At 37.5% G+C, this 288,358-nt stretch overlaps 2 protein-coding genes, 1 long non-coding RNA gene and 3 pseudogenes across 19 annotated transcripts; 3 read left to right on the top strand and 3 right to left on the bottom strand.

The window, feature by feature from the left end:
• Positions 1–25,079: 25,079 nt before the first annotated feature.
• Positions 25,080–25,678, bottom strand: LOC116572417 (annotated as a pseudogene).
• A 12,333-nt stretch (positions 25,679–38,011) lies between these two features.
• LOC116572430 lies at positions 38,012–38,494 on the top strand (annotated as a pseudogene).
• A 19,702-nt stretch (positions 38,495–58,196) lies between these two features.
• Positions 58,197–161,235, bottom strand: PIGN (phosphatidylinositol glycan anchor biosynthesis class N). Of its 9 annotated transcripts, none has more exons than XM_032311611.1 (31): positions 161,162–161,235; positions 160,996–161,082; positions 158,703–158,852; positions 143,510–143,758; positions 140,864–140,985; positions 140,283–140,381; positions 138,045–138,151; positions 132,972–133,096; positions 131,169–131,299; positions 130,155–130,271; positions 129,361–129,401; positions 126,335–126,394; positions 124,312–124,404; positions 123,530–123,585; positions 115,217–115,295; positions 113,887–114,069; positions 108,215–108,354; positions 105,469–105,568; positions 105,272–105,364; positions 104,211–104,302; positions 101,011–101,119; positions 98,609–98,717; positions 91,467–91,569; positions 85,552–85,654; positions 83,633–83,719; positions 80,907–80,962; positions 80,539–80,614; positions 78,641–78,714; positions 69,507–69,549; positions 67,059–67,111; positions 60,109–60,232 (listed from the first exon to the last, which is right to left on the bottom strand). In XM_032311611.1, exons 4-31 carry the CDS (start codon positions 143,728–143,730, stop codon positions 60,109–60,111), a joined length of 2,796 nt encoding a protein of 931 aa, XP_032167502.1. In that variant the 5' UTR covers positions 143,731–143,758; positions 158,703–158,852; positions 160,996–161,082; positions 161,162–161,235. The 9 variants fall into 9 exon arrangements, 7 of the variants coding, with proteins under 7 accessions (XP_032167504.1, XP_032167506.1, XP_032167507.1 ...); XM_032311612.1 differs by lacking the exon at positions 161,162–161,235 and adding an exon at positions 144,740–144,868 and having other exon boundaries at positions 160,996–161,151; XR_004278361.1 differs by lacking the exons at positions 60,109–60,232; positions 161,162–161,235 and adding exons at positions 68,801–68,875; positions 69,101–69,138 and having other exon boundaries at positions 160,996–161,151.
• On the bottom strand, positions 65,307–67,061 carry LOC116572491. The gene is made up of 2 exons (XR_004278363.1): positions 66,986–67,061; positions 65,307–66,886 (listed from the first exon to the last, which is right to left on the bottom strand). It is a non-coding gene; the product is annotated as an uncharacterized LOC116572491 (long non-coding RNA).
• A 120-nt stretch (positions 161,236–161,355) lies between the features above and the next one.
• Positions 161,356–270,430, top strand: RELCH (RAB11 binding and LisH domain, coiled-coil and HEAT repeat containing). Of its 9 annotated transcripts, XR_004278360.1 has the most exons (30): positions 161,356–162,146; positions 183,461–183,550; positions 191,605–191,676; positions 191,788–191,843; positions 191,944–192,057; positions 194,076–194,279; positions 194,381–194,472; positions 195,080–195,364; positions 197,209–197,284; positions 198,544–198,639; positions 211,006–211,118; positions 215,748–215,838; positions 218,983–219,054; positions 223,918–224,058; positions 224,498–224,662; positions 226,468–226,615; positions 231,046–231,202; positions 231,936–232,059; positions 233,981–234,029; positions 236,012–236,091; positions 237,801–237,907; positions 238,837–238,936; positions 243,814–243,896; positions 244,673–244,736; positions 246,137–246,275; positions 250,008–250,124; positions 254,601–254,689; positions 257,829–257,899; positions 262,624–262,758; positions 263,094–263,168. XR_004278360.1 is itself a non-coding variant. In XM_032311606.1 (29 exons), exons 1-29 carry the CDS (start codon positions 161,618–161,620, stop codon positions 269,102–269,104), a joined length of 3,621 nt encoding a protein of 1,206 aa, XP_032167497.1. In that variant the 5' UTR covers positions 161,356–161,617; the 3' UTR covers positions 269,105–270,430. The 9 variants fall into 9 exon arrangements, 8 of the variants coding, with proteins under 8 accessions (XP_032167497.1, XP_032167496.1, XP_032167494.1 ...); XM_032311606.1 differs by lacking the exons at positions 262,624–262,758; positions 263,094–263,168 and adding an exon at positions 269,008–270,430; XM_032311605.1 differs by lacking the exon at positions 262,624–262,758 and having other exon boundaries at positions 236,024–236,091; positions 263,094–263,974.
• A 13,504-nt stretch (positions 270,431–283,934) lies between these two features.
• LOC116572263 lies at positions 283,935–285,862 on the top strand (annotated as a pseudogene).
• The last annotated feature ends 2,496 nt before the right edge of the window (positions 285,863–288,358 follow it).

Below are 288,358 nucleotides of genomic sequence, written 5' to 3'. Positions count from 1 at the left end.
AATTCTCCACTGCTGAAAGTTCACTTTTTAAATTAATTAATTAGAAATTTTATTTATTCATTCGAAAGTGAGACAGACAGTATGAGTGGGGAGGAGAGGGAGAAGCAGGCTCCCCATGAGCAGGGAGCCTGATATGGGGTTCGATCCCAGAACCCTGGGATCATGACCTGAGCCAAAGGCAGAGGCTTTAACCCACTGAGCCACCCAGGCGCCCCTGAAAAGTCCATTTTAAAGCAACTATTAGAAATGCAGACTGCATCCCCCTCCAAAACGTCCCCCTCCAAAACAGTAACAGCCCTGAGTACAGCAGACACTGTATGTGTTTAGAGGAATGAAAAGCAGGCCATTTGGGGCAGCTGATACATGGGGAGACATACTGGTTAGGAATAACCTGCCTACATGTTCAGTTGCTTGACCGCTCTAAATCATCCTCATTCATACGGTCTAGAAATAGCCTCTCTACTGTTGACATGTGGTAAGGAAACGGACACCTGGCCCATATCCACATGGGCCACGGAGGTGAGACTCCACCCGCAGCTCACCTGAGTCTTGGCCAAACGCCTGCAGTCCCCTGGGGAGGCGTGTGAGGGGTGCTCTGCGGCCCACTCCCTGCCTCCCTGGGATGTCGTCCTGAGGTAGTTTCTCACCGCCTTCTAGCTCCTGAAGAGGTGTGAGATTTCCTTCCTCAGCCCTCAGAAGCAAGCTGCAGACTGTAAACCTGCTCAGCTGCTCTCTCGGGCTGGCGTCTCAGCTACCAGGTGTCTCACGACGGACATTTTGTTGTGGTGCCATCTTTTTTTTTTTTTTAAGACTTTATTTATTTATTTGACAGAGAGAGATACATCGAGAGAGGGAACACAAGCAGGGGGAGTGGGAGAGGGAGAAGCAGGCTCCCCACTGAGCAGGGAGCCCGTGCAGGGCTTGATCCCAGGACCCTGGGATCACATTCTTCGTTTGCGTGTGGGATTGGATCCATGGGAAGGTGGCACTCTGCTTATTTTCCTTCCACTGTCTATGTGAGTAATAAGCTGTCTACGTCTAGGAGTATCTCATGGTGTCTATACCAATCCAGTCAGTCGGGCTCTGGCCTTGACCTTGCCTTGTCTTCTGTGTGCTTGTTACATATTAATTTTTTAAGATTCATTTGTGTAAGAAGGAATTCCTTTGAAAACAAAACAAAACAAAACCCCTGGGACCATTATTACTCTTGGGGGGTAGAAGGGGAGTAGGGCAAAGACCATCCTCTTGAGAATATGTTAAAAGGCAGGGACACTTCCCCTCAGAAAAAGAGACCCGCACAAACATCTCTATTTCTCTGGAAGTGGATATTCTGCATGGACCTCAGGCAAAAAGCATTATTCTAGGGAATTAAAGTCCTATCAATCACTCATGTTATAAAATGAACCAATATTGTCAGATTAGTTTCCTCATATTTATTAAAGTTCCCCCACATGCAGGCACAATGCTGAGCACTTGGGATGCAATCATGGGCAAAGGATGTTTTCATGGAGCATGTAACTAGTCCCTCTCATGTGGAAGACATGAACTTCAAATGCAATTGCAGAGGCACCTGGCTGGCTCAGTTGGAAGAGCATTCGACTCTTGATCTTGGATTCAAGCCCCATGTGGGTGTAGACATTTAGTAAAAAAATAAATAAATAGGGGTACCTGAGTGGCTCAGTTGGTTAAGTATCGGACTCTTAAATTTAGCTCAGGTCTTGGTCTCGGGGTCATGAATTCAGGCCCTGCACTGGGCTCTATTCAGGATACAGAGCCTACTGAAAAAAGAAAAGAAAGAAAAGAAAAGAGGAAAGGGGAAGGGAGGGGAAGGGGAGAGGAGAAGAGAGGAAAAAAGGAAAGGGAAGGAAAGGGAAGGAGGAAAGAGGGAGAGAAGGAAGGAGGGAAAGAAAAAGAAAGAAAGAAAGAAAGAGAGAGAGAAAGAAAGAAAGAAGATAAACTTTTTAAAAAATAAAAGATAAAATAAAAAATAAGTAAAATGTAACTGCTATAAGTAAAAAGTAAAGGCACTATGGTGCTCTGATAACTTGCTCTAGGAGGGTTTGACCCAGCCAAGGCGAAGCCAGTGTGTCTGGGACACAGAATAAGGACAGCATGGGTTAAGGCAGCAGAAATGAAGGAGGGACCGACCAATCAGGTCTTCACAACGTCAATGAAGAGAACTGGCCATGCCTTCAGGAAAAAGAGAAGACATTAAATTTGGGGCAGTGGAGTGGAGTTGTTGGGAAGAATGTGTGTGACATGATTAGGTTTGTGCTTCAAACTGACTGCGGTGGAGAAAGGACTAGAGTGGAGGAGACATAGGACGTCCACTGAGAGCAGTCGGATAGGAGGCAGGTGCAAGATTAAGGATTTGGAGGGCATGGACAGATTTGAGAGCTATTTAGGAGATAAAATTGGCAGGACTTAGCTGAGACATGCTGGGTCGGTCTGAGCACTTTGGGTGGAGAGGGAAAATTAGTAACTGGAGCATGGAACACTCCAAGCTCTGGTCCCAGGAGAGGCGCCAGAGTAGAATAAGAGTCCAGGAAGAAATGAATACCTTTCTTGTTTTTAGAGCAAGATCAGCCTTGAAAAGATTTCATAATGACTGCATTTTGTCTTTGCTTCTGTTCTGCACTGCCCAGCCGCTCTTCATTCAGACGGTACCCACTCTCATTTCTCATGGGCTCCAGATTCTAGAATTAGAGAGAAACAGATGGCCCAACCTCACACCTTTCTTTTCAGCTGAGGTTCAGAGGTGAAAATACTGCCCAAGATTTTTGGTGTTCTTGTGCATAATAAACAATAAATTTATTACCCAAAAATGTGTCCTGCTGAATACCACGAGGGGATCTCCACATTTGGTAAAATAAGCTTGCATACTGCCGTCCCCTTTTGGCTATTCACAATGCTTGTTAGCATACTGAACACCCAGAGAAGTCCTGTAGCCAAGAAACTTCTAACTCTATGTTACCTGATGTGAACTTTCTTACCTAACGTGTGCTAAGGAGCATACCTCAGGAAACCCTTCTTTAGATCTATACAATTATTTCTATATTCCAACTACGTTATGGCCTGAGAAACTTCTCCAGGCCTTTTTGGCATTCCCTCTTGATTCGTGGTCTCCAGGGTTCTCAAGCGTCCCTCTGGCTGTCACTTGAGTACCCTCCCCAGAGCTGTCTCCTCCCCTCAGCCTGCTCCATGCTGCCCAGCCCAGCCACCCAGCTGCTCTTCAGATGCTTTCACATCAGAAGTCCGTTTTCTCAGTACAACCAATACCAGCTATCACAGAAGGAAAGCAATTTGCATCAACTAATTCACACTAACATATGAATGACTAATAGTTTGCAACATCCTCCCCACAGAAGACACAGAGGGTCTTTATCCCAAAGGGTCTCTCATCATGGTGGTCATTAGTCAACCAACACATTCAGGGCACACCAGGGGAAGAGATTTTAGGGGAAACCATATAGACAGACCAGCCCTGGTACCTAATTTCTTCTAAATGATTTCTCTGCTCCAAAAATCTCTACTTCATTTGCTCTCGAAATCATACGGCCTATAAAATTCCAAGTTTTCCCATTATTTAGTCCCTCTCTACCCCAGGAATGCCAATCTGTGTGAGTAGCACAGAAAAAAATGTTCATATTCCTCAAGTGTCCTTGTCTTGTGATGAGGAAGGCCACAGGGAACAGGGCCCATGGTGCAAGATGGCTTAGGAAGCAGGTATTTTCTTTCGAAAGGTGTATCTTTTCGTGATGTGCGCATGTTTATGAAATCCTTAAAACACTATGCAAAAATAAAAATGATATTTATGAAGCAGCTACATTATAATACAAAGGGTAGTATCATCGGCGTTGAGGCGAGCTGTGCCAGCCTCTCCTTTCCCTTGTGTCCGGCTGTGTGTGTCAGCTTGCGTTGATCACCTCCCTCTCTCGGTTCCTTAACACATCCCTGCCTCTGTTCCCTTTGTTCAGCTTTTTTTTCATTCCTCAATCCTGTCATGGCCCCCCTCCAGCTTTGTCAGCTTATGCAGGTTTCCTCGGGCTTTCCTTCAGTCCATCGGGGTTAGAACAGCTACAGGGGGTTTGCGGAGCTCACACTCTAACCTCTGCTACAAAGGACTCTTTGGATATTCTCTTGAAATTGGCTGGGGTGGCAGTCGGGGACTTGAGGGTGTCAGGACACAGTCCCACAGCCTTCAGAAGCATCCTTAGGGCCTACCTACATTAATGTACATTAATGGCCTCTCTTCTGGGAACTGACTTGCTCCAATTTCTTTCTGTCAGGAACTCTTGACCACCAAGCGATTGTCTGGGCCCCCTGCTGCTTGTATTCAGAACATTGTATTGTTCTTGTCCCCATATTGCCCCTGGATCATTGGACAACTTTCCTCCATCTTTTACTTCACAGCTACTTTTGTTCCTACAAGCTTTTCTGACTTTTCAACCAATCCCCGCCTAATTCTTCCTCCAGTCTTTGAGGCTCTGGCCAGAGTGCTAGTTGCCTCCAAAATTTCCTTCAGGGGCAGCAACCAACCCCCCACCCTCATTCTGGCTCCTTGCTGTTTCTCTGTCTCTGTCTCTCTCTCACACACACACATAGACTCACACATGACCAAATCTCGGACCCCACTTCCGGAAACACTCCTAGAAATATTGCTTGTATCTGGTATATTTTAAGCAGAGCAACAAAATTTAAAGCCTGATAGTGTTCCTGGAAACAGAAGGTCCTATTATTGCCAACAGTTTGAAATCTTCAAGTGATCATATTTTTCAAGCTGCTTTGCCAAACAGCTAAAAATGATACAAGTCATTATTTCAAGTCAGATTTTTTGAAAATTCTTTATGAGAGGGGTTGCCTCTGGCCCATGTCCAAATGGATGGGAAAATGCCAGCAAAATGTAGTGGAAAATATCTGTATAGCTTTGATATTGAAGGGGAGACCAGGTTAATGAATTCCAGGTATAAATCATCCACACTAGCTATTTTATTGCTCTTCCTCTGAAAAACACAGCCGTAAGCTTCTCTGGCATTGGCCTACACAGAACACGCAGAACATCATTAGCAGGTTAGAGATGCAGTGAAAAGAGCTGGTGTTTTTCTATGAGGTGAGTGGTGCTGGCGTTTGGTGCAGTATTCATATGTAGGATTACAAAATGCAGCCTGGGTGGGGCGGGGAAGAACCCGTCCCCAAATAAGTACCATTCTCAAAACGAAAGCCTCAAAGGCCTGAGTTCGGATTCTTTGCTCTCATTCTCTCCTCTCCAGAAATACAATAGTGTATCTTTTCGTTCTCCACTCACGATTGGTTCAAGTCTGAAGTCATGACTTCTGTTTTCATTTGGTTGACCTTGTTGGAGATTAGGCATACAGGGACAGCCGTGGGAGTAAGGAACAGGGGATTCCATGGCCCTTTTGAGAAGGATAATTCAGAAGCATGGCAGGGAGGGCCTAAGGAAGGGTGGATTTGAGGAAGAGAGGACTGGCCCACTTACCCCTCCAATGCCGGGCTTGACCCCCATTCCTACCAGCTTAGAGGGGGAACATATACTAGGCAAGACTGAGAAATAAAGTACCCCAACTTCCTTCTAGGCCTTCGCCATCCTGCCTTCCTCGCATCAAAGGCCATAAGCAATTTTCCCATCCTTATTCAAAACTGTTTCTCTTGTTTATTCCTTCATACAACCACAGGCCTAGGCAAAGAGGGAATATTGTACAGAACAAAATCCTGAAATAAGAAGGGAAGCACTATTAAAGTAATTTTTTTTTTTTTGAAGATTTTTTTTATTTGAAAGAGAGAGAGCATGCAAGCAGGGGAGGGGCAGAGGGAGAAGCAGACTTTCCACTGAGCAGGAAGCCAGATGTGGGGCTGGACCCCAGGATACTGAGATCATGACCTGAGCTGTAGGCAGACACTTAACCAGCTGAGCCACCCAAGTGCCCTAAAGATAATTCTTAAACTCTTGACCTTCTGGATCTCAGTTACCCAAGTTACTTAAAGGAAATTTCCAGGGCCCTCCATTTGATGCATAGGTATGGGTTATCACAGGTAACTTGCCTAAGAATTATCTTAGATTGGTCTTGTGAACACTGATATTTCCTTATTATAAAGGTAGGGGACACCTGCATGGCTCAATTGGTTAAGTGTCCAACTCTTGAGTTCAGTTGAGGTTGTGATCTCAGGGTCATGAGATCCTGCCCCGCATCAGACTCTGCACTCAGCAGGAAGTCTGCTGGAGATTCTCTCTCTCCTTCTCCCTGTGCCCCTCCCCTTGCTCATGCTGTCTAAAATGAATAAATAAATCTTTAATAGAAGGTAGGAATTAGATCAGGTAATTGTTGATCTTCCCAAACTCTGCCATGTTCTGATTCTCAGGCGTTTCAAGATTCAAGTTCATAGAATTTTTCAAAGGCTTGGAAACAAAACAGGCAGGCAGCAAGAGATGACGAAGGACAAGTGCTGGTAGGCAGACAAGTCTAGAACCATAGAGAGGCCACTGGAAACAGAGGCCTTACCAGCTCCCCCATGACTTCACTTCAACCAAGGTAATGTAACCAGGTTTGCCCAGGTGTGGTAGCTAGTGCCCAGGATGGCCTCAATGATTCCTGCCTCATGGTATTCACACCTTGCAAACTCTTGACGTTGACTAGAGCTGGCCTGTGTAACCAAAAGGATGTTGCAGAACTGGTGATCTGTGACTTCTATGACACATCATGAAAGACATGTCTTCCGTCTCTCTGCTGAATCACTTGCCTTGAACCCAGCTGCCATGTCAACAGGACCCTCCAGGCTTCTTGTGGAGAAGTTCACATGGTGAGGAGCTGAAGCTTAATGCCACCAACCAGCATCAACTTGCCGACCCTGGAAGTGAACTATCTTGGGAGTGGATCCTCCAGGCTGAGTCAAGCCTTTGGATAACCATAGCTCTTGCCAACATCTTGATGGAAACTTCATGACAGACCCTGAGCCAGAACCACCCAGCGAAGCTACTTCTGATCCACAAAAACTGTGTAAGATAATGTTTGCTTCTGCATCAAGCTGCTAAAGTTGAGGACAACTTGTTATGCAGCAATAGATAACTAATATCCCAGGTATGTTACTAGATATAAAGTCACTGGTGACCATGGGTCAGGAACACGGGAGAAAACTTTATACAAGCAGACTTGCTCTGAAAACCTGGAAATAACCATATTCATTGTTGGATTGCTTTCCACTGGGTCTGGGGGCTAATTTTTCTTCTCAGGATTTAACTGTGCTAAAGACTTAGGGGATAAGGGCAGAGTAACAGTGCCCATTGACATTATAGGGTACAGACAAATACAAACAAATATGAAGTAAATAGAGGGTCTGGTTAAACAGTTGAGGAAGCGGTAGTGCATTCAACTTTTTTTCTTTTAAGATTTATTTGAGAGAGAGAGAGAGAGAGAGTGAGAGCGAGAGCACACGCACAAGTGGGAGGGACAGAGGGAGAGGGAAAGAGAATCTCAAGCAGACTCGTATTGAGCACGGAACCTGATGGGGGGCTCGATCCCAGGACCCTGAGCTGAAATCAGTAGTCGGATGCTTAACTGACTGAGCCCCCCAGGCCCCACACTGCATTCAACTTTTTATCCATGATTAATGTCATGGGTACATTTTCTCAACTAGTTCTTTAACTAACGCCCTAGGAACCTGCAAGAGGAGCTGAGCTCCCCCAGGTCATTCTCGAGCACCGTCCCCTGCCGTACTGCTTGGCTGTATCAGGTAATTAGCCTTCCAAAAAACTCTATAAACTTATCCACCCAAAACTGTTACTACTTAGTTTAACTTCTAAAGACTTCTGAAATGGTGTTAATAAAACATTTTAAAATAATGGTTTACTTCTCTTCTTAAGCCAATGCTATTTTGGAAAGTTTTAGAGAATATTTGCAAACATCCACCCAAGGCGCCTGGGTGGCTCAGTCAGTTGCGTCCGCCCCTTGATCTCAGCTCAGGTCTTGGTCTCAAGGTCAGGAATTCAAGCCCCATGTCGGGCTCCATGCCCAGCTTGGAGCCTACTTAAAAACAAAACAAAACAAAACAAATATCCATTCCAGTATAATCAAAAGCATGTTTATTTTATCTGTGCAGTATTGTTGAGTTAATTTACTCATTGGGATCAATCTAATTTCTACAGATTCCATGGCCTTCCCAGAGGCACTGAATGTAACTGACACTTGCACAAATAGCAGGAAAAATAAAAACCATGACCGTGTTTAGTTTGGTGTTGTATGGACTTCAAAGTCACCCAGAGTGTTGGCATCAGCCCCACAAGTAATTTTTCCAAACACAGACCAAGGAACATCCCCCAAAAGATTGAACTTCAAATGGAAAAATAAATATTGAAAATAACAAGGGGAAAAAATATAGTTCCCACCCCCAAGAGGATTAATGAAAATCAATGCCAAATATTCTGTGAACACCCAGCAAACCAAAAATGTTAGGAAAAGATACAGACAAGTGTATTCATCTCATTGAAAGATGAGGGATCCTGGTAAGACCTCTTTACACAACTACTTTGCCAATGTTTCTTGTGATTTTATTAGTCTGCATTTTAAAAGTGTGAAAATTGGGAGTGCAATGTAGGCATAAATATCTCTGCTCAGCCTTCTTGTTCTTTGGTGCATGGCTGTGACCTGACAGATCAGAATGGCAGTACCCGAAGCAAGCTGAATTCCCAGAGAGACACAGAACAGCTGATAAAGCCACCAGGTTATCTCCGTTGACCAGCAGCTCCCAACACTTGCTGATTGGATCACCTAACACTGATAACACCTTTTGTTCCTAGAAAGTAGGGGCTCCTATAGGGACCTAGTAACGACAAACAATCAGAAATGGGGTATACTGGGTGCCCTGCTGACTCAGTCAGTAGAGTATGCAACTCCTGGTTTAGGAGTTGTGAGTTTGAGCCCCATGTTGGGTACAGAGATTATTTAAAAATAAGATCTAAAAAAAAAGAAAGAAAGAAAGAAAGGAAATGGGGTGTGCACCCTTGAAACTAGACAGCGATGCTTTTGAAGTTACAAAAAGAGGTTGAAGTAACAAGGTGAGAGGCTCAAACCAGATTATTTGCAAGCACAGATGTGTTGTTCTTCTGATATTAAGTTGAGCTGACCATCACCCCGTGCCCCACCTTTGTGACTTGATTAAACAAGGACACTATGTTTGCATGTTATTATAAATGGATACCATGTGGTGTGGGGAAGAGAATACAGAAATGACTCACAAATTCCCTGAGGGTAAACTATTTTTTAGTCAAAATGGCTCTAGTCCAAATTGAATCATTGATCAACTCCTTGATTCTTCTAGGTGTAGAAACACAGCTATTTGCCTGTGGGCAAAACTAAAGTTAGAATCCTCATCACTTGTATGTATGTATAATATTCTACAATTCAATCTGTTGAAAGTCAATTTTTTGCTAGACTGCCCTGTACTGTGCCTTTTCTCCTCTGTGGTACCTAAACTTCAAACACACTTGACAATGATGCGTGACCGTGAGAGTCCCTGATGTGCCCCTTCCTAAAGCACAGCATGCAGGGGGACGGTGGGTCCTGTGAATACCCAGAAACCCTGCAAAAATGTCTGGTATCAAAGTGGAGAGACCTCCAATAATATAGGTCTGAGGTGTTAATGGAAAATTCACTCCCAGGAGAGTAATGATGTCAATCTCTTTCCTAAACACCAGTGTAGATGGAGGAATAGGGAAAGTGGGGACGAAGGCCTAGACGCTGTCCTTAGGAGCCTGAGACACAAAGGGGGAGGCCCAGGGAAGAATGTAGGATATTAAAAAAGAGTGAGTGAGAGGCGGCCCAGACAGATTTCATGTTGCATCACAATTTTGCCAAGGGCAAAATGGAATCTGAATGCGGCAGCCTCTAGAGGACATGGCAATCTGTAACCTATGTTCAAGGCTCTTCTGTGTTTTCTCCTGGTTGGACGGATGACATCATTGACAAGTCATCTTCAATTACGTCAGGAGTTTCAGGGACATGGAGAGATAATCAGCAGAATGTAGAAGAGACTAAGAGGTAATGCTCCTTGGGATCCATTCCCAGTTCTATCACTGACTCATAGGGAGACTTTCTTATTCCCATTGTTATTAGGGCTATTTTTATTGCATGTTGATACAATACTTAAGATTTGGAGGTCAATGCAAGACCTCTCCTGGCTTAATATCTAAATTAAATGTAAAAAACCTTCTTTGGGATACCATTAAAGTGAAAGGCAGATATGGTTACAAAATCTAAGAGAAATGGAGTTGGAAATGTTGATAGTTTTCCTCTTTTGAAAAAATTTCTTTAAATTTTGGAGATAAAATTTGTGTCACCTAAAATTAACCATTTAAAGTGAACAATTCACTGACATTTCATGCATTCACAATGCTGTCCAACCATTACCTGTGTCTTGTTAGAACACATTTCTAAGCCCGATAGTGAAACCTCTCACCCAGTTATTATTCTCATGCAGTCCCCAGTCTTTTTCTGTCTCCCTGGACTTCTCTACTGCAGACACTTTGCATAAATGGCATTATAAAATACTTGACCCTTTGTGTCTAGCTTCTTTCACCTAGCATGAGGTTCCTGAGGTTCCTCTGTGTTGTAGCAGACACAGTATTTCATTCCATTTTATGGCTGAGTAATATTCCATCGTGTATAGAGGCCATATTTTGTTCATCCATTCATCTGACGGTGGACATTTGGCCTGTTTCCACCTTTGGGCTACTGTGCTCCTCCCCTTTTTAAGTCCTAGCCCTCACTGCCAACCTTCCCCGCCCACTCCACGCTCCTTTCCTTTCCTGATTATGTACCCTTCCCTTTGAAAGACACACATTATTGTGAGCTTATCTCCAGGGGTTTTCCGAAGAGCTAAGAGCAGAAGAGAGGGTTGTGGGGCTGGAAAGAAGGAAGGAGAAGAGCTTGGGAAAGAAGAACAAAGACAAAAGGGACGGATAAAAGAACAATGAGCAGACAAACCAGGAGGAACAGGAAGGACAGGAAGCAGATTGGGAAAAGAGATTTTTTTGTAAGTGGTCTATCTTTGTCTATAGGGCTCAGTAGAAGTTTCCTCAAAGAGATTTAGAAGTCTGGTTGAAAGTTCACTTAAGCTTTTTCTCCTGCTGTCCTCAGGAGAATGTTATCCAAAAGTCTTGTGTTTTAAAACCAGGAGGGTTTTCCACCTCCCCACCCCCCACCCCTGCCAAGATTTCTCTAAAGTATTATTTAGTCTAGATGTGTTCATAAAAGAATATCAGTTTACAACCATTTAAATCCTAAGACAGTCTTTTGAAAAGAGAACAGACATCAGAAAAGGATTTCAGTAATAACTAATTGAAGGAAATACTGGTTTCTATTTTCTTTGAGGATCAATGGAACCATTCAGTTAGTGTTAGACTACTGACTATATATTCTTGCCACAGAGATAATGGTTTTAATTCATCTTTACAAAGCGGGAGGGGGGGGTACTCTTGGGTGGCTCAGTAGGTTAAGCCTCTGCCTTTGGCTCAAGTCATGATCTCAGGGTCCTGGGATGGAGTCCCACATCGAATCAGGCTGGGGAGCCTGCCCCCAATCCCCAGCCCCCCCACCTCCCGTCTGCATGCTGCTCTGCCTACTTGTGATCCCTCTCTCTGTCAAATGAATAAAAAAAATCTTTAAAAAGAGAGAGAGAAAGAAAGAAAAGAGAAAAGGTTAAAAAAAATGGGGGGAGGGGTGGATAACTTTAAAATAAGCCAAACCAAAGAATAAGCTCATAAAAAAATAATAATAATAAAAAAAGAGGTTCATCTATGAATGTGACCTGCAAGTTTTATTTTTAAATTGATATTGGAAGAGATGAGAAGTTAAAAAGTGGGGAAGAAGTACGCGTTTTTCTTCATTTTTACTAACATTACTGGATTCTTACTGAATCCCAGTCCTATTTCTCCAAGTTGTTTAAAATATTTGTAGAAATACTGTTTTGGTGGTATAATCATGCCCTACATGAGTAAGCAACTCAGTCTGTCAGCCTGTATGAAAAGGAAGATTTTAAGTATGACACTTTCTGAAGCCTTAATTCTTTCTTTTTGTCAAACTTCTCCTTCTTCTTCTTCTTCTTCTATTTTCTTTTTCCTTTAAGGTTATGAGTGCTTTGAAAGCAAACAGTGGGTGAAGATGGTCACCAAGCAGAGGAGGGCACCAGAAACAGCTGAGTTTAAATAAGAACATCCATTTGGTGGAGCCACATCCAAAACACAAGTCAGAAATAAAACCAGACAGAAGAATCAGGTGTTAATTACAATTTAATACCCTAGAACACTATTCCAGTTCTGGACAGTGTTTTCTTTTCTATCGTCAGCGTGTATATGTATACAACTTTCATATAATTTAAAAATTACCTCTAGCACATGTCCAAATGAGAATACCAAATTCTCTACTGCTTATCAGAAAACATATATAGCAGCAATCTCTGAGACTAAAAATGATACAATAGCAACCTTTGCTTTAAAAAGATATAGTAATAACCTTTGTTAAAAGACACAGTAGCAATTTTGGGTGCTAAAAGATACAGTGTTAGGGGTTTCAGGGTGGTAAAGTATTAGGGCTCAGCTGGTAAAGCATGGCACTCTTGATCTCAGGGTTGTAAATTGAAGCCCCACTTTGGTTTAGAGATTACTCAAAAATAAAATCTTAAAAAAAATTTAAAAAGAAAAGTAAAATAAAAGGATATAGTACCAATCTCTGATGTTTTCACTGGCAACTCTATAACTCAACAACCTGACATCAAAATCCTCTCAACTCTTCTTTCAACATCCAGTGGGAAGAAAAAAAGTGATAGAAGGACTCCATTTGGATGTTACTACATTTTTTCATGAGGCAGAACATGGGTCACAGACAGAAGATTCTATTGATTCTTAAGCCTAAAATTGCCATTGAAATTTTAACAAGATGAAATATAAAAAAGGTCATTTTAATAAGACATCTAAACCATAGCTAAAATGGCTGATGGCCAGCAAGACCTGAAATAGTTAACTTTCAAAGTGTGGTCCCCAGACCCACCACACACCAGCAGCAGAGAACTTGTTAAAAATGGAAATTTTGGGGGCACCTGGCTGGCTCAGTGGGTTAAAGCCTCTGCCTTTGGCTCAGATGGGGATCCCAGCCAGGGTGTTGGGATCCCCACATCGGACTCTCTGCTCAGCAGGGAGCCTGCTTCCTCCTCTCTCTGCCTGCCTCTCTGCCTACTTGTGATCTCTATCAAAAAAATAATTTTTTAAAAAATGCAAATTTTTATAAATAAGTCTTTGGAAATAGAGCATACAGTACGGGGACTATGGTTAATTATATCCTATTGCATATTTGAAAGTTTCTAAGATAGTAGATCTTAAAAGTTTTCAACATGAGACACCTGGGTGGCTCAGTTGGTTAAGGGTCTGCCTTCAGCTTAGGTCATGACCCCAGGGTCCTGGGATAGAGCCCCACATTGTGGGTTCCCTGCTCCTTGGGGAGCCTGCTTCTCTCTCTCTGCTGCTACCTGCCCCCGCCCAGCTTGTGTTCTCTTTCTTGCTCTGCTCTCTCTCTAATAAGTAAATTTAAAAAAAAAAAAAAGCTAAAAAAAAAGTTCTCATCACAAGAGAAAAAATTTATAGCTAGGTAAGCTGAGGGATGTTAACTAGAGTTAACTAGAGTTACTGTGGCAATCATGTCACCTTGTATACAAATACCAATTCATAACTATGTTGTGCTGCTGACACTAATACAATGTTATATGTCAATTATACCTCTACTTAAAACATTTAGAAGTTAGAAGTAAAAAAAAAAAAAAAAAAAAAAAAAGGAAAAATTCTCAGCCCTCACCCCAACTGACGAAGTCAGAAAGTCTAGAGGAGAGGCCCAGTGAGAACTGTGTTGTCGCAAGCCTTTCAGGTGATTCTGACCCATGCTAAATTAGTTTGAGAACTACTTGTGTAAAAATGAGTGGATTGCTCTTGATTTGATACCCAGGTCCTTAAAGCAATGATCTGTGTACTTACTCAGCTGAAGAATGCTCTTTTCATCGGGTGTATTTGAACATTTAAAGTGGGCCTTATAGAATCTACCAAAATAATCAGTTGTGTTGACTTTTTGTTATCCCAGACTAAGAGTGTTTTCATAAGGATTTTTGGAAGCACAGAAGTAATCTACACACTGTGAGAAGGAAAGAAGCCAAAGTATTTAATGAGGCTAGCAAGGGCTTTTCTGTTGGGATACCTGCCCCTGGAGGTGTGACCTGTGGCATTTGCATATTAATGATAACCATTTTGTCTCGGGCCAAATGTTGTGGGAAAAGAGAGCAGTTCAGAGGAGAATATGGTGGGCCAGAGACAGGGGCTTATTTTTCCTAGTAGAGAACTTTCTAAGGCAGTACTTCAGTATGGCTTTTGTTTGATGTACTGATTTTTTTTTTAAAGATTTTATTTATTTGTCAGAGAGAGAGGCAAGCAGGGGGAGCAAGCAGGCAAAGGGAGAAGCAGGCTCCCCGCTGTAAGAAGCCCGATGCGGGGCTCCATCCCAGAGCCCTGGGATCATGACGTGAGCCAAAGGCAGCCACTTAACCTACTGAGCCACCCAGACATCCCAGGAGTCAAACACTTAACTGACTAGGCCAACCAGAAGCCACAGCAAACAGTTTTAGTTTTAAAATTGTAAATCTCATTAATCTTTCAAGTTTGTGATTTCAGTGTCTTTACTAGGAAATTTTCTTCCATGTTGATAACATAAAGAGAGTCTCCTATATTTTCTTCTGAAAATTTTATATTCAAATGAATGGCATTCATCCTCCTAGAATTGATTTTTCTAAATGGTGTATAGAAGGGGCTCTGATTTTTATACACAAGAATGTTTATCACCTTTCCAGATATGCACGAGTCTGTTCCAGGGCTCATGTGCACTCGCTCGCTCTCTCCTGAAACTTTACCAGTTTAAAGAATTTTCCCTTTTTTTCTAATTTGCTACAACTTTTTACCATGAATGGATGTTTTGTCAAATGCTATTTCTGCATCCATAGATGATCATATGATTTTTCTCCTTTATTCTGTTAATGGGCAAATTATACTGTGATGCTATTTGTTTTTTAGATTTTTAAAATTATTTATTTGAGAGAGAGAGAGAGAACACACAAGAGGTGGGGGAAGGAGTATAAGGAGAGGGAGAAACAGGCTCCCGTTGAGCAAAGAGCCTGACTGCGGGGCTGGATCCCAGGACCCTGGGATCATGACCTGAGCTGAAGGCAGATGATGCTTAACCGACTGAGCCACCCACGTGCCCCTACACTGTTGGTTTTTGTTTGATAAACCAAACTGATGTAGTTTAAACCCTTGTAGAAGAAAATCTATTTGGTTATGGTGTGTTACTTTTACATTTTGCTAATTTGGTTTTTTAATAATTTATTTATGATGTTTGTATTTATGTTTATGAGTAAAATTGGTCTATAACTTTTCCTTCTCACTAGATCTTTATAAAATGTTGATATTAAGGTTACATTTGCCTCATAAAATGTGTTGGAGATTTTCCCCATTTTTTTTCTCTAAAAGAACTTAAGATCATTTATTTTTTCCTTAGTTGTTGGTAGAACTCTAAAGTAAGTCTAACGGAGACTGGTATTTTCTTTCTGGTAAGATTTATAATTACTGATTTAATTTCCTTAATATTCAGACATATTCAAGTTTTCTGTATCATCTTACCAGTTTGGGTAAGTTGTGTATTTTCAGGAATTTGTCTACTTCATCTAAATTTTGAAACTATGTGTGTGTGTGTGTGTGTGTGTGTGTGTATACATTAATATACACATATATAATTGTTCATAGAATATTTCGTCATTTAGATATTTATTATTTATTTATTAGATCTGTGCTGATGACCCTTTTTTTCATTCCTAAGATTGGTTATATGTGTCGTTTCTCTTTTTCTTTTAATGGGATCATATCAACAGAGGATTTTAATGGTAAGAGTCTTTTTAAAGAATCAACACTTGGCTTTACTGATCCCCCCCTTTTTTAAGATTTATTTTTTTGAGAGAATTGGGGGGGAGAGAGAGGGAGGGAAGAGTCTTTAGCAGACTTTTTACTGAGTGTGGAGCCCAATGTGGGGCTTGGTCTCACAACCCTGAGATTGTGACCTGAGCCAAGCCAACAGTCAGGATGCTTAACCGACTGCCCCACCCAGGCACCTCTTGATCTCCTTTATTACATATTTATTTTCTATTTCATTGATTTCTATTGTTATTATTTTTATTTTTTATTAATTTCTATTTTATACTTTCTTTGGGTTTATCATTCTTTCCCTAACTTCTGGAGGAAGAGTTAGTTTTTCAGTTTCAGCCTTCCTTTTTTTCTAACACATGATTTTAATGCTATAAGTTTAAGTATTTGGTATTTAGCTACATCCTGCAAATTTTGATGTGTTATACCTCATCATCATTCTGATTAAAATATTTCTTCTTCGACCTGTGGGTTATTTAGAAGCGTATTATTTAATTTCTAAACATATGTGGATTTATTAGTCATCTTCTGATTTCTAGCCTAATTCCACTCCGGTTAGAAAATACACTCTATGTTTCCGTCCTTTGACAGATCTTGAGCCCTGCTTTATGGTCAAATATACATTATTTTTTACAAACGTTTCTTCAGGTTTCTCTTTTCTCCTTGCTGAATTCTTATTTTATTTTATATATTTTTAAAAAGATTTTATTTGTTTATTTGACAGACAGAGATCACAAGTAGGCAGAGAGGCAGGCAGAGAGATAGGGAAGCCGGCTCTCCGCTGAGCAGAGAGCCCGATATGGGGCTCGATCCCAGAACCCTGGGATCATGACCTGAGCCAAAGGCAGAGGCTTTAACCCACTGAGCCACCCAGGCACCCCTGAATTCTTATTTTAATAGTTATTTCACTGAGTGATTATGAGAGGGAAATTATCATAAACTTCTTATGTTAGAAAATTTCTTTATATAACTCTTAATCTTCTTTATTAAAGTACAGTTAACATACAATATTATATTAGTTTCAGGTGTACAACACAGTGATCTAACATTTATATAAATTATGAAATGATCACAGTAAGTTTAGTTACCATCTGTTGCCATACAAAGTTATTACAACATTATTGACTCTCTTCCCTATCCTGACTTCACATCCCCAAACTTACACTTTATAACTGGAAGTTTGTACTTCTTAACCCTCTTCATCAATTTTGCCCATTCCCTTACTATCCCTTCCCTCTGGCAACTACCAGTTTGTTCTCTGTATTTAAGAGTCCATTCCTACCTTGTTTTGTTTGTTCATTTGTTTCATTTTTTTAGGTTCTACATTTAAGTGAAATTATATGGTATTTGTCTCTCTGACTTATTTCAGCATAATATCCTCTATGTTGTCACATGTGGCAAGAGCTCATTCTTCTTTATGGCTGAATTGTATTATACACACACACACACACACACACACACACACACACACACCCCACACACACATCTTCTTTATCCATTCATATACTGATGGACACAAGTTGCTTCCATATTTGGTCATTGTAAATAATACTGCAATGAACATAGAATTGCATATATCTTCTTGAACTAGTGTTTTTATTTTCTTTAGATAAATTCCCAGCAGTGGAATTGCTGGATCATATGTTAGCTCTGTTTTTAATTTTTTAATGCTGATTTCCCCAGTGGCTATCTCAGTTTGCATTCCCACCAACAGTGCACAAGAGTTCTCTTTACTCAACATCTTGCCAACACTTGTTATTTCTTGTCTTTTTAATAACAGCTATTCTATCTGGTATGAGGTGATATCTTGTTGTGGTTTTGATTTGCATTTCCCTGATGTTTAGTGTTGTTGAGCATCTTTTCATATGCCTGCTGGGCATCTGTATGTCTTCTTTAGAAAAATATCTGTCCAGGTCCTCTGCCCATTTTTTAATCAGAGTGTGTGTGTGTGTGTGTGTGTGTGTGTGTGTGTAGTTGTGTGAGTTGTTTATAAACTTTTGGATATTAACCCTTTATTGTATATATCGTTTGCAAGTATCTCTCCCATTCCGTAGGTTGTCCTTTCATTTTGTCAATAGTTTCCTTCACTGTGCAAAAGCTTTTTGATGTAGTCCCAGTAGTTTATTTTTGCTTTTACTCAAACACAGATCCAAAAAAAAAAAAAAAATTATATTGTTAAAACCAAAGATTTGGGGCACCTTTGTGGCTCAGTCATTAAGTGTCTGCCTTTGGCTCAGGTCATGATCCCAGGGTACTGGAATCGAGCCCTGCTTGGGCTCCCCTGTGCTTGTGTTCCCTCTCTCACTGTGTCTCTCTCTGTCATAAATAAATAAAATCTTAAAAAAAACCAACAACAATGATTTGACCCTCAATCTTGGAAGATGACTTATCTGGCATAAAATTCTAGGTTGAAGTATTTCTTCTAACACTTTGCTTCTCTTCTATCTTGGCTAATGAGAAGTCCGCTGTTAGCCTGACAGTAACTTCTTTCAGGAGCTCCATCTTCTCTCACTAAAAAAAATTTAAGATTTATCCTTACTCTTGATCCTTTGTAGTTACACTAGGTGATGATACCTCATTATCCTCTGCCTTGGTGCTTCTAGTGCACTTTGGGTTTTTCTTACTTTCATTCAGAGTCCTCTAACAATTACTTGCTCCTTGTTCCTCTAGAATAGTTCTGCAAACTTTTTCTGCGAAGGGCTAGATGGTTAATATTTCAGGCTTTGCTGGCCACATACGGTTTCTGTTACATTTTATTCTTCTTTCCTTAACAATTTTTTTAAAGTGTAAAAACCATATTTAGCTCACAAGTAGCACAAAAACTTGTCGAATCCCACCTAGGAATCCCAGTCATTACTTTCCCACTCCAGCAGTACTCATTACGCCCAGCCCTATCTCCTCCCCAGGTACCCCAGCTTTTCATTCAAGAGCCAAACACACACACACACACACACACACACACACACACACACGAAATCCAAACTATTTGCAGAAATGTAATCCTGATGCCCAGAGTCGTGACTCTGAACATGTCTTGCAGGAGACACACTTATTGCACGGCCTACACACATGGCTTATCGCAATGCGACCCGAATTTTCTTTGGACTTAGACCAAGGAAAACATACACCGGCATTGTTACCCAGTATACACACACATACCACACGTATCTGAAACAGGAGTTCCATGAAACAATACCTACCCTTATCTCATGCAACGTGCTCTGATATTTTTCTTTTCCATTCCATCCTATTCTTATCTGTTCACTGAGTTGCTTTTATGACCCACTAATTGGTTGAAGCTTTCAATTTGAAAAAATACTGGTCTATAATATTCTTTTTTTTTTTTTTTTTAGGAGATTTTATTTATTTAGTTGAGAGACAGAGAGAGAGAGCATGAGCAGGGGCAGGGGCAGAGGGAGAAGGAGAGAGACTCCCTGCTGTGCATGGAGCCTCACAGGCCTGATCTCAGGACCCCGAGAGCATGACCTGAGCTGAAGTCAGAAGCTTAACCAACTAAGCCACCCAGGTGCCCCTGTGATATTCCTTTTAGAACACTGGTAGTTAAACAGAGCTTTGTGGGCTGGCCTGGGACTCTAACCATCATGTATAACATAGTTTCATAGCAAAATTTATTCTTATTTCCTAACAACTGGGTTAGAATCCAATTTGGGGAACTCAAGCCATCTGTAAGCAGGGGACTGCCAAGGTCTAATTCAGGAACATTTTTATATTAGGAGTTCATTTAGACCCAAACAAGGAAAAGCTGACAACCTTCTTAAAGTAATTCCAATACACTTGTCTGCTTGGGAATAGAGCTTATCAGGAGGTAGTCAACCTTAGCATTTCTGCAACTTCTTTTCCCTTTGAAAAATGACTTAATTTGAATTTCTGAAGACAGTACAGAAGTGATTCATTTTCCCCATAATGCATGGATTGGAAGTTATTTTAATGTGTTTGCTACAAAATATAATTCTGTAGCTGCCCAGAGGGTTTTTGAAATCTGCCAGTTTCTGTTTCTACAGTTCCAGCTGTGTCTTCGGCAAGACCTTTCCCATCCTAACCTGTCCTAATACAAAGAAAGAGTCAGGTAGTCTGGCAGGATGGAGGCTTCTCAAAAGATTAAAAATAGGACTACCATATGATCCAATAGTTCCACTACTGGATACTTACCCAAAGAAAATGAAAACACTAATTCCAAAAGCTATCCGAACCCCTATGTTTATTGCAGCATTATTTACGATAATGAAGATATGGAAGATAGTCAAGTGTTCATCAGTAGATGGATAAAGAAGATATGATACATATATACAATAGAATATTACTCAACTATAAAATAAGAATGAGGTCTTGCCATTTACAACATCAAGGAATCCAGGAGGTATAATGCTAAGTGAAATAAGTTAGAATAAGACAAATACCATGAGTTCACTCACATGCGGCATTTAAGAAACTAAACAAATGAACAAAGGAAAAAAGAGATAAACAAAACCCAGACTTTTAAATGCAGAGAACAAACTGGTAGTTGCCAGAGGGGAGGTGTGCAGGGGGATGGGTGAACTAGATAAAGGGGATTCAGAGTACACATTTTGATAAGCACCAAAAAATGTATCGAAGTGTTGAATATTATGTTGTACAGCTGAAACTAATATAACACTGAATGTTAATTATACTTGAATATAAATACAAGTAAATAAAAACTGAAAAACGAAAAAAGTCAGGGGGTGCCTGGGTGGCTCAGTCAGTTAAGCGTCTGCCTTTGGCTCAGGGTCGTGATCCTAGAGTCCTGGGATTGAGCCCCAAGTCAGTCTCCCTGTTCAGTGGGGAGTCTCCTTCTCCCACTTCCTCTGCCTTTACCCCTCTCCTCCAACTTGTGTTCTCTCTTTCTCTCTAAAATAAATAAATAACATCTTAAGACAAACAGAAAAAAGTCAGGCAGTTTGGGAAATACTTCTTCCTGCACCCAAATTTCATCAAAGCTACCTTTAGGAATTTTCAGAATATTGTTAGGAATGACAGAGCCTGGCTTTCTTTTTAGGGTTTTGCAAGTCTTTTTATTCTATTTTATATTAATGTGAACAGTAGTCAAATCTAATGAACTCTAAACTGTGCTTGCATCATTAGCTTCTTTTAGAAGATATGCTTCTTTTAGAGATATATAAATTAATCATTTATTACTTCAAAAAATATTGGGAATTGGACATACATGGGTGTGACCCACCAAAATTCACCACTTTTCAAACGTACTTTACCATCATTTACTCTTTTCCACCCCTCAAAAATAAAAGCTAAATATCCCTTCATGATAGTAAACCCAAGGCCACACGGCTTCTGTCTGGGGTTATGACACTGACAGATGCAAAGTTGCTACCTGCCCATGGGCTGACAGACAATCCAGGAGGCTGTCCACAAAAGTCATGGCTGCTCCTTAAGGAGTCCATATGCCTCAGTGTCGCCACACTCCATTTATCTTAGGTCTTTTGATCTGAACCACCCCTGAGCAGTGGAGGGTCCCAAACATCACATGAGTGGTATGAAGAAAAGGTTTCAAGTGTCTGAAATCCTCCTCTCATTCCACCATCAGACCCCTTAGCCTTTCAGACGGTCATGAAGTTTCCAGCAGCTGCTATGGGAGAAGTACTTATTTCGGTGTCTGGCACATGGGAAACCATTCAATAAATGCTAGTTCTTCGTATCCCTGTTTTTGTTTCAGATTCTCTCTTTATTTTTCGAATTATTTTTTTTTTAAAGATTTTACTTTTACTTAATTGATAGAGAGAGCACAAACGGAGTGGCAGGCGGAGGGAGAGGGAGAGGCAGGCTCCCCGCTCGGCAAAGATCCCAATGCGGGGCTCGGTCCCAGGACCCTGGGATCATGACCTGAACAAAAGGCAGATGCTTAACCGACTGAGCCACTCAGTGCCCCTCCAGAGTATCATTTTAAAGTAAAATTTTAAAAACTCTATTTTTGGGGGGCTTCCAGTTTAAGATGAGTCACTGAACACTGGTATTTTCTTTTTATTTATTTATTTATTTATTTTAAAAAATATTTATTTATTTGATAGAGGGAGAGAGAGGGAGAGAGATCACAAGTAGGTCGAGAGACAGGCCGAGGGAGAGGGGGAAGCAGGCTCCCTGCTGAGCAGAGAGCGGATGTGGGACTCGATCCCAGGACCCTGAGATCATGACCTGAGCCGAAGGCAGAGGCTTAACCCACTGAGCCATCCAGGTGCCCTGAATACTGGTATTTTCTTTCCCTCCCTTGTTCTACTCCTTTCTGCCCACATCCCACTATACTTGAGATGCCAACCAAATGGCAGTAAAGGAATAAATCTGTAACAGCAAAGAGAATAGGAGAGGAACCACTATGGGTCATTTCAGTGAAGGCAGGGCCAGCTCTGACTGACTACAGTCTCACCAGCCTCTAGGATCAGAAAGGGAGGTAAACAAAGCTGGGCACAAAGGAAAGAAGCATCTGGGAACAGTGTCCTCTGATTGGCAAGAAATCACGAGCAGGGACCTGAAAAAAAGGACAATAATCCTAGTATAGAATATAAAAACAGATTATTCATTTTCAAACTTTAAGAATCCACTCAGGGAAGATTTTAATATAAGTATAGAACAAAATGCAGTATTATCAACTTTGACTTGAGCATGTGGGGGCTCTGGATCTGGTATCTGGATTTCAATCCCAGCTCTATCTTCTTGAAAGAACTCTGAAGTGAAGACTAGAGGGAGGAGGGTACGGGCATATCTGGAGGAAATGTATTCCAGGCAGTGGGAACAGCAAGCGCAAGGAAACTGAGGCAGAAATAAACCTGGTATGTCTGAGGAATAGGCATGTCTCTCAGCGGGGAGAGTAATAAGTTACAAGGTCAAAAACTTTGCAGTTGCAGCCATTCGAAAAAATGAAATAATATCAAAATTCAATAAGGATGAATGAATAAACCGTATTTCTGATAAGTCAAGGACGGCATATTATTTAAGGATATTCAGGAGGCCCCCAGAAGAACTTGAAATGAAAACTACTGAAAGTTGGTTGACTCTAGGAAATTGTACTAGGGATGGGAGAGGAGGTAATAGTATACCTTATTATTAAATTTTCTGCACAACAACAACAAAAAACCCACGTGCATATCATTTTACTCTTATAAAAGGGAAATGAAATTAAAAACTCTCCAAGTGGAAAAAAATGTATTTGTCTGCATTGAAAGTGATCATAATAGAATTTGCATGATTTATACGCCCCTGAAGTAACTTAACAGCAAATATATCCCAGGCGGACTCTTTACCTTTGAGATCTGGCATATTCCTGATAAACTTTTCCATGCTGCTGTGATTTTCTTGGAAAACAGATTATGCAAATTACATCACACACTTCTGCTGCTACAGCCCCATGGCTGTCACATTTTCAGGCCCAAAATGCTTTAGACTCCCCAGTCTTCTAGAATCTACAGATGCAAGCCGGAGTACAGCTGACCCAGACACCCAAGAAGAAGACAGAGATGCAATTTAACAATAGAATGAGAAGGAAAGTCTTTGAGTGTATCCTGGGCTCACAGTGCCTGTGTGAGACCAGATGAAGGAAGCTACTACATCTGGTTAACCGTGAGGCCTTATCACAAACCCAGCAGTCAGGAAATCACTGCCCTTCTAGAGGCTGCTTATCATGTAGGTGTCGATGCCACACTTTTATAGGATGTGCAAAGAGCGGATGAGTTAATATGCTAATAACCAGAAAACTGTTTTGGAGTTAACTAGTAGCCAAGCAACATTTCCCCCTTTTAATTCAAACCTGAAGATCTAGTTTCCCTAACAACCAAGGCAATGATAAAACAAAATTCAGACTTGTGGTTAAAGATCAGATAGAGATCTACTTTTTTTTTTTTAAGTTTCACTTATTTAAGTAACTTGTACAACCAATATGGGGCTCAGACACATGACCCCAAGATCAAGAGTCACAGCCTCCTCTGAGCTAGCCAGGTGTCCCTAGATAAAGATCTTCTAGATGGAGAAGGGGAAGAAGTTTGAGGCAATGGTATTGTCAATGTTCCACTTCTTATGTTAGGTTTAAAGATTTATTTATTTATTTTAAAGAGAGTGAGAGAAAGAGAGGGAGGGGCAGAGGGAGAGGGGGAGAGAATTCCAAGCAGACTCTGCACTGAGTGTGGAGCCCAATGCAAGCTCAGTCTCATGACCATGAGATCATAACCTGAGTCAAAACCAAGAGTCAGATGTTCAACTGACTGAGCCACACAAGTGCCCCTTTATTATTATTTACATATAGAATACATATCTTTTTTTGGATTGTCAGGTATCAATAATATATATAAATATATTTTAAACTTATTTATGGGGTGCCTGGGTGGTTCAGTGGATTAAAGCTTCTGCCTTCAGCTCAGGTCATGATCTCAGTGTCCTGGGATCAAGTCCCGCATCAGGCTCTCTGCTCAGCGGGGAGGCTGCTTCCTCCTCTCTCTCTCTCTGCCTGCCTCTCTGCCTACGTGTGATCTCTGCCTGTCAAATAAGTAAATAAAATCTCTAAAAAATATATTTTATTTATTTGACACAGAGAGATCACAAGTAGGCAGAAAGGCAGGCAGAGAAAGAAAGGAGGAAGCAGGCTCCCCGCCAAGCAGAGAGCCCGATGCGGGACTTGAACCCAGGACCCTAAGATCGTGACCTGAGCCGAAGGCAGAGGCTTAAACCTCCTGAGCCACCCAGGCACCCTCAATAATATATTTTTAAGAGAAAAAAATTATGCTGCCTGAGAAAGAGACATATTGCATTACCCTACAATGTCATTCCATTTCTTAATAGCATTAAGTTATAGCTTCCTTTTTTTAACCCATCTTTTAAGTTCTTCCACAGACATTTTAGTACTTCATAAAATACTGTGCAGTTTATAGTGGAAGTACAAGGATTTAGAATTCAAATGAACTCGAGTTCAATACCTGTGCCCTCTAAAACTCTCAAGTTTCAGCTGTTGATTTTTTTTTTTTTGACATGTTTATTCCATCAACTTCAGCAAATAAAGAATGATTGTGTACCTATTTATCTTGGTTCTCTAGTCCAGAATACACTTTCCATTTAAAATATTTGTGATCATGCTTCTATGTCATGGATAGCTTCTAGTGGGAATTAGTATATAGCCTGTTCTTGATAAAGAGGACAACAGACAGATGTTTCTTAATCCCTAGATAGTGCTGAATGTGACAAAACCAGCAAGACACATTAAGATGTTTCTCCTTTTCGGGAACTGTCAGGTCAACTCTAAAGCGATGGAGTCCATAGTACAGTAGGATATCTGCTAAGGTAGAGTTATATCCTGTAAGGTAGACTTTATCTTCCAGACCGGAATTAAGATCCTCCAACAGAGACGGATACTGCCTTTATTGTAGTGTCCATGTAACTTGAGTTACTCTGTTTTCCAACCACTGCTGAACAATTGTTTTTTCTTTTGCAGCGTTCCCAAGCAAGTCTCCTTTGTTCACCTGCTTGACAAGATAAGCTGGTAGTAGTCAGTCCTGTTGGACGTGGACCATTGTTTGTTTGAAGAACAGGAACCTGGCGCTAGCTTTGAGCACTGTCTTTGTTCCCTTTCCTCTGCCCCAGGGACTTCTCCAGAAGTCCCCAGAGCAGTGTCAGCGCTGCAGCTGCCATCATCCAGCAGGAGCTCATGGCAGGGGCCTCGGCTGTGGATTTTTATTCTTACAGCAACTTCTATTTCACCTGGTCATATGCATTGTCTCGTTTGTGTCAACATTACAGTCTTCCACTGAAAGGCACTGTCATCCTAAAGCTCTAGTTTGGAGAGTGGTATGGACTGTGGTCAGAACTGACCTCACGGAAACAATCATTTCTGACACAAGTAATGCCACAGTACCTCTCCCACGGGCAACTGCACCCCACTCCCATGCTGAAGTCCTAGATCCTAGAATCTCAGTGTGGGTGCCTGACCCCTGCACCTCTGCTTGCCCAGCTGGGAGGGGCTGATACAGAGGCGTAAGCTGGCTGACATTCAAAGACATGACTTGAACATTTAGAAGATCGTCAGTGTAAGAAGTCTTGTTAAGCCTGCATAATAGCTTGTGCTAAGAGGTGTATCATGGAATAAAACACTCATTCAAACTCAGGTAGCTACAGTCCTTGTAGACTGACTCCAAAGATGGACATCAACAATTCCTTCATCCCCGTGGATGTGGCGACTCTCCATTGACAAGTGGAGTCTGTTTCCTCCTCCTGAACCTGAGCGGCTCAGCAGTGTGCCTTAACCGACAGAACATGGCAGAAGGAAACTAGTGATAGCTCTGGGCCTAATCCAGAAAATGTCTGGTATGTTCCACTTTCACTCTTTTGCAACATGAAGCCTCCACATAAAGCAGCCCAGCGACTCTGGTGGAGAGACCGCATGGAGGGAGAGACCAGGAGACATGGCAGGGGGGTGGCAGTTTGGGGCACTGAGGTGGGGCTGGCCAGTCCCCAGGCATTTCAGCAATTCCAACTAAGATTTACCTGGATTTTAAGGCAGATTTACCTTCGTTTCCCAGGGCTGCTGTGACTGGGTGGCTTAAACCAATAGAAAATTTATTCACTTACACTTCTGGAGGCTCCAAGTGCAACATCAAACTGGTCAGCAGGGCTGGTTCCTTCTGGAGGATCTGAGGGAGAATGTGTTCTTCTTCCAGCTTCTGATGACTGCCAGCAATCTTCGGGGTTCCTTGACTTACAGTGACATGACTCTAATATGTGTCTCTTGTTACATGGCATTCCTCCTCTTCTCTTCTTAGAAGGACGGTGGTCACATTGAATAAGGGCCCATTCTACTCTAGCATGATCTTATTTTAACTAATTACATCTGCAAAGACCCTTTTCCAAATAACATCACATTCTGCGGTTCTGGGTAAACATGAAATTCTGGGAGGTACTTTTCAACTTAGTACAGAAGCTATTTTGAACATCCCTGCCCCATTCAAGCCTCCAGGCCACAACGGCTGCATGGGAAACTCTGAGGGAGATGACTAGAACCACTGCCCCAACGACTTCTTTTGCCTGCCTGAATTACAAAATCATAAGCAAATGAATGACTGTTGTTATAAGCCACTAAATTTGGGGATTGCTTGTAATGGAGATAACCAAACTGGTCCTTTTGAAACGTTAGGCAGGTGATTTGACCAATCATTGATACGATTGCCAATAAAATGCTGTTACTATCTGAATAGAATTAGAGTAAAAGGATGAGAACACAGGTTTTTGCAAAAAGCTACTGTAACTTTCATGAGATGTCTTAAGTAAGATTTCATACCATTGTTTTTCTTCACCCAAAGGTTTCTCAGAGGTGATTTCCTGTTTAAAATGAGAAGGGACAAAAATGGGGGGGTGGTGTTCTATGCCTCAAAGTGACTGTAAAATGCTGAGTAACATGGAAGGAAGGTGACACTCTCTGAACCAGAGAAGAGAGTTTTGTTTCTTGTGAAGGACAGCGAATTTTACTCTATTTGACAGTTTCCAGAGAATAAGGGGAAGGGAATCAATTGTGTTATAGCCAGTGTCCTAGTCAGTAAAGATCAGAAGGTGAACAGACATAAGGTGTGGGGAAAAAAAAAAGAGAGAGAGAAATCTAACTCTGACCAGGTGTTCAATAATTCAACCCTCCTCTCACTCTCACAGAGGAGAAGTTCAAGTCTCTAGTCTTCTGAAAGCCGAGGATCAAACCGGATGAAGAAGTAATATGCTGCCAATTTTCCATAACATCCTCCCAAAACTATGCAGGATGAAAAATAGCAAATGTTAGTCTCTTGTGACCCCAGAAGCAGCAAGGCCTGAAATAAAACTGTTGAATAAGAAAATATAATTAATATGAGAGGAAAAATCCTCCAAAAAGGGGATGGATCATGACTATTACTGTCTACTGAGAAAACAGAAATCTTCATATAAAAACAAAGATACAGTAGACTCAAATGTCAGTCAAAATGCAGGACTCTCTTCCACTTACTAACCGTGACCATTAATTAAGTAGACTCCCTGGGCCACTTGCCACTTTAGATTCCTCATATGGAAAAGGGGGATAATAATACCCTGCCTTCTTCAAAAGGTCATATGGAAAACATGAAACTGTAAAGATGAAAGCACATTAAACAGTCCAAAAACGCACAACAAAGATAAGGTATAATTTTTATTGTTCAGCATATATTTAAACACGTTCATGGAAAAAACTTTGGACAGTGCCAATTTCGGATATGGCAGATTAAAAGGAATTGCTAAAGAAACTTGTGGAGTAGAGGTAGTTGTAGCAGCCATGGTCTCATGAATAGGATATACTATCAACATTATTCTCACTTTTTATTTTCAGCCCTGTCCAGGAATTCCAGGACTTCCTTCTGCAAGACCCTCTACCGCCTACTCTCCGGTATTTACAACAGTTTATTTGCAATAGATGAGCTTCTAGTTAAAGTCCTCCTGGAGAACCACCTCCTGGAATCTCCACACCAGATTCAGCTGTCACCTCCTATTTACCGTCAAGTTAAACGCAGATCATTGCCAAGACAAAGCTGGTGTCTGGAGCATATGTTTTCTCCTTAGGGTTTTGATTACCAGCCAGTTTGGCATCTTAGGACATGATGAGAAGAGAGTAGACTGAATTTATTGTTCTACACCACCTTGCAGTCTTTTTGATGTAGGGAAGATGTTGGGGTTCAGAGCCAGTGGCCAAGAAAGAATTCTTGAGATGTCTCTGGTGCAAAAGGTGGTTTTATGACAGCACGGGGACAGGACCCATGGGCAGAAAGAGTTGCCCTGGGGCGTGAGGAGTGGCCCACTATGTACTTTCAAGTTAGGAGGGGGTTAGGGATAGTGGAAATCGCTAAGGAATTTTGGAAGCAAGGTTTCCATGACTTTGAGGTGTTAGTTATTGTTGATAAAAGGTCATTTGTTACTGTCTAACAAAAACTTAGTCATGAGACCTTTCAGATGTATATTGGGGGTCATATGCTTGGGGATGATTGCCAACATATATCTTGTGAGTAGAGATAAAAGAAGTTTCCAAAGGAATTTTTATGCTGAAGTAGACTTATAGGATCCTCGGGGTCAGGCTAAGATTGCCTTTTGCCCTTAGCAAAGTATTAACATTGAGGCAGCTGAGTTCTGAGAGGACTGTCACTCTGCCTGTCTCAAGGACTTGTCGGTGTGCTGTGGGAGGTAAGGAAATTTAATTTTTTTCATGCCTCTGCTTCACACATCCTTTTGGATTTCTAAGCAAGTTCTAAAAGAAACTAATTAAGTCCTGGTAACTGTGTACCAGACAACTTACAAAAATTACATCATTCTTATAAATATCAGCTGATGTTGATAATTCCATTTTCTCCATTTATGAAAAAGAAAACTGAAGGTCAAAGATCTTCAATAACTCACCTAAAGCCACAGAACTAAAATGCAGTAGAGTCAGAAGATGCACCTAGGTGGTCTAACTCCAGAATTTAAGCTCTGACTATTACATAATACTTTGCCTGGAATCCTCACAACAGAAAGATAGAATTGATGGTGCTGCTTATGCATTCCTCCTACACCTGTCTTATTGGCAGCTGGTGCACTATAGGTAAGCAAACAAGCTATGGCGTGTCTGTGTTATTCCGGTAGGAATTTAGTCATCCAGGTTTTACTTCTTATATTTGTCCTTTTATACTCAAGCTAACGATGTTTTCAGCGATAGTTATAATAAAAGTCTAAATTCCTAAGTATGACATTCAAGACTCTCTATGAGCTGGTCCTCTCATAATTCCTGTCTCATCTTCTCTAATCTTTCCTCTTTCACTCAAAGCACCAGGCAGACCATATTAAGGATCACAAAGCATGGGTCCCATGTTTATCTGTTTTCTTACGATGAATTTTTCTGTAAAGTGGTATTCCCATCTAGGATGAATTCTTGTCAATATTTCAAAAATCCTAGTACAGATTAAAGTTTCCTGGAACAATAACTTCAGAAACTAAAATGTTAAATTTCTTGGGTTCTGGCCAAAAATGCTAACTTAATCTGAGAATACTGATTATCTCCTCTGATTAGAAATTGTCATTAATAGGCTCCAGGGTGGCTCAGTCAGTTAAGTGTCCGACTCTTGATTTCAACTCAGGTCATGATCTCAGGGTCATGACATTGAGCCCCACAGCAGGCTACGTGCACAGTGGGGAGTCTGCTCCATATTCTCTCTCTCCCTCAACCCCCTCCCCCGCTGCACTCTCTTTCCCTCTCTTCTGTCTCTCTCTCTCTAAAAATAAATAAGTAAATCTTAAAAAAAAAAAAATTCTGATTACCAGTAATGTATGGCTTTTGCTATGAAATGGAGAAGTAAAGTATCTCTTGATAAATGCAAATTTATTTATCATGACAAAGGTATTTTGACGGCAACACTCAGGAGAAGAGATAAGCAATAAAAGTACTCCTTGGTGACAGAAAGTTTAGGGATCAATTGACCTATGTGGTCTTTATTCCCGTACTTTGTCTTACTGAAATCCATCTCACAGGCTTCTCCCCCATGAGGTCTCCCTCTGTGTTTTCTAGGAGAAGTAACGCCTCCTTGCTTTTTGATCGTATGACACAGTGCATACGCTGTTCTCAGAGCAACTTATTTCTGTATTTTCTTGGCTATAAGAGGATATCAAGTATAACCTGCATCATTATCCTACATAAACACACTGAAAAAAACACTATTAACTAAACTATGACAAACCATCGATTTCAACATATGAAAAAGTACCGAAAAAAAGTGTTACAGAATTAATGAGATATGGTATCATGAGTAATTTGCATGTCATTTCCTTTACTAGATCATTAAGAGGGAGCTACTATGTCTTGTTCGTTTCTGTTTCCCTAGGACCTTACATTTGCCTTACATGTGGTATATATTTAATGTGTATTATATTGAATTGTTAGCTTAGAATTATCCTAAAAGACTCCCAAAGCTGGGTGACACACTAAGGCTCCTGGTGAAGTATCATGGCCTGTTCCTGCCTTTTGCATATACTTGTAGATCAGTCTATTTATAAAAGAGACAATAAACAAGAAAGCATGTGATCCTAACAGAATTCCTCATCTACATCTCAGTGAGAAGTAAACATTTTCACTAAAACATTATTTGTTAGATTTCTACTGAGCCTTTTATTCAGATAATCTGAGGTGCCATATAGAGAATTTCGTATTTGCAACTCTTGAACAATTTCCTTTTGAAAATTGGGCCAAAAAAGGAAAAACATAGAAAAGCACAGGGACAGGAGGAAAAATCCATTCAAAACTGAAATCTCTGTCCTTTTCCCTAGAAGATAACTTAATCTTGGTGAACCAATAGATGTTTAATTGGCGATATATTAAAAACTACATCAAAACCTGAGTGCTACATAGTAACACACATTAACTTCATTCACATGGCTTGGCTGGGTGTTCTGCTGACGGGGATGGACTTAAACCACATATCTGCAGGTCAAATGGGAGCCAGCAGGTCTAGGCTTGACAGAGCTGGGGCAGCTGGACTGGACCGGCTCTGCTCCACATGCCCCTCATCTTCTTCGCGAGATCAGGGCCATACTCTTCTCATGGCAATTGGTAAAGCACACAAACAGGCAGAAACGTCTGAGGCTTCTTTAGATCTAGGCTCAGAACTGCACACTGTCCCTTTGACCATACTCTAAGGACCAAAGCAAGTAAGATATCCAAACTAAAGTCAAGAGGCAGGGAAAAATACCCCTCTCTTTAGTGAGGGGCTTGCAAAACCACATGTCCAAGGGCTTAGTTACAGGAAGCGGTGAAGAATTGGGGTCAATGATGCAAATAATGGCATCCTGCACATAAATACTGAATTTACAAAGAATAATCACAAAGATTTTCACATTTAATTTCACAACTAGGCCAAAAGGGCAAAATAGATATAATTATTCCTACTTTACTAAAGAAAAAAGGAAACCTGGAGAATTTAAGTAACTTATGCATGATAAATACTGTTAAATGACTGGTATGAAATTAAATCAGAATTATCAAGTATATTAAATAGATACATACTTTTTAAATGGTTCAGACAGAATTCAAACCATGCTACAGTAGTTCTTTGTCAATCAGCACATACAGTTCCACTGTAGGCACAGGGTTGGCCCTTTTAGTAAAGGGCTAGGTCAATTTAGAAGAATAACAATACTGGGCTTTATCTTCAGGAATAATCAACCACACCCGAAGTTTTTAGTAAGTATGCTCTGGCTGGTTTCCAGGCTACATTTATAAACAAGAATTGCTGCTTGTTTTCACATAAATACATGAATTTGTGCAGAGATTGGGCTAAGAGTACAAAGAATGATGAAAATCCAAATCGGGAGAAGCACAGAAATGCAAACAGCATCACACACTGATAAACTGCTTATGGATTTTCTGTCTTCAACTGACTGGAAAAAAAAAAAAAAACTAGTTTGAAGTGATGAACTGTAACATGTTGGAAGTAATTGGTTTACTAAGGAAAAGGGTGTTAATTTAGAAATATCAATACTACTACCCTCCTGGTGGATTATATATAGACAGAACAAAATCAGAGCTGCCCAATGATCTCATAGTTCATTGTTTCATTTACCACCAGGTATGTTCCAGACTTGGCAATCAGAATAAATGGGCTTTTGCATTTCTTCCAGAAACACAGGTGCCTTGCTACCTACTCACTGCCATTTATATACATAGAGAGAAAGCATGAAAGTCAAGGTCACCTAATGAAATAAGGGATTGGGAGTAGAAAATAAAAGGCGAATTGAAGTTTTCAGTAACTTTCCAATGATCCTACTGACAACAGTTAGTCAACCTAGCCTTCAAAAGAGAGCTTCCCTGAGTTCCTTAGTTAGTTCCATCCAAGGCAAGGACCCTGTCACTTGAGCTCAGAGCATCCTATGTTGTTCTTTTGGTGCATTATGTAAATTGCAATGATTTATTCATGGGACTACGTTTATCACACATGTTGCATCTTAGACGGTAAGCCTTATGAGGGGTGATCAGTAAGTTTCTGGTTCATCTTTTTTACCCTAGGACCTAGAACGGTATGTGCCCCAGAGTAATCACTTATAATATTTGTTAAATCAAAGATTGATTTAACATAACCATTTTTTACTACTCCTACCTTCCTACAGCACGTTCTCTACGACCTAAAGATGGAGGGATATAAGAGGGAGCTTGGGGGGGTGTGTGCTCTTACAGCTGCCCTGTCCCCCTTTGCAATGGCTTCTCCTTGAGAGATCAAAATCCTTAACATAGCCCACAAGGCACCGGGTAGTCATGCCCCTCTATTTTCTGCTTCTTGACCTCTCACGGTCAAGCTCCAGACGCATTTCCCTTCATTGTACTTCTTTCAGCTCCTTGAATAAAATTGCAACCCCGCCTGTTCCAGGATAATTGCACATATCACCTTTTTTGCCCTGAATTCTTCGCACACCCTTGTCCCGTCTTAAACCACCTCTCAGCTGCAAGTCCATCATCACCAGAGGGAAGCCTCTCCTGACTTCCCAGGCCAGCTGAGGGGTCCCATCAGTGTCTCACAGGATCCGTACTGTTGCCCTCCATGACAGCACAAATGACAATAAGCCACGGTTGTATTTTTCATTTGCTTCTGTGGCCATTTGATTACTAGCTATGTTCTCCCTGGACTGTAAACTTCATGAAGGTAGGGACTGTGATGATTTTTGTTTACCATATAACACCCAGGATTTTTGTTTCATATTGAATGTCCAGGGCTTGTACAGTGCCTGGCTTTTAGTCAGAACTCAGTTATTTACTGACTGAGACAATCAATAAAAGAAACACACACACACTCACACATTTACTGACTGAGACAATCAATAAAAGAAACACACACACACACTCACTTTTACATCTCTTTTCTCTCTTCCTTAGGGATGAGCACCTAAAGGCAATAGATCTGGTTCTAAAAATAACTTCTGTTGGTATACCAATAAATCTGAATTCAAGTGATCTTGGTTTTAGCCACGAAAGAAGTCCTAACCAGTTATTATTATTCATAGCCTCTCTGCTACTTCAGGGCAAGAATTTTAACTGACTACAGGCCACCTCTTTGCAATCTTTCGATTTATAAAACGGCACAGAAATATCTATTTCCTTAGAGAGAGACTTCTTTCAAGGTATTACTTCTTACTATCAAACCAATCATTAATGGGCTTTTTCTTTGTAAGTCAGACACTTCTCACAGTTTATCACTTGTCTTTTAAAACTCCTTCTACGCCCACCCTACTGCATATGGTCACAGCTTGTTTGCAAAGAGTGCTGATCATGCTTTCAAACAAAACTGTTCCCATATGCTGTGATTCATCCCCGCCTTCCTGCCTTTGCTTCGTTTGTTTTAGAATTGGAGTTTACTTTTGAAAGGGTTGCTGTGACAGGAAATGACGGGGGGAGGAAGAATTAGGAGAGGCGGAGGGATGAGAGAGGAATGGTGCTTATGAAACCCACAGCCAGGATCAAAGACTGTTGGATTGGGAAAACCCCTCAAAGGAATACCAAATTCCCACTCAAGCCTTCCCTTCCAGTTTAAAGTAGAGGGATGGGAAAAACACAGAAGTGGAGAGAATGCCTTCATTTCCGGAGTGCATGATAGTTCCATTATTTACATTACAACTGAATCCAACATATGGTTCAGTTCCTGACCAGAGTGACATTTGGGAAACTGGAAGCGTTTTCATCTCCAGAGAATATTAATGAAACCAAGGAATGAGTTGGGTGATTGCTGATTACAGCTCAGTGCAAGACCATTTAATAGGGTAAAATGTTTGTAATATAAAGCTAACTGGGTGGCTTAGTGGGTTAAGTAAGCATCTGCCTTTGGCTCCAGTCCTGATACTAGGGTCCTAGGATAGAGCCCTGGGTCGGGCTCTCAGCAGGGAGTCTGCTTCTCCCTCTCTCCTCTTCCTCATACTCTCTCTCAAATAAATTAGTTAATAAATTAAAAAAAAAAAAACCTAACTAAGCATTCTCGCATAATTTATTCCTTCAACAAATACTATTCAGCATCCATTAATGTGCTATAGACCTATCTAGGTATTGGGGATGCAACAGTGAAAAAAAATCCCTGGTAGATACCCCTGCCCTCACAGAGCTTAAATTCTAATGGCGGAGGGTGGAGAATTAAACAACTCCATAGGAATACATATGTCAGAATTTAATATGGCTGTGGAGGAAGTAAGGGAAGAGCATAAGGGTGTGTGAGTGAGTGAGGTTGGATGGCTGGTGTTTTTAGGAGTAGTCAGAAAAGGTTTCATCTATCAAGTGAAGACGTAAGCCCATGGGAGGTGGGGAGAGGGAAGAGCAAGTGCAAAAGTCCTGAGGCAGCAACACACCTGATATGCTCAAGGAACATCGAGGAAACTATATTACTACGGTGGAATGTAGGAGATAAAGTCAGACAGGTTATAAAGGGGTTGAGTTAGAGCTCTGTAAGCTGGTTATGAGAATTATGTATTGTACTCTGTACGAGAAGGGAAACAACTGGAGGGTTTTGAAAAATGAGTGACCTGATCTGAATTACATTTTTTAACATCTTTTTTAAAAAAGATTTTATTTTATTGATTTTACACAGAGAATGAGTGAGAGGGGGAGGGGAAGAAGGAAAGAAAGAATCTCAAACAGATTCTCTGCTGAGCACAGAGCCTGACGCAGGGCTCAATCCCAGGACACGGAGATCATGACCTGGGCTGAAACCAAGAGTCGGAAGTTCAACCAACTGAGCCTTCCAGGCATCTCCTGAATTACATTTTTAAAGGTATACTCTAGCAGCTGTGCTGAGACCAGACCATAGGGAGTGCGGCGGCGACAGAAGCAGAGAGGTCAGTTAGATAGGAGGCTGCTGGAATAATCCAGAGATGGTGGCGTTCTGCAATACGGTTGCCAGAGAGGAAATGGTAAAAAATAGTATTGGTTTTGGTGGCTTCTGTAACAAACAATCACAAACGTGGTGCTTAAGCCAATAGAAATTTATTTTCCCTGTTCTGGAGTTCAGAGGTCCCAAATCAGTATGACTGGAGCCCAATCTCTGTGTTAGCAAGGCTGTGCACTCTCTAAATTCCACCTCTTGCCTCTGGGAGTTTCCAGTAGCTACGGGCATTCCTTGACTTATGGCCACATCATTCCAATCTTCAAGGCTGACATCTTCCAATCTCTCTTTGCTCTATCTTCACCTCCCTTTCTCCTCTCGTGGGGGTGGGGTTTGCAAATCTCCCTCTGCTTCCTCCTTAAGGATACATGGGATTGCATTTAGGTCTCACTGGAATAATCCAGATAATCTCCCCACCTCAAGATCCTTAACTGATGCCCACCCTACCCACCGCACCCCTGCTCTTTTAAAGCCATTTCAGGTAATATCCATAGATTCTAGGGATTAGGGTATGAATCTCTCAGGGAGCGGTGACAATTTTCCAGCCCACAAGAGAAGTAGTAGGTCATGGATATTTCCTGAAGGAACAGCCAATGGGATTTTTTGATCAATTACTTATTGGGTGGGAGACAGAGAAGTAAAGGCAATCCTGAGATTTTTAGCCAGAACACCTGGACCTCAGAGGAAGATTTCAGAAAGAACAGGTTTAGGAAAGAAGATAAGGATCTCTCTCTCTCTCTCTCTCTCTCTCTTTTAATATCTTAAGTTTCAAAAGTCTACTAAATATCCAAGTGGTGATGTAAGGAGGGAATTAGACATAAATCTGTATTCCTATATTCTGGAGAAGGCCTATAATTCCAAGGATTAAAAAATCTGTAAATCATCAGAGTAGGGGTAGAATTAAAGCAATGAGACAAAGTGAGATTACCTAGTATGTGCTTCTGAACTGTGTTCACTTGGCTTAACTGAAGTATATCCCAAAATCTTTTTCCTTGTATGGTTTCAGATGAGCACTGACCAAAAAAGATATGTGCATGAAATTGCCAGGCAGAAATGAGGTGGCCATCACAACTCTCTGAAGGGTGTGTGGTTCGATGCTGACAGAGGTACTGCTGAGCCCTTCTCTCCCACTCCGCATCTTCCCTGTACTTTCCCTTCTCTCCCACTCTGCATCTTCTCTGCAACTCTGCTTCCCAACTGTTGGCCCTCTTGGCCAATAGCAGCCCCAGCCCTACCACCAGACTCAGAGATAATGGCCTTCTGTATAGACTTCTCCAACTCTCGGTCCCCCAGGAGCAGGTGGATGTGCCTTTGGAAGCCCCAACTCTGTCTCCCGCCCCAGTGGTTCCTAGTTAGGAAGTCTGCTCCCATTCCTTCCTGCCCACTTTCAGATCTTCCTTCCCAACTGTATAAGGTCTTATTCCAACAATAAATCCCAATTCTGTTGTGGCTGTGCTTCTCTGGTTAGACCCTGACTGCCTATATACTCAGGGAGTGAAGCCAGAGAGGAAGAGTTTAAGAACTGAGCCCTGGGGTTTTCCAGTGTTTGGAAATCAGAGAGAAAAGGAGGAATCAGTGAAGAAAACTAAGTAGGAGTGGACACTGTAGCACCTGAAGTTTATACAATTGGGGAGAGGGTGTCTTAATGAAAAAGATTCTAAATAAAAATTTTAATTATACATTAAAATATACATTTAGAATGGGGAAAAGAGATCACATCAAATGAAATTTTTAAAAACTGCCAAATACAATAAATCACAGTTTAAATTATTTCACTGTTGATACACCTCTATAATACTTTTATCCTTACATTTTCTGGCTGCACCATTTTCGGTCAGCTCTTCATATTACAATTATTTTCTACAATAATTTCCACAGAGAAAATAGAAAAACAGTCATTCTTCCTTCTAGCATGACTGATCTCCGTTTTCAATTTATTTTTAGTTTATATGCATAAAATACATAAAATTGGTGTATTCACACACAGGCTTCCTTGCTGTTTGTAACCCAGTTAGCAGTCTAAGCTCCACCAACACAAGAATTTTCCGAATTTGGGTGGCAGCCATGCTCTCCGAGTTGCTGTCTCCCTGCCCACGCTGCCTGGATGGCCTCCCAGAACCCTGACCTGCTGCTGCCAGTGTGGCCACCACCCGCAACCGCAGAGGAGCCAAGCCCAGCGGGGTCACTGTCCGGGGCCCCATGGGCAAGAGGCCACAGCAGGAGCTGATGACCCCCAGGATGCCTGGTGACAAAGCAATTTCTGCCTTCCCTGGACCAGAGAAACTTTCTGAACAGGTGGGGACGATCCGTGGAGCAGCTGGCACAGTGCATGGAGACCTGAGCTACAATGAGCTCCCCCTGGAGCTCCCCAACAGCTATGCTGACACCACGCCCACGGTGAAATTCCTCACGCCTGCTACCACACCTGCCTGGACATCTTGAAGGACCAAGCCGCTCTCCATCCAGGGAACCCAACACGGATAGCCTTTTGCACATACATGCTGCTGAGCTGGGGAAAAACCCCACGGCCTTTAAGAAGTGTCTACAAGAAACCTGCTTGAAACAGGTCTCCAGCCAAGAACCCTGACTGTCCGGCCTCTCTGCTTGTGTTGTCTTTTTATTTTCTCCTTAAATGGTCTGTCCTTTCCTTCATTTCTATCTAGGACTCTGTATCTTAAGCTGTGGTGTCATTTTTGTGTTGTTTTTTTTTTTAAATTAAATCTTTGTGATAAATATGTTAAATAAATACATTGGGGTTATTTTCACCAAAAAAATCTTCTAACTTTGATTTTGGACAATCCTTCTTTTTAAAAGGATTTAAATTATGCAGTACATATATAATTGCTTTCTCTTGTATTCCTGATTAGGAGAAAACTTCCAATTTTGATAAGGTATCAAAGAATTGAATTTCACAGGAAGAATGTATTATTTTACACATCTGGTGGTAAGGAGGATTTTTCCAGACTGCTTTTCAAACTTTCTCTTTTACTATCATGTACCTCTGGTGCTGTGTGCCATGAGACAGATACTTTAATATCATGATTTGATTTCTGAGTAACACTTTTGTGTCTTGATGCCAGTTAAGTCAGCACACTAGGCAGCAGGAGCATTTTTCAAAGCCACTCCTGCACCAGGGGGATAGAGATAACTCCGATTACACAAAAGAAACTACAAAAGAACACAATATATCCCACTAAACCCAAACTAAAGGTATCTCCAACTCAACTTCCTCTAAGCCCCATCACCAAAGGGCTTGTAGCCATTCCAACGTTCTAATACCACCAGACACAAAGGGAAAATTTGAACTTTCTAACCTGGAAACTTTCAAACATATACACGAGTAGACTGTATGGTGCAGTAAATTCCCTATAGTCTCAGTAGTTGGGCTGAAGCAGAGCTTCTAGCACATTCTATGAACAAGTTTGCTCAATCAGTTTAAATAGGCCACCATGGCAGGATGCCAAGGCCAGGTACCTGTCGATATTTGTTTGGTATATCACCCATTCTAGAAATGAAGGCCTGATTCTGAAAGGCCAGATTCCAAATCAAGCCGTATAAACCTTAGTTTTGTCATTTTTTCCCTAAAACATAGCCACCTGTAATGTTAAGAAATTTCACTGTGTGTATGTGTGTAAGAAATTCAACCATCTGTATGAAAAGTTGTGTAGAGAACTTCTCTCTACTAAAGGCCCAAACCCTTATCAACCACCAGCATTTGTGCCCACAGACCAGCCCCTGAGAGTACGGATGAACCCTGTAGGGGCTCCTAACTGAGGTGAGCACAGAAAGAAGCAAAGCCACTGATGAGAATATGCAGCTACCCAAGGCCCCCGCTACTCCTCTGGCTGAAAAACCTCCAGGTCATTTTCACTTCCATGTCTTGCCAAGTCCTGGCTCTGGCCAAATTTGGACCGTTCTCCTTCATGTTTCCCAATCTGCCCTCTGCTTCTCCTGGTCCTTTTTTCAGAGTAAGGTCTGTTCCGAGAAAATGCATAATATGTTTGAAAGAAATAATCAGACAGACTCAGAGAAGAAGCAAAGCCTCAGAACCATCAGAGCCTATAGAAGGAAGAAGGAGGAAGAAGAGGAAGACAGCGTGGATCTGTCTTGCATGGTGGCAGCAGCGGGTGCTAAGGATGGGTGAACGGCGCCGGTGGACGGACGGATTGTCTTGTTTGTTTGCTTGCACCAGCATCATCTCACTGCCAGCATCACGGTGGCAAGGAAAGGGAGCTTGTTAGAGACTCAGGATTCCCAGCTCTGTCCATACCCGCAGTTCACATCAGGACCTTATTGCAACTGTCTTCATTCTGGTTCGGTCCATTCCATGCTAGTTGCAGTGAATTTGTATGAGATGCTGCACTCAAAACAGTATCTTCACCTCTTCCCTGCCAGACTCTGCCTTAGGCTGGGTTTCCTAGAGGTAGGACCTGGAGCCTACTAAACACTTCCAGGTCCTTCCAGGGAGCTCCCTGGATAACCCTGCTATTCTGGAGACTACTCAGACCCCTTCCCCTCCCTCTCCCACATCAATCTCCCAGCTCAGGATGTTTCTCCAAAGCTTACCTTCTTGACTAGAACTGACTGCCCACCGCAGCTCCCCACCTGTCATAATCTCATCAGTCATAATCTCAAATTCATGCAGGAAGTCTTTTGCCCACAGATTGAACAATGACATTGATTTTCAATTGCCTGTCTCTTTGACATTCTCACTTGCTGCCCAAGGTGAGTGCCTCCCCTACCCTTGTATGACCCTTCCCACATGGGCCTTTTCTCAGTGGGGCAATAAAAAGAAGTGGCTTGGCTATTTTGCAACCCAGAAGATGGACGATCAGATCTATGAAGTCTGTCCCAATATGAGGTTAAATGTGGAAATAGCCTTGACATTTGGAAACAGAATTTTTGCCCCCAAATTTGGCTTTGAAAGACAGCTGAGCCACTAAGTGTGTCACAAAGACTTGGTAGGACTGAAGACAGCCCGCAGTTTTTAGTTTTCAGTCAGCATTTGGAAATTGTGGCAATATATGATTTTCTCTAATATTTTTTCTTACAACAGTAACACAGGCAGTACAATTATTGTAGAAAAATTGAAAAATACAAAATAGGCTACAAAAGAAAATAAAACGAACTCTAATCTCCAATGGAAATAACTGCTATTATTGCTTGCTTGTGTTTTTCTACTCATAGGTAATGCATCATTGCAGTTTACTTATACACGTATAATATGAATTGCTCATTAATGTCCATAGTTTCAATTACATTTTTGAGTATTCTCTGCATCCTTGAGAATGCTAAGGAACAATGTTATGCTTCATTATATAAATACTTCATTTTTTTTAAGGAGTTAAGTGCTATCTGACTACTCTTGTGGAAAGGTTTCAAGATCAACAGAGTTAAGTACTGATCTACCCTAAGCAGCTTTACAACCTTGGGCAAGTTTCTTAAACCTTATGTGCCTCAGTTTCCTCTCATTTAAAATGAGAATAAACATAGTACCTACGTTGGGGTGACCAACTGGCTTGACTGGGAGAGCACGCAACTCTTGATCTCAAGGTTGTGAGTTTGAGCCTGATCTTGGGTATGGAGATTACTTTAAAAAAATAAAATCAAATCTTAAAAAAAAAACAGTATCTACTTTGAAGTCCTTATGTGGTGAGTAAAGGGGAAATAATGTGTTAAGTGCTTAGACTAATGTCTGGCATGCAGTAAGTATTAAATAAAAGTTATAAAAGTTATTCTTACCCTCATTATCTTTGTATTACTCCAATACTTTTTAATGAGTGAGTACCTTTATAATAAAGTGTTGATCCAATAATATAACTACTGGACAGTGGATGAGGGTTATGGTTGAACAGCCATACTATTCAAGGTTTTAGTGATTTGGAAGTTAAACAGCAAACATTTTCTGAAGCCCATATAGTGTAATAAGCAAGAGATGAGTTTTGGTTGAAGACAAAGGTTAATCCCTGATAATTGTGATAAGCATTGCTGCAGTTAACAAAAAGGGCCTGTAACTGTTCTCAGACTTTTGCTTTTAATAGCCTCACAATAACCTGACAATATACATACTATTATTAGCAGGACACTGAGGCACAAGAAGCTATGACACAGCAAGGCAAAAGCCTAATAAAAGGCACAGCACCGGGGTGCCTGGGTGGCTCAGTGGGTTAAAACCTCTGCCTTCGGCTCAGGTCATGGTCCCGGGGCCTGGGATAGAGCCCCGCACTGGGCTGTCTGCAAAGCAGGGAGCCTGCTTCCCCCTCTCTCTCTGCCTGTCTCTCTGCCTACTTGTGGTCTCTGTCAAATAAATAAATAAAATCTTTAAAAATAAAATAAAATAAAGTAAAAAGCACACCGAGGATCTGAACTCAGAAGACCTTAGTGGAGAGCCTCTGCTGTTAAACACTGCTACCCTAGTTCCCCCTTATCCATAAGGGATGGTTCCCAAGACCCCCGGATACCTAAGACCACGGATAGTACTGAACCTTATATCTACCATATTTCTCCCCTATACATACATACCTAGGATAGAGCCCCATTTTTAAATTAGGCACAGAAAGGGATTAACAACAATAACTAATAATAAAATGAAACAATTGTAACAATATACCGTAATCACAGTTGTGTGAAGGTGGTCCATCTCTCAAACTCTTTCTATACAGTTGACCCTTGAAAAACGCAGCTTTGAACCTACCGCGCGTCCAACTGATCCATGGGTTTCATTTTGTACAAATACGGTACAGTACTGTATTGTACTGAACTGAACGTCTTCTCTTCTCCGGCTTACCTGACGACCCGAGCACCGTATACAGTGCTGTGTTAATCGTCCGCTCGTGCTCTCGGCCCGGCTCCCATCACCAGCAGGCGACGAGCAGTTCAATTCTGCGACGTCAAAGTGACACATGGATTTTGATTTGGGTTGAGCGGAGGGCTGTCCCGCGGGTCAGCTGTGTGTACTCACCTTGGTTCTTGTGATGACGTGAACTGATCACAGGACAGGGCGCCTGGGTGGCGAAGGCCGGCAGGCGCGCGGCTCCTAGTTCCGGCTCAGGTCCGGAGCTCAGGTGGACGGACGGGGCCCGCCTTCCGCCCCGCGGGGGCCTGGGCGTGGAGCCGGCTCGGGAATCTCTCCCTGTCCCTCTCCCCCTCCGGGCCCGGAGGGGGAGAAATAATAATAATAGTAAAAAGATGCGACGGAGACATGATGAGATGAAACGAGGATGACGTAGCGCGTGACGTAGGACGTCGCGTCAAACTCCCACCCACGCTCAGACGCTGCGTCAGAGGCGGACCCGCTGCTTCCGGCTGTGATTCTCCGGGTAACTGGGCTCACGGGCGGGCGGCGGGTCTGCGGTCGAAGGGCTCTGCTCTATGTTGTTACGTATCTGAAAAAATTATTTAGTATCGGTGAGTCTGTGAACTAGTTTGTGCCCTTTTCCTTGTGGCTTTGAGGAAACTCTGTGTTCTTGGTATGAGCCCTTTGCCAATCACATGTGTTAAAAAGATCATCTCACTTTAGGGGCGCCTGGGTGGCTCAGTGGGTTAAGGCCTCGGCCTTTGGCTCGGGTCATGACCCCAGGCTCCTGGGATCGAGCCCCGCATCGGGCTTTCTGCTGAGCAGAGAGCCTGCTTCCTCCTCTCTCTCTCTGCCTGCCTGTCTGTCTACTTGTGACCTCTGTCAAATAAATAAAACCTTAAAAAAAAAGATTATCTTGCTTTAGTTTCCATTTTGCCTAACATAATGGAATCTCTTTATGAATAGCTCTTAATTTTAATGTAAATCCAAAACATCAGCATTTCCCTGTATAACTGGTGAATTTTGTACCTATATTATCTTCTAGTAGCATTATGATTTTCCTTTCTCTACAATTTACTTGGAACTGACTTTTGAAATATGATGTGATGTAGAAGTCAGGACACATTTTATTCCCAAATGGGTATCCAATTGCCATGACACCATTTACAGTGAAAAACTGCCTTTCTCTCACTGCTCTTACAATGTCGCTTTTTCCCATAAATAAAGGGTCTTTATTTATGTGAGTTTACTCCTGAATATTCTATTCTTTCCTGTTGTTCTATTGGTTCATCTTGTACCAACATCATAGTAATTGTGGCTTTAGAATAAATTTGCCAGTTTCTTCACTATTGTTGGCGCTTTGCATTTCCATATAAAGTTTAGAATCAACTTGCCAATTTCCCTAAAATGACCTGCTGGGATTTTGATTGGAATTGCACTGAACCTATAAATTACTTCGGGAAGAATTACAATTTTAGAACATTGTCTCTTTATTGTCTTCTAATCCACAAACATGGTAAATCCTTCTATATATTTCAATTTTAATTTCTTCTGATGATATTATATAGCTTTTATAAAACAATAAAAAAAAAACTCTAACACATTTGTTCCTAGGCATCTGATGTTTTGAGTTAGTATTTTAAAATGTATTATTTAAGTTTCGCTGTTCCTCCAGTACAATGTTCAATAGAAGTAGAGAAGTCAGTATCAGGCATTCTTGTCTCCTTCCTAATCACAGGTAGGAAGCCTATAATATTTCACTATTAATTGTGTTACCTGTAGGGTGCAGGATTTTTTATGGTTTTTCTCCTCTGCTAATTTCCCTTCTCCATCTCACTTTGAGGTGCCAGAAGCCACCTTTACCTCAAATGATTTTCTTCCTCTTTTTAAAAAATTTTATTTATTTTCTTAAGTAATCTCTGTACCCAGTGTGGGGCTTGAACTCACAATCATCAGATCAAGAGTTGCATGCTCTGTTGACTAAGCCAGCCAGGTGCCCCTCGAATTATTTTCTTTATAAATTAGGTTCTACTTTTCTGCCAAATTCAACCCCACACTTCCTGGAGGACCCTGTAAGGCATACCTGAGTAATGACCACCAAGCATTTGCTTACATACTTCCTACGCCAAAGCCGTACAGAATCTCTTTGTTCTATGTCCCATGTATAGAACCAAATATTTATCTCAATTTAAGATTTTATTTATTATTTGACAGAGATCACAAGTAGGCGGAGAGGCAGGAAGAAGCAGGCTCCCTGCTGAGCAAAGAGCCCGATGCGGGGCTCGATCCCAGGACCCTAGGATCGTGACCTGAACCGAAGACCGAGGCTTTAACCCACTGAGCCACCCAGGTACCCCTATTTATCTCAGTTTATTTATTTTTTTAAAGATTTTTTTATTTGTTTATTTGACAGACAGAGATCACAAGTAGACAGAGAGGCAGGCAGAGAGAGAGAGAGAGAGAGGGAAGCAGGCTCCCTGTTGAGCAGAGAGCCCGATGCGGGACTCGATCCCAGGACCCTGAGATCATGACCTGAGCCAAAGGCAGCGGCTTAACCCACTGAGCCACCCAGGCGCCCTATTTATCTCAGTTTAAAGGAGAGTCACCTAGGCTTGCATACTGAAAGAAATGGAAAACCCAACTAAACAGTGCCTTAAGTAAAGCGGGGGGTTATTGTTTTCATATAAGAAGGAGTCCAGGGACGCCTGGGTGGCTCAGTTGGTTGAGCAGCTGCCTTCAGCTCGAGTCATGATGCCATTGTCCTGGGATCGAGTCCCACATCAGGCTCCTTGCTTGGCAGGGAGCCTGCTTCTCCCTCTTCCTCTGCCTGCCTCTCTGTCTGCCTGTGCTCACTCTCGCTCCTCTCTCTCTGACAATTAAATAAATAAAATCTTAAAAAAAAAAAAAAAAAAAAAAGAAGGAGTCCAGGGGATGTCATCCTGGGCTGGTCTGGTGTCTCCATTGTACTACCAGTAACTGCCCTATTTCTAGCTGTGAGAAGTGTCCTCACAAACATGTGTTTCCGCATTCCAGAAGAGGTGAAAGTAAAGTGCAAAAGGCATGGTCTATTGAGTCCGCCCCTTTATAAAGAGCATATTCCTAAAAGCCTCACCAGGCAATTTGCTCTTCCATCTCATTGGCCACAAAGACAAGTCAATGTTTCACTGGGCCACCCTGAACAAAACTGAGGTTCAGTTAATAATAAAAAAAGGGAAAGATACTTGATACTGGGTCAGCAAACAACAGAGTCTGTTACAAGAGTTCACCTGTTCTCCCCTATTGATTCCTTTCCCCCATGAGAGAAGAGCAGTAAGAGCCTTGGACAATAGCTAAAAGCTCAAGAGACCAACCCTCAACTGTCTGGGAAGGAGTGGGCATGAGAACATGAAGTCAAGAGCAGAGGAATCTCGGAGAACGTACAGAGAAAGCAGAGTGGACTCCTGCTTCCCCTGGGACGGGAAACTCAACAAGGGCCCCCAGGAAGATCTCCAATTTCTGGTGGAGCTAGGAGGCTGACAGAGGGACAGAGCAAGTTGAAGACCAGAATAGAAACAGCTGTTGGCAGCACTTGCCAGCCCTCAGGGAATCGCTTGTGCGCATGTTCGGTGGAACAGTTCCATTTGGTCTGTATACATGTACAAATCATTGCCTCCTTCACTGTCTAAGTGCTTGGGATTATTCCTTTCTTCTCTAAGCCTTACATTGACTAAGCTACACATGGCTGGGAGCCTGAACTTGCAGAACTACTAACTCGGTATACACAAGCCATATACTGCTTACTCATTACTCTAGAACTCTCATTTTTTCAGGTCTACTACAGACTTCTACCTTGCATCAGGCCCCAGGCCCCATTGCTTTTTCTCACTTGTCCTCAGAATAGCCATAACAGTATCGCAGTGGGTGGGGTTTTTTTTTTTTTTAAGATTTTATTTATTTATTTATTTGACAGACAGAGATCACAAGTAGGCAGAGAGGCAGGCAGAGAGAGAGGGGGAAGCAGTCTCCTTGCTGAGCAGAGAGCCCGATGTGGGGCTCCATCCCAGGACCTTTAGATCATGACCTGAGCCAAAGGCAGAGGCTTAACCCACTGAGCCACCCAGGCACCCCTTGTATTGCAGTTTTTAAGATGAGAAACTTGGGGCTCCAGAGGGAGCAGTAGCAAGGTTCAAATCCACATCTGCTGACTGATTGTGAAAGCAGGTACATATAACAAAAACCTTGTCCTCATCGCCTTGAAACCAGAAAAAAACCTAGTCTAACTCCCTAGTTTAAGGAGGAAAACACACACACACGTACAAACACACAGAGCCTGAGGTGTCAAGGACCTGGCCCAGAGTAGCAGTTATAGAAGGCATATTAAATATCTGAACCCAGTCATCTCATTTCTTTTTTTTTTTAATATATATTTTTTAAAGATTCATTTGTTTTGAGAGAGAGAGAACACAGAAGTGGGAGGGGCAGAAGGAGAAAGAGACTCTCAAGCAGACTCCCCGCTGAGTGCAGAGCCTGATGCAGGGCTTGATCCCACGACCCTAGGATCATGACTTGGGCTGAAACCAAGAGCTGAATGTTCAACCGACTGAGCCACCCAGACAACCCTGAGTCAACTCACTTCTTGACACAAAGTGAGAGTCTACGTAACTGATGCCTTTAGTGTTTGCAGGGTTAGTTCCACTTTTTTGCCAGAGATGGAGATCATTTTCAAACTTGAATGTGTCTTCATGACATTTCATTAACCACATTAAAATTTTTACTTTCCAGACCAACAAAACACATAGCTTAAAAAACAAAAATCATGTCCTGAATGTAAAGAGATAGGGGAACTTGCCAGGAACTAGTTCCAGACACATTTTAGCTTGATGATTTTGCTGAAAACCAAAAACAAGGCAAAATGTCTTTAAATTCATCCAAATAACCTTTTCCTACTTCATCTCAGAGGAACCAGTTAGGAGGCAAAGGAGGGCCCAATCAGGAGGCGCAGGTGACCCACTGCTCCACTGCTTGACCCCCAAGTTATCATCTGTTCCTTAGGGAGGCCTTCCCAGACCCACTTTTCTAAATGGACTTCCTCATTACAGCACATTTGGGATCTGCTTCTGGCCATGGCAGATTAACAGGTCCTGGACTAGCCCTCCTACAGCAAATAACTGTTAAGAGTGAACAAAATATATGGAATTACAGTTTCCAGAAGTCAGGCAAAAGGCAGCACAAGACCATGATTCCTGAGAGATAAGTCCCATGATACTCTTTCTACAGACACTTTCTAGACTGTGGCACGAGGAGGAAGCCAAACAGAGCACAGGGGTCTTGCAAAGCTAAGGAGACAGAAATTGGAAGTTTGGATTAGTAAGACAGTTGGAGAGTGCAGGGCAAGGTACATAGACAAGGGAGCTGCACAGGGGGAGTTCCAGATATCTGCAGGGGGGCTGGGGGAGTTCCCCTTGAGGCTTCAGCTAAATACCAGGCTATTCATCTTAGGACAAGACTCCATGAGGCTGATCAAAGAAACTGTAGAACTGGGGGTTTAACAAATACTGGAGCCTGCATAGGTCCATGACATGCTCAAGGACTGACCAATCAGAGTGGAGAAACGTCACTGGCCCCAGGCACTCAAGAGAGACCCCAGAGAGGCTGTTCTAGACCTACACTAACATGGCTCTAAACCAGCCCTTGAACATATTAAGGTGATCTACAAATTCACTACCAGCCAGAACAAAATTCAACACTATTAGAGAAGCAAGAGAATCTAAAAACTCAACTATGTAGCATCTGTGATTTGTAGCATACAACCAAGAATTTCTAGACATGTAGACATGTGAAGAAGCAGCAAGATATGATCCATAACCAAGAGAAAAATAGCTAGTAGAAAGACTGAGAATGACAGAGATGATAGAATTAGCAGATAAAGACTTTAAAACAGCTATATATATCTATATTTTTAAACAGCTGTATCTTTTAATAGGCAAAATGTTTGAAGAGATACTTCACCAAAGATGATGATATATGGACATCAGCATAGTGACACATGAGTCATTAGAGAAATTAAAACCACAATGAGATACCACTACACACCTATTAGAATGGTCAATATTTATTTGTTTTAAAGATTTATATGAGAGAAAGCCTGTGGGGGGGAGGAGGGGCAGAGTTAGAGAATCTTCAAGCATACTCCTCACTGAGTGTGGAGCCCAGTGTGAGACTTGATCTCATGAACTCATGAGATCATAACCTGAGCTGAAACCGAGAGATGGATGCTTAACTGATTGAGCTATCCAGGCGCCCCTAAAGTGGTTAAAATTTTAAAAATACTGACCATGTCAAATGTTGGCAAAGATACAGAAGAACTGGGACTCTCACACTCTTTTGGTGGGAATAAAAAAATGTTACAAACATTTTGGAATACAGTTTGAAAATGTATTAAAAAATAAACATATACCTACTATATGATCTAGCCATTCTACTCCTAGGTACTTACCCAAGAGAAAAGGAAGTATACGTTCACATGTTCAAAGACCTACGTGTCTATAGCAGATGTATTTATAAAAACTCCAAACAGGAAAAAACCCAAATGTCCATTAAAAGATGGGTAAATAAACAAATTGTGGCATATGTTATGTCAGGAACCATGAAAGCTTTTGAGATCTCATGCTGATTGCATGCTAACAAGGTATCTCACCACCACTTCATAGACACAGAGAGATGCAGGGCTTCTGAGCCAGACTAAAGACAGCTTATTACCATGGCAATAACGTAGCCAGAGTAACATAACTGTGTCCTTTTTCTGAGCTTCTGTCCCACTAGATGACATGGAGAGAGCCAAGTGTTGCTCGCACACTCAGTGGGGTACATTGTAGCAGAGAAAACATTGAAATTTGGAAGCCCTGATTTTATTTAGGAGATACTGGTAAACCAGCCCATTCTCAAAGAGGTCCTCCACCAGGACTGATCAGTGACAGACTTCAGAAGAAGTAACATGATTGATAACTGACCAGGATGTGTATCTGTTATTTACCTACTGACCTGGGAACTGAGGAGCTGGACCTGTAAAATTCACAATTTGTGTAATTACTGTCAATTTAATAAGTCTGGCTAAGATTTCAAATACACTTTCCACCACCGCCCCCTGTCTAAATTCAGTCTCAGTTAGTCTTTTACCTAACACTATTACAGTTCCGGTATCTTAAACTCCTCCAAGTTAATGATAATGGCCCCAACAAGGCCTACTTCAAATATTACATCTGTGAAATCTCCCCCAATTTTTCCACCTTGTCTGAAGTTATCAGTTTTCCTCTGGACTCCTATAGATCTTGGGACATATATTAGTTCTGTCACACAGATCACGACAGCTCAGCAATCAGTTTATATGTCTGTCATTCACTGGACTGTGAGTGGCACACCGTAAGAACTCAGTAAATCTTTGTTAAAGGAGCACACAAAAGAATTCCACAAAATACTTAGGTGACCAGAAATAGTATTCTATTTTCCAGAAAAGTGACTATTGAGATATAAATGGTTCATGCTATTTTATCCCTTTTCAATAGATCATTTAAAAGTAGGCAAAAATCAATTTTTGCCTACTCCTCAATTTTCACAGCTAATTTGAACAAGACCCAGGATCATAAACTCTAAGGAACGGTACATGCTTAAGCATTCTTAGCTCCCCCTGAATTTTAAAAACAAGTGGAAACTTTATGTGTCTGATTATTACAGACTCTACTGCCCCAAGAGTTAACAATGACAGATTATACCGATGCTGGCATAAAGCCAAGTTAAATAGCCTACAGGCCCTTCTTAAAGCCAAACTTTCCAAATTGGAGAGTAATTTACTTTTAAAAATTTCTTGGTAACTGTAACATAGCGTTTGATGTCTTATTACCTCTCAATGTATACAATATGTTCTCCTCACTCGGAGAGTCCCCTCAGCCTTCATAGCTTTGGACCCGCCACTGCCATTCCCGTCAAAAGATATCCCAGAATGACTTTGCTTTGGGACTGGACAGACCCATCAGAAGTTGTCAGAGAAATAAGGAGGTGACACTTTTGTCATCACAGACCAAATGTGAAACCAGAATGACTGCAAGTGTGCAAATCAGGGTTTTCCCCCGAGGCACAAGCTTTTTAAAAGACACGAAGATGATAAGTACTTATTTTTAATTAAAATACCCTTTTCCAACATCACATATTGAATTTCAATATCCTCATTTACACTGTGCTCTCCTGCCGCCAGGCTGTTGCTAGCACTGGATTCTATGATCTACAGAGAGGACCTGGCAAATTCACTTCCAACTCTTTCCTCTTGCCCCTACTAACAGTGATGCTGAGGATAAGAATGCCTGACAGGTGTTAAGGCTTTTTGGCCGTTATATACCTGCCCCCCAGGGGAGTCTCTATTTGCCAATTTTTTTTTTAAAGATTTTATGTATTTATTAGATAGAGAGAGATCACAAGTAGATGGAGAGGCAGGCAGAGAAAGAGAGGGAAGCAGGCTCCCTGCTGAGCAAAGAGCCCGATGCAGGACTCGATCCCAGGACCCTGAGATCATGACCTGAGCAGAAGGCAGTGGCTTAACCCACTGAGCCACACAGGCGCCCCTCTATTTGCCAATTGTTATAGCAGAAACCTACAAGGGCAGTGACACAGCAGAGAGAATCACTGACTTTACTCTCCGGAGCCCTTTATCCCCCTCCACATGTCAGCAGTTCTGAGACAATGAGACAAACCATCTTGACAGGCTTAGGCCATTTAGACCATCTACTCTAAAAAGAAACAGATTAAAAGGCTTTAACAATATTGCAGTTATTATTATAGAAGGAAATGCTATTAAGGAGCTGGCAGGAGCAGGCAAAAATAGTCTTCTTGACAAACTTGTGAATTTCTGGCTTCCATTTTTGGAAGCAAGTTTCTACTCCTTGTCCGTACTGTGATTTTAATTATTCAAACTGAAAAGCATTGTCCGATAAAGGATAACAATTCTGCACAAAGTGCCATTTTGCAAATGATTCACATTTTCATGTAGAATAAAGTTGCTGGAGTTTTCCAAGTAAGACATGTTACAGTTTCTTGTACAGCAACTGCCCAATTCTGTTTTCTTAGCTCCCTAGAATATGGATCTAACAAAGCTGAGGGTTTGGGTGTGCCTCCCAAGTAAGGAAGTTATAAAAGGAAAAAAGTCTTCATAGGTAGCAACGTCACCCTGATTCCCCAAAAGCAATTCCCCGTGTTTGTCCTCTGGATGCGTGATGAACATCATCATCTCCCCATGTGAAATGCAGCACCGACATTGTAAGGCTAGAACATGGTGGCCGCAAGCCAAGACCAGGGAAAATTCAAGCACAGCACAGACTCTGGCAAGCCAGCGATGGGGCGTTAAGGAGGCTGCTGGTCACTTCGGTAAGAGTCCCTAATATGCGCCTTCTGCACCTTTGTCTTTTACAAAGCCCAAATGGTAACACAATTTTGATTCGGACACAAGGCAGGCAGTAAAAAGTGTTGGAAGAAAAAGACCTGTTTTGTCTGATGGCTTGACATCATTTTTCATTTTTTCTGCCCTCTTGGGTAAACTGATCCAGAGAACGCCTTTGATCTTTCCCTTTTTTTTTTTTTTTTTGCCTCACTCCTGCCAGCTTTGCTACCCACCTATAAAGCCTGAGATTGGGATTGTAAAGTCAGCGCTGGGTTTTAACTGTTTCAGTTTCCTTCATTCAACCTTGCAAGCTCACACACAAGTGCTCAAGGAAAGCTTCTTGTAGGGAGACCCAGGGGCGGTGCCGGGCTGAATGAGGAATGGTTGGGCAGGACGAATGCACAAAAGGAGGGAAACTTTCCTTTTTGCAGGAGAGCACGTTTACTCTGTTGACAGCCAGCTGAACTCACTCCATCTCAAAAAGCAGAATTTGATTAATAGGGGGATAGGGTATTTGATATTGGTGACTGCTAACACCTCAGGATTTACTCAGGAGCAAAGCCAAAACCTCAAGCTGCCCCTCAGAAAAGCTGGGAGGTGGGTCACTAGGAAGGAGGAGAGAGAGCAGATGGTTCTCTGCCGGAGGCACCACATCTCTGGGATCCCAGGCATCTTCAGTTCACAGCAAAGCTTCACTGTGTTAGGCCAAGCTCCAGGCCTTACTAGCTCTGCCCTCGAGGTCAGCCACCTTTGGAGGAGCAGGTCTACCAGGTAAAATGTGGAAATCAGTAAGCTTCCAGCCACACAAGCTCTCCAATGCAGAGACCCAGGGGATGGCTAACAGGCCCTAACCTCATTAGTCTCCGGTCTTAGACCCCAGTGACTTTGGTCAGGCTCTGAGGCCCTTGGAAGCATTAAGAACAGCAGCTCCAACCATCAGACTGACAAGAGATAAGATCTTATAAACCAGAATGTCAGTTAACATTACACGAAATTCGTGCTTTAACAAAGGAAACATCATTTGAAGGCTTTCCTCAAAGGTTCAAGGAATGTTCTTGTGACGGTGCCAGGCCCTGTCACGGGGCCTGTGGTGGCATGTCTAATTCACGCCAAATCTGGATCAAGACTGAGAGGATTTGTGTCCAGGGCTCCTGTGGGAAAATTCCCTCCCGCATTCTGGATTAGGTCATGGATGCCACAGTGTGAAGGAGAGTAAGGCTCCTTCCTCTCTAGTAAGCCCGAGGGCAACGGTTTAAAAGACGACCAGATTTATGACAAGCTTTCAACTTTCTGGTTTCAACTGAATCCAGATGCGTAAATACCAAAGATACTGAAGGGAAAAGGAAAATCTAAGAATCTCTTTAGTACCTCCAGAAAAGCATGGCTGAAATGTTCCAGAAAAAATCATCAGCAATCTTGACATGAAAGAATAATTCCACCTCTACATTTATGTGCTGATATCTTTATATTCACATTTTAGGGTAAACTACGGTACTCCAACTCATGATCCAGTAAATCTTATGAGTTAGCCATGCAAGTGCTATGATTCAGTCTGATTCTGTAAAGCTAACCTCCCCAAATGTATTCGTTTCCTAGGGCTGCCATAACGAATTATCACCAACCGGGTGGCTTAAGACAATGAAAGTTTATTCTCTCATAGTTCTGGAGACCAGAAGTTATAATTCAAGGTGCTGGCAGGGCCACCCTCCCTCTGAAGGCCTGGAGCAAAGATCCTTCCTCACCTCTCCCGGCTTCTGGTGGCTTCCCTGGCTTGTGGCCACATCACTGCCTTCATGTGGCCTTTTCCTCTTGCCATCTCTCCTCTCACAAGGACACTTTGCTTTTGGATTTATGGTCTCCCCTGGATAATCTAGGATGATTTCATCTCAAAATCCTTAATTATATCTACAATGACCCTTTTTCTAAATAAGATCACATTCACGGGTCCCAGGGATTAGGATGTGGACCTCTCTTTCGGCGGGTGTGTGTGTATGTGTGTGTGTGTGTGTGTGTGTGTGTGTAACAATTTGACCCACTACACTAATCGTACTCTGGACTTCAAGGTCTCCACAAAACTTCAAGTGCTTGAAAATAGACGGCAAACAATTCCCCTTCTTCTTTTAATGCTAATTTTTAAAAAAGTGAGGAAACTTGCTCCTTTTGCTTTATATACCATTTGGAAGACAGCTGGCCTCTGCCTCAAATGTTAAGAATCTGGTGCGAGCGAGCCCCATGCCAACTGCACACGTGTAGGCAACTACCAAAGTATGTTTTCCTAATTACACTGTTTACGTTCTAGTATACACATACCACTGAGGAGTCACCTGTTTATTACAGGATGCTTTCAGAAGCGAAAATATACAAATACTTTTACGCAGATTCCAGGAAAAATGTTTTGGCAGAAACCGTCTGTTTAAAATGTAAAATAAAAGCAAAGCAAGCCAGCCAGCCAGCCTCTCTCACACTAGTTGTGGTATCTTAGGCAGATTATTTATAAATCACCCTGTGTTTAGGTTTTCCCATCTATAAAATAGTATATTATCTACTTCATAGAGTTGTTACGAGGATTAAATAGTTTAGTATTTGTAAAGCATTTAAATCGCGCCAGCACATTGTAAGGACTTTCTAAGTTTTATCACAAATTTTTAAAAAGTCGTAATTAGAAATTGCACTAAACAGAGGCGCCTGGGTTGCTCAATCAGTTAAGCCTTTGCCTTTGACTCAGGTCATGATCTCAGGGTCCTGGGATGGAGCCCCAAGGCAGGCTCCTTTCTCAGCAGGGAGCCTGCTTCTCCCTCTCCCTTTACCCCTCCCCCTTGCTCATGCTCACTCTCTCTCACAAATAAATAAAATCTTAAAAAAAAAAGAAAAAAAGAAAGAAAGAAATTGCACTGAACATTAAGAGATCATTTACAGGGGTGCCTGGGTGGCTCAGTGGGTTAAAGCCTCTGCCTTCGGCTCAGGTCATGATCCCAGGGTCCTGGGATCGAGCCCCTCATCGGGCTCTCTGCTCAGTGGGGAGCCTGCTTCCACCTCTCTCTCTCTCTGTCTGCCTCTCAGCCTACTTGTGATCTCTGTCTGTCAAATAAATAAATAAAATCTTTAAAAAAAAGAGAGAGAGATCATTTACAAACACATTCAAAGCATGCATATCCATTAAAGTTTGGCTGCAAGTAACAGAAATGCAGACAATTTTTTTTTTTTTTAAATGAATGGGAAGGTTTACAAGATGGCTGGAACCAAGAGAAGTCAGGCAGCAGAGGGCAGAGCCAAACAGACCTGCAAAGAACATCACTGAACCATTCTGTCCCACTGATTTCCAGCTTAGAAAGCAGAAGGAAAAAGAATATACAAAACTAAGCATTTTAAGTGAAGCTTTGGATTTGCCATTATCCACCATGTCTTTAGAAATGATAGTAAAAATAATCCCTCTTTTTATTGGATAAGTAAGCATATGATGGAAGGTTACCTATCAGGAGGTGTCTAGAGCGTCTCCATCCAACCTAGCTATCAATAACTCTTCAACTTTGAATCTTAGAAAGTTTCTCTCCTTTCTAGCTTGAGAATCTTGCAAAGAACTCAGAATGGCCCAGCTTGCGTCAGATGTGCGCCTCTAAACTAGTCAACTGTGGTGAGGGAAGAGTCATAAAAACCCCACTTGGCTCCTGCCAGACACAGTTAGCAATGGAGGCTCAGTGACCCCCCAGGAGAGAACGCCAAGCAGACACTGGCCCGGCTGAGCTCCATCCGCTCCCACCCTATCTACACTGAACGGGAGAGCTGCTGGGAACTATTCAATCCATGATGTGGACCCACACCGGCTTCTAACATGGCTAAGAGAGAGGAGTGATAAGAGTAGAGAAGGGCAGGAGAGAAGTAAAACAGAAGAACCAAGGAAGGCATAAAGACTAACTAGTAATGACCTCCTACAAGGACAGATCACAAGAAAACAAGCCAATATTTGCTGTGAGTGTATTTTTCTGGTCAAGACTGTAAAATATAAGGTATAAAGAAAGACCCGGTCCAAGTTCCGTCAGTGCTGTCTGATGATCGGGGATGAACTGGATGCCGCAGGGTAGTACGCGAGGGTCCCACATGGGAGACCACACGGTTAGAAGGCACAATTTATAAAAAGGCAGGTACAATTTTAAAGTTTTCCCACATTAAGGGTTAAGATTTTCTCTGGAAAACAGATTCAATTAAGCAGAGAACACCCTTTTCCAAAACTGTGACAAACTGAGGTTTTAAGTGTGAAAGTATACGGTGACATTTCTGAAGCGTGCTCACCAGCTAGAAGGGAGAATTGAAGGAGGGTCTGCAGCCAAGCAAGTGGAAATCGCTGGCATACCGCTCTTCTTCTCCCCTTACAATGCACAGACCAAGTTAAATTCCCTCAGTACTATCATAATATGCCTATTTAACTTCATTTGACTAAGTACTTCTCAACTGTATTTGATCAGAGAACCCTTTTTATGATGACATCTCTTTGTATCACAAGAAAGGATTCCTTGGATATCCTAAGGAACTGATGTTCTAAGAGACATGATTTGACAACAGCTATGTCCCAAATAAATACTGCTGTTCCAAGGGGGAGGAGTTGAAAAATGGCGGTTTGCATTAATAAGTTAGTAAGTGATACGTTACTTCTCAAATGCTCTTGTTACAGCATAAGTATTTTTTTTTAAAGATTTTATTTATTTGACAGACAGAGATCACAAAGAGGCAGAGAGGCAGGCAGAGAGAGAAGGAGAAGCAGGCCCACCGCTGAGCAGAGAGCCCGATGTGGGGCTCCATCCCAGGACCCTGAGATCATGACCCAAGCCAAAGGCGAAGGCTTAACCCACTGAGCCACCCAGGCGCCCCCCAGAATGAGTATTAAGTGCAGAAATCTCACCTACCTTTTTTATATCCCTTGATGCAAAAATGCTACAAGATATTACCATAGTACTGAAAACATACACTGTAACAATCCCACTTCAAAGCATTTTACAAGAGACGGAGAAAATGTAGATATATAAAGAATGACTCTGAAAAGGTGGAAATTACCAAGTTCTCTCTGGTCTCTTAAAGGGAGTCCTCCGGGGATGCCTGGGTGGCTCAGTTGGTTAGGTGGCTGCCTTCAGCTCAGGTCATAATCCCAACGTCCTGGGATAGAGTCTCACATTGGGCTCCTTGCTTGGCAGGAGGCCTGTTTCTCCCTCTGCCTGCCACTCTGTCTGCCTGTGCTTGCTCGCTGTCTCTCCCTCTCTCTCTGACAAATAAATAAATAAAATCTTAAAAAAAAAAAAAAAAGGAATCTTCGGAACTGCCAAAAGGGGGTCCGCTCCAAATGACTTGAGTCGATTTAGCTCACAGCCGTAAGTCCCTTGGATCACACGATGTTTAGGATGTCTAGGGTTTATCTAGGAGCACCTGAGGTTCTCCCCAGGAGAGCTGGAGCCCTTTAGAGATACTGCCTCTGGAGACAGTCTGCCCCATTTCACCTTAACTCTTCCTCCTCCCCCCACGCGAGCTCCATCAGAAATGACATTTTTGATGGCAGAGGTATGTATCAAAGGTGGGGGAGCAAAGAAGTCCTTAACCTACTGCAAGTGTATAAAAGTCGTGTGTGGAGATGGGAGACATATATACTCCTGATATGCGAATTGGCTGAAAACAGGAATGAGTTTTTCAGGAGAAACAATATGGTGAGTGGTGAACAGGTATCTGGGTCCGTAGTCCAGCTCCATCGTTGTTAGATCATTTTGCAGGCATTATTATGAAAACATATCACCATTTATAACATTTCCCTAAAAAAAATAAAAAAGCCTTTTATGTTCTAAATAGCACACACTAAATATAATAATACAGAGAACTAAAACGTTGATTAATTATGGATAGATGCACTTAGCTTCTGAAGTCCTTAGACTATGCTCCAAGATTTATTCACGGTCCATGGCTTTTTTGTTCAGTATTTTCTCAATCTGACATACACCCTTTAATTATTCTAGGAATTCCTAATTTAAGCAAATATGAACCAGCAGATGTTTTAAGTTTTGATTTGGAGATCTGGTATTAACAGAATGAAAAAGTAAATGCCTTAAACAGAAACATATTTAAATCATATTTATTTTTTGTTATTAATATAAAAATATGCATTTCAAAACACTTCAAGGTATTTGACAAGCTGCACAACAGAAAAGGCCTATCTGGCAAACTGTTCCCAAGTGAGTCTGAGGCTCCCAATAAACAGCACAGCAAGGCCAGCCTATGGCCACAAGGACATATTCCTGCTTTGCAAGCGCACACTGACTCCAAACGATATTAGGAAAAGATGTGCTCTGAAGAACAAAATAAAGGTAAAGCACTGAGCACCTTTTACAATGCCATATTCATTACAATGCCAAATATTCATTAATTCCTCCGTGTGAAAATCTGGGAAAAGATGGAACGTAGATGGATATAAAGGAGTTAAATTTAGCACTAGTGTTTATAAAGTCAGTTTTCTCTGACTTGTTTTAAAACAGAGTAAATATTCTAAGACATTTTAGAGTTCATGGGTTTCATATTTGCCAATGTCATCACCTGCTAACAGCAGCTTCTTAGTTGTTGATAGAAATTTGATATTACAGACTGATGTATGTTGTTGTATGTTGATATTACAGACCGATGACATCGGTCTCTTTCTTTTCTTAACTATGGTGCTGTCATTGGTGTACCACGAAGTCCTGTCACACACAGATCATAACCGCACTTCATCAGAAGCAGAAATTGAGGAAGCACATTTTGCCAAACTGACTTTTGAATCTTCCAAATTGTATTTGCTCACTTACTTGCCAATTTGAAAAATCTAGTAATTTTTAGAGGGCTTCTTCATCATTAATGTGAGTTAGCAATGCTATAATTTAATTCAAAAGCAATTATTTTTTTTAAATGGGACTTAGACCAGCAAAGTTTAGCATCAGCCAAAAATTGATGGGCACACCATGGGCAAAAGGCCAACTCTACAGTGCTATATAAAGGTCACTTCATGAAAAATCCAAATAAAAATTACTCTCAAAATATTTTGTCCATTAGAATTAGTTTACAGATGGAAATTTAAATTAAATGAGAGGACTCTAGGCCTTTGGGCTAGAATCTTACAATATGAAAGATAAGCAATGTCAACAATGATTTCTGTGATAGTGTCAGTTTAACCATTGATTTCAAGAATTCTGTTGAAACAATACATGATTAAAGGTATGGGGGGTAAAAGTTACCAAATCTACAATTAAATATTTTTCCTTTAAAAATTTTTCCCCTGAACTAGATACAAATACCAAGCATTTTCTACCTTTCCATCTCCTGAAATTCCAATGGGAATCCAGAAATGGGGGTGGGGGGGTAGAAAAAAAGGAGTGAAGGTCAAACCTGCAGCTGGCCGGTACACGAGGAACAGCACAGAGACCGTCCTGCTGCTCACTGCAGGACAATGACAAACACCTGGCAGCACCGTTTCCACTGAGGCTTCAGGAAGTAACAGATCCTGATTGTCTTTCTAGTGTTAGCACTTAGTAGATAGAACTACTTGCAAAACCAGTGCTGAGAGCTGATAAATATTTCAGGTATCACCTGGTGACTCCCGTCAAGTTTCTCTGTCATTGAATGTGATTGCAACCGTCCCCACAAGAGCACACCCTCCTTCGAGTGGGTGGGGAGTTGCACCGTTGGTGACCAGTCTGTTCCAGGTGCTCTGAAACAGAGAGAAGAGCTGCCAGCTAAAGGAAGAAAATGCAAACAGAGAAAGTCTACTATGCTTTGCCACAGATATGACCACTATTCCACGTGTACAAAACCTAAAGAAAATGGAAGCTCCTTTATTCCGGACAAGCTGTAGATTCAGAATTCTACATAACATTTTCTTTGTAGGAGCAGAACATGCTGTATATCAATATCCATTTTCTTACAGAATCCTTGATAAGAGTTTGGTTTAAAAGGGGAGTGAGAAACAGGATCCAGACGTTGAGTGATGGCGACAGTGGTATCATATGAGGTGGCTTTTGGGTTTGCCACAGAGTTCAAGTTTCTTTGTCGTGAGCAGGTGTGCCAGGCCATTGAGAAACACCAGAACGATGGTCATAGACATGACAATCACGTAGTGGCTGATGCTACAGGAGGAGAAAAAGAAACATGTTACAGGAAGAGAGAACCTGTATGGGAAAGAACACAAGATACCTCTAAATAATGATTCTAAATGTATACATAAAATACACAGAATTACAAAAGATACCAATGATCTTTTCAAGTTTATTTACTTATTTTAGTAAGCTCTACATTCAACCTGGGGCTCGAACTCACTACCCCAAGACCAAGAGTCCCATGCTCTTCCGACTGAGCCAGCCAGGCACCCCCCGACCAATGATTTTGAAATAAATGTCAAATGTTAAAAAAACAAATTGGTTATACAAGTAGTGATGAGCATAAAGAATATTTTGAGATTTCTCCAATAACTGTAATGTTATGAAATGTCTGCCTGATACTGGCAGCACCTGTGTCTTTGTCACCATTACAAGGTTACTGTCTGCAGGTTAAGTATTCTGACATTTTAAAGCAGGCCATTCTATGCTTTGACAGAAGTTAGAAGTACTTTAACAAAACTACCACACACACACACACACACACACACACACACGTTACCCAGATTCAAATTCAGGGAAGAAAAAGTTTTATAGTCAAAGCATCTGAACAAAGGAAAAAGGATACACTTCATCATTAATCTCCAGGCCAAAGCTACTGTCTCCCAGACTTCGCTCTTTTAGAACTTTTATCACTTTTAATACTTTAAATCACCTGAAACAGTCTTAACATTTTAAATTACTTTAATACAAATAATATTAAATATGACTTGATTTCTTAGTAAGTTTCATAAAGCCAGTAGGTAGGTGGCTATCCTCAAATTCAGTGGAAGTCTATCCATAAAAGGTATTTCACAGATCACTTATCTCTTTACAGTTGCCTGAAATCACAAACTCTGGGCTCATTTAAGCTAACATTATTGGTAGGAAATAGTTGTGAAGCTCATCATCTTCAAGCAATGGAGCCATAAGGCATTCATTCAGCTGGTGATATTTTCCATTAATCAAGTCTCGGTGTCATCTCAGCGGAGCAGAGTTAAAGGAGCACCCAATTTCAAGTTGAACAAGTTCAACTGTTCGCGTTCTCTCCCTGGGACCATCTGGACATCAGGTATTCTCAAGGTGCCCCTATGTGATGGTAGAGGGACAGGGTCTCTGCCCGGAGGGGCATACAGAGGCCCCGAGAAGGCCTGTTGAGCTTGTACCGGGTGCTAACAGGCTGACTGTACTTTTCAGTCAGGGTAAAGGGCAACAGAAGCAGGTCATCTCTGTCAGATGTAGGAGAAAAAGTCTGAGAATCACTGATTTTAATAAAGCTTAGTATTTATTATAAGAGCAAAGGTGTTTTATGGCACTTATTAATTACATTTAGGAGGGTATTAATATAGGATTGAACATAATGAGAAGTTATCATATCTATAGAGAAATGATACTTTAGCTGTCATTTGTATTTTAATAAAGTATAAATAGTGCACACAGGAAACAATGTCCAAATGAACACCACCATCAAATCAGTGACGCTGACTCTATCCACCTCATACCAAATACACTTAGAACATAAATTTAAATTTGTTTTTATAGTTATGAAGATTATCTCAAAGGAACTTTTGCTCTAGTTTATGAAATGCACTTCTTTTAGGATGCCATATAAAAGGCAGGACTCTGTGAAGTTTATGACTCACTATGAATGAAGACACAGTGTAAAAGATCAAAAGAAGAAAATATTAAATTGGAGCTCTGACAGCCCAACTCAGTTTTATGGCCTGGGCAGGATATTTTTCACATGGCTGTTCAAAGAACACCTGATGCCACAAGGTTCTCCAGAAAACCACCGAGCTCCCAGCCGCAGGCTCAGCCGACTCTACTCACTGCAGTATATTCCTTTAAGAGCCTCGGTTTAATTCTGGTAAAATCTGCTCCAAAGATGCATTTTTAAACATATTGGACTATACCCATAAACACAAATACTGTTTCATCCCCTAATAATACAATCTTCATTTTTAAAGTAGCTAGTACTTATTCGTTAACCTGAAACTAACAGCTGAGGAAATCTCAAACTGATTTTGAAAACCCACAGTGATCACCACGGTGACACTATGACCATTACAGACACGTGCAGACCACAGTCATGGGGTTGGTGAACTCCCGCTCCTCTCTAGAATCCTGGGACATGTTCTTACTGCTTCTGTCTTCATAAGGCAACCAAGGAATAAGGACAAAATGACAACATTCCATTCCTGTATATAATAGGCATGTTACGGCTAAAGTTATTAACTATATTACTAATAAAAAGGAGTTCCGAAATAGAATTTGCCACAAAAGGAAACCACCACAGGAGCACAATTCAAGTAACTCTAGATCCCATTAAACAAACTGCCAATTAATTCAGTAATACCTACAACACGACAAAAGCTTTTCATATACACATTCACGCAGGAATAGTTAGAAACCCACAGCTTAAAAGCAACATTCTCACAAACAGAATGCAGGATAAAGTACAAAAATAAAGTCTTGATAACGTAAACCCTATTATATGGTGCTTTTTGAAGCATGTTTTCCAGCCATTATCCAAGCCTTTTCCTGGCAATAAATTAGATGCTGATGAACATGCATGAACCACTTGTGCCCATCAGACCTGTCCCACATGGTTCCCCAAGGTGGTACATGCCATCACTGCTACACAGGATACACAGGGAAGATTCTAGAATTTTTTTTAAAAGATTTTATTTATTTATTTGACAGAAACCACAAGGTGTTAGAGAGGCAGGCAGAGAGAGAGAGGAGGAAGCAGGCTCCCCGCTGAGCAGAGAGCCCGATGCAGGGCTCGATCCCAGGACCCTGGGATCATGACCTGAGCCGAAGGCAGAGGCTTTAACCCACTGAGCCACCCAGGCGCCCCAGATTCTAGAATTCTAACTTATCAATAGGAGCAGCAGCAAATAAAAAACATCCCCCTGCAGACTCAATCCAGGCAATTCCATTTAGAAGCCCAATTTTTCTAACTTGGATTTCATTTTGGTTCCTTATCCCAATCCCTGCCATCCCCCACCTCCCCTCTACAATCATCCTTCTTTGTGAAGAGGGCATTTTTGGGGCCTTATGTTAAGAGACAAGACAAACAACAGAGCTAGGAGGTAATTCAGCAGGGATGACCAGAAGACTATGTGGGCAATTGACGGAGGACCATTCACTGCTCTCAGCCTGGTGAACAGAACCTGAGCTCTGAAGTCCCCCATTCCACCCACCTTCGAGAAGCCTCTCAGGACAAGCAACCCATTTCACCTATGGGAGTCAGATCTATGCGGATGGAGCACTGAGACTGAAATGAACTGTGGTTTAGCCTAACTTACTAACTGGCTATGCCTTTATCACCTTTCCAGCCCCTCTGGCTTTTGTGGGGGTGGGGGTAATAAGTGCACCATGACAACAGACATCAACAAGGACTGTTCCAGGTTAGCCTGGCACTTGTCACTGTGTGTGGAGGGCAGCTCCCATTATAAAAAGTCCTATTACCACAAAATATTCCTGAAGCATAGTTTTTACCCTGTATACCACGAATCAATTAAAGAATATTTTAATAAGTATCATCAATAAATTATAGTACTGAAACATGGAGTTAACATCCTTTTCTCATGATTAGTACCGCAGAGTGGGGGGTCATCAAAGCATTCTCAAACCGCAAGGGCTGAGGTACCATTGTGTTCCCCTTGGTTTGAATGATGCTCACTGTTTGTCTCATGCATCTCTAGTCTCTCTTTCTGTAATTATTTTGTGCTCTGATGAGCACTTTATTCCCATGATGGTTGTGTAAAGGAATGCAAGAAATAGGCCTGGAGGTAGCATGCAAGTGCCAGGGAGAACGTCATGCTAGATGTTAAATATAAGTTTTGCAACGGCTCAAAGCCTCTTTTTTAAAAAGGATCAAGCAGGCACAGGTAACAAAAATAAAAATAGATAAATTGGATTACACAAAAATTTAAAACTTCTGTGCATCAAAGGACACAATCAGCTACTTCTGGCTCATTCCCTCCTAATCAATATTTCTTTCTCCTTTAAATCCTAAACATATATTACCAAAACTCTGCAGTGAATGGTTCCTTTGCAACAATCACACACAGGATCAGACACAAAGCGACTTCTAACAATGAGTTTATGAGCATCACAAACCAAGACTTCGGGAAATTCCCTGTAAGTAGAGGCAGTGTGGGGCAATGGGGACTCTGCCACCTTGGCTACCGAAGTGCTGTCCTCCGTACCTGCTCCTCCATTTACCGGTTTGTGACAGAAGCAAGTCACAATCTCCTCATCTCTAAAAGGGGCCACAGTGTTCTCACCTCTACAAAGCAGACAGTAATATGTCCACTGTGAAGAGTAGCAACCTTACAGCGTGATGATAAAGATCGCATGAAATAATATGCTGGGAGATCCTTAAAACACTGCAGCACAACCCGAAGGTTGGTCATCTGTGGCAGAGGTGTGACTGGGGCAATCCTTTGATGGACATCCTGGACCTCCTATTCAAGTTCAAGCTTCTGTCTTACTTTGCCTTTATCTAATGTAAAGTGATTCCCCAGTCTCTGAATTGCGTTCATCGTGTCTTTCGGGCTCCCGTCTCAAACAACCAGCTGCTGGCCATGTGGACCCTGTGTTGCAAAGCACAGCCTGGCTCTGACCTTGTGGCTAAGTCTCTGCCGTGACTCGACTCTGTCAATGAGCTTACTCCATTTGGGCTCCCGTCCTGGCTCCAGAACCCCAGCTTTGACAGAGCGTGATCAGAATTGCTGTATTGAGGGACACTCACTCCTTCCAGCTGTGGTCTCACTCCTCACACTCCCGAGTGAAATGAAAGGACAATCAATTCTCGGGGAGAGGCGAGGGAGTTCCATGTATTACTGCCCGTATTTCTCCTTTCCTTTCTTCCTTTCCCTCTGATTTTTATCAGAGTCAAACATGCAGTACGAAAAACATACAGTACTGGAGGAAGATTTACGATGAAAACCGAGAATCCTTGTTTCTCCTTCCCCACTCCTCAAGACAACTGCTTTGGCCTCTTCTCTTTTTAGATCTTCTGGGGGTTACCTCCTTACCATGAATTAGTATCTTTATGTTGCTATTCATTGATATATCAATTTAAAACATTATCTATTAACAAATAAATAAACAATAAAACATTATCTATGAAGTCCCTGCTAGGAAAGAGGATAACTGATCCTACTTATACTCTATCCTTCTCACTTCACACTTAGTTATTTTTTCTTCTATTAGTTTTTATTCTGTTTTTCCTTATGAGTTATCTTTGAGGAATAATTTATATGTAAGAAAATGGAACGGCTTTAAGCTTCCAGTTCGATGAGTACTGACACATGGTACATCATGTAAATACCCTCACATCGCTGTTAAGATAGAGAGTATTTCCATCACCCCAAAACTTCCCACATTCCCTTTCACAGTCAAGCTCACCCTAGCTCCCAGTTCTGGGGATCGGTGATGGCGAGATCGCTCAACAGAGTGAATATACTTACTGTTGCCGAACTGTACACTTAAAAAAAGGTAAGATGTTAAGTTTTGTTTTCTCTATTTTACACATAAAAATAAAAAGTCTCAAAAGAATAAAAATTAAAAGTCTCACACACGAAAATACTATATTTTATGAGAATACATTCCAGACAAAATCCTGGCGTATGTCTAAAATGAAAGAAAATTAATCAAATGTCAGAGAGAGTAAGGAGAAACACAAGAAACACCCCGAAGGACAGACGACAGAACCATGGAATAACGTCAATACTAATAGCTGCCTTCACGGAAACTTCTTAGGTGCCGGCTGCTGTCCTCGGTGCTCCACGTGGAGTCACCCATTCAGACTGCACGAGACTGGGGGCGGGAGGCGGGGAGAGGGATTAAGTCCCTCGCTGACCGTGTCATGTGCCTGTGGTCTAGAGCTCTCCCCCACTATCTTGTCTGGACACTTTGGGATCAGAGGGCTGGAGAGAGAACGAGACATCAAAACTTTCCCTAAGCATTCAAGCTTCAGAGCAATGACAACAAAATGACGTATCGACACCTTTTACGTGCCTGGCACATATGGAATGAAGGAGATTCAAATCAGATGAGGCAGGGAGGCAAATGTATCTATAAATGAGAAAGCAGGACCATGTCTATAGATGAGAAAGAGGCAGGAGCAGAGGAGAGGATGTCTAACACAATCCCACCCAAACCCACGCACTTCCCAGCTACGCAAGTACTAAATAAACGTTGACTAAATGAAATAAAATCTGTCTATAAAAATGTGTGTATTGCCTCCGAATGCATTTGAAAGCAAAAAAAGGCAAAAAGATCGACTTTGCTTGCTTTCTCTCAGAGAGGAAATTTAACAGATTATGGCAATCATTCACACTCAAATCATAATAAAGAAAAAACTGACGTTTTGTTCAGATTATACTAGAACACTGTTGTAAGGTCTCACATGTTAAATGTTCTCATATTAAAGATTCTAAGAGGCAGATAACGATTGCACTCAATTTAAATTGCCACACAAAGTTCATACTGCCACTGAAAGACCGGGAGATTATGAGGACAGACTCTGAAAACCCAGATCAGATTCAAACAGTTTCTCTTACCCCTCCCCGCCGTCCTGTCATTCTCTCCGGAGCTAGCATCTATCCTCACATCATCCCAAGAAAACACGTGCTAATGTGTTAATGCTAAGAAATGGAGAGACATGTCTCACTTCCAGAGGCTTAAAATAATTGCTACTTGTTATGTTTACCTCAAAAATAAAATTGGTACCTTCTACTAAGATGTCAAGTTATTATTTTTTTCACTGTATTCTTAAGAATTTCAATGTGAATATATACAGCACCTTGTTCCAATATCAAGCCAGCTGCCATCATCCTTGACCAAGAAGAAAAAATGCTGCAAAATAAAACAAAATATAGCTCCATTAAAAACAAAGGGATTTTGATTCAGATGAAAAACAGTGTTATTTTAGGATTATGAGTTTCAGACTTTTGACCTCTCATAACTACTATATGATTAGAATTCGTAAGAATATGCTCTTTACAGAAATTTCTGCTTGGACTAAAAGGAGCAATGGCCTAAAAGCAAGACATAGCATTACCACTCAAATGAACACAAAAATGACATTTATGAATAGCTAGAAATAAAGATAATGAACTTAATTTTTATAAGTAAGCTCTAAGCCCAACGTGAGGCTTGAACTCAAGGCCCTGAAATCAGTTGCAGGCTCCACCTATTTTAATAAAAGACAATAACAATACCAAAGACCTCAGTGAAAAATAGCCTTATCGTCCATTTATTAACAAATACCTACTGACAGCCTACTATGTGCTAATCACTGTGTTAGGTCCTTGAGATAAACTCTCTTTTGGGAATTATATAATCTAGTGAATAATTCAATCAAATTATTGGTGTGTGTGTGTGAGGAGTGTTAACACCGGCAAAGACAGGCAATTATGGGAACGCAAAGGAAGGGGTACATCACCCAGACGCAGGGTAAGGGAAGGCTGTCCCAGTAAAAAGTCTACAGATCTAAGCAAAGAGTAGGAGTCAGATGAAAGAGGAGTCTGAGGAGATCAGAGGAGAGTACGTTCCCGACAGAGGGAGGAACATATATAAATGTCAGGAGTCCAGAGGGAGCGGCAGGGCGAGGTAAGGAGCCTGGTATGGAGTGAACAAGGTTTGAGACGATGTTGGTCAAGTAAGCAGAAGCGAGGACACGAATGGCTTTGTAAGCTAAAGACTGCAATCTGACTGTTTATAAAATTAATCAGAGAACTTAAATTCCTTTCTATTAACCTGTCTTACTCATTTGCCACTTTGTGAGGAAAACTGAGAGCTGATTTTTTCTAACATTATTATGTATTGTCCATTTCAGATACATACCGAATACCCAGTTCAACAGAACACAAAAATGCTCTCACCTAAACCAAGTGACTAAGAATCTGATTGGGAAGTTAGTCCATTGGTGTCTCTCATCTGTTCTGGCATGGGATATTATACAGTGAAGAACGAGCTTAACCCAAAGAGAAATATGGCCTTTGCCTTCAGCTGCCTGGAATGATTTCTAGGCCCATGGAATGTCATGCTTAATGGGAGTATTTTGCCTGGGGGCCTTAGCCATTAGACTGTCTAATAACATGATTTATATTGGGGGCTTTGGGCCATGTGGTATCAGTTCCACCCCTAGAAGGACTGAACGTTAAAGGTCAGTCATGGGAACAAAATGTGATTGATCTCCATTAAAAAGCGGACACCAAAGCTCTTGTGAGCCTCGTTGGCAACACACCCTGGGAGCATCACACACGAATGCTGGAAGAGTGATGCCGTCCTGACTCCACGGGGAGGGCAGGGCCAGAGTTCCACAGCCGGACCCTTCCTAGACTCTGCCTTCAGAATCTCTTCCCTTGGATAACTTTAATCTGTATCCTTTCCTATAATAAACCATAACTGTGAATATAATTGTTTTCCAGGAGTTGTGTCCTTCTAGTGAATTATCAAGCCTGAGGGCAGTTTTGAGAACCCCCAAACTTGTAGGTGTAAAATAGGTTCTTTTTCTTAATATACTACATACAAGAGGCCCACCTGTGTGCTCCTTACTCAGAACTCACTTAGGAGAGTCATTAACTTGGTAACATCTTCCCACTTGAAAAGCTCTATTTCAGGGGCGCCTGGGTGGCTCAGTGGGTTGAGCCTCTGCCTTCGGCTCAGGTCATGATCCCAGGGGCCTGGGATCGAGTCCCGCGTTGGGCTCTCTGCTCAGCAGGGAGCCTGCTTCTCCTCATCTCTCTCTCTGTCTGTCTCTCTGCCTATTTGGGATCTCTCTCTCTCTGTCAAATAAATAAATAAAATCTTAAAAAAAAAAAAAAGAAAGAAAAGCTCTATTTCTTCTTTCCTTCCTTCCTTTCCTCCGTTTTCTCAATCTTAGAGAAGGGTTAGAACAATCAACATTTCAAGTAGGAAAATGATGTATTACCTAAATCTAAAGTTAGCTTTTTCTGTGAACTTGCTATGGAAGGCTCATTTCAGACACAATGCACCATGGAAGACTAGGTATAAAATGACAGATGCAAATAAATCAAGTAAGACTTTTGACACCTTCAGAAGAACACTCTTTTCGCATAAGTCATATGAAAAGAAAGTAATTTATATGTGTAATTTATGCCAGCACTTAAAACTTAATATCTAAAGATTTCATGCACAGAAATGCATTCAGATTTCCCTTGATTAAATTAAATCAGCACTTAACTTTCTCAATCTTATTTATACTGAATATCTAATAATGCCTTACCAAAGCCATAATGTCTGATATGATGAGAACCATGAGAAAAAGCCTGGGGAAAAAAATAAAGAAAGTTTACATGTACTAGAACAGGCACATTTTTAAAGCACATTAAAATAAAAAAGAGAATAATCAGATAATCTTCTATTAGTATTTTTACTTCTGAAAATACTATTTTAGAGAAGGGCTCTTTTCACATTCTACTGGGCGACTGTCCCGCAGTGATGGTCTGGAATTCAAAGATGCTATTTAACATTTTGAATATGTATTTCAATGGTAGGAAAAGGATGTGAATTATGATTTTTATTAATTATTATTATTATTTTTAATAATTTATTTATTTGACAGAGATCACAAGTAGGCAGAGAAGCAGGTAGAGAGGGGAGGAAGCAGGCTCCCTGCTGAGCAGAGAGCCCAATGTGGGGCTCAATCCCAGGACCCTGGGATCAGGACCTGAGCCAAAGGCAGAGGCTTTAACCCACTGAGCCACCCAGGTGCCCCTTTTATTTATTATTATTTATTTATTTTGGAGAGAGAGGGGGAGAGGAGGAAAGGGTGGGTAAAAGAGCAAAAGGAAAGAGAGAATCCTAAGTACGTTTCATATTCAGTTCAGAGCCCAACGCAGGGCGTGATCTCACAAACCTGAGATCATGACCTGAGCTGAAATCAAGTGTCGGACCTTAACCCAACTAAGCCACCCAGGTGCCCAGAATTACGATTTTTAATGAAACTTTTAATTTTGAGATAATCACATCAATTAAAAGAAACAATAGAGAGGGATCTCATGTACACCTGGCCTAGTTTCCTCCAAGGTAATATCTTATAAAACTACAGTACAATATCACAACTAGGATATTGACACTGATACTGTCAAGACACAGAATGTTTCCACCGTTACAACATCCCTCATGATACTGTTCTATAGCAACATCTATCCTCCCTGCAACGACCTCCTGCCTAACCCCTAACCCCTGAAACCCACTAATCTGTTCTCCATTCCTATAATTCTGTCGTTTTGAGTGTTGTGTAAGTGGAATCATTTACGTAACACTTGTAACCTGTTGGGATTGTATTTTTCACTCAGCATAATTCCCTTGAGATTCATCTACAGAATTGCAATGTATCAGTAGTTTGATCCTTTTTATTGCTGAGTAGTCCTCCATTTATGGATGTACCACAGTCTGCTTAACCATTCAAACACTGAAAGACATTACAAATAAAGCTGCTATAAACACTTGAGTAGAGTTTTTTATGCAAACATAAGTTCTAACTTCTCTAGGAAAAATGCCACAGAGTGTAACTGTTGGATCTTATGGCAGTTGCAAGTTTGGCTTAGTAAGAAACTAAAACTCTATGGGATGCCTGGGTGGCTCAGTCCATGAAATGCCTGCCTTCCGCTCAGGTCATGATTCCAGGGTCCTGAGATGGTGTCTCACATCGGGCTCCTTGCTTAGCAGGGAGCCTGCTTCTCCTTCTGCCTGCTGCTTCCCCTGCTTGTGCTCTCTCTCTGACAAATAATAAAATCCTGAAAGAAAAAAAGAAAAGAAAAGAAAAGAAAACTCTTTTCAGAGCAGTTATGTAATATATGTTCTACAATATATGAGAGCAATTTCTTTGCATCTCTACCAGCATTTGATGTCACTACTTTTGATTTTTAGCTATTCTGATCACTGTGTAATGATATCTCACCATGGTTTTACTATGCATTTCCTTCACCATTAACAATGTTGAACAGCTTCAACTGCCATCTATATACGCCCTCAAGTCTTTTGCTCATTTTCTCTTTAAACTGTTTGGTGTTTACTGTTGAGTTTTGAGAGTTCTTTATATATTTTGGATAGTAGTCCTTGGTCAGATACATAGTTCGTAAGTAAATATTCTCTGCCGTTATGTAGCTTCTCTTTTCACTCTCTTAATAGAAACTTCTTTTCTGTAGAGCAAAAGCTTTTAATTTTGATTAAGTCCCACTTATCAATTTTTCCTTACACGGATCATGGTTTTGTGTCAAGTCTAACTCTTTCCTAGCCCAAACCTCAAAGATTTTTTCTTATGCTTTTCCTAAAAGTTTGAATCTGCAGTCTCTTTTAAGTTAATTTTTATGTAAGGTGTAAAATTTTGGTTGAGACTTAAAAAAAAAAGTCACAGCATGCCAACTCGATTTCCTTAAGGCAACGAAGAACTTAATGTTCATATGTAATACAGAAACTTAGCTTTTTTATTTGCAGAAGAAATGGACAAATTTCCCTCCCCCACTACAGTATCATAACAATTAGGTAATAAAAGGGAAAAATGCGATCATTTTTGTCATCTAGTGCTTTCCTCTTAAGCCCAAACAGAAAACAACAATGAAAAGTATTCTCAGATTTTTAAAGTTTCTATATACAATACAGAGCTGCAAGAAAGCTTAGATTTCTCTCATCTCATTTACAAGTTTAATGTTCTAACAAAGTCCTTCCTCCAGGGAAAACTCATGTGATCAATCATTGAACTGCATTACACAGTTCCATTTCAACTAGTCTAAAGTCAGTACGCTTGTTCTGGAATCATCCTTGGCTTCTTTTAGACATAATTGTTTTTCAAACTATAGGTCTAAAATATAGAAATGTCACTCAGTAGTTCACATACACAGACATATAGCACAAGTCAGACTTATCATATCTAATTGAAGTGTTATGTATCATTTAAAACAAGTCTAACATAACAGACACACAATAAGTGTGTTAAACTGAGAGTATGTGGAGAACACAATGGTCATTCGGTAAAGCCTTCTGAACAAAGCACCAATTCTCAAAGTAACAGTCCCAGTGAAAGCTCTGCCTAGCATGGGCTTTAATGGTTCCAGTTACTGAATCTACTCCAACTTACACAGCCCCAATTACAAAATATTTTACTTCTTTGAATCAAAATCAGTGAAATAAAAATTCCACCCTATGGCTCTGGTTCTTCTGAGACAAGAAGAAAAAAAGAAACACAAAGCAATCTACACATTTAATGCAATCCCTACCAAAATACCCCCAGCATTTTTCAGAGCGAGAACAAACAATTCTAAAATTTGTATGGAACCACAAGACCCCAAACAGCCAAAGCAGTCTTGAAAAAGAGAAGCAAAGCTGGAAGCATCACAATTCCAGACTCCAGCTCTATTACAAAGCTGCAGGGATTAAGACAGGATGGTACTGGCACCAAAACAGACACACAGATCAATGGAACAGAAGAGAAAAATCCAGAAATGGACCCACAACACTATGGTCAACTAATCTTCGACAAAGCAGGAAAGAATATCATCCAATGGAAAAAAGACAGTCTCCTCAACCAATGGTGTTGGGAAAACTAGACAGCAACAAGCAGAAGAATGAACCTGGACTACTTTCTTACACCATACACAAAAGTAAATTCAAAATGAATGGAAAGCCCTAAATGTGAGACAGGAATCCATCAAAATCCTAGAGGAAAACACAGGCTTTCACATTGGCCATAGCAATAGACACATGATGAAAGGCAAGGGAAACAAAAGCAAAAATGAACTACTGGGTCTTCAAGATAAAAAGCTTCTTGGGGTGCCTGAGTGGCTCAGTTGGTTGAGTGTCTGACTCTTGATTTTGGCTCAGGTCATGAGCTCAGGGTTGTGAAATCAAGCCCCTCATCAGGTTCTGCACAGGGTATGGAGCCTGCTGAAGATGTTCTCTTTCCCTCTTCTTTGCCCTTCACCCCCCCTCCTTCTCTCCCTTTTTCACTCTTCCTCTCTCACAAAAAAAAAAAAAGAAAGAAAGAAAGAAAAAAAAAAGAAAGATAAAAAGCTTTTGCACAGTGAAGGAAACAATCAACAAAACTAAAAGGCAATCTTAGGAATGGGAGCAGATATTTGCAAATGACATATCTGATAGAGTTAGTATCCAAAATCTACAAAGAACTTATCAAACTCAACACCCCCCAAAAAACAAATAATCTAGTTAAGAAATAGGCAGAAGACAAGATAGACAAGAAGACAAGAAGACAGATAGACGGTTAACAGACACATGAAAAGAGGCTCAACATCACTTATCATCAGGGAAATAAAAATCAAAACTACGGAGCGCCTGGGTGGCTCAGTGGGTTAAGCCTCTGCCTTCGGCTCAGGTCATGATCCCAGGGTCCTGGGATGGAGCCCCGCATCAGGCTCTCTGCTCAGCGGGGAGCCTGCTTCCTCCTCTCTCTCTGCCTGCCTCTCTGCCTACTTGTGATCTCTCTCTCTCTCTCTCTCTCTGTGTGTCAAATAAATAAATAAATAAAATCCTAAAAAAAAACAAATCAAAACTACAATGATATACCACCTCACACCTGTCAGAATGGCTAAAATTAACACAGGAAACAACAAATGTTGGCGAGGATGCAGAGAAAGGGGAAACCCTCTTACACTGTTAGTGGAAGGCAGACTGGTGCAGCTTCTCTGGAAAACAACATAGAGGTTCCTCGATAAGTGAAAAATAGAACTACCCTCAAAGGACACAAAATACTGTTTTGAAGAGACACATGCACCCCAATGTTTATAGCAGCATTATCAACGACAGCCAAATTATGGAAAAATCCCAGATGTCCACTGACTGATGAATGGCTAAAGAAGATGTGGTATATGTGCATACAATGGACTATTACTCAGTCATCAAAAAAAATGAAATCTTGCCATTTGCAATGATGTGGATGGACTTAGAGTGTATTACACTAAGCAAAACAAGTCAGAGAAAGACAAATAGCATATGATTTCACTTGTATGTGGAATTTAAGAAACAAAACAGATGAACATGGTTGGGGGAAGAAAGAGAGGAAGGCAACCATAAGAGACTCTTATGATAGAGAACAAATGGAGGGCCAATGGAGGGCACTTGTGATGACCAATGGATGTTATGTAAGAGATAAATCACTAAATTCTACTCCTGAAATCAGTATTATACTGTATGTTAACTAACTAGAATTTAAATAAAAACTTGAAACAAAAAAAATGCAATTTAAATGCAATAGACTTTTAAGTATCTTTTTTGAGGTTTGGTTTGACATTCTTAGATGTTTTTCTAAAACCACATTTTCTTGTAGCACACAGATGCTGTTCTGCAACCCTTTCAAAGTAAGACACACCTGATTAGGGTACTTACTATCTTCTTAACCTCAGTTTCCATATCTGTAGAATGGGCAAAGTAATACCTGCTTCATAGCGCTGTTAAGAAAATTAAGTAATCTACGTAAAGTATCTAAAACAGTGCCTGCATATGGTAGGTGCCTAATATATACTAGTTTCTTTTTCATTCCTTGTACCAAAAACTTTAGATAAAATTAAAGACACAGTGAAAGATAGAATCTCTGCCCTTTCAGAGTTCATAGGATGTGTATTAGTTTGCTTGGGCTGTCATAACAAAGTACCACAGACCGGGGAGTTCAAGAACAGCAACGTATTCTTTTGTAGTTTTGGAGGCTGAGTCTGAGGTCAAGGTGTTGGCAGGGTGCTCTCATTCTGAGGCTTCTTTCCTTGGCTTGGAGATGGCCATGTTCTTCCTTTGTGTTCACATGGACTCTCCTCTGTGTGTGTGGGGAGGTTCCAATCTCTTCCTATAAAGACACCATTTATATTGGGCAAGTCTGGCCTCAGAACCTGTTCTCCTAGCCATGATGCACATTATCTCCCCAAGGCACTATCTACTCTGGAAGCCTTGGGCATCCTCCTGAATGTGTCCTTCGTCTCCCTTGCTTACTCATATGTTGTTCAGCCGGGAAGGTATCAATGTGACAGTGTTTAACATTTATGGTGATCAAATCACTATGGACGGAGGATGGGGTTATTGCTCTCCTTGTTCTGGAAATAATATTTCTATTAAAAGCTGGTTAGTTCTGATATTTTATCTCTTGTTTTCATGCTACTGAGCAACTAGATCTTTTGAGACTGTCCCATGAGTACTCCTTGACTCAAGAAATAAATGCATGCTACTGGGTTTTTATACAAATGATAATGAGTGTTGCCTCTTATCACCTCCACCAACCCACTAAGGTCATTCACCTCCAATAGTCACCTCCAACCACTTCCCTACTTTTACTCTCGTCCTCCTAAGGGTATTAGCCATAGAACAGACAACGGAGTCTTTGGGACCTTCCAATTGCTTCTTGCCACAACTAGGAAAAATTCGGAAGTCCAAACTATGGCCAAAATGGCCTCCTATGATCTGGCCCCTGCCTATCTCTCCAACTGTCCTTCCTACAATTCTGCTAGCACACTCTGCTAATGGGCGGCCCTCCTGCTGCTCTGCAAACACTCTACACCCAGTCTCACCTCATGCCCTGTGTATGCTCCACACCCTCTACCTGAAAGTGCTTTCTCGTCTAGTTTCATGGTACACTCTGTGTTTATTTCAGTCTCTGCTTAAATGTCTCCCCTTCAATCTATTTTTCTTCCTGACATTTAACACAATCTGACATTTCATGGCAACTGTTTTATTTCTTATTCATCTCACTGAGTAGATGGTAAGCTCTATTCACCACTGTATTACCAGCAGCTAGAACAGTGGCCGTTTGTAATAGAAACTCAAAACATTATATGCTAAATGAATGGTAGACGTAATCAGCATAAAATAAAAATGAAACTGGCTACTACTACACATTGTGACATTTCTTATAGACATATGAGAACTTCTACCTTTGAGTTCCATAGAACACTACAAAATTGCTCCTAAACCACCAAATAACACCAGAGAAAGCTAAAACCACCAGGGTAAAATCTGTAAGTGACACATTAATGATGGAAGAAGCAAATCTTCTTGACAAAAACCCCTCTATACTCTGACCCAGGTAAATTAGTTAGACCTGCTGGAGATAATGACCATCAAAAGAAATCATACCAGCACAAACTAAAATTCATAGATTTTAAGATAGACAAAAATTAGATAAATGAACCCAAATTTCTTTGTTAAGAAAATTTTTTAAAGATTTTATTTATTTGACAGAGAGTGACAGAGAGAGGGGGGAACACAAGCAGGGGGAGTGGGAGGAGAAGCAGCCTTCCCGCTGATGCAGGGCTCGATCCCAGGACCCTGGCGATCATGACCTGAGCCAAAGGCAGACGCTTAATAACTGAGTACACAGGCACCCCTCTTTGTTAAAAAATTTTACAATATTCACTTCATATAAAATTAATTTAAAAATTAAGCTGGCTTAATATAGTTTACCCTAGAAAATGCTCTTGCAATAAAAGTAATTGAATATAGATAGAATTCTGATTCAAATTTGAATTCCTAAATATGGAAGCATACTATCCTGAAGATCAAAACATCTAGTAAAACAGAATAGTATATTTTAAATGACATTGTCAAAACATCTTATATTCGTTTCAGTTAGTACAGGTCATGAGAAGCTTTTTGGTTGCTAGATCACACTACTGACAATTTGACCTCCCCCAATTCTTTTTTTCAATCACTACTGTTTATCCATGGCTCTCTTGTATATTTGAGTATGTAATCAAATATAGAACAGAGAATTATCCCTTTTAGGTCTCCTTATATGGTTGATTGTCAAATACTTCTGTAGTCCTAAAACCTTCTCTTTCTCAGCTGTTCCTCAGCTCTCCTGTGCTTTATTGCTTTCTAAAGGTGAGGAAGTTCCAGGTCATCTCAAGCTGTGAAGTGGATTAGCCTCAAAATACCTTTCTCAACTCTTAACAGGCCCTTGAGGTTGTCTGTTTGCCACACCCATTCCAAACTACTACTTCTTGCTCTCTAATCACCTTCCAGGTTAGAATGAATGTGTGCTCGTCAGAGTTCATTCAGACATAATCTGAAATCTGTTGGATGAGGCATTTGGGAAAGAAACTCCCTGATAGGAGGGGATAGGTCAGATTTTCATTATTTATAACCAAAGGCATCATTTTTTTTCAAAAGTATTTTTTTAAAGATTTTATTTATTTGACAGAGAGAGAAAATAAGTGGCGGGGGGGGGTGGGCAGAAGGAGAGGGAAAAGCAGACTCCCCACTGAGCAGGGAGCCCGACCCCAGGACCCCAAGATCATGACCTGAGCAGAAGGCAGATCCTTAACACACCTCTACTTCTCATTCCACATGTTACCAGTTCCTCTGAGTTAAAATCCCTGCTAAAAAAAATCCCTTAAAATCCCTGCTAAAAAAAATGTACCCACTAACAGAGATGCAGGAAAGTACGTGTTTTACCAGTTTTTAATTGCATCTAAGTAACTATTTTTTATGTGATACTGACAAGGTATAAATGTTTTCACTGTAAAAATTTATGTAAATATCCTACAAAATACTAAATTAAACTAGAAAGAAATTTCTACAATTTTTAAACAGTGGAAGAAAACCTTTTAAAATTATACTTGTTATTATGGCATATGCATAATAATATGCTAAACCCAGTTCTAGCTTAAACTCCTCAAAAAGAACATGCAAATTTATGCTAATATTAGTTATTTCTTTCAGCACTGAATATGCCAGTTTGATTCAAGAATAACGGAACTGCTAAGAAGCTTCGTATTTATCTCAAGTGTCTTTCAGAGAGACTGATCAGTCCTGTGCTGATGAGACAATTTTATTAGTTAAAAAAAGCAAATAGTTTAGTTGATAGCTTCTCTTTGAGAGTCGTGATTGCTTAAGACTGACTGCTCCAGAAATTCCTCAAAACTTAGAAAGAATAATTCCCATTCCACTTGTCAAATATGTAAAAAATAAGACTAAGAAGCAATGTAAATTATTGACATGTAGAACAGCTGACTTAAAGTAAAATGAAATGATGCTAGTACATTTATTTCATACATACTTAAGAAATAACCCTAAAGAAAACAGAATGATATCCCTTGTGTTTTGTAACCACAGTTATATCTATAACCAACAAGTCATTAATTATAATTTAACATTTATGTTTTACTGTTTTCTAGGGAAGCTCTTCACTGGCTTGAATAATATTTTAATAACATTTTATTCTTGAGAAAGCACATTTGTCTGCTGGGGCTCTAATCAACTAATTTCCTCTAATGACAGTTGAACTCTGGCTATAAGGGTACAACATTTTTCTCTCATTTTTGTAATAAGCAACCTTTGTTACAGCACTGTAGCAATCACATACCTACTCTTACTGCCTGAACATGGGCAAGTCCAACACTTCATAAACATTCACTTTACCTTTTTGATGATAACTGGGTAGTTAGCTGAACTGCTTCAAAAGCACACATCACAAGAACAAAGGGGATTAAAATCTGTTTAAAAGGACAAAAAAACATGCCATGGATAGCTGAAACATTTGAAAAACTTAAAAATAAATGTTATTTCTGCAGTATTTCAACTTCTCAAATAAATTTTATCTCTATTAGTGAAGAGCAAACTCTGAAATAAAACCATGACATCGATGTCACATAGAATACTGATGAAACGGATTTAAAAATCTATATCAATACTGTATAGAGAATAAAAAGATAAATATCAACACTTATTCCAAATAAAACCTAATAAAAACTTTTGTTCTAACTCATTATAATAATTAAGGACCATGTTCAAATGTTTCTGAGAGAGTATGAGAGGCACAAAATGCCCAAATCAGATAAATTATAGAGCTTGATAATTTGATTCACAGATCCCTGAATCCATCTGGTCACTTGATACTATAACTCTATAAACATGATCTCCTGGTGCATTTATCTTAATGCAACTTTATTTCTGATTATATAATTCATATTCACTGTAAAGTATTTGTTAAAAAATTGAGAAAAGTATATCATAATTTATACTGGTTGAAAACCCATAATCCAGAGCTAATGCTGTTAATATTATGAGATACTGCTTTTAATAACCAATTAAAATATATATATATATATATATATACTTGATGTATAATAAAAAAGAAAAAATATGGAAAAGAAATGGTGTTCAGCACCCTGTAAGATTCCTTCAAGTGAAGGACATAGACTAAAATAGTTTGGGAGAACCTTCACTTCTGGCCACATTAGTCAAAAAGAGCCGTCCAGTGCATTTTTTCAGGAAAGCTCTGAATGAGGCTGGAGAATAAAGATCTAATATTCTACTTTAAACTTTTGTTTTTCTTTACTTTTTTCTTATTTTTAACGAAAGGCCGATGGCCTCCAGGAAAGTAAAAAAAAGAGCAACTATCATTTAAAAACATAAATGAAAGTTCAAGAAATAATGCATGTTTTAAAATAACTCAACAGGTAAATATAAAAAAATAAAATAACGCAATAGAAATTGGAACATGAGAAAAACATCTTTTTAACATTTCCTAAGGTTACATTTGGTAACCTTAATTTTACCTTAAGTATCTCTTTAAAGGTCCTATCTCAAATATAGTCCCATATTTATTAATTATTAATACAGTAATAAAAAAGGAGAGTAATCCAATTAAGAGAAACATACTTTTAACAATTAGTATTTATGTGATCTGACAGAAGGTAATTAGATTTTGGCCAGATGTATACCAACTCCATAAACTGTGCCAAGCACTGTGGCAGAGGGAATGAGACAGAAGAAAGGGGAGCATGTGAATTATGTTCCCTAGGAGTCTGACCCTCCAAAGCTGAGAAATTTGTCATTATCGCGGTGTGGTCAGCACCCAGCTGGTGCTGCTGCAGTGATGTAAGCACTCAGTGACGGATTTGTGGAATCTGTCAATTAATTCCAGGTACATGGATTTTGAGAAAAGATCACAACATGTGGGTAGTCTCGTGGGGAGCATACAGAATCTTTGGGAGCACTGCAGTTCTGATCTGCACTGCCCTTCCCCACGGGCTTTAATCGTCTGTGATAGGACTTCCCAGGAGTTACACAGAATCTGTACTCTGGAATTTAAATGGGCTTAAGGATAAAGCAAAAAGGTTAACTGTATTTTGGAGTAAAAGCTAAGGGGTCCCAACTCCGATTCAGCATCGTCTGTGAAGGTATCTTCTTTCTATGCTATTTCACTCTGTCACAATGACTTCATAGTCTTAAAGTCATATAATGTTACATAATCTTAATGTCACGATGAATTGATAATCAATATCTTAAGAAAACAGGAAAATAAGAAAACTAACCTTCCACATCATCAGGGCTCCCATCATAAAAGGACTAAACACGGTCAGAAAGCAATAGACAGAGGCAAGATCAAAGCTAAGGAACCAACATAAAGAAAAAAGATTTTAGAATTCACATTGTAACTTTAAAAGAATGTTCTACTAAAAAGGATGCTTAAACTAACTTTCTGAAACTACTCTTATTAAAACACAAGCATATATTGTATCAAGAATATCAGGAAACCACTAAAATGAATGAGGTAGATCTCTATGCACCAGTAACATACCAATCTCCAAAATACCCTTCAGTACAAAAAACCACGGTACGGAGCAAAATCCTAACTTGTATTATCTTTCATTATAAATATGCTCTTTTCATTTAAAATTACCTGTTAATAGAAGCTATGTTCCCAGTTCCAAAAAATGCTGTCACTAAGAAGAAAACCTAAATACAGTTAAGGAAATGCCAAAACAAGTCAGAATTCATACAAATTTCTCCTTCATTTAGATCTATTCTACCATGAGGGTAACTTGATTTTTACCCTGCACATGTGGGCATAAACTGTTGCAAGTGAATGTTCCATTATACCTCCTTGTGAATGCATTTTGAAAGAACCAGACTGAAGAGGGAATGTGCTAAGAACCGGAGGCATGAGAGGTTATCCTTGTCACAAGTGTCTTTGGGAGGCCATTTTCCTCTTCTCTAGCAAAAGCAAATCAGAGTATTGTATCTGGAGCTGGCCACTGATGATTTTCTCACAAGAACAGAGACCTAGTGCATGAGATAGATATTTTCAGGAGAAATACTGTTTCAGCTCATACATACTTGCTGTGTGCCCAACACATGTGAAATTGCTAGTTCTTTGGAAGGCTCAGAGAAAAATAAGAGACCATGTTCTCAAATAATTCAATGGAGAATGAGACACGAGCAAATGTCAGACATCTTTTGGACACTTTTTAATCTTATGTTTGTTTTAGTGCAGTAGTAAAAGGTAAATACTAATCCTGTTGGTGTCTTAAGAACTAACTGCTAGGAAAGCACTAGAAAATACTGGCTGGCCCGTTGACAGGACTCAATAAATGTCAGCTATTTTATTATTAGACACATACACACAAAAGTGGTAAAGAAACACTGATGAGGATGTATGAATTATGACAACTTTCAGTGAAAAGGTGGCATCTGAGTTGGTCACTTGAACCTCACATGTATTCAAGGATCTAGTCACTCAACCAATCAACTAACCAACCAACCAACATTTATTGTCTAGTATATGTCAGAGGCAAAATTAGACACTAAGAACATAAATATGAATAAAATAGTCTCAGTGCTCACACGGATTATGAGGATAGGATTATGCGGATACACAGAAGTATATGAGAGGCACTTTAAGGTAAATGGGGAAAATAAAAGACATAGTGAAGAAACACTGAGAGGTATGATAGAAGCTTAGGGTTTACTGGAAGATACAACGGAAGATAAAGCAGGAACACAGATTGGTAGCATATCAATAAAAAGCCTTGAATTTTACTGTGGAGACAACGAAAAGCCAGAAACACTTTAGATGACCGATACAAGAAACACAAGTGACAGTGAGATATTCAAATCAGGGAGGTAAGTAATTACAGGCAGGAAACACGATTGGAAAGCTATTTCAGTAGTTCATGGCAGGGCCAAGGAAGGTCTGAACTGATGCACACTGGGAGCAGAGACAGAGAAGGAGGGGAGACGGTGGGACCTCAGAACTGGATAAGAAGTAGTTAAATATGACAAGTTTGACGGCCTGGGTGACTGGGAATATGGTGAGGCCATTCAATAAGATGAGGCCTGTCAGAGAGACTTTGGAGAGGGGTGGGTGGCTGTTAGTCAGTTTGGGACATACATTTGGTGATGCTCAGCAGGATATTAGACATATGGCTCGTGAGGTCAAGAGAGGTCAAAGCTGGAGAAGTAAATCTCAGAGTTGTCTGCATGGAGGTGTCAGTCAAAGCTACAGGAGAGGGTGACAGCGTCTAGGCAGGGTAAGGGGAGAAGGTTAAGGGTAGAGCTTGGAGAAGAACATCTTTCAGGATCAGACAAAGAAAGAGTATGTTCTAATGAAGGAGAAGAGAGATGAGATAAAAGCTAAGAGGAGAACCTGGAACATGTCCTGGAGGGAAACGGAAAAGGAAGAGAAGTCAACAGAGTTGAATGTTGTAAGTGGTCAAGTGAAATCGATGCCCGGACTGTGCGGTCAGGGAGCCCCTGCAGACCACTGACGGCACAGCCTCGGCAGGGACAGGGGCACGTATTCACAGAGCTACCGTGTGCCAGGCACTGCTCAAGGCTTAGGGGTACAGTACGTAGTGGAGAGCAGCAACTACAGATTTTTCTTTTAAGGAGCTTGGTAGTAAACAAAGACAAAATGAAATTATACTTCAGGAGGAGGCAGGGTTCAAGGGAAGGTACAAGGGAAGAAGCGTGGATTGGTCGAGCGTGAGTACAAGGAGTCCGCAGAGAGAGAGCAAAACCGAGGCCAGAGGCAAGAGGAAGAAGGACAGCGCCACAGTAAGGTCAAAGGAAATAATACCTGCCCCCAAACTTCTTGAAGCCAGTCAGCCAGCCTTCCCAAATGTGACTTTATTCTGCCGTATTGTCTTTCAAACTTCTAACGCTAACAATTTCCATGCAATGTTGCCTCTGATGTGATTCAAAAACCTTGTGAGGTAGAGGCCATAGAGCATGAACACAGTATAAAACACACATAGAAAGCACAAACCAAAAAGTGGTTTCATCTGGATGAGGGGAAATTAGAATGGAGTCGGGAATTGAAAAAAAACAAAACAAAACTTTAGCTTTAGCGGTAATGTTCTAACTTTTTAAAAATGTGTGACACGTGTGACAAATTAGTAATTGTTGATCTCTTAGATGGCAGGAATATACACATGTACATTTGCTTGTTATATCATTCTGCATGCTTTTCTGCAGTTTCAACATTTTTTAAAGATGTGGATCGTATGAGAAAATTATGGCTGAGAGGGAGTTAAATGGCCCCCAAGTGGGCGTGAGCAGCGGAAGTACCGCCTTACTCCACTACACGGCAGGTTACAGCACCTTAGAAGTCCAAACAAAGGATACAAGGAAAAAGGCCCTGCGGACGTCATCCAGATAGAGCTGTCGAAACTGGGTAATATCAGGACTGCAGGTGAACTGGAGGCTGGTGACCTATGAGACAGTAAGAAATACATGAGCACATAGGACAGTTCGCTTACTCCTACCCTCAAAGGCAAACTTCCAGTCTGGTACAATAGCTGGAAAGTTATCCTGCACTGACAAAACTATAACAATAAAGCTGTTCCTATAGTTTAATTACATCTTAATTCAATCTGCTAAAAGTTAGAATACATTGCTAATAATGTGCTAAAACAGAGCTGTAGTATTGCTGAATGGGTAATAAAAGGAAGAATCGGGCTTTTCCTTATCCTGTATAAATGCTTCACTTTTAAATCCCTATAGAACTCTTTAAGTCCTGTTTTCTCAGTGTCCTGATATTCTAAAACCCAGCTACAGTATCATATTAAAAAAACATGATAAAATCAAATATTTGTTTCTTTCTTCTTCTGTTAGTTATTTTCTCTATATACAAATGCAAAATATTCCTTTTTTTGGTAAAATAGAAAGTCACTCAATTTTTAAAAAAATATTTTATTTATTATTTGACAGAGAGAGAAACAGTGACAGAGGGAACCCAAGGTGGTAGAGTGGGAGAGGGAGAAGCAGCTCCCCACTGAGCAGGGAGCCCGAAGCTGGGCTTGATCCCAGGACCCTGGGATTATGACCTGAGCCGAAGGCAGATGTCCAAAGACTGAGCCATTCAATTTCAGTCACTCAATTTCAACAAGAAGGATGCACTTTCACTTAATCCCCTTCTCCCCCAAACAGAAAAACTCATGGGGAACCTTTCCCCTCCCTCCACTAACCATGTAATTTTCCACTAAGTTCTTTGGATGCTTTAAAACTCCTTTCTATAAAAAGAAATACCTGCTTTCTGTTAAAAAACAGAATTTTAAAAATGACACTGACTCTCATTTTTAGATTTATTACTTATTTAATATTAAAATATTTAATATTTACTATTAAGGACAGTCTGACCATTTACTAGAATCTGAACAAAACTGTTTTCATGTACTGTTTTTAATATTCTGGGGCTTAATGTTAAAAACCAGTAATTATTTAATATACTTCAATACAGTTTCCTCATTATTGAAATTAATTATTTTGAATGACCAATTACTCTGTAAGCTCAACTGGAACCGGTTATGGACGGATCAATGGACCAACTATGAAGGTGTTTTTCTGCAATATTCATTTTATCTGACCTCAGTATAACTGTAAATATGCTACCACCAATGGTTTATAATTACCTTCAGTTCTAAAATAAAGGCAAGAGACATCAATTTAACTCCATAGCTCAGTATGATAAATGTGTCCTTAAAATTTAGCTGGCTTTTAGCCAATTCAAAGTGTACTCCGTTGAATAAACGGCCTAAGATTTGGACTGAGGCCACGATCACTAGGGTGGCAGAAAAAGCAATTTGGAGTAGGACCACTAGAAAGAGAAAAACAACACTGCAAATATAAATGTCGCCTTAGGATCAAATTCATGCACTGACTTGTGACAACATAAATATTCTTGTGACTACAATAAATTGAGGGAAAGAAAAATGAGATATGAAAACAGAGGAAAATATGATAAAGAGCATTCTTTCTCCTCCAATCCTTCATCTACATTGATGTTTTTGTACATCAGGGATTCTCAAATAATTTCTAAGAATAACCCAACCTATTTAATGCCTATAAAAGTATAAAATCATGCTTTTCTATTGTAAATGAACAATTTTCTTAAAAACTGCTTAACTTGATTATTAATCATTAACTTAATTACGACTGTTTTAAATGGTGCATAGTTTTTGATGAAATAACATGGCAACTTTTGTACAGAATAGAGAATATTTTAATATTCTCAAATAAACGCAACAATGATTTTGACAAGCTACCTTCTGTTTATAGGAAACACTGGGTTGCCGCAGGGTTTCTTGTTCCACCTGTATCCACACGAACATTAAGCATGACAATACTAATGGAAAGAGAGCTTCATACCTAAGGGACAAGGGGATTTCGGGTGGCAGTAGGAGGTGAAAAAAAAAAAAAAAGAAAAAAACATTAAACAAGTAAAAATGCAAATTTATGCAAAATTAAAACAACCTTGATAATACTTCAAAGTCACAATATCACAAAGTTTAAATTTTCTAGGCTCTCCAGAAGAAGAAAGTGGGAAAGGAAAGGAACATTTAAATATCAACTCCAACACCATCTTTTTTTGAAATTTATTAAATCCTGAGATCATTTAAATTTTTAAAATAGTTGAGATATTTAGAAATCACTCATAAGGTAAATACACAAAAAAGGAAAGAAAACATTAAGATGGAGGTAAAAAGACAATGCCTGAGTTAAAATCATTAATATACCCAGAAGAGCAAGACTAATGTTCCAAGTTAAAAAAAAAAAAAAAAAGGGTGTGATATGGAATCTCTAAGAAAGAAAAAAAAAAAGAACCAATAAACACATGAAAATATGTTTGCCCTTACTGATAACTGATATGGAAACTAAAACAATAGAAGATAAGACATTCACTTATCACATTTATCCAGTAAACAACAATAATGTCAACAAGAGTATAATGAAAACTAACTCTCATACTCTCTACATAGGAATAAACAATTTCTGGAAGGCAATCGGACCCTACATCAAGAATCTCAAAAATATTCATGTAACATAATCCAGTGATGTTACTCCTAGGAATTTACCCTGAGACGATAATCCACTATGGGCACTAGAATTCTCCTCATATGAAGATATTTGTTGTAATACTGTCTACAGAAGGGAAAAACAAAAACAAAGTCAGGAAACAAGCTAGGGAGTGATTAAATAACGTATGGTACATCTCTTGGCTAGTTTAATGGTGATTGTAATATGGACAAAGGAGAAATGTTCATGAGCTAAGACAGTGACAGAAGTCTTTTCTAATCCTCTTCCAGCCTACCTAGGGATAAATGTGTCACCTTTGTTATCCCTCAAATACCCTGTTACAGTTCTTCAACCACCATTTTAATCACATGTTCACGGGCATGCCTGTCTCGCCAATCTGGAAAGGCTTTGGCTGAGTCAGTCTTGTCACCACTGCAGGCCTAGCTAGTAAGGATTCGCTGAGTCAGTTACTTAAGCGGGAGTTACTAAACAAAATCAAACTAACCAAACCAAACCAAAACAACACTATTTCTCTCAACTTTTTCACCCTTTTTTTTTTTTTAAAGATTTTATTTATTTATTTGAGAGAGAGAGAAACAGAGACAGAGCACAAGCAGAGGGAGCTGTGGGCTCCCTGCCCAGCAAGGAGCCAGATGCAGGAGTTGATCCCAGGACTCTGGGATCATGACCAGAGCGAAGGCAGATGCTTAACCCACTGAGCCAGCCAGGTGTTCCTCAACTATTTCACCTATTGAACTCTGTTCCATTCGGTGCTACTTCCCAGACATGAGACGACAAAATAAGCAAAATGCTTTAAATTCTATCACTGATCATAAAAATAAAAACTGAAGACCAGGGAGAAGGAAGTATTTGGATTCAGAAAGCATACACAAATCACCTGGTATATAAAATGTAGAATACCCAAATATATGAACAGACAATATATACATGAAAAAGTATCATTAGTCAAACAGATGCAGAAAATGTATACAAAGCTGTACCATTTTTGACCTATTAAAACAGCCACTGATGTTCTTATTTAAAAATGAAAATACTAAATACTGTGAAGGATAGGACCCCTCAGCAGTTGCTGGTGATATTACAAACTGGCACTGTTCTGAAGACAGAAGTAAAAAAAATAAATAAAAAATAAACTCATACTCTATGACCACCTATACTAACATATGAGAAATGAACAAAGGAAGTAATAGAAACTATATAGAAAGCTTGGCACGAAAACGTAACTCAAAATATTATAAAAAAATGTAAATAAAGGGGCGCCTGGGTGGCTCAGTGGGTTAAGCCGCTGCCTTCGGCTCAGGTCATGATCTCAGGATCCTGGGATCGAGTCCCGCATCGGGCTCTCTGCTCAGCAGGGAGCCTGCTTCCTTCTCTCTCTCTCTCTGCCTGCCTCTCAGTGTACTTGTAATTTCTCTCTGTCAAATAAATAAATAAAATCTTTAAAAAAAAATGTAAATAAATAAAATGACCAAAAATAGAGGAATGGCTAAATAAATTAAGGTTCATCCACATCACAGAATATTAAATATCTATTAAAATGATGGTTAGGAAGCCTATGAACCACCTGGGAAAATGCTTCTAAAATGATGTTAGGTATGGGGCATCTGGGTAGCATAGTTGGTGAAACATCCGACTCCTGATTTGACTCAGGTCGTGATCTCAAGGTTGTGAAGTTGGGCTCTGTGCTCAGTGTGGAGTCTGCTTATGACTCTCTCCCTTTCCTGCTGTCCCTGCCCCCCTCACTCTCTCTCTCTCTCTCAAATAAAGAAATGAATAAATCTTAAAATAATATTATGTAGAAAAAAAAGATAAAATAGTAAGTATATGGTATGATTAATACTATGTTAAAAAAAGACAAACAGAGGTAAGAATAGAAGAAATACATCAGAATATCAGCAGGATGTGTAGGGTTAATAGGTGATTTTCCCCTTTATCCATACTTTCCAAAATGTGATCAATACTACATTTATAATGGTTTTTTAAAAAATAATTGAAAAACAAATGTTGACGTAGAATTCCTGTATCTTAGCCATTCTTTAAAATTTAGTTCAACTTCCACAGGAGTCCCTGATGGCACAAATTCAGCGGCCCTCCTCAAATTCTTTCCCTAGCCATTCTTTATATCTTACAATTCCCAGCCTAATTAAGTCACAATAACTTAACTGTTGCATTCTGTAAGTGCCTAACACTGTAAAATAAAGTCCTTACTTTATAGCAGCTTACAACTCTATTAGACACCTGGGGTATCAGTCTAGTGTTCAGGACACTGGAGATGGGAAAGAAAAAACAACTGTTGATTAATTGAATGAAGAAGGTGTGTACTCTAAGCAAAAGAGGACCAAGATTTTAAAAAATATTTGCAATTATATATGAAAGAATTCTTTCCTAATATATGAAAACACAAATTTCATAGTTCTACAAATGGTGCTACAGATTCATTTCCTTTCAGAAACTATAAACTATAATCATTTTCATTTGTTAAAATGTGGATGAATAAATGTGATAAAGACAATCTTCCTATGGGACTTTATTTCTTTAGACAATATCTTGTATAAAGTCTGCATATTTGAATTAATAAACTGAAATACCAATAAAATGTCATCACAGGTTCACAGTGTACATAGTAAAACCTTACAAAATTAGGATCTCCTAGTTTGGTCTCTGTGCAAATTCAGCAGGGCAGAAAAGGCATTTAGCTTTGTATTATAGTTTGTTAAGCAAACGGATAATATAAATACAATTTTGGCAAGAAATGTTTAACAAACTTAAGAGAACTACTTTCAAGCATTTCAATAGCCTCCATTTGCATAAAAATAATGAAATGCTGATTAAAATGAATCTTCTTTATTCATTAAATCAAGGATACATTGTTAGAATTTAGGATTATTACTGTATTTTCTGTAAAGTAATAAAACTGCATTTCTTCCAATATCTTATAATCTGACAATTCACTAATTTACATAGAGAATCCTCTGGATTGTCCAAAATAGTTATGTAGAACAATCAGGTGGGCTATAAGTTTTGCAAAACTGATTTTAAATTGAAAACTGTGCTAATTGAAAATGTTAGACTGTGCTGTTTCAAGCTATTTCTGTTGCATTTTTCTGCAAAGGTAAATACACTTTCTGATGTTGAATAATATATTTCTTAATACATTCACTAATAAGGTTATACTCATCATTATTGTTCTGTTTTTATACATGAATTTTTGCTTTTCAGATTTTCCTAAAATAAATTAAATGTGCTTCTGATAATATGTTTTGGTATCTTTATGACTATGAAACTGATGATTTAAAATACTATCATATTTATCCCCAATGTAAGTTACATGACTAACTCATTATACATTCCAAAATATTTTTTCACTCAAAATTCAACTTTAATCATCTGTTCTTCTTTCCTTCCTTCCTTTCTAATCCAGGAAACCAGATCCATTCCTAGATTTGTATTTCTTAAATCTTCTACACATTCCTTCAAATTTGTTTGCTGCTTTAGAATGTGAAGGCTCAAGAAAGAAAAGGGCTTACTGATTATTAAGTGACTGTAGAATTTGGCAGATATTTCTGGACCCTCTCAAATACATACTTTTTGGCAATCTCTAGGTAAGATATCTTAAAGAAACTCATGTCACCCCAAAATGGTAAGTTACAATAGAAATTATTTTGTCTTTTGCCTTCTCATCTAGACTAAAAACTAATTCATATATAGTTTGATGGATTCTGATTGTAAATTATCCTGAAATTTCACCAATAAAGGGGGAAAGAGTGAACAGTTTTGTTTTTGTTTTTAAGTAGGTTTCATGGAACCCAACACAGGGCTTGAACTCACAACACTGAGATTAAGACGGGGCCGAGGTCAAGAGTTGGACACGTAACCAACTGAGCCATGCAGGCACCCCAAGAGTGAACAGTTTAAAAGCCTCATTATGTTTATCACTCTTGAGTAAGAATATGCTGAGAGACTTCAGGTTTTATCTGAAAGTTCAAAATTCTAAGTCTCAAACCAAGCACCTCTTAAAATCTTATTAGGTAACTGGTGAAAATTTCCATGTTGCTTTTCATGTTTCCATGTTCTATTACGTCTTCACATCTGTGCGTCAGATCTGGTTATGCAGGGAGAAAACAAGGCAGAAGGTGTGGGGAGCTTTGGTAGGAGAAGGTTTTATACACTACTGGACCATCTCTTATCTAGGGACAAGAACTCCTGGGGCCTAGTTCACTTAGGATGTTAGGGCCTATTATGAAAAGATTTTTTTAGAACATCCCTCTAATTCTAAATTAGGCCAACTAAGTTTCTCAAAGAATGAACCTAAGTCTTGGACCCAAAATCATCTAAACTGGGAATAATCTATTGATAGCACAACGGTCAATCCCCAGGTTTAGTCTAGTTGGGATTAAGATCCTTTATTTGGGCCAAATTTTGAGCTATCTTTGAGTGGTGGTAATCGGATTTGTCTTTTCTATACAATGTTGTTAAAACATACACATTTCTCACCTCATAAGCATTTAAATAATGATGAAATAAAATTCAAAGTAAAGAATGCTTTTCTTCAAAGCAGGTAGGGAGATTGTATCACTGCTTCACTCACTAGATCCCTTCAGGATCTACCCCAAAGCAAGCTGCCAGTTTTTGTTTTGCAAGAAAATTTAAATCTTAAATAAAATGGGATTCTTTAACTTCAGAGAAAATATTCTGAAAGTTTCTGAATCTAAAGAATATTTGGACCAAATATATGTAAGAGTAAAAATAAAAGGTATATTCAAATAAGAATGAACAAATCAAGGTATAATTTGAAGTTCAGGAAAGGAATGTAACAATGCTACAGCTCTCCTAACTCATTGTTTGAGACTTCAAATTTCTCCATAATCAGTCAGAACTTTTAACATGGTAGTGAAATGACATTTCAGCATCTTCAGGAAATAAACAGAAAGACAAAGACAACAGGCAATACTATGAGCATATGAAAAAGAAAGCAGAGGATTTACGATCAACTTATATATAGTTCCTATGAAGCAGAAAATATGTATAATTTATTCCCCAAGATTTATACATTTTTCATCTCCAGAGGTAAAATATTCAAAGAGAAATGTCAAGATCATTTAAAGCTTGCTACTAAAAATTAAAATTTAAAAACAGTTCATACCCTGTGCTTAGCAGCAGGTAGGCTGACATGGAGGAAAGAAGGATGCTGAACAGTCGCTCAAAGAGACTTGTCGGACTCAGCAGTGGTAGGACAAAGGAAGAGGCTGCAGTGAAACAAAGCAGGGCTGTGTCAGTACAACAAACACAATGTACATGAGTTTAGAAGTACCAATTCTACTGTCATTTATAGAATTTATTGTTTCTGTGACCTCTTAAATGGGCTATACTTATCCTAATAATTTTTGTAAGAAATTTGAAACTTCACGTTTCCTAAAAAATATCTTACTTATTTGAGAGACAGAGCGAGCGAGCGAGTGAGCACGCGTGCACAAGTGTGTGCATGTATGCGGAGGAGTTGAGGGGGTGGTGCTGGGAAGGAGGGCCAGAGGGGAGAGGGACAAGCAGATTCCTGGCTAAACGCAGAGCCCTATAACACGGGGGTTGATCCCACAACTCCAAGATCATGACTTGAGTGAACATCAAGAGTCAGGGGCCTAACCAAATGAGCTACCAAGGTACCCCTGAAACTTTGCATTTTTTACACTTGATCTTAGCCAAAAGACCTAGAAGCGATGAAACTTCACATTTTTAATTAGAATTACATTTCATTATTTTTACCATATTTTGGCTCAGATCTTCTCAATTTTATTTAGCCTTGCTCACTAAATGAGTAATTTGTTATTTGCTGATATAAATAATAAAAAATATAATACAACATGTTGCTCAAGATTTAGCAAATTTCTCTTAATTAGGCATATAGCTAAAAGGCAACTTATTCCCCAGAAATTGATTTTTCCTAACCTCCTTCTCCTGCTCCCAAGTTTTCCCACTGCAAAGTATATGCATTGAGAGTGGTAGCATGCCACTCAGGAAACAAAAAATAAAAGAGGATTTCCCCACATGAGAGTTGTAATAAGAATAATGAAGTAATCTTCCCCTATAGGACAAGAAAGCAAGTATTTCAGTAGGAGGGCAGCAAACATTAACTCCCCATTTCTATTTTGGGAAGGAAATATGCCTAAGTTCCTCATCATCCTAGTCAGGCAGAAAACATGCCTGGAGTTAAACACTCCAGAGTATGGAGACAGACAACTTGGGATAAAATCCTGGGTGATTCATTATTAACTTTTTAACCATGGGACAAGTTTATTAATCCATCTAAGCAGTATTCCTATCTGTCAAGTAGTGAGGATACAAATAAATTGTTGTGAGGTTTAAATAGAATTTCACCTGTAAAATGCTCCCTGAGCATAGTGCGAGGTGCTTAATAACTCTGAGCTGCTACTATTATTACTAACCAACATTTACTAATAAGTTAAATTTAAAGACAAACCCCTTCAAAGTCAAGTCACTGCAGTATGTAAGACTGAAAGTTATATCAATAGTCCCCTAGATAAATAGCTTCTGATCTTTTTCAGATGTGTAGTTTCGATACTGTTATCCTCACCTGATACATATTTTAACAGAAAAAAAGCAACATTTTAATATTTATTATAAAAGCCAATTCAAATGAGATCTCTTCTGTAAAATATAATACATTATAATAAAATGTGTCTTAGGGGTTTATATAGAGAATGCAAGGACAGTTCAATACTTGTAACTCAGTAATATCAACAGGCCATATTAATAGGTCTAAAAAGAAAAATCACATTATCTCTACAGATGATGAAAAAGCCTTTCACAAAATTCAACACCCATGCACTCCTAATAAGAACTCTAAATAAAACAAAAATGCATGTACTTTCTTTAACATGACAAATATATGTACCTCAATCCTAAAGCCAGCATCTACCTTAATGGGGAAACTCCAGAGGCATTCCCATTAAGGTCAAGGGGAAAAAAAAAATCACCGCAGTTCACTATCTCCACTTATTTAACATTGTTCTGGAGATACTACCAAATACAAATGAACTAAAGGAAACAATTAGATGACTAGGAACTGAAAAGGGGGGAAATATACATCTAATTTGTAAATGGCATGATAGTATATTTGGAAAATCCTAGAGAGTCAATGATAAACCTAACTCAAAAAATGAAAGAATTCAGTAAAAAAAAAAAAAAAAAACAATAAAAAATTAACATGTAAAATCAGTAGCAACTTATCTCAATAATAATTAGAATCTAAAATGAGTGAGAAAAGTCCATTTACAATAGCAAAAAAGCAGATAAAACACTTAGCAATATACTTAACAAGAAATATGTAAGGCCTCTATGAAGAAAACAATAAAGACTTCTCTTAGAGGCACAGAAGTGGATTGGAGCAAGTGGAAAGACATCCCTTGTTCTTGGTTAGAATGTCTCAACATTACTCATGATTAAGATATGTCTTCCCAAAGTTAACTGACATATTTAATATGATCTCAATAAAATTTCCAGTAGGCTTTTTTTGAAGTTTGAGCAAGTAGATCCTAAAGTTCAGACTTTATTGAAATATACTATGAAGTCTGTAATAAAACAGTATATTATTGGCACATTAATAGACATAATTAGAATAGTACAGAAAGTCTAGAAATAGGCCAGTGTATAGTATGACATAGAAGTGTTATCTCAAGTCACTGGGGCAAATTAAGTAGTAATGATACTGGATGGCTATTTGGAAAAAAATTAAATGAAATCCTTTCCTTAAACCATATATTTAGAATAATTAACTCTAAATATATCAAGGATTGAAATGTAAAATGTCAAAGGATGCAAGTATAAGAAGGAAATATGAGTGAATTCCTCCATAACCTAGATTTCAAGGAAAGGCTTTCTAATTGTCTAAAAATTCAGATGCATTAAAAAAAAGACTGATTACACAAAAATAAAAATCATTTGTAGGCAAAAGACGTCATAAGCACAGTCAAAAGGTAAGTGACAAACTGGGAAAAATTTTTGTTACATATATCATAGGTAAAGGACCAATACCCCTAATTTATAAAGAGCTTTTAAAAATGAAAGCAAAGGACCAAAAATTCTATAGAAAAAAAAGGAAAAAAGATGAATAGATAATTCCCGAGAGAGAGATAAAAATGGCTCTTAAGCATGAGGAATGATGTTTGACTTCACTCATAATAAGAAAAATGCAAATTAAAAACACAGAGATACCATTTCTCAAAACAAGATTGACATAACTTTGTTGACTGGAATAAATTCAAAAGACTTTGGTGAGGCTATGGGGAAACAGGCATTCTTCCTATATTTTTGGCAAAAATGAGAAATGGTACACCTCTGGAGGGGAACTTAGTAATATCTGAAAGTACTACATGTGCATTTACCCTTTGCACCGTAATACAACGTCTAGGAATTTATCCTGAAAACACACCTCTAACAATATAAACTATGCATATGATCAAGGTTATATGTTGCAGGATTATTTGTAGTCAAAAAAAAAATTATCTACCTAAACATGAAAGCATAGAATAAACGAACAATGGAATACACACACAATGGAAAACTAAATAGCTGCAAAAAGGAATAAAGAGCTCTAGGGTGTCTGGGTGGCTCAGTGGGTTAAAGCCCCTGCCTTCAACTCAGGTCATCCCAGGGTCCTGGGATCGAGCCCTGCATCGGGCTCTCTGCTCAGCAGGGAGCCTGCTTCCTCCTCTCTCTCTCTGCCTGCCTCTCCGCCTACTTGTGATCTCTGTCAAATAAATAAATAAAATCTAAAAAAAAAAAAAAAGAAGAAGAGCAGCTCTAAGAATTGATATGAAGTGATTACCAAGAGGTATTAAGTGAAAGATGCAAAGTACAAAAGAGGATACATAAAATGCTCCCCCTTTTATATAACAAAGGAGGAAAAATAAGAAAACATACTTATGTCTAACTATCAGTGCAAAGAGAAACACATAAAGGATAACCAGAAAGCAATGAAGGTCATAGCCCATGAAGGATGAGGGGTACAGGAGAATGGGGTGAAAGTACCACAGGCAGCACTTCTTTGAGTATAACTTTTTGTATAATTTTTATGTTTGGAAGCGTGTGACTATCCTACATACACAAAGAATTACATAAAAAAGAACAGGAAAGGGGCGCCTGGGTGGCTCAGTGGGTTAAGCCTCTGCCTTCAGTTCAGGTCATGATCCCAGGGTCGTGGGATCAAGCCCCGCATCGGGCTCTCTGCTCAGCAGGGAGCCTGCCTCCACCTCTCTCTCTGCCTGCCTCTCTGCCTACTTGTGATCTCTGTCAAAAAAAAAAAAAAAAGAAAAAAAAAAAAAAGAAAAAAAAGAACAGGAAAGAAAAAAATATACCAAAATAGCAAACTGAAACAAACAAACCTTGTTGTATTTCAAATAAATATCATGATCGCAGGGAACAAAATGGAGGAAGGGATGGAGGGAGGCAGGCAGGCAAATCCAAATAAATATGGACACGATATTTAACCATGAACACTTGGTCTTGGGCAAGGTGAAGTGTGGGGGCAGAGTGAGAATTACAAACAAATCTCAAATAATATTGTTTGTTTCTTGCGATGGTATGAGTGAAACACTCCTGAAACTGCTTTGATGTACTATAGGACTGAACCAATGAGTACACATGTTGATGTTGTTGGGAGCCAGGGTTGGTTATCTTCATGGGAGGAACATATAAATATGGAATGGGGGAAGGCAAGGAAGAACTGATAGAAATATAGGTATCAGTGTGAACTTATGATTCCTGAAATATGTATAGGTATGTGTATATGCATGTTAATGTGCATATATGTGTGTGTTAATGTGTGCATAAGGATCTATATGTAAGAGAAGTTTTATGTATATGGAAGCATGTACTTCTTAGTTCTGTCCATTGAAAAGCAAAGAAGCAAAGATACCCCAGTTATGATGGGTACATACAGCACTCAGATCTTGGTGTCTAATACCATTCACCCAATAAAAACAGCTATGTTTCCTCAGAGAAATAACTGATTCTAGAGCTTGGAAAGTGTGGATATAAAGCAAACCTTATAAGGTAAACATCTTCTTAATGCCAGAAAATAAGAAAGTGCTCAAAAAAATTAAGGGAGGGTGGGTGTCTATTTACAAGCTAGCTCGAAGGTGCCATCTCTAGCCAAGTCTGGGACAATTTGGGCACCAAAGTATCAACAGTAATGAGTTATAAATCTTTGAAAAAAATAGGTGCTCATGTGACCACAATAATAAATAGATAAATGAATGAATGAATGAATCAATGAATAAATAGGAAAGAAGTGAAAATTCATAGAGAATGCTGAGAACCTTTAATAAATGCCGTAGGAGTCACTTTGTAGAGATCATGACAAAGACTGGATCAGGAAAGATTTACGAATGGATGCTATACCTGGGGGGAAATTCTGATGAGGATATTTGCTGGTCTTAGAGTGTGTCCCCACTGACAACTTATGTACAGTGAAAACACTGGGCAACACCTTGATAGGGTGATGGAAATTAACATCAACAATGAGGGACAGATAGAGATCATGCGCCTCCAAATGTGACCCGAGGAAGGGCACAGCATCACTTATATAGTATTCTGACCAATAATGCATAACCTCAATTTAATTACAAGAAAACAGGAGACAAATTCAAACTGAGTAACAGTCTATTGCGGGGTGGGAGTTGCAGTTGGGTTATATTCTTCAAAAATGTCAATGTCATAAAAGACAAAGAAAGAAAAAATGCCATGGTTATTGCTAGGTCAACTGAAAAATTAATATAAGGATGGCAGAATAAATAAAAATACTGAATATGGTATCTAAAAAATGTTACCCATACCCACATATTCATAAATACAGATGAGGGACAAGCACATGAAGTGGAGGAGGCTTTCTGTAATTCTGGTAAATGTTCTTTTTTTTTTTTTAAACCTTTTTGGAAGTTTTAAAATGTTTAAAAATGAGATATAGTGAAATGCACACAAGTTGTGTTTTCTTTGCTTTTCTTCACTGTAGTTTATCCCTAGGTAGGTAAGAATACTAAGGAAGTGAGCCAGGCTGCCCTAGAAAGGAATGAGCAATGGCTACATTGCTACTACGAATATGGAACCTCCTATCTGCCGTATATTGTTTATCCACTGGTGTGTGTTGTATATGACTGCATTCGTGAAGTTATGCACTATGACAGAAAGACTTCCCTTTAAATACCACAGTTCCCATTCATAGTTTCTGTTTTTTTCTGAGGATTTAAAAACTAATATGTCATGTGAGAGAGATCATTACTAATAGTCACCTCACTGAAAATATTACCCACCCCTTCCATGCAGTATATAAGTTCCAGGCAGGGATTTGATCTACATTTATTATTCTCAGGGAACAGAGGAGTGCAGTGCCAGAACACAGGACAAACTGAACACGGTTTGTTTTTAAATCAAGGAGGGTCATCAATATTGTTCACGCAAAATATAAATGATATAAATGATATAAATGATAATCTTATTAAATCAAGAAATTTAATGGGAAGGCCTGCAGAACAGCCTCCATCATTTTTAAGATAAAGTTCCATCCGAAGACTTTTTCTTTTTTAATTATGAACAACAAAATTCATTAAAAAAAAAACAACAACAAACCCAGAGGGGTTAAACTTCATGTTACATTATCCATAGGCACCACAAAATGTCTTTTTTTTTTTTAAAGGAAAAACCTAGATTCAAGCTTGCCCGTCTTGTCTTCTAGTTGGAAGGAAAACTGTAAGTCCTTAAATTACTTCTGTTTCCTTCACATGTGTATTTCAGGATCCTTACGTAAAGGTACTATAGGGGAATGTCTTTTGAAACATTTAACTGGCCTTATAAAAGGTGTAATGTGTTGGGAGGTGACTAATCAATGTTATTTTCAGCAAGGGAAATGCAGGTAAAACTAAACTGTTTCCTAGTGCCTGTGTAAGAATGGAGAATTTATGAATTGACAGGAAATTTCAGCATAAGAATCTCTCCTCTTCGGGAATCCCTTAGGGTTTTATCAAATGTGAATAAATATAGCCTTATTATCAGGTAAATAATATTCTATCAAGTAATTCTTATTAATACATGAATGGTCACAGAAGTTCTAATTTTCTTTGTCAAATCCCAGCACGAGAAATCATAGTTGGTTATTATTATTTTCATTCAACAAAATTATTTCTTTCAGTAACAATAATACAGATGTAAATGGACAATTTGAAGATATGACTTGATATAATAACATTAACTCATCTGATTTGACTGCCCTCTTACCTAATGTTATCCAGCTAATGATCTGGTTGAAAAGAGGCAGTCCTTGTTTCTTGAGCAAACTGTCATGCGTCGTATACACAACATACATGGACAGCACAATGCTCAGCATCTGAAAGTAAATACAAAACACACCAGTAGAAGAGAAGGTAGTGAAAGACTAATTTATATATAAAAAGAACCCTTAGAAAATTGCTTGAACAACAGGAATCTAACCCCAAAGCTACTGAAATTGGACCAGGTCACCGTCTCACTACCAAGGCTATAGGATAGAGCTCTGGTAGTAAGCAAAGGCCCTCCTTTATAAGGACAAAATAAGGCATTTTACATTTTCAAGAGTAGTCTGATATACGTGATCACACCATATCTACTTAGAAATACTCATTATTAATGTTGAAGATTTCTTAACTCATGAAAATGCAGACGGGGCCATATGGTTGAGTGCCCTCTACCTGTGGCTCTCACCCAGTCATATCCACCGACTCAACACGTATTTGGGGTCTGAATGTTCACCTGGTACTGGGAACACAAGGAACACAATATTCTTCAGAGAATATATATAAATGTGGAGAACTGGTAAACTATGGCTTGTAGGCTGGTGGCCCGTTCCTAGAAATAATGTTTTCTTGAAACTTAGTCACTTACGTGTAATCTACATTCATTCATTCATGTGTAGTCTACAGCTCCGCATACGCTACAGTGGTAGAGCTGAAAATTTACAACAGACTCCATATGACCCACAGGTGAAAATATTTATAATCTGGCGCTCTAGAAAATTATTTGCCAACCCCTGAACTAATGGGTTATTTGCTATTTTTAAGAAATGACATAACTGGCTATAAATAAAGTATTATCTTCTAGAGATCAGATTAGCAACCTCATCACCAACCCTTGAGGTACCTTTAATTTCTCCTATATTTTCAGTGAATTCAGAAAAAAAATTGAAAAAAGAATTTTAGAAAAAATATTATTGATAAAGCTATGACACAATCCTAGAATCCTTTTAATTGCAAGACACATTCTCATGTCAGAGATGTTAATATGTCAAAAGATATTTATCTTGGAATCACCAAAAATATGCTATACAATATAGCAATTAATTCAAATTAATAAAGTTAATGTAAAAACAAATTTCATAACAGATTTGCCAACTCAGGGGTATTTCCAGCAAAGACTGTAAGAATTTTAACATACTTGCTCCTATAGAGTGGGATCCAGAAACATTCACTTCTGCCAAAGTAGTCATAATTATAGGTGAATTCCATCAAAACTACCTATGGGCTTTAGTGTAAAGCCAGTCAGTGTACCATTTAAAATGAAATATACATTCCTTTGTTTTGACAGAACACTTGACAAAATATTTCTTCTCATTTTATATGTTCTCTGTTGTTCTTCTAGAATAAAATAACATCTTTTAAGTGTTGTTATACTTTTATTTTAGAGTGTTTTTGGCATTACTTTCTATTACCCCAGCTTTGTTTGGAGGAAATTTTTTGAGAAGACTCCTGTAAGTTTTCTTTTGTCAGTGGTTCTGGATGTGTTCTTTTATTTATTTATTTATTTATTTTTGTTTAAAAAAACCAAACAAGTAGTTTCCATGCTCACAACTCTGTATTATCTCTACAGTTTAAAAACAAACAGACTGAAGCTATATTACTGAAAATCGCACATCTAGTATGCAATGTAACTGGGAATTGACCTGATTTTGAAACCTCAAGTTCAAAGTGCTTTTCACCACACCAAAGCCAGCAACCAAGGTGACGTCTACTTTCCTTGGCACATCATCTAAAGTATTAAAATGGCTATTTTTTATATACACATACTCAGAGGCTGCTCTCACGTCAAAGATGACCCTTCCCCTGGCTCAAGAGCGCAATACAAAATCTCAGACCAAAGGAGGCTGCTTACAGCTCAGCTTTTTGGTCAACATGGATGCCTCTTATATCTCCCTAACCTCTGCTCTCTTGGCATCTTTGGGCTACCTCCTGCTGACCTTTTGGCTATTTCATACCTCTTAGAGAATATATTTCCATGTAATATCTTAAACAGAGAACTTTCTTTTCAGCTGGCAGGCACCGAGCAATGTAAATATGATGGCATCTTAAGAACAATATCATTAAGGGGTGCCTGGGTGGCTCAGTGGGTTAAAGCCTCTGCCTTCGGCTCAGGTCAGGATCCCAGGGTCCTGGGATCGAGCCCCACATCGGACTCTCTGCTCAGCAGGGAGTCTGCTTCCTCCTCTCTCTCTGCCTGCCTCTCTGCCTACTTCTGACCTCTGTCAAATAAATAAATAAAAATCTTAAATAAAAAAATAAAAAAATAAAAGAACAATATCATTAAATACAACCATAAGATCCATTTGGTCTATCATTAGTATAACATGGTGTTGAAAACCTGTAACTCACCTGAACTAGATGTAACAGCAGCTCTTCATTTATAAAATGATCTTTTCTTTTTAAGAGAGATGTTAGAACACACAGGGATAGCAGGAGAACCAGCAAGCCGGCACCCATTCTGTTTTAAAACACAATTCACAATTTTAATTTTTCTTACGATAGTTACTGGAACACATAGTATATAAACATGTCAGATATTTACTCTAATGTAGATCCTATCAGTCATTTGGTTTTATCAAGATGAAGGAGCAAAATAGATATGTTGGTATAACAGGAATAAAAATCACAGGATGAAGATGCAGTAAGGGATGCCTGGGTGGCTCAGATGGTTAAGTATCTCCCTTTAGCTCAGGTTATGATCCCAGAGTCCTGGGATTGAGTCCTGCATTGGGCTCCTTGCTCAGTGGGGAACCTGCTTCTCTCTCTGTCTGCCCCTCCCTCTGCTTGTGCTCTCTCCCTCTGACAAATAAACAAACAAACAAAAAAACTCAAAAAAAAAAAAAAGATGCAGTAGGGATGGGGTTATTTTTCATTTCTCACAATTTTTTAGTTATCTTTACCTTATTTCTTTGACTTTTTGAACTTCTAAAATTTTTAATCTGTTGATTATTTTGATTTTTTAAACTTTTATACATACCAGTTACCATAATTCTTAGCCTGACTTGGATAAATTTACAGAAAACAACATAAAAAATAGTTATATGAATATATCATCAGTATCTACAACATAAACTTTCTGACTATGAGCACTAATTCACACAAAAAGGATCAACATTTCTATTCCCTACTATTGTTGGGAGGACAACATGTTTCCTTCTAGCATTGATCTTGGTACTTTCCTCAGCTGCTTGGGGCTAAAGGAAGGGCAGAACGAGGATCACAAAGGCAGCATGCAGGTGAGGCATCTGTACAGTAAAGAAACAATAAGTTACACTTTTTTTTTTTTTTTTAAAGAGAGGGAGGGAGGAGGGTGCGGAGGAGCAGAAGTAGAGGGACAGAGAGAATATTTAGCAGGTTCCGCACCCAGTCTGCAGCTGGACGTGGGCTGGCTTGATCTCACAACCTGAGACCTGAACCTCAAGACCTGAGCTAAAAACAAGACGCAGATGCTTAACAGCCTGAGTCACCCAGTGCCCAGATAAATTACGCTTTTTCAAGAACACCAGGTATGGTATGGTTCCTGAAGCTGAAGGACACTGACACCAAGGAAATGGGATACTAATATTAAACTATATTTCTCGCCTCCTAAAAATCTGAGTAACATAGGACAACCGAAATAAGGTTAAGGACACAGTCTGGAAGCAGGCAATACAAAAACTAAGAGAAAAGGAGTTAGTTGAAGAGAAATAAGAAAGAGCAAAAAGCAGGGCTAAAAATGAATGCAAAACAGGAATTCCTAGGAAAATATTTGCTTGTTTTTGTTTTGATTCTTTTACGGGGAAAAAGTAATTACACATTCAACATGGATTACCATTAAAACTTATGAAAATAGCCATCTATAATCAAGATTCTTTGTTTGCTTTTCCTTTTAAAAAAATAATTTGGTATTTTAATTCACTGGAAAATATGTTTTTATTTTAGAGACTTAAGTAAGAGTTATTGTTATTTTTTATATTTTATTTTTCCTTTAATTTTATCCTTAAATGTTTCACATATCTGTCTTGGTAAGTTTCTAAAGAAGGGAGGTGATGTGAAAGATCAAATGGTGAGTAGAAATTTCTCCATGAACCAGGAGTCAAAGTAAAGAAGTTGCAAATAAAGCTACTAAAATACCAGCACAAACTTAAATCACTGTGGAATTTAAATTAAGAAGCATAGAGGGAAAAACATAATTTTTAAAAATACAAATTAGATTTCTCATGTTTTAACACATTTGCATCTTGAAATCATCTTTAGCAAAATATGCAAGTGGCAAATTTCTATGGAGACTATTCATATAATCTCTTCTCCTTTTAGTATATAAATTCTGCTTAACTATGCCAACACTGCTTGAGTAGGACAGAAAGGCAGACTGACCAAAGTGGGGAAACGGGCTTTATAAAAAGACAATAGGAGAGCTCACATAGAAATACGAAGCAAAAAATAAATGAAAATACTTGAATTCATCTTCTTACATACTATTATAGTTTATGACAGATGCAAAATGTTTTTACTTAGTAACACTAATAAATTATGACTTAAGAAGTATGGTCTTAGAATTCAATACAATTATTTTGGGCTTTACTAATAAATGGATTTTCTGGAATAATTCCTGACTTATTCCATATTAGCGATTCACAGAAATGAGATATGTGTGTTCACTGATAAATATCATATAAATAACATAACAACAAAAAATTAACATACACTTAAAAAAATCATTTAAAAAATATTCTTCCTTCAGCTAAAAAAGATCTACCCTCATCAATTAAAGATTAGGTTAAAATGTTTAAAAAGTTGCTTATAAAGAGTTCAAAACAAAGTAGCAAAGATAATTGCATGATTAGAAAATGAAAGGAAATGTTACATGAAATACAGATCATTTAGCTTGTCAAGCACACACAGGCACAGGCACATACACACAGAACCAGTGGATTTCTTGATAATAATTTAAAAGCAAAGGTAATCAATTATTTTAGAGATGTATTTGGGATATATTGAGAAGAAATAAGTGTGATGGCAGCATGCATGTATACAGAATTTTCTAACAGTTTAAGTGGTTAGATATGGTAAAGTTGTCAATTGTCAAGGTACAGAGCTTCCTCCCCTAGAGATCATTACATGTGGATTAGAAAAGGAGACAATTTCATTATTCTAAGACATATAAAGTGTGGACGTGCTCAAAGGCAAAGATGAAGATTTCATCAATGGATATTTTCACTTTTGGCAAACAGAACATTTTTGGCAAACAGAACATTTTTTCATATGAAACCTTTTACTGATTCCTCAATATACAAAAGCTTCTAGACTTTTTTTTAATTTGGCATTTTAAATTATCAGTGTTTGGTCCAATTTCATTTTTTTTGAAGGCCCAGAAGCATCTCCAAGGAGACTTAATGCTCCCCAGAGCCCGAGCCAAAATCTCTGACTAATTATTTGATATTAGTATTTTAACTTTTGTTCATTAGTTTATTTTGAAACTCATGACCAAGATTAGGTTCAGATTTCACGGTGTGGATTGAGAAAAACAATTATGTTGAAAAGAAAATAAGTTAAAATATTGTCCATACACTAGAAAGATATCTGGCTTTCGTCCTACAACAGGCATCAGTGGGAACACTGCCAGGAGCAAAGAGAAGAAAATCCAACTCAGTGAGATGCTCTAAAATAAATAAAAAAATTATCTTTAGACAAGTATGGTAAAGAAAAGTGTCTTTAGTGTTTCACAGGCTATATGACTGTGAAGACTACATGCAAAACCTTAGAGCTGTTTAAACTGTAAAACAGTTCCTCTGGGTGGCAGATGTGTCATGTGATAGGTACCGTATTAGGTATAATATGAGCATTATCTGATTACCTTCCCACAGTAACCTCATAAGGTGGGTTATCTTACTCACAATATTTCAGATGAGGAAACGGAGCTCAGAGATGTTAAAGTATCAGTGGTACCAGGTCCATGACCAGCAAATGAAACAGCCAGGATTTAAACCTGGGTCATATTTCACAGCAAGGGCTTCAATCAACTTATGAGACACCATATACTGATGGCATCTAAAGGAAAGCTTGGCCTGCAATCGTAATCAAGTGATTGAGCTCAGGAGGGAAGGAAGTAGAAATACTTCTGCAATTAAATTAAGATACAAAATTATCAATCACTCCCTTAGTTGGAGAATCTTCTAAGTTCTCATAGGGTGGAAAGAAGATATTTCTATCCTCCTGTTACCTCCATCAAAAAAGTATCAAAGTGGAAACATGAGCCAATTCTCAGGGCTGGGGGAAAGGTGATTCCTCTGACTTGAGTTCCAAGCACTGCCTCCTAAGCCGCTGGACTGCTCTAGACAATACCATCCTTTTAGATATTTGAGGCTAATGGAATCTAGGAAGCAATTTAGAGAAGGACATACCAGTTCTGCCTCAGAGTATTTCAATCATCGCATGACCAATTCATTTTGATATCAAAGTCTATGTGAATCACTTAAAGGTAACCTCGGTCCTCCTGTCAAAAGGACCAGGCTCTTTATGTAAGGACACGTTCTACCCTTTTCTCTAAAAATGAACAATTCCCTGAGTTAAACACATATCAAAACAAAGTAGTGACTCATCTGTCAGATGTCAAAACAAGTACTTGTACCTTTGCTCGAGTCCGTAGCTGAGTGATAAATGGCCAACACGCGAAAGCTACAAGTCCAGCGGTGAGCGTGTAGCGGTAGAAAAAACTGAGAACCTAGCAATGCATTCCAAAGAAGAAATGAAAAATGAGGTCATTTAAAAGGAGTTACATATGTATGAAAGAGATCTGAAAATTCTGTAATGCGGTAAATTACTCACTAATACTTCAATTCCCAGGGTAAAGATGAACAGGTAGGCAACCAACTGACTTGGAGGAAAGGTCAACAGGGATAAGACAAAGTCTTGAATGACTCGAAACCTATTTGACAAGATTATTTACAAAAAGATTATTTATACTATACAGTGAACAAAACTTTAGGTTATGTAGGGTAAAAAATAAAAACTGGGCAAACCTAGAAATCAGGGACTGACTTTTCAATTCATAGGTTATTCAAAAACTAGTATAATCTCTAACAAATTTCTCTCAATGGCTTCTTCACTTCAGTCATTTTTTTGAAAACTAGAAGTATGTTAGGAAAAAGTGTAATTTCTGAATTTGATAATGATCACAAAAATTTGTTTTAGTATATGTGCTGCCGAAGCGAGCACACAAAAATTTGTTTTAAAAATAAACATTAGGGGCACCTGGATGGCTCAGTTGTTAAGTGTCTGCCTTTGGCTCAGGTCATGATCCCAGGGTCCTGGGATCGAGCCCCACATCAGGCTCCTTGCTCAGCAGGAAGCCTGCTTCTTCCTCTCCTTCTCTCCCTGCTTGTGTTCCCTCTCTCACTGTGTCTCTCTCTGTCAAATAAATAAAAACCTTTAAATTAAAAAAAATAATAAAAATAAACATTAATGATAAATAAATGTTTGATCTTAGGCTACACATGGGTATATACAATGAGATATATATGATCAGAAATAAAATACAATGAACCCAAATGGACAAAAACCGGAAAAATTTTTAAATTCACCAAGGCTAATCTTATACTGAAATCTCAAATATCTTAACAAAATGAGCATAGGTTTTCCTAATCTAGGTAGAGAAAATCTTAACTGCACTTTTTCTCTGAACTAAATAACCTTTTCCAAACCCAATTTAAGATGCTGCTAATTGTACACTCATTGTAATTAAATGTGAATCCATAACTGCTAAAAATGTATTACATACTTGAGTACTTTACATTTTATGACTGAAAAAATTTTTTTAGCATTTGTAGTGATTAAGTAAGTAATTATAAAAGGTAAGTATCATTTAGTTTATGATCTTTTTCTGACTGAAAACAATGGCCACATAATGTTATCATCTACTAAGTAAATATAACACCAGTCCAAAAAAGAATGCTTCTTTTGTTTTCAACAGTGAATAAGCATGGGAAAACAAGAGATGATTCTGTAAATCATTTAGAAGATCTTATAGGAAAAGTGAATTTTTATGTTTTATTTTCTATATAACCCATCAAAAAGATAAAGATAGAACACAACGTACATTCAAAATCACTGTCCCTCTTAAAGTTTAAATACATACGTCATCTTCATAATGAAGACATTTAATAATTCAGGAGAGGTTCTGTGGTAGAATAGAATTTTCTGCAAGGATAAAACTTCCATTCTAAAAATTTTTAAACCAGGGGGCGCCTGGGTGGCTCAGTTAAGCCACTGCCTTCGGCTCAGGTCATGGTCTTAGGGTCCTGGGATCGAGCCCCGCATTGGGCTCTCTGCTCAACGGGGAGCCTGCTTTCCCCTCTCTCTGCCTGCCTCTCTGCCTATTTATGATCTCTCTCTCTCTCTCTGTCGAATAAATAAACAAACTCTTTAAAAAAAAAAATAAATAAATAATTTTTTAAACCAGAATAAATGACACGAGAAAAAAATCTGATTTAAGTGTATATATATAGCAATCCTAGTCCTTTCAAATGGAGATGCAACACTATGTCCTTTTGTTAGTGTCTTCTTGTCTTATATTTTTAATGTTTAAAATATTAAACATTTTAATATTAATTTTTATTTTTGATATTTTAATATGTTAATATTTTTAAATACTTAATGTTTTTAAAGGATAGAAAATGTGGTCAAAGCTGGAGTTAACAAAAATTAGAATAAAAATACACATCGTGTCTTGACAAACATGTTGGCCAACCCTGAAAATACCCTTACTAAGTCTTGGCTCTTTCTCCCTGGTGTGCTCTTGGGGTCTGGTTTTCTCAGAGGATGCCTGGATGCCCAAGCCAAGTTTAAATTCTAGGTTACTGGTGCAAATATAGAGGTCACCATAATGTGCAACATGACCCTCGCTCCCTATGAACATGAACCAGCCCAATATTTGGGTGGTTTTATTTTAAAGTGCTTAAAACTCGCCTGAGAGCTCTACCTCTGACGTCTTCTCTAATGGTAAGTAAGTATCCCTCTTACTTCCAGGTTGTAAGGAGGCACTTAAAGGAAGAAACCATGGCCCATGTGAATAATATCTACCACTCTCTGTAGGTATACATTACAGGCCTGGATTTAATTACAAAGTTCCATTTACCTAGGTTGAAATGATAGCTACAAAAAGAAGGGGGAAAATGTGCGGAAAGAAAACATGTACATTTCCTTGTGAAACATGATGCGCTGGGATCTCAGATGATGAGACTAATTCAAAATAGAAATTATTTCTGGCAAACTACCATCAATATTAATTACCCTACTTGTCGTCCAGATTTTTCTTATTTATAGAGGATACAAAAAGAGGGGACAAGGTCACTAGTACCTCAGGGCAATAAAGATGAAGTCAAAAGGGAAAGGCAAAACAAAAAGGATGTTTATATGCAACATTTGTGCTGCTACAAATGAAGTGAGAAGGCTCAGAGATTGGAGGGTATTATAAATATCTTTGATGATTCATGCCATAGAAATCTCATGTACTTTAAATACAAATTAAACTGTCAATGAAGTGTAAAATAAGACAGTAAGGTGTGTTACTTACTCTCTCAGCACAGCATACCATATGGGGATTGGCAACAAACAATATACGTAGTAAGTCCAGGGACAATCTTGAATCAGCAGGAAAAATGCTACTAAAACACCAAGAGCTATAAAACTACATGCCAGGAGGTGGCTTGGTTTCTGAAAATCAAACAGAACATTAAGACACTTCTAAATTCATATTAATTGATAGGTTTTTAAAATCATACCACTACCTGATTAATCGAAGAACTACATTAAAAAAATGTTTTTGTCATTGGAGAAGTATTATTACAGAGAAAAAAGTTGGATATCCTGACATTGCTGTAATTTAAAGGTGATCGTGTTCCTCTAGTTTGTTTGCAAATATGTCTGAACATATTTCTCTTTAGTAACAATCTTAAAAATGTTGACTGAGCTCCCTGACCAGCTCACAGAAGCCCATTTAACGCACAATAAACTGTGGGACTTAATCTTCCTTTGGAACAATGCTTCTGTCTATTCAAACTCCAACTTGACATGCTGGCCATGCTCCTCTCCCCACTGCCCAACCACAGTGTGTTCATTCCGTCATATCTTCTCTTCCCAACCACCTGCCAGACAAAAAAGGAGTTCCTCAATGTAAGCCACCTGTGATGGCCTCCATGGGCCACGCGGGCCCATGGGTGCTCTGGGCCAGGAGTAATGAAGCGAGCTTCAGGGACAGACATTCCAGTGACTGGAAGAAGAATGCAACTCCGGAAAGCTGGGATGATAATAACAGCACCAGAGGAAAAAACCAGGAATGGAGGGGTTATACGGCATTATCTTTTGTCTGTCCCTTATTTAGTCTCTGTTTTCCTCTTGCATTGCTAGCCAAAGCTAAGTAAGGTGAGAATTAAAATTACTCAGTGGAGTAGAGGCATTGCAGAGGAGGAAGACAAGAGATTTTTTTTCCTCCTTATAATTCCTCCTTACTGGCATAAGATGTCATCAGAAAGGAAGTAAGAAATAAGGATAAACTAGGACATCGTTGTGAAAAGGAAGGTGAAACACCAGCAGTGTGATTAAGAGTTTGGACTACACAGATCAGAACTCAAAATCTGGCTCAGTCACTTGCTCTATTTACAACCACATACAACCATGAGCAAAGTAAAAAACTGTAGTGAGACTTAATTTTATCCCATTTATAAAATGAAAATAATAATTCCATATCTACTTATCATGGTCGATAATGTTTAGGTTGTGCAGAGCTTAGCAAAATGTCTGGAATGTCATTAATGCCTAGTAAATAACCGTTGCTTTTATTACCTTCATTTTTACTCTCTCCTCCCTTATTTCTTTGTGTTAGTCCCAAAAGGCATGACAGAAACGTGTGAGTAACAGCACTGGAGATGGCGATGTGCGAGACAGCAACAGAGGTCCCACAGCAAGGCACACATCTCCAAGACAAGCGGGTGGCTGGAGTCTACAAGCTGAAGGTGGCCAAGGCATGTACTCATTTTAAGAGGTGAGACTGGTTTCATGTCATTTTGAGAATAGTAAAATAAAAACAAAAGAAGTTGAAAAGAATATTTTTTTAAAAATTCCAGGGATTTTCTGGAGTCCGTATAATATGGTGTAATAATCTAACCCTTTGATACCTAAAATAGATATTACCAATGACATTCGCTTGTAGGAAATGAAGTCATGAAGAATTCAGTTCAGCTGAAGTAGAGATTGAAAGGCTTTTTAATAGTAAGAGTGGGGGGCATTTTCTCCTTTATCATTGACTCCCCACCGCCCTCCGCCCCTCAAGACTCACCTGATGGTAATGAGCCACGAGGGGGCATTAGGACCAGTTCTTTGTCCAGCAAACGCTTACTAAGCTGCACTCTCTATGCTGTGCTCCGTGCTAGGTGCTGGCCTTCAAGGGTTTCGAACCATAGAGGTCGAGATGGTATCATGAAACTTGGTTTAAGGGATTAATATTTGGGGATTTTTATTAGGTAATAGGAAAGTAAAGGCAAGCATATGGCAAGATACGGATATTTAGTTCTAAAGCAAGTAACAATTGAACTGGCAAAAAAGCAGAGAAGAATATCTAGAAGCTACCTGCAGAATACAACGAAGAGGGGCTGTAGCAAATGACATTTAAAGAAAAGAAGATATTCATTGCCTGTAATGGTGATAGTTTAAAAACGACTTGTTTAATTTGGATGACACTGTCATGGAGAAGGGACAGAAATTTTGGAGTCAGACCTAAATTTAATTCCAATGCTGTCCTCATAGTTGCCCATCCCTTTGACTAACCCATTTAGTCTAAAGCTCTGTTTCCTCAGCTGGCAATGAGGATCGTATCTGTTGCGAGCCCACGGCTCCCTCCCCCACAGGCCTCTCTACTCAGGAACTCAGGAGGCCATATTACCTCCCTTCTCAGCTGGCCCATGCTGCTCTCTCTGTGTGTCCTCTTCCCTTTTCCTACTGAGCTATCCTATTCACCCTTTAAGACTTCACTTTGGGGGCACCTGGGTGGCTCAGTTGGTTAAGCATCTGCCTTTGGCTGAGGTCATGATCGAGGGTCCTGGGATCAAGCCCCACATTTGGGCTCTCTGCTCAGTGGGAAGTCTGCTTCTCCTTTTCCCTTTGCCCCCCACCCCCGCTGCTTGTGCTCTCGCTCTCTCTCTCAAATAAATAAATAAAAACTTTCAAAAAAAAAAAAAAAGACTTCACTTTGGCAACAACGTCCCCTGCAAAGCCTCCCTACACCCCACTGCAGGCCCCGCATTCTAACACATGCACCTCTGGGCACAGCTGGCCTTCATCTGACCTCTGAGCTGCTCTCCAGGCCTGCCTTCAGTTAAGGCTAGGGACGCACTGGCATTTTATTCTTCCTTCAAAACTGTCAGGACTGCATCTCTTCACTGGGTTATGAACTCTCACCAAAGAGGAATCAGAACGTTTTTGCAAACAAAACGAAAGCATTCAAAATACTTTTCATAACCTCTACGGTAATGGTTGGTTTTGTGTTGGCTTGGCTAGGTGACAGTCCCCAGTTCTCCAAACACTGATCTAGGTGTTGCTGTTAGCATATCTTGTAGATGTGACTAAAGTCCACAATCAGCTGAAATGAAGTAAGGGAGATCATCCTCCGCAATTGGGGTGAGCCTGCTTCAGTCAGTTGAAAAGCTTTAAGAGCACAGCGGTGGCTTCCCTATAAAGAAGCATAACTAGTGAGTGTGGCTTCGGCTCCTGCCTGCCAGCTCCAGGCTGCCCCTCCTCAGGGCCTGACCTATGGACTTGGGACTCGCCTAACTGCGCCTGCAATCACATAAGCCAATTCCTTACACAAAATCTCCTAATGTACAGATCCCACTGGTTCTTTCACTCTGGCTTAATGCTAACGAATGCACCAACTCCTCAGTAATGGTTTGAAGTCTAGAGTCCCCCATTTGAGGCCTTGGATTATTTCAGTGTAATCTAAACTACTGGTATGATCTTTCATTAGTCCCTTGAACCAACCTTCCGCATTCTCCCCAAATTGAAATATTTATTTTGAAAGTAGTATGAAAGAGCCTGAATTTAAGTATCAGAAAATATTAGTTATTTCATACCCATGTGTCCTTGAAGAAAACATGTATCTCTCTGAGCCTAAATTCCCCCATCTGTATTTATGAGAATCACAACCATCAAATTTAGAGTAGTGTTAAGCTTAATTGAATGACACATGTAAAGCACCCAGGACAGTCCTGGGATAGTGGGGCTCAATAAATATTCCTTATTATCCCAGCATAATCATACATTTTCCCAACTCTGCTTCTGTTTATATCATTCAATTTGCTTCGATTCTCATCTGCTCCCTATAGTTGTTAAATTTCCACCAGGACTTACATTTTCCTGCTATCATCGCCCTCGCTAAAGGGATCTCCCCTCTTTTTAAAATACGATGGTCTTTATATAACAAACAAAGTATACTGAAGTTGTTAAATGTTAAAACTGTCTTTTCCAATGTCATGCAGTACAGCGACCTACATCTGACAAGGAGATTATGTGGGTACATCTCTTACCCATTTTATTTAATTCCAGGCTCCTTGAGGGCAGAATCTGGATTTTATATTTTTTTGGACAGCCTAGGCAGTAGTAGCTCACATAATACTATACACTCAGTTAAACATTCACTGCATTATCAGATGAATGAATACAGGAGAACTATCAGCCATGAAACTGTGTTGATTCCTCAATCTAAGGACTTCATTATCTTTTCTCAACTATTCTCCGAATATCAAAATAAAAATGAAAAAGCAGTGTCTGGCCCAAGACTGTTTTGAATTCAAATCTCAATTCTTCTACATCCTAGCTCAGTGGCCTTTAGCAAAATACTTAAACAGCTTTGGTTTCCTCTTTTGTAAAACAAAATCATAATGCCTACTTCTAGCACTGTTAGTTTACAATGACAAACTGCAAGTACCCAGCAGAATGCCATTGCTAAAACACAGCTGGTTCTGTTTCGTTTGCTACCATGTCAAAAATGATTCTTGTCCTCGTCCATTTTACATACATTCAAATAATGAAAATTACTTGAGGGAAAATGTTAAGATGCACTAAAGCAGTATAAAAAACTGGAATAGGGGCGCCTGGGTGGCTCAGTGGATAAGCCTCTGCCTTCAGCCCAGGTCATGATCTCAGGGTCCTGGGATCGAGCCCCGCATTGGGCTCTCTGCTTGGCGGGGTGCCTGCTTCCCTCTCTCTCTCTGCCTGCCTCTCTGACTACTTGTGATCTCTCTCCCTCTGTCAAATAAATAAATAAAATCTTTAAAAAAAAACTGGAATAAACACCACTGTTCTTCCTTCCCTCATTACAGCAAAGTGAAATATAAAATTGGAAAAAGTTACTACTGGAAATGTTTGCAGACTGTTAGTATCAATAATATATCATCCAGATATATTACTTTATAGAGGATTTGGACACAGTAATAATAAACAAGTGAAGTAAAGAGAATGGAAATGGCATATTCTCCCTAACAAATGATAATTGGCAATATATTTTAAAAGAGTATAGTGTTTTAATGTAGTAAAACCATAAATGTGCTTTTATATTTACTCAGATATATGAAGTACTCTTACAGCTTTTTTTTTTTTTATTGAAAGTACAGTAAATTACTTAACTCTTAAAACTAGGATTCTTAAAACAAGGATAAATAGAAAGTTCTGAGAATTTGCATTAAGAATTTCAGAAAGTTGCAAGAAGGTAAGAATAGTTCCAGAAAAGCTCATATATTATTTTTAAAGGGGCATTTTTAGTAAGTGATTTTATTGCTTTCTAGCTTCTAAACTTTTGATAGCAGGTAAAATTAAATATATTGCTTTGAAGTAGTTTTCTGACCACCTGTACTAGAAAGATATGGGATGCTTATAACATGCTAAATAATTATTAAAAGGAATAGAAAATCAACAGTTAATGCCATCGAAGGATTTAAATTGTAAGTTATCTTTATAGCCCTCTTAAGTTACAGGGCCATTATTATTAATATACCCTTTCCCCAACCAGAGAAATAAAGATAACTGAGGGGAAAAAAAAAAGACTCAAAACGACAAAAGCCAATGAAAGGTAAGAGTCAGTTTAGTACGACTTGCACATAGTATGAACTCACAATAGCTGATTTGATTCAATTTCTTTCCCCGGTCCTAATGATTTTACACCATTATCTGAATCTTCATTATATTTTTGGAACATACCTTAACTTCTTTGCTGACACCTCTAGTAAGGTTGGAATGAGACTTGATGATCAACAAAGAAGCATAAGACGTCCATCCCACAAAACCAAGAACAACATTGACACCCAAGAAGAATCGGTCGTAAGTGTGATAATAGGACAAGCCTTTCAGTGCAAGATGAATCAGCTCCTTGCATAGGGAGACCTATGGAGAAAGGAAAACATAACTTGACACATGGGAAGAACCAGAAAACCCAAGTTTTAAAGGCAGGAGAACTGTTAAAATAGAGTGTATAACTGTAAATGATGGATCAAGAACAGATTTAATTACTCAATTATCTTCTTGCAAAGTACAAGAAAAATTTCTGAATAGAATGATTTTGAATCTTGGTAAGGAAGGGCATTTTCAGTGTAAACTATGATTTGTGTAGTGATTTAAAATGATTCACTCTGTGGAAATATCTACAGGTGACATACATACAAAAGAAAGAAATGAAGTCTCTCTAATATTGATCCCAAATAGCAGAGATATCCACATTTGTATCTTGTTTTATTTTCTCATACCAGATTACCCACGTCAGTTATAAAGCATCATTAAAACAGGAAAAACAATAGCTCGCTGTTTTAAAACTGTAACAAAAATGAGCATTAGAAATGCATAGTATTTTGCTTAGCCAATCTGAGAAACTGAAAAAAGAACTCTCTCCTTCTTTAAAATTATGACCATGTGGGCGCCTGGGTGGCTCAGTGGGTTGAGCTGCTGCCTTCGGCTCAGGTCATGATCTCAGGGTCCTGGGATCGAGTCCCGCATCGGGCTCTCTGCTCGGCAGGGAGCCTGCTTCCCTCTCTCTCTCTCTGCCTGCTTCTCTATCTACTTGTGATTTCTCTCTGTCAAATAAATAAATAAAATCTTTAAAAAAAAAAATATGACCATGTAATAGAAAGAAAATTAATGGAAAACATAGTGGGGTAGTTGTTGAGATCTGAAGCTGCAGTATGAATCGTTAGACTTCTGATAGTAGATAGATAATGTCAAATGTAATAAACATATGCCATGTTCTGAAATGTTATGCACTTAAGTAGGGTTACAGAAAATTGGGAATACACTTTCTCATTAAAGAAAATGGCAATTGTTCATTTTTAATGCTAACCTAAAAAAGTTTACCCCTGATAATATTTGAAATAACAGAAGCATTCCATGGCTAAAGCAGCTACTTAGAAAATTCAGTCCTTCCTTAATGGTTTAGGAAAGCTCCCTGGCCAGCCCACTTTGCTCTCCATCATGCACCTTGCCCCTCCCCACACCCAAAACGACCACTAGCTGTTTATATAGACACAGCCTGCATACTTACTGCTTCATCATACTTTCTCTGCTTTATATATGATCTTGCTTTTCTTAAAATGTTTAGCTGTTTAGATTCAGAAAGCAACCTGCAAAAGAAAAGGTTAGGTTTAAAATGTTTCCTCATTTCCGTGATATATTTTTTCCTAACTAAAAAATAAAAGGACAGTGATGGTTGAGAAAATAAAGAAATGAAACAAAACAAAACAAGAAAAGAAAGAAACCAAAAGTTAATTGTATTACAGCTCATTCTCTGAACTTTCCCCCAAAATAGCTTTGGTTAAACTTCGTTTTCTCAACTCCAAGTTCCGACTCCACACCACATTTACGAGAGTCATATGATCCATCATTTTGGAGAACTGGAATACTCTAGATAACAAAGAAATTCTGACTAAATCAATGTAATTAATGGAACAGCAAATTAGTGGCGTGGTTTCACCGCTCAGCAGTCCTGTGCTCATCTGCACACAACAGACAAGGCAAATCCATTATGGCTCTCTGTTCCCTGGAGCTACACAGGGCCTGAGAATTGTCAGAAACTCCAGGCAGTCCAAACCAACAATGAAAGTTAGAAAATAATTTGAATCTCCTTGCCATTCTTACACTACACCATATACGTTTTCTGTTCCCTTACCTTTCGTTTCTCTTTATGTCATTTCCTTGTCCTTATTTTTACCACGTAACATTTCTTAAACCTGCTTGTGTGTGAAAGATTTTTGTTAAATTCTTTATTCTTTTCAGCACGTTTGAAGAGGGATATGTATGAAAGATGTATGAGAAACTGCAACTTTGACTCCAGGAAAAAAGACGAAGACTAGAACTCGGGAGCAGTAACATTTTATTATTGCTTATATAATTTCCATTGTGTGTATACATTACTTTTTCATACATATTTTACTAATAAGCTTTTATTTTTTAAGAAAATAATTAAAACATTAAGTTTAAGCACAGTTTCTAGCTATGATGGAAAAGCTTGCATATATCAATGCTCCCACCAGGAACAACTAGAAAGCCTGATAAAATAAAAATAAAATTAAAAATCACTTTGAAGGTGCTGGAGAGCTGCTGAGACCATCAAGAATTGAAGAGTTAAGATCCTAGAGAGAAGCAAACCAGAGAAGTAGACCAGCATTCTACGAAGTATAACCTTTAGAGCATCTGCCATACTTATTTTGGGCAAAAGGCTGAGAACTTGGTCATATAGCTGATACCAGGAGGTCGAGAATCCAATAGAGCCTTTGCTAATCCTATTAAGGCTGCAGAGATAAAACATAAAATCTGTGGCTGCTAATGCAGCCAGGACTCGAGGAAACAAATAAGAGAGTAAAATACAATTTTCTTTCTGGATTAAAAAATAAAAAAACCAACACACAAATAAAAAGCTATCTGCAATTTACTTAAACTAATTTAATACAGATTCTGAGGTGAAGTCTTAAGGAACTTTCATAAGCGACAACTTCTTTTCTACTCTATGTGGAGAATTCAGGAAAAGCAACAAAGGCCATGTCCTGGTGAGAAGGGGAGTGAGCTGGGCATCCAGCAAATTCTTCAGCTGTGCAGGACAACAGAACAAGAAGCTTTGAAGAAAGTCCCTGAAACAAAGGACAGAGGTTTCAGCAGTGTCAGGATATAGAAGAACAAAACTGGTGTTCAGGAGCCACTAAGGACGGGCTCTGGATAACAAACGCCTTCCACGGAGATCCCTGGGAGGCTACACTCGAGGAGCAGACACAGACCGGGGGTGAGGGAAGACGACACACGCAACACAGCCTTGAGGCAGCTGCCACTCTGGGCCTGTCGGGATAAGGTGAAGCCTCTCTGGAGAATGAGATAATCCAGACCTCCCAAAACTTTTACTATACAATGATAAGCATTCATCTAAAAATCACCAGACTCAACAACAGGACAGAATGAAAAAAGACAGCGGAAGCAGACTCACAAATCACCAGCTTATTGGTGGTGTTATCAGGTCCACCTGAAAATAACTGGTTAATACACTCAGTAATAAAAAGCAAGATAGAAAACTGCACCGAAGAACTGGAATCTATTTTTTAAATTAATTGAAATGGAAGGGCGCCTGGGTGGCTCAGTGGGTTAAGCCTCTGCTTTCGCTTCAAGTCATGAACTCAGGGTCCTAGGATGGAGCCAGATGGAGCGGGAGGCCCGCATCGGGCTCTGCTCAGCAGGGAGCCTGCTTCCCCTCCTTTCTCTACCTGCCTCTCTGCCTACTCGTGATCTGTCAAATAAATAAATAAAATATTTTTTAAAAATTAAAAAAATGAAATAGAAATTCTACAACTGAAAAAAATGTACTGAGACTCAGAACTCAGTAGCAGCAAACTGGACAAAGTAGAAAAGAGAGTTGGTGTATCAGAAGACAGGTCACCAGAAAATGTCCTGCCTGAACTTTGAAGAGCAGAAAGACTGAAAAGCACAGAAAAGACTATTTTAAAAACCCCCAAACAACATACAAGTCATTGTGAATAGCCCTAATATTTATACATGTAAATAGAATAGAATAGAATCCTGTAGAGGGAGGGAGAGAGAATTTGGCAGAAATAATATTTGATGTCACCATTAGGTGACAGCGAGTGTCTACATAGTAACGTGTATGAAAAATTTTTCTTTATTGACTAAATTTTTTACATTGAAAACATCAAGTTTTAAAATAATCTATTACCAGCACGTCATACTTCAGTAAAAAGAAAAAAAGAATGAGTACTAATTGTGCACGTTTCCCTGCTGTGATTGCTACTACTCCAACTTTTTTCAGTTATTTGAACACTGCAGAAGAAATAAACCATGCTTAGGATTATTAAGAATTTTATCATCAATTATTAAGGGTGACTAGTGTTTGGAGGAAAAAGATCTCCTTAAAATGCTGCCCTCTGAAGTATTTATCTTCCACATCTCCTCAGATTTTTATTACAAAATATTTTGCTTGCATTTATTCATGATATTTTAGAGATAGCTAGTGATATCTAGCCTATTGCTTTTTAGAACATCTATTTAGATTAAAGGAAAAATATTTGAAGAAGATAAAGACAGAGAAGGGTTAAGTTATTTCTAGAATAATTTGTGTTCCTTTACACTGACCACTGATATAGAATCTTATTTTCATCTTTTAAGTCATAACTGAGTAAATAAACATTTTCTATGTATGTATGTGATATATAATAGTTACTTTTTTTAAAAGAAGAATTTCAATTTTGAAAGAGAAAATTGCATTTCTAACAAATAATTAGTAAGCCAGATGGGTGAAGTGGTAGAAAGAGTCCCATTAAAATCAGTATTTAAATTTGGTCTAAGGGAGGAATTTTAATCCACGTCAGCCAAAAGAAACAAACATATTAAAAAGAACCAAAACAGCTTTTGCCATTTTGATAGAAAACATATTACAAAATTTCGTTAAAGTTTAACTATTCCGAATTTATATAGGGACTTTTAAGTAAAAGAGAACAGCTATTTTTGCTTCGGTTGGCAAGGTACAATATTTCTTTCCCATTTCATTTTCTTCTGAAATACCTTAAGAGACCTTTCTTGTTCTTTTCTCATTTCATGTAATTGTTTTCCATTAAAGTTATTCTGACCTTACTTTGTCCTCTATAGTCTACAGTTTTCAAAAAAAAAAGTGTATTTCCTCTTTTTTGAGGTACTAAGATGTAGGCAAAACTTTCATGCCTCGCCTAGTCATGTAGCGCCACCTGCTGGTTATCCCTTGGCATAGCACGAGGCTTGAGTTTGTTGAGCTGTACTTGTCAGAATAGGTTATTTCATGACTTGACTTTTCCTCTAGAGGTCTTTAAGATATAAAAGATAATATCTACTTAATTTTTAAAGAATAGGATAACATAGGATATACAATAGCCAAATGGATCCACTGGACTCTTTTACAAGTGTAAGATATGTTAAAGGATCTTAGCAATTAATTTTTCTCACATCTTAAAATTAACGTTTGCTATTTCATCACCCCAGGAATTATTACATTATCCATAAATTATTCATGCTAGACAAGACTAAATAAGACAATGGAAGAATGGTGGAGAGATATCATTAAACTAAAATCTAGGGATGCTGGTGAAATTGATCATGTTAAGTAAAATCTCAAAACTATGACTTCGCATGTCAATATCCTAGATAAATTTTCTCAAACTTAAGAATTGATGAGTGAATTATATATTTCTAAGAAGAAAAAGGAAGTATGTTACTTATTCAAGAGGGAAGGGATTCACTGAACACCTGTTTGCAACAAAAACTTGAACTGTTTTGCAAAAAGGATCTGTGACAACTGTATTCTTTCATCTATTATGATGTTTATATGCCAACATTTACTTGATACAGTTTCTAAGTGGATAATGCTAATATTAAGTGTATACATAAAGGTGACTGGAAGAAAACGGATGGTGTAAACATGAGTAAATTCACTGGATTAGAGAAAAATAGAGAGTCCCCTGTACTTAGACAGCAAATGGCGATAACTGTTTTTCCTGGGATACTGAACATATGTAATAAAAAAAAGATACTACTCATAACAAATAAATTACACAGGAATAAAACAATGAAAAATGTCTATTATGGGGAAAGTATAAAATTTTACTTAAGGACATAACGGAGGATATAAATAAGTAAATGTTGGGTAGTAATACTTTATATTGTAGAAGTGTCAATCCTCACCAAATTACTTCCTAAATATAGTACAATAACCAAAGAATTTTTCTAATAACTCAAGATACTGATTCTAATATTTATATGGAAGAATACATTACTTTACTTATGCTTATTATTATGATCTCACTTGATCATTTGTGCTGGTGATTAAAATACTTATTCATTTTGTTCTTTTTAAAAATATATGCTTTATCAAAGTACTATAGGCACATAATTATAAAAACAAACAAACAGTACAGAGGACATAAGACACCCAACAAACCCCTGCCCCACCCTTCCTCATCTCTCAGTTTCCCAACCCAGAGACAAAACCTTTTCCACCTATTTTTGTTATTCTGGTAGTCACCTCCATGTTTCTTAATAATATGCTTTTATTACTATTTCTTGACTAGATGACCTGAGGCATTTCCTGTGGACTCCGCACTGACTCTGCCTGTTCTCGCTGCCTCCTCCCCACCCATACGGTTATATTACTATCTTTACGTCTTCTGTTTGCTACATTGATCACTTTATTTATTTATTTGAGAGAGAGAGCACAAGCAGGGGGAGCGAGAGGGAGAGGGAGAAGCAGGCTCCCACCGAGCAGGGAGCCCATTGTAGGGCTCAGTCTCAGGACCCGGAGACCGTGACCTGAGCCAAAGGAAGACACTTAACCAACAGGTGCCCCTGTTCACTTCATTTTTAAGCAAGTTGTACCCCCAACGTGGGGCTTGAATTCACGATCCCTGGATCAAGAGTCACACACTCGGGGCTCCTGGGTGGCTCAGTGGGTTATAGCCTCTGCCTTCGGCTCAGGTCATGATCCCAGGGTCCTGGGATCGAGCCCCGCATTGGGCTCTCTGCTCAGCGGGAAGCCTGCTTCCTCCTCTCTCTCTGCCTACTTGTGATCTCTGCCTGCCAAATAAATAAATAAAATCTTAAAAAAAAAAAAAAAAGAGTCACACGCTCTATCAACTAAGCAAGCCAGGCGCCCCTACATTGGTCACTTTAATAATGTAATACTTACTTCTCTGTCTTACTTTCTCAACTATATCCAGAATTTCCATGTTCTATTTTATGAGAACAATAGCATCACTACTATTGCACTTACATTTCTTTCCTCCTCTGCCTTCCAACTTGTAACCCTTACATGGACACTGTCGAGACGGGGGACATTTACATTCTGTTCTGTAATCGCAATTAAGTCTTCCTTGCTTTGTCTCAGGTTTGACTCTAGAAACTGAAAACCAGTATTTGCTCTATTATGGGTATTTAAATACTGTTCACTGAGTAGCTAAGTTTTATGCTATGATTAGATTGTCTTGCCTATTTCATCGAAGCTTTAATCTATGTGCCACGGTTCAAATGAATTCTCTCTCTCATCATCCCAGCAGCTGTTCAAAATCACCTGACATATTAGGTTGCTTCATGTTTGAAGCAGGCTTTCTTGTACTATTGGAAATATTTTCTTTTCCCTGAAGTTTTCACTTGTCCTTGTTTCAGGGGATGAAGAAATGTACACCATCCATGTGTGCCATAGTGTTTCCTCCAGCTTCTTATCCAATCCATATATTAAAATTCATTTCATTTGGCTATTCTCATTTAGAGGGTTCCTCTCCCAGTTGGTCTATTCTTGTACAATGTATTATTCTGTACATTTTTAGTTGCATTTCTCTTTTTAAAATTCGCATTTTGAACTCTTTCTCTTTTGTGAAGTGTGGGCTTTTTTTGTTTTACAGATACAATAGCTTCTCGGATATTTCTGAGAACTTTAACATTTTTAGGTTCTTTTCTATGCCTTAAATTATTTTCTCAGGAGTCAGTTCTTCATGTGCTCTTAGGTACTTCTTGGTTATATTGCAGGCTTTTGATAAATGGTGATTTTCAGCCAGACAGGTGCACAGGCAGGCCTGGGAGCTTTGCTCAGAGTGGGTGACCACTGGGGAGGAATCAAGCATGCTGCAGGGCCCCCGAGGACACGGGGCCAGCAGTGGCCCTACAGGCAGAAGTTGACCATCAGAGCACAGTAAGTTCATGGTCAGCCAGCAGGCCTAAGTGGAAGAAGGGAGACAGTGTGCACCTGAGCCCTGTACTGAAGAGTACATCTTCCCTGACCAGTCCTTTTAGAATGGCTGGTCTAAACTAAGTCTTGCTTCCAATGTCCTATGTATTTTCTTCATACCAGGAATTGATAATATATTTCTTGTTCATTTATTTTATTATGTTCTGACTGTAGCACTAGACTACAGATAAACAGATGCATAAGACATGTATATGAGATAAGATGGGGCAAGTTCCAATCAGTAAAGACTTGATTTATAGTCTTTATAAGTACATGTGATAATCTTACAATTAGAGACATTCTCCAAAGGTAATTCTACCTTTAATACATATTGTATAATATTTAGGGTAATTAATATCATATGATAATAAGTTGCAAAGCCCTAATTTTGCTTGTTGTTTTAAAGATTTTATTTATTTATTTGACAGACAGAGATAACAAGCAGGCAGAGGCAGGCAGAGAGAGAGAGAGGGAAGCAGACTCGCCTGCTGAGCAGAGAGCCTGATGTGGGGCTTGATCCCCGGACCCTGAGATCATGACCTGAGCTGCAGGCAGAGGCTTAACCCACTGAGCCACCCATATGGCCCTTGTTTGTTTGTTTTTAATCTTCTATTCACACAAATACACACACACAAAGTCAAGGAGGTAATCACATTATTCAGAGAGTAAGGCAATACTTAAGCCTTTCTAGTTTATGAATGCCACACCAGCACTACAGAAGTTGTCAAAAATAACCAATGAAGTCATTCAAATGCATTCCTAACACCCACATTTCAAGGAGTTTCTGTGTATTTTGGTCAAGGACCAAATCCTGCATAATTAAATGCAAATCCTTGCTAATTGAAAATGACCCTTGAGGAGGAGGAACAAAGAAGGCTGAATCAAGACCCCACTTCACCTCAGAAGTGCGGAGCCAGCGTTGTGACTCATATCTCCCCTCTACTAATCCAAGGGAGACAGATGTAGGTCAGCAAAATCCTGCTGCCCACCAAAGGCTGCTCTCCTCCTTACCCATCCAATAGTTACCAAGGTCTCCCAGAATTGTATCATGGGCCTTTTCTTGTCACTTTCTAAGTTCTCCTAGGGCCTCCTACATGTGCAACAGTTAACACCACCATGCTGATATCTCCAAACTACGCAAACAACTTTCATCTCGATGTAGAGATTCAAGTCCCTAACTCATTACATCAATTTTATTTCTAACTAATTTCCAATTAGTTCTAACTAATTAACTGGTATCTTCGATGTAGGCTAAACTCAGAAGCATTCATCCTTGCCCATAAAACCATCTCATCTTTCCTTCTACAAGCCATAATGGTAACACCACCTCCCAATCAACCAAACCAAGCCTCCCCACACCTTCCCAGGCAGGCCCTGTTCAATGATTTTAATGTCTCCCACATCTCTCCGGGCTCCTTTACCTCCTTTAGTAGCCATTCAAAAGCATCTGGCAACTGGCCCACTATTTAGAAAAATAATAGAAGAGGCTTTTGCTTTGGAGTCTGCACTAATATAAACAAAAAAGACAAAGTTTCTAAGTATTCTATCCTGTCAGTATTACTCAAACTCATTAAAAAATTCCTTCTACAAGTTAATTAAAAATATGAGACTTACTTAAATGGTGTGAAAAAAAAGGGTAAAATAGCTTCTTTTTTCTGGGTCATTTTCACCTGGGAACCAGATAGAAAAATATTTTAATATATTATAAATGAGAAAAAAATTAGTTTCATTTTGAAATACAAACATCATTAAAATGTCTCATTGGGGATACTTATTACTTTGAAACTAAATGGAATTTTATGTTACTACATTACTCCATAAATATTTAAACAGAAATTTCAATTATCATATTATCACAATAACCTGAGAATTAATCATACCAAGCTTCTTGCAAAATAACATATTGTAATGTAATTAATACTTGCAAGCTTGCAAAATAACATACTGTAATGTAATTAATACTTCTTTTACTCTTAGAAAACAAAACAAGCTGCATTAACAGTATTAAGGATAACAAAGTTTCCTTTAAATTGTCACTTCTTTACTTAGCTTAATGTATATGGTAATGTACGTGAAATGAAGACAAATGTTGCAGTCTCTACTACTACTTCTGTGGGGCAAATTCCAATCAACAGAGTTGAAGTGCAGTCTTTATAAGCATATGTGAGTGTCTTACAATTAGAGATATTTATCAAAGGTAATTTTACACCTCAAACTCATTCATGGAATGTGTACCTCACAAATGTTAAACTTTATGACACTAGTCAAATACACAAAATTTCAAGATAATAAACTATAGAAAATAATTTCTTAAAACACAGAATCAAATATTTTCACTTAATATATTTGGTTTTAAAGTTGTAGTAGTATCCGTCATTGTGTGTGCCTTATTTTACCTTGAATTGTTCAAGAATCTGCATTGCATTTGTAAACATGCTCTCTGCCCTGAAGAGATCAGTGTTGTTAAGATAATCTATAGGAAGGATACCCTGTAAAAATAACACTGGTTTAATATTAGTATTAATATTATTAGCATACTATTATTAGTATTAATAGCTTAGGCCATTCTTATAAAACAAAATAGACTTATAAAGGAAGCACTAAAGACAAGATAGATGAATAACTTACTGAAATAATTAAGCAGAATATCTTTTTAAAAATCATAATTGAAAAATGTTCTATTAATTTTTCTACAAAGTAGATATAATAAGTTGTATAAAGCAAAGAGATGAAACAGGTTCAATAAAACCTGTTTTATTGAAAGACTACTGTGTGCTAGGAAGTCAATGAAATGTTTTGCACACATGAAAAATCACTATGGTGGGCCACAACCAGTATACTTAAGGGGGAAAAAAAGGCCTAATAAGAAAATTGAGAGTATACCATGCACAGTAAGAGTAAAGACTGTTCTGTGAAACTTTTTTTTCAGTTATACACATAGAGTCATAAGTATGACTATAAGGATCATTTTCTCAGAGTTTGGAGTTAGATGACTTTTTTTTTTTTTTTTAAGATTTTATGTATTCACTTGACAGAGATCAAAATAGGCAGAGAGAAAGAAGCAGGCTCCCCGCTGAGCAGAAAGCCCGACACAGGGCTCGATCCCAGGACCCCGGGACCACGACCTGAGCCGAAGGCAGAGGCCCCAGCCCACTGAGCCATCCAGGCACCCCAACATATTATTTTTTAAAGTTTCATTTGAAGAGCTAATAAAAATGGCTGATTGGGATATATATTTTGGCTTTTCAGCATCCAGTTCCCATTCTTTACAGCATTACCATTCTATGTTTAGAAATCTTCCCCACTGTGGAATTTAAGAAACAAAACAGATGAAAACAGGGGAAGGGAAGGAAAACCAAAATAAGATTAAAAACAGAGAGAGAGACAAACCATAAGAGACTCAACTATAGAGGGTTCTGAAGGGGCATTGGAGGGGATGGTTTAAATGGGAGATGGGCATTAAGGAGGGGCACTTGTGATGATCACTGGGTGTTACAGGTAAGAGATGAATCACTACATTCTACTCCTGAATCTAATACTACACCATATGTTAACTAACTTGAATTTAAATAAAATTCTTGGAAGGAAAAAAAAAATTCTCCCCCACTGGATATAATACAGTAGGTTTCTGATGGAGTCCCACCTTCCTTTACTGAAGGGTACACAAATAAGGCCAGCCCACTCAAATGGTAAGCACTGGAATTTGACTCTTGGGAGTCAAGGAACAAAAGGTACAACAGGTGTAATACTCTTCTCCCCTAGTGATGGTGACCTGGCTGCAGCTGTTGGGTTCCTTCTTCCAAGTCTCTGGTGTTCTCTTAGTTCCTGTTCATTTCTAAGCCTGGTTTTTGAGCACTCCTTTGATTCAACAACCCAGCAATATCTTTTTAATAAATCCCTTTTAAATGGATTAAGTCTCTGCTGCTTGTAATAAAAATTATTTATATATTTTTATCAATTATAACTGAAATATAAAGATAAATCTGTACACATCTTAGAAAATAAATTTTTTTTTAAAGATCTTGTTTATTTATTTGACAGACAGAGATCACAAGTAGGCAGAGAAGCAGGCAGAGAGAGAAGAGGAAGCAGGCTCCCTACTGAGCGGAGATCCCAATGTGGGGCTCGATTCCAGGACCGTGGGATCATGACCTGAGCCGAAGGCAGAGGCTTTAACCCACTGAGCCACCCAGGTGCCCCAGAAAATAAAAAATTTTAAAGAAAAACTATTACACCAGTGCTCCATGTTGTAGGTTATATAATACACACACTTATGAGGTATTATTATATACTTAGAAAGAGAGGGAAATACAGTTTTAAATGTAACCAAAGATTATTCAGAAAGACACAAAAAAGTAAATTTTACTGTACACTAACTTTTTTTTTTCTGAGAGTTGATAAAAAAATTTTACTCCTTACCACTGAATTAAGGGGAAAGGGAACTCCAATAAGAGAAGCCATCAGTGGTGCAACATCAGCCTACAAACAGAAAAAGTTCAATTCTAAGTTTACAGACACTAATAAGAAAATTAAATAATTTTTTTTTCAAGATTTTATTTATTTATTTGACAGAGCGAGATCAGAAGTAGGCAGAGAGGCAGGCAGAGAGAAGGAGGAAGCAGGCTCCCTGCTGAGCAGAGAGCCCGATATGGGACTCGATCCCAGGGCCCTGAGATCATGACCTGAGCCGAAGGCAGCAGCTTAACCCACTGAGCCACCCAGGCGCCCCCAAGAAAATTAAATAATTTAATGCAACTATATTTTGGACTATAATCATGATGTTCGTTATAATCTATTACCTTCAAACATTTAACATACAATAGATATCAACTCTAAAAATATTTGTTACAGCTGTATCAATGTATAAAAAAATAAATTTGAAAGAGCCCCAAATGTAAAACATGCTAAAACAAAAGGTTACCTACCCTGAGAGCTAAGAACTTGACTACTTTATATAGTAGTTGTTCCGTATTATGAAAAGGATGCCTTAACTAGATAAAAAGTAAACAGCAATAGTAGGCGCCAACTCCAGAAAAGTATATATCAACTAAAGAAAAAGTATACACCAGAAGGTTTGGCCAGCCACTGAAGTCCAGAAATTATATAACCCCCAGCTTCCTGGAGAATTGTTTGTGCCTTTACCTCCACTTCCCCAACTCCCCAGCTCTCCTCAGCCTACTCCCAACTTCCTTTATGACCCTTCACCCCTCCCAAAGACCACTCCTTAGAGAACTAACATCCTCTGTTTTTCTAAATCTGATTAACTGTTTTTATATTAGTCCTTACAATTTTTCAGGCGGTAAAGTGCTTAGATGTCAGAATACCCAGTTCCAAATCCTTGCCTGCAATCTCTGAGACCTTGGGCAGGTTAACTTATCATTTATTTACTTATTTCCTTATCGTTTATTTATTTTAGAAAAACTGTCCCTTACAGAGTTATGGCATAATTAAATGAGATTAAATTTATAAAGTACCGGGCACATAATAATCATGCAATAAATGGTAGCTACAAATGCTATTTGGTTATTTTAATTATTTGGCCTCTCAGAAGCACTGGGTAGACCATTCCCTTCTCAGCTTCTGTAACACCACACTCCACTGAGTGTCTTCAATTTCACTGTGGCTCTTTTCCAGATACCATCTCTAGTTCTCCATTTAAAGTTGGAGTTTGGTCCCAGGTTCTCAATGCTTCTCACTCTTTACCATCTGGACTCTTTATGAAGTACCAACCCATAGAAAATTGGAAAACTCCAATGGCCTCTAATCACCTTCTCCCTTCCCCCCAGAGTCCACTATTGGCCTCTTCTAATCTCTTCTCCATGCTGCAGCCTGAGAAATCCTTTCCCAGAAAGATAGATTATATCACTCTCTAAGCTTCAAATACTTCAAGATCTTCTCCAAGCTTCAGGATTAAGTCCATAGGCCCATAAGACCCTGCGGGGTCTAAGGCCTACCCAGACATCATACCACAGTCCCGGTTGTTCTATGCTGTGATCCTTTAATGTGCCATGTATCCTCTTACCAGAGCACTGTGTACATGATGCTGCCCCTGCCTGGAAAGGGAGAGGGAGTATCACATGGCTGATAACTCCTTCTTATTCTTCGGTTTCAGCTCAATCCTCAATGTCTCAAGAAGGCTTTGTTGACCGTACAGTCTACCAGATACATCCACTCTACACTCTCCTGGCTTCACAGTCCTCTTTTGTAGTACTTAGCATAGCTGTAGTTTTACATTTATTTGTATAATAATTTGGTTACTCTCTGTTCTCACCCCAAACTGTAAGCTTCCCAGGGCAGGCATTTTGTCTGCTTTTACTCATCATTATATCCCTTATACATGTTTAACGCTAATTTCTACACAATGTTTAAACACACTATAGACACATATCAATGTTGGTGGAGGAATGAATAAAGAAATTCTCACCTAATGTAGATTTTGAAGTAGGAGCACTCAGAGAGCAATAGCTGAATCTATATTTAGTTTTAAATTATAATCCAGTCTGGCTATAAGTAAAACATGTTTTACGATCTTCAAGATATTCCCTATTCCTCTGATGGTGATTTTTATTGCAAAATTAATTAAGTTGCTATTCTAATTTTATATATTTCCATTTATTTGGGTGATATGCAGCCATCCTGATAGAAAAGACCATTCTTAATATGCTGATAGAGAACAGGCTTTTGCAATCATAGGCCTGAAAATGAGATGCTGAACTTTGGTTTATCCACTATAATAAGAAATGCTGGCTTCTGAGGTGACCTGGAGAAGGTAAAATATTCCTACCACCTTGGAGGTCATATACCAATAATGCCATGCCTTCTACAAATAGCGAAAATGGTTGTTTACAGAGCATATCTTCAACAATGAAAATTCCATGTTTCATATTTATACACAATGTTACCGGTCTAACTTGATTAGGTTGGCCATGTATTTTCCTGTAATCTAAGGTTTCTAGCTAAGTTATCTATATTTTGTCATCTTTTTTCCATTGCATTTGTAAGCATCCTGGGTAGAATTAAAATATGTGTTAATAAAAAAAGAAATGGCAACTCACATACTAGAAGGAAAAAACCCATAACAGCGTTTTATTATTTATTAGGTCTATGCTTAAAGCAACTAAGCAAGGCAACCATGACAAGAAATCATAGAAATTGAACAGGCATGCAGATTTCAATTTACATAATAATTCTTTAATTAGCCAATGTTATTTGGAGGGAGGCTTCTTTTAGTTTTACTTGAAGATTTTTTATTTTGCCAGAAGAAAGATTAGTTGAGTTAAAATATTTGCACTAGAAGGATTTCCCTTGGTAATTGAAATGTTTGGAAAATTCCTTTATCATCATCATTATTAATACTGTTTTTCAGATTTTTTGGCGGGGGGGGTGTCTAAATTTTCTATAGGAGATAAAATTAAACTTGAAAGTGATTAAATTGAACTGAATACCTGATGGATATCTTGCCTTTTCCAGTTCTCTAATTTCCATTCTGTAACACAATTAGACACAAGAGCTGGTGTTAAGACTTAAAAAAAATAATAATAGTTTTCATTATTAAGAGAGATCAAGGCATAATGTCAAACTGAAGTACTGGGAAAATCTATTTTAAGCCAACTATGAATAAAAAGGGCACTTAAACAGGCAGAGCTGTATATTTTTAAAACTAGAATTTTAAAAGAATAGCTTTAAAATAAATATTTGGATGTGTTCTGTGATGATTTATTAAACTTTCAAAATGCTCATTTGCAGACAATTGTTTCAGAACATCAAAAGTCAAGGAAGGGAAGATGGAAGTAAACTGCACAATGATAACAGCTGCCAGCGTGACTACAACTAATGATAGTCCTGCTCCAGGGAGTAATTAACACGATTGATAGTCTGTTAGTCAACCCAAGCCTTTCTTTGTTCTCAAATGGCAGTTGCTTGCAAAATACTTAAAACTGTAGCTGTGATGTTCCTATTGTCACTAATCTAAATGTTAAAATACTATAGTGAGTTATTATTAAAATCACCTTCAGAGATATCTCATTTCCCTATTTTCCTACGTATAAATTCAGAAATTTCATTAGTCATCAAAACAAATGATGAAAGACCATGTCTTGATTTAATGATTTTAAGATATATTACCAAAAGTGTTCTAAAACATTTTTTATATAACTTGAAAAGTAATCTTTTAAAGTTAAACTTTGGTTTTATTTTAAATTGTTATATTTATAAAAACAATAAAGATAAATGTCTATACCTTTCAAAAATGCATCATCAAATTTCTGCACTGATACTTTTTGGGGATACTTGATTCCAGCTCCCCAAGTGACAAACGGAGTTAAAGTCTCTGAAGGATGACCAGCGCCATGGAAACCTACAAATAAGACTCCAAGAGTAAGAAGACAAGCAAGAACTAACTTACAACTAAATATTTTTTTAAATACTTAATTTTAAAGAGTTGATCCATATGTGATTCTACTTCTAGCCACTACACTCCCAAATGCTTACAATTCTTCATTAGTTAGTTTTAAAATATTCCCAAAGCAAGTCAGAGCATCCACAACAAACAGGCAAAAAAAAAAAAAGAAAAAAACCAACAAAAAGAGTATCTGTTGGTTGGTTGATAGCAGAAGAATATTCATGATAAGACTTGGAGGAGATGCCACTAGAGCAGCTCTGTGTAGGGCGAGCAGTCAGTCAAGGCCAGATCTGTTCTGGAGAGGATGGCAAAACCTCTTTGATGAGATTATTCCAGGCCATTCTGGTTGGTGTAAGCCAAACGGCCATTATAGAGTGGTACCAGCTTGCTAGAATCCTGTACTGTGATTTGGGGACCCATACCTCATCTTTGCCTTATTGTGTTCTCTGTGCACACACTGTTTGCCTTGGGAATCTCACAGGGACAAGCTCATCTAGGGGAGACTTTCAGTAGCCCTAGAGTCCCTGGTGATACTACTTTAACCTCACCCTGTTTGCCGTCACTTATAGTTAACTCTAGTAAGATAAATGATAGGATAGATACTTTTTGTTTTCTTCTCCACACTGTCCTCTAATTTCTCATTTAAATGAGAATATATTCCTTTTGTAGCTAAAAGAAAGATTCCTTACATAAGACCAGTTTTTTTACATTAATATATTAAGCAGACAACTGTGTGCTAGACACTTTGCATATACTAAGACATCTAATCCTTTTCAACATTACAAGATACCTGCAAGCTATATTTACCACTACTTTAATCATAAAGTACATGTTGTTTAAAGACAGACTAACCCCAGTCTGTCATCCCATGGTCAGAGGTAAAGATAAATGCCGTTTTCCCATCATTTCCATAAAAATGTTCGAGCATGGACACAATTTCTTTTATTCCATCATCAACTACTTTAATGTTGTCCTTATACTCCCTGTTTAAAAAGAAAAAGAAGAACAAATTAAATTACAATAATTTGGAAAACTCAAATTTCATCAACATCAACTAATTACACCTAAAGTTGGTAACTCCTAAGATATTTAATTTTTAAAAAAATTTTTATTTAAATTCATCAATTAGTCAACATAGAGTACATCACTCCCAAAACACTTTTTAAAAAAAATTTATTCATTTATTTGTAAGAGAATGAGAGGGAGAAAGCGAGCGCGCACACAAGCAGGAGGAGCAGCAGACAGAGGGAGAAGTAGAATCCTGCCTGAGCAGGGAGCCCAATGTGGGACTCGATCCCAGGATCCCGGGATCATGACCTGAGCTGAAGGCAGACATTTAACTGACTGAGCCACCGGGAGTCCCTCCTAAAATACTCTTAGACTTCATCATTAGTAGTTTAAAATCAGAGCTCTTAAGATTGTTAAAAATACTATTCTTTTTTTTTTTTTTGAAGATTTTATTTATTTGACAGAGATCACAAGTTAGCAGAGAAGCAGGCAGAGAGAGAGGAGGAAGCAGGCTCTCTGCCAAACAGAGCCCGATGCAGGACTCAATCCCAGGACCCTGAGATCATGACCTGAGCTGAAGGCAGAGGCTTAATCCACTGAGCCACCCAGGCACCCCTATTCTCTCCTTTTAAAGAAGCAAAAGAATATGAAATAGACTTCAGAAATACTTTAAAAGAATACCCCCCTATACTAGCAAATATATTTTAATGAATACTTCTTACATCTCAAATGTATCATGACTTACAAGTTCATGTCTCTTATAATGCAATCTATATTGTTCTTGTATTAATAGGTAAGTATCACTGTTTCAAGTATAAAATGTTTCCGTCCCTTAGAGTGTTTGTGACATAGACGTTAACATAACATGGTAAATAAACTATATTTAAGCACTCCATTCAGTTGAACAGGTTGCTTTGGTATGAACTCTATCACTTACGACAGTCCATCATGTTGAAGAAGGGGAGCATGAGGTATTCATTCCTGGCAGCTAGTCAATAGGCTTTAGAGTTACAGTTAGATTTAGCTAAACCAAATTCTAAGTAGAGAATAGAAGTATAACATGGATTCTTCCTCTTATGGTCTGCAAAACTGAGAAAAATATTTGTTGTTCTATACCGGAGTGCTACTGAAATATAGTACACAAAACTTTATACGTTTGCTAGATACAATACTGATTAAATGGAACACACAAAGAATAGCTGATTACATCTTTTCAGGATATAAATATTAACACCATATAAATGCTTTCTCCCCCTCAGGTTTTCCTTAAATATTTCTAAAACATATAGCTTTTCTCCTGTCTTGATAAATCAAGAATATGGAAATATAAGTAACGTGATAACTACAAAATATTGTAATACTTTTTAAAAAATTTATTTATTTATTTATTTGACCCAGAGAGAGAGAGAGCATATGCAGGGGAGCAGCAGGCAGAGGAAGAGGGAGAAGAAGTAGGCTCCCCATTGAGCAGGAACCCCGATGTGGGGCTGATCCCAGAACCCCAGGATCATGACCTGAGCCAAAGGCAGATAGATGCCTAACCAACTGAGCCACCTAGGTGCACCCCCAAATTATAGTACTTTAAAAGTTTAAACAGAATAGCTAAGTCCCTCAAAAACACAAAATTAAACACAGCATTAAAATTACCTCGATGTTGGCCGATGAGCATGTCCATTTGTATCTATTCCTAACAAATGTAAGAAAAAGACTATTTTTTCTTCATTTACTTTAGAAAACAAAGATTGGTTGTTTCTGGCAGCATGAAAGAATTCCTATATGTAACAAATGAGTTAAAGAAATTTAGTTCATTTGTTTTATTTAAAAAATAATTCTGATAAAAACATTTAATTACATTTATATTTAACAATAAAATTAAACTATCTTATTTTGTTTAAATTTGTCCTCAGGACCTACCAATACAAAGTTCTTATTGTCGGTTCAGACAGCAACACCTGAATAAGGAGTGAGCTATTTTCTGGGCTAGAAGCGGGCCAAGGAAAGGTTATAGAAGGGGGATCTTGATTTCATGAAGATTTCATAAGCACCAAATAAAATACAGCAGGTTGAAGAAATATTTTGACAAGAGCCAAGCAAAACAGTACTAGAGACAACATTTTAGGAACATTTTATCATTTTTAAATGTTTTCAGAGCTGGACTACTTCTTGCTATCCTGTCTAGACTACCACCCTAGTCCAACGAGTCCAACCATAACTGCTCACTCGGGACACTGTGATTAGCTTCCGAACACTCTCCTCCTCCCAAGACGAGAATTTGTTCTTCACACTGTATGACAGGAAAATGCCCTAACTTAATAAAATATGGGTCAAAAATTACTATATTAATTTCATAATGACAAGCTGGAATCAAAACATCCTAAGACAGAGGATTAAATTGCTACTTACATACACATGAACATGTAAACAAATACCTGTGGGGAATACTTTCAAATTACTTTAGATAAGTCAACAGGCTAGGCCAAGATACATAATTATTGTTCATATAAATGTCTCTAACCATATAGTAGATAGTAACTTTAACAAGAGCTATTTAATTGTCCAATACAAGTCTGAAGTACTTCTTGAAATAACTTCATCATTACAAATATTAAAAAATACAAATGGTGCCATTAGAGAAGCCTGCTATTCAAAAATAGAAGTAAATTAAAAAACACAATATGTAACCTACCACCCTCCTTAAATGCATAAAACCAAGCCCTAGTTTTCATATACATTCTACTTAGCCCCTAAGTTTTTTGTTTTGTTTTGTTTTAAAGATTTTATTTATTTATTTTCAGAGAGAGAGAGCACAGGTAGACAGAATGGCAGGCAGGGGCAGAGGGAGAAGCAGGCTCCCTGCCAAGCAAGGAGCCCCGATGTGGGACTTGATCCCAAGACGCTGGGATCATGACCTGAGCCAAAGGCAGTCACTTAACTGACTGAGGCACCCAGGTGTCCCCCCTAAGAAGTCTTCAATCAAGATAGAAGTGGCAAGTTCTTCAAAAGAAAGGAGTTAAATTCTAATGATATAATTGAAAGCTGACAAAAGCCCCCCCAAACCTAGCAACTTAAGTTAGAATTTGTTCCACGACTGGTAAAAAAAAAAAATATTCCAGGGTGTAAGAAGTGCTATTCATTCATATATGGACACAAGACTTGGGAAGCTATGAAATACTAATCTTGTAGAGCTCAACCAGTTAGATTCCTATTGGCTTTTTAAAAGTTAGTCTTTTGGACACAAGAGGTGAAATATACCTGAAGCTACTTTCCCTTCTGTATTTAGTTGGCTAGTGAGCATCAGTCCCCACTTTCCCTCATCACCTTGGAAAGGCAATCATTCATTTCTACACTCAACAAATATTTGTTATGCATCAAGGGAGACTACTAGATGACTCTCCCAACCTGCACTCTCTTTTTCTGAGTAAAAACCTGTGATTTCACGAGACGTGCCAATGCTCAACCTTATAACTTACCTATCTCCCATCCTCTCATACAGCTAGATGTGCCTGAGTGGTTGTGGCCAACAAGATATAAATCAAGTATTTCAGTCAAAAGACTATGAAGACCTAAGGCTCTTCATAAAAGTTAGTAGGAAAGAAGGTCCTTTCTGATTCCTTGCACGTTGCCCTAAAACACTGAAATAATGGCATCTCTTGAAGATAAAACTCAAGCTCAGAGGACAGAGGAGAAATTCAAGAGACCTGTCTTAATGACACTGTGGAACCATTACAACAGTCCTGTACTGTGACAATCTTGGGCTGCCTACTTCGGGCATTATCTTTACTGAGATAAAAGTAAACTTTTAAGCCGAATTTTTTTCCTTATTACACAGAACTTAACCTAATCTAAGCTACTACTTTTATCTCTGTACTAGACAATGCCTTGACAAGAACTGAGTTAACAGCACGCCTGGGGGGCTCAGTGGGTTAAGCCTCTGTCTTCCGCTCAGGTCATGATCTCAGGGTCTTGGAATCCAGCGGGGCATCAAGCTCTCTGCTCAGCGGGGAGTCTGCTTCCCCACCCCCTCTGCCTGCCTCTCTGCCTACTTGTGATCTCTGTCAAATAAATAAATAAAATCTTTGGGGAAAAAAAAAAGAACTGAGTTAACAATGAGGAAAAGTCAGTATCTCTACCAACAAGATGTATATAGAACTGGAAATTGGCCCAATGCTGCGGCATAATAAAGTAGTTAAGATAGAGGTATCAAGGGAATATAGAAGAGGGTTATCTAAGTCTAGCGTGAAGCAAAGTGAAGCAAAAGGAAGTCACGGAAGGCTTAATAAAGAGCGTTTTCTTTTTTTCATTTATTTTTAAAGATTTTTCTTTATTTATTTGAGACGGAGTGTGTGAGTGAGAGAGTACAAGCCAAAGGGGAGAGACAGAGCGAGCAGCAGACTCTCTGCAGAGGGGCTCCACCCCAGGATCCCGGGATCATGAACCAAGCCAAGGCAGATGCTTACGTGACTGGGTCATGCAGGCGCCCCTGCACAGAGTTTTAAAAAGCAAATAGATTCAACACCAATGAAGCTTAAGGCCAGGACGCTAAGTGAAATAAGCCACTCACAAAGGGAAAACACAGCTTGGTTGCATTTATATGAGCTATCTAGATACAAAACATAGATATATAGGTACAACTGCAAAGAAACAAAGTAGAATAGTAGTTGCCAGAGGCTGGGGGTGGGGTGGGGAATGGGGATTTGTTTACTGACCACAGACTTTTAGTCTTGCAAGATGAAAAAGTTCTGGAGATTGGATGCACAGTGATGTGAATAATACTTAACACTATTGAACCTGTCTGCTTAAAAATGGCTAAAATGGCAAATTTTTGTGATAGATATTTTACCACATTAAAAAAAAAAAAAGAGTAGACATTTACATGGATTTGTTTTGCTTGGATCAAGCATGAGTCTCTGGCCCAGGCACAAGCCCAGGTAAGACCCCTGACTCCCTGTCTAGCCTCCCCTCAGATCTTGCTCCCAGTGAGTACACCTGCCAACTTAACTTCCTTCAGTTACACAAATCTATTATGCTGGCTCGTCCTTCAGTGCCCAAGATTTACATATATTGCTGTTCACTTGAAATATTCTTTTTTCATGGTCAATTTAGGTCCATCCAACTTTGTCTCCTATACTTCTGAGACCACCTCAAAACTCTCAGAAAAGCCTTCTCCTAACTGTCTAGAAAACAATTTTCTAAAGGTATATTCTTAGTCCCTGTATTTTTGCTTCATACCATTTCTCACTGCTGATGATTTTGTGTTACTGTTATTACTATACATATAAACCATATTTTATGAAGTCATGGGCAAATCATTCTTTCCGATGACTAGCAGTATTGAGATAAAGAAAGGAAAGAAGACATAAAATCAGACCAGCCATAAGCTGTATCTGCCCATACACAAGGAATCAAATCCATGAACCTGGAGCATTTTAAGCTGTGTATATGAAATTGCAGCCAAATGCCTTTTAGGGATGCTAACATAAGTAGATGATATTAAGAAGCGATAATTAGCAACGTAAAATTTGTCAACTGTTTTCTTTTTTAAAAAAAAATATTTTATTTATTTGACAGAGAGAGAGAGAGAGATCACAAGTAGGCAGAGAGGCAGGCAGAGAGAGAGAAGGAAGAAGCAGAGCAGAGAGACCAATGCCCACTGGATCCTAGGACCCTGGGATCATGACCCAAGCCAAAGGCAGAGGCTCAACCCACCGAGCCACCCAAGCGCCCCTGTCAATTATTTTCTTAAAGAGATTTTATTTAACTTCAAGTGTTCCCTGTTGACAAAAGTATAGGTTAAATGAAAAAAGAAGTATTTCAGGAAGAAAGATCTTGATGAAGGAAATGGGGTTTATCAAAGAATGTATTGAACACTTAATTCCTGCTAAGTAAGTACAAAGAAAAATGCAGACATACACTGAGGAATATATTTACAAACTACTAACAAAAATGACTCTATCATGGAGAGGTCCACAATGTCAGTTCCATAGACACTACTGGTAAAAAGAAGAACCATTAAGGTCAATCAATGAATGCTCCTTACAACAGACAACTTGTAAGTTGTAATATGTAAATGAGAGACAATGGACAGGAAGAAAGGAAGCCATTATCCACAAGTGAGATTTTCAAACAATTTTTCAAAATGTTAATTCTATTGGATTCCTGGTGAAAATTGTGGTAATTGTTGCTATCAAATAGTCCAAACAACTTTATTTCTTAGAGAAACTCATGGATATTTTGTGATGACTAATTTGCTAATTTGTTTTTATCTTTCTCTAAAGTATAATTTTTTAAAAATCCTGTTTTCAGTGCATTACATTTGATTAGCATTTTCAAAAGCAGTTTTTATACATCTTACATGATCTTACCACTATAAAAGACTATTGTATGGTCAAAGAATGATCAAGGTTTACCTAGGATTATTCGGCAAATAGGAATGAAATACAAGTTGCCTGAATTCCAATCTATGGAGCGCATTTAATTGTCAGAAACATGGAGTTTAAAAAAGTTATTTTTTCAAATTATTTTTTAAAAACTTCCATTAACTGTTTATTGTAGAATGTGTAATTTCTTAGAATCCAGTCTTTTTAAAATAGTATGCTACAAATATAGAACTTTCATATTTAAGCAAGTAGGAAAAAATTAAGATGTATTTACAACAAATCAGTGTCTAGTACTTTGGGTACAAATACATGAGCTGGAGATGATCAACTCAATAGCACTCACCTTCACATGATCAAAAACCCAAGTATCTAGTTTTGTTACATCATGGGCACCAAAATCCTCACTCTCAGCATCATAGCTATATGTATAAATATGGTCTCCACCAACACCTGAAAGGGAAATTTTGGGAAATTTTTTTTTTAACAATTATAACAAAATTATAATGGGGAAGAGAAAAGAGGAATAATGAACATTTTATTTCATGTGCCATGGACCATGACTTATACTTTTTTTTTTTTTTTAAGATTTTATTTATATTTGACAGAGAGAGATCACAAGTAGGCCGAGAGGCAGGCAGGCGGGGGGTTGGGTAGAGCAGACTCCCCGATGAGCAGAGAGCCTAATGCGGGGCTCGATTCCAGGACCCTGAGATCATGACCTGAGCCGAAGGCAGAGGCTTAGCCCAGTGAGTCACCCAGGCGCCCCCATGACTTGTACTTTCACATGCTGTTGTTTTTTGTTCTCACAGTAACACTCTTAATTTTAAAGATACACTACAAATAAGTTAATTAATTTAGTCAAAGTCACAGTGCTAATACACAACACCACAAAAATAAATACCAAAGTCTGTCTCCCTGTACAGATTAAACTCTTCACAAATTTGTCTGTCTTGGAACACTACAACCTAAAATAGATGAAGTCATTTGGTACTTTGTAAAGCAAGAAGAAAATTCAAAAATTTCCCTTATCTTATTCATAAAATGTGTATTTTTCTCAATATAAGGGAATAAATATTATCCATTGTTAAATTCTTTGAAGGGGTCAACAAATATATTAATCTTACACACTTAGAAGATTTAATTAAGAATCTAATCAACTTGGTGAATTCCTGAGATAGACTCTTACAGGTCACGAGGAAGAGATATAATAAAGTAATAATGATCTCTTATAATAGCAATAGCAGTTCCAATGACACAACCACCACTCAGTCATTCCACTTTCCACATCCTAAGTACAGTTCTGAGTGAGTTTGTTGGTTACCATAAACGGAACATTCCTATGGGATTGTTTCTGATTCAGGTGTTAGTCTTACATCTTATCAGTTACAGTCAGAAGCAAGAAGGTAAGCTTGGTGAATCACAGCAACTTAATCCACCCTCACCACCACCAGTCCCCCTAAAAGCTTTCTTTTCCAAAGAAAGGAGTGTGTGTATGTGTGTGTGTGTGTTTATGTGTGTGTATGACAAATAGTTTGAGGTTTTTTTGTTTGTTTGTTTTTAAAGATTTTATTTATTTGACAGACAGCGCTCACAAGTAGGCAGAGAAGCAGGCAGAGAGAAAGGAGGAAGCAGGCTCCCCACGGAGCAGAGAGCCTGATGTCGGGCTTGATCTCAGGACCCTGGGATCATGCATGACCTTAGCCAAAGGCAGAGGCTTAACCCACTGAGCCACCCAGGCGCCCCTAGTTTGAGGTTTTTTACCATGACCTATACAATTATGTTCTATGAATATATGTAAAATTCTGAATATATATTTTGCTTTCAGGACATACAATAATATTCAATAATGCCAATTATTAGGACCTATGGCTAAGTATAATGTTACAAAACCTTTTTATCAAGTGAAATGACCAGTCATTCTACTCTCACTAAAAAGCATTTAATGACACAAACTTCAAGTGGAATCTGATAATTTCAGAAAAATAATATTAATGAATTTTGTAATCAGTGCACAGAAACAAACAGAACAAATCCAATGGCATTATCTTGAATATATGAAAATAGGAATTATAAGTTATAGCATTTAAATCTTTGTGAATATCTACAAACTTCATAAATCATCAAAGTAAAATGAACCAGACTTCAAAACCATCATCATAATGAAAAATTACATGATAAGCACACAGCTAAATATTTCACAGGAATTACCCAATTTGCCTAAAAACAAACCTATGAGATAGAAATTATTATTATCATCACATTTTACAAAAGGCAAACTGAAGTTCAGAGATATCAGCTAACTTGTCCAGGATTATAAGTGGTTAAATGTGAGAGCCATATACCACTTCATTGAATTTAAGATACCAACAACTATATGATGTGCCAATATTTCAAGTACAACTAAAAGAAAAAATCAAACGGACATGTCTATCCATTGTAATATATGTTCCTATGTCAGAGATGTTAAATATGTAAAAACAAGTATCTCAAAAATCAGTAAAATAGAGTAGGCAATACACAAAAATTACCATACTGGTTTATTACATTACCATCTAAGGAAAATATAATCAATGACTCTTACCTTTGGCAAACATAGTCAAGATATCTGGGCTTCCCCAGCTCCATGTGTACTTGCTTTCATTAATAAGAGAATCAAATCCTACAGGATTTTCCTTCCATCCTTCAGGTCATTGAAAAAAAAAAAAAAGCAAATAGTAACAACAGTAACATATATATGGTGAAGTATTACTATAGCTCCTAAAGAAGTATTCTTCAAATAGTAATAATGAGAATTACAGAACAAATGCAAAACTAGTAAGAGATTTTATGTTATATGTATTATACCTTTTTTTAAAAGGCTTACAATAGATAATTTACTTCTTACTAAACCAAAGAATCGCTTTTGAACTTTTGAGAGTTAACACTGAGGAAAACCATGGATCCATCCAGATTGTTTCAGTAGCACAGAATGATAAAAGACCAAAGCTTAATTCTTGAATCAACACCAGCATGTGTTTATGTTACTCATAAACTCAAGCAAGCTAAAATACTTGCCAAAAGTATGCCAAAACACACTTCACTTTGTGTCATAATTCAGTGTTAAAGAAGCAGTATATATGCAATATGTTTATCGTATAATAAAGTTGTCCACATAGATAATACCTTTGGCAACTGCACTGACATCTTCATAAAACCCAGCTATCAGGGCTACGTGACCTGGCCGAGACTCAGTTGGCACGCGTGTATGAGATATGCCCCAGCTGCCTTCATGCATTATGATATTCCTAAAAGATATTATAGATCAATAGCACAGACTTTGATTAAATCCTATTAGAGTGTTAGAAAAACAAGATTATTACAGAAGGAATCAAAAACAAACAGTGAGTCACAATTTAACAAGGTGAGGATCTTTCTGATCCCAGCTGAGCCCAGTCCCAGCTCTCCAACTAGCTGGATTCAGCAGCATAAATGAGCTTAGGTGAGACAAAGAACCATCTGGCCACAACACTGAACTATGAGTCAAAATACACGATTTTTGTATGAAGCCACAAAGTATTCAGATAGTTTGTTACATGAGAAACAACTGACATACACAATATTGTTCTATAAATGTCAAATTTTACAGGGTGTGATGGGTATTGCAGTCCTCCAGGAGAAAAGTCCTTGTTTTTACGTGATACATGCTTAAGTGTTCAGTGGTCAAGTGTCATGAGATCTTTCTTTCAAATTAGTCAGAAAAAGAATAATTAAAAATTTAAGCATGTGTAAGTGTGCATGTGTATTGAGAGAGTGGATGCAAATATGAAAACAAAAATTATTCAATCTAGAATAAGGTATACAGATTTCATCATATATATAATCCTTTCAATTTCTGTGTTGAAAAATTCTCAAAATAAAAAAATTAAAGATGGGGAAACAGCTAGACTCCTAATTAGGAGTTAAATTATATTCCTAAATTTGAGGCTAAAACAGGCAAAAGCATTCTTTTGCTAAAATGTATCAGTATCCTTTGCAATGAAAGCAGAGGACTGACTAGCAATGCCAAGGCACATGAGAAAGCAGTAGAGCAACAAGCTATCAAACAATGACTACATCAGTAACAGTTTCTGGGGGTGATGCTTGCCCCCGCCAAAGGGTAACTGTGAGTACTGGTTTAGATACTCTTTATTACTGACTTACCTCATCCTAAAATCAATTTTGGTAAAACGCATGCATAATAAGTAGAAGTTTGAAAACCAGTGAACCACTTGTTATGGAGAAATATTTTTTAACTTCTTTAGTTATTTAACAAAAACCGAACTTCCAACACGAAGAAGGAGGTATAAAAGAAATTCAGGTATCTCTGTTTAAAAACGTTTTCATCAGTTCAGATCATATTTTTAAAAAACCGAAGTGAAGAACAAATAAAACCTTTCACAAACAGGTTTAAAAGAAACTAGAAGATTCCTGAAATTGTAAAAACATGATGGCATACAGGACAAGGCACATGAACTACGTAAGCTCTTGGCCTGCTACCCACCAGCCAAAGGAGAAGTAAGTGCTACCAGGAAAGTTCACCTTCTCTCTAATAACCGGTATACTTTGTTCTTAATTTGCAATGAACAGTATTTCTCTCCTTTTTGTGGCAGCTAAGAAATTCCTCCAAATATATTACCCCAATTTTAAATTATCTGTAGAAATTATGTGACAAATTTTTGTGACCCGAACTTAACTCTGGTTTGCTCTTATTTTCCTACTCATATTTTTCCGCTGCCCTGGGTTGGTCACTTAATTACTTTTATCCTTTAATATGGTATGCATTTCTTTGAGCCACCACAAATTTCTGGAAATTCAACAGAATTCCAAGTTCATTCATTCTTCTAGCAGTCAACAAATATTTAATTGCCCACTGTGTTCTAAGAACTGGAAATAATGTAGTATACAAAGCAGAGGCCCAGCTTGCATAGAACCTGCTCATGCCAAGTACTATAAAGAAAACAAACACAGTAAAGGATAAAAGTAATGATGGTAGGTGAAAACAGGAGAAAATGGAATACTTTAGATAAATTTCCACTTGAATTTGAGTTTTAATCTCTCTATACCAGCATGAAGAAGGGCTTTTGAGCGATTTGTCACTAATCAGAAAAATAGCAATTATTTGTAGGAGCCCAATAAGTTTAAAAAAATTAAACATTTTGGGGCACCTGGGTGGCTCAGTGGGTTAAGCCTCTGCCTTCGGCTTGGGTCATGATCTCAGGGTCCTGGGATCGAGCCCCGCATTGGGCTCTCTGCTCGGCAGGAAGCTTGCTTTCCCCTCTCTCTCTGCCTGCCTCTCTGCCTACCTGTGATCTCTCTCTCTCTGTTTCAAATAAATAATTAAAATCTTAAAAAAAAAAATTAAACATTTCTTTTCAAAGCCACTTCATAAAATCTGAAATCACAATTAACAGTGACATAAACTTAGAAGGGCTTTATGTATTTTATAAGTCTGTTTTCAGTTGAACTCTATTTTTAGTTAAACAGCACTATAATTAGCAATTCATTAATATTTATGTTTGTCATTATTTTAAAAATGTAACAAGTTTATTTTATAAGAAAAAGATAATATAGTGAGTTGTAAGTCAGGTTTGGGAAATTAGGACAAGTTAAGCCAAGCAGCTAAAGTCATACCTAACTCCTAGGAGGAAATAAATTTGTTAATCCATAAGACAAAAGCAGATGTATATGTGCCCTATTCTCTTTCTCATCATCACTTCTGTGTCCAACATGAGATAAAAGTGTCAAGATAACACTTTCTAGAAAGGTCTTTACATCAGTTGACATGCTTACCTAATAAATGGCGCTCTAGGATTTCCATTTTCATCGAATTCATAAAGTGCATCTGCCCGCAGGCCATCAGCAACAAACAGTACTAATCTTTTTGCTGGAGGAGGTAATGGTGTAAACTGAGGAGTCATTCCATGAACCAAAGGAGATGTAAAATAAATATCAAAGATGGAGCCGAAGAACACAAAATGTACGAGCAATCCCAAAATAAAGAAGAGCAGCATATCCAGTGTAACTAGTCTTCAAGAAAAACTGAAAGAGGGAACAAAATTAAATTAAATTTGGGTAAACCTTAATGAAATTATATATATTTTCACATATTTTGATGACTGCATATACTCTGAACATATATTTTAAAATTTTACCTAATTTACAACTTCACTTTCATTTATGATAGCAACAATAAACATTATTTAATAATGAGGTAATACTGAAATAAAATACATCATAAAATACACTCACACAAAAAGAGAAAGTTCAAGTATGATACCCAATTAATACCACTAAACTATTCATAATAAATTTAAGTGTATACTAAGCTCATAAAAACTAATATAGGGTCAAAAACAAATATATAAATGAGTCGTAAAATGGGTCAGGGTCCAGTCAAATCAAATTCTATATAAAATAGAAAATATAATTCATGGTGGTCTTGGTTGTCCATATGACCACCATTAAAACTCCTGGAATTTAACATTACTTAAAGTCTGAGGATTATTTTTTTCTTTCTTTTGGACTTTTGGTTATCAGCTCAGGAGACTTCTAGATAGTCCTGACAGATTATATGCATTTTTGTCCATTTAAATAACTTACAGGAAGGAAAAGGTAGTTAAATTCCATGTGTTTCAAAAAATGTACACTCACGGGGTGCCTGGGTGGCTCAGTGGGTTAAAGCCTCTGCCTTCGGCTCAGATCATGTTCCCAGGGTCCTGGGATCAAGCCCCACATCAGGCTCTCTGCTCAGCAGGGAGCCTGCTTCCCTTCCTCTCTCTCTGCCTGCCTCTCTGCCTGCTTATGATCTCTGTCTGTCAAATAAATAAATAAAATTTTAAAAATATATATACACTCATTAAAGGAAGACTTTTAGTTCCCTGAACCAATGGAAGTGCAAGTTATATTCACAAATTCAATTAAAACGCTCTTGCATATATTCTGTACATAATGTTGTGTGGAGTACAAGAGAGAACACCAAGAAGACATAGTGACAGATCTGATAAACTTACGCATACTTACAGAAGGAAAACTAAGCAACATGAAACATTTAAATAATACTGTATGACAGTATGCCATTAACTGCCAAGACCAAGTCCATGGGAATGCTTTTCAAGCCAGTTTATAATTTACTTTTGTTGGTGAATCTCCCTGCAGATTAAAAACAACAAAATACTCTCAACTCGTCTTTTTGTAAAAGAATGTAAAGTAAGTAAATGGCCAAATTATGGGCCACTTTTTTCCTGAGAGATTTAAGAGTCAAATAAGGATCAAAGATATTCCACAAATTATAGAAGTCCCTTACTGAGTAGATGCTATTATGCAACCTAAGGCAAAACTCTCCGAATATTTTGCTTTTTCTAGTATACATGAGCTTCAACTACATAGCAAACATTATCTTAATAATCGTATTCTGAATATAAAAATAAAACAATCACAGGGTGCCTGAGTGGCAAAGGCTTGGTTTCGGCTCAGGCTGTGATCTCGGGGTTGTGGAATTGAGCCCTGTGTTAGGCTCTAAGCTCCGTGCACAGAAGCTGCTCAAGAATCTCTCTCCCTCACCCTCTGCCCCTACCTCTGTACTCTCTCTCTCTAAAATAAATGAATAAATCTTAAAAAAAAAAAAAAAAGTTGGAAAGTTAAATAATCACTGTGGTAAATTTGGAAAATAAAGAAAAATTACTTATGATTTTATCACCTAAAGAAAAATCTGTTACATTCCTTAGTTTTTATCTAATCTACATTTTTATAAAGGCTCACAATTTCACATATTGATTTTCTCTTTATCATACATGAACATTTGTTTTTTTTTTAAAAAAACTCTTCTCACACATCATGTACCATCACCATGCTCTATCCAATGGGCATGCCTTAATTTTCCTGATCACCTCCACACTGGTAAACACGGAGTTGTTTTCCATTTTCTCATTATTAAAAATGTCAACATGATTAATTTAACTTTTAATGTAATTTTTATGCTAACTTTTAGACATTTCACATTATGTGTTTAATGTGGGGAACCTGGGTGGCTCAGTCGTTGAGCGTCTGCCTTCGGATCAGGTAATGATCTCAGGGTCCCAAGATCAAGCCCCACCATCAGGTTACCTGCTCAGTGGAAGGTCTGCTTCTCCCTCTCCCTCTGCTCCATTCTGTGCTCTCTCTCTCTCTCAAACAAAATCTTAAAAAAAAAGAAAAAAGAGGGGTGCCTGGGTGGCTCAGTGGGTTAAAGCCTCTGCCTTCGGCTCAGGTCATGATCTCAGGGTCCTGGGATCGAGCCCCACATTGGATTCTCTGCTGAGCAGAGAAGCCTGCTGGAAGCAGAGAGCCTGCTTCCCCCACTCTCTCTGCCTGCTTCTCTGCCTACTTGTGATCTCTGTCAAATAAATAAAATCTTTAAAAAAAAAGAAAAAAGAAAAAAGAATTGAGGTAATATGTGTAAAATATGCAAAATAGTGCCTACTACAGTCAGTACTCATTAACTATTGGCTAATTTATTGTTTCTGATGTACATGAAGTTGGATTGATCATGTGAGAAAAATTTGTTTGCCATCCTTGTTGACTTTAAAAATCTAATCTAATGGATGTAAATCTCTTAGAGAAACCAAGTCTCAAACTTTGTTTTATACCAAAGCATCAACTTTAGCATATAACTGCTCTACTGCTATTTTTCTTAGCTATATGTTGTTTTTGTTTTGTTTTGTTTTTTAAATTCTGGTAAGAACACTTAACATGAGAGATATACCCTTTATCTATTTTCAAGTGCACAATACAGTACTGATAACTGTAGACTGTACAGCAGATGTCTAGAACTTACTCATCTTGGGTACCTGAGATGTTATAGCTGCTGAACAACAACTCCCATTTCTCCTTCCCAACCAGACCCTGGCGACCATCATTCTACTTTCTGCTTCTGTGAGTCTGACTCTCTTAGGTGTCTCACATAGGATGAATCATGCAATATTTGTCTTTCTCTGACTGCTTATTTCAGCTAGTATAATGTCCTCCAGGCCAGAAATGTCTGATAGCCCCAGTTGCTCCATATATTTGCCAAAAATATTTGGTACTGTAGCCCATTTAATTTTGCTTTTTCTGTATGTGGGAACTTACTTGTGACCTACTGTGGTTTTGATTTACATTTCTCTGATAACCAGTGATGTCAAACAACTTCTCATGTGTTTAATGGACATGTTTTTTTAATACTCTTTTTTTTTCCCTCCTTTTTATTTTTCAGTATTTTCCAAAGAGCAGTACTTTCCAATTTTGGTTAAGTTCAATTAATTTTTCTTTTAGTTACCTATTTTGGGTCCTACGTAAGGAATTTTTATAAATGATAGCACTTACTTTAATACAGATTTTTAATACTTGTTATTTGAAAATAATTTCAAGCTGAGAAAAAAGTTGCATAATGGTACAAAAACCCACATATCCTTTAGCCACATACATCTATGATAACATTTGTTTGCTTTGTCATTTTTCCTCTTGCCTCTCCTGTCCCTGCTTTGTCTATCTTACCCCTCATGTCTACCTTACTCCTTTGTCTATCTTACTCACGCATGTGTATAAAATCACATAATACTGTTTCGGAACCACTTGAAGATAAATTACATTCATGGTGGCCCTTAACCCCTAAATATTTCAGTGCTTATTTCCTGAGAACACACAGACAGCAATTGTCAACTTCAGTATGTTCAATGTCAGTATTTTATCTCATCTACCATCTGTACACCCCAACTTTTTTGAAATGTCCCAATAATATCTTTATAGCATATTTAAAGCTCTACTGAGGCATAACTGGTCTATAATAGACTGTACAGATTTAAAAGGTACAATAAACACAGTCAAGATAATGAACATACCCATAACCCTTAAAACTCTCCTCATGCTTGTGTAATTCACCCCTACATATTTTTAAAATTTTTTTATATTAAAAATTGGCAGAAGATATGAACAGACACTTCTCCAATGAAGACATACAAATGGCTATCAGACACATGAAAAACTGTTCATCATCACTAGCCATCAGGGAGATTCAAATTAAAACCACATTGAGATATCACCTTACACCAGTTAGAATGGCCAAAATTAGCAAGACAGGAAACAACATGTGTTGGAGGGGATGTGGAGAAAGGGGAACCCTCTTACACTGTTGGTGGGAATGCAAGTTGGTGCAGCCTCTTTGAAGAACAGTGTGGAGATTCCTCAAGAAATTAAAAACAGAACTTTCCTATGACCCTGCAATTGCACTCCTGGGTATTTACCCCAAAGATACAGATGTAGTGAAAAGAAGGGCCATCTGTACCCCAATGTTTATAGCAGCAATGGCCACGGTCGCCAAACTGTGGAAAGAACCAAGATGCCCTTCAACGGACGAATGGATAAGGAAGATGTGGTCCATATACACAATGGAGTATTATGCCTCCATCAGAAAGGATGAATACCCAACTTTTGTAGCAACATGGACGGGACTGGAGGAGATTATGCTGAGTGAAATAAGTCAAGCAGAGAGAGTCAATTATCCTATGGTTTCACCTATTTGTGGAGCATAACAAATAGCATGGAGGACATGGGGAGTTAGAGAGGAGAAGGGAGTTGGGGGAAATTGGAAGGGGAGGTGAACCATGAGAGACTATGGACTCTGAAAAACATTCTGAGTGTTTTGAAGGGGCGGGGCGTGGGAGGTCGGGGTACCAGGTGGTGGGTATTATAGAGGGCACAGATTGCATGGAGCACTGGGTTTGGTGCAAAAATAATGAATATTGTTATGCTGAAAATAAATAAGAAACAAATTAAAAAAAATTTTTTGATATTATTGTAAATGCTATTTTGTATTTCAATTTCCCTTTGTTAGTTCTTAAATCACCCATTTTTATACATTCACCTGGTATCCTGCAACACCGAAAAACTGTTATATAGTAGCTTTTATGTGAATACCTTTTGATTTTCTACAGAGATAATTATTGTCACCTATGAATGAAGGACTTCTTCCTTGTTATTATAAGTGTCTTTTATCTTTGTCTCATGCTTACTGTACAATCTAGGACCTCTAGTACGATGTTGAACAGAAGTGGTAACAACAGAAATCCTTGCCTTCCAACTCCAGGGTGAAAGTTGTCAGTCTTCCAGGTTTGGGAAGTTTCCTTTATTAAGTTAAAGAAGTTTGCTTTCACTCCCATATGTGGAGTTCAAAATCATGAATGGATGCTGGATATTGTCACATGCTTTTTGTTGGATCTTTTGAGATGATCATGATCATTTGGTTTTTCTAGTTCAGTCTCTTAATGTGGTGGATTACACTGATTGAATTACAAATGTTAAACCAAGTTTGCATTCTCAGAATAAACCCTACTTGGTCATTAAGTGTCATCCATTTATGGACTGTTAGATTTCATTTGCTAAAAATATAATCGAGCATTCTAAAGCAATGTTTATGAAAAGATATTAGACTCTAATTTTCTTTTCTTGTAATTCTTGTCTTTCTCTGGTCTTGGTATCAGACAATGACTTGGGAAGTGTTGCTACCTCTTTTATTTTTTGGAAGAGTTTGTGTAGAATTTGTATTATTTCTTCCTTTACTGTGTAACTTAATTCACTGGTGAAACTACTTGCTTGAAGTTTTCTTTGTGGGAAGGTCTTTAACTCTAGATTCAATTTCTTCATATATTTTAGGGATATTCAGATTTACTAATTGTTGAGTGAGTTTTGGTAGTTATACCTTTTAAGAAATTTGTTGATTTCATCCAAATTATTAAATTTACTTGTCTAAAATAATTCATAATATTATATTCAATTATTATCCTTTTTTCCTATCTTCCATTCCAGGACACAGTCTACCAGGTATCTTATTCAGCTGTTCAAAGTAAGTTGCTTTTCAAGTACTTACTTCATTTCAGTTAGATCTTAAATTCTAGTCAGAGCTAAAGCACATATGGTATATCCGGATGTACAGAAGCTCACACTGATTTATATATTCTTTTTAAAGACTTTATTTATTCATTTGACAGAAAGAGAGAGAGAGATACAGAGAAAAAGCACAAGTGGGGGCAGGGCACAGAAGAAGAGGGAAAAGCATGTTCCCCCTGAATGGGGATCCAGATGTGGGGATCGATCCCAGGACCCTGGGATCATGACCTGAGCCAAAGGCAGCTGCTTAACCGACTGAGCCACCCAAGCACCCCAAGCTCACAATGACTTAAAGATCTCCTCTTTATCATGGAAAAGTTAGTACTTTCTATATGGTTATAATTAAGCAAACATCTATGTCATTTCCCACTTTATTTGCATTTACAACTAACTCCCTGGACTTAATGTTCTTTCTTCTTTTCCCTATTGCTATTACACAGCTTTCTGAATAACGTATCAAACAAAGTCTATGTGTTAAAGGAACATACAAATTTTCCACTACCCAACAGCTTACTGAAGTTATCAAACAAAAATTTTATTTGAGAACTTTGACCTTCCTACAGCTCTAAGAGCTAAGGTAAAAATCACACTCTGTTATGTAAGAACAGCAGGATCCCAGTCACATCACTCCCTGTCTTAGCTTCCTTATCCATAAAAAAAGATACCATCAGCCTTATTCCATGGCAGGAGTCTAGCGTGAAATAACCAAGACAATGCACCATACAAATGTAAAGCATTAGCAATACTCTAGGTTATAAAGCATTCGATTTTTATTTTTATTTTTATTTATTTATTTATTTATTTATTTATTTTAAAAGATTTTATTTATTTATTTGACAGACAGAGATCACAAGTAGGCAGAAAGGCAGGCAGAGAGAGAGAGAGAGGAGGAAGCAGGCTCTCCGCGGAGCGGACAGCCCGATGCGGGGCTCGATCCCAGGACCCTGGGATCATGACCTGAGCAGAAGGCAGAGGCTTTAACCCACTGAGCCACCCAGGCGCCCCTTTATTTTTATTTTTTATTTTTTTTTTAAAGATTTTTTTATTTATTTATCAGAGAGAGAGAGGGGGAGAGAGTGAGCACAGGCAGACAGAATGGCAGGCAGAGGCAGAAGGAGAAGCAGGCTCCCTGCCGAGCAAGGAACCCCGATGTGGGACCCGATCCCAGGACGCTGGGATCATGACCTGAGCCGAAGGCAGCTGCTTAACCAACTGAGCCACCCAGGCGTCCCCTATTTTTATTTTTTAAATCAAACTTTAAATAGTTGAGTTTACATTATTTTAAAAGAAAGCAGTAAAAAAGAAAAAGGTATACTGTATTTTCCTGTTCCAGTCAAATCAATTTTTATAAGTTCCTGATTAGACTTGTAATATTCATTACCACCAAATATTAATGACACAAGCACTATATATTTATTTAATATTTCTTAGTGTCCAGTTGGGTTCTCTATTTCCCTTTCTTTCTTTCATTCTTTCTTTCTTTCTTTCTTGAGAGAGTGTGAGTGGAGGGGAAGAGCAGAGAGGAAAAGAAAGACTCTTAAGCAGGTTCCACACTCAGTGCAGAGCCCTACATGGGGCTGAATCCCACAACCCGGAGATCACGCCCCCAGCCAAAATCAAGAGTTGGTCACTCAGCCGACTGAGCCATCCAGGAGCCTCTGGGTTCTATTTCTTTCTTTCTTCTTCTTCTAGAGGGTTCTATTTCTTTTTTTTTTCTTCTTCTTCTTCTTTTTTTTTTTTTTTAAGATTTTATTTATTTATTTGAGAGAGAGACACACACACACAATGAGCGAGGGAACACAAGCAGGGGGAGTGGGAAAGGGAGAAGCAGGCTTCCGGCTGAGCATGGAGCCCGATGTGGGGCTTAATCCCAGGACCCTGGGATCATGACCCGAGCTGAAGGCAGATGCTGAACCGACCGAGCAACCCCTGGGTTCTATTATCGAAAGGGCCTGTGCTTCTTACAACCACCACATTAGTTCATCAGGTCCTCAGCTGGGCCATGCCAACAACCCACAAATGGGTTCCCTACTAAACTACACGATACAAATTCTTCCCTTCCTCAAAGTAATGATCTTATATATTGCACTCTACAAATCATACTAAATTTCACTAGTATGACTAGTATGACTAGTATTTAGGGTTAAGGCCTATGTATAAAATTCGTAAAGTTCGTAAGTTCGTATAATTTCATTATATTTTATTCTAATGGTCTTTACGAATTTTATACATAGGCCTTAACCCTAAAACTCATGTACTTTCTAACCCATTTTCAAGTGATCCTTAGTTTTAAATAATTTATTTCAATGTAAGAAAGATAAAGTGAAATGAGAATATCTAAAAGAATTTCAGGAAGGAAAACCAAATGAGAATATAGTTGGTATTTTTTCCTCAAAAATCATGTTAGAGGGGTGCCTGGGTGGCTCAGTGGGTTAAAGCCTCTGCCTTCAGCTCAGGTCATGATCCCAGAGTCCTGGGATTGAGCCCCGCATCAGGATCCTTGCTCAGCAGGGAGCCTGCTTCCCCCTCTCTCTCCGCCTGCCTCTCTGCTTATTTGTGATCTCTGTCAAATAAATAAATAAAATCTTTAAAACAAAATCGTGTTAGAAATAATTACTTCATCAGGTAATAACTTAAGGATCTCCACCAGAACGCAATGAGATATTAATGATCTTAGAATCTCACACCTCTTTTCCACAGAAGAATTCCAATTAATACATGGAGAAGGAATGAGAAAAATATAAAATTACAACTAGACAAACACCACAGTAATACTTGTTACCAGCAAGATGCACTGATAAATGCTAAACTCACTGGGTCAAAGTGTGAGCCAAACAGGCTATTTGCAGTCTCAAAGAAATCTCTCCCAAATATATATTAATTACGAAGGGTAAAACACTAACTTACAATGGAGAAACCCCTCAGACACCACCTTACCAAGTGGTCAAAGTTAACATAACCAGTAATAAGGCATATTAACATCATGTAATCCCAATACGGTGCACTAAGAAAGGCACAGCATAGCACATTTTTGGTAAAAGAAGATGCGGTATTGCCAAAAATGCAAACCTTGATCTATTCATGGGAGCACATCAGACAGACTCAAATTGAGAAACAGGCTGCCAAATAACGGACCAGTACTCTTCAAAAGGATCATGGTCATGAAAGACGAGGAAAGACTGAGGAATAGTCACAGAATGAAGGCTGAAGAGACATAACCAAACACAATAAGGAAACCTGAACTGGATCCTGGGTCAGAAAATAGACAAGAGTGGAAAAACTGGTGACTGTCAACTAAGAAGTGTAGATTAGTTAATAGTTTTGTACAAATGTTAGTGTCCGGGTTTTGATAACTACATTGTGGTTACATAAGATGTCTACATTAGGTACAGTGTGGAGGGTGTACAATAACTCTCTGTACTATTTTTGAAACTTTTCTATAGATCTAAAAATAGAGTAGAAAAAAATTAACTTGGAGCATAAATAGAAAAAAAATTAATTTGAAGCCTGTCTGTACTCAAAAGATAACACTCGCTAGAGTCATAGTTATAACCACCACAAATTTCGTGGACAGCTCTGATTTCATGTAACCTGTGTTCTTGTAAATAAAGGTTATTTACTAAACTTGTAGCCTTTAAGTGTTTATATCAGCATAAGCCATATTAAAGGGCTTATTATTTAAAGATGGTGTTTCACAGTGCTCTTGGGCTCTGTTCACCTGCCACGGGAAGAGTAAATACTGCCAGTTAAAACGGTAAGGAAGTAGCTGGGATCCGCACACAACAGAATACCAGCAGGTCAACTATTAAGCCAGGTTATTAGTTCATTTGTTCATTTGTTTCTTTATTAGTTCACTAGTTCGTTTGTTTCTTTATACTTATTATTTTGGGGTGTATATTTTTTTCATTATGATATATGTCACTTTCAAGTGACAACTACATGTGACTTTACAAATGCCATAAAAAAACTAATTTTCAAATTCCCTCATGGCTAGTAAACCAACAGGAGTTGCTAATTATTTAGAGGATTCATACCCAGCTACATACTTGAGAGGAATTCAATTTTTTTTCTTCATACCTAACATCCTTTATCTGTTCCAGAATATCACAGTAGAGTTACTTATCATGTCTCCTTAGGCATCTCTTGGCTGGGACAATTTCTCAGAGTTTGCCTGTTTTGATGACCTTGCGAGTTCTAAAGAGTACTAGTCAGGTATATTGTAGGAGACTTCTCTTGTAGGAATTTGATATTTTTCTCATGATTAGAATGGGGTTATGGAAGAGAAGAGGAAGGAAAACCACATGTGTAAGGTGCCATTTTTATCACATCTTACCAGGGGCGTATGCCATCAACAAGGCTTATCGACAACGGGTATTAAACTTGATCATCCTCTGGCCGAGGTGGTGTTTGTCAGGTTTCTCCACTATAAATTTAATGATTTCATATTGTACTCTTTGGAAGGAAGCTGCTGTATGTACAACCAATACTTAAGGAGTAGGGAGTTATACTGAGTTATACTCTTATCTTCTGAGAGCATGAAATTCCTACATAGATTATCTGAATTCTTCTACAGGGAGGGTAGACATTTTAAACTCAGTCAATAATGGGATTAAAAGCTCTCATTCTGGGATGCCTGAGTGGCTCAGTTAAGTGGCTGCCTTCGGCTCAGGATCCCAGCTTCCTGGGATCAAGTCCCACATCAGGCTCCTTGCTCCGCAGGGAACCTGCTTCTCCCTCTGCCTCCGGCTGCCACTCTACCTGTCTGTACTCTCTCTCTCTGACAAATAAACAAATAAAATCTTTTAAAAAAAATAAAAGCTCTCATCCTACAAGATTAGATTAACATTATAATCACTAATATTTGCACTCATGCTTTCCCCATCCTACTTAGAAAATAATTTTTATCAGTATACATGCAAGCCATTATTCCTTTTATGAGCCTATTCTAGCCAGCACTATCAAAAATTTATATATTATTTTAAAAGATTTAGACATATATTCTATTATATAACTATACTACAATTTATTTGAAAATTATCTTGATAGACATTGTCCCCGATTGTCATTACTACAAAGAATGCTGCAATTTAGCCTATCTCTCATGGTAAACTTGGGAGATTTTCAGAATGACAAACAGAATGATGATCCATCACAAAATTAATTTGATGGATTGCAATTAGCTTCTTTAAAAAAAAATGAAATAGAACAGGGTAGGATAGAGAATACATCACAATAAAGTACTTCAGAAGTAGGAAGGTAAATGATGGCTCTGAAAAAGTATTTTATTTTCTATGTGTGCACATGCATGCATGTACATTGTATGAATATAGCATGTGATAGTGAAAAAGTATTTCAAACTATTTTACGTACAAATAAATTTGAAAATCATCTCTATTAAGTGGAATTGCTGGAGTAAACCTATATTCTCCACTTTACAAGACCGTAGCAAAGTGTCCTCAGCAGTGTATGAGAATTCATGCTTTCTCTAAATCCCCATAATTGACTATTACTATCATATTTACCCTATGCCAACCTACACAGGATGAAATGGCATCCTGTTGTTTGAGTATCTATTTGCCTGATTACTACTCAGAGTGAACATCTTTTCATGTTTTTACTGGCCAACTGGGTTTCCCATCCTTTCAACTGTGTGTCTGTATCCTTTGATCACATAGGATTATGCTTGCTGGCCTTTTTTCCTGGACTTGAACATTATATGATATACATGCGTACGTGTATATCTCTCTATATAGATATAGACACATAGATATTTATTTGCAACACACATGCAACAAAGCAAACACAAATCTGTTCATGGTGCTTTTTGTTAAATAAAAGTTTTATAACTTTAATACAGCAAAATTTACCAAATTTATTCTTTCTGGAGTAAGTTTTTTTGTGTTTTCCATAAGAAAACTTCCCTTATTTTAATGTCACATAAAAATAGTTTTAAATTAGAACTAATTTCTAAGTTTAAGATTTTTGCTTTTCACCTGGCATTATCTAGAATTAATTTGTATGTGGTGTGAGACAGAGATCTAGTTTGAAGCTTTTAATTACCTGACGGGAGCACTAGTATAGCTACCACTTTAGAATATCTTAAGGTAAATTCTATATCAAATACAAATACAGGCAAAAAAAAAAAACTTTAAATGCAATTCTTGTCTTTTGCTCTTTGTATCATAAAAGTTGGAAACAATATGTAACAAGAGGAACAGCTATAGTTTTTGTTCAGGGAAACATTTTACTGTATGGAAAACAAGTCAAGCCACACCTATGCCAAAAATGTATCTTAAAAATAAAGGATTATTAAAGAATGTTTTTAAAGGTATTGGCTGCCCTTTTCTCCCCAACACAGCCAAAATTCTCAAAAATAATATGATCTCTTTTTCCCTGATCCTCTAAAACTCAATCCTTTGTTTTCCACTACATCACAGAAAAAACTTCCACTAATGTAATGTAGCCAATATTAAAAAAACCGGTGGCTTTTTTTTAGTCTTCTATCTTCCATTCAATTTGTCTTTCTTAACCATGACTTCTTTCTTAAACAACCATCATTTCTTAGCTTTTGTGAACATTGCTCCAGTTTTTCTCCTACTTCTCTGTCCAATATTGAGGGGTCTTTATCTGGTCAATGAATTTTAGAATTACTCAAAATTTGGTACTAGGGTTTCTTTTATTCTCACTCTTGTACTTTTTGTCTAGACTTTTTTTAAGACTTCATTTTTTTTTTTTAAGATTTTATTTATTTATTTATTTGTCAGACAGAGGTCACAAGTAGGCAGAGAGGCAGGCAGAGAGAGGGGAGGAGGCAGGCTCCTACTGAGCAGAGAGCCCAATGTAGGGCTCAATCCCAGGACCCTGGGATCATGACCTGAGCCGAAGGCAGAGGCTTTAACCCACTGAGCCACCCAGGAGCCCCAAGACTTCATTTTTAAGAAATCTAGACACCCAACATGGGGCTCAAACTCACCACCATGAGATCAAGAGTTGCATGCTCCCCCAACTGAGCCAGCAAGGCACCCCACTGTCTAGGCATTTTGACCCTACCCCTGGTGTCAGCTAGCACTTATATGTGAAAGTCTTAACAGATAGCTCCAAATCCATATATGTAATTCCAACCTTAACACATCTACCTGAGATACAAACTGAGTGAGTATGTTTAACACCAAACTCATGATATTCCCCATGAACCGTGTTTAGGTAGTAAACCTCCTAACTCTCCAGTGTTTACAGTCTCTGGAGATGGCACACCTTCTACTCAGGTATACCAATCAGAAAACTTAGCAGTCAGTCATTCTTTATAACCTATTCTTTAGCTGTATAACCACGCATTACTTTTTTATTTTGCTTTTTTCAGAATGCAAATAGGAACACCTCATTCCCTTGGTAAAACCCTTTAGTGCCTCTCCCCCAACATAATCAAAAGTAGAGTCCTTAATACAAAACAGAAGGCATTACATGGACTGGTCTTTCCCTCCCTTTCTAGCCTGGTCCCATGGCCCTCCTCTTTGCTTTATGGCATCGCACCATATTGGTCCTTTTTATGTCAGGAGCCCATGCTTCCTACTGTTATTCAGACCTCTGCATAAATTGCACTTCCAACCCACCCTCTAGCCTCTCTCACTCCATTGTCTCACGACACCTCCTTGCACTTTCAAGCATCACTTCCTCAGAAACTATGCAGTCCGAACCCAAAACCAGAGCCTTTACTTCAAGTTTATAAATACATACTTCGGTTTTCACCATTTGGATTAATGTCTGTCTCTATCACTTAACTGTAATTCCATGACAGCAAGACAGAGCTCCTCCAGCACTCATCACAGTCCTATGGGCTTAGTAAGGACTCAGACATGTGCTGCAGAAATTATTTAGGATTATCATTTCAAAGGTACATGTAATATGCACTTTAGCCACTAGAGGCTGCCTTGTTTTTCTTTTTACTTCCCCAGAACAAACGAATGGTGAAGATTCAGGATACTTAAAAAACAAAACAAAAATCAAACTTACATGCTTGAGTCATTTACTATACATAAAATTGAATTGATTCCAAAATATCATGCTTCGCATACTAATTATTTTATTATTGCCAAGCACATGTGTATTAAGTAATTTTATTAACATTGCTCTTTAAAGAGAACCACATTTTATTCAGATTTACTGAAGAAAACTTTGTCATGGTTGAATTGTTTGGAAACCTCTCAAAACAAATGAATAACTACTAAAAATGTTAAAACATACATATCTATGTACCAATAAAAGTTATTTAGCTTATACCTGTGGAGTGTTTACAGGCATTGAAAAACAATTTAAAAATTACATATTTCTAAAATTTCAAATTAACCAAAAACTTGCATTTAAAATGTTACCTGTGATTATTTTAAGACCGTTAAAACCATAAATTAGTTTTTAAGCCCTAAAATATTTGAAGTTGGGGCGCCTGGGTGGCTCAGTGGGTTAAAGCCTCTGCCTTCGGCTTGGGTCATGATCCCAGGGTTCTGGGACTGAGTCCCACATCAGGCTCTCTGCTCAGCGGGGAGCCTGCTTCCTCCGTGCTCTCTCTCTCTCTGCCTGCCTCTCTGCCTGCCTCTCTGCCTACTTGTGATCTCTATCAAATAAATAAATAAAATCTTTAAAATATTTGAAGTGTTTACAAGCATAAAAAATCTTTAACATTTTATTGCTCAAATACAAAGTTCAATGACTATCCTCATTATTCAAATTTAGCTGCAAAGACCGACATTAATGTTGCTAAGGAGTTTTTTAAGGAGAAAGGAGAAAAGGAGAAAATTTCCCAACCATATTAATAAGTTATTATAAGCGGAGATTAGCCATTATTAACATTCTAGTATATACTACTTCTTCTTCTTCTTCTTCTTTTTTTTAAGATTTTATTTATTTATTTGACAGAGAGAGATCACAAGTAGGCAGAGAGAAAGAAGGAAGCAGCCGCCCTGCTGAGCAGAAAGCTGGATGCAGGACTCAATCCCAGGACTCTGAGATCATGACCTGAGTATGTGCTACTTCTTAAGAACTTTTATTGATAAGTACACTTCTATGTACTGTGGAAAAGAAAAGTACTTACTGAGAAAACTGGCCAGTTGATCTGTTACGGGCTGGGAAGGTCATATAAACAAGTCCATGATTATAGGATACGTAGTAGAATCAGGAAACTACAGATTTATACAGGAAGTCAATCATGGAAGCACTTCGTTGTCCAACTTCTTATAGCTCTCTGAGAAAACATATTTTAAATATATTTTCAAATTACATTTTAGAAATCGGACCCTAAATTAAAGATACTCCCTTTGTACCCTACTGACTTAATTGCTTTTTCCAGGTTTAGTGGCTGAATGGTTGAAATTCTTCTTGTTTTATTTTTAAAAACCTCTCAATACTTTCAACATATACTAATATTGCACTACATGTAACTGACTATAATAACATTTATGGTGTAGGGTACTATGTACTGTGACAAGCACATTTCTAATGCTGTGCACTTTCATTAATCCCCTGACAGATAAATGTTAAATGAGACTAAGAGAAGTTAAGTAACTTAAGGTGTTACAGCAAATAATTGGCAGAATCGGAATATGAACTCTAGGCACTTCTGCCAGTCAAGGACTATCTTCTTCAAGGACCCTAAGTGCAGGGGATTTCTAAAAATTCCATTACAGAGATGGAAATATTGTATATAAATAATACATTTCCAACCATGCCCTTTCCATGCCATTCACTATTCCCTCCCATTCCTCCATTCCAGAAATTGATTCCATTTTCAATCTCTCTGGCAAACTCAACTACAATAAGTATAAGCAATCCTTTCTGCTAACAAACAATAACAGGATATAGCATTGGCTATCTTGATACTATTTTTCTAAGATTGGGGATTCTTTTTTCATGTTTTTCTTCCATATATATAGCATAGAAAAATACTTAGAATTCAAACATTAGGAGCTCATGTTCTATAAAAAAATATTTTGAATTCTTAGTACTAACAATGTTTAAAAAAAAAAGTTTCCAGCAAAAACAGAAGAAAAAACCCAAAGCCTCATTCTAATGAAAATTTCAGTTTTCTGAGCCTGGGTAAACTGAAATTAAAGCCTACACTTAACCGCTGGCATACTTTCACATGTAAGCCAATAACCTGACCTATGGTTATATAAGAATGCTCTGTTTTTATTTTTCCACAGAGCTAAAGGAGATACTTTACTACTTCAGTGTAACATGTAACTCACCTGATAACAAAATTACTGCTACCTATTTATTTTGGTGCTTACAGGGGGCTATACAGAAAGAAAGGAAATTTAAAACCTTGCAAAAGCGGCAATTTATGTGTGAAGAAAATAGATCTTAGGACAAGCATTCCAATACCGTTTGACTAGAAACTAACATCCCCTTTACCGCCTTGTACTGTAGTCAAGGAATGACCTAAAAGATAAAGGTGGAACTTCCAGAATTTAGTGCTAACATCTGATAAAGAAAATTAAAACTGTGCAAAGCATCTCAGCTTTAAAATAAGTATGTTCCACAGTCAATACCTTAATTCTAGCCTAAATGGCCAAGCCAGAAAGGCTGGAAGACTAGTGCGAGAAGAATGGCTTTGCACATAAGAAAACTGATTTTATTTTATTTTTTAATTTTTAAAAAAAGATTATTTATTTATTTATTTGACAGAGAGAGAGAGGTAGAGAGAGAGATCACAAGTAGGCAGAGAGAGAGACGGAGCAGAGAGCCAGATGCGGGACCCGATCCCAGGACTCTGGGATTAGGACCTGAGCCGAAGGCAGAGGTTTTAACCCACTGAGCCACCCAAGAAGAAAACTGATCTTACTATTTATAATGGAGTTGACCTGACCAGGTCGTTGAACGTCTCTAGGCTTAAGTTTGCATTACCTCTCTACTGATGGGGCGGCATTTAGCACTTTCAAGGGTCCCTGTTGTGCAAACCGTGTTTTAAATGCTAAGGGCTCATTCAGGGTATCTATCCGCAAACCCAACGAAATCTAAAACTCTCGAGTTCTGTCCGGTGCCTTCCTCCACCTCCCACAGCCCAGCACGCCCCGCCTTCACAGCGCTAACTCGGAGGCTAGAAGGCCGTCTTCCAGAAGTTCAAGCAGCCGGTGCCGTCGCCAGGCCTCCCGAGCGATCGGGCACTGGACTGGGAAGGGAAGAGAAAGGAAGTCAAATTCTAAGTACTGCCCTGGACACCTGCTACACGTGCTGCCCTGGACACCTGCCACACGCGCGAAAACAGTACCACCCACCGGCGGCAAACAACAAGAACAAGTGAAGAGCGCCCGGGAAGCAGCGAGCCCGCGGGCGTGAGGCCAGTTTTGGTGCCACCGCACCTCTGCGCTCTGGTCCCCGGGCTTTACCTGGGGCTTTTCCGGCGTTATCTCGAGAAGGAGGCCTCCTCGGCGCAAAGGCAGAATCCAGCTCTCCCGAGAGTTCCTCTTTGACCCCTGAAAGGAAAAGGGAGAGAACGTTCCTAAGCCACCGTCATAACTGCCTCTCAACTACGGAACGCCCCCCGAAACCTACCTGCCGGGAGCCGGCTCTCGCGATAATTCTAGAGCCAGCCGTCCGTAATTCCAGCCTCTCGCTCCACCTCCGGCCAATCAAACAGGAGTGGGGGCGGGGTTTTGCCTTTGAGCGGGGAGCGGGGCTTTCAATCTTCGCTCTTTGGTGTTGAGAACGGGCGGGGCTGGGGCAGGGCTTGGGCGGGGAGAGGGGCAGGACTCGCACCCTTTCTCGCGAGACTGAGACCAGGAAGACGCCTGCAGAGCCCCGCTGCTGGTGCAGCAGTGGCTGAGGTAGCGGGTGCTACTGCATCCGGACCTTCTGCCTCCGAGCCTACTCTGGTCTCCGGGTGGGGAGGTGGGACGTGGCCAGGCCAGGATTGTGGAGGTGCGCAGCGCCCGCTGAGGCTTAGGGGGAATCCAGGCTGCGGCCTGTCAAAGCCAGTTAGGGAGGCGCCCACAGTCCTGACAGGATAAGATGGCGGCAATGGCGCCTGGAGGTAGTGGCAGTGGTGGCGGCGGTGTGAATCCATTCCTCAGCGATTCGGACGAGGACGACGACGAGGTAGCGGCGACCGAGGAGCGGCGGGCAGGACTTCGGCTGGGTTCCGGGAGCGGCCTAGATCCCGGCTCTGCGGACTCGCTATCGCCCCAAGATCCCGTGGCCTTAGGGAGCAGTGCGCGGCCAGGGCTCCCTGGGGAGGTGTCGGCGGCTGCGGTGGCATTGGGGGGCTGCGGGGAGACCCCTGCCCGACTGTCAATTGATGCGATCGCGGCTCAGCTGTTGCGCGATCAGTACTTGCTGACCGCCCTGGAGCTGCACACCGAGCTGTTAGAGAGCGGCCGCGAACTGCCTCGGCTGCGCGACTACTTCTCCAATCCAGGCAACTTCGAAAGGCAGAGTGGGACCCCGCCGGGCATGGGGGCGCCGGGGATCCCTGGAGCAGCCGGCGTTGGAGGCGGAGGAGGTCGGGAACCGAGTACGACGTCTGGCGGGGGACAGCTCAGTAAGTGAACGCAGCCTGTCACTCCCGCAGGATGGTCGGGATTGTCCGGGAGGAGGTGTTTCTGGGCGGGTAGTGAGTATTAGGAACATTTTAGAGAGAGTTGGAGGGGGGTGGGAGTCTTTCGCAGTGGAAGCAAAAGCATCTGGCACCGATTGTTCTCTGTGCGCCGCCCACCTTTGGCTGGACTTCGACTTGCTCCTGGTTCCTCCGTTGGCTTCGGTATCAAAAAAATACCAGTTTCCAGTTCGCAGGCGTTAGGGACTGCACAAGTCTCCCTTGCAACCTGGCTTATCGCTTTAATCATTTTTCTTTTTCCTCCCATCTCCTAAATCACCTGTACCAGGAAATAGTGTTTCTTAAATTGCTTGCAGTAATTTCCTTGGCTCAAAGTCAAGAGGGGAAAAGAACAGGGAATGTTCTTTATGCACAGATCCCCCGAGTCCCTTTACTTTGGAATGACTTTCTCACTCAAAATCTGGGTTTTCTGCTGCCCCAAATGTGTTGTGTTTAAGTAAAGTCTTTAATTCCATTTCGATGCCTTAACTGCAAGAAGTTTCCAAAATGACAGAAAATACAAGGAGTAGGGTGGACGGGTTCTGCCTGTAGTCTATCTTGTGGTCCCACTACCTCGCAGTCTTTTTTTCCTCTGCGTAAGTTAGGAATTTACTTTTTTACCGCGTTATAATCATTCTTAGCATACAGAGTAATTGCTTACCCCACCCATCATATATTTATAAGCGTTTCTTTGGGCTTGAAAACGTACTATTAAGGATGTATTCTGGATTCCCAGATTCAGTTTTGGGAGGCATCTTGGATTTTCTCTTACTAATGGTATGAGAAGTTTTAATGTTCTCAGATGAGGCCAACTGGAATTTACTAACAAATGTTACATGTACACTATTTAAATTGTATTCTAATTGATTATTTTGTCTTTGTACTTTTGAATGGTGTCAGAGACTTCTCTTGCCAAATCCTAGATGTAATGCAAGTGCAAAGAGTACATTTTCTGTCCTGGTAAATCCTAGGCAGATTTCCCTCTTTGATACGGAATTTTCTCAGTAGGTGTAAGTTCCTTACTAGGTATGTAGGATAATCATTTCAGGAAGAGATTTTTCTCATTGCTGGGTGGCCTACATGTCACCTTTGTAAATGCTTCCCACACTCCCCATGATTAGTTAGTTGCATCTTTCTCTCTCTTTTTCCCTTAGTTGCTTGTTTCATTGTGCTTTCATATGTAAATTATAGTCTTTAATTATTTTGTATTTTGATTTGTTGACAGTATCATTTTTCTCCATTAAATGGTCACTTCTTGAGGGATATCCTCATATTCCTCACACTTTGTACAGCCCCTGGAGTATTGTTGAACATAACTTAATTGCATCTGCTATGGTTTTCTACCATGTTAATAAAATGAAATAGGTTATTCCTTACTTCATGACTTCATTCTATTTGAAAGAATTTCTGTGCCTCCTTATTACAGATTGATATCACTGTTCATACTGAAAATTTCTTATTAAAACTTTTTGTATATAAAAATCGTTATGGAGCACCTAGCTGGGTCAGTTGACTGGGGATCGATCAGATTCTTGGTTTAGGCTGGGGTGGTGGTTGCTGGTGGTGAAGTCTGCGCTGCATAGGGTTCCCTGTTCAGCGGGGAGTCCGCTTGGGATTCTCTCTCACTCTGTTCTCTCCCCTATATGTGTGTGTGTTCTCTCTTTCTCTCTGAAATAAATACATCTTTAAAAAAAAAGAGAGAGAGAGAGATACTTAACATTTATAATTTAGACTCTATCGCTTCTTGGCCTTTTGGCTAAGATGAAGTGTATAATTTAGACTCAAGTAGCATTTTCAATGAACAAAAATGAGTAAAAGAAAAAAATAAGTTATCTGTAATCTTGCCAATGATATATGCCTGACCTATCTTTTTCATGCATATATTTTAAAAAGTAAACATTGGACTAAACTGTTTTTCATATAGCTTTATATTGATAGGCACTATAACTTTTATCATCAACTTTGATGTAAGATTGCATACATAAAATGCACCTGTTTCAAGATAAAGTTTGATGAGTTTTGAAAAACTTTATAGTGTTTTGCAGATATTTTTCCCAGTATGGTTTGCTGTGTTGTTTTCTACATTTTTGTTTGTTTGTTTTCTACATTTTTTCAAGTTCAGTTAATCAGGTTTTTTTCTTTAGTGATTCATGTTCTTTGTGTCCTATAAAAATATTTGCCAATCCCAGGTTGCAGAAGTTTTCTTCTAGAAGTCTTAGGGTTTTAGCTTTTAATTTAGTTTTGTGATAGCAAGACTGTATTTTAATTAAAGTTATAAAAAGAAGAAATATTTTTTATTTTTTTTATTTATTATTATTATTATTTTTTTAAGATTTTATTTATTTATCGGGGCGTGGGGACAGAGAGAGCACAGGCAAGCAGAATGGCAGGCAGAGGCAGAGGGAGAAGCAGGCTCCCTGCCGAGCAAGGAGCCCGATGTGGGACTCGATCCCAGGATGCTGGGATCATGACCTGAGCCGAAGGCAGCTGCTTAACCAACTGAGCCACCCAGGTGTCCCAGAAGAAATATTTTTTAAATACTCTTTCTATAAATGTGCACACATAGCACAAACTTTAGTACACCTTAAATACAAATGCATTGTGTATTTCAAAATAATGGTGCCTGTAAGTGTCTTAATCCAGTTAGAAAATAGATAAATATTAATATAAGTCTGTAAGTCTGTGCTTAGTACCATGTCTTAAAGATTTTGACTAAGCCCCTGATTGCACAAATTATATTTTAGGAGTTCAGAGGATGTTTCTCTAGGATTGAGCTACTGCCTCCTTTTAAATGTCCCCTATATTCAAGTGTAGCATGTTGATTGCTACTAATTGGATTATGATTTTATAATACTCAATAAGAGCGTCATAGTTCATTATAAACAGTGTTAAGATTGAGAGTACCAATTATCTAAAACATTAAATTATTTTTATTTCTTTTTGTATATATTTTGATTGATAATGTGTTTGATCTGAAACTTCATAATACTTAAAAAAATAATATATAACCAAAAGTAGTTTCTTTCTTTCACTGATGTCTAAAAACAATTTAATTTTGCAAGATTTACTGAATCCTTTAAAAAAAAAGAAAAAAAGCTGAACTATTTACTGAACTATTTACTGAAAGTCTGTTGACCTAGGTAAATAGTATGGTTGTGCTATTAAAATACTTTAAGAAGTCTTCATACTGTATTTAACTTTTTTCCTTGGGTGGAAGAGTAATCCATATTTATAAAACACTCAAATGGTAAAAGAATTATAGTTTTATAAGTTTGGTATTTTCAGTAGAAGAATTTTTTTTTTTTTAAGATTTTATTTACTTATTTATTTATTTATTTAGAGGGAGCACATGGGAATGTGAGTGGGGTGGGGGAGGGGAGGCAGAGGGAGAGGGAGAGAGAGACTCTCAAGCAGACTCCAGGAGTTGAGCGTGGAGCCCAAATGTAGGGCTTGAGATCAAGACATAAGCCAAAATCAGGAGTTGATTGGTCAACAGATTGAGCCACCCAGGTGCCCCATAGATTTGTATTAACTAAAAAATTTACTTCTAGCAAATGATCTAAGGAAGTTTCAGTGTTCGTGAAATTGTAGCATCTTTGTGAGATTTCTACTAGATCTATTTGGTGAACTAATTATATCTTTATACACACACATTATATATATGTATTTCTTTTTTCCTCTGTATTTTTGCCAAATGGGCCAGAATAAATTTCCATTTAGTAATTATTTTGCTTTTCTGTTAGATTGCAAGATAAAAATTGAGGCAATGTCATTGCTTAACACTGAACAGATTGTGCTTTTTCCGAGTAATGCTGGTTCCTTTTGAAGTCTTAGAGAACTAATTAAAATTGGACTGTAATTTCATAGATGAGCCCAGCTTTTTTTTTTTTATAGTACAGACAGTAGGTGATCAAATGGGCAAAACAACCAACTTAATACCTTTCAGTGATGGATTTCTTTTAATCTGTATTTACCATGTCTTCAAGTTTTTGTTTTTTTTTTTTGTTTTTTTTTATTTATTTCCAGCATAACAATATTCATTATTTTTGCACCACACCCCGTGCTCCATGGAATCCGTGCCCTCTATAATACCCACCACCTGGTACCCCAACCTCCCACCCCCCGTCCCTTCAAAACCCTCAGATTGTTTTTCAGAGTCCATAGTCTCTCATGGTTCACCTCCCCTTCCAATTTCCCCCAACTCCCTTCTCCACTCTAAGTCCCCATGTCCTCCATGCTATTTGTTATGCTCCACAAATAAGTGAAACCATATGATAATTGACTCTCTCTGCTTGACTTATTTCACTCAGCATAATCTCTTCCAGTCCCGTCCATGTTGTTACAAAAGTTGGGTATTCATCCTTTCTGATGGAGGCATAATACTCTATCCCCAGGGGTACAGGTCTGTGAATCACCAGGTTTACACACTTCACAGTACTCACCAAAGCACATACCCTCCCCAATGTCCATAATCCCACCCCCTTCTCCCAAACCCCCTCCCCCCAGCAACCCTCAGTTTGTTTTGTGAGATTAAAAGTCACTTATGGTTTGTCTCCCTCCCAATCCCATCTTGTTTCCTTCAAGTTTTTATATATAAGGTAGCTTGTTAGGAGGCAGTCATTTATGAATGGATGTGATCATTTCATTTGTGACCCTACAGCCTTCTTGAGTCACTTTCCTTCTTTATAAAATTTTCTGTTTCATGATCCTACCTGTCTTTTCTCAGAACTCACAAAGTTTACACCTCATTGTTCTCAGTGTTCTTTTTTCAGTATCACCAATGCTAACGTGTCAAGATTTACCATCTTCCAGCATTCCCATCTCTTCCACTTTACAAAGTGGTTCTGCCCTTGTTGGGTTGAATTTGAGTTTAGGGCTTCCTCTGGCTTCTGAGAAAGAAAACATCAATAAAATATCTCTGATATTTTTGGGTTCACTGCTTTTAGCTGAATGAGACTTTCTACTATTTTCTGGATCCTGTACATTCCCAAATTTATCTGTTGCATAACTTGCCATTTTTCTTGCCTATATCTGTCTAGTACTTTCAACATTATTATTAATTCTGATAAAAATTTAATCAGATATTGTCACTGGCTAGCATAGTGACTTGAATGTAGTTGGTATTCAGTACTTTATGTTGATCAATATATTAAATTATGTAATCCGGATTGTAGGAATCCAAGTGATGTTTAGTGCAGGTCCTTGAGCTTATGTTCTTGGAGAAGAGACAAGACCAACACATGACAGAACTGTGTAATAGTCGTCTGTCACACAGATAGTAGTGTAAGCATTCAGATATAGAAGAATTACTGTTGATTGTGGTAGTGAAATGGCCCTTCTGGAGAAAGTGAAATTTTGAATAGTTACTTTATTATTTGGCCCTATTTAGACACTTTGTCTTGTGTGAGGAAAAGGAAAAGGAAGTGAGGGTAAAGAAAAGATAATATTTATTTTATATTTTGCCATATTTAAAACATCTGGGAATGGTTTCCCATTATCTGGCTCTGTGCTAAATAAAGTGATTCCATATGGGTACTTGGAAAAATGCAGTGTGATGTTTCAAACAAACCATTGTGGTATTTTTGCTGAGAGGAACCAAGATAAGACTGTTAATCAAGGAAAACAGACCTTATTTCTGTCAAAAATTAAAATTATACTATTTGTCAGAAGGAAAGTTAGTGATCTTCAGAATATATGCTTGTTTACTTTTTAAAAAACTTCATTGAAAAAAACTTGTCAATTTGTGTAATTTTCAGTTTGTTTGGTATTTTTAGGTTAAAAAGGAAGCTTGGTTAATTTAGTTAAATTTTTTTTTTTTTTATGGCTTTTAACTGTGCCTCTCTCACCCATGATCTTATGATGAAAAACATTTGTCTTGGTCTAAAAATGTAATTTTATGTTTAAATTACAAATATCATTTGAGGGGTGCCTGGCTGGCACAGTCAAATAAGCGTGGGACTCGTCATTTCTGCTCAGGTCGTGATCCCAGTGTTCTGATCTCAGGGTCCTGAGACAGAGCACTGCATGGGACTCCCTGCTGAGCGTGGAGTCCGCGGAGTCCGCGGAAGTTTCTCCTCCCTCTGCCCCTCCCTGCCTCAGCGCTCTCTCTCTTTATGAAATACATAAATCTATAATAAAAAAACCACAAATATCAGTTGAGAAAGGTCTTATATGTTAATAGCCTATTGTTTTTACTGGCTTTGATCTATAAGTACTATGAGATTTGAGGATAAATTATGGTTTGTAAATTATTTATACTAGAAATATATTTATTAATATTTAAGTAAATAGTGTTTTGCTATTTGTCCATATTTTGAACACAGTGCCTCCTTTGATTTTTGGGAATTTGCTTTAGTTTTATTTTTTTGAATGATAAGTTATTTCTTCATTTTTGTCTGGAATTTGTCTACCTTTTTGGTTACCTTATATTGAATATCATGTATTAATTAAATTTGCAAAAGTTAACTGTAAAAAATCATTTTTTGCTTGCAAATTATATATCTTACAAATATAAGGATTAATAAAGAAAACTTTTATTTATTTATTCATTTGAGAGCAGATGGGTATATACAAGCAGCAGGAATGGGGCAGAGGGAGAGGGAAAGAGAGAATCTCAAGCAGGCTCCACACCCAACATGGAGCCCCGTGGGGTCTCAGTCTTATGACCCTAAGATCATGACGTGAGCCAAAATCAAGAGCCTGACACTTAACCTACTGAGCCATCCAGGAACCCCTATGCCAGCAGAGAGCCTGATGCAGGGCTCAATCCCAGGACCCTGGGATCATGACCTGCGCTGAAGGCAGAGGCTTTAACCCACTGAGCCACGCAGGTGCCCCTCCACTCTTGATTTTGACTCAAGTTATGATCTCAGAGATCGAGCCCCATGTTGGGTTTCTTCCTCAGCAGGGAGTCTGCTGGTTTCCTTCTCCCTCTGCTCCTCCCCTGCTCACTTGGATGCTTTCTCTCCCTTTTAAATAAATAAATGAATAAATCTTAAAAAAAAAATTGAAAACAACCTGATATGCAACAGTAAAGGATTAGTTAATTAAAACAGAATAATCTATATGTGCTGATGTGGAATGATCACCAAGATATATTATAAATTGAATAATTTAGCATGCAGCCAGTATGTATGTTTCCGTTGATGTACAAAAAGGGAGAAATTTCCATATGCCTAGTGTAATTTAAAAGATACATACAGAAGAGTCTAAACAATGATTGATGCCACAGAGGAGGATTGCTGATTGGGAGGTAGGCACAGGGGCTTACCTTTCTTTTATGCCCTTTTCTATTTTACCACAAATCATGTCTTTAGTGGCAGGACTCAGATTCCAGCCCAGATCACTAACTTCAAAGTCTGCATTCTTTCCGTTACACCACTGCTGCTGTTTTATGTCACCTTTAAAATAGCTCATCAAGGGACGCCTGGGTGGCTCATTTGGTTAAGCAGCTGCCTTTGGCTCAGGTCATGATTCCAGCATCCTGGGATCAAGTCCACATCGGGCTCCTTGCTCGGCAGGGAGCCTGCTTCTCCCTCTGCCTCTGCCTGCCATTCTGTCTGCCTGTGCTCGCTCTCTCTCCCTCTCTCTCTGATAAATAAATAAAATCTTAAAAAAAAAAAAAGCTCATCAAGAATTCTTAGGTCATGTTAGCGTATAATCCGCCATTCTCCTTAATGCAGAAGGCAGGTCAGGTAGGCTAAAACTAACAATTTAAAGAACCGTCAAAGTGACAAACTGTAGCACCACACTAAGACAGAGGTGAATAGTCTGCCTAAAGCTTCACTTAATTCAAGATGTCCTTGTTACACAGCACTTAACTTAATCTGACTCAGGACATGCATGTCTTACATGTGATTGTAGGATATTTGGGCCATAGACCAGGATCAGCTGAGCCTCAAATTAGAGCCAGATGTAGTCACTAATTGTTCTTCTGAATGAAATAATCTTACAAGGCTGAATTTGTTTGTATTCTCCTTTTCCGCCTTGCAGTTTTGCTGCATGGTTACATCTGAGTTTCTGGTGTAGTCATGGAGCATGACTAACTAAAGCCTCAAGGAGGAGCCCACAGTTGGCAATCATGGGTGTAGCTTTCTTCCGGATTTTCCCACCCAGTATTTCAAAAATTCCCAGCAATCAGAAATGATGTTCATTTGTTTTGGCAACCAGTTGGTCCTGTTGTAGGTAGATAAGATTGCTCACTCAAAGTAGTGTCATCATATTTTCTGTGTTATTTCTGACCCTCTATCAGTTCTTTGCTTGTGTGCTGCCTTAATTAAGGCATTTAGCTCACATCTGGACCATCAGTTTTAACCTTATTAACTGGTTCATGTGCTTTTAATCTCTTCTTCCATTCTTGTTCTTATTTGATTTTAAAAGCTATTTATTCATATCATTCCAGCTAAAACCTTTTAAAATTGCTTCCTCCTGTCTAAAGCAACTTTTTCCAACTCTTATTAGCAAAATCATATATTACATACAGAAAAAAAGAATTTTTAAACCTGTTTAGAAATTTTAACTTTTTGCCAGTTTTTGCATAGTATGATAAAAGTGACTATAAAATATTTTATCATGGATATGTATAATAAAGTTCTTTCTAAAATGTTGTTTCTTCTTGCGTTTTCAGCCATGTTGTCCATACACAAAACTTTTAGTATGCTTACACTGTTTACTCAATGTCCCTTAAACATGCTTTATATTTTTGTGACTTCATACCTTTTTCCTTCTCTGAGAATGCTTATTCCCTGTTGTCCTTTTTTTTTTCCCCCCAAATTTTATGTATCCTTAAAGGAAGGTCCAGTTTATGTTCCTTCCTTTCCCTGAAGCTTCTCCAGCCCATAGTGAGCTCTGAATCCTCTAACTTGTGGCATTTTTAAAAATCTGTTTCACTTATGGAAATTAATTATATAGAGACTTGTGAATTTACATGTCTTTCTAATGACCTTTTTTTCCCCTAATGCACAGTGCCTAACATTGTGCCTGCAAAAAAGCTTTGAGTAAATGTTGAAGCTGTGTTAAAGAAATGATCTGTAGGTAGGTAGTCATTTCCTGTAAATATATGAGTTTAGAATATTCCTTGTGAAAATTAGCCTTTTCTCTATAGCCTATTCCCTCAACTCTGTCTGAGCAAAGCTGAGTCAAGTCTGCTCTTTCTGAAGCCATTCACAGTATCAAGCCTAACTTACCTGGAATCTAGGAGATCTGAACCTACATACTCTTAGGTATTATTGAAGAAACTTAATGGTTTAGAGCTTAGGCCTCCAAATCAGAGAGCTCAGCTTTGCATTTCTACTCTGCTACTTTCTAATTGCAGCACTCTGCATACTCTGTTTCTTCTCCTGTAGAAAGCAGATGGCAGGGCACCTGGGGGGCTCAGTCATTTGAGTGTAGGACTCTTGATTTCTGCTCCAGTCATGATCTCAGGGTCCTGGGATCAAGCCCTGGGTTGGGCTCTGTGCTCAGCAGGGAGTCTGCTTGAGGATTCCCAATCACACAACCCCCCTGCCCCCCTGTGCTGCCCCCGTGCCTACATGTTTGTGTTCATGCTCTCTCTCTCAAATAATCTTAAAAAAAGCAGATGCCAGTGACTCCTCTCCTCTTGCAGGGGTTGTTATGAGGTTAAATAAAGTTATCCATAGAAAGTGTCTGGCACAGAATAAGTATTCTAGACATGTTAAAATACAATTATTGATAATGGTTTTTAATAATCCTTCTCTTTGCCTGACAGTTCTTATGGTGAAATCATCCCATGCTGTAGAAATTTTAGCTTAAGTAAATTGTTTGTTATAAAATTTCAGCATTTAAATCTCTTCCTAGTTTTCAGTCTTTTGGAAGTCTAGTTCATTGTGGAATCTTCTGACAAAGAGGAGAGAACAGCAGACTGCAAGCTGAGAGACTGGATTTCTACTCCTGGCTTACTCTCAGATTCGTTTATTTAAACCTTTAACATACAATGGTCTAATTGTATCGTTGTTATCTGTGTACATGACTTAATTCCAGTGGTTTATAAGCTTATTTAAGGCAAGGACCAAATCTTATGGGATTTAATATTTCCCACTAAGGGTTAGTAAATACTGAATGAATACATAACTCTATTCTTATCTGTAAAAATGAGGGGATTGGACTGTCTCTGTGATTCCTTCTTGCTCTCAAATATTTTCAACATGGGAGTCAGTGAAGTGAACCCCAGCACTGGAGGAGAATTGAGCATCAGAAATTTATAAGTCTTACCTTTGACAGATCTCTAAGGTCCATAATTAATTTAAGCAGATAGTATATTAAAATGTTTTTACATGGTCTCAGGTTTAAAGATAATTACTTTTAAGGGAAATATATTATCTTTATTTTATTGAATTTCTATAATATACATTTCTTTGTTATATATTATGACATAGATTTATTTAGGCATGGTTCAGTAAGTCACCTTTACTGAAAGAATTGAAATAAAAAGCTAATTGTTTGGTAATACTTTACTCCCTATCCTTTCATTAGGAATTGGGTGCTTTCATTACTTTTTACTTATTAAATGCTCATATTATAAAAAGTATTACATGTCTTTGAGGGTAGAATGCCAAAATGCAAAGAAGAGTATGTAATGAAAATTTTAATTCTACTCATCTGAGTCAGTTACTATTAATAACTTATTCTGTGTGTTTACAAAAATAATAAGCATACACAACACACCTACATGGACTTTTGTATCACATCCTTTAAAATTATCCTTTAATACCTTATACCTTCCTGTCAGTAACCTGGTACATAGTAGTTGATCAGTAAATGTTTAATTGAATTAACCAGTACTCTTTACCAATCAGCAGCTGTTCAGTTACATTTAGATTTTAAAGTACTATATAATTTCCATAAAAAATACTTTTTCAGGGCGCCTGGGTGGCTCATTGGGTTAAAGCCTCTGCCTTCAGCTCAGGTCATGATTTCAGGGTCTTGGGATCAAGCCCCATACTGGGCTCTTTCCTCAGCAGGGGGCCTGCTTCCCCCACCACTCTCTGTGCCTGCTTCTCTGCCTACTTGTGATCTCTCTCTCTCTCTCTCTGCGTCAAATGAATAAACAAAATCTTTTAAAAAAATACTTTTTCAAGGATCTGAAACTAATTTTTTGAACTATTGTAAAAGTACATCCTGCATCAGTGCTAAAATATTTAATATAAATATAAGTGAGACTTTTGTATGTGATTTATAAAATTAATATGCATGCTTTAAAGTCACACTGTGTATAATGATTTAGTTCTCGGACCTAAGTTAAAACCTACATACAGGTTTTACCAGTTTGCCTGCTATGATGAAACTTCCGGGCCATTCAGTTTCTTAAGTTATAAAATGAATTATTAAGAAGTTACACAATCCCAGAATTTGAAGAAATGCTTTGTGGTATACTTTATATTAGAATATGGTACCTTCTTTCTAAATAAAAGGAGTAGTTTTCAAGCTCTCTCTTTTAGAGTACTTAGAAAGGCACTTAACCTGTAAAGAATTGTGGCTGGATCTACAGAAGTATATTTCTCTTAGGACTATAGGATTAATTACCTGTTACTAGTCTGAAAATCTAAAGTACATTGTATTTACAAAATCTATTATAGTTTAGTTCAGTCAGAATTGAATTTACTGTCTTTATTAGTAGTTTTTTTCTTTTTTTGACATGGTAGAATAAATTTTAATGAATTAGGAGGTTTTTACTTTTGTGACATCATAGTTATTATTTAGAAAGGTGTCATATGTTCTTATTTGGAAAATATGAAGCTGTTGGCTTGGACCAAAATATTTTTCAATGGCCATAGTAATACCAAGTTGAAAATTAAACTAGGTGTTTGTTTTCCCCAAGGACTCTCCTATTGTTAGATAACTTTGAAACTTTCAGAGAAATAATAACAGTATAATGGAGGAATAATGTATGGTGGTTAAACAGCCCTAATCTAGACCTATATGTATAATTAAACATGAATAGGAGGAGAAAGAAAAAAACTGGAAAACTAACAGTAGATGAATACTTAACATAATAAAAAATATTTATCTGAAATCAACAATCAACATCATCCTTAATATTCATGAAATCAGAAGTAAGACAGTGAGGACTGATGTCACAATATCAGAATATTGGTTGATAAAAGTTGATCCTGTTGGTTGTACATGTTTTAATATACACGTTGGAGACATCAGAATGAGGAGCTAAGACATGCGACTAAGAATAGAGGATGCAGTTCTTGCAATTGAGTTTCTGGTTAGGGCAGTAATGGCCAGATAAACTAATATATCAGGAAAATCTAGATGTTAGCTATAAGGTCAAAGAATATGAATTAAAAATTCACACACACACTTATTTTTCAAAGAGTGTTCAAGTTCACCAGCAATCAGAGATGCATAAGTAAGCAAGATACAGTTTGACAGTGTGTTAAAATTGGTGAGATTAAAAATAATACTAAGTATTGGCATTATAAACTGCTGGAACTTAGACTGTTATAAACTGGAACTTAGATTGTTATATGTACTTACTTTGGGAAGCCATTTAAGCAATATGTATCGATAACCTTAATGATCTGGCAAATTCTCACCACATAAGCCTCAATTTCAAACAGTAGAGGGAAAACATTTAAACATTTTTTTGTGTGTCATTTAAGACGAAAATAGTAGCTATTTCCAGTATTACAGCTTTAATTATGAAAATCTAGGAGTCAGTGGATCCTATCAATGTTTAACTTAACAGGTTTTATTTTTTCTCACATTTTGAAAATTTCAAACTTAAAGAAAAGTTGAGAGAATTTTAATACCATATACCCACCACTAGATTACACAGTTCACCTTCTACTCTACTTGCTTTGGCTCATATCTAGATATTTGTCCAACCCTCTATTCATCTAAAAATCCATCCTATCTTTATGCATTTCAAACTAAGCTGCAGATACCTTTTAAAATCTTTAGTATGCATGTCATTACTAAGAGCTCAATATTTAGAATCTTTTTTTTTTTTCAGGTAAAATTTAAAGACAATAAGATATGTAAGCTTTAAGTGTCCCATTTGATGAATTTCGACAAAAGAATGCACCTGTGATAACCCAAACTCCTATTAATACATATCTCTCCCAAAAGTTCCATCATGCTCTTTCCCTGTTAGCCCTGCACTCCAGGAACCAGTATTGTGATTTTTTTCCTGCTATAAATTACTATTGTGTGGTCTAAAACACCACTTAAGTGAACTTATACAGTGTGTACTCTTGTGTAAGGCTTCTTTAATTCAGCATTGAGATTCATTCATGTTGTATATATCATAGTGTTGGTTTTTTTAATTGCTGAGTAATGTTCCTGAGTTCAGCCCTTTTTTTTTTTTTTTAATTTATTTTTTTATTTATTTTTTTTAATTTCCAGCATAACAGTATTCATTATTTTTGCACCACACCCCGTGCTCCAGAGACCTGGCAGGCCAGAAAGAGCTGGCATGATATTTTCAGAGCACTAAACGAGAAAAACATGCAGCCAAGAATACTATATCCAGCTAGGCTATCAGCCCATTTTTAATGTGAACTTTCTTTTTTAAGTAATCTCTCCGCCCAATGTGGGGTCAAACTCAAGAACCCGAGATCAAAAGTTTGCATACTCCACCAACTGAGCCAGCCCCTTTAATATGAACTTTGATACTTTGGTGGTTCCTATTTTTTGATATTTCTTGGCTTGTGCTTAAAAGAGATTATGCTGGGGCGCCTGGGTGGCTCAGTGGGTTAAAGCCTCTGCTTTCGGCTCAGGTCATGATCCCAGGGTCCTGGGATCGAGCCCCGCATCGGGCTCTCTGCTCGGCGGGGAGCCTGCTTCCTCCTCTCTCTCTGCCTGCCTCTCTGCCTACTTGTGATCTCTCTCTGTCGAATAAATAAATAAAATCTTTTTTTTTAAAAAAAAAGAGATTATGCTATAATGAGGCATACTGTATTAACTTGTTTTTTGCCATTTTTGCTTATGCTGTCTTAAAACGTAATAGCAAATTATTATTTATCAGATACAATTAAATCGTAAGAAAATTAAATTCTTCCCTGAATAGAAACACAATGTTCTTTTTTTTAATTTTAATTTTTTTTTAATTGAGAGAGAGAACACAAGCAGGAGGAGAGGGAGAAGCAGGCTCCCTGCAATTTCAGGGAGCAGGGCTCGATTTCAGGACCCTGGGATCATGAATTGAGCCAAACAAAGGCAAATGCTCAACCCACTGAGCAACCCAGATGCCCCAAAACTCAAGTGTTCTAAGAAAAGCATTATATATAGAATTTCACTTAGTTTACCTTAACAGGAATTTAAAGATAAGGTAGATTGACATGGTTTTATTTGAAGTCAGTCATTTCAGTTATTCACATGTACTAATTGTTTTAAAGATGGTGGGGGGCACCTAGCTGGCTCAGTTGGAAGAGCATGCGACTCTTAATCTCAGGGTCATGAGTTTGAGTCCCATGTTAGGTATAGAGATGACTTAAATAAATAAATAAACTTACCGAAAAAAAAAAAAAAAAAAAAAAGGAAGACAGGGAGCCCTACATGAGGTCCAAATCTGTGTTTCTGTAATTTGCATTCATTTGTCTTGATTCTGCTTTCTGAACAGAGATCATCTATTTCCTTAGATCAATATATAGTTAAGTACTTTATAAAGTAATATTTTAATTAAAAAAACCCTTGACCTAGCCTCTAATTTGTCAATTTTTTTTGCATTAGCTAGTTAGGTCATCCATAATAAGTATCCACTTTGATTTCTTTGCCCAAGTGAGAATATTAACATTGAGCTTTCTGTTTAGGGATCCTTAAAAATCTGGTGTAAGCTAAGGATTCTCCCCATCACCACAGTGCACTTAAAACACAGAACCTGTGAAACTCTATTCACCTTTTGTATCATTACAAATTCAGTAAATGAAGTCTTCAGGAATAATTTTGTTTTCTCTCTTTTACTAAACCCACATCCACTGTATTAACTGGACATGTAGTTCTACATTAAAAGCATGACCTGAATCTGACTTCCACTCACACTTTGACTGCCGCTATTCTAGTTTAAATCTTACTGTCTCTTACCCACGTGACCATAATAGCCTCTTTTTATAATTTAAGTTTTTACTTACATTCCAGTTAACATACAGTGTAATATTAGTTTCAGGTGTACAGTAGAGTGATTCATCACTTCCAGACAACTCCTGGTGCTCCTCAGGACCAGTACCCTCTTTAATCCCCATCCCCTGTTTAACGCCCTCTCCCACCTCGCATCTAGTAACCGTCAGTTTGTTCTCTAGAGCTGAAAGTCTGTACTTGGCTTTGTCTCTCCCTCACTTTTTTTTTTTTCTGCTTTTGCTCATTTGTTTTGTTTTTTAAATTCCACATCTGAGTGAAATCATAGGGTATTTGTCTTTCTCAGACTGATGTATTTCACTTAGCATAATACTGTCTAACTTAATTGGTTTCTCCACAGATCACTTTCCTTATAGCATATATAAGCATGTATAAGCCAAAATGATTTTGATGAAAAATTGGTTAAGTGATTAAAAATTGTGTGCTTTGTTGTTTCCCTTTGTACTTGAAATAGAATTCAAACTGTTCACAGTGGTTTTCCGATTATTTACACTAGCCTTTGTTGTTACTGCCCAGGGTCTGCCTGAAACTCTCACCCATTCTCCTCTCTTTAGAAAAGGGCTTTGTCTGAGTACACAGTACTGTACCCCAACCTACCTACTACTCAGGCCTTGTCCTTTTTTTTTTTTAAGATTTTATTTATTTATTTGAGAGAGAGACAGAGAAAGCACAAGCAGGGGGAAGGACAGAGGGAGAATCAGACTCCACGCAGAGCAGGAAGCCTGACGGGGGCTCTCAATCCCAGAGATCATGACCTGAGCTAAAGACAGATGCTTAAGTGACTGAGCCACCCAGGCACCCCTGGCTTTGACTCGTTTTATTTTCTTTATACCATTTTGATCATCTGAATTAATTAATTTTCTTTTTTTAACTTACGTACTGTTCTCTTCCCCACTGTAGAATGTTTTCTAAGAATAGGGACCTTACCGGTCTTGCTGACACTGAATGCCCTGCACTTGAGAGGGTGGCTGACAAATTGTAATGGGATATGAAGTATTTTTCAAGTATTAAGTGCAGTTCAGTAAGTCTTGCCCTAAGTTGAATTCTTGAGTTTCTATTTCTTTTGTTTCCTATATAGTAAAACAGCAATATTTTTTATAATAATGACACCAACACTTGCAAAATTCTACAATGTCTTCTGAGTAAGAATGCTAGGCAGTTGTGTACTATCTCAGAAAGAGTAGAAAGCTTAGTCAGTTTTTACTGAGGAACCACCTTCCTTGGAAAGCTGAGTGTTCAACTGTAACCAGTTCTGCATGTTTAAATTACTATAGTTGAGATGTTTTTCTATGGACTAGTTTTCCCTTCTCTACTGTTTTGCTTTTCTGCAGGGTATCTTTTGGCATACAGTTTCTTTTATCAGTTTTTTCACTGCTGTGTACCCCAAATCTACAACAGTACCTGGTACAGATTAGGTGCTCCATAAATGTTTAGTAAATGATGAAGTGATAAAAACCCTTTAAAAACATGAACACCACCCTTGGCTTGGGGATCATATAAAAACAGGACTCAGGCCACATTGGACTCGGGCTTTAGCTGGCCAACTCCTGTTCTAATGCATTATTTCCCTTAACAAATGAAAAATTTTAATTACAAAAAATAGGGAAAGCAGTTTAACATTTTTCACAATGTGTTCTGAGTAACATTATTTCCTTGTGATAATAAATAGATATTACTCAAAAAAGGAATGTGGTGGACAAATGATTTTGGGAAAAGTTACCTTATTTTGCTTTAACTCAGGACTTCTATGGATCTTTGTTATATTGATGGGCACTATAGAACCTGAGCTATCACACACCCACACAACTGTGTTTTTTTTCTTTCTTCTCTTAAAGTTCTTCTTAGGAACATCTTAAGGCATAAGGACCTCTGTGAAAATTATTTAGGGAACTGCTTAAGTTTATCTTGCCTTCATTTTGGAAGGATATTTTTGTTGAATACAGAATTTGAATTACATTTTTTCTCATTGCACTGCAAAGCTGTTGCACCTTTTTTAAAGTATTAATTTTACTTAGAATTTAAGTATCTTAAAATTCACCCATTTAGAGTATATCGTTCAACTGTTTTTAATATATTTATCAAATTGTGCAACTGTCACCTAATCTAATTTTAGATCATCTCCATTGACCCAAAAAGAAATTTCTCATCCATTATCACACATTCTATTCGCCCTCACCCTCCAGCCGTAGGAAATTATTTAATCTACTGTTGCCATAGATTTGCCTGTTTTGTACATTTCTTACATATAATATGTGGCTCTTTTGTGACTGACTTCTTTAACTTAGCATATATTCAAGCTTCATCATGTTTTAACATGTATCAGTATTTCAGTCCTTTATATTGGGAAATAATATTCAATTGTATGGACGTATATACTACGTTTTATTTCTCCGTTCATCCATTAACAGGCATTTTGTTGTTTCTTCTCTTTTGCCATTGTGTATAATGCTGCTATAAATGATCATGTACAAGATTTTTTGTGAACATATGTTTTCATTTGTTTTGGATGGAAGAGGAATTGCTTGGGTCATATGATAACTCAAATGTTTAGCCTTCTACAGAATTTCCCATTGTTTTCCAAAGTAGCTGTACCATTTTACATTCCCACCAGCAATATACAAAGGTTCCAATTTCTGTGCATCTTGGCCAACACTTGAAAGTAGATGTAATTCATAAAAGTAGGTATAATACCCCAAATTCACCATTTTAAAGTATACAGTTAAGTAGTTTTAGTGTATATTTACAAAATTGTGCAATCATTATCATTCTGTATTCCAGAACATTTTCATCACCCTGAAAGAAATCCTGTACCCATTAGTAGTCACTTGCTCACTCTTCTGTGTCAACAGCACCTGGCAAACCATTAATCTATTTTGTGTTTTATGGGTTTGCCTATTCTAGAATTTTTATATGAGTGAAATCATACAATATATGACCTTATGGGTCTGACTTCTTTCACTTAGGATGTTTTCAGGATTTCTATATGTGGTTGCATGTGTGACTAATACTCCATTCTGTGGTTATACCACATTTTATTTTTTCATTCATTAGTTGATGGACTTTTGATTCCTTTGTGTTTTGTTGCCATTGTGAATAATGTTGTGAATGAACATCCATGAACAAGTTTTTGTATGAATATAGGTTTCCAGTCTCTTGGGTATATACCAAGGGAGGGTAAATACTATATTGGAATTCTATGTTTAACTTGTGAGAAACTGCCAAACTTTTCTTAAGGACTTGGGCCATTTTACATTCCAACCAGGAAAATATATAGGTTCTGCATTTTCCACATCCTCTGAAACACTTGTTATATCTGTCTTTTTGATTATAGCCATCTAGTGGGTTTAAAGTGGTAACTCATTGTGGTTTGGTTTTCGTTTCCCCTATGACTAATGATGTTGAGTATCCATCATTGTACTCATTAGCCATTTATGTATCATCTTGGGAAAAATGGCTGTTTAAATCTTCTGCCCATTTTGAAGTTGTGCTCTTTTTTTATTAAGTTAGAAGAGTACTTTATATTTGTAAATTTAAGTCCTTTATCAGGTGCTTAATTTGCAACTATTTCCTCACATTTTATGGGTTGTTTTCACTTTCTAAATGGTGTTTTGTTTTTTTTCTAAATTCCAGTATAGTTAACATGAAGTGTTCTGTTAGTGTCAGGTGTACAATATAGTGATTCATTACTTCCATATATTACTCACTGCTCAACAAGATAAGTATACACTTAATCCCTTTCATCTACTTCATTTATCCCACCACCTACCTCCCCTCTGGTAACTGTCTGGTGTCTGTAATGAAAGAGTTTTTTGGTTTGTCTCTCTTTTTTTTTTCCTTTGTTCATTTGTTTCACATATGAGTGAAATCATATGGTATTTGTCTTTCTCTGACTGACTTATTTCATTTAACATTATAGTCTCTAGATCTATCCATGTTGTTGCAAATGGCAAAATTTCATTCTTTATTGTTGAATAATATTCCGTCATATGTACGTATATATATATATATATATTTATATGATTACATATGATATACATATATCTATATGACATATATAGATATACATCACTTCTTCTTTATCCATTAAAGCAGAAATGTTTTTCATTTTGATGAAATCCAGTTTATCAGTTCATTTGTTTATCACTTGTATTAGTTTCCTATGGCTGCTAAAAAAAAAAAAAGAAAACAAATGTGGTATTTTAGAACAACACAGACTTACTAGTTTTATTATTTATTATCTCACAGTTCTGTAGTTCAGAAATCCAAAATGGGTTTTGTGATAGCCTAAATGGGCTGAAGCTAAAGTGTTAGCAGGCCTGTGTTTTTTCAGGAGGTTCTAGGGGAAGCCTTTAAAATAGCTTCTAGGGGTGCTTGGGTGGTTCAGTGGGTTAAAGCCTCCACCTTCAGCTCAGGTCATGATCCCAGGGTCCTGGGATCTAGCCCTGCATCAGGGGCTCTCTGCCTGCCTCTCTGCCTACTTGTGATCTCTGTCAAATAAATAAATAAAATCTTTAAAATAGCTTCTAGAGGCTGCCTATATTCCTTTGCTTATGGCCCTTTTCCTTTTAAAGACCTTTGCTAGGGCGCCTGGGTGGCTCAGTGGGTTAAGCCGCTGCCTTCGGCTCGGGTCATGATCTCAGGGTCCTGGGATCGAGTCCCGCATCGGGCTCTCTCCTCAGCGGGGAGCCTGCTTCCCTCTCTCTCTCTGCCTGCCTCTCCGACTATTTGTGATTTCTCTCTGTCAAATAAATAAATAAAATCTTTAAAAAAAAAAAAAAAAATAAAGACCTTTGCTATTACCTTGGCCCAACCTGAATAATCCAAGATAATTTCTTTATTTTAAGATCAGCTGATTAGGGCGCCTGGGTGGCTCAGTGGCTTAAGCCGCTGCCTTCGGCTCAGGTCATGATCTCAGGGTCCTGGGATCGAGTGCGAGTCCTGCATCAGGCTCTCTGCTCAGCAGGGAGCCTGCTTCCCTTCCTCTCTCTCTGCCTGCCTCTCTGCCTACTTGTGATCTCTGTCTGTCAAATAAATAAATAAAATCTTTAAAAAAAAAAAAAAGATCAGCTGATTAGCAATCTTAATTCCATCTATGTAAGATAACATAGTCACAGTTAATAAGGGATTAGAATTAGAATTAGAATTTTTCTGCCTATCACATTGCTTATGCTTTTGTATTATATCTGAGAAATCATTGCCGAAGACAAGGCCACAAAGATTTCCCTCCACATTTCCTACTGAAAGTTTTATAGTGTTTACTATTATAGTTAGGTCTGTGATCCTTTTTTTTTTTTTTGCTTATGGTATACAGTAATGATCCACTTGCCTTCTTTGGCATGTGGATATCTGCTTATCTCAATACCATTTGCCAAAAAATCCTGTTTAAGTCTAAAATCAGGAAGTATGAGTCTTCTATCCTTATTCTTTTTTCAAGATTACTTTGGCTTTGGGAAAGCCAAAAGAGCCTTTCTCAGTCAGAAGAGCATGTGGCTCTTGGTTGTGGGGTCATGAGTTCAAGCCCACATTGGATATAGAGATTACTTAAATAAATAAACTTTAAAAAATTGACTTTTCTATGTCCATGTTTTAGGATCAGTTTCTCAGTATTCGCAAAGAAGTGGGAAAACTTGTCTGCTAATTCCAACATCTAGATTATCTATGAGCTGGTCCCTATTGATTGTGTTTAGTCTTGACACTGAGTCACATTTTATTGGTTCTTGTGTATCAAGTAGTTTGGATTGTATGGTCGACAAATATGTGTTATGCTGTGGAGATGGGATTCTGTTCTATTTTTTCAAACAGTGTTGTGTTTTTTCATAAATTTTTTCTTTAATTCAGTCTGCAGACTCATACAATAGCTCAAATTTCATTTCAGGTTGATTTTGTTTGTTTATTTGTTTGGGTTTTTTTCATCTTTAGCTGGACTGGTTTCAGTCTACCCTGTGTGTGCATTGTTCAGGAGTTAGCCAGAGATTTAGGCAGAGAAACTTGAGTTGTTTTAAAGTAGCTTAGTTAATTTGAGCATTTCTATCTTACTTTATTGTTTTAGTAGAATTTAGAATCATAGTTTTATAAGCTGAAAATAATCATAGGTAAATGATTTCCAGTGTTTTATCTTGACAATTAAAAGTAAGTTTTTATTTTTCTCATTATTACAGATCGAGCTGGAAGCATCAGTACTCTTGATTCTTTAGACTTTGCAAGATACTCAGATGACGGTAACAGGGAGACAGATGAGAGAGTGGCAGGTGAGTAACATTGTAAAGACAGATTTGGATTCTTTGACTTTCAAGAAATAATAAAGTGACTTGAGGAATTTCTTCCTTCTACGATTTGGTATGTGAATATAATTATGTAGTTATTACACAAAATTATGTTACTAATTTATTGGCTACAGGGAACATCTGAACCCTCAACTTCTTATAGTTGTGCTGTGAGTTTCTGGTTATGCATACCTAAAATTTGCTGAGTTCTGCTTGTGACCAACAGTTTACAACCATGTAGTTCTCTAACTGGTGTAAAGCAGGTTTAAATTAGCTAGAGTTCAGTACAAAGTTAGTTGGACCTTGTCTTCCTCGCTCCTTTGATCTTCCAAACTAGGGCTGATATTTAGGTGTTGTATATCAACACAACTCTACTGATTGTAAAAATGGGTTGAAATATTTCTATGTTGGCTGGTGAATAAAGCTTTGTCTTGAGATGTCTGGGTGCTCCCTAGCCATTACAGCATCTCTCTAAAAATTTCCCTTAACTTTCCTGTAAGCCAAAAATAAAGGGTTAATACTTGGTATAACAGGGGCCTCCAGGACCTCGTTTATTCCAATAAGAAGACCGACATTCTTTCTAAATGCTTGGTTACTCATACCAGTCTCCTTCTCTCCTCGCCTTTCTACCTTCCCACCTGCGCTGCCTACATCTAATGAAGCCACATAGATTTACACCCTGGAAATTATCAGGGTAGCAGCCCTGGCTCCTTTAGTGTCAAATGTTTGGTACCTGTCAGGTGCTTCAAAGCTGTGGCTGTCTGTCATTAATGACATTCTTGAGTGCTTTGCAGGAATTGTAGTTTTCATAGGATATTGGCTCTTAGATGGGGAAAACAGACAGACATCAGTTAGGTAGTTTGATCTCCACCAGAATGGTGGCACTCCTGGAGGAGGAGGGATGCCACATGGGACAGATGGGACCCATGGGGGCAGTATGATTATCAGGAAGTACCCATAATGTGGATTATTTTTTTGACCATGAATTTTTCTTCCATTTACTGGAACAAGTTTGTTACAGTCTACCAAACGTTTTCCTGTCGTGGTCATTATGAATAAAAGTGAGTCCTAATTTTTGTGTAGCACTTGCTCTATTCTAATCACCGTTCTAAATGTGTATTAACTCATTGACTTACAGAGTTGTCATCATCCTCTCCACCCCAGGAGACTGAAACACTCAGAAGGATTATTTAAGGCTTTAGTGGCAAGGCTAAAATTCAGATTCAAATTCAGATAGCCCAGCAACAGAGTCCGCAACTGATTATGCCATATAGTATGTCATAGCAGAAAGGATGAGGTTTACCCTGGTTAAAAATGACATTTCAATATATGACTTTCACTCATTACCCAAGAATAGAAATATTAGAATAATTTTAAATCTCAGTTGGGTGCTTGCTTTGACAGCACATATAATAAAACTCAGATGGTATTTTATTAGTTAGGAAAAAAATAATGTAACTGTTTCAGCAGAAGAGAGGATTCAATAGTGTAAATAGTAGTGGTGTCAGTTGAATGGGAAATCATTGGAAGAGTTTAATGTGGCTCCCAATATTAAATCATGATTTAGTCAGAAGCATTATTTATTGATTTATATCAAAACAGTAAATCACATCAGTTTTATCTAAAAATTAACAAATCAAATGGAAATCATTTGTATGACTTTAGGACTAAATTATCCTACTTATTTTATCCTTTGTTAAGTCACATTATGTTATATAATTATGTCGTATATGTTAGATATAAGATATTTTATGTTATATGTTATATATTAAATACATGGTAGTTTCTTAGACTAACCAAATATATCTGGTTTTGTATATTTGTATTACTGTTCAAATGGTTATATAATTAGCAAGTAAGTTCTACCCAAAAATAGATCACATAATTATTTTTTCCTTTAATTTCTATTTGAAAACCTAAATTTTAAGATTTAGTCAGATTTAAGAGGTTCATTATTCTTGTTATTTAGGTGTTTTAGTGTTTCTAATTAGGGGAAACATTATTGATGTAAAAGCAAAATGTTATAACCAAGCATAACTAAGAATGAAATGTTATAAATACACGGTGGTTTTAACCTTGTATTTGTAATCTAAAGCTTATACTCTGTCTCTAGGTTTGGGGAGCTGAAGTAATTTTTGATCATTATACAGTGCTATATATAAATAAACTTTTTGTCTTAATTGGAAAAGGGAAGGAAAACATATGTTACTCTAAGAGAATTACTTTCAGACTTGTAGCATTCTTTATGATAAGTTGTAATTGAATCAAATGTGTGATATGTGAGTGAAACTTTCTAAAAAGATTTGTGGCTCTTCACTAACCATTGGTAGTAACTTAAAAGCTTATCTAAAGAACAGTAATCCAGAAAAGATCCTGTCATCTGTGATTGGATCACATGTAAACCTCACTAGGAAAGAACAGAAATTTCTTTTTTTTAATTATTATTATTTTTATTACCATATAATGTATTATTTGCCCAAGGGGTACAGGTCTGTAAATCGTCAGGCTTACACACTTCATAGTACTCACCATATCACATTCCCTCCCCAATGTCCATAACCCAACCACCCTCTAGAAATTTCTTTATTAAATCTTTCTTTAGGGACGCCTGGGTGGCTCAGTTGGTTAAGCAGCTGCCTTCGGCTCAGGTCATGCCAGCATCCTGGGATCAAGTCCCACATCGGCTCCTTGCTCGGCAGGGAGCCTGCTTCTCCCTCTGCTTCTGCCTCTGCCTGCTATTCTGTCTGCCTGTGCTCACTCACTCTCTCTCTCTCTCTGACAAATAAATAAAATCTTTAAAAAATTAAAAAAAAAAATTCTTTCTTTACCTGTCTTGGGCAGAGGGAGATTATAGATAACACAGGTATTGATTGAGTGCATTGTCCCACCATGTAAATGTAGGGTCTGGTCCAACCTTTTACTCAGGGGCTGCTGTTTAGGATACTATATGTTTTTTTTTCAGCATCATTCTTACCATCTTTTTCCTAAATTAAAAATCAGGTTCTTTTATCAAGTCTACATAAGTTTTCCTTCAAAGAGGAAGACATCTCTGAGTGAACTAATGTTTGTTGAGCATCTGCTCTGTGTCAGGCACTGTGGTGGGGTGGTTTGTATACAAAAATTTATTTTTTATCCTTATTAACAGTTCTGAAGAATAGGTCATGATATCCTTATTTTATAGATCAGGACACTGAGGCTCACCACGATTGAACATTTATTTGGTAGCCTCCAAATGAGAAGGGATTAGGATATGGACACATAAGTTCTCATTCCAGAGTCCACAATATACCTTTTAGTACCAGGCCATGGTTTCCACCCGTCCGTACATTCCTGTGGGTGGATAGCCAAATTATGTCTTTCCCATACAAGACTATTTCAGCATAGCCATTTTCTTTTAAAAGAAGTAAATTTTTAAAAAGTTTTTCAGTTTAAGTATTTTCTGTTTCTGAATTTAGAAGTGTATATTTTCACATAAAAATTATTTAAAAAGTGGTAGGCACCAGACCAAACTGAGCTTAACCTAACTGAGCTTTCTGTATGTTATTAAAGAAATCTAGTGTTAGTGTATACAGCGCACCTCTTAAATTTTTAAGTTTTCTTAAAGATAGCAAGGGACATGCACATTCTAAATATTGGGATTGCCATTTGAAAATTTTATTTTAGATATTCCGAGCATCTGCTATGTGTTAGGTACTAGATATAGAAACATGAAATAAAGTTTCCACTCTCAAGGAATTTGTCCTGAAAAATGTCCGTATCTGTAATATAAATAAATGTTCAGTACTTTAGAAACGGTGGTAAGGGCCTTGTTAAGTTTGGGACCACCTGTAACCCTGTCCCCGTTTCACATGATCTGTCTTTTAACCTCAGAGTCTCTGAATATCCCTTTGCTCAACGAATATTTGTTGAGTGCTTATAGAATACTCAAAGTATTAAGCTGTTCTGTTAATAATAATGAACAAAATAGACATTTGAAACCTCTGTAACCCTTACATAATCTAGTAGACATTCTAAAATGTCTACTAGGTTTATACCCGGGAATAACCTGGCCTATCTGCTGATTTAGAAGCAGCATCAATAGTCCTCTCATCTGTCTGCTATTGGCCTGCAATATACATATACAGATTTACCAGATGAAAGAAACCTATTTGTTTCCTGATGTATTTCTCCCCTAGTACAGATATTTATACTTCCTATTAGTAGTACTTTTGGTTTTTCTTATTTTGAGCCTTACTTAAGTCTTCATGATTTTAAATGAGGTAGATGCTCAAGCAAGACTTTAAAGGTAACAAGCTTTTAATATGACTGAAAGGTGTTACAGTTTATGTGATAAGTCGTAAAGGTCTGAACTAGGAAAATTGCAGAGACAGTTGAGATGGATGGTTTTTTAGGAGGGGGTTACTCAAAGGTTGGAATTAATATGGCTTGGATATTTGATTAATGTGGACTGAGTAAGCACAAGGGATAAGTGAAGAGTAATTCCAGGTTTCCTGTTTGGGTATCTGCATTGATAGTGGTGCCATTAATGGAGAGAGGCTGCAAGCAGAAGAAGGAGAACAGATATGAGAGGAAGATGATGAAATTCATATAGATCAGATTCAAAACTTATGAGACATTCAGATGGGCATGTCCTAGATATAATTAGGTAGGTCTGTATCTTCAGGAAAAGGTTGAACGATTTTTGAATCTTCAGCCTACTTGTCAAAGTTAAAACCATCCCGTTGGGATATTTAGGGTAAGAAAAGGGCAAAGATGGTACTCAGAAAAACACCAGCTTTGAGATGAGTGATAGAGGAATCTGTAAGATTTGGGGAAGAGGATTTTTCTCTGGACGAAGATGAATATAGAAAACTAAATATCTGTAAACTACAAAGATTGCTTCTTGCTTTCATTCATTTATTTTTCACTATCTACTAAGAGGCCTAACAGTACTATTCCTTTCTGAAGGGGAGGTAATGGTACTCTCTTTGGATTGTTGTATCATTTTTAGGAATAGATTTCTATTCTAACTCGAGATCTTAAAATAATTTTCCTATGTCTTAGAACCATTCCTGGGATTATAAAATAAATATTTAAAAATGGGGAAGTGGTATTTTATTATGAAGTCAAATCACTTTATAGTAAAAAAAAAGAAGGAAAAAAGAAATCCGGGAAATTCTGACTGGAAAGAAGGTGATTTCATGTCTACTATGGGAAAGACCTTGACTCAGCCTTGTTGATTTGAACTCTTCAACAGTGAACAGGAATGGAAATGAGAAAGTACTTGACTCTTGTCATGTCCGAGTCACGGAAAAATTTTTCCAAAATAATGTTTTGAGTTTCGTGCCAAGATGATCAAAGACTAGCAAATATTTCAAGATAATACAGAGATATATTGATTGGGGCACAGGGGATTGCTATTTTTGTTTTTCTGCTTTGAAATTTAACACTTTACCTTTCATGTAAAGTCATGAGAACATGATCTTTAAACACTCAGGTACCTCTAACAGACTACTAGTATTCCACCCCCTGTTGGAAGATGGTAATTTAAACTAATCTAGAGATGCTTATACTGAAATTCATTAATTATTTTGGTAAGACTATAATATGTAATATTAGGATATACCTACATCTTTGCAGTTATTAGTTTAATTCCAATAAAATTGCTGTCAATAGGGTTAGACTAGTAGTAGAGGATTGAGATAGTGGAGTGAGCAGGTAGGTAGTTGGTTCCTGCAGTTTTTTGTTGTTGTTTTTTGTTTTTTGTTTTACAAACATACACATCCTTAAACATTTTTATGAAGAATTAAAATATTTGAAAAATACTTGGAGATTGTTTGGTACAATGCATCTCTTTATAGGATAGTTAATTTTGAGCTTTAATACAATATTTTTTAATAAAGAAGAGACAAATTCTTATATATGTGAATATAGCTGTTCAGACCTTTCTTGTGAAATTTTCTCATGTAATTGTAATGACTGAAGTACTTGATCATACTGTGCCTTTATAGAGATATGCTTATAGCTTCAAAGATATGCCTTTGTCTTTTACAGTCTATATTGTATATTAAGAAACATGCAGCAGAGTGAATTCATTTTGATAAGCACTATCTTTTCAAAGTGTTAGTAATTTTTAGTGACATTTGGCAATGTATTTGTAGATGTGCATAAAAATATAAATTCTTGCCGTCTGACATGGGTTTTCTGGCTTTCTGTGCCTTGATCATTCAGTGTTTTGCTCTTAGTCACCTAAACTTTTCACCAATTGAATTTGAGTTTTTCACAGTTTGTGTTTTAACCCTTTTTTTTTTCAATTTATTTTTTTCATATTTCTATCATTCTGGTGCAGGCATTTCTGATCTGCAATTGTTCTGTAATATGTCTTAGTAAATTTTAAGTGATACTGAAAGCATAATACATATACCGATTTTACCTAAGGTACTGTTAAATATTTTTAGATCAAAATCAATTACTTAGAACTTTGAAATTAAAAAAAGAAAGTAAACCTATTTTGTACTTACACACTGAATATGTACAGTCTGACTTTAAAGACAAACTCTGTTTCCAGAAGTGTTTTAGGGAAAATGTTTAACTTTGTTGCACAGAAATGTTTGCAGATCAGCATTGCTAACTACCAAAAAAGAAATAGTAACATACATGTCTTCTGACTTTTAGTTGTGCCTTCATGTTGCTGCAGTGAGATTCTGTGCATCAAAATAATTGGCCTTCATGTACTAGATGTGATTCAATTACATCTTAAGTTTTTAATGAAAATATGCAAACTGAGTGAATCCTAATTTTTCCATATATTTTTATAGCTTTGTTGCCTCTAATAGCATCTCATTTGCCATCTTCTTTTTTCTGTTTATTAGTCAATCAGGGAAAAAAATTGCCATCTTTAAACTTTTTAATTTGCTAGTTTTTATGCAGAGCTATTTAAATACCATCATTTTGTTTAATATCCAGTTGTGACAAAGATTACTTTATTTTCCCAGAGCTTTACTTCATGGAAATGGCATTTTTCCCCACAGCTAAGCTTGCTTTTTCTTCAGGGCAATATTTATTATATATTTTAAAGAAAGTTGCCAGTTAAGACACATTTAGTTAAATCTTGCTGGCAATGAAACATTTTAAAGAGCTTTTAAAAATGTTTTCTCAATATTCATGTTTATCTTACCAGTAACAAGAGAAGGCTTTGAGTTTCACTAGTTAGTGTCTCTTAACACTAAGAGATACCTATTTGGAGAGTTACCAAAAACTTTGAAATCCTATTTAATTTTACATAGCATCCTTAGGTACTATACTTTTAGAATTGTACACATATACTTTAGGATGGTCTTAAATAGAAATGAAAAAAACAAACTTTCAACCCTTTAGCTTTAAATAAAACTTAAAACCATAGGAACATTTTTAAAGATATGTATTTAACATATCTATGCTTGTTTGTAGATAGCATAACTTTGTAGAAAAACTTAAAGCCATCCCAACATTTATTAAATATTTAATCCATGTTCCTTCAAACATCTTAATGAAGGGATATAGTCACTAATGTTTCTGTATATTGATATATAACATTATTCTAGATAATGCATTTAAAGATGCCTTTTTCTTTTTTAATACTAAGGACTTCTTTAGGTATATTTGCTTGGACTTGGTCTAAATTTTGTCTTTTCCCTTAAAATTATTTCACCTGAAAATATTCCATTGCATTTTCTTACCTACACTGAGTGAAGTACAAGCACCCAGATTACCAGTATTTTTCTTTACCTAAATGAGAGTATGCCATAGATTTTATTTTTAAATAGAGCTATTCCCTGTCAGACAGCTAGAACATTTGATAAGCAGTCCCCTGAATTCAAAAACTATGGAAAACATTCACCAGTTTGCTTGCAAACCAACTCTGCTGCATGCGTTCACAAATTTCATAAAGATTGCATGCTTTCTGTTTTCAATACAAATTGTATTTTTTTTTCATACCCATCCTTGCTTTTTATTTTTTAATTTTGTTTCCCTTTTCTTGGTTGGATGCCTGTGTGTGTTTATTCCAAATCCCTGTCCAGTCCTGGAGTTTGAACTACGGAAAGCCAAGGAGACCATTCAGGCCCTCCGAGCCAACCTGACAAAGGCTGCAGGTGGTGTACATAAAACTTTTTTGAGACTTTTTCTACTTTGACAATGTAGAAGTAGCTGAGATATTTTCAGATGTAAAATAGTAAAGTGTTATTTATATTTTCTTCCACCAGAACACGAAGTTCCTTTACAGGAACGAAAAAATTACAAATCCAGTCCTGAAATTCAGGTGGGTGAATGACAGACCTAAAAGTATCTTCCACATAAAATGGTAGCACAAGTATTGAAGAAAGGAAACTTATAATATTGTATCTTCTTTTTGCCTGTAGGAACCGATCAAACCTCTTGAAAAGAGAGCTCTAAACTTCTTAGTCAATGAATTTTTATTGAAGAATAACTACAAGCTTACATCAATAACCTTTTCAGATGAAAATGATGATCAGGTACAATTGTGTTTTTTTGTTTTGTTTTTTTTACAGTGATTTGTTTCCTTATTAACTTATAGTGTATTTATTTTCTCTTTCATCTAGTTTCTTTAATTTTTTAAGTCATACATACGGTAAAATTCTATAACGCTAGGTACCAGACATTTCTTTGCCCACATAGTCTGGTATTCTTTTGGCCATGCTCCCATTGCCATACTCAACTATGTCACTGTCTTACTTCTGCTACATCTGTATCTGTGCCTTCTGAATCTCCCCATTTTCATGTCAGTCATCTCTCCTACCTCTGAATTTATAAGCACTCTCAACTTTGTTTTTAGCTTATCCTCTACCTGCCTCTCCAGTGTTATCTTTTGCTTATTCATTATAATCTTGCCAAACAGAAGGGTTCGCATCCCCCTCAACATCTCTGTTTTTGTGCTTTTGTTCATTCTTACCCTTGTCTCTGAAATAGTTAGTTCCCTTATCCTTTCATAGCCATGTGCCTTGTAAATACCTAAGCCTTTTCCAAGAGAGTACACAGGTCATCACCTTTCCAAAACCTTTCCTTCTACCTCAGTACAGAAACTGACTCCTTTCTCTGAATTCTTCACAGCACTTTAATTATAATATCTGTAATACTAAAAAGTGTACCTATTTATGTCCTCACTCTTGAATTGTGAAAGCCCCTGAGTGGAGACAGTATATATTCTTCTTTCTAAGCACATGGTAGATAGCTAATAAATGTTTGATGAATATAGATGGATAAATGGACATTTGAATAATATGTGTAGTAGTCATTTAATAGCTGTTTTTAAAAGCTTAAATTTGTTTAGTTCTTATTGTAGGCCATGCACTGTGTTAAGATCTTAATAGACATTTTATTTTATCCTTACAAAAACCCTAAGAGGTGAGTATTATATCCATTTTACAGATGGCCTGTTTGAGTTTCAAATTAATTTATAACAATGATAAACAGAGCAAATATGAATTTCACCTTAGGTCCAATTTCTCCAAAGCCCCTGCTTTTAATAGCTGCCTTATATTTGCCTCAGATTTAAGCCTCAATAATGGCTATTTTCCTTATTAAAATAAAGCTTCAAAGGAATAAAAAGGTCACATTTAGAACCTTCAAATGAGTATGCCATAGTTTCTCAAAGTGGACTTCCCAAATAAATTATAAATAAATAAGTTGCAAGATATCAAATTAATACTAAATTTTGATGTATTAGAGAAAGAGAGAATGGTAGGACAATATATTGGCATAAATTAATTTCCGTAGATTAATCTGGAATTTTATAAAGCTCTTCAAAAATTCTTTGCTAATAGAGTGCTTGAGGTGCTATGCCTTTTTGAACTTTAGTAATAAAATTGTATTAGACTGAATTCAAGAGAATGTTTTATATACAACAGATTGAAGAACAGCTATTTGGATTCTGAAAATTGTCAGAAGCATTTTTAATAATGTAAATTAGATTCAAACAGCTATCGCAAGAAGGCAAGCAGATTAAATTGCTTGCTTACCTACCAGAGATTACACTAAATATATATAGGTTAGAATAATAAAGAAAGGAGGAACAAAATTAATGCTGTCAAGTATTTTACTTTTAAATAATGGGTACAACTTACAAACTAAGATTTTTCTTAATATAGACATGTTCGTATGACTTCATGCAAATATTTAAATATATTTTACAAGCTTGAAAATTAACACAATCTTGAAAGTTAAGAGTTTACATTTTTGAGAGATTTAATAACAAGATTAAATGTGCAACATTTTGACATCCAAAACAGTTAAACCTGTTTACCTAGAATATCAGGAAACTTACAAGAATAATATTAGACAGTGGAAGATGTAAGTTTAACAATGATGTTTTCACACTTGGAACGTACACTTTGACATTACAACAAAACTATGATTGTGTTGGGTTCTCAAGATATTTGCTATGAGGAATAAAATGAATCTCAAAAATGCAAGGTAAAATTTCTTCAAGTTTTATTTAATATTATTATTATTATTATTATTATTTATCTTTTAGGATTTTGAACTCTGGGATGATGTAGGATTAAACATTCCAAAACCTCCAGACTTATTGCAACTCTACCGAGATTTTGGAAATCATCAAGTCACTGGTAAAGATCTTGTGGATGTGGCCAGTGGTGTAGAAGAAGATGAATTAGAGGCTCTTACACCAGTTTTAGGCAGCCTTCCTACAGGCCTTGAAACTCCTCAGACTGTAGAGGTGAGCAGCATTAACTAGTCAAGTCCACAAAAAGTATTTAAATTGTGTAAAAGCATGCTATGAGATCTTAAGTTTCTGTTTTTCTCCCATTTTGATTTTAGAACTCCTTGCTAGTACAGAAATTAGAAGATAAAATTAGTTTATTAAATAGTGAGAAATGGTCTTTGATGGAGCAAATCAGAAGACTTGAAAGGTTAGTACTTAATCATCGTTTCTTAAAAAGAACCTCTTAAAGTTTTTTAAAAAATTGACAGATTATATAAATATATAAGATAATATTTCAGTTGTAAGACATAATTTTTCATATTCTGATACTTCTAAATAAAGTCTTATATTTGTTTTAAATATTTAATATGCTCTTTTTCCCCAAAAAATGTTATTAAGTTATTATAATAATCATGTAATTGGTTCCCCATGGTTGGGTCAGCATTAATAAAATAACTTCTTCACACTAATGTTGTAAATATTTCCCACTGATTATTTCATTTAATTCTTATTATAATCCTGTGGATTAGATAGAATTATTCCCATTTTGCAAATACAGAAAGGAAAGTTAAATGCCAATTCAAAACAGAGTTTATAAGGCCATTTTTATGCTTCATTGATAAAGAGTTTGTAGTTATACTTTTAGGTATATGAAGCATTCCTTTATAAAGTACAGAAAAGCTTAATCAGTTGCTGAACAATTTTCTGTCAATATGTTATACTTCTTAATGCATGAAACCTAGTATGAGATTTATGCTATTTCCAAAGTCTTAAGAACATAGTTGTTCTCTGATAATTTCTCTTTCTTTCTACAGTGAAATGGATTTCCTCAAAAATGAACACTTTGCTATCCCAGTAGTTTGTGACTCTGTTCAGCCTTCTTTGGATCATAAAGACTCTGAAGACAGTGGACAGAATCCAGTTATAAGTAGCTCAGACAAGCAAAAAGACAAAGATATCCATCTTTCAAAGTCAGGTGAAGTTGATTCCGCTATTCCTAAGGAGAATTTCCCAAATTCTGTCCCCAGGAGAGAAAAAGAAGAAATGCCATCTTCATCTCCATCAAGTAAAAACACAGTCCATTTTGATAAACCTAATAGGTTAGTATGCAACATATGTTTGGAAATGTATCTTTCAGTTATTTTAATACCTTGCGAAACTGGAAGAGCTTCATTTCTTGTTTTGAGGGTCAGATGTATGAATTTTTACATTTGGCATGAACTTAGCACAAGATACATGTCTCAAAAACATATCACAGAGTAATTGCTAAGTTCAATTACATTAAAGAGGGTTAAAACATAAGTGGGGTATCTTCTATCTTAGCAGAGTACTTAAACCCACAAAATAATATGTATGTTCTATGTACTATAAACTCAGCCAGTGATTTTTTTTTTTTAAGATTTAATCATTTATTTGAGAGAGGAAAAGAAAGCATGCATGCGAACACAAGTGGGAGGGGCAGAGGAAGAGGAGCGAGAATATGAAGTAGACTCCCTGCTAAGCACAGAGCCAGTACAGGGCTCCATCTCACAATCCTGAAATCACAACCTGAGCCGAAACCAAGAGTCGACACTGAACCAGCTGAGCCACCCAGGCGCCCCTGTAGCCAGTGATTTTTACCTTTTCTCTGTTCAGTCATTAACAGACTCAATAGAAGATTTTGATACTGCATAGTTACCAGTGTAAACAGGGGAATTATTTCTGCTCCTAGTCCTTTTTCTTGTGTCTGCTTCAATTACTAATACTATATCATTAGTCTTCTCTTGATTCATTTACTTAATTTTTATGGGTCTCAGTGATTGAAATCAGATGAGAGAATGGTGGTACCTGCCCTTTACGATCAGGTTTTCTAATGGAGGAGACAAAATATAATTTAAAAATTTTTTAGGTTGTAATGTGAAAAAATCATTTTAAGAAAGGAATATTTACTTTGCTCTTTTCTTATATTCTAAGCACAGTTCTAAATTCTTTCTGTATCCTAACTTATTTCATCTTCACAAATATCCCATGGTGCGATTCTGAGCCACAAGTCATGCTTCCTCCTTCTATTAAAAGACAGGTATTTCACCTAGTGTTGGGAGATTGGAAAGTACAAGTGATTTCTTTTAGATTTATAGGTACTCACTATTGATAAGAAGTATTTTTTTTTTAAACAAATCTTTCCACTGATGAACCAAAACTTTTTGTGTACCTACTAAGCCACGTTTTTCTTTAGGTATTAGAGAGGTTACAAAGTTGAAGTACATATGGCCCAGTCTTCAAAATGTATTTTGTAATTTTTAGGGTTAGACCTTTTCTTTGTGGATTGAACACATACAGCACAACTTAGTTATATTTTTATGAATACTACTACATAGAAACTAGTGTCGTTTTGGAGATACGAATGTTTTAAACTCATTTTTTAAACATTAAAAAGTTAATATTTTCAATTACAAAAAAATACTTTACAATATACTGTGAAGGTTGACTGAGTCTCTGCTTCATTTATCTCTGATTTTTACCTCTTTATATGGGCTTCTAATATTAAGGTTTATCATTATCATTAGAGAGGTCTGCAAAACTAATTTCTGCCAGCACCTTTGTATCCACTGTTTACTTTTCTGGGACCAGAGAGAATGAGGGAGAAAAAGTCCTCGTTTCAGATTTTGCAAATACTTTCTGTAATCATTGACCTGTTCTACATTTCAGGTTTGATCTGTTGATATTTATGGCTGTCCGTTCATATAACATCAAACCTTTTAAAAATCAGTTATTGCTAATTTTTTCCCCCTCTGTAATTCTCTAGGGAAGTAACCTTCGAGTCATTGTTGGTTGAAAAATCCAGTTAGCATTTGTGGGGCAGTATTAATGCAGGTTTTGGAGTTATAACACGCAACTTACCTTCTCCTACATGCCGGTGGTAACCGTTTGGTATTGTCCCCTTTTCATTCAATTTTTCTTTTAGGAAATTGTCTCCTGCTTTCCACCAAGCTCTACTCTCTTTTTGTCGAATGTCAGCAGATAGTCGTTTAGGATCAGAGGTAAATTATATCATATATTCTTGGAACTGTCTTAAAATATTTGGTTTTTCTTCTCAGTATCTCATCCAAAAGCAGCTGTGATAAGACTCCATTTCAAATAAACATCTATTTTTTTTAAATAATGCTCTAAGAAATAATTTCTAAAATTTTAAACTTTTAAGAAAGATAGTTGATTATTTCTGGCCTTTCAGTTAAAGTTTTGTTTAGTATTAAAGTGACCTTTTGTAGTCTATTTTTAATTTGTTATGTCTGACATATGGTAACATGCCTCTTTTGGGTATAGTTTGGAAACCAGTATAAGTGTACATATTGTTTATATTTCAGTTATTTTTAGATCACTCCATTATTTCATTAGGCATGGTTATCTTTTTTTTTTTTTTTGTAAGATTTTATTTATTTGAGAGAGAGAGAGCACAAGTGCGGTGGAGGGGTAGAGGGAGACCAAGAAGCAGACTCCCCACTGAGCAGGGAGCCCCACATTGCTAGACGATGCTAGACTGAATGAATCCCAGGGCCTGAGATCATAAACTGGGTTGAAGACAGTCGCTTAACTGACTGAGCCACCTAGGTGCCCCAGCAGTGGTTATCTTTGATGGCTGAGTTTGTTAGCTCTCAGATTATTGTTCCCTGAGTGCTTTGTAATTGTTGGAGGTTCATCTTGACAGGATATTTTATTATTTTTTTCTATCTTTATACTCTTCCCCTTTTTAGTTGTTGTGTTGTGGTTGATTCCACTCGACCTCTGGTGGGCTTCAGTTTCACAATGTCATTGCTAATAGAAAAGAGCTAGAGGATGGCTTGGTTGCATTTCTGGCAATCCTCACAGCAAGTCGGTTGGCCTCTGGGACCACCTCTTGTATGCAGCTTCACTCTAGCAACTCTCGCCGAAGGCATAGATCCTAGCTCTATAGGGCATCTTTTCAAGAATAAAAGAAGAACCGCTGAAGCTACATCTGTCCTGTGTTATCTGTAGTTGTTCCCAGAACTACAGCCTAGTAGGGCTCCTTGGATTCCCCCTTGATTCTTCCTGGTGTTTTCAACCCATTTCGTGCTTACAGAAATGTTTATCCTATGTGGAACACAGTTCCTGTTCTTGTTGATGGGGATGTCCTTATTATTCCCATGACCATCAGCAGATGGAATTTTGGATGCGTGCTTGGAGCAGAGGTGGCAGGGTCTAAAGCAGGTTCTAAACTTCAAGAACCATCATTCATGGAAGTTCTACACTGTCATCATTTATTAATGCTTTGGTTTTCTAGGTGTCTCGGATTGCAGACAGTGAGAAGAGTGTTATGTTAATGCTGGGGCGCTGCCTGCCACACATTGTTCCTAATGTGCTGTTGGCAAAGAGAGAGGTGAGACACACAGAAGTGTTTTCATCCCAGTAATTCCATCATGTTGTCCATTTTCTCTCATTTTGAAGTTTAGTGTTATATTTTTATTTTGTTAAAGTCTATTACTTGCAATCATATTCTTACTTTTGTGCATGCATCTCTGCTCCTAGAAAATGGTTTTACACCTCTGTCAGGTGAGTTCAGTAAAACTGCATGGTATTCATGTTTTTCCAATTGTGCTTAAAGCAGCATTAGCTTCTGCAACACTAACTATTACTGTAGGTCCATTTATGTGCCATGAATACTGTATGTTTTTTACATTACCAGTTAACTAATTTATTTTATCTCTGTTTTTGATATGATATGCTCGATATGTATACAGAAATAGACCCTCTTCATACTGAAAATAACTGGGACTAATAATGTAACTTTTTTCCTAAATGTACTTGTAATGACCTTATAAATGTTAGTTTTATTATATTTGTTTGTCAATAATCACACTTGTCTTACAATGATAGGATAGTTGTAGTATTGACAATAACTTTTGAAAGTACCTTCTTTTTCTTTTCTTGTAGTTAACTCTGTTACTGACAGATGCTTAAAATATCCAAAATACAGTAGCCCGTATCTTTTAGTCCAGATAGCCTCTGTATGAGCCATAGTGTGAGGAGTTATCTTTAGAGTTAAATTTAGCCAAGAAAAGAGCAATAAAAAGTTACCCATAATCTAATTTAAATGACAGTGGATGATTTATTTGTAACCAAGTTTAATAATTTATTTGAACTATTCAATTTATAAACATGACTTCCAGTTAACAAAATATTTTTTGTATAAAATGGGTTAAGGAATATTTTAGAATATATCCTATAAGTCTTCTGTTACCCTCTTAATATTTACCTGATTTCAATCATAATTCTTGGGACCTACAGTATGATAGGTACACAGTGCATTGGCAAAACCCATATAAAGCTTATACTTAATTATCCGTTTAGCACAAGAAATTTGTACTGATCCTCAAGAAAACTTATATGTAGAAACTTACATGTAAAACTTATATTAAAAATGCTTATTCCTGTAGGTGTTTTGAATTGAAAAATTTAAAAGACTGTTTTCTTACTGGTGGTTTTATTTTACCTAATATATAAAAATAGTTGTGAGATATTCGTTAAGTGTGGAAGATTCCTGTATCTTGAAGGATCAGTGTCCAATTTCAGATTGTTTTGCAGTTCTGCCTGGCAGAATGGTGTTTGAGCTTCTTTTCCTTTTTTAGCTTGTAACATAATCCATGCAATGCATTAATGTTTGCATCCCTTTTACTATGTTTCCTTAATATAGTATTTAAAATAGCACAGAAACCTAATTGTTATGAGATGCAGTTTAAGCCTTATTTTAATTTTCCCTTTTTTATCATAAAAGATTCTACCACTAAAATCTGATTGTACTGCATGAAATATTTATAAATTTGCATCATCAGGAATCAGATATACTATATATATATAAATATATATGTAACCATATATATTTATACATATACACATTTTGTTTGTGGTATGATGTTTACTTTTATGGCTGGTTTAAGTTTTTTGTATTTAAAAAATATATACTTATAATTCATGAAGGAAGTGATCGTTTATCTTTGTTGATTTAATTATTTGTACATTATTTTATCAGAAAATTTACCATTTATAATATATCAAAGTTGTATTCTCTTGAAATTAAATTGATAAATAATGAAGTTTATCTTGGTTTGGTTTGAAACCAATCCCAGGGCATGAAAGGACAAAACTTCTATTTCATTTCATGCTTTGATATTAGATTACCTTTATTTAATATTTCACCTTAATTCCTTAAATACATATTTTTAAAAAGGTCTTGTGATTAAAGGATTAATATTTTGATTTTTTCTTATTTCTCAAGTTTTATATAATCTTTTATCAGGATAAGCCTTTTTATTAATATGTAAATACAATTAAAATGCCCTTCAGTAAACTGGTCATAGTAATATCCTAGCTGGTTATATAAATAAATCATTAGAAACTTGATTTAAGGTTTTGGTTAAGTAACACATTTACATGGTTAACTTCTTTTAAATATAAAAAGATAAACAACAAAAACTCTTCTCTTGTCACTGAGCCACCATTCCACATGCAATAAATGTTATTAGTTTCTAGTATATTCTGTTAAGTCCTTTGCCCATTTTTTAATTAGGTTGTTTGTCTTTGTTTTTGAGTTGTAAGAGTTCTTACAATTCTGAATATTAAGCCCTTATTTTATATATGATTTGCAAATATTTCCTTCCATTTGGTAAGTTGTCTTTTCACATTTTTGATAATGTCCTTTGATGGACATTTGAATGTTTTTCTTTTGTTGCTTGTGTTTTTGGTGTCAAATCTAAGAATCTCTTGCCAAGTCTGGGGCCAAGAAGATTTATCCCCTATGCTTCTTTCTAATAGTTTTATAGCTTTAGTTCTTATATTTAGGTCATTGATCCATTTTGTATTTGTATATGGAATAAGGCACGGGTCTATTTTTATTCCTTTCATGTGATTGTGCAATTGTTCCAGCACTAGTTGTTGAAATGTTTCCCCCTTGAATAGTTTTGGCACCTTTGTCAAAAATTAGTTGTCTACAGATGTTTGGATTTATTTCTAGACTGTCAGTCCTGTTCTGTTGGTCTTACCAACCACACTATTTTGATTATTGTAGCTTTGTACTAAGTTTTGAAATTGGAAAGTATGAATTCACTGAGTTTTTTTTCTTTTTTCAATATTTACCTTTTCAAGGCCCCTTGCAGTTCCTTAGGAATTTAATATTCTACTTTCATTCTGCAGTTAAACATCATTGGAATTTTGAAAGGAATTGCCTTGAATTTTATAGATCACTTTAGGGAGTACTGCCATTGTTTGTTTGTTTTTTTTTTAAGTTCTTATTAATTTATTTGAGAGAGAGAGAGTGAGAGAGGAGGGGAGGGACAGAGGGAGAAGCAGACTGCCCGCTGAGCAGGGAGCCTGATGCGAGGCTCAGTCCCCGGACTCTGGGATCATGACCTGACTGGGGATGAAGGCAGACACTTAACCAACTGAGCCACCCAGGCACCCAAGGAATACTGCCATTCATATGGCAGTAATTCTTCTAATTCATGAACATGGGATTCTTTTCATTTATTTATGTCTTTAAATTTTTCCAGCAGTGTTTTGTAGTTTTCCATGTATAAGTCCTTCACTTCCTTTATTTTGGTTTTTTTAAAGGTTTATTTACTTATTTTAGAGAGAGGGTGCATGTGTGGGTGTGAGAGGGGCAAAGGGGGAGAATCTTTCATGTAGTCTCCTTGCTAAGCACAAAGCCTAACACTGGGCTCCTTCCCTTGACCCATGAAATCACAGCCTGAGCCCAAAGAGTCTGATGTTTAACCTACTGAGTCACCTAGGTACTCCTTTTGTTACTTTTTTTTTTTCTTCACTTCCTTGTTTTAATTATTCTTAAGTATTTTTATTGTTTTGGATGGTATTATAAATGGAATTTCCCCTTAATTTCCATTCAGATTGTTCATTGCTAGTTTATAGAAACAGAACTGATATTTGTGTGGTAATCTCTTACCTTGCAACTTTGTTGAATTAGTTTATTAGTTCTAGTAGTTCTTTTGTGGATTCTAATGTGATTTTCTTTATCTGGAGTGACATTATCTATAAATCTTCCTTTCCAATTTTGGATAGCTTTTATTACTTTCCCTTGCTTAATTTCTCTGGCTAGGACTTACAGTACAATGTTGAATAGCAGTGTTTTGAGAAAACAGATATTTATTTTTTATCTTTTTCCTGATTTTGTGGGGAAACCTTTCAGTTTTTCACCTTTGAGTATGATACTGGGTATGGGTTTTTCATAAATGCCTTTTATCATATTAAGGAAGTTTTCTTCTATTCATAGTTTGCAGTGTTTTTGTCATGAAAGGATGTTGAATTCTGTCAGATGCTTTTTCTGCATCAATTGAGATGATAGGTATTTTCCCTTTGTTCTATTGATGTAGTATAATATGTTATTGATTTTTCATATATTGAACCAGCCTTGCATTCCTGGGATAAATCCCTCTAGGTCTCAGTGTATAATCCTTCTCATGTATTGTTGGATTGGGTGTTAGTATTTTTTTGCACATTTTTGCATCTAAAAATTTCTGATATATTTGTTCTATAGTTTTAACACTGAGAATTGCCTGGCCTAACATGTGGTCTATTCTTGAGAATGTTTCATGTGCACTTGAAAAATAAATCTTTTGCTGTTGTCAGGGTGTTTTATATATGTCTATTAGATTTAATTATTTTATAGTGTTCAGGTCCTCTGCTTCCTTACTGATCTGTTTATTTGCTCATCCATTATTGAAACTAGGGAATTGAAGTCTCCAAATACTATAGCACTGTATTGTATTTTTTCAGAAATATTTTGTGCATGTAAGCAAACTCAAATACATGATCTTTCTTTCATGACTTACACAAATGGTACTACACTTCTACGTACTATTCTTTACTTTGCTTTTTTTCCATTTAACATTATATTTTTGTATCACTCTGTGTCAGTATATAAAGAACTTCCTTGTTCTTAAGCCTGCATAATACCTAGTCTTTTTATGGTCTTTTAAACATGTCTTAAATTAGTGTTTTTCAGACTCTATTGGCCACACTTAGTAAAAGACATTTTATGTGATGTGCCAGTATATAATACATATATATAATTAAAATGAAAGTTTGACAAACCAGTATTGCCTTTACTAATTATGAAAAGTTAAAAAAGAAGACAATCAATATCAAACATAATTTTATAAATATTTTTAAACAATAATGCCTAAATAAACAATAAAAAAGAAAAGAATACTCCACAATAAATGAAACAAGATGGGATGGAGAGGGAGACAAACCATAAGAGACTCTTCTTCTCACAAAACAAAAACTGAGGGTTGGGATGGGGGGGTGGTAGAGCGAGGGTGGTGGGGATATAGACACTGGGGAAAGTATGTGCTATGGTGAGAGCTGTCAAGTGTGTAAACCTGGTGACTCACAGACCTGTACCCCTGGGGCTAATAATACATTATATGTTAATTTAAAATTTTAAAAATTTAATTAAAAAAAACGAATGCTCTTCATGATCCACTTAATTGGTTTTTGACCCATTGTTTTAAAGGGAGTGACATAAAATTTAATTAAAGCTATTTAATAAATTAAACTTGTTATTTTTTATAAAACTGGAAAGCACAGTGAATATAGATGTTAGTGTTATTTCTTTTGTTTTTTAAAAGAAAAGTAACAAACTCATTAAATCTATAGGTCACAATTATTACATTTTTAAAATTTAATGTACCGTAATGTTTCAAATCTAAGATGCCATTAATTGTAACAATTATGCCCCTTTAAGAAAGAAGTCCCATGAAATTATAACATTTTCCATTATAAGGTATACCCTAATTTCAGAGATAATTAAAAGAGAAAAAAAATTTCCTCCTATCTATTGTTAAGTAATGGTAATCTTTTTTAAAAAGTGTTTCAAAAGACCTACTTGCCTGTTGATTTGGGGAGGAAAAAAAAATCATGAACAAATTTTCTATTTGTGGCTTATGTAGTAATTCATCTTAATGGGTTCATTGAAGAACTTGAATCTTTCAAACCAAATTACAGAATAAATGTATGTATATAGGCTAAAGAAGTTGATTTTTCAGTCTCTGCTTTAAATGCATTTGAAGGGAAAATTCTGTAATTTAAAAATAAGATTTCATAACAGATTACTTCTAAAAAGCATTTTTAAATAATACATCTAAATTTAATTTTTATTTTCATTCTATGCCAAGGAAAGCTGACTCGGAAAAGCAAAGGAGAAGTCTGGGCCTGGAATGGGGATGAGCAAGTGGAAATGGGGAATGAGTCCAAGCTTTCTTTTTGAGATGTTGAAATTGTTCCAAAATTAGATTGGTGGTAGTTGCACGACTCTGCATATACTAAAAACCATTGAATGTACACTTGAATTTTTATGATATATAAAATATGTCTCATTAAGCTAGAAAAGAAGGGGCAAAGGAGAGAACCAATTCCCTAAAAAAAATTCTCTATTTATTTTTGAGAGAGTGGGAGCACCACATGAGCAGGGGGAGGAAGAGAGGGAGAGAGAGGGAGATAATCTCAGCAGACTGCACCCTGAGCACAGAGCTTGTGGAGGGGCATCCTGTGACCTCGAGACCACGACCCAGCTGAAACCAAGAATCTGACCCTTACATGACTCAGCCACCCTGGTGCCCCTTCCTAAAAGTTTTAAATGTAGTATTGTCTCTAAAGATCTGCCTGTCTTCTCTGAGAAACCGAACTTCACTCATTCATGTTTGCTCCATGATGCATTTTTTAACTTAGGAGTGATAATAGCCCAGGTAGTTATAACTATATGAGACTGGTAGGAAAAGGTTTGACTTCTACCCTTCTAAGTTCTTTAGCTAGTCTAATAATGAAATTAACATAGGACAGATTCGTAGGAGAAAAATACATTCAATTACGTATGTATATAGGGGCCCAATAGCAATATAAGACCCAAGGACAAGCTGGGCAATTAGGCTTACTTGCAGTCTTGGGCTGATGGTGTAAGAACGGGGAGGAGAGGGATTCACAGGACAGTAAGAAGAGCAGATGTTTGGTAGTTGGGTGTTTGTCTTTCGTATAGATAAGTCATTCAGATAAAATACCTATTTCTTGGAAGTAGCTCTCCTTTTGGGCCAGGCCCCCTATCTAAATTCTTTTTGGTAGTTTAAAGAAGAGGTGAAAGTTTTTCTTGGGTCTGGTGGATCTTAATTGCCTTCAGCTCAAAATAGTCTACATGCCAAAATGGGATATTTTGGGAAGACTTGTTCTGAACCCCTTCAAGAGTTATACGAAAGAATAGTAGATAAGTAAAGTAAAATAGGTAGTATGGTGAAGTAGATAGGATTTGTTCATCTCCTTTACCTGTTTAATGTGTGTTTTTATGTGTATGTTAATGTTGGAAGTAAATCCCATGCTCTTTAGCAGTATCACTTTTTTTTTTTTTTTTTTTAAGATTTATTTTGGAGAGGTGTGGGGAGGAGTAGACTCACTGCTGAATGTGCAGGGAGCCCAGTGCGGGCTTGATTTCATGACCTGAGCTGAAGGCAGATGCTTAACCAATTGAGCCCAGGCGCCCCAGCAGTATCAGGGGTTTAAAAAGTCATTCACGTATTTTAATTAGGCTTCCTGAAGGTTGAACCTTAGGAATAATTCTAAGATAGATAATAATAAGCCTTAGATAATAATTTTGAGAATAGATACTTTAGGGACCCTTGAAGTATAGAACTTTTCCAGAGGTGAGTAATCTTTTTATTTCTTATGTGAGTCTTTGTAATGTCCTTCCTTTCTCTTCCTTCTCTCCTTCCTTCCTTTCTTTATTTCTTTATTTCCTTATTTCTTTATTTCTTTTAATTTTTTTAAGTAAGCTCTGTGCCCATCATGGGGCTTGAAATCAGAACCCAGAGATCGGGAGTCTCATGCTCTACCAACTGAGCCAGCCAGGCACCCCTCTTTCTTTTTTAAATGTATTACTGTCAACACCCTGACAAGTTTCAACTGAAAATCTAAATTGGAGGTTGTACCCTTATTATAACTTGAATTTAAATTGTAATTTAGTATTGCTTAACATCTAGGCAAAAGACAAAATGGAAAATTTTAAGGTAACAGCTAACTAAAATTTTTAAATGAAGCTTTACTTATAGGAAATAATTTAATGGAAAAATGAGGGCAAGCAGTGAACTCTTTTACTGGACTAATAGGTTAACCTTTCTAGAACGGTAAAATTTTTCTTGTTGACCTGAAGCACTCAAACATTTCCTCCTTGGCATCTCATCTAAATGGAATGCTTCCATTTCTGTTTTAGAGTTCTTACAGATCTTGAAGCCCTTGTCTAATCAACATTTCCAGGCTTTTTTTTAAAGTTAAAATTTGCCTTCATTTCCCCCACCCAACATCTAATCCCTCAGGTTGTTTTAGATCCTTTTTAGGTGCTTGCTCTCCTCGCCTCCCACTCACTCTTTGTTGTCTGAACACACCAATCTTCGTAAGACTAAGAAAGTTAAGTAAAAATACTCATAAAATCAAATGTACAATTCTCTAAAGACGTTTCCTACCTCTAAAGTTATCTTTGTTAAGATAACTTTGTTATCTTTGTTATCATTAGAAGTCATTTTGTTTTAGTTGTAAAACCGGACTATTTAATGCCCTACAAAATCCCTTTGGCAACCTAAGATTGGAGAGGTAGGCGATCCTTCATGTAGAGAGAAGTAGCTTTGTTATTAAAACTGTGAAAGTCATTTACTTGAGTAAAATGTAAATAATTAAGCCTTTTAGATTAATGAATTCTAAAGGCCTTATAAATATCTTTTTCAAAATGACAGTAAAGTAATGGAATATGTACTACAGTAGGAGTACTGTATTGATTTCCTCCCTAGTAATTAGTAGGACATCTGTTTTAGATTTCCTCCCTAGTAATTAGTAGGAGATCTGTTTTATATTAAGTGTGTACTTCAGTACACACTTATTGAGTACTACCAGTTGCTAAAGCATGTTTTAAATAAAATATTTAAGATTTCCGTTGCCTTGAGGTATGGACTCAGTAACTTTTTGTGTGTGGTTGGGGGGGCCACTACCTTTTGAATATAATGTTACCAAAGCAATAGTATTTTCTTACCATGGTTTTTACTATTTTTTTTAAATCAACGTGCAGTATTAAATCTGATTTGCTTAAGGATCTTTTCATGTGAAAAATTCCTTTTTTTTTTTTTTAAGATTATTTATATATTTGAGAGCAAGAGAGTGAAAGAGAGCACAAGCAGGGGTAGAGGAGAAGGAGAAGCAGGCTCCCCACTGAACAGGGAGCCCTGCACTGGGGGCCCCAGCATCATGACCTGATGTTTAACCAACGGAGCCACCTGTGCATCCCATGTGAAACATTCTTGAGCTTTAGATAAGATGTCTGACATTGCTCTCCTATTCTCAATACATTTTTTGTATGTAATCATTTCAAGTCATTTTTAAACCACTACCACCCTGGGGGGAAAAAAAGCTACCACCTTGCCTCCTGAAGGAAATTTAGCTACCACATTTTAAATGTTTCATTCAAGAATTATAAGGAAAGTTTTTAAAACACTAGACCTCTTCGTTGGAGACATGATACCAAAGAGAGAATATTGGTTCATATCTATATATTTATGAATAGTGTAAAAATGGTGAATACAGACTTAATAGATTGTGATGTGGATATATTAATACTTCAGAGGCTTGAAAGAGATGAATTCACAGTAAATAAATGTGAATATACAACAGCAGATACATATGTACAGAATTCTTTATTTCAAGGGTGGTACAAATAGAACTTTTGAATAAATGAGTGAATTTGTACAAATAGAACTTGTGAATAACTAAGATATTTGGAGCCAGTCATAACGTAGCAATTAAAATCCTTGATGATCTGTGAGAAACAGACTACTCTTTCCACTTTTTTCTGCCATCACTTACTGGGCCTCTTCTCAGCTCTGTATTTCTTTAAGAGGAAGAGACTGACCTACTTTATACACTGAGTTACAGCTGTTTGAGCCATTAATGTGCCAAGATGTGCTCAGTTCTCCTCGGCGTGGAATATCCAAAAATGATTGGCAATGACTTCCCATATGTTGTTAACTTTGCCAGCAAGAAATAAAAGCAAATGGCAATATAACTTATTACTGTGATTCAGAAAAGTGAAAAGTATTTTCCTTCAAAGTCCTAAATTCATAAGCATACAAGAAGGTAAATTCATAAGGGTTCAAGAAGTGACAGGTTTTCCTCCCATGTGTCAGTTCGAATTGGTTGGGAATAGCTGCTGTGTTGAGAAGTGCTTTGGTAAGTGCTAAGGCTTTGTGAGCCCAACTTTGATCTCACAGGGAAAAATTAATAATTCTGCATGAGCAATAAAGAAGGAAATTGCAGATTGTATATGAAATATTTCCCATTTCTGTCCTGATCTTAATTCTTCTTTTGTTTTACTTAGAGAAACTAAAAATCAGAGAAGTTTGTGATTTTTCATTAGGTTTTCAGTTTTGGCACATCTACGGCCATATTTCAGTTAAAAGATTCTTTATATTAATGTAGAATATAACCTTCCTCTTTGATTAAGGATCTGAAAATGAAAGGCACAAAGAATAAATAGTAACAATTATTTTGCTATGCTTGTTTTCAGATAAAAAAGCTAAATAATTGTACTTTATGTTTTCAACAGTGTATATGTATGCATTTGCAATTATAGCAAATATCTACATTACAAAACTTAAAAGAGAAATACAGTAAGAGGAGAATGGAAGAGTGCGTATGTAGAGACAGTGGAAACAGGAAGAAGGTTGAGGAGAAGCAAGAAAACTCAGGAAAGAAGGATCTGACATGAGGGGAAAATATAAATAAAATATTTAGAGTCTTTCTTGATTTTCATGCATTAATATTTTTTCTCCTTTTGTTAGTGCCTTCTAGAGTAACTGCTTTTTCATCTTTAAGGTTCTTTTCTCACTGGGATATGCTGATGCAATGTCTCAGTTCTCTCATGAGTATCGTTGGCTCTTAGTAGTCCAAATGGAATCCTCTAAGGATTAGGATAGTCCTTGTTATTAATAATCTCCTACTCTAGTATTTTACTTAACAAAATAAGATCTTAACTTTTTTTTTTACTTTACTTTTTACTTACATTACTTAACAATATAAGATCTATACTTTGTCTTCCATTCCCAGTACAAAATTTTTTTCCCTTATTACTTTTTATTAGTTTTGCTTTTCATTTGCTCACTAATGTAAAAACTACAGAGGGCCCAGATACAAAGATGACAGAATAAATGTTTTAAATTTGTTCTTACTTCTCAGCTCATACCAGATCAGCTCATATCAGATTTATTCTTAGCTCTTATGTATATCTTTGTACCTTCAATTAAAGATTTGTACCAGGTAATTATAATTTTGAAATAATACATAAAGACTTGAGAAATAATGGGAAGGGACTTGTAGTCATTCCTCTAAGTTGTAGTTTCAACTCTGCTAAAAAATTTATCATCCTTTTCTAAGGAAGCATCTTCAGAATGGGAAAATACTTCTACAGTCTAGCCTTTTCTACAGGATATTGTACCTTATTACATAGTGATCAGTTCCTTTTATATATATATTTTTAAGATTCTATTTATTTATTTGAGAGAGACCACAAGTAGAGTGGAGGGGTAGAGGGAGAGGAAGAAGTCAACTCCCCGCCATGCAGAGAGCCTTATGCTAGGCTCCATTCCAGGACCCTGGGATCATGACCTGAGCCAAAGGCAGATGCTTAACCCACTGCGTTACCTAGGTGCCCCCATCAGTTTCTGTTTTAAATCTACTAGCACTTTTTGGTGGGTAGGAAGATAGATGGGAAAAAGAAATGGTGGGAGTAATCATTCTGTTCTTACTACATCACACTGATTTCCTTAGATTAACTATAGAATATTATTTTTACAACTTAGAAAAAGTTTTCCTCCAAAAATATTTGACACTTTTGGACCTTTATTCTCATTAGATTTGAAAATCTGTTCCAAAATGAAAAACATTAATATCTTTTGAATATATTTTAGAATTTTGTCTTAGTTTATTTAAAATGTGGAACAACTTTGATTTACATATTTCTTCTGGAGAGAGAAGTGAACTTTTGTTATTACTTTCCTACAAAATACTGAATTTACCTCTGCATGTTGAATGTGCAACAAATAAGATATTACTAAAATTTCCATTTGAACATAAAATATTTCTCCTAATACTTCTACAGCAGTGCTGAGAGCGTTTGGCATCTGTGAAAATGGTTTTCTTTTTAATTAGCCATGTGGTTATGTGGGAAGGGTACAAAATTTTTAATTATAGGTAGTCTTAATTAAGACATAATATTGTATTTATGGAAGTGGGATGAGTTGTCTTCATTTTCTGTTAGCTTTTTAAATTTTAAAATATAGTTAACTTCTGCAAGTTTTTTTTAAAACACTTTCAAAATTAAAATTACTGTATCAGCTTAAAGTAAGATAGAATGTTACTTAGTGCAAAAGCTAGTAGACCATTAGAAAGGACTGGATGAGGAAGTAAGGTTCGTAGAATCTTTAGTAACTTGATTACGTTGTGATTCACACTTTCTTTACAACCAACACATAAATACATGTTTCAGTGTTTTCTCTTGAATTACTTATTTTACAAAATTAGAATTTGCTCTTTTGTATGTTGAGGTTTATTTCATTTTAAATGTCCATTTAAAAATACTCTGGGGTTTGGAAAAATGAATATTTTGCAATGCATTTTTACTTTGCATTTTTCCACCTTCATATTTCTTCAGGAGTTGATCCCCCTCATATTGTGCACCGCATGCCTGCATCCTGAGCCTAAAGAAAGAGACCAGCTTCTCCACATACTTTTCAATTTGATCAAGAGGCCAGATGATGAGCAAAGGTAGGTATGACTACTTCTTTGGGAAACACATATAGTGTTGATTCATTAATCTTACTCATTTGGCATCATGATTGCATTTTAATCTAAGTGCCTTCTTTCTGTCCCAGTATTTATTTTAATAAGCAGAGGAAACATTGGCCCCATTCACAGAGTTCTGCAGTGTTTCCTTTTTCTTTTTTTTTTAGTGTTTCCATTCTTACTATTCCAGTTACTCATGTTGAATTTGTACACTTTTATATTAGCTACCTTTAGACTTCTGATTCAGATATCTCTTCGCCTTTGTCCTTCACTTTTGATTTTAAAGAATTGCTTAATATTCCCCCTTTTCCCACAGATGAACTAGATATGTCATGACTTCTCAACAGAAGTTAAATATTTAATATATGAATTTCTGCATCACTGGGCTATTTTTAAACCAGTTAACTGTGTGGCTACAGGAATACAGTATTTTGTTTTGCTAGTTGTGACACAAATCTCAACTATTGATACCTGAGTGAAGAAATGAGTTCTATCTGAGAGTAGTGAAGGGACACACATCAGGGTGACTTTCCAGAAGAATTGGTAATAGGTTTTGGTCAAGCAACAATGATGTTTACCACAGAGAGTAAAACCTTTAAATAAAAGTGAAACTTTTAAGTGAAGCTATGCAAATGTGAACATGAACAAAACATCCTTGTGGGTCAGTGGGTTAAATAAGCAATGGATGGGTGAAATTGGGCAGTTGAAATGTTTTTCTGTGTTACAATTTTCTATTTTAATGAATACTTTTGCAAAACAGTAGTACCTTATGATTAGGTAACTTTATATATTCAGTACTCATTTCACTGAATGTCAACATTTTTACCTCATCTGAAAATGTTGGAAAATCTTAAGAGTGAACCGTAGAACAAGTAAAGCTCAAAATTTTAAATACAAATGATCTCTCAACTCTGAGAATAAAAACAGTCATACAGACTTTAAAACCTTATGAGTATATATCTCTTTCCCCTTCTTACCAAAATATACCTGGGCAAGCAGAGAAACACGTCCTTTCAGGATCCAGTCAAGATGAATCTGCACCAGCACCTCACAACACCTCTGGTTGAATAGAAAGAAAGCAAATTAAATCCCCATTCATTGCAAACTGAAAATTTTGCAGAACAATTTGATGGTGCTGTTTAGGAAAATTAATATTCTATTTTCGCATTGAAAACTACTATTCCCAGACTACTAACTCTAGGAAACAAACTGAGGGTTGCTGGTTGGCCAGAGTGGAGGGATGGTGTTTAACTGGGTGATGGGCATTAAGGGCATGTGATTTAATGAGCACTGGGTTTAATACGCAACTGATGAATAACTAAAGTACATCTGAAACTAATGATAATGCTATATGTTAATTAATTGAATTTAAGTAAAGTCAGATAAAAATATTATTCCCTGTCTTCATGACTTAATTAATAACTAAATACCATTGATTACATTATTTTTAAATTTACAAGGCAAAAGCCTCGAGATCTCTAGCCTGTTTTCATAGACTCCACATGTGAAGCTAATAGCTGCCACCTGGTGGCCAAAAGTACCCGTTAGTTACTTCAGGTTTGGACTTTTTATTCTCTTGAGATTTGAAGATCTATTCCAGCATGAAAAACATTAATATCTTTTGAATATGTTTTAGAATTTTGTCTTCACTTATTTAAAATGTGAAACAGCTTTGGTTTGCATGTTTCTTTGAAAGAGAGAAATAAACTTTTGTTATTACTTTCCTACAAAATAATGAATTTACCTGATATGACAGGAATTCAGCACTCATGTTCACATTTAAATTTTTCACCTTTCAGATACATAAGTACTTATTAAAATATACCTATCAGTTGACTCACTGTGTATATAATTAACAAAGTGTAATATATTTACCATATCATTAATTGTTACTTTTCCTTACTTAATAAACCTCAGGCTTCTTCGATTATATCCTAAGAAAAACTTAATATTATGCTTAGTATTGGTGCTTTTTGCCTATTCTTTGCTAACAACTGTAATTGACACCATATTTCTACCTGCATCAAATAGTAGTTAAACGGTCCCTGTCCTGTGATTTTTCTACAAGTGGGAACGTTAATTTTTTTTTAGAGATTTATTTGTTTATTTTAGAGAGAAGGAGAATGTGTATGAGTGGGGGGCAGAGGAGGGAGAGAGAATCTCAAGCAGGCTCCCTCCTGAGTATGGAGCTCCACACGGGTGCTCTTAGCACCCTGAGATCATGACCTGAGCGGAAGTCAACAGTTGGATGCTTAACTAACTGAGCCACCCAGGTGCCCCACGTGAACATTTTTACCATAACAGAAGCCTGTTTCCAGTGCCGTTAATAATCTGTTAATAGGCCATCGGACCTCTTCTGTTTTCAACCTGATTTTCAAAATTGTCATACTTTTTAAAATTAACTCTTGTTGGCTAAGAAGTTTGCCTTGAGGGGCCTAGCATTTTTTCAACAAGTATATACATCTTTAGTATGTAGACGGTGGCTCATGATTAAAGTTATTTCACATGAAGTTTTCATACAAGTGTATACTTCGTGCAAATGTTGAAATGCCTACATTTTACCTAAATTCATTTATTACACAAGTCCAGCATTTGTGGAACCAATGTATATGCTTTTTCACGATTTTAAGATACTAATGGGGGAAAAACAATGTTCAGATATTGGGCAGTTTCCACTGGGGGACAGGCAGCTAAAATTCTGTCTGTATATCTTAGAATTTCTTTTCCCATTTTTTTTTTAAGATTTTCATTTATTTGACACAGAGAGAGAGAGATCACAAGTAGGCAGAGAGGCAGGCAGAAAGAGAGAGAAGGGAGGAAGCAGGCTCCCTGCAGAGCAGAGAGCCTGACGTGGGGCTCGATCCCAGAGCCCTGGGATCATGACCTGAGCCGAAGGCAGAGGCTTTAACCCACTGAGCCACCCAGGCGCCCCTTCTTTTTTTTTTTATTTATTCATTTGACAGAGAGAGATAGATCATAAGTAGACAGAGAGGCAGGGAGAGAGAAAGAGGGAAGCAGGCTCCCTGCTGAGCAGAGAGCCCAGTGCAGGGCTGAGATTATGATCAAGCTGAATGAAGGTAGAGGCTTAATCCACTGAGCCACCCAGGCGCCCCGCCCATTTTCTTTTATTCACTTTGTTTGCCTCTCCAAAGCAGAAGAAAATAGAAAAGCAAAGGGAACGTTGAGAAATAGGCATAGAAGATAATAATATACATATAAAGGGGAATCGGATAGATAAAAATACCAGATAAAAATGAGAATAAGAAAAAAAAAAAAAAAAATGAGAATAAGGGGCAGTGTACAATGAAGATACACCGGCTCAGTATTTTCCTCATTGTTGTCCAGGTACTTTTTGTCTGCCGTTGTTCTTCTAACCTGAAAGAAAATTTAAGATCATTTTGCAGTTTAAGTTAAGTTGACTTATTTTGAGAAGTAGCAGTGGGCAGTGCTTGGGCTTAAAGTGCTGTTTCTGTAATTAATATGAATTAAACATTCTAATTTGTTTTTCTTAGAAGCTGCCTACTTTAAAACATGTATTGAAAACATACTTTTTCCCCCATGAGGTTTTACTGTTTTGAACTAGATAAAAGAGGAAAAGTTTATAATTCTGCATTTTAAAGTCATTTAAAATGAGCTTCATTCTGAAGAGTGAAAAATCATATTTAAAGCTTTATACTTTCTTAAGTTTCAAATCTGTCAATTCAAGTGAAGTTACTATATTATTTATATACTGATTCTGTAACAAATTACCCCAAAAGAAAGTGGTTTGAAATAACATTTATTTTTATATTGCAGTTTATGTGAGTCACTTAATCTGGGTCCTCTGCTTTGGTCTCTAAATAAGGCTGTACTCAAGTGTTGGGTGATGCTGTCGTCCTGTCAAGGCTCAATCTGAAAGGATTTGCTTCTGAGCTTATTCAAATAGTTGAATCACAGACAGGATTCAGTTTCTCTTGTGTTTGTGAAGAGGCCCTCAGTTTCTTAGCGGCTTTCAGCCAGAGTTTCCTTAAGTTCCTTGCTGCGGGGCCTCACATACTTCATCAAAGCATGCCAGCTGAGAAGGCAGTAGAGAGGCTCCCAAAGATGGACATCACAGACTTCTATAACCCAATCTCAGAAGTGACATCCCATCACTTTGGCCATTATTCTGTTCATTGAAAGCAAATCATTAAGTCCAGTCTATACTCAAGGATATGGAATGACCTAAGAGCATGAATATCAGGAGATAGACAACATTGAGAGCCACGTCAGAATCTGCTACCCCATTTATCTTGTGTAATAAAATTCCAATTTAAGAAATACCGTTTTTAGATTATAATTATAGAAACATTGGGGAAATAATGACTGGCTGTTTTAGTGTCTAGAAGCTGAAATTCGGTAGAAGCTAAAGCTTTAGACATAGTATCCCAGAATGCATGTATGGGAAGTTAATTTAGGAGGTATGCGATTAAGCGTCATACCAACAGAGAATTCTTTCAGTGTCTCACAAATGGTGCTGTCACTAAAAATGTTGTATATTATATGAATTACAGAGCTGGCTCTTTTTAACCCTTGGCAAGTTGTGCCTTCTCATGCAATACAAGTTGTTTATTAATTTCTGTTCTTTTTCAGGCAGATGATCCTGACGGGTTGTGTGGCGTTTGCACGTCATGTTGGACCGACACGCGTAGAGGCTGAACTTTTACCACAGTGTTGGGAACAGGTAAATAACTGTATTGGGTTTTCCCCTCACTATTATATTCTAACCTGTTATAAGTGCTCTTATTTTCTCTTTTAAATGCCAGTAGGAAATAATGTGGAATCTAAATTATGCTCCTGTATCTGTAGGCCAGCACAGTAATTTCATAGCACTTAAGAATGCTCTGGGATGCTTTGCTTTCTTCAGTCTTCCAGCAAATAGTTAAGAAACACTGGTTACATTGCCATGTAGTGCTGCAGTCGTTACATACAGTAATGAACAAAATACATACAGTGCTGAACAAAAGACAAAGATCTTTTAGTGGGGAGATAAGAGTAAAGAAATAAATGGTATGTCATAAATTACGAACAAAAATAAAGCAGAATAAGGATTAGAGAATGATGGAGAATGCTATTTTAGAAAGGGTGGTTAGAGCAGGAATCTGAGAAAGGAATGATTAGGTAAGGATCTGAGTGAAGTGAGTTAGTTAGTATAAATATAAAAGCTCTGAGGTGAGTTCAAGGGAGAGCGAGGCCAATGCGTGTTTTCGTGTGTGTGGAGGGGGCGGGAGAAATAACATACATATTATACATTTGTATATATTGCAAATATATACAGAATATAAAGTATAAACCGTTGATGTGGGAGGTTTTTGTATTTATAATCCAGCTCACCCATTTACTCACAATACTTTTGGTTTTATATTGAATTTTAATATTCCAGTCCTGTGGAGAACTCATAGGCATCGACTTTCTAGACTTGGTGTTTAGGTCATTGAGTGGCTTACTTATCCATCTTTTAAAAAAGTTGGATTTCTTTCTTAAAAAGACAGATTTCATGGCCTTATTTATAAATAGCATAGTTATTTATTCTTATTACTGGTCTCTCGAATATCACTAAAGCATATGGCCCTTTGGAATTCTATTCCTAGTTTCTTTGAGTATTCATTTTTTTTCTTTAAAATGTAGTTGAGTTTTATCTAGATAAACTATCTAAACTAAACATTATATAAGGTCCTCTTGTCTCTGACAGTCTCCTCATGTCACCTGGATTATAGTGCATACTGATTTAGGGTGTGAAGCTCTAATTATTGAAAGTCAAACTTGGGAATAGCATATACAGTTTTAAATTTACAATTCTGTACAGTTATTCATAGGTACATACAATTACTAATCGTTTTTTCCATTTCTTTTTTTGTTGTTGTTAAGCACTATTGAGATAGATATCATATACCGATTTAAAGTGTACAATTTAGTGCTTTTTAGTATATCCACAGAGTTGTACAACCATCACCACAATCAGTTTTTGGTTTTTTTTTTAAGATTTTACTTATTATTTTAGAGAGAGAGCTTGACAGAAAGAGAGCATAAGCAAGGGAGGACAGAGGGAGATACAGGCTCCTGCTGAGCAGGGAGCCCGATGCGGGGCTCGATCCCAGGACCCCAGGATCGTGACCTGAGCTGAAGGCAGCTGCTTAACCAACTGTACCGCATAGGCGCTCCCACCACAATCAATTTTAGAACAGTTTTAGCACCCCAAAAAGAAACTCCAAATACCTTTTAACTTAGTTCTCTTAGTTCAAGTTTATTTTGGCTATTCCAGGTCCCTTGAATTTCCATGTGAATTTTAGTATGAACTTACCAATTTCTGCAAATGAGGCATCTGGAATTTTCATAAGGATTGCATTTTATCTATAGATCAGTGTGGAGAGTATCTCACCATCCTAACAATAATGGGCCATCTAACCCATGAATTTAGGATGTCTTTCCATCTATTTAGTTCTTTTCAATTTTCTTTCAAAAATGTTTTGTTGCTTTCAGAATATAACTTTTGTACTTTTTTTGTTTAATTTATTCCTAAATATTTTATTCTTTTTGATACTATTGTAAATAGAATTTTCTTAATTTTATTTTCTATTTGTTACAGTATAGAGAGATACAGTTAATTTTTGTATGTACATTTAATTTTAAGACTCATTGAGCTCGACTAAAGAAAAGCAAAATGAAAGTTTACATATAACATGCTTTGACATTCAAACCATTCTGCTTTGAAGTTACTATTTCTGGAAAATTTATTTTACAGATATTATAAACATCTTTACCACCATCTCTTCTATTACTTGAATAAACATGGATATCGGGGCTCTGTCTAGCCAACTACCTCCTGTTTGTTGCCCAGTAGATTGCTATGTAATTTCTTTTCTTAATTTTAGGCATCCAATACATTAATGAATTATGTCACCTTTTCATATGGGAATATGAGAACAGATATACTTCTTTTCCAGTCAAGGAAAGATTTATATTCTATGAAGAAGACATATGGGAACAAAACCCAGTATGTGTCATTTTTTTTGTTATTTTTTGTTATGGTTCAGTGTAGCCATCACAGCAGCAGAACCCTATCATCTTGCATATACAAACAGGAATGGATTGAAGTCTGCTTACGTTAAAAACAAAATCATATCACTAGTCAAGGGCTCTGGTTAAATCATTGATTAACTTACTTCCTAATCCCTTAGTTAAAAAAGAGAATTGATGAGTCACTCCTGGCACATACTAAAGCCATATTTATAATATTCAGAAGTTGAGTTTTTCAAATTTAAAAATAAACTAATGTTGCTAGGGATGGAGAAAGGTGCTTCTGACATCTTAAGGAAAGCCTAGTTGTAGGTAAGCCCTCTACCTCTAGACACCATGCCATGTTTTCATCTTTGCTTTATCCTTTTTCTTTAACAGATAACCCCTGTGACCTCATTTTTAAGGCTCTCTCTGATTCCCTTATTCCTGATCCAGTTATAGGCACACAGGGATTCCCAGAAGTGGAAAAAAAAAAAAGGTGCTTTATTGCATTCTTTTTTTTTTTTTTTTTTTTTTTTAAAGATTTTATTTATTTTATTTGACAGACAGAGATTACAAGTAGGCAGAGAAGCAGGCAGAGAGAGAGAGAGAGGAGGAAGCAGGCTCCCTGCTGAGCAGAGAGCCTGATGCGGGACTCGATCCCAGGACCCTGAGATCATGACCTGAGCCGAAGGCAGCGGCTTAACCCACTGAGCCACCCAGGCGCCCCGCTTTATTGCATTCTTAACAGGATTTATTGTGAGAAGTAATTCCCTGTTGGAGGAAAGGAGATTGTGTTGTTCATGCTTGATTTGTGTATTTTTTACTCTAGATTAACCACAAATACCCAGAAAGACGACTGCTCGTGGCAGAATCCTGTGGAGCATTGGCACCTTACCTTCCTGTAAGAATTGTAATTTTTTCTTAAAAACTTTTTTTTTTTTTTTAATAATAGAGAAACCTTTTTTCAAGTGACTTATACATTTTAATTCAAATTCTCCCAGGGCATGCTATCCTAATAAAGGAAGAAGATGAGCCAAAAAGATAAGGCTCATGTTGATATAATGTGGCTTTGCAGACGGGTATATTAACCGTTTTGCATGAGTCTTAAATATATTAAATTATCAGCAGTTCAAAGTTTGTGGTTCGAGGACCCTGGGAGGTTCTTTGAGATACTTTCAAAGGGGTCCATGAGTTGAAAACTACTTTCATAACATTAAAATAGTTTTCATCTTTTTCTCTGTGTTTTCATTTACGTGATTGGTGCAAAAGCTGTAATGGACAACAGTGCCAGTGCATTAGGACTGATCAAGGCAGTGACCACCCCCCCCAATATACTGATAATGATGCATCACTGCCATGCACTCAGAAGAAGCCAGTTTCACTTAAAAATAACATTGATGAATCAAAAAATTATTAATTCTACTAAATTTTGACCCTTGAGTATGTGTCTTTCTAATATTTTGTGTGGCAGAATAGAAAATACTAATATCAATACCTTTTGCTGTATCCTGAGGTATAACGGCGATTTCAGGAAAAGCATTTCAAATAGGCTTGAGTTGTGATTTGAACTAGTTGCCTTTTTTTATGAGATGCTGATTTTACTTGACCAACCACTGACACACAAGCTCTTGTATTTAGCAGACTTTTTTATGGAAATGAGTGAAATGAGCCTATCACTTTATGGGGAAAAAAAAGTAGATGGTATTTATTGCCAATAATAAAATTGCAACTTTGAAGTAAGAACAAGAATTTTGGAAAACTTATTATCTGCCACCATGGGCTTCACAGCTTCTAAGTATATAAATACATTTCTGAGATCACTGGTGATATTAACAAATGTGATTTTTTGAGATTATAATAAAATGTGTCAGTATTGAAGAGCATCGGAACGAGTGTGTGGTACAGTGTTTCCCAGGTGACCGGTGCATACTGCTCAAAATCACACATGGGTAAAAAGAGGGGCAAACTCCCAGATAATTTGGAATTTTTTTTTTTTTTTTAAGATTTCATTTATTTATTTGACAGCAGGGGACAAGCGGGGGTGCACAAGCAGAGGAAGAGGGAGAAGCAGATTCCCTGCTGAGCAGGGAACCCAGTGTGGAACTTGAGCCCAGTGTGGGGTTCAATCCTAGGACCCTGAGATCAAGACCTGAGCCGAAGGCAGACACTTAACAGACTGAGCCACCCAGGTGCCCTGACTAGTGGAATTTAATATACCAGAATTTAGAGTTTATTAGCAAGGAACAACATCATGATTTCAGATTCTGCATTGCATCTAACCTTTAAGAAACTACCACTTCTCCAGTTTTAAATGTAGAATTAAAATATATATTCTTATCAGGAAAGGCTATTAAAATGCTCCCTTTTTTAATTACATGTCTCTGTGGGCCCAGATTTTCTTAAAAACTTCAACTGAAGCAATGTATCATATCAGTGGAATGCAGAGCAGAGAATCTGCCTGTCTTCTTTTAAGTCAGACATTAAAGTGATTTGCAGCAAAATATAAAGCACCATTCTCACCAATTCTTTTGTCTTATAAAGTTATTTTCAAAGATCTTTTATTTATTTGACAGACAGAGATCACAAGTAGGCAGAGAGGCAGGCTGGGTGATGGGGAAGGCAGGCTCCCTGCAGAGCAGAGAACCTGATGCGGGGCTCTATTTCAGGACCCAGGGATCATGACCTGAGCCGAAGGCAGAGGCTGTAACTCACTGAGCCACTCAGGCGCCCCATATAAGGTTATTTTCATTAAAATGTTTACATGTTGCTAACCTTAAATGATTTTACTGTTGCTTTTAAATTTCTTAGTGTAATTTCTAATACGATAAATGTCGGTAGATATTACCTACCCAAATAAAAGCAGTTTGCAGTGCTCATTAATTTTTAAGTGACTAAAGGAATCCTTCCACCAAAAAGATGAGGACCTTTGGACTGTTAGGCTCTTTTAGGTATCTTCCCATAGGTCCAGGGCTTAGAGTAGGTAGAGGAATGAAGTGACATCATCGTTATTTTAACAACTGTAGTTTAAAGGAGGACTTGACAAACTACAGTCTGTAGACCAAATCTAGTCCATAGCCTGTTTTTGTAAATAAAATTTTATCAGAACACATACCCATTTGTTTATGTATTGTCTGTGTCTGCTTTCATACTGTAACAGCAGAGTTGAGTAGTAGCAACAGAGACCTCACAGCCCCCAAAGCCAAAAGCATGTACCATCTGGCCTTTTACAGAGTTTGTTGGCCCTTCCCTTAAATGGTCAGTTTTGTAAGATTGTTCTTAAAAATGATATAAAAAATGGAATTGTATGATAATGCATGAGCCATTTATGTCACACTTACTATTAACCTCATATTCTTTGGTGAAGAGTGAGAAACCAAGATGACTTGGTTGTCTTTTTTAAAAGTAAAATTTCTTATTTTTTTAATTCAGAAAAATATAAAGAAGAAAAGACTAGTCCATAGTTTCACTTCCAATAATATTTCTTTTTATTTCATTAAAAATAACTTTTCCTATGGTATAAAAAAGAACAAAATGAAAATCAAAGACTGCTTCTGTGGCCTACCTAGTCATTCTCTCCAAAGATATCCATATACTGTTAATAGTTTTTAATCAGTTCTTGGAGAAAATAAAAATTTATGCATATTCCAGTTTGCATTTTTATATTTGAATTTTTCTTACCCAAAATTAATCATACTATATATATAATACTCTATATCCCTGACGGTAGACACTATTGGTAGGTTCTTGTACGGGTAACTTGTATTTTTAAATTTCTATTCTGTCAGTACCTCCACATTTTGCTTCTTTCAGCATTTGCATTCTTTTATTTTGACAGTGTTAAATTGGCTCCGACCCAGACTGCACAGATTTATACTCCTATTATCAGTTCACTGGAGTTCCTATTTTCACATACCTTCTCCAGGAGCTGTACATGATGAAATTTTTAAAATATTTTTCCATCTCATAGGAGAAAACTGATATCTTGGTGTTGTGATAAATCATGTAGATAGATATACATGAGTCAGTTTTGAGCATCCTTTTATTTACTGTTCCAAGCAGAGATGAACATCACATGCATGAAGGGAATAAATAAGCTGTTCTACACTGCCCCGGATATTAGAATGTTAAGCGGTATTAGACTTAATGTTTCCTCTATGGATATTCCTTTACCTTATATCCCACCACAGTTGCTAACAGTAAAATCTCAGCGTGGTCATGGCTTAAATGGAGTAACGCCTCCTGACTTGTCCTTTGGGTTCCCTATGGCATACTGAAGCTAACTGCCGTACTTGACCTCAGCCCGGACCAATGTGAAGCAAATACCCAGCTGAAGTTCACTTATCTCCATCCTGCTGCCGAGGCTGATACCAATCCAGAAGCCCTTTTAAGATCTCCAAGATAGTTTTGGGGCAGTTTTTATCCTAAAGGATAAGTAAATAAGGCTGTACTAAAATACATATTCACCAAGCTAAATGTGATCAAAATTTGGTAAAATTACATATATTTTAGTTTCTAGGAAGTCAAACCAAAAACTAGGCCATTTAGGGGCACCTGGGTGGCTCAGTGGGTTAAAGCCTCTGCCTTCAGCTCAGGTCATGATCTCAGCGTCCTGGGATCGAGCGCCACATCGGGCTCTCTGCTCAGTAGGGAGCCTGCTCCCCTTCTTCTCTGCCTGCCTCTCTGCCTACTTGTGATCTCTGTCTGTCAAATAAATAAATAAAATCTTAAAAAAAAAATAGGTCATTTAAAGATGACTGTTAGACCTTGCTCTGCATACTAAAATTACACTGTAAATTTATGAAAATGGTCACATCCTCTATCTTTATTGTATTCTAACCATTAGATGTGAAAAGGACCTAAACAAGTTTAGATTTGAAGAATTTTATAAACTGATCAAATTATAATAATGGTCCAGAGAAAGGAAGTAAAGGCAAGAATTTATATAATGATAGCTTTTTATTTTATCTTCAGCCATTAATTAGAATAAAACATTCGTTGTTGTTGTTGTTGTTGTTTTTATTTCATTTCTTTTCGTGTTCCAGAGTTCACTGGGCTAAAACATTCTTTAACAAACAAAAGAAAAAATTGTGTGAAATTAAGAATAGCAGTAGTTTCACACAAAAAATTGTGTGAAATTAAGATGCAGCTACTTATATTAAAGAGTAGCATCTGAGATTAGCAATGCAGTTCCCTTTGAAGTATTTTTAAAGTTTGCTCTCATATTTTATCATCTTGTTTTTTTCTTAGTTCTTCAAAATTAGGAACACCAGGATTTTAGAATGCTTCCACACTCCTACCCAAGACAAATGTTTTTGATTAACGGAGAGATATTTGTAATCTCTCCTGTTATTAAAACTCTGAAAGCTCCTCTCCGAGTTAAAGACAGGTATTAATAGCAGAGTCATTTTCCATTTAATGCAGCGTTGACTTTGTTCATTTGCCAAAAGTGCCTGCTACTGTGTGCTGTAGGATTTGAAGGATTTGCACATATTTAGTAGATAGAAAAACATGTTGGAAGATGATACCAAATTCAAGGTAGATGTTATCTTCAGGGAGGGTGGAGGAAGAGGGAGAGGGTGAAGAGAATCAGACAAGCTGTATCTGTAAGGTCTTAGGTCTTTGGGAAATGAAGACCAAAAAACAGCAAAATATGAATGTATTTAATCTGGGTGTAGAATATGTGGATGTCCATCTTATTATTTTCTGTGCTTTTCTGCTGCTAGCATAAAATAAATAGTAAAAACATGTTTTTGTTTACTTTCAGAAAGAAATACGTAGCTCCTTGGTTCTCTCAATGTTGCAACAAATGTTAATGGAAGATAAGGCAGATTTAGTAAGAGAAGCTGTGATCAAAAGCCTCGGTATCATTATGGGATACATTGATGATCCAGACAAATATCAACAGGTATGTTTTTCAGAATGAACCCCATTTATTCCATTATAAAATTCCAAATAAGTTAATATTCCAAATCTCTGATTCAGCTACTCAGTAATACATAGTAGGAATGGTAGGTATGTCAGCTTATGGCTGCCTTGTTTTACTTCTTCAGTTCAGAAGAAAGAGTGCTAGGATTCATTTACAATCTCCACCATAGTTTTGTGGCGGGAAATTGGCAACATGCATGCCATGTTTACCACCTTTTCTCTTTGGTTTTCGCATCAATGGATACGTGACATTTTCTTTCAAGAAAATAGGAATGATAGGATTATGGATGGCTTGCTTTCTTGCTTAAATGTTTTCTAAATGTACTGCAGTGTAAACTTACTGCTTTTTTATTGAGGAGCTTTTTTTTTGGAAGTTTATTCTTTTAAAAATCTTAATTTTACCTGTTTCTTTTTGGCAGGGTTTTGAATTGTTGCTGTCAGCCTTGGGTGATCCCTCAGAAAGAGTAGTTAGTGCAACACATCAAGTATTTTTACCGGCTTATGCTGCCTGGACTACAGAACTTGGAAATTTACAGTCTCATCTTATACCTACATTGCTGAACAAGATAGAAAAACTTCTCAGGGTAAATGCTTTCTTTATGTATACAGTTTACAGAAATTAAAAGGTTTGTTCTAAATCATCTTGAAAGAATGCTGGAGAGCAAAGACAGAAAATACCACTTGGCTGAACATTCTGATAATTTACCAGTTAAAGATTTTTATTGGAGTGGAGCCAAGAGAGATTTGAGGAAGTTCTGCTTTGCGAAAGCCAGGTGAAAAAGGAAATGAAGTAGCACCTTTGTGGAACTCACTTGTACATTATTGAGAAAGCTAGCTCTGCCTTGTCTCTTCTGAAGATTTAAAGATTTTGGGTAATGTATCAGCTCCAGTTCCCGGAATGCAGAGCTGACTCAAATACTAGTCTCTAAAGCTTTCTTACATGTTGTCAAATGCTTTAACTGTGTTTCCCTCACCGCAGTAGTTCATTAAACACTTTTTTTAACCGAGTAAAAGAAAGGAAGAAAAGTTGAAAAAAAGATAGTAACTTCTTGATTTAATTTTTATACTAGAGGTCCCTTTTAGGGTCTAGAAGAAAAACTAATGTTTCTTTAATGGCTCTTACGTGCATTTGAGTAAATACCTTATAAACAAAACATTATTATTTCATTCTTACAAGTCTTTGAATTTTATTTTGGTTTTGGTGTGGAAACTGAGCATTTAGGGAACCTGCCCAAGGTCTTATAGCCGTTAAATGACAGGTTTGGGTCACTGATAACAAACTCTTAACCATTCTACCCACAGATTTTAAAGAATCTATAAGGCTCTTGCCTTGTAACTACTCTGTAGACAGTCTTAGATGTATCCACACATATTTATTTAATTTTTAAAAATTGAGCTGTTTTTTCTGGAAATTTAAAAATGGGTATTAAAAAACTATGGATAGCTAGACTGAAGTATATCTTTTTGTGAAACCTAGGAAATTTTTTAAAGCACTTTTTTTAATGTTTGCATTCCTTCTACCTGGAAATTATCCATACCTTTGTTTTTCTTTTTCCATTTCATAACATGGTTAATTCCATTTTGCTGTTAAACATATCTGTAGTATTCAGCATAGGTAATTCTTCCATGAAGAGATTAACTAATTTAGAAGTTGATAGTATGTAACTCATGTGTCAGGTATTTCTGACACAGTTGTTATTTTACAGCATAGTAATGACATCTCAAGTGGATTTGAATAGCAGTAAACACTTTTGTCTCTAATGATTCTATTTTCTACTTTAACATTTGGTTTCTGTGCTCCATACTGATCCTTTTACTCTTTTTTTTCTTTCTGTTTTTTCTTTCTTTTGTTTCCTTTTGAAGTTTTTTCTCCTACATTTCATCTGTGCTTTGAATTATTTTAAAATGCTTTCAGTGCTGGCAAATATAGACACCAAATCTGTAAAAGATTGGAAGTCGAAGGAAAGTAGCAAGCACTGCTGCTGGTTTAACCATTTAACATTTAAAATGATTCATGGGGCTCACTTTAATTTCTTTATTCCGACTTATAAAATTTCAAAGGATAAGATCCTCTTAAAAGAAAAAATATCCCCATAAAAGAAGTTTCATACAAATGGAAATGACTGATGTCCACCGTAAAGTGTTCCATATAAAAAATTATATTACTTTTATAGTGACTTAGTGCTTCTTCACATTTTCATGTACTTAGAGAAATTAAGAAAAAAAAAAGAAATTAAGAAAAGATGCATGGACATCTCCGTTAGGTGCTATGCTATGAGTCTACCATACAAATCTTTTAAATGTTTTATTCATAGCCACAGAAAGGAAGAGCATTATAAATACCTAATTTCAGAAAACTAAAACTAGCTTCCACCTCCTTATGTTTCAGGAAGGAGAGCACGGGCTGGATGAACATAAGCTCCACATGTATCTTTCTGCTTTGCAGTCCTTGATCCCATCTCTCTTTGCATTAGTGCTACAGAATGCACCTTTCTCCAGCAAAGCCAAGCTTCATGGTGAAGTGCCACAGATAGAAGGTACTGAACTTAAATTATGAAAGGAAGATGTAGAACATGAGCAGCTTAGCTTCCCAAAGAATTGTTTTTATTTAAACTTCTAAAAATCACTTTATATGACAGCATGATTATTAAAATACATGTGTGGAATCTCGTGGTCATAGATTGTGTGATAGCTAAGTTAAACTGTGGCTTCATCTTTTATGAAAAAACCTCATGGTATTATTTTATAATATTTGTACTTTCATTCCAATCCTAACCTATAGTCTTTCTATAACCTTTTTTCCAGTGGCCAAAGTAAGTTTTCTTTCATTAATAGAGCTGAATCAATGAAAAGATCACTGAACAGTTACTAGTGCCACTTTATGAAGCTTATCATTTCCACTTTCTTTATATTTTTTTCTGCCCCGTCTGTTTCATCTTACTTTCAGTAGGGGAAGGTACATTTAATTACTCTTTTCTCCTTGTCCTTGATAGAAATATAAGCATTTGTAGCAGATTCTTTTTTTTTCTCCAAAGAAGGAATATATCTTAGTTTCAGAAATTGTGACATTCATAGCAAAAGCCCGTCTCCTCTCAGTGACCACCTAACTAGTAAGTGACCTTTGATCCATGGCACTTACTAACCCCACTGCACCCAACCCCCAGGATAAAAAGTGGCTATAGACCAGCTATTACTTTGTAGGAGATCCCTTTGCAACATCTTCAGATTTATGAAATTGTCCATGTCTCTGACTGGCTTCTGATAGACAAAAGAATAACACTGAGAACATAAACAGACAATGTTTTTAAGAATTGCAGTTTTCATGTAAACTGTGGGCTACCTTTAATCTTTGGGATATGAAGCTATGTCCCAAGAATACACGAATCATTGAATGTCTGTTTTACTGGAAAAATTGAGAATGGATGGAGTAGAGTTAATTTAACATTTCAAAATATTATTGAGGAGAAGGAAAATTCAGACTTTTAAGAAAGGTCTTCCTAAAGCATTCACAGCCGTCTGCTTTGGGTTCTACCCCTTCATGTATTAAGGTTCCTTGTCTGCCTAGGGGCTTTCCTACTTCTAATTCTATCTTTCTTTTTCTGTCTTGCCATATTGGTTTGCTAAGGCTGCAGTAACAAAATACCACAAACTGAAATTTATTGTCTTGCAGTTCTAAAAGCTGGAGGTTTCAGATCAATTTGTCAGCAGGGTTGGTTCCTTCTGATGGCTCTGAGGAAGAAGTTGGTCCATGCCTCTCTCCTTGCTTCTGATGGTTTGCTGGCAGTCTTGGTCATTCTTTTGCGTATAAATGCCATCACCCTGATCTCTGCCTTCATTTCCATGCTTCCATGCTTCCTTCCTCCATGCTTCCTCTGTGTGTGTCTGTCTCTATGTCCAAATTCTCCCCTTTTATAAGATCAGTCATATTGGACTAAAGGCCCCCTGACTCCAGTATGACTTTATCTTATCTAATTATATCTGCAACAATACTATTTCCAAATAAGGTCATATTCTGAGATTCTAGGGATTAGAACTTCATAGGAATTTTTTGGGGGTCAGGGGGATACATACATAGTTCAACCTATAATATTTTTTATCATCCTTTCCTTCATGTATTTAACAAATGACTCTTGAATGTTTCCTTTTGCCAGCCAGGTGCTGGAGAGTAGATGAAAATGGTCAAAACAAGTGCTTTAACATCCTGAACATATTTCTTCTATCATTTATGTGAACTTTGCTTGTGATTATGTCTTCAGACCAAAAATAATCTTTTCTTTTTAACCCACACAGATATTTTTCTTACCAGTTTACTCTACAGCATTAGCTAATCTTTATGTCAGGCACTATCTTAAACACTTTGGATCATTCATGAATAAAATAGACATAACTTTCTGCCATCATTGAACTTATATTCTAGTGAGAGGAAAACATACTAAAGAGTCCTAAGAACTGTTAGGTTGCTGGATAATTGTGTTTATTTTATTGATAATAAAATGCTGGTATTTTGCCAGCCTATTAAAATGCCATTCTGGGGACCTTTCTATATTGTTATAAATTAGATACTCATATTTTAAAAAGTTCTCTTAAACAGAATCATGTTGGGCGCCTAGATGGCTCAGTGGGTTAAGCCTCTGCCTTTGGCTCAGGTCATGATCTCAGGGTCCTGGGATGGAGTCCCGCATAGGTCCCTCTGCTCAGCTGGGGGCCTGCTTCCCTTCCTCTTTCTCGCCTGCCTCTCTGCCTACTTGTGATCTCTCTCTGTCAAATAAATAAATAAAATCTTAAAAAAAAAAAAAAAAGAATCCTGTTTTGAGACTCTTGAACCATTCTGACTACTTACCTATAATAACTGAGTTATTCAAGTAATTGCTTATTTCTTGACATTATTTTGCTTCTATTAGACCTACCTTTAAATCTTTTTAGACCTCACTCTCCCTATAATTAATTTTGATGTATCTATTTTACTTTAAACTGTTCGATTGGGGCGCCTGGGTGGCTCAGTGGTTAAGAGTCTGCCTTCGGCTCCGATCATGATTCCAGGGTCTTGGGATCAAGCCCCGCAACTGGCTTTCTGCTTGGCAAGGAGCCTGCTTCTCCCTCTCCCTCTGCCTACCCCTCTGCCTACCCCTCTGCCTACCTCTCTGCCTACCTGTGCTCTCTCTCTTTCTCTCTGTCAAATAAATAAATAAATAAACTGTTCGATTATTTTTCAATAATTTGTTAGTGTTTTTGAAGAAATAACATTAATTCTATCATAGTATAGCAGATTGTTACAAATATGATATAATCCTGTTTGAAATTATATCAGATATGCTTTGACATGATATATTTCTATATGAAGTACAAATATCCCTCACAATTCATATTTGTATGACTCATGGGTTGAGATACAGTGAGAATTCCAGCAGAAACTCCAGATAGTGAGAAATACCATATTACCCAAACTCATGTATTTGTTGGTTGGTATATTAGGAAAACAAATAGGAGAGTCCAGGGGCACCTGGGTAGCTCAGTGGGTTAAGCCTCTGCCTTCAGCTCAGGTCATGATCTCACAGTCCTGGGATCAAGCCCCACATTGGGCTCTCGGCTCAGTGGGGAGCCTGCTTCCACCCCACCCCCACCTGGTGCTCTGCCTGCTTGTGATCTCTCTCTCTCTCTGTCAAATAAATAAATAAAATCTTTGGGGAAAAGCAAAACAAAAACAACAAATAGGAGAGTCTGGCTAGCAAAGGATGACCTTTATCTGATCTGAACTTAACATATTGTTAAAAGCCTTGGGCAGCATAAAAAGATAATAACATCTTAATTTTGTCTTTGAGCCTTTTAAAAAATTATGTGTATTTCATGTTTTCTTAAGTTTACTAATAATTATTAATCCATTAATATGTTTGAGACAATTCTGTATATTTGTGTCTTTTTAGGATATTAGTCACTATACAGGAGTTTCTAACAGTGAATGAGGTGTTGGCATGCATTATTCATTTAATAGCCATCAAAAAGTGTTCTCTTAATAACTTGGAATCTATTAGGATCTGTAAGATCATAAATTTTATTGATATGCTTACAAATTTAAAATATGTTGGTTATAGCTTCATGTTTTATTTACATAATTTTATAAGTTCTTCCGTTTTCCCCCCAAATTTTTAACGTATATTCTTGGGACCCTCCCTGGTTGTAATATTTATAGTATATTTTGCCTTATCTTTCTGGTCACTGGTTTTTATACTTTATATTAAGCTAATATTTCTCAAACTATGGAAATTTTTTAAATTAAGTATTTAATATTAGAGATTAAATATGTAAGAAACCTGTTCGGCTCAAGCTTTAATGTATTTTATGTCACTATTCTCTGGTATTCATTATTTCCCCAGTATTAATCTATTAGTTGCTTACTGCCTGAAGGAATCATATTTGTCATATTTACTATTTCATAGTTATAAACAATCTGGTAGATTTAACAAGTATTTCTGGTTTTTTTTAATTGAATTCAATTTTGTCCGACATCTTTGGGCCAATTTTAATTTAACCTAAGTGAAATTTTAATCTTCATTAGCAAACTATGTCATTACAGTATTTGCTTATTAACTATTTAGTTTCATAAAATCTTAATTTTTGAGATTTGTTTAACTCATTCACATGTGACAAGAATTTGTTTCATTTTTTTTCCTTAAAAAAGGTAAAGTTTTTATGGACTTTGGGGAGGGTTTTTGCTATGGTGAGTGCTGTAAAGTGTATAAACCTGGCGATTCACAGGTACCCCTGGGGCTAATAATACATTATATGTTTATTAAAAAAATAAAAATAAATTATTAAAAAAATAAAAATAAGATAATCAAACAAAAAAAGATAAAGTTTATAATAAGGTAATTAAATATCAGGAGGCAGGATCTTAGTTTCCTTTGGACAGAACAGTTCATTTCACAAATGGCCATTTTCACATGATTTATTTTGTTTTTATTATTTATAGTGACTAGGTTCCCTCGGCCTATGTCGCCTCTTCAAGATGTATCTACAATAATCGGAAGTCGTGAGCAATTGGCAGTGCTACTACAACTTTATGATTACCAGCTGGAACATGAGGGGACAACAGGCTGGGAGACTTTACTATGGGTTGTCAATCAGTTGTAAGTTCCTGCCTCCCTTTTCATTTCATACACCTCTGTCAGTTGAATGGAAGATAGCTCACTGTGTTTAGCCTTGGCACTGAGGGACAAAATATAAAAAATATAACTTAACATAATTGGCATTATCTGTGATAAACTTCTTTCGGAGAGGAGATTTATACTACTGGATATATAGTTATTTTCTGTGCAAATGGTGCTGCTGAACTGTGTCAGAATGACCTATCTGCTGCCTTGTTGTTGTTAATAGGGGTGATGGATTTTAAACTACATCCAGATTCTCATTGTTGAAGCTAAAATGGATGCCACGTTAGCCAAGCTTTTATGTGAAGCATCAAATCCAGTAATTTATTTCTCAACTTCATAGTTAGAACGCTACCATTAAGGTTCCTATATTTTATGGCAAGCAGTAAAAATATAGAAGCAGTTTATAGAACAGAATATAAGCTTAAAACCCTCCAAAGCATCTCAGACTACTCCTTTGATTTGCAAGTTTGCTGACTATGAAAAGCAAATCAGTGGGTGCCTGGATGGCTCAGTTAGGTCTGGATCTCAGCCTTAGGTCTTGATCTCAGGGCTGTGAGTTCAAGCCCCGTGTTGGGCTCCATGCTGGGCATAGAAAAAAAAAAAGAAAAGCAAAACAAGAGGTTGTTAGATTTGCATTGTTTCAGAAATTAGCAAGGAAACAGAAATTTATATGTATCCCGTGCCTATTTTTCTTTCCTTTCACATTTAGGTTGCCACAACTTATAGAAATAGTTGGCAAAATTAATGTTACTTCAACTGCCTGTGTCCATGAATTCTCCAGATTTTTCTGGCGCCTTTGCCGGACATTTGGCAAAATTTTTACAAACACTAAGGTAAAAACTTGTATTCCATGTTTTCTTATGTGCAAGAGATACAGAAATGTAATGTGTTAATTAATGCTGTAACAGAATAAATAAAAGCATGAGCCCTTCCTTTAGCCTAATTATCTTTTAATATCTTAGAAAAATGTGATAGTAAAAGAAAATTCTAGTCAGTAGTATTCTCATCTTTACTGGTTTTCAGATGATTTAGTATTCTCATCTTTACTTTCAGATGATTTAGTATTCTCATCTTTACTGGTTTTCAGATGATTTAGTCTGAACTTAGTTTATATCCAGATTTGGATATAAGATCTACTCACTGTAGATATCTTGAAGATTTCCAGCATAGGTATCAGTTAGGGAACTCAACTGCAATTCTTTGATGTGCTCCTCCTGTTTTACCATCTACCCCAGATTCAGAGGGGTGACTGTTCTCTCAGCACACTTTGGTCAAAACTCCAGGCGATGGTGGAACCAAAGTAGCTTATACAGAGGACTTGCTGCAAGGATCCAGCTCTTAGAATAGCAGGGACACTTGAGGTTAATGCTGCATCTTTCAGTCACTGCCAGCAGTATTGTTTGTCAGTCACTGCCAGCAGTATTGTTTGTCACATTTGCACATCCAGATTATTTTATAGTTTTAGACAATTAAAACCGGAATGTCCTTACATCCCAATTTCCTCTTTAATCCATTTGTCTTGCTGGCATATTATTAAGCCAGTTCTTTAGAGACCTGATAAAAACATTGAAAGATACAGTTGCTATAATCAAATGCTAAACAAGATGTTTAAAAGGTAAGAATTTTGTGCAGCTCTTTACTACTAACTGTTACTTTACTCTGTAGTTACTGAAATATTTAAAGTAAAGTAGTTTGGTATAGCAGACTGGACAAAATTCAGAAAATGGGTTATAACATTATTATATTTGTGACCCATAATAAATAATTAAGTTGTTTGGGCCTGTGTGAAATCAAGTCACTTCTGTGTGTGAAATAAAAAATCACTTCAGTGTCTTTGTTCTATGATTCTGTAGATTAATCTTTTAACAGGGGCTTCACCTCAGCTTAAGTTGAATATGTAAGTTATTATGCTGACCTGCTGATAGGAGAACAAAAACCAGACCTTGATGCCACTGTAGAAGAAACAGGATCATTTTACATTTTTCACTAACGTCTAATTGTTAAATATAATTTGATCTTATGGTTGTCAACATTGGCAAGCAAATTGTTTGACAACTCTGAAAGAAGTGGCTATTATTTTAAAAAGGAGAGAAGAAAAAGAAGTAAGTAGGAGTCTGCTTTAGCATTTAGCAGTTAAGTGGCTGGCTTCAGTGGCCTGAAATCTGAAGTTTGTGATAATGTTAACCAAAAAACTGAAATAAGCATTTACTCTAACTTAAAAATTATAATTAAATTCTGTATTTGATGTTTAAATTTATATTTTAAGGAAGTTAAAATCTAAGCAGATTGATATTAAATGATGACTATATTACTTATTGAATACATTAAATGAATGGAATTTCCTTTTCATTCCTTTTAAATAAGCAAATGTTTAAAAAATAAATCTAATCATATAGTAATATTTACCTAAATAATCTTTCTATCATCAAGTTCAGTTTTAGGAGGTATCTATTTCAAGCACTGAAAATCATCTTGGTAATTATCTTAATTTAGTGAAGGAAACCAAAGGCCCTTGAGAAAAACTTACTGACTTGAATTGATTTTGAAAATACTTTTTCTCTAAAGGTGTTGTTTTCAGTAACTTGCCTTTGATTTTATTCTAAGCCTCTTAGAAATTGTTATATTTCTTAACCACTCTAATAGTCTATAAAGCAAAGCAAATAAATAGTAGCAATAGTAGTAAACATTTTACTTAATTTAATCATCAGTTGATGCATTGGATCTAAAATTTTGTATCTTCTTTGGCTTGCTTAGGTAAAACCTCAGTTCCAGGAGATTTTAAGACTGTCTGAAGAAAACATTGGTAGGTTCATTGTTATTACTTTTTAAAAACAATTGAATTGCTTCACTTAGGAAAAATACTATATTTGTTATATGCGCATTGTAAACTAGCAAGTACACGTGGAAGTATACGTGAAAAGGAAAACTGTTTCTTGGTTTTACAGCTGTGTCACATCTAATCTCTTCCCTGTGAGATTGTGGTGAGATTAGTCTTTGCTAATTTGATTATAAATATCTACCTTCTTTGTAATTAAACTGACCTAAGACTGAATTTCTCAAAACTGAGTACTTGTACCCTTATAGGTTTGAAGTGGTATATTCAAGATACTGAAAATTATAAAATAAAGGGCCTCTACATCATAATTAGTTATTTAAAGCTTTTAAAATTAAAACAAATATAGTGGAAGAGAATGTATGGTATGCATAAACATTCTTAAAATGAAACTACATGCTTGAATGGGGAGTTCTAGCCTCTCTGTTGATAGTTTTCACTCATCTGTCTTAAGAAGTCTAGTTATAGCACCATTGGCCTAAGAACTCATTTCTTAATAGATCTTAGGTCCCTGTGTATTTTTCTAGTTCCTAAGAATTGAAAAATGTTAGAAGGGAAAATGTACAGCCTCCCTCTTTTTTTTTTTTTTTTTTTTTTTTTAAACTTGGTTGATTTGGGATAGATAAATAATTCTTATCTCAGTTCAGTCCTGCCTTAGTGATTTGGTTCGAGTGATCTACAAAACTCCACCTTGGGCTGTCCTCAGAGAGAAAAATAAAACATAAGATTTTTTTTTTGACAGATGCTTCCCAAAATTTGTATTTTTTTAAAAGGATTGATATTTGGAATGCCTAGTAGTTGGTATTATCTGTTCAGTTATTAATTCTGATGATAAATTAGTGAAGAATACTTACATATTTTAGAAACTGACAGCTTTTAGAATTATTCAGTTATCTCTGAATGTTAGCTGTTCATGTAGGAAGAGATTATTAATCCCTCTGTATATAGTCTGTATCTCTGAATCCAATTTAGACCTATGTTCCTAACCTCAGATTTAACTCTCAAATAGCATATCAGTATTACCCCTAAGGAAAAAAAATTAATCTTATTAAGAGAATAAGCAAACCTCAAATACTAATTGATGTGAAATGGAACTTTCTTTTTTGTTATAATTCTTTCAGGGCAGTTAGTTAAATTTCTTTATGTACTATGTACTACTTTCTGAAAAGAATTTGGAGCAATATAAAAAAAGAAAAATGTAATAAATAATTTGGGAGTATGTAAAAGCAAATCTAAAGGACTTAAAATAGTGCCTAAGGAACAATAAGCAAGAGATGTTGGTACAACGAATAATGTCACACCATCTCTAGAAGTGCTTTTTTGAAAGTATCTACAGGTGATTTTATCTTCTCTTAAAATAGTTGCAGGGTACTCTCCTAGGGTTGAACGCTTTCCTCTCTTCTACCGCTTTACTTAGCCTGAATTTTCCCATTGGAAATAATCAGGGTTATCTGGCCGAAAATCGCTATAGAAAATGGAGGAGGTGCTCTGGAACTAGACTGGTCCTAGGAAACTAGGTAGTATCTCATATCTAGAAGCAGATAAATAATACATACATAGGTGCCTTTTACCTAAGTGCCTTTAAGTCTTACTGTAAATTGAAAGTATAAAAATTTAAGAAGACCTGATTTTATCAATTGGCACTTGGGAGACTTCAAGAAAGCACGGACTTCTGAGTATGGAAAGGGAAGTACAGCATCTCATTTTGGTTATTAAAGTTCTTTCCCATCTACCAAAAATGTTTCTGCTAATGGCTTTATAAAAAGTACTAAGTTGTATTTTTACAACCACCAATGGATATATGTTTTAATCAAAATCATTTTCCTAAGTAATGATAATATTTATGTGTAAACCTTCTAGCCAGTTGGAATTTTAAGCATAATTTGTATTGTGACTTTTTGCTTTACATTTAAAATATGCTCAGATTTTTAAAATTATTTTAATGATTTTAGATTCCTCGGCAGGAAATGGGGTCCTCACTAAAGCTACTGTCCCCATTTATGCAACAGGAGTCCTTACATGTTATATTCAGGTAAGGGAAAAATTCTTTGACTAGAAAATGTAAAGGCACTTTCTGTTTAGAAAGATACTTAACATTATGCCTTTTTAATGTATGTATAAATAAAAGTGGTACCCGTAAAGGAAAACAAAATTTAAATATTTGTCTTATTCAGTAAGTAATTTATTAGTGGAGAGCATATTTGAATAAGTCACCTCAGCTAGGGTGACCAAGCTTCAGTCTCCGTGTACAGTCTTAGGGTTTCTCTCTTCCCACGGGACCTCTAGAGCAGCAGAGCCAGACCTAATACATGGTGGCTCAGGGCTCCTAAGAGTGCAAAAGCAGCATCTACTAGGCTAAGGCTTAGGCCTAGAATCAGCGCATCACTTCTGTGCTGTCTCCTGATTATAGCAAGTTATACCCCAGCCCAAACTGAAGAGGAGGGAACTAAACAAGAATGTGAATCAGAAGCTGTGGTTCATTGCAGGTCACAGTATAACAGACCACCACACTCTACTTAACCTTATTTTAAGGAAATAGTATTATGTTGTATTAAGGTTTATCAGTCATTTTTAAGTGTGAGGCAGTCTCACCAGTAAGGTGAAACTATAGATTCAGGATAAAGCATTTTTAGAGATTAGATTGTGAGGGGCACCTGACTGGCTCAGTCCAGCATGTGACTCTTGATCTAAGGGTCATGAGTTAGAGTCCCACATTGGTTGTAGAGATTACTTTAAAAAAACAATTTTTTTTAATAAATAGAAATCAGAGTGTAAGAATCAAAAAGGAAGGCATTTTTTGCTGAGTTTTCCCCTATTAATACCTAAGGTTTCTTTTGTCCTTTGAATTCAAAGTAAAACAATTCATATTTATTGTACTCTTCCTCCAAAAACAGGTTTGAGCGATCTTACCATTTCAAAATATAGTCTTTTAAAAACACAGTAGTCTATATTTCAACAAGCATTTAGCTTCTCACCACTAAGACATAGCAAAGATAATTTTTAGGAAATGGATTTTCTGTTAAAGGAATAACTTTTACTAGTCTGTATTTAAGTATTTAGTGTCAAAATTAATGAGAACTGAAGTTGGTAAAAATTAATTTTAATTTTAAAATATGCCTTATTATGTTCTAAACCAGGACTGTCTTATAAAATTTTTTGCAACAGCAGACACAATCTGTATCTGCGCTGTCCAATAAGGAAGACACTAGCCACATTGGCTATTAAGCACTTAATAGTGCTAAGGAACTGAATCTTTTATTATACCTAATTTTTTAAAAAGATTTATTTATTCATTTGACAGAGAGAGACAATGAGAGAGGGAACATAAGCAGGGGGAGAGGGAGGAGGAAAGGAGGCTCCCTACTGAGCAGAGTACGCAATGTGGGGCTTGATCTCAGGACCCTAGGATCATGACAGGAGCTGAAGGAGATGTATAACGACTGAGCCACCGAGGCACCCTTATTGTACTTAATTTTTAATCTAAATTTAAATTTTTAAATAATCACATGTGGTGAGTGGCTACCATATTGGACAGCACAGGTCTAAATCTATGAATCAGGATAGTCTTTGTCCTCATACCACTGGGGTCATAGATATGCTGACTAAATAGCTTTAATTAAAATGCTTCTAAGACTGGATATTTCCCCATATTTGATGAAATTTTCTAATTTTGGTAGTAAATTATTATTTTAGTTCTACTTACTTGGTTAGAAATTCATTATCAGTCTTTTTCCTCTGTAGGAAGAAGACCGAAAACTGTTAGTTGGATTCTTAGAAGATGTAATGACCCTGCTTTCATTATCTCATGCTCCTCTTGATAGCCTGAAGGCTTCTTTTGTGGAACTGGGGTAAAAATAATAGCTTATAGTTGCTTTTTTTTTTTAAATTGATATAAAGTTTTTTAAATTGGATGTATGGAATACACAATTTGAGTCTAAAAATATTGGCATACACACCAAATCTTGTGGGTTTTGAGGCCTAAGATTTTTTGTTGTTGTTGTTTCTGGTTTTGCTTATTTGTACATTCTTAATATTTTGTAATCAATACATTATAATAAAAGAATGGGGAAAGACTACAGATGTTTTCTTGGAAGTGGTTGGAGAAATAAAGTTCAGATTTGAAGAAAATTTAGTTTTCCAGGACTGAAAAAGGAGCCCCAAGTAAAAGCCAGTTCATTATGATTTCCGTAATCCTGCTCGTAATCGTATCATCCAGCTGCTCTTTTATAGTTTTTCTCTGCCCTTAATAGCAATACAGTCTTACATTTAGACAGGCTTCACAATTTATCCTTCCCTGTACATGATTTGACTTGATCTGATTTGATCCTACAGTAAACATACGACATAAAGAAGGACATGCGTTGCTTCCCCAATTTTTATAGATATAGAAATTAAGCTCCACAGAGGTTTAACTTACTCATCTGACTCTTAGTCCAGTGCCCTATCTTTTTTTCCTCCTAGGTAAATTTTCTTTTTCTTTTTTTTTTTTTTTTAATAATTTTAACTGCTATGCTATTAAACAGTTGAAATTTCTGTCATAATTGCAATGTTTGTAGAACCTAAAACTATAATTCCTGAATATGCTAAAAGTTTGTGGCTTTGTGAGGTGACTTCCTTTTTTAAAGAATCTTGAATGTAACCTATTAAACCTACACAGAATAATTTTATATGATTTGCCAATGTTTTTGTCATTAATATTACTTATAAATATAGTATTTTTCAGTACACCAGTAAGGCACTGTGGCGCTCACTTTTAACACCAAGTTTTTTCTTTCAGTGCAAATCCAGCCTACCATGAGTTACTGTTAACTGTTCTATGGTATGGTGTTGTCCATACGTCAGCACTTGTGAGATGTACTGCTGCTAGAATGTTCGAGGTATGTAAATAAATACTTCTCTCGGGTCATATTATAATGATTTTGTTTGGAAGAAGGAGAAGGGAATGTTTTTTTAAAAAAGGTTTTGAATACTATGTTACGTTGATGTGTATTTTTTGGCAATAAACAGTATCTAGTTGTGTACTGTGTGATGGGGCAGAAACTTAGTTTTGATATATTTAAGGATGTTTTCTAGCCTTATTGGTTCCTTGGATGTTATTCTATTATCAGTTCTATTTCTTATATTTTCTTTTAAATCTTACTTAATTTCCATCCTTTATAAATCCTTCTGATTATACTTTTCTATTTGTAGAGATAAAACAACTACTAAAATAAACTAAAACAGTGTAAGATATATTTAAAGTTGTAAATTATAGTTGGATTCATTAATCACATTTAAAAAATCAGTTATTGCAAATATGAAAATATTTACTTTATTGACTACTTCTACTTATTTTCTCACTTGTCATATCTAGAATAACATCCCTGTACATTAACTGCCCATAGACTTATTAAAAGAGTCTGTTTAACTAGATTTTCTTAAATTGCCACCAACCCAAGTTAAGTATGAAAATTAAAATGCCTATCTTCTGAAAATTGAAATAGCCATCATAGGGGAAATTATTCTATAACCTACTTGATTATTTTATATTGATTGATTTATATCTCTAGAAGTTATATTTGATGGCTGACGTTGATACAGAGTGTTCCTTATCCTTTTTGCTACTGAGTCTTGCCATAGAGCCTGACTGCCTGGGTTCAGTGTCTGTCTCTGCCACTTAGCAGCAAGTTCAGACTTCTCTGTGCCTTAGTTTCCTCATCTACACAATGAAGATGATAATAATAAGTGTCCATCTCAAAAGATTTTTGTTAATATGAAATCAATTTGTACTTGTAAAGCCCTTAAAACAGTGTCTGGCACATATTAAACTAAGTAAATGTTAACTGTCATTAACATTATTCTTTTTTTCTTATCATGCTATTTCACAAAGTAAAATATAGTTTAGGGAACATATATCTATCTAAGCTAAAATTATCCCTAATATGTATGTGATTCTTAAAATATCTTAAAGCATTTATTTCCATAAAGAGAATTGGTTAATTCCGTCCTTTGGATAATTTTTCCTGAATTTCAGAATTTTTCCACAATTTAAGATAAATTGTCATTTGAAGAATAGAGCATTGGTATGTTTAAAATATGTATTTAAGCAAACTTTTAAATACAGAAAATAGATTTGTGAAATCTAAAGAAAATTCCAGTCTTACCGAGGAGGTTGAATATCCTCTGTCCATGTTAGTCCCTCCCATTATTATACATATTTGATCAAAAAAAAACTATGTTCAAGTGTTCTTTGTCAAGTTGAATGCCAAATTAAAAAAATCAGTTTGCTCTGTAATAAAAGTTCCTTGTGAGTATAAATAATTTTGATTATTCAGTATGCTGGGAAAAAAGTCATCCATGAAAAGAAAAAAGCATCCTTTTATATAAAGAACTGTCTTTAATACACTCTTCCCATAGGATTTTATTCTAAGACCCTAAAAGCTACTTCTTTCTCTCAAACCATTTATTTTTCAAATTATGTATGCACTGGCAAAATATACCATATAAATGAAAAAATTTGAGCAAATAAAATGAAACATCCTCTCCATTTTTGTTTTTTTTTTCTGTCTTATTTCTCATATGCGGCTTTTGCCTGGCTTTGGTTTCTACGGTTGCAGTCCGTGCTGGGTTGGAAGCGGTACCTGTGCTCCGGCAATTTTCAGTGTTCTTTCAGGTTGATTATGAACTTCTGAGTCAAATTTGAGAAATTTATTTCAGGATTTTTTCAAACTCATTTATGATAAAAAATTTTTCAGTGATCATGCCAGTAAAAGTCATCAGTAGAAAAAAATAAAGTTAGTTTTTTGGGGGAGCCTGGGTGGCTCAGTTGATTGAGTGCAACTTAGGTCATGATGTCAGGGTCCTGGGATAGGACCCCGAATCAGGCTCCAGCCTCAGCAGGGCCTCTGCTTAAGGATTTTCTTTCTTGCTCTCCCTCTGCCCCTCACCCTATTTGCTCTCTCTTTCTAAAATAAATAAATAGGGGCGTCTGGGTAGCTTAATGAGTTAAAGCCTCTGCCTTCAGCTTGGGTCATGATCTCGGGGTCCCTGTATCAAGCCCCACATGGGGCTCTCTGCTCGGCGGGGAGTCTGCTTCCCCTTCTCTCTCTGCCTGCCTCTCTGCCTACTTGTGATCTCTTTCTGTCAAATAAATAAATAAATAAATAAAATCTTTAAAAATAAGTAAATAAATCTTAAAAGAAATAGTTACTTTTTTGTACAATTTTTGAACAAAATCATACTGAAAGAATAAGTATGTTTCATTAGGTTTTTTAAAAACTAATACTTCATAATTTACAATTGTGCTTGCTTCCCCCTGCCAATCAAGTTAATTCAAAATAAAAACGTAAAAAGCGGGACATTTATAACAAAAGAAAATTTTTAATGTGAGACCAGAAACTGTTGAGAAGAAAGCAAGAAATGGATATACCAAGGACATAATAGGAGATACTTAGTGACATTATATGCTAAATGCAGCTCTTAAGTTTTCAGACAGCAGGACAAAAAGGGGAAATTCAGTCTGTCATTGTTAAATAAGAGGTAGTATGTTACTTTTTGAAGTGACAGATTGTTATTGAAATTGATTTATAAGGAAACTGTCATATGACATAATGGATTTCCCAAAAGATGCAGAAAAGAACTTCATGGAATGATTCCTCATACTAGCTAAGCATGTAACAGTAGCCAGCTCAAAGACAACTGAGGCTTGTGAGACCCATGTGGCTGAGTCCGTTCTCTAACTGCCTATTGTCTCCAAAACCCTGGACAGGTTACTTAACTTCTTCCCTAAGACTCCGTTTCTTCATATGTTAAAACACTGATATTAGTCATTGTACTTGGCTCACCAGGTTTAAGGTTCAAATGAGGGGCACTTGGGTAGCTCAACTGATTAAGCAGCTGCCTCCGCTCAGGCCATTATCCCAGGGTCATGGGATCAAGCCCTGTATGGGGCTCTCTGCTCAGTGGGGAGCCAGCTTCTCCCTCTCCCTCTGCCACTCCCCCTGCTTGTGCTCTCAAGTAAATAAATAAAATCGTAAAAATAAAAAAAGGTCAAACAACACATTGTATGTAAAATGTATAACAAGCGATAGCTCTTAAATTTTCCCTTTTTTTTTTCTAGCTTAATAAAGAAATTACTCCTAAAACTACAGAGTAATGAAAAATTAACTCGTCCCCTAGATTCCCCCCCCCCTTTTTTAAATGCTTTTTGGCTGGTGGTACAAGATAGTAGAAACTTTAAAATACACTTTACTGATTCAAATCCAAGCTATCTTATTTATAAAGTGGTACAGAGAAGAAAGTTTTATTTAACAGTATTTGAACTTCTTTCCACTATTTCTTTCTGCTTGATATCTACTATATTTAAGGTGGTAGCGAAAGTTCTTTTGTCATTTTATTCCAGCCTAATTATCCATGTATTTTTATAAAAGTTATTTTAGAATGTGGAAGTAGATTTTAAAGTCAGTCAGTTGTTAAATAGAATTAAGAATTAAATTAAGAATCCCATGTAAAGTGAGTTCTGCTGTCTCTGATACGGTGTATAGGAGGAATGTGTTAACATGCACACGGGTTAGGTTTTTGTTACTAAAAATTCATGGCACCGTCCATCTTCCAGGAGACCTAGATCTCCTACAAGGTGAACAGACTGATTAGCATTTAGGATTCATTTGTTTTTTAAATTCTGAAATTGAGAATGTAGGATTAGGATGTCGCCCTTTTAAAAACAAAATGTATACTCCCCAGTATCGTCCTCTTCTACTCTATTTAGGGTTGGTTGCTAAATGGATTATTTTATCATTAGAGCATAGAAATAGGTTGGTCCGACTGTGCTTATCATATTTTTCCTATTCATTTGAGCTTTTAGAGAAATGTAAAATAACTGTAAATGTTAACAACTTGGACCGGCCAAAACAATTTTTTAATTAATAATTTCTTCATTCAAATACATCAGAAATCTTATATCTTGGACTACTCATAATAATTAAACTCACATTTCTTGAATGCATGATCTTTGTCAGATGCAGTCCTTAGGTATATTACGTGTAGTTAGTAGCACAATGATCCTTTAGGATAAATAACAATATCACCACATTCGGATGAGAAAACTGAGTTTCAAGAGATTATGTAACATGTCTAAGGCCACATGGCTAAGAGGAGAGGTAGAGTCTGAACCCAGATCCAATTCCCAGACGTAGTACTTTCCACTTAGGCTGCATTATGTCTCTGTACCTCAAAAGAGAAAACTGTGTAATGTAAAAGGTTGGGAATTGTCCTGGATTTTTATGTTGACCTGCCATGGAACAATCAGAGCAGTTCAGTGGTGTCTGCTGGCCATTTGAGTTTGGTTTAAAAACAGTCCAGTTTGTACCTTGTTGGTCATAACAAAATGACGCCAGATTTACTTCAACAATTTTAACCATAGAATCCAGTATGTATCTTCTTTTTAAGTTTAAAAAAAAAAAGAAAAGGTTTTTTTTTTTAATTGTATTTAACTGAACACAAAAATTGCCTGGATACTTTGACCAAAAGTACAAACTGCCATTGAATTGGTGACAAACTCTGTTTTCGTGGACTGCTAGGCTATTTAAGCTTTATTCTCTTCCTAAGCATTCTCTGCCTTTATAAAGCACTCTAGAAGCAATATTTGCTTAGCTTCTAATTTTGGTTTTGCTTTTGTGTTTTCTCTCTTTCTCTTGGTTGTTCCTTTCTTCTTCCCGTGGCACTGTTTGCTCTTTCCATGCGTCACCTGTGAATACCCCCCACGCTGACCAATCAGCTGTTGGTGAAGGGGGTGAATGAAACTCTGGTAGCTCAGAGGGTTGTTCCTGCTCTCATTACTCTCTCCAGTGACCCTGAAATGTAAGTGTCATCCCTGCCTTTTACATTCAGCATCCCTTTCAAAATGTGCCTGTCAAGAAATAACCATCAGCTTTTAAATCCATTAAAGAATATATTTATCTCTTTAAAATAATAATATTGGATTATATTCACTTGATTTTAAAGTTTATTATACTGTTCATGTATCTCTTTTTTGAATGTCAGCCATCACATTTGGAGGCCATACATGAAAAGAATACATTAAAATCATTCTCAGTAAACATTTCCAAAACTTAGAATATGCTGATGGACTATTTCTTCCAAGCCAAGAAAGGATGCTCTGCTAATCTCACTAACATGTTGTTACCAGTAAGTATAGTGGCATGAACCAAAGGCTTAACATTTTAATGTCTCATGTGGGTGACTAAACCAAGAAAGACCAATGAGTCTGCCTGCCCATCCTCAGTCACAGCTAACCCAGTTCTCATTCCAGTTTACCAAACCATTTTTTATTGCATGTTGACTGGTTTACAGCTGACTCTTCGAGGCATGAGTGAAGCGTTAGTTGACAAGCGGGTTGCTCCGGCCCTTGTTACCTTGTCCAGTGATCCTGAATTGTGAGTTCCACAGACTGCGACCTTAAGTTACCCTGTCTGTCTTTTTGAGCATTCTTCTTGGTCTGCTTTTTTTTAATTTAATTTGTCATTGCTAGAGACTAATACAGTATATTTACCTTGTACTTACTTTGATATACATTTTAATAATCAGTTTTTCATCTCAAAGAAAGTTTCAGTTTCTTTCTTTTTTAATTCTAACAGCTCTGTCAGAATTGCCACAATTCCGGCTTTTGGCACTATTATGGAAACCGTTATTCAGAGAGAGGTAGGAAATTATTGAAATTTACTATCTGTGTACTGTTGAGGTGATGATGCATTACCCACGTGCATCCAGTGCTAGGGGGCAGGGAGCATTATACCTTTTAGTTTATCTCTTAGTTCGTTATGGGCCAGAGGAATATCTCAGTATGGAAAATATGAGAGCCTTACCCAAAGTATATCTTCATATCCTAAGGAAATCTCCATCTTCCTCCTCAATTAGAAAAATATAAGCCAACTCTTAGATGTTCCATTTTAAGCTTAGCTGAGTATTGCAGTTTTGAATAACCTTCGAAGCAAAAAACCTTCTGTTCTCCAGTAGACTTCTAGATAGTCGACATAAATTCCTGATTACCAGTTTGCACAGATTTGAAGACAATTTTGCCAGATAACTTTAGGAACACCTAAAAGAAAGACCTATTTCAGTTTTATAAATGGAGGCTAGAGGGCACCTCTTTTCTCATAACTGTGTCACTGGTGCAAGTCTAGTGGGCTGGTAGCATGTCACTGCGGCGCATAGAACTGTGACAGCCCTCTGTTAGGCCTGCTTCAGGAGATTATCAAGTTCTTTCTCCCTAACAGTGTATTTTTATTTAGAATCTTGTGATTTAATTTCAAGTTTGTTACATTCTGTCTGCAACATTAACTGTAAGACACTTCTTAAAATTAGTATCAAAATTTCGTTCTGGACATGTCTTATACAAATGAAAAACTCTACAGATGGAAAATAAATCATTTGTGCACGTATTACATAGCCACTTAAATGGAAACAGACATTTTACCTCCCCGCAAAAAAGGAAACACTATTTTATGAAGTTCCTTTGTCATAAAGATTTTTTAATAACAAATTAAACAACTTAGTTTTGTGGGGGAGACGTTTTCCATCTTTTCCTTATATATTTCACTTGTGAAGCAACATTAAAAAGTGTCATTCTGCAAAGCTTGCAGTCTTGGCAGAATTTCAACATGTTCTTAAATCCTAAAATAAAAATGTCTTTTAGGGAAATGTGAGTAAGATATAAGTCATTAATGACTCACTGCTTTCAGAAGGTGAATAATTGGGTAATTTACACTGTGATTGGTTTTAAGAATTAAAATGTAGATACAAAATCATTATAAATTTATGTTTTTCTCTCTTGTGGGCGTTTTTGTTTTTACAGTTTGTTAGGGAATATTTATATTTTCAAGAAAATAAAAAAAAGAATTAACAAGCATAAACAAAAATATAAAAACTTTCTGAACCGAAAGACTAAATAAGTACTTGTTTAATTGCAAATTTTTCATGTCATGTTGATATAAATCATTTGAATCCGTGTTGCAAGCATGATTAATGTATAACATTCTCTGTAACAACTCTACTCTATTTTTAATATTCTGTGAAATAACTGTACAATATCCAATTTTAAGTTGCTGGAAAGGGTGAAAATGCAGTTGGCTTCTTTTCTGGAAGATCCTCAGTACCAAGACCAGTATTCTTTGCATACAGAGATCATAAAAACATTTGGTAGAGTTGGGCCTAATGCAGAACCGAGGTTCCGAGATGAGTGTAAGTTACATTTTTCTACCTTTTTTTTCCTGAATTGTAATTTAAGATGAAAGCCAGACGCTTCTCTCAGGATTTGTCCTATGTTAAAGCCCTTCTCTACTTTATCTTTCGTATACTGGAAGCTAAAAGTGAACCAAATTTGACTATTGTGAACTTATCAGTAATACTATTACAGGATATTTTTTATACTATATACTGACTGCTGTAACACATGAAAAGTAATTCATAAACAATTTCAAGTTATTTTTAAGATATTTTAAAATAACTAAATTTCAAAATACTATACTTTGTTCTATTTTAAAACTTACTATTTAATTCTCATTTTTAAGGAAATTTTTATGTGTTTCTAAATCATGTTCTTAAGAAAAATATGCTTTTCTTCCACTTGCCATGCCATTCAGCTATGATCAATGATTTTGTTTTAATGCACAGCTTGTTCACCTACTAATGATTTGCATAATTATCTGCTAAAGCATTTTCTTTAGTTTCTGTAGTATCTCTTTTACTGTAGGCCTCAGCCTTTATGACGGGAATTTCTTTTAGTGGCATCAAAGTATCCAGTAATTATTACTCCAAAAGCATATGTCAGTTATCACTGCTATACTTCTTTAGTCCTTTAATTTTTAGCAATTTGACATGCCCTAGAGAGGACCACAACTTTGGCTTCTTAAAGTCATTTTGGTTTCTAGAACAAAATTGGACTCTCCCACAGTCTAGTTGTTACATACCTGGCCTGATATTTTTAATGTAAGTGTCATCAACAAAAAATATTGTTAGGAATTGGACAGCATTGTCCAAAAGGTCTTTCGAGGGCATAACACTTACTGAGCTACAGAAACATAATCTCAAAATGATTTTTTAATGGGTAATGTTGATGACATGAGAAAATAGCAATATTTCATGATTAGTTAATAGGAAAAGATTTGGCATTTTAGCTAGCAATAGGGATAGTTCCACATACTGTAACATCAGATTTATAGGCAATTCTAGTAAAAACTGTAAAGGTACTTTGACCAGCTTTGTTGAGGCTGTCATTGTTCTGAAGTGGAGAGACTAAGTCCTGGCTTTTAGATCAAGGAATTGGCTAAGTAGGCAATGAGCCTTTGGTGTGTGCCCATGTTGTCAAGTTAGTAACTCTCTAGAACATGGTCTAACCTTGTACACATTCAAAAGAAAGGTTTATGCATCGCAGAGAAGAAAGACATTTTCTTTTCATAAAGGGAATCTTGGGAATATTGACAATAGATGTTCCACTGCTTGAATAGGTATAATAAACCACTTGTTATCCCTGCGGCCTTCTACAATTTAATGTATACCCACAGATACGTCTTAACACAATCTTCTTTCACATTCTGGTACAACCAGATTTTTTTTTCCCCCATTTAAGACAAAAAAACTTTTGTTTTCTTTTGTACTTATTGCCCAGTGGCTTTCGTTTTACTTTAAAACTTTACCCTGAGGACTTTAATGTACTATCTTAATAATTTAGTAGTAGAGTAGAAGTCATCTTGACAAGAATTCCATACTGATATCCATCTTTATTTATAGACCGTTGCTTTTTAGGAGTTTACAAGAAGGTCAGAGAATTGTTGAGTTGTAGTATCTTCCTTGGATTGGCATTTTATCTCTTAGAGATTTGTCATTCTATTTCTTAGAGAACAGAATCCAGTGGACTTTTTTTCTTTCCCAACTCCTCATTATCACAGGACGTTTTGGTTTTGATTTTTTTTCAGAGGCCATTGGTTTTATTTGGAACACAATTCAATCTTCTGTTGTTGTTTCTTTTCAGCTTTTTTACTTTATAAAGCCCTCTGAAAATGTTCCGTCATATGCTGGAAATTTTCTAACATGGCAATTTTACATTTCAGATTAGTTGGGGTTTTTTTTTTAGACGTTCTTTATTTCAGTTCTGAGACCATTTACAAAAAGAAAGGATAAGTTTCCCTTTACTTTGGCTGTTGGATCTACCCCAGATATTTTTGGAAAGTTTATTGAAATCAATTTTTATAGTCTCCTATGGATTGATTTTGTTTGTAGTGTAGACTCTGTCTAATCTGCCCTTAAGCAAAAGGCTTCTGCAATGACCTTATGTTATACATTTCCTGTTTTCTTTGCCCACTGAAGGTCAGTTGTAGAATTATGCATATCTTGGTTAGTAAGTCTTCTAACCTTTTTTTCCATCTGAGGAGTTATCAGTTAAATAAATTAATTGCTACAGATATGGTAGCTAGGATACTATGTATGTAACAAAATGTTGAATTCTGTAGTAAATTTTTGTCTGTCTTCTGAGCTTTAGGAAGCTCTTAGATCAAGAGCCTTTAATTGGCTCTAGAGTTTAAAGTAACTTAAATAGATTGTTTTCTTGTTAAACAACTTTAAGGGGTTATTGTGCAGTATGGTTATTGAGTTTCTGGGAAAAACATTAAGGGAAGGATTACTTGTTTAGGAGGTCAAAAAAGGAGCGGAAGGAATAAAGAGGCATGTGTCAATAGAAAAAGAAATTCAAGGAACATTCTAAAGGCTGAGGGGAAGTGAATCTCAGAGATTCTCTAGAGAGACTGTCTTAGACCCACCATTTTATTGAGGCCTAAGCGTGCCAGTTAGTGAATTGGAGTTTCAGTGAATTCAGTGGGAAATCAATGAATGTTTGAAGTTTTTGTCTCTCAGGTTTTTCCGAGAGCTCCTTTTAAGTATCTTGTTACTAATTTTGATAAGTCAAAATACCCTAAAAATGGCCATTGTTAATTCATGGTTTTCATGGTTGGTTTTTTTGTTTCATTTTTGGGCCATTTACTAACATAAGTGTAAAACTTGTGATTATAATGTCGTTAATTAGGAAGCAGGAGGTTTTCTAGGGGAATATTGTGGCTTTCACACACATTAACTCAATGCAAACATGAAAGAAGTCACTGTAGTTGGTCAAAAGTATGTGCTTATGAGTGGTGTTTTGGGTTCCCTAACCAAGCAGAGATTAGAAAGGGGCCCTGTGAGCAATACTTTAATAGTCCCTGGCCCTGCAACCATTTCTTCAAGGAACCCTGGTTTTACTGGGAAGTGGGATTTAGGAAACACAATTTTAGGCCCTAGAGGTGCTTATTGCTACTGCATTGGATATTGTTTCTTGGGCCATCACTTTTATTTTAGTACTAGGATGTTTATATTTTTGATATTTTATCTTATTCATTGAGACAGAAGGTGCTATTGAGCTCTTGAAGTGACTCGAACTAAATCATCGGTGCTATCTGACATTGGTCTTTCTAAGAATTTGAGAAACTAAAGCTAAGAATTGTTTTATGGAGTGAAATAGTTTGATATTGAAAAAGAATAAGTATACTGTATTTGTCCTTTGTTTAGTAGCAGTGATAATACCTGATTTTTAGAAAGAAACTTAATTGTAAAGATAATAATAACACAAGAGGTCGATTGTTTACATTTGTTTATTTGGTTTTCATCTTTCAAATTGGGAAATTTAATTTCAGTGAGGCCAAATAACCTGTAGACACCCTCATATTTAGGTTTTAGTGACAGTGCTATGGTCTGTTCCTTCCAAATGTTATTCTGAAAAACATACTTTCCTTTCTAGTAAGAAAAACTAAGTGAAGGATCTGAAATCACCCAGAATTAAAATGAAATTTTAAAAATTTTAAGATGAAAAAGAAATTGTTTAGTATATGAGTATAGTGTGTACAGTGTTTTAGATAAAAATCTAACAATTTCTTTTTCTTTTTTCAGTTGTTATACCACACTTGCATAAGTTAGCCTTGGTGAACAATTTACAAATTGTGGATTCTAAAAGACTGGATATTGCTACCCATCTTTTTGAAGCCTACAGCGCACTTTCATGTTGTTGTATCCTTGCTTTATTAACGTGTATCTATATTTATATAACCATTCTTACAGTGAACTTCTGTTGTTAAAGTTTGAAAGGTAATATTTTTTTCTTCAACTTACATAATGGTTATAGAAAATTAAAATTTGGTTTGACTTGCCCCACCGCGTATTCTAGCCACTCCTAATTTTAAAAGATGATTTTAAATCCTCTGTGCTTATATGTTCTATAATTTTGAAACACTGACAAAAGTTTGATCTATGTTAATTGGCAATGTAACTGAGCAAGAAATGAGTTATAGCTGAAGATTCTCTTAATCAAAAGGAAGGAAGCATTGTATGTGTTCTGGCATTTAGGTTTTTCAGTGAATGTTTAACCATCTGTATCCTGTGAAATGCTGTAGAGAGATATCACTCTCCATAGCGTGGAGGTACAGTGCCGACATGGCTGATCACCTCCAGTGATGGTACAACTGAAGGAAAACTCAAAGATCATCTAACCCATGTCAACCACTACATTTTATTAATGATTAAACTTAAATGATTAAACTAAAGCTTAAAGCCATTAGTGACTTTTTCTGTTTTTTATAGTTGAAAGCAAAACTGTGACTAGAACAAAGAACTTGAGCTGTCCTGTTACATGTTCTCTTTACTATCCTTGACCTAGTAAAATAAAACGAAGAAGGAAGTAAAGATAAAGATGGGCAGAGTGAGCGCCAGCTTCTCTGCTTTCCCATTAAAAGGCAGGCGAGGTCAAGAAAGAGGAAATAAGAGATTGAAAAAGGAGTGAAAGGCTGAATATGCAAACAGAACTATAAAAGTACAGGCTAGCAACATACTCAGAGAATTCTGATTGTAACAGAAAAAATTACAGTAGAGAGAGGTTTCTAGGAGAAAACAGAGGACAAAGGAAGGTTCAGGATTAATACTTATTGTTCCATATTATTATATACCAGTTTGAGGTGATAAGTCAAGTGAACAAGTAATTTTAAATGAAATATATATGTTCCAAAATACCACTGATTGGCACTGGATTCTTGACTGGAACATTCTATCTAGTGGGAGGTCTTAATTTGAACAAATGAAGTAGGGAAAGTAGAAACATAGAGCTGTTAAGGAGCTATTTGTCCTTTGGTATATGTTAAAACTTGAGGTTGGATGAGTAGTTGAGAGCATTTTATTTTTAGGAAACGACTATAGATTACCTGTTCATGTGGATGATGTAAGCTGTGTTTTTTATAATACAGATTATAAAGTGGCAGAGACACCATATTTTGGTAATTTTGTACTTCGACTATCCATATATCTTCTCTAAGTTTATTTCTACTAAAAGGAGAACTTACTATTATTCTTGATTTATCTTGTTGGCATTTTCTACTTAGAGAAGATAGAGGAAGCAAAAAGAGGAAGTGATATTCCGAACTGGCAAGGAAGAACTCTTTACTAATGGAGAAGTAACAAGACTCTTTCAAGAAAGTAATAATGGCATGTCAAAGTTTGTATTCCAAAGCAAGAAAATACTGCTATGCTTATAATTTCCCTAGACTTTGTGAAAATAGATGTTTAGAAACTGAAGCAAAAAGTTATGTATATCCTTGTATAGCAGAGAATTTCTAAAGGAATATGCCTCAAGGGAAACTGGAAAGTCAAAAGATAAAAAATTGTAGCTATAAAACCAGATATTCCAAGTAGGCAAGGCAGTGGCTTCTAAAGCACATAGAATCTGTATATAAAGAATATTATTGTGTGTTTAAGTGTGCTCACAATAAAGAATAAATATAATTAAGTCTTTACACCAATACAGTAAAGGGAAGAACATCTGAACAATAGACCCACTTCAGTTACTTAAAGTATTAGTTCTACATGAGTCATAACGTGTACTTTTGTCAACAGAGTGCAGTATGGCCACAATAAAATCACATTGTTCTGTGATCCAAATCTGTTCTGAGGTTCCATTGAATTCTGAGCTGATAGAGTACAAAAATATTCCTTTCAACACTGACATCATACCTTAATAAGGACATGGAAAAACTATAGCTTTTAACATTAAGTATAGTAATAAGTAAAAAAGTCATGTTTTTAAAAATTCAAAGGATTTCGAAATGTTTAACCCAAAGAAGAGCTAGCTTGGGGATGAAAAAATAATTCAAAAAAATTATTTTAAATGCTGTTACGTAGAAGCAAGTTTAGGCACACTGTGTAACTCAGGTATAGAGCTAACACTAATAAGGTTACAAAGAGTCTGATTTTATAAGAAAAACTTTCTGGGGGCGCCTGTGTGATTCAGTCAGTTAAACATACACCTCTTGATTTCGGCTTGGGTCATGATCTCATGGGTCACAGAAGCCCTGTTGGTCTCTGTGCTCAGCACAGAGTCTGCTTCTCTCTATCCCCCTCTCCTTCTGTCCCTCTGTGCACTTTCTCTTTCTAGAATAAATTAGTCAATCTTTAAAAAAATCTTTAAGAAAAACTTTCAAATTTAGCTATTTAAAAATGGAGTGATCTAAACTATGAATGTCCTGTCATTATTAGCAGTTAGAGGGTTTTTGGCCATCATTCACAGATGAGATAGGGTAACATAATATCAGATAGGATAAAATGACCTCTTTAAGTTTCCAACCCTTAAGAAAGATTGTGTGATGCCATAGGGAAAAGGTATAAACGAACAGTGAGTAGAAAGAGGAGGAGATGAAACTATTTACCTCCAAATAAGGCCATCTACAGCTTCTTAATCCATGCCCATATTTCTGTAGATCAGACTCTTTTTTTTTTGAGAGAGTGAAAGAGTGTGAGCCAGGTAGGGGAGTGGTGCAGAGGGAGGAGAGAGAAGCTTAAGGAGGCCCCACAGCCAGTGGAGAGCCCAATGTGAGACTTGGCTTCATAACCCTGAGTAGATTGGTTTCATGATCATGACCTGAGCCGAAGTCAAGAGTCAGTGGCTTAACCAACTGAGCCATCCAGGCACCCCAGTCAGACTCTTAACTACTAATTGAAGGGTCCCTCACAGTTACATGTTGGTGGTGCTTTCCCAAGATCTAGAGAACAAGACTACATAGCCATTATGTTGCAGCCCTCTCTAGGACTATAGGGATTAGTTCAACCAAATGATGTCTATATTTTTAGTCCTTCTAAATAATAAGTCACTCATTATAGGAGTCTTATTTACAAATAGTATTCAAAATTGTATTTGTTTTATGTTTATTTAGGTCATAAATACATATTTTTTTCCAAGATTTTATGTATTTGAGAGAGAGAGTGAGAGCAAACAAGCACAGGCTGTGAGAGAGGTAGAAGCAGAAGGAAACTCCCCACTGAGCAGGGATCCCAATGCATGGTTCCATCCCAGAACCCTGGGATCATGACCTGAGCCAAAGGCAGACACTTAACTGACTGAGCCACCTAGGCGCCCTGGTCGTAACTGCACTTTTAAGGCAGAAGTTATATTTTATTACTGATTTTTTTAAATTAATGAAATTCATTATAGCTTCTTTTTCAAAAAGACTAGTTAACTCATCTTTATAAGGGAACTCACTTAACTGCATTTTTCACTTTAATATGGTATATAGAACACTAAATAAGAATTGTTATTAAATGGCTAACAACTATGATAAGCTAAGAATGTGCTGTGAATAAACAAAGGGAATTGTTTTCTTGAGAAATATACCTGCTTTCTTCATCCCTCTGAATGTCAGGATAGTCAACTAAAATTCTGAAGTGACCACCAAATATAACTAGTACTAAACCTATGTTATTATAGTAAAAGTTCTCTTATCCAATTCAGTTAGGACCAACAGTAGACCAGTTTAATAGGATGGTTAAAGCAGGAAATCAAGAAAATGGTTTATATAACTTACTTTAACTAAAAATACATAATCTTTCCTTTACCAAACTTTGGATGTGGGACTGAGGTCTTTCTTTTGTGTGAGTCTGCTTCCTAGACTTAAATATTATCTTTGTTAGATAAACCCCACCCATAATATAATTGTGATTTTCAGATTAAGTTTCTTTAAAGAGGATTCAGAAACATTTTAAATACTGGATATAGACCTTTTTTAGTTTTTTTATCTTTTTCCTAATCTTTTACAGTTGTTTCACCCAGACATAATTAAATAGCACCATTTTAAGCAACTGGCTTTTACCAGTTCTTTTAAACTTTTCAACTTAGTTGTCATGGAAACATTAGTTTTCTTACTTTTCGTACTCATTTAAGCATCCAACTAAATTACGGGATTTAATTTTTACACTTACCGCATGCATTTACGTAATGTAATTAAATTATGTAGTGTTACAATAATGAAGACCACTGACATAAAAGGATTTGTGGGGTTAAACACAATTGACTCTTGGTAAGTGATTAACTCAACAAATGAGAATCATGCTTGAGGGAAACCTGTTTGCTCTAAGTGATCTGCATGCCTTAGGCATCATTTTTATTATTTTGTTGTTCTTTTGTACATACCAGTTTGGTTTTTAATTCCCTTAACTGCCTGTCTCAAGTCATTTCAGAGGATTTAATGGTTAATCACTTTTTACCTGGCCTCAGATGTTTACGGACTGACATGGAACATCTTTCTCCAGAGCATGAGGTAAGCCTCCATGATGATTAAGCCACTGTGATGATCTGTGCCAACTTCATATGTTTTAGTGTCTCCTCTACAGACTTGCATTCTTTATGTGAGGCACGATTATGATACGCTGTGCTTAATTCTTTTAAATCTAGTTTTTTTAAATCATTTTACAGCTTTACTTACTGGTTAGGAGATCTTGGAAAACTCCATTAACATCTTTGATCCTCTGTTTAATTCTGTATAGTTGGGATTACATGATGTCATTCACTGAATGTAATTAGAATCTAATGAGCTAATGTACATGAAATGCTTTTTAACCTGTAAAATGCTAATGCAATTGGATCTCTGACCATTAACTTTCTTAGAAGCCAAGTTTGCATTTTCTGTCTCACATTTCCTTATAACTCTTTTATTCTGTTTGTCTTCTCGTTTCCTCCAAAACCATTTATCATTTATTTCCTATTCTGTATTTTCACCCTGTTTTATCTACCCATTATCATGGTAGGGGTTTGTTTGTTTGTTTGTTTTTTCTGTTTTTCCAGCTTTTTACAGAGGAAGCTTAGATTATTTACTTTTAAACTTTCTTTTCCGAATTTAAGGCTCTTTGTATTCCTTTAGCCACATCCTGTGCATTTGCTACATTGTATCTTCATTATCATTCAGTTCAAATTGGATTCTCATTTCTGTCATTAATTGATCCATGGGTTTTGTTTAATAAGGTAAATTGAGATTTAATTCTCCTATGTTTTTATCAGTTTTTTGTGGTCTGCTTCTTCTGTTAGCTCTTAAAATACCTATTAAAATTATGATTGGGAATTACCTTTTTCTCCGTGTAGTTTTTTCGATCTTTGCTTGGTATATTTGTAGGTGCCTTCTATCAGGTTGAGGAGGCTCCTTTTACTGTCAGCTGGTTGCTGTTTTATCATGAAGGAGTCTAGAATATTGTCAGATGGTTTTTTTCTTCCTTAGTTGAGAAGATTACGTGGTTGTTTCTTTTAATCTCTTGATTCATTGTTTTACACTAATGGATTCTTAGACATTAAATCAACCTTTGGATTCTTAAAATAAATCTACAATAAATTCTTACAATAAATAACCATTTAGTTATGGTGCATAATTCCTTTTATATGAAGTTGAGTTTGGTTTGCTAGCATTTCGTTGAGGATTTTTGCATCCAAGATGAAGGCTAAGCCTGCAGGACAGAAGAAACGATATAAGCCATATTTCACCACTCCATTAGGGTAGATTGGACTGAAAGTAGGAGTGGTTAAAAGTTGTTGAAAGGATCAGACTCCCAGATTCCCTTTCTGACTTTGGTAGAATTCTGGAGCTTTACTTTCTGAACTTGGGTTATATCACATGTAGCTGAGAACAGGAATGAGTGTTGTAACGAGAAGGGGGAAATTAAGTGAAGGCATAATGATGGGAAACTTTGTTACCTTTCCCCTTCTTGGGTCCAAAAATGCTGGTAGTCGGGATTATTCCCACAGGGGAAGAAGATAGACAGAAAGTTTGTTTGTGCCCAATTTACCTTAAAGTGAAGTTACTCATGCATGAAAAAAATTGTAATCAGCACTTTAGTGCCCCAGTGTTTAGTGGACATCCCAGGACCACCAGCCATTTGAGGAAAACCCTCTAACATCAAAGAGATGAAAACATACATGCAAGAAAGAGGGTACTGGAGGAAACAGACAATTCTGGGAACAGAAGAAAAAGTACAAAAAACTCCCCCCAAACACAATAAAGCAGAAACGAACTAAACAAACAAAATCTATAATCTGTGAGTTGAGAGAGTGGAAAATCAGAAAAGATTCAAAAAGGATTAATTTAGATCTAACATGCCTATGACAAAAGTCTCATTTAGTAACCAAAGTCCTTACTGTCATCTGCAAGGCAGTCTAAGCCCTGGCTCCCTCTCCCTGCACATCTCAGACCTCATCTTCTACCCTCTCCTTTGCTCACTGTGGGCCCACCAGTCTGGCCTGCTTTCCTAGAATGTGATAGGCGTACTCTCACCCAGATGGAGCCTTTGCTCAGCCTTTTCCTGGTGTCCAAAACACTTGTTCCTTCATCTCCTTCAGGCTTTTCCTTACATGTCATTTCCATGAAGACTGCTTGGGATACCTCCATGTAAATTGTAACATTCTTCACCTTGGCCTCCTAGCACCCTATGTTTTATTCAATACTCTTTCCAAAGCCCTGTCACCTTCTAATATACTACATAACTTGCCTATTTTTTATATTTATTTTCAAGAAAAAGCTCTCCATAAGGTGGGAATGCTCTCTGTTTTGTTTGTGCATTCTTTGTATCTAAAAAAGTGCCTGGCACATAGTAGGTGACAGTAAATATTTGTTGTTTAGTGACCTCCATGCCCGAACATGGGCCAGGAATATTCAGGAAGACATTCAGTTTCTGGTGTGGTTAGAGGAGCAGCTTAGATCCCTCCACCCTTTCCATCACTCACTCAGTCTTCCTGAAAAAATGATGTTAACTCTTAGGTGCCCATTGTATTCCCAGTTACACTTTAGTAACCACAGACCTATACCTGGTCCCTGCTTTAGACATTAAAATAGAGCATCTTACTATTTGCAACGTGGAGAAAGCAAAGCAGCTTTTACTGGGAAAAATGTGTGTGATCATGGAATAAATATATGTTAAATGTATAGATGTACACCAATTTTATTTTTACCATTAGATGGTGGGAAAAACTAAGGGAGAATTGAAGTCAGAGTTAGGAAGGTTAGTGAAAATCAAAATCAGTTATTAGGTTATATGATTGAGGTCCTTTTTTTATTTTTAAGATTTTTTTTATTTATTAGAGAGAGAGAGATCACAAAGAGGCAGGCAGAGAGGGAGGGAAGCAGGCTCCCTGCTGAGCAGAGAGCCTGGTGCAAGACTTGATCCCAGGACCCTGAGATCATAAATGAACCAAAGGCAGAGGCTTAACCCACTGAGCAACCCAGACGCCCCTGATTAAGGTCTTTTAAAACTATTTCTGCACGTAATGTAGCAATCTAATGTGAATTTCTTTAACAAAGTGACTGCTAAAACTTGACACTTTTAATTAACACTAGTTTGTGGTAATACTAAAAGTTAAATTAAAAAGTTTAGATTAAATAATAGTATTTCACTAAAGTCATTTTTTTTTTAAATCAGGTCATTTTAAGTTCCATGATAAAAGAGTGTGAACAAAAAGTAGAGAACAAGACCGTCCAAGAGCCTCAAGGGTAAGACATTAATTTTCTTTTTAAGACTTTATATTGACCTTACTTTCTCTATCTAAATTTTCTGTAGATGGGTATGGTGTTTTATTTTGTGTTACCCTTTAGTCACTTTTGGAAGGTAAGAAAATTATTTAAATCAGTGGTTATCAAATGCTAGTTTATAAACCATGTATCAGAATTATCTGGGGAATTTAAAATTTTCATCTCTACCCCGTGCTCTGTGCCATCCTCTCAACAGTCTGATTCAGCCTAGGGATCTGTATGTTTAAAAGCTAAAAACAATGGGATAGGTAGCCGGATTTGGAATCACTGGTCAAAATAGTGTCTTAGAAATTTATGACAAGAATTATAAGGTGTAACTTGATTCACTGCGTAAAGGATTGTAAACTCGTGAATGTTCTCCTAACCAAACCAACTTGAATTCGAAGATTCATTGAAGTTAAAATACAAGCATAGATGTGGAAGAGTAAAGGTGGGCATTCAGGAGAGGAAGTAATTTACAGATAGACTGTGTGTACTCTTACCTCTTATTCATGTAACCTTGAGCAGTTAATCTTAAATGGACTCTGTTAGGCATAAAAAGCTCAAAGGTTTTTCCTTAATTAAGGCGACTACTAGGAATAAAGTGTCATCCTATCAGGCTAGGTACCCAGACACACACTTACCTCTCCACACCCCCAACTTCTCCCACACACATGTACATATACAGTTTTTTACTTCTTACTGTGTGTCAGAGCCCTTTCTTGAGCCTCCTGGGATGTTAGGAACTTTCCTACCATTGTAGCCATGGAGAGTTAAAAAATAGTAAAAGTACTTTGATAGACTTCAATTCTGAACACATAATCTATAAAATTAATGCCAAAGCAAATGCTTCTGTTCATTTGTCAGACATTTAGTGTTAAGATTATCTGGTGCCTTATCAGTTGAAAATGTAAAAAGGTTGGGTACGAAATTAAGAAGTATATGTGAAATGCATTCTAAATGAAATTTCATTAATTAGCATGCATAAATTAAGAAAAAGAAAAATACCTTCATAACTTCCCAAGACTGCTTCAGTTATATGAACGTCCTTTTAAAAAAGTTTATTTTTATAATCATATTTTCCCATTATTCAAAACTTCTATATTATTTTTTTAAACTTTTAGATAATTGCAAATAAGCACAGAATAAATTATGCAGTTAATTCCCATGTATTCATCCCTCAGCTTCAGTAATTATCAACTCATGGTCAATTTTATTTCATCCATCCCCCTCCTATATTCTGATATGCATTTCTGAAAGACCAATGCTATTTTTAAAAACATAAACATAATGTCATTAAAACCAAAATAACTACTTCTTAATATTATCAGTTATCTGGCCTGTGTTCAAATTTCTGATTGTTTTATAAATGTTGTTAGCAATTTGTTGTTTTTTTTTTCTTTACAGTCTCTTTCTTTGAGTCAGGATCCAGAATTCCACTCATTGCAACTAATTGACATGTCTCTTCAGTCTCTTTTAATCAGTAGGTTCCCCTTCTGTCTCGTTTTTTTCTTCATGTACTTATTGAAGAAATTGAGTCTTTGTTCTGTAGAGGTCCGCACAGTCTGAATTTGGCCGATTGCATTTCCCTCTTGTTGTTTTAACAAGTTCCTCTCTATTTCCTAAATAAATTTGGTGCTTGGGTCTAGATCTAGAGGCTTCATCATATTCAGTGCATATTTCTTTATTTTGCAAGACTGCTTCGTAGGAGGAGGTGTGTTTTCATCGTGAGAGAGACAGTGTCTACTTCTCTCTTTGTTTCAGTGGTATTAGCATCTGTTAATGATCAGTACCTGGCTCTACTAATTGATTAACTATTACTAAATATATTACTCTAATTCTGTCATTCCTTCTTCATTTGTGAGCTAGAATACTTCAGGGAAGAAACCTTCCCCCATATGTATTACAATTACCCGGTGATACAGTTTTTTACAGTAAAGGCAAGGTAAATGTTCATTCTTTCACTTTACTTGCCAGTTTTCTAAAATAATGAATTGATTCATCTTCTGATGGTGACTGGTTAGTCACCTTTGCTCAAGTATCATAAACTCATGTATTTTCAAATACCTGATACAATTCAGTGTATTGTACTTAGTATCTTTTGATGTCCAAAGTATCCCATCTTTGGCCATTGTAAGGCTTCTCAAGTTGACTTCCCAAGCCCTTTCGACATCAATTTGTAAAATGGAATGGTATGGAGGGAGAGAGAAACATTCTAGGATATAAATAGTTTTGCAGAGCAGTCAGGTATAAGAGGTTCTGCAGACGCAGAATAAGAAATGGCAACTGGTTTGATATGAGTTACAAAAGAAAGATCTGAGATTTCCTTGAAAACTTGCAGGAAAGGGATAATATTACCTTACAAGGCAACCCATTTTTTTTTTTAAACAACTCTATTTTTTACAGATTACTCTTATCCTAAGTTAGTCTCCCTTCCTCTATTACTTTTCCTCTCTAAAATGGGTTTCATCATCTGGCAGAGAGATGGGGGGTTGTTACAGACCCCTTTGTAAAACTGATAAAAATGTAAACTTTCTTTTCAGAAAAAAATGCTGTAATGTAATGGTTCTCTGTTGGAAAGCTTTGTGTAAAGTAGGTGCCTGTATCCTTTATACCGTATGGAAAGAATCAGAATAACTGGGTTTAGGACAAGACATCTGTATTTTCAGTACTTCTCTGGGTGACTATGATGTATATTAGTAGAGCTATACAAATATATACAGCTATGCAGATATATATTTATATTTAATATTTTACATGTAACATTGGTATCTGTTAAGTCTTCTGAATTTACTCTTCTCCAGACTGAACGTCCCAGACGCTTTAACATCTTTGTTGCCCTCTGGTTAGACTATCATTAAAACTTGATAATACTCGGGGCACCTGAGTGGCTCAGTCATTAAGCGGTTCCCTTTGGCTCAGGTCATGATCCCAGGGTCCTGGAATGGAGTCCCTCATCAGACTCCCTGCTCAGCGGGAAGGCTGCTTCTCGCTCTCCCACTCCCCCTGCTTGGGTTCCCTCTCTTGCTGTGTCTTTCTCTATCAAATAAATAAATAAAATCTTAAAAAAAAAAAAAAAACCAAAAACTTGATAATATTCAAGTATTATCTGACCCATGCATCCTATTTTTCTCAATGCAAACTAAAATCATACTTACCTTTCAGCTTACAGTATTGTTCTACAGAAAGAAAACAAAACTGTAAACTTGGTACATTAAGGAAAGGCATTAGAGAAAATCTAGGACGTGAACTGGGATTTAAAGATTGTTGAGGCACCAGATAGAATGGAAGAGATAAGTTAAAAATGTTTTGAACACAAACTTAGCAGGCTTGACGTAGGGGGATCTAGAAATTGAACGTTAATTGTTGGTTAAACACACACACACACACACACACACACGAATAGATTGCTGTGTTTCTTGAATGCCAAGCACAATTTATCTTGTAGGTAGTAAGTAGCCATTGAAGATTTGTGAGAAGGGATAGGATATGAAGAAGTGATTATTTCAGAAGTTAATCTGATCATGCAAGAAGACCAGATCTAAGACTTGGAATAATTCAGTTGGAAGGTATTATTGGTGGAAATAAAAATAAATGATAGATGTTTCATAGAATAAAATCAGAGGATTTGATGATTGGCTTTATTTATTTTTTAAGTTTAATTTATTTAATCCCTACACCCAGGGTGAGGCTCCAACTCATGACCCCAAGACCAAGTGCTTTCTGACTGAGCCAGCCAGGCACTCCTGCTGATGTGTTTTAAATAGAAGACAGGGAGCCATTATATTCACTGTTGGGAGGAAAGGAAAATGTTAAAACCACTAACAAATAAGGAAATAAAAACAGTGGATCATTTCTAAAGTTTGGAGGTAAAAAAGCTTCATGTTAGCTTATCAAACAAACAACAGTAACTGGACACTTTTTCCAAACTCCTTATGGAGATGATACTTGAAACTTCAAGAGAAAGTTTCAATAGTGAGTTTTGTAATTGAAGAACCAGGAGCCAAATGCCGAAACTTATGGAGGATTACTTTGTGGGAAGAGAATGCAGCAGGAGACAAGTAGAGACAAGGGAGAGGCCAGGTTGGTGTACTGGCAGAAGAGCTGTGGGAAGAGATTTTAAAGATGGGAGTCATGGTCTGGCATTTAACTTAGTAATTCACAGCGCACACCTTTAAGGACTAAGAAAACCAGAAGCACTTGACGGCAGCACGTACTTCATCTGTAGTTTCCCTCGCCATTCACTGCCCTTGACATGGTCAAACATATTCTCTCCTTTGGTCCTGCAAATGCGATGGGCAAATACGGTTTGCAGCAGTAATGGCAATCTGTATTTTTCAGTTTAAGAAATTGAATCAGAGTAATCTAAAGCATATTGGCCAAGGCTACAGGGCCAGCAAACTGGGTTTATTGTTGGATCACTGGGAAATTGCACTTGATCACTGTTCTGTTTGGTATTATGATAAATTAGCAATCTTTAGTAGTTATTTAGATGTGTTTACTCCCTACACAGAAGGTTGTTCAAAAAGAAAGAAGAAATGGATTTTAAATTGTTGATTGAAACTAATGCAAGTGGCAGTTGAGGACATTGTGCCCTGTCCTCCCAAAAGTAATACGTCATAGGATTGTTATCAGAACAGTTTGTAAAACCTCACTGTGATTTAATATACTCATTTGTGAAAATAGGGATAATATCTATCTTCCAGGGTTGCTATAAGAATTAAACGAAGTGATGGTGATGAGAAGAAGAGTAACTACTCATAGTTACAGCATGTTATTATGTGCCTGGCACTACTAATAAGCACTATGTGCACTTGTATAATTCTTAATAGACCTGTGAGGTAGGTAATAGACTTATCTCCATTTTACAGATGAGAATTACTTTACAGATGAGATCAAATAACTTGCCCAGGGTCACAAAGCTGCCAAATGACAGAGCCAAGATGCAGTCTCACTGCAGACTTGCTTCTAACCTCTACACTATACTGTTTCCTTTAATATATACAGTGAACGTGAAGCAGAAAACCTAGTATGGTCCATAAAAACTCCTGTCTGTAAATACTAGCTTCCCCAGCTCAGAATGTATTTATTAACATTATTACCACTGAAGAAATGAAAAAAATGGATATTCTAGTTTTTTAATTGCTTTACTTGAATTTTAAAATTTCTTTCCTAGCTCAATGTCAATTGCTGCAAGCTTAGTGAGTGAAGATACAAAGACCAAGTTTTTGAACAAAATGGGCCAGTTGACAACATCAGGTGCCATGTTGGCCAATGTGTTTCAGAGAAAGAAGTAAAAGCAGGAAGGAAGCCCCAGTAGACACTAAGATGGACTCAAGCAGACTGGTTCCTTGTACTTGAAGTACTTGCCTTTTTTATTTCCTTGTTTTATGTTCTTGCATTATAATTTTATCCTAACCTCCAAAGATATTTGCACTGCTTTTGATTATTGCTGTATATCTGTTAATTTTGGAGTTATAACTGTGGTGATAGAAAATTGGGTTTATAGTCTGTATCAAGTCCCTCTTCTATGTTCTTGTCTTTTGGAATAATTTTTTTTTACATATATATATATACATATATATATATATAGTGAAGAGTTGTTTTTTTTTAATTTTTGGATGGGATATTAGCAAATCTGTATTATACACTAAGCTATTACAATGGTACTTAAAATAATGTAAATTTGAAGTCATTGTTATAAAGTAATAAAAGTGGAGATTACTTAAGTATTTAAATTATGAAAGAATAATGCAGACTTTTTATTGTTTCTTAACTGACTAGAAAGAGCCACCAGCATTACTCTGTGCCTTTTGGACTTCAGTTTTTGTGTCTGTAGGAATTGTGTGCATTCCATTCACACAGTATTTTATAATGCTGTGATGAATTTGAGTTACAGATCCTACAGAAAGTAGATTATAATGAAACCTTCCACATTTCAGAGCTCTCATGAATATCCTTTAAGTGCTATTCAAACCTCCCCAGCACTTACATGCATATAATGGACTTACCTGAGGAAAGACAGCACATAAACACGGCGGGGGGGGGGGGGGGGGGGGGGGGGGGGGGGCGGGGTGCGGGGGTAGTAGATTTAAATACTCAAAAGTAAACGTAGGTAAGAAGAGCTAATAATTGTGAAATTCTTCCCCAAATTTAAGTACACAGGAAAATATGGTTTGAATTTGATATTTAACACTGACTTACATGAAATATTTTATTTAAAATATTTTCTAATGATTTTGATTTCAGAGATTATCTTTTCATTCTGTGTGTTACAGAAAAGTACCGAAAAGTTAAGGACATTTGGGGGCTGCTTTTTTCCCTCTAAACTCAAACTGACATTAGCTAAATTACTGTTGGTTAGTTAACACCTTGTCCCTTATAGTCAGTGACTATTCTTGTGTTTGATATATATTACATAGAGTCTTAAGTCAGTGTACAGCTCCACTGGAATTGGACAGTTGTCTCTGCAGTAATGCAACTTGAAGTAGAAAGAGTGGGACTGGACATAGAAGGGGATGATTGGTTTGAGGGGGTAATGTGAGGCCTTTTTGAAAAATGAATATTTTGGTAAAGAGAATTCTTGTTTGAGCACAGTTGATGCATATAGGCGATTCTCGTGTTTGTTGTATAAACTGTTTTAATACACTTGGAACATAGTTGGATTACATTCACTTCTGGAAAAGATAGCTTACCACACAGTCAAGCTTATAAAATGAGTTGCCATAAACAAAGCCATTTAAAAAGTTCATTCTGAAATTATTTCTTTTACCTGTAGTGACACAATTGTTAAAATTAGTCTTTCAGAAACTGTTGGATTCTAGGCATTCCTGAGAAATTGAAAGTGGCTACCTTTCATGTCAAAATTGTTGATCTATTATAAATAAAATGTTTTTGCATATTTGTTTTTGTTTTGTTTCTGGCTATGTGTATTTATTTTCATTTTGAAGTACTATATATTCTGTATCCAAGCAAAAGGAAATGAGAAAGAATGTATTCATTGAAATGTACTATGTTATTTAAGGAATATAATTTATATAAATTACCTATTTAATTTACTTTTACTAAAAGAAGATTGCTGCTCTAAAATGAATATATTTCAGAGACAGTTTAAAGGAACTGTTATGGTTCTCATTTGCTTTGAAATACAGTAAAATAAATATATTTGTTACCAAATGTATGAATATAAATATTTTTATTGTGATAATTTTTATCAGTTTATGAATCCATTTGTCTAAATGCTAGTGTTTTCTTTAAAAGGCAGCATCTAGTAAGATACACAGTATATTTCAAGGGAGTCTCCCTTATTATGCTGTTAAGCATCTTAATGTCAGTAAGACTTCATGTTTATTTTCACAATGATTTTTAAGGCAAACTATGATTCTTTAAAGACCAGATAGACTAACCATACTAATCACTGAAACTGAGTGTGTTCTTCCAAAACAGGCCATAAAATTCCCATACTCACTCTTTTTACACAGAAATAAAAACAGTACAGATTTAAATATTTGACTTAACAAAAAACTAAGTTTGCAAAGTAAACTTGATTTAAAGCTAATTTGAAATTATGCCTGTGTTTCTAAAGCAAGCCAGAAATTAAAAACTGTCAGAAACCTAGAAATGCCATAGCTAGCAATTTTGCTGAATTACTCCAAGAACTATGCTTGAATGATAGCAGTATCTAACTTTATATGTGGATGTCCTTGACTTCATTTGTTTGCACCAGTCACCCCTTTTGAAAGATTACTTTGCTAAACACCAAACAGACTTGCAGCCTGAATGAAATTGTAAATAATTTTAATAGAGTCTCGATTCAAGTTGCTATCAAATTCCTTTTTTAACAGGAAAGAAATACTGGTTCAAATAAATAGTCTCTGATAGAGTTTGGGGAGATGAAATGCTATGTATTGATTTGTCTTGTGATGATCCCAATTTTTAAAATAACCTATTTTAGACCATTTTTTGAACTTTAAGGACAGGACTATCTCCAGACATCACCTTGTTGATCTTTGAACTGTGAGAGCTAACTACAGTGAACATTTTGTGCTAGTTACCGATTCCTTCACTATTTTTGTATAAAGAATGTATGTTTGAAGAGTTTTGTAATTAGCAATTCTAATTCCGAAAATTCTCCAGATTGGCTAGGTCATAAAATTCCAACTTTGTCTTGGATGTTAACTCTTTTATAAGCAAACTATGAAATAAATTTAGCTTTTCATATGAATAGATATGTGTTTGAAAGTTCTCATGTAACTTTACAGTACGCTTGTTTTCATTACTATTTTATTTCAGTATGTTTAAAAAATAATAGATTAAAGGTGTTTGCTAGTAATAAAAAATAATGTATCTGGTAGATTTCTGCATCTTGGCAAAATAATTGTATTTTAGGCTATTTTCACACTACAGATGGATGTTCTGCATGCATTTCGTCTATGGAATTTGCACTCTAGTCACAATCTCTGAGTGGCACATCAGTCTTTCGGATTTTCCTATCAGAACTAACTACAGGAAACTTTGCCTTCTTTATAGTTTACTTTGTTTGCATGTTTAAGAAAAATCTTTAAAAATTCCTGTTCACTGTAAGACCACACCAGTCATAAAGTACATGATAGATAATGTGAACTCAACACAATATAAGCTATACTATATAACTATACTATATATATTATATGTAATATATAAATATATATATTTAAGTGATAGTATATAAATAATTTTGATAGTATATAAATATTTCCTTTGGTTCAGGGTGGTGACAGATGTAAATTATTTACTTTCCTTAAGAGTCTTCAGTAATAGCTGTAAAATTCTGTCCAAAGCATATCTATATAGAAAAGTATATTATTGGGGTGCCTGGGTGGCTCAGGCGTTAAGCGTCTGCCTGGACTCAGGTCATGATCCCTGGGTCCTGGGATCGAGCCCCACATCGGGCTCCCTCCTTGTCAGGAAGCCTGTTTCTCCTTCTTCCACTTCCCCTGCTTGTGTTCCCTCTCTCGCTGCGTCTCTGTCAAATAAATAAATAAAATTAAAAACAAAGAAAGAAAGAAAGAAAAGTATATTACTATTTTAATAGCCTTTTAATACATTAAAGACTAATCCATTATATTTATTTCAGTTAGATCATTGCATGAATAGATTCCTTGAGGGATTTCAATGTAGTAAAATTTATGTTGGCTTTAAGCTGGCATGTGTTATATGTAATAGATATTAAATTTTTCATCAGTGATTGTTATTTAGGGTTATCATTTGTTGACAATCTACGTTTCAAAATTTTTATGGGCACCTGGGTGGCTCAGATGGTTAAGCTTCTGACTTTGGCTCAGGTCATGAGCTCCAGGTTCTGGGATCGAGCCCCATGTCCAACTCCCAGCTCAGCAGGGAGTCTGTTTCTCCTTCTGCCTCTGCCTCCCCTGCTCGTGCTCTCTCCTTGTCTCTCAAATGAATAAATAAACTCTTAAAATAAATTTAAAAATAAAATTTTTAAAAACTATTCTTACTGGAAAAACAACCTCCTGGGTGGCTCAGTGGGTTAAAGCCGCTGCCTTCGGCTCAGGTCATGATCCCAGGGTCCTGGGATCGAGCCCCACATCGGGCTCTCTGCTCAGCGGGGAGCCTGCTTCTTCCTCTCTCTCTGCCTGCCTCTCTGCCTGCTTGTGATCTCTCTGTCAAATAAATAAATAAAATCTTTAAAAAAAAAAAAAAAAAAAAACCTCTTTTTAAATTGTTGGCATTTCCAACCTTAAGGTATTTTTAGGATATGCATTTTCAATGAAGCTGAAAATGTTATAAGTATCTTATGTAACATATACATTGCTAAGTAAATCTAATGATTTCTCAGTGACTTTACAGTTTTAAAGATGCTTTATCTACATTTATAATTGACAATTCTTTAAATTTTTAGCTTCCTCTATTCATAAATCTCCCTGTTATGTATTAAGTATTGAACCTAAGGTGAATGCTTTTCATAATGTAAATCATTTCCTAATTTCATTTTTATATGAATTTTATAAATATCATTTCCTTTTTAGTAAGTTCTTTTTTGTCTTAGAATCAAAAAGCATGGAAATAATAACATGCTCTCTATTCCTTACAGGACTTAAGGACTTACGCAATAGTAAACCTGAAAGTATGTTAGCACTTAGTATCAGGAAAGTTCAAACTGGATTTAAAATAAGCCCCTGAATAACTAAGGCATGGGTAACTGTGTATAACCTCCTCCCCCATACTTCTGTTTTCTAGTAAGTGTATAGGTTACCGTGACATGCATCATTTATCTAAAATTGCAGTAGAAGGCAGAAACCACTTTTGATTGTTAATTTTGCCTACTTTAACCATTCCGAGTTTCCAACCTAGTGAAGACTGGTAAGGTAATTTTACTTTTTGCTTACCAAAACTTGAATTTAATTTTTTTCAAAAGCCTAATAAGTAAATTAGTCCAATAAATTAATTTGTATTACATTATTTAGATTTTATAAAATATTTTATTTACCCTTTGCAACTTCACTCGTGTCTTTTGGTATATATTTGATTCTTATAGTAATTTACAGATTTCTTTGGTATGTTATTTGAAGTTCCTTATAACTAAACTTTTCATACTAAGGGAAGAAAAATAAGAACTGCCATTTCTTGAAAATAATTGGTTCCTAGTGTTATCTAAGAGAAGGAAACTCTTCAGTTAACCATTTATCATTGATTTCAAAAGTCAGAATCTGGTTTCTTGAAAACATTACGAAAGTTTTCACATCTTAGGAGGTAAATGCTACAAACCAAATTTGGAGACCGTTTTGTTCTGTCATACTACTGAAGGCACGGTGTTGTAGTGTAATAATCCTCAAGAAAATCATGGAGAGGCAGCAGACTAGAAATGGATAAATCTCCTGATTTTCAAAAATGAGAAGCCAAAAGATAAGAAAAAATATGGACTACCATTCTAAATCTATATAAAGCCTCTTCAGGTTGGCCTTTTCGGACTACTCAGTCCAAAGTAACCCCTATAATTCATTCCCTAAGATCTCCCTGTTTTCTTTCTTTCATAATTATTCTTCTCAGTACTCATTTTCTTATTTTTTATTGTCTGTCTCTTTCACTAGACTCAGCCCCATGAGAGAGAATGTTGTCTATCCTTTTCAACCAATATGTCTCCGGTATTTGAAGAATGCCTGGTGTATGATAAGTACTCAACATTAACTGAATGGATTAATGAATTGTGAGCTTGATACCAATTCCATGCAAGTTTGCCAATTAGATTAAAAGGATGAGACCCCCAGAACAGGATGAATTTACTGAGCCTACATGCCAAACTAACCTACAGTCCTTTTCATAGAGCTATTATATGTTGTGGATCAGGAGGATTGAGTAGTCTTGTGCATATTTTGACCTCAGCAAAATATTTGACTTTGTTCCTCATAATGTCCTTATTTATATCCAAGGTAGAATATATGGAATAAATAAAAGTGCAAAAAAGAATTGTGCCATGTGTGTATGGTCTAAAAAGTTCTGCAGAGTTTATATTCGTATCTGGCTCTCTGCGCAGCACCTCTTCCCAACAAACCTCACCAAGTCTTCCAAGTGATCTGTCAGTGTAGAGAAGCCATCCCTTTTTAAAGATTGTAAAGTCATTCACCATTCAGCATACATCTGTGGAGGACCTGTTTTGTGCTAAGCATGAACGAGACTGACAAGACAGCTTAACAGCCGGACAAGGAAACAAACAGGTTGAGAAAGTAGGGCTGAGGAAGACATACGTTAGTTAGGGGGGATTATCTTTATGGTTTGCTTTGAAGACATCTGTGAGGTAACATTTTACCTGAAAACCAGGAAGAATAGGCTTTGAACATGTTTTCACATAAAGAAAAAAGAGCAGTATGTGCACAGGCAATGAGATGAGAAACAGTGTTGTATTCAAGGAATTGGGGGAAAAAATGACCAATATGGTTGAGACAACTATCAAAAGATGAAGTTGGAGATGGATATAGCCAGATCATAGAGAGCTTTGTACACTATGATTAAAAGTTAGAAAGCGGAGCCTTTGAATAGTTGAAAAGTAATTGAATAGTAGAATGGCTTAATCCAGTTTATATTGAATATACTTGTGCTTTGTAAGATGCTTTTGAAAAGGAGATGAGTAGAGGCTGAAGGCAGAAGCTATTGAAATGCAGTAGCCTAAGCAAGAGAGGATGGCAGCCTGAGCGAAAATGGAGGGAAAGCATCAGATCTCCAACATAGTTGGAAGCAGAACTGGCCTGACAGTTTGAATGTGACGAGGGAAGGAAAGGGGTAAACCCAACATGTTGCTGAGATTTCTGACCGCAGTAACAGAATAAAATAATGGGTGATGACAATAGTGAGGAAGTAAAGAACAAGTTTGGGGGGTTAATCTACATTTTTGTTCTAGATAGGTTAAATTAAAGATACCTGAGCACTACCTATGGAAATGATAAGGAAGAAGTTAGTTATCTAATGAACTATTGGGACTTCATCAAAATAAAAAGCTTTTGCACCGCAAAGGAAACACTCTACAAAACCAAAAGACAGCTGACAGAATGGGAGAAGATATTTGCAAACGACATATCAGATAAAGGGCTACTATCCAAAATCTATAAAGAACTTATCAAACTCAACACCCAAAGAACAAATAATCCAATCAAGAAATGGGCGGAGGACATGAACAGACATTTCTGCAAAGAAGACATCCAGATGGCCAACAGACACATGAAAAAGTGCTCCCCATCACTCGGCATCAGGAAAATACAAATCAAAACCACAATGAGATATCACCTCACACCAGTCAGAATGGCTAAAATTAACAATTCAGGAAATGACAGATGCTGGCGAGGATGCAGAGAAAGGGGAACCCTCCTACACTGTTGGTGGAAATGCAAGCTGGTACAACCACTCTGGAAAACAGCATGGAAGTTCCTCAAAAAGTTGAAAATAGAGCTACCCTGCGACCCAGCAATCGCACTACTGGGTTTTTACCCTAAAGATACAAATGTAGGGATCCAAAGGGGCATGTGCACCCAAATGTTTATAACAGCAATGTCTACAATAGCCAAACTATGGAAAGAACCTAGATGTCTATCAACAGATGAATGGATAAAGAAGATGTGGTGTGTGTATACACACACACACACACACACACACACACACACACACACACAGTGGAATACTATGCAGCCATCAAAAGAAATGAAATCTTGGCATTTGCAATGACGTGGATGGAAGTAGAGGGTATTATGCTGAACAAAATAAGTCAATCAGAGAAAGGCAATTATCATATGATCTCCCTGATAGGGAGAATTTGAGAGACAATGTGGGGGGCTTGAGGGTTAGGGAAGGAAAAAATGAAACAAGATGGGATCAGGAGGGAGACAAACCATAAGAGACTCTTAATCTCACAAAACAAACTGAAGGTTGCTGGGAGGAAGGGGGTAGGAAGAGGGTGGTTGGGTTATGAACATTGGGGAGGGTATGTACAGTGGTGAGTGCTGTGAAGTGTGTAAATCTGGCAATTCACAGACCTGTACCCCTGGGGCTAATAATACATTAAATGTTAATTAAAAAAAATTTTTTTTTAAGTTAAATGGATCTCAGGCTAGACTATGGAGTCACCAATATTTGGATAAAGCCATGGGGCTATATGAGATGGCCTGGGGAGAGAGGAACCGTGGAGAAGAGGATCCAAATCTGAACCCTGGGACACTCCCCATATTTCAAAATCCAACAGAGCAAGAACTACTACTAAAAGAATTGGAAGGAGTATACAGTGAGATAGGAGGGAAACCAAGAGAGTGGTTTCATGGAAGCAAAGAACCTTTTTTTTTTTTTTTAAGATTTTATTTATTTATTTGACAGAGATCACAAGTAGAGGCAAGAGAGGCAGGCAGAGAGAGAGGAGGAAGCAGGCTCCCTGCTGAGCAGAGAGCCCGATGCGAGGCTCGATCCCAGGACCCTGAGATCATGACCTGAGTGGAAGGCAGAGGCTTAACCCACTGAGACACCCAGGCGCCCCAGCAAAGAACCTTCTAAGGAGGGTCAGTTTCTACTCACAGGTAGAGATGAGGATGGATCTGAAACCCACTGGAAGATAACCTCAACCGTAGTTTCAGTGCATTGATGAGAATGCAAACCTGATTGGAGTGGGTGAAAGACTGTGACTAGAGATGACAGCTCTTTTAAGACATTTAAGGGAGCAGAGCTATGGCAGCTAGGAAATAACAGGAGGCCATTTTAGGGTATTTTTAGTCTTATTTTGTAATAGGAGAAATCAGATCGTGTTCACGAATGAGAATAAGCCAGTAAAATGAAAGATGATGATGATGCAGCAGCAGTAACAAGCAAAAATTGTGCAACCAAAGTCCTTGGGAAGGCGAGAGAGGTTGAGATTCAGAGAACAAATGGAGGGACTGGCCTTCATTATAATAGGGGTGAAGGCAGAGAAAAGATGCACGTGGAGGTGATTGGGTAGATTTAGTGGTGGGAAGATTAGGGGGTTTCCACTTAATTCCTTCTGTTTTCTCAGTGAAGTATGAAGCATGGAAATCAACTGGGCTGGCATATGGAAAGTGTTAAATGAGGAGAAAGAAGGTAGACATGGTTGTCTCTGTGAATGGCAGGATGAATTACTGAGGGAATTGCAGAATTGCTAAGCAATTTTGAAAGCCCATTTGAGAACAGTAATTGTGAATTTAAAGAGAGCCAGTTAACACAAGTGAATTCTTTTTCTCCAGCCAGGAGCAACTCAAGAGCAGGTGTGAAATATCAGAGAAGTATAAATAGGGCTGGGTTTTTCTAGACGCTTAAGAGGAGAAGAAAGGACAAGGACTTTAAAGCTACTTGTGAAGCAATGATTATAGCGATGGACCATAGAATCCAAACTGGAGAAGGGGAGAAAGGAAATACTGGAGTGAGGGGGGAAGTGAATAATCCGAGGGATGGGTCCCCATAAAATTTTAAAAATACGTTTTAGTGAAAATATTCAAGTAGGTGAACTGGGAAGATACTTCTTTGGGGAGTAAAAATAAAAAGCAAATAAGATATCTGTCCTACCTCCAGGCTGTAAGGTACAGAAGATTTTGAGAACAAAAATGAAACGCCTCCACTCAAGCTTAGCAGGAAGGTGGTGTCTCAGGGCGAGCCAGGATTCAATTACACTTGACCCTTGAACAACATGTGCTTGAACTGCACAAGTCCACTTATACATGGAATTCTTTTACAGTCTAGAGCTGTAAATGTATTTTTTCTTCCTTATGATTTTCTTAATAACATTGTTTTTTTCTCTAGCTTACTATATTGTAAGAATATGGAATATTATACATGCAACATACAAAATGTTTGTCAGTCAACTGTTTATGTTATTGGTAAGGCTTTAGTGGGCTCAATAGTGGGCTGTTAGTAGTTACGTTTACGGGAAGTCAAAAGTTATATGCAGATTTTTGACTGTGTGGGGTCTGTTCATGAGACATACTGGTCTGTAGTTTTCTTGTAATGTGTATGTCTAGTTTTAGTATTAGGGTAATGCTGGTCTCAAAGAATGAGTTAAGTATTCTCTCAGTTTCTATCTTCTGAAAGACCGCAGAAAATTGGTATAATATCTTCCTTAAATTTTGATAAGAATTTATCAGTGAACACATCTGGACCTACTGCTTTCTATTTTGAAAAGTTCTTAATATTTTGATTCAATTTCTTTAATAAATATAGGCCTATTCTGATTCTGAGTTTTGGCAGATTGTATCAAGGAATTGATTAGTCTCTTCTTTTTTATTTAAGTAATCTCTACACCCAACATGGGGCTTGAACTCACCACCCCAAGATCAAGAGTCACATGCTCTACCAACTGAGCCAGCCAGGCACCCTGGAATTGGTCCATTTCATCTAAATTGTCAAATGTGTGTGCATAGAGTTGTTCACGGTATTCCTTTATTATTATCCTTTTAATGTCCATGGGCTCTGTAGTGATGTCCACATCCTCTTTCATTTCTGATAGTAGTAATTTGTGTCTTCTCTCTCTCTGTTTTTCTTAGTTAGCCTGGCTAGTGGCCTCCTGGTTTTATTGATCTTTTCAAAGAACCAGCTTTTGATTATGTTTATTTTTTCTGTTGATTTCCTGTTTTCAATTTCATTGTTTTTGGTTTGTTTGTGGTTCTAACTCTTATTGTTTCTTTCTTCCTTTTACTTTGGATTTAATTTGTTCTTTTTGTAGTTTTTTTTAAATATTTTATTTATTTATTTGACAGAGGGAGAGAGATCACAAGTAGCCACAGAGGCAGGCGTGGGGGGTGAGGAAGCAGGCTCCCCACTGAGCAGAGAGCCTGATGCGGGTTAAGCCTCTGCCTTTGGTTCAGGTCATGATCCCAGAACCCTGAGATCATGACCTGAACTGAAGGCAGAGGCTTAACCCACTGAGCCACCCAGGTGCCCTCTTTTAGTAGTTTCTTTTTTTTTTAATTTTATTTATTTATCAGAGGGGGGGGGGAGCGAACACAGGCAGACAGAATGGCAGGCAGAGGCAGAGGGAGAAGCAGGCTCCCCACTGAGCAAGGAGCCCGATGCGGGACTCGATCCCAGTACGCTGGGACCATGACCTGAGCCCAAGGCAGCTGCTTAACCAACTGAGCCACCCGGGCATCCCAGTCCCTCTTTCTGTAGTTTCTTAAGGTAGAAGCTTAGGTGACTGATTTTAGATCTTCCTTTTCTGATCTGTGTATTCAATGCTTTAAGTTTCCCACTAAGTACTGTTTTGCTGCTACCACAAATTTTAATAAGCTGTGTTTTCATTTTCATTTAGTTTAAAATATTTTGTACTTTCTCTTGAGATTTCTTCTTTGACCCCATGCATTATGTAGAATTTTTCTTAGTCTTCACATATTTTGGGATATTCCATTTATCTTTCTGTTACTGATTTCTAGTTTAATTCCATTGTGATCTGAGAGCTGACATTTTCTGATTTCCATTCTTTTGAATTTGTTAAAATGTGTTTTATGGCCCAGAATATGGTCTGTCTTGGTGAATGTTCCATGTGAGCTTGTGAAGAATGTGTTTTCTGCTGTCCCTGGATGAAGTAGTTTACAGATGTCAATTATATCCAGTTGATAGATGATATTATTGAGTTCAACTATGTCCATTCTGATTTTATGTCCATTTTTGAGACAGTTGAGGTCTCCAACTGTAATATAACTGTAATAATAGATTCATCTATATCTTTTTTTTTTTTAACACATAATGTATTATTAGCCCCAGGGGTACAGGTCTGTGAATCACCAGGTTTACACACTTCACAGCACTCACCATAGCACATACTCTCCCCAGTGTCCATAACCCCACCACCATCTCTTTACCTTCCTCCCCCCGGCAACCCTCAGTTTGTTTTGTGAGATTAAGAGTCTCTTAGGGTTTGTCTCCCTCCTGATCCCATCTTGTTTCATTTATTTTTTTCCTACCCCCCAAACTCCCACGTTGCTTCTCGACTTCCTCATATCAGGGAGATCATATGATAGTGGTCTTTCTCTAATTGACTTATTTCGGATTCATCTATTTCTCCTTGCAGTTCTATCAGTTTTTGCCTCACATGTTTTGACACTCAGTTGTTAGGCACATACCATCTTAGGATTGTTAGGTCTTCTTAAAGAATTTACCCCTTTATTATTACATAATGCCCCTCTTTATCCCTGATAACTCTTTTGTCTGAAGTCTGCTCTGTCTGAAATTAATACAGCTACTCTTGCTTTTTTTAATTGGTGTTAGCGTGGTATATCTTTCTCCATCTATTTACTTTTAATCTTTATGTGTTTTTAAAGTAGGTTTCTGGTAGATAACAAATAGTTTGGTCTTGTTTTTTGATCTACTCTGAGACTCTCTTTTGACTGGTGCATTTAGATCATTGAGGTTCAAAGCATTGATATAGTTGGATTAATATTTACCATATTTATTACTGTTTTCTATTTGTTCATTTTGCTCTTTGTCCATATTTTTGTCTTGTTTTCTTCTTTTTGTGGTTTTAAATTATAATTTTAAACGATTCCATTTTCTTTCCTTTCTTAGCATATCAATTTTCCTTTTTTTTAAATCAGAGTTTCCAATATATATTTAAAGCTAATCCAAGTCCAATCTCACAGAACACTAGAATGCTTCAAAGGTAGTGCAAATAACTTATAATAACAAAAAAATCCTAATTCCTTTCATTCCTTGTATTATACTGTCATTCATTTCACTTACATATATGCATATATTAGCATGTATATAATATATACGTAAGCATACATAAATCAAACAAAGCATACATAAGCATACATAAATCATAAATAAATCATATATTTTGAAAAAACTGTTATTGGGGCACCTGGGTGGCTTAGTGGGTTAAAGCTTCTGCCTTTGGCTCAGGTCATGATCCCAGGGTCCTGAGATAGAGCCCCGGGGAGCCTGCTTCCCTTCCTCTCTCTCTGCCTGCCTCTCTGCCTATCAAATAAATAAATAAAATCTTTAAAAAAAAAAAAAAAGAAAAGAAAAAACTGTTATCTTTTAGAGTAAGGAAAGAAAACGTTTTTATTTTACCTTCACTTATTCTTTCTTTAATGGTTTTCCTTTCTTCATATAAATCTGAGTTTCTGACCAATACTATTTGCCATCTCTCTGTTAACATTTCTTGTAAGGCAAGCCTGGTAGCAACAAATACATTCAATTTTTGTTTACCTGAGAAAGTCTTTATTTCTCCTTCACTTTTGAAGGGTAATTTCACAGGTTACAGAGTTCTAAGTTAGTTATTTCTTTCAACACTTTTCGTCTCTGCACTCTTCTCTTACTTGCATGGTTTCTGAGGAGAAGTTGGAAGTAGTTCTTATCTCTGTAGGTAAGACATTTTTCCCCCTCTGTCTTTCAGGACTTTATCTTTGACTTTCTGTAGTTTGAAAATAATATGCTTATGTGTATTTTTTCTAGCATTTATGCTGATTGGCATTCTCTGAGATTCTTAGACCTGTGGTTTGGTGTCTGATATTAATTTGGGGGAATCCTCAGTCATTATTGTTTCAAAGATTTCTTCCGTTTTCTTTCTCCCTTTCTTCTCCTTCTGGTATGTCCATTATGCATAAGTTTTTAGTTGTCCCGGAGTTTTGGATATTGTGTTCTGGGCTATGGGCCCTCCACCCTGCCCAGTGTTTTCGGTTTGCTTTTCATTTCTGGAAGTTTCTGTTGAGATATCGTCAAGTTCAGAGATTCTTTGCTCAGACATATCCAATCTATTAATAAGCCCATTAAAGGCATTCTCCCTTTCTGTGCAGTGTATTTCATCTCCAGTGTTCCTTTTTGGTTCTTTCTTGGGATTTTCATCTCTCTGCTTACAGCCCTCGTCTGTCCTTGCATGCTATGTGCTTTATCCATTAGAGTCCTTAGCACATCCGTCATAGTTGATTTTCAGCTCCCCGTCTGTAATGCCCATTTCCCTGCCATGCCTGGTTCTGCTGCTTGTTCTGTCTCTTCAAATTGTATGTTTTGCCATTTGGTATGCCTTGCAATTTTTCCCTGATAGCCAGATACTCTGTGCTGGGTAAATGGAACTACTGTAAATAGAACTTTAATAATGTGGCAGTAAGGTGTGCGGGAGGCAGCCAGTATTCCATGCCTCTACGATTAAGGCCTCAGCCTTTTGCGAGCTTGTGCCCCTGGACTGTGAACTTAACAAGCATTTCTCAGTTTTTCTTCCCCCCCTTAGTGAGGCAGGTGGGTGAGAGTAGGTTGGAATTTGATAACCCCCTTCACCAGGTTAGTTTGGCTCTGATAAGACCCATCAGGTTAGGCTCTGGTTAACTAGTTTCCCCTGAAGGCAGGCCTTGTTCAGAAAAACCAGTTCAGAGTGGTACCTTTTCCTCTCCCTCTGCCAGAAGCACAGGAGATTTCTAGGATATTTACTGTGAGAACCTGGTTGAGCTCCTGAAGGTAAAACTTACAAAAGTAGGGGGAGCCCTCTACAATTGGGTCCTCCTAGAGTTCTTCGCTCAGACCTGCCCCCTCTGAGGCTCTAGCAATTCATCAATTGCCGTTGGGGTTTTCCTGCCCAGCACTGGTTCCCAGGGCGATTTCTGCTCATGAGTTTCTGAGCTGGTAACTTGGGATTCTCTGTATTTGCCTGTCAGTTTCTAACTTGGGGGGCAGCAGTATGCCCTGTGACCTCACTTCACTTATGGATTTTGAGAAGATGTGTGGATTTTTCAGTGTGTCTGGCCTTTCACTTGTGGTTAGGACAGAGTGGCAACTCCCTGTGTGCAGAACCGGAAATGGGAAGCAGCACAGATTTTTTTTCTTAAATGCAAAATACAGGAAAGAGGGTAAAAGTCATATGAAGGAGAAAAGAAAGAATGGGTAGAAATATTATTTGAAAAGCAAAATGGCCAAGAATCCTCTCAAACTGACGAGCCATCACGAAGGTCAACGAACCACAAACCAGGATAGATTCCAAGAAAACTAAGTCTACATATGTCACAGTAAACCTGCTGAAAACCAAATACAAAGAGAAAATCTGAAAAGCAGCAATTATAAGACTGATAGTTTGCTTACCAATAGAAACAAAAGAACGATGTCTTTAAAAAGCTGAAAGAAGGGGCACCTGGTTGGCCCAGTGGGTGGCACATGCGACTCTTGATCTCTGGGTCGTGATCACATTGGGTGTGAAGCCTACTTAAAATAAAAATAAATAAATAAATAAAATGCTGAAAGAAAATAACTCCTACCCTAGAATTCTATATTCTGCAAAAATATCTTTTACAATGAAGGTTGAACTAAGATATTTTTATTTATTTTTTTAAATATTTTATTTATTTATTTGTCAGAGAGAAGGAGAGCGAGAGAGAGCACACAAGCAGGCAGAGAGGCAGGCAGAGGCGGAGAGAGAAGCAGGCTCCCTGCCGAGCAAGGAGCCCATGCGGGACTGGATCCCAGGACTCTGGGATCATGACCTGAGCCGAAGCCAGCGGCTTAACCCACTGAGCCATACAGGCGTCCCAAACTAAGATATTTTTAGACAACACTTGCACACACACACACACCGCAAAAAACACAATTTTTTATCAGCAGACCCACACCGAATGAAAAACCATAAGAAATAATTCAAGCAAAAGGAAAGTGACCCTACATACCAATAAAATTAAAAAGTTAAGATGGAAGGACATATTCCTGTTTCCAACACAAAGGGGCACCTGGCCGGCTCAGTCAGTAGAACATGTGACTCTTGATCTTAAGGTTGTGGGTTCAAGCTACATTTAAAAAAACAAAAGCTTTAAAAACCCAACACAAGAAGAAACAAATCTCAGTAGCTCTAGATCTATTAAAGAAACTAACCTTGTGACTTCAAGCTATGCCACGAAGAAACCCCAGTGCCCATGTGGCTTCTTCAGTGAGTTCTACCAAATAGTTAAGAAGAAAATAAAGGCATTCTTACACATCCTTTCAGAGTTTTTCCATGTATTTCACAGTCTTGCCCAGCAACATCCCGACACCATAAATTGACCCAATTCAAAAAGGATAATGACGGGCCAATCTCTTCGATATGAAAACTCTTAAACTAAATATCAGCAACCTAATTCCACCAACATGAGAAATAACCCAAATACCCTTCACCAGTAAAATGACAACTGAAAAGGGGTATATTTTATTTATTTATTTGACAGAGAGAGATCACAAGTAGACAGGCAGGCAGAGAGAGAGAGGGAAGCAGGCTCTCTGACGAACCATACATGGTTTCATACAACGGAAACCATGCCGTCATGAGCTCGATGACTCCCACAAACACGAGCAAAAACTATGCACAAGGGGTACCTGGTGGCTCAGTGGGTTAAAGCCTCTGCCTTTGACTTAGGTCATGATCCCAGCGTCCTGGGATCAAGCCCCATATCGGGCTTTTTGCTCAGCAGGGAGCCTGCTTCCTCCTCTCTCTCTCTGCCTGCCTCTCTGCCTACTTGTGATCTGTCTCTCTGTCAAATAAATAAATAAGATCTTTTTAAAAAAATTATGCACAAGATAATACTATGTTGCAGACTCCATTTATATAAAGCCCTAAAGCAGACAAAATGAATCACTGGTATTCTAATTAAATCTATCAAGAAAGATGAGGGGGTAATGATTAAAGGGGCTTTGGTGGTTCTGTTCTACTTCATGATTTGGGTGCTGGCTCCGCGTACATCTTCATTTCATGAAAATTGGCCATGCTGTACATTTGATGTATGATCTACTTCAATAAAAGTATTGCTGAAAAGAAACCATTCTGTCTCCATCTAGACTGAAGCATGAGTGGTCTATTATGGCCAGTCTGAACCTGACCAGTCTGAAAGCAGAAGTGGCCAACGGCATATAGGAGAATACCTGTCTTTGTGTTCATATGTAAGGGACATACAGCTGCTTTGTCCCTCGAATCACTAAAGTAGGGTTAAGAAGAAGGGAAGTATCTGTTTCACTTGAAACCATTTTATCTATAGCAAAATATCCAAACAGTAGTGATAACTACTAGTTTTACAGTTCAGTTCAGAAATGCGTTTATTTTGAATACCAAATCCATAGAACTAAAAAAAAAAAAAAAAAATTCTTGTCTACCAAAGCAAGCAAGATAGGTTTCCATGTATTCAGATCAAAATTTCTCATAAATTCTCGTGTTCTGTTCGGGTATCGTTACGGATAGTATTGTGCCTTAATTTATCTCTGAATCAACACTCATTTATCAATGCCTTACTTTTGTTTAAAAAGTGTTTTATGGGCAAGATGAGAAGAAGAACAGAGCATAACAGGGTAGGTAAGGAAAACGTTTGTGTTTATTAGTAAGTTTTCACTGCAAGAAAGACTTGTAAAGCCCTACACTTATTTAATAACTTCGCTTTTTTATATAAGTATTTTTTAAGATTTTATTTATTTATTTGACAGAGAGAGATCACAAGTAGACAGGCAGGCAGAGAGAGAGAGGGAAGCAGGCTCTCTGCTGAGCAGAGAGCCCGATGTGAGACTCGATCCCAGGACCCTGAGATCATGACCTGAGCCGAAGGCAGCGGCTTAACCCACTGAGCTACCCAGGGGCCCCAATAACTTCACTTTTTAAATGTATTCTCCTTAGCTCCTTACCACAGTAACAGTAACTATTTGATGTTACCATGTCAAAAAATAAGGATTTCATTAGGAAGATCATGTCTTTTTGCTGCTGCTTAAATGAAGATTAAAATGTTACATTAAGATTAAAATATTACATTAAGCTGTAATATAAGACTTAAAAGCTATCCACTAGAAACAAAAATGATAGCTACATTTTTACGTTACCTTTGTGATTCTGAAAACTGAAGAGTTCTTGCAGAAGTGGGAAGTGGTGGGGATTTCCAGGGTGAGATGCACACTATCCATAAAGAAGAGTTTTCATATAAACCTATGATTCCTGTATTTGCGTAATGTACTTTGTTTTTCCTTAGTACAAGTAAGTACAATTCATTGTCAGCTGATTACTTTTTAAAATCAGAAACATTTAACTTTACTATATAGTAAAATATCTTTTGCCTAAAATGTATTTTTATTTATTACATATAACCAAAATTTAATTGTACATGTGCTGGTAAATGTGGGGTTTCTTAAATCATAAGTAACATTTAAACTAGTTTCTGTGAACGATGAACAACCTGACTGTAATATGTACGTCCTTCACTTAAGAGAAAAAAACTATTTGAAATAACTTTCATGTTCCTAATAATAATGTTCTTTTTATAGGAAAGAGGACATCCTCACGTCCGTTTTAGTGGATTTTGTTAACAAATGGTATTCTACATTAATATTTATAAAATATTTGAATTATGTGAGTGATAGTTCTGTGAATATAGAAATAGAGTCTCCAAAGAGTAATTTTGTTTTGTTAAAATTAAGCTCTTTTTTTTTTTTTTTTTTTTGCTAGTAGGTTTAATGTGTTAACATGGGCATTCTATTGTTCAAAGTGCTTCCAAAACCAGCACACTCACCTCTGGGGCTTTCCAAGCAGAAGTTTAAGTCCTTTCATCTTTTTTGAGAAAAGAAGGGGGTAATGTTGGAAATGTGCCAGGAATAAGCCTTGGTATTTCTCATGAAGTGCCACAGTGAAAGTACCCTCTCCACGAGTCAGTTCCTTGTAGCAAAATCCTAATCTCCTCTGGCTTTCACACCATTATCTTTTTCTAGAAAGCCTTTCTCCATATTCCAGACAACAGTAGTCCAGATAACTAAATAAAGTTGTTATTTTCTCCTTTCTCTTCATCAGCATACCTGATACTAAAAATTGGTGCCTCATAAGTCAGAATAACACTCGAGAGCCAGATAACCAGGGTTTGAATCCCAGTTCTGCCACATTGGCAAGTAACCCTAAAGCAAGTTGTTAACCACTCTGTGCCTCAGTTTCCTCATCTGTAAAATGGGACTAATAATAATGATATTCCTTACAAGGCTGTGGCAAGGATTAAATAAACTTGCATGCTTAAGTATGCTATTGGTGTTTGCTATTATTATTGTCTTTCTAGAAACTTCCTTTACATCTATGGATAAAATCATTTTTATAATTGTTTACAAACATGGGATATTACTCTGTAACTTGCTTCTTTTACTTAGTATATGATAGACATCTTTCCGAAACCAGCTGCCTTATACTCTAAACTACAAGGCACTAGAATTTTTTCTACCATTTCTCCAAGAACACTCACATTTTCCTCTTTTTTTTTTTTTTTTGGTTTTACAAAAATGCTAAGGTAAATAGGCATCCTTGTATATCTCTCTTTATGTCTTGATATATTAGAGTCCTAGACATGGAATTGCTTTTTTAGAGGATATTTGCACTTCTAATTTTTTTTATTTTTTTAAATTTTTTTTTAGAGAGACAGATCACAAGTAGGCAGAGAGTCAGGTGGGGGTGTGTGCAGGAAGCAGGCTCCCCACTGAGCAGAGAGCCTGATGGGGGCTGGATCCCAGGACCCTGAGATCATGACCCGAGCCAAAGGCAGAGGCTTAACCCGCTGAGCCACCCAGGAGCCCCTGAACTTCTAAGTTTTTAAAGGCAACACTGTCAGAGCATTTTCCAAAAGCCCCGAAGTAGCTGGGCAGGCTGCACAGTCGGGAGTTACAATGCAAAACAAGGGGTCTGACTACAGTAGCACAAAGCTGGGAAGGGGAAATGGAAGTGTGCTGCTCTACAGTCCTTACACTATACGTCAGGGGACAGAATTGTATCTGAAGGTGGACTGTGACAAGTTACAGATGCATGTTGTAAATCCAGAGCTAAAAAAAAATAAGCAGGTATATAAAGTAAGCTAACAGTGGAGACAAAATGGAATCCTAAGAGCCCAAAAGAAGATGAGGACATTGGAACAAAGACGGAACAAACAGAAAACAAATAGCAAGATAGTAGACTCGAATTTCACCATCTATATAGTCACATTAAATGTGAATGATCTGAAAACTCAAAAGATAGAGCCTGTCAAAATGGATAACATGAAAAAGCAAGACCCAATTATATGCTGTCACTTTACATAGATATAAATTGAAATAGAGGGTCCAGGGCCCAGGGACATGATGGAGCTAGAGGGTCTGCACTTTCGAGACTCGGCCCATGACTTTCTTTACCTGGTGCCTCTACTCACCTGGGCTTTGCCTACCTGACACACCCCTGAAACCCACTGAGGACAGGGCAGATGCTTCACCTTTCTGAACCTTCCAATAGCCATCTCCATCCTCGTCCTCATCCCACTGGCCCTTCTGTGGCCCCAGGATATCCCCTCCCCTTCCTAGTTCTGGCTCCTTCAGAGGAGTTTGCTTTGAACCTTTGAACTCCCCAAGCAGCATCTTACACCTTCAGGCCAAGACAACCATGTGGGGCCAGAGTCCCAGGGTCTCAGAGGTAGGGCTGCAGAGGCTTGCGTGAGGTCCAGTGTCCACCCTCTGGCCACTTGGCTGAGAGCATGGTAGGGAGGGAGGGTGATATATTGGGGCCCTCCAGGCTGGCCTGCGTCTCACCGTTTCTCCTCTGGAATCCCTGGTAGTCTGTCAGTGAGAGGTCCTTGTCACCCTCCCCTTGCCTTCTCCCGCCCTACAGAGCCCTACAAGTATCAGGCATCTCTATCTGTGGTGGCCTGGCTGGTGTGCAGATGGGCAATGACTGCTGGGAACTCCATTGCCTGGAACAGGTGTCCAACCTGATGGCCAGATGCCAAGTGACACCACTGGGGGAGGAGATGACTCTTTCACTGAGACAGTTGTTGGTAGGGCAGTGTTTGTAGACCCGAAGCCCACCATCATTGATGAAGTTTGTACCAGAACCTACCACGATCTCTTCCACCCTGAGTAGCTCATCCCAGGCAAGAAAGATGCTACCAATAACTATGGCCCTAGGCACTACACAATTGGCAAGGAGATCATTGACTTCACCTTGGACCAAATTCAAACCAGGACACAGATTTTCAGGGCTGCTTGTTTTCCCACAGCTTTCGTAGTGGTACTGGTTCTAGGTCCAATTCCCTGTTGATGGAACCTGTCAGTTATGGAGAGAAGTCCAAGCTGGAGTTCTCCATTTACCCGCCCCCGGGCTTTTACAGCTGTAGTTGAGCCCCACAACTCCATCCTCACTCCCCACCCCACCCTGGAGCGCTCTGACTGTGCCTTCATGGGCACAATCGAGCCCATCTACGACATCTATCTTAGAAACCTCAATACTGAATGCCCAACCTGCACTAATAAGTAAGCTGATCAGTCAGATTGTGTCCTCCACCACTGCTTCTCTCAGATTTGTTGAATTGACCATCCTGGTGCCTTTATTGCCACATTTACTTCTCTCCGGCTACATGTGTCCCAGTTATGTCTGCTGAGAAAGCCTACCAAGAATAGCTAACTGTAGCAGAAACCACAGGTGCATGCTCTGAGCCAGCCAACCAGATGGGGAAATGTGCCCCCTGCTGTGGTAAACACATGACTTGCTGCCTGTTGTGTCATGGCGACAAGATTCCCAAAGATGTCAATGTTGCCACTGCCACCATCAAGACCAAGTGTACCATCCAGTTTGTGGACTAGCGTCCTACTGGCTTCCAAGTTCCCATTAATTACCAGCCTCCCACTCTAGTACCTGGTGGAGTACAGTACAACACCACAGCCATTGCTGAGGACTGGGCTTGCCTGGACCACAAGGTTGATCTGATGTATGGCAATCTCGCCTTTGTTCACTGGTATGTGGATGAGGGCATGGCAGAAGAAATTTTTCTGAGGTCCATGAGGACATGGCTGCCCTTGAGAAGGATTATGAGGAGGATGGAGTGGGTAGTACTCAGGGAGAGGACGAAGGTGAAGATTACTAACCTGTCTGCTGAAATTTTGCACTCTCTTGTCTTGGGACTGTCCTATTTCCATTGTTCCGTGAAGCTGTCCATTGTGGCCTTAACTTGTCAACAAAAGTGATTTTTTTTTATTATTATCAAGAGGCTATTAAATCACTTATTGATTATGCACATTGAATGATACATAAGCTTTAATCCCATCTATAACTTTATCTGATACCATAATTCAATTTAGATATATTGTATAGCATGTGCCAACAATCATACTAGCCAAATAACCAAATAAACTCCATGACTTTCCTTAGGTGACCCTTTTAATGGTGAACTCCATGTCACAACACATTAAATTTCAGTTCAACAACACCAAAGTTTGTGGAGACAATGGCTTCTGTGCCCAAGCAGTTTGCAAGTAAATTTCAAATGGAACCTGGCATCTCCCTGAAGGAATTCTAGCTTCACCCTATTTGGGGTAGTTTACCAAGATGACTTCAAGTAGACTAATTTTACACAGCACATTTTTTTAAAAAAACACGTTTATTCAATGTCATGATTAGACAATTACATTTAGCAATCAACAGCATGGGTGAAAAAACAAACAAACAAACAAAAACCTAAAGACCTTTTTTGGAATGCTTTACATTTTCCACAGGATAGAAACTAAAATAACCTGTTAGACAATTAACAAATACGGTCCTCAAGCTTTTTGCCCATACACGTGAGTATTTTCTGAAACATGTCTTCTTTGTAGCAACTCGGCCCCACTACCACTGTGCTTGGCTGAGTTCACGGATCTGGTGCAAGTGGTTTCCACGTCGCTTCTCTGGCTCTCCTCTCCTGCTCAGTTTTGCTTCCTCGCAGGAATGAAAACTGTCTGCCACTGCCATTAGCTACCACTGCTGCGGGAACCACCACAGCCACCTTGGTTTCGTGGTTTGGCAAAGGATCAGCTTCCACCACCATAGATGCCAGAGGCACATTCTGCCTCCACAATTTCCTCCTTTCAAGGGCCCCAAATGTGAAGATTGATTGTTGTCATTGCTAAACTCATTCTAACTTCCGCCACTTCCAAAACTGCTTCCAACACTAACAAATCCATCATAGCCATTCCCGCGCCACCATACCTGCCACCACCACACTGCCACCAAAGCCACCATGCCCACTGAAGTTCCCTCCATGGCCAAAGTGGTCTTTTCCACCAAAACCACCTCCACGGCCACCACCAAAGTCTCCAGAACCACGTCCACCTCTTAGGCCGGATGAAGCACGAGCTTAGTTAGCTGGGGCTACCCTTACTTCCCAGTTGTGGCCATTCACAGTGTGGTCTTTTTGAATGACAGTCTTATCTACAGAGTCATGGTCCCCAAGTGCTAACAGAGCAAAGCCTCTCTCGTTGCCACTGCCTCAGTCAGTCATGATTTCAATCACTTCAATGTTCTCACGCTGTTCAAAACAATCTCTCAGATGACGCTCTTCAGTGCCTTCTTTATGCCACCCACAAAAATCTTTTTTTACAGTTAAGTGGGCACCAGGTCTTCCAGAATCTTCTCTTGAGATCATTCCCCTTATGTGGCCTTGCATTCATGGCTGTATTTCCCTCCTTCACAGTGGCAAACCCGACAAACAGCCCAAAGCCTCTGTTCTGCTTGGTGTTTGGGTCTCTCCTTACCACACAGTCTGTGAGCTTTCTGCGTTGTTCAAAATAGCTCCTCCGACTCTCGTCAGTTGTTTCAAAGCTCAGAGCTCTCATGAAGAGTTTCCACAGCTCTTCAGGCTCTTTGGGAGACTCTGACTTAGGCCTGACATTGGAGGGGAGACTTTTCGATGCTTACTCGCCAGCATCCATGGGCAGAAAAGGCTGATGTTTCCTTTAAGTTTCTATTTTAAATGTTTAAAAAAAGGATGATATGTCCCATGTAAATGCTATTCATAAGGTGAAGTGGCTATGTAACTAACATGAAAGTAGACTTCAGAACTGAAAGTTTTTTTTTTTTTAAGATTTTTATTTATTTATTTTTTTATGTATTTGAGAGAAGAGCACACAAGTGGGGAGCAGAGGGAGAAGCAGGCTCCCCACTGAGCAGGGAGGACCCAGGCTGGGCTCAATTCCAGGACCTGGGATCATGACCTGAGGGAAGGCAGATGCTTAACCAACTGAGCCACCCAGGCACCTCAGAACCCAAAGTTTTATCATGGGTCAAGGAGGACCTATAATAAATAATGATGAAAAGTCAATTCATCAAGAAGACGTGATAATTCGAGATGTTTATGCCTATAGTCTGAGCTTTAAAAACAAGGGGGGGGGGGCGGGGAGGTTGAGAACCGAAAGGGAAAAAGAAATAAACCCACAGTTATTGTAAATTTCCAGTTTTCTCAGAACAAGTAGAAAATGATATTTCAAGCAATTTGACCTAATTGACGTTGAAACCCACCTGACCTAACAGCGGCGGAAGATCACAGAGAACATTCACTAGGCTACACCATGCGCTGGGCCAGAAGTAAGGCAAGTCGAGAGTTGTCAAGAACTACAGAACACCGGACAAGTATTTCTGTGGACACCGGACAAGTATTTTCAATCAAAAAGTTATCTGTTCAAAGCAGCGGGTGTGTGCGCGCGTCCAGCGCCGTGTGAGGGAAGATGCCCTCCCCAGCAAGGACAAGGTGAGAACAGGTGCAGCGCCCCGAGCAGTGGCTGCTTCTAGACCTGGAGAGGGACGCGGCAAGGCAGGTGTCTTGGCGGGGGCGGGAACAGGGTGGCGGCTGGCACCCCGGAGAAAGATCCTGGAGGCGAGGCGAGAAAAACCGGCTGCGGGCCGGGAAACTCTGAAGGAGGCTGGTAGGAAGCGTGCGGGACGGTCTACCGCGGTGACCTTTGCGCAGCCGTCCACGAAATGCCCACCGAAGGTCGAGCCTCTTCTGGTTAATTCCGGGGTGGGGGGTGGCATCCAGCCTCGCCGGGGAGGCTCGGTCTACCAGGGCCGACAGCGCGGGCTCCAGGCGGCCGCCGCTGCCCTCCGTCCCCGGGAAGCCGGCCCCGGAGGTCTGGGCGCAGACAGGCCCGTGCCCGCGAGCGCGGACGACGGCGCAGGCCAGGCCAGCTCCTGCGGCCACCGGCGGCACGAAGAGCCGCGGCGTGGAAGCTCCGGGC

This window comes from Mustela erminea, chromosome 13 (genome assembly GCF_009829155.1).
Source record: "Mustela erminea isolate mMusErm1 chromosome 13, mMusErm1.Pri, whole genome shotgun sequence".
NCBI classification, from domain to species: domain Eukaryota; kingdom Metazoa; phylum Chordata; class Mammalia; order Carnivora; family Mustelidae; genus Mustela; species Mustela erminea.
The sequence above is the reverse complement of the archived record's forward strand: the minus strand, read 5'-3'. Positions and strand labels throughout refer to the sequence as shown.

Excerpts from the sequence above, each read along its gene's own strand:
- PIGN (XM_032311611.1), bottom strand. The coding sequence starts at position 143,730 with ATGCTGCTCTTCTTTATTTTGGGATTGCTCGTACATTTTGTGTTCTTC. Across the intron at positions 124,405-126,334 it reads CCTTTCCCCTTAATTCAGTG|GGTATCCTTCCTATAGATTA; the intron begins GTAAGGAGTAAA and ends TTATTTTTACAG. Across the intron at positions 85,655-91,466 it reads TACCTGCTGCTAAGCACAGG|GTATGAAGCTCTCTTTCCAT; the intron begins GTATGAACTGTT and ends CTTGTCCCTTAG.
- RELCH (XM_032311603.1), top strand. The coding sequence starts at position 161,618 with ATGGCGGCAATGGCGCCTGGAGGTAGTGGCAGTGGTGGCGGCGGTGTG. Across the intron at positions 183,551-191,604 it reads GACAGATGAGAGAGTGGCAG|TCCTGGAGTTTGAACTACGG; the intron begins GTGAGTAACATT and ends ATCCCTGTCCAG. Across the intron at positions 232,060-233,980 it reads AAATTTTTACAAACACTAAG|GTAAAACCTCAGTTCCAGGA; the intron begins GTAAAAACTTGT and ends TGGCTTGCTTAG.